Raw genomic sequence first — 280,257 nt, 5'->3', positions numbered from 1 at the left:
ATTGGATATTTAAAAGAATAACTAGAGAGATTGAAGAAAGAGGTCTAAGTTAGGCCTTTAGAAATGTCTTGAGGGAAAATGCACAGCTGCCTCACTAGGGGAGCCACTACCTCACAGGAAACCTCCACTGTCACTGAACATGCCTCTTAATCCGTGGAATGAAGAATGGACACTGGAATGCTGACATAGGAAGGTCTTATAATTCCATGACCTTCCTTGCCAGTGACGATAGCTGAAGTCGGGAATGTAGTGGTCACAGTATTTCTCTACCTTACCTTAATTTGCTTTTAGACTACAGCACCTGGAAGATAATTAGTGCAAAATCTGAGAGAGGCAATCCAGAGAATGAAGCACAGGGCTGATTTTCACAGGACCAGTGAAGCAGGAAAGAGAGAGATCTAGTGTGGGTCAGGAAGATAATTCATGAACTGAATAAATTAGGGGAAAGTAGGACCTGGGGTCAGAATGACGTAGGCCCCAGATCTGATCTAGGTGACAATTGTCTTTTGGAGACTTCAACTGTGTTTAGGTGCTTTAGGGCAACTTAGGGACAGGTGAGTGACTCATGGCATGACTAAGCCACTTCGATCCCAACTAGTGATAGACATTGAAAATCTAAAATCACCTCCTATTCCCTTGGACCTAAGTATCTTCAATTAAGCTCTTTAAAATTTAATTCCCCAATTGACTGAAGTGGCACGAAGAGAAAAGTGGACCTGATTTGCTACCCTGCTTGTCAATACTTGTGAAACTAACTTAAATAGTTTTATTTAATTCAATATCACAAAGCTGTTATTGTTTAAAACTTGATGGTAAAAATCATGTGCACTGTACTGTATGCAGTATTATAGCTGCAGGCTATAAATGATATTTTATATTTATAGAATTTATTAGGAGACAGTGACGGTCTATGTATGACTATAGTTAGAAAGTAGCAGGCAAACAACAAAATGTACTAGGAAAGGGAGGGTGGGCATAGACTGTCCCTGTTTCAGTGTGATTGTACAGTCTAGTTCAACAGATAGGATAATCTGTAAGAATTAGCTGAACATTAGCCCCACTGAAGTAACTTAACCTTAGCCCTTCCATTTTATTGTTCCACATTGTTTATGGTCTTAAAAATTTTAAGCTTTCATCATATGAAAAAAGGCATAAAGAATGCAAGCATAAATGTACTAATAGTATGCTACAAACTTTCTTATGTAGAATTTGTTTTATGGGTTGAATTGTGTCTTGCCAAAATTCATATGCTGAAGTCCTAACCCCTAATAGCTAATAATGTGAGCTTATTTTAAAACAGGGTCTTTGTCAATTTAATGAGTTAAGATGAGGTCATTAGGGTGGGCCCTAATCCAATATGACTGTTGTCCTCATTAAAAAAAGGAAACGTGGACACAGACATGAACACAGAGAGAACTCTACCTGAAATAAAGGCAGAGATTGGGGTGATGTATCTACAAGTCGAGGAACACAAAAAATGACCAACAACCACCAGAAACTAGGGGAGAGGCATGGAACAGGCTCTCTCGCACAGCCTGCAGGAGGAACCAAGCCTGCTGATGCTTCGATCTCAGACTTCCAGTCTTCAGAACTGTGAGCCAATAGAGTTTGGTTGTTTATGCCAACATTTGTGATACTTTGTTATGGCAGCCTGAGCAAACTAATATCAAGTATAGGACTTTCTGAAAGCATATAAAGAATACTAAATTGATAAAGTAAAAATTAAAAAGAATGAACATAATGCCATCATGTATACTCTGCATACACTCAGGGACCAATTAATGACACATCACCTTTCCAGATGGCAGAAACTTTGGCCACAAATTTCAATATGACTGGACCAGCTGTAAGAAATTCTATAATGTTATAAATCAATTTTAAGAGTAATTTAAAAATATATTTAGCCTCTTAGGAGTGATATGAAAAGTTTTGATTAGAAATGGAGCATTTGGAGGCAATTCTCACTGAAGGAATCTGAGGCAATAAAGGAAGACAAATCAGAAGTGGAAGGTTATTGTCATTTCGAAAAGTATAAATGGGCATATTGCTTCACTCCTGATCTAAAATGTTCCCTGTGGTATCATAATAAAATTATAATCAACTTGAAAGTAGTGTCTAGAATTAAAATTACCAGGACTCTTGACATTTAGATTTTCATGTGAGATTGGATTTGTTTCCTCCAAGTAGATATCAAAAATAGGCTGCTTCTCACTAGTAGTGGTTCTCACTAATCCTCTAAGAAAGTAGTGGTTCTCACTAATCCTATAAGAAAGGGGAAATTTCAGAAGTAAGAAAGTATTTTAACTTTCCTTATCACACAAGAAAACCACGCTTATAGGCCGGGCGCGGTGACTCAAGCCTGTAATCCCAGCACTTTGGGAGGCCGAGACGGGCGGATCACGAGGTCAGGAGATCGAGACCATCCTGGCTAACACGGTGAAACCCCGTCTCTACTCAAAAAAAAAAAAAAAAAAAAAGAAAACCATTCTTATATATTTTCTTCTTTGGAAAATTTACATGCTGGTAAAAATTACCATTTCAGTACTGTCAATAAAGGCTTATGTATAAGTAGGAAATTGCTACATACAGAACAATATTAGGACTATTTGCTGTAATTCTAAGAAAGAAACCAAGAACTCTTGGGTAATTTGAACTAGAACTGAAGAAATCTTTTGAAGTGTAATTTAAGTATTTGTATAAAAATAGCTAGTAGTAGCTATCATCTGTGGAATGTTTACCTTGCGCCGATAACTGTTTTAATGCCTTTTTCACTTATCTTACATATGAGATTTTCACAAGGACCTGATGGGACGTGCATGTGAAAAGCTTTGGAAACTTGAAAGTTGCAAAGTTGTGTGGAGTCCAATTTTAGGGCGAGAGTCCTCTGCTCACGAAAACACATACCACAGGTTGTACTCAGAAGTTTGAATGTCTTAATCCACTCATAAATATTATTATTAAAGAAACTCAATAGTTTTTAATATATTAAAAATTAATGGTGGCAAACAAGGAGAACTGGAATGGTCTTCTGCTTGGGGATAAGACTTGAAGATAGTATTTTGCTGACATTGAGGCAGGTGGGGTCCCCAGGTATATAATACTATAAGACTCATTTGCCTTGTAGGCGTATTCCTTTAGATGAAAGGTAGGAAATCGCAAGGTACAATGTGTGCAGAATATAGTAATTTTGAGTAGTTATTTGTTAAAAAATATTGTCTTAGGTTTACATTTGTGTTTGCTAAAACAAAAATGAGGTACTCAGCATAATTATTTTGAGATTTATCGAAGTCGATACATGTATCAGTAGCTCATTTCTTTTTATTGCTGAATAGTATTCCACTGTAAGGATAGACCACAATTATTATATTCATACCCTGTTGATGGACATTTGGATTGTTTCTAGTTTTTGGCTAACAAATAAAGCTGCTGTAAGCATTTATGTGCAAGTATTTATGTGAACATATGCCTTTATTTCTTTTGAATATATATTCAGTATTGGAATTACTGGGTTACATGGCATGTGTAGATTTAATTTAAGAAACTGTCCTGGCCAGGCGCAGTGGCTCATGCCTGTAATTTCAGCACCTTGGGGGGCCAAGGTGGGTGAATCACGAGGTCAGGTGTTTGAGACCAGCCTGGACACCAGAGTGAAACCCTGTCTCTACTAAAAATACAAAAAATTAGCCAGGCACCTGTAATCCCAGCTATTTGGGATGCTGAGTCAGGAGAATTGCTTGAACCCAGGAGGCAGAGTTGCCGTGAGCCGAGATCGTGCCACTGCACTCCAATCTGGGTGGCAGTGCGAGACTCCGTCTCAAAAAAAAGAAAAAAACAACTGTCCTACTGTTTCTCAAAGTAGTTCTGACAGCTTATATTTCTATCAACAGACTTTCAGTTGCTCAATGCCCCTGCAAATACTTGGTATGGATTTTAATTTTAGACATTCTAAGAGGTGATTAGTAGTATCATATTATGATTTTAATTTGCATTTCCCTAATGATGGATGATGTTGAGTATTGTTCATGTGCTTACCTACTATCAGTAAATTGTCTTTTTCCAAGTATCTGTTCAAATCATCCACCCATTTTTGAAAACTGGTTGTTTTCTTCTTCTTATGTTATTATAGCTCTTTATGCATTCTGGATAGAAGTTCTTAATCCAGTATGAAATTTCCAGATATTTCCTCCCAATGTGTGGTTTTGTCTTTTCATTCTTTTCACAGTATCTTTTGCTGAGCAGAAATTCTTCACTTTGTTGAAGTCTCATTTATTATTATTTTATGAATGGTGCTTTTGATATCTCATCTAAAAAATATGTACCTAACCCAAGGCACAGAAATTTTGTCCTAGGTTTTATTTTAGAAATGTTATAGTTTGAAATTTTACATTTATAGATATGATCCATTCCAGTGTTAGCTTTTGTATAAGGTATGAAGTATGGATTGAAGATTTTTTTTTTGGTGTATAAATATACAATTGTTCTAATAAAATCTGTTAAAAAGACTATCCTTTCTCCACTGAATTGTGTATGAAGCTTTGTGAAAAATCAACTTACTTTATATGGATTGGTTTATTTCTAGACTCTCTTTTCTATTCCATTCATTCATTTATCTACCTTGAGTTAACAGTTTTGTCTCAGTTATGGTAGTTTTGTAAAAAATCTTGAAGTAAAGTAAAAAACTTTGTTCCTTTTCAAAGTTATTTTGTTATTTTAGGTCCTTTGCATTTCTAAGTGAATTTTAGAATCGCTTATCAACTTCCATAAAAACCTGCTGGGATTTTGATTGATTGTGCTGAATCTTTACATCAATTTTGGAAGAATGCCAACTTAACTAAATTTAGTCTTCTGACCTACAGAGATGTCGTATCTCTCCATTTACTTAGGGCTTCTTTAATTTATCTCTTCAATACTTGGTAGTTTTCAGTATTAGGTCTTGTGTATACTTTAACAAATATATTCCTAAGTAGTCCATATTTTTATGTTATTATAATGGTATTTTTAAAAAAGTTGCTGTTTCTAACTGTTGCTAGTATATAGAAATACAGTTGATATTTTGAACATTGATCTTTTATCCTGGAACTTTGCAAACTCAGTTTTAGTAGCTACATAGATTTTCTTTATAGATTTATTATCAGAACATCTGAAAATGACTAGACATGTCTATGGGTAATGGGATTGTGAGGGAAATTTGGAGTGATGATTATGTTTTTGACTTGTATTGCTAGATTGTTTGTGGTGTCATTAATGAGAATTCAAAATATAGAATTAAGAGTATGTTTTGCCAGAAGAAATGTGATTAAATTCAATGCTGGATATGTTGAGTGCTAGGTTCCCATGAGAATACAATGGAAATGTTTAGCAGGCAGTCAGATCCATGTGCTGGGGGCTATCAGAAATGAAGATACACATTTGGGAGTCATCACCAAGAATGGTGGTCTGCTATGTAGAAATATATAAAGTAAAAAACAAAAGAAGAGAGTCAAGGATAGAACTCTGGGGTGCATCATTTTTAATTTAGGATGGAGACACTTGGGTATTTTCATGGGCTGACAGAAAAGAGAGGAAATTAGTTTAGAGGAAAACTCTTCAGTTTCCTCTTCTATAGCACTTTTGTTTTTTCAGAATCACTAATATTTATTTCAATTAAGTGAAGGTATATTGAATGAAATGGCATTTCTGAAATTGCAAATCTGAAGGATAGATTCCAGATGATTGTGAGTCTGCCTGTACGTTATAATGTTTTAAAAAACTGTTTAGGCCAGGCACAGTGGCTCACATCTGTAATCCCAGCACTTTGGGAGGCCGAGGTGGGAGGATCACCTGAGGTCAGGAGTTCAAGACCAGTCCTGGCCAATATGGCGAAATCCCATCTCTACTAAAAATACAAAAATTAGTCAGGTGTGGTGGCGTATGCCTGTAATCTCAGCTACTTGCAAGGCTGAGGCAGGAGAATTGCTTGAACCCGGGAGGCAGAGGTTGCAGTGAGCAGAGATCGTGCCACTGTGCCCCAGTCTGTGTGACAGAGCGAGACTTTGTCACAAGGAAAAAAAAAAAAAAGGAATTTCAACATTATTAGTTTAAAGTTCTTATAAAATAAACACAATTCCTTAGTGATATCACTTTTCTTTACTATGGCAAATTGCCTTTTGTTCCTGTGCGTGTCTTCTTAAAGGGAGGATGGTTGAAAACACACCTTTAATTTTGTTTCTACTTTAATGTCTTTGCCTTAGGAAAGTTATAATCTCTTTCTGTGTGTGAATGATGTGAGAACGGAGAGTGAGACGATCCTGGCACAAAGTGGTTCTCACTACTTACAAGTTGGCTTTGCCTGTGATCTGCAGCATATGTGGGAAGACGCCTGCTGCTCTCAGAAGTAATCGCGCATTGTAGGGTGCTTAAGATGAGGGGCTTAGATTTACATAGATGGAGGAAGTCATTCCAAAGTGGGCTGCATGGGAGTCTTCCTCTTAGGATATCAGGGTGTGCTGAATACTGCAGGGGGTTATATTTTACAAGCATGGACTGCCTGGGTCCTTCAAAGGTCAGATTCCATGAAGCTAGACTTTGGTGCCTGTTCTATGGAGAAGGGTATAGAAAACTCTCAAAGCACACTTTGCCTTAGTTCAAAGTCCAGTTGTTTTGTGGGCAGCAGGTCTGCTCCCATTTTAATATTGTGATGTTCATTCAGTTCTCATGTTTCTCTTTATTATCTATGTATTTGTCTCCTCTGACATTGGTTTGTATGCTGCACATGGCCTGGGACAACCTCAGCCTTCCCTAGCTCAGCTTTGGGCATTGAGATGCCACTCATTTCCTGAGCCAACATGGCATTGCAGAGACTAAAGCAGGAGATTCTAGTCCAGCAATCAGTGGAGGACAAGACAGTTTTGCTGCTAAAAGCCACAAAATTGTACAAGCCCCCACTAGACACTGAATTGTAGCTTTATTCTACATTGCTGGCTCTCTCCATGCAATTGGGTTTCTACTTGTCTCAAGTTAATTACTTCGGTCCCTGCTAGTACTGGAGCTTAGTCCTGAATCCTTATGTAGTCTGATGGGCCTCAGAAACTGCCTAGTTTGGGCCTACCTTTTGCAACTTGCTAGCTTTCTCTTTACTATTTATGGCTGAAAACAACCTCCCATTTTCTGGGGCACCTGATGGAGTCTGTTACTAAAGAATGATGATTCAGAATCCTGACCCAGTCCTCTCCCCTACGTCACCCTAGCCTTGCATTTAAAATGACCACTGCCTGGACTTTTCTGCTGCTGGGCCCACCTGCTCCACTCTTCATTGGATATAGGCATCATTGAATGTCAGATGAATTTGTCACACACTTCTGGAGACCGAATACTCCTCCTGGTCTGTTTTCTCCAACCCTGATGCTGTCCATTCCTAGTTTTGTCTCTTTTATCCCTTCCTCTCTTCTCTCCTCAACAGGCCCCTTGTTTGAGCCAGCCTGAATAATGACATTCTTCCTCAGTCTTGACCTTTTCCTTGGCCTCTATCAGGCTTTACTTTCATTCTTGTCTTGCCAAATAAAAGCACATAAAAGCTTTGCATTGTAATTGGAGAAGGGAGAAAGACAAATGACTAGGTAAATTTGGAGAACCAGATGCTGTAGAGCCCAGCAGGTGTGGAATGGAAGGGAAAATAATAGAGAAACAGGTGACCAGCATTTATCAGGAAAAACTAATAGGAAAGAGGATCTACAACAATACTGATAGCCTCAGGTGACTATATATTCCACGATGAACAGGGTAGTGCAATAAAGTGAACTTAAAACTTAACGTAAGAGTGTAAATATGATCTCATAGGCACTATCGAGAATTGATACCATGAACCAGTGGTAATGGAACAGTGTCTCCACTAAAGCCAGTCTTAGTTTGGGTGATGTCACTAGCTATTTTTGTGACCACCCTGATTTTTTCCTTTGAAAATGGATGTGACTAAATTTTACCTCTAAGTGCCTTTCTAGTTCTGATATTTTATGAGCATTGTCCACAGCCCATTCTCACAACTGGGCCAGTACAGTATCAGTTTAGCCAAATGATTTTTTTAAAAAGCTTTATAGGTGCAAATGTTTCAGAAATGGAAAACAAATTATGGTTGTTAGGGATGATGGTGTATGAAACCAGCCGTATAAATTGTAAAATAGTAGTTATTGCTCTGTAGTATTTAACTTCCCCTTTCATAAATATCACAACATTTTGAAATCCAGCTTATGAAAGGTCTACCACCACCAAGTGAATTTGTGCTGCTGTTCTCCACTCTGGGGAGTTTTATTTTATTCCATGTGATACTTCCGAAAGGTTCCAAGAGATATTCGAATGAAAACTTTTTATTGCACAGAGGTCATGGGAAGATGCTGGTCACAGATAAAGGAAACATTAAGGATAAGAGACATTTTCTAGTGATGGAAGCAAAAACCTTACGCCAGCCAGATATTTGAGAGAAAGGAACATTAAAGAGTTGATCTTTCAGTTCTGACACCATGAGGTCTATAAGCTGAAATGCAAGCTTCAACCATTTGAATCCCAGCTCTGCTTTATTGATTTTGAGTAAAGTATTAATGGCTCTAAACCTCAGTTTTCTTATATATAAAATGAGGACAATGTTACATATTCCCTGGGCTGATTTTAGGACTAAAAGAGATAGCATATGGAGTATTACTTTTGTATATAGGAAATTACAAAATGTGAGTTTTATCATTGTTATTTATTATTATTTATGAAGCATCCAGACTGAAGATTATTCAGTAAGAAGTATACCTATACAGGCTGGAATGAGTTCCTCACTTCAGCTTACACGCAGTATCCAGGTTCTAATCTTCAATTAGACTTCAAAATGTAATATTATAACATTTGACTTCTGAAAAATTAAGAAAAACGTGGTTCACAAATAAAAGGGGCCCAGGCACAGTGGCTCATGCCTGTAACCCCAGCATTTTGAGAGGCTGAGGTGGGCAGATCATGAGGTCAAGAGATCGAGACCATCCCGGCCAACATGGCGAAACCCCGTCTCTACTAAAAAAATACAAAAATTAGCTGGGCCTGGTGGTGTATGCCTGTAGCCCCAGCTACTCAGGAGACTGAGGCAGGAGAATTGCTTGAACCTGGGAGGCGGAGCTTGCAGTGAGCTGAGATCGCACCCCTGCACTCCAGCCTGGCGACAGAGCAAGACTGTCTCAAAATAATAATAATAATAATAATAATAATAATAATAATAAATAAATAAAAATTAAAATAAAAATAAGTAATAAATAAATAAATGTAAAGAACAAGAATATTTTGACATTCAAAGTAGTAAACAGCTAAACTATCTAAATAGGCTCCGAAAATGGAATATACTTTTATATCTTTCCGGTATGAGAAGCAGCTTCTCAGTCGCATGCTCTAGCTATGATGTTCTTTGTAAAATAACAACAAAAATTAGTAGGAACATTTCTATTTAAAAAACTCCTATTTATTGAACAGTAAGTTGCCACCTACTGAGCTTTTAATTTGCCCTCCCGCCTACTTTTTATTTGTAAATGGAATAGATAATTAATAAAATTGGTAAAAACATCTATTTGGACAAGTAATGCTTTTGAATACATGTATGCTAAGTCGTAGCTATATATCCTTCTTATATAGAAAGTGAGAAATCCCAGCAGCATATGTGGAATATTAACTCTTGAGAAGGAAATACTTGGGTTGTTTTCTAATCTATTGCTTAGCTTGGGAAAAAAATAAAAATGACTTAGAATTATTTAATATGTTATAGTTATTTACAGATATGCAATAAATCCGTATTTATAGATGTTGAAAAAGCATGTTTTTATGTGATTGGACTACTATCCAGTTTTCTTTCCATTGATGATGGAACTAAGAAAAGGAGTAAATCATTTGTCTTTAAATGTGCAAGTGACATTTCTATTTAGATTTATTTTTTCCTCAGTAAAGGGTTTTCTTCAACATTCAGGGGAATTATAACAGCAGTAAATGTGATTAATTTTTGGCAGATGCTCTCCCTGACCACCTGTGTCTGTTAGGCATCTTATCTACCTAACTTCCATATTCCTCTCTACTTCATTGATCTCTGTTATGCTGTCTGTCAAATTATACTAGAAGTTTCTGGAGGGCAGGAGCTTATGGAGTTTCGAATCCCTCCTATTTAACATGACATGAGCTCCATATAATGAGTTCAATGAACAGTTGCAAAAATGAACAGAACCAGCGTCTTGGAGGAGAGGCAGCAGGAGTACGTAGGTCCCTGGTGGGATACTGTTAACAGACACGAGATCAGAATTTCCATTTGGATGAGACGTACTGGGAAGGGAGGTATTTGAGAAACTTAAAGTACCCCAAATGGCCTGGGTTAGGGTTTAGGCCCAACTTAACCCATTTTCAAAACTCTGCTAAGGCTGGAGTGGTCTGGGAGAAATAGAAGATAAATTAGTTCAACCGTTCTCCGTAAGGAAAGCACTGCCCCCTGGAGGTTATTCTGGAAACTGTCAGCATGTTTTCTGGTTGTGAAAAGATTGGGTAGGTGATTGTGGGAGGGGTGTGTTACGATTGTTAGGTAGTAAAGTAGGATCCAGGCATTTTAGATGTCCTGTCATGTGTGGAAGAGCCCTGAAGAGTAAATAGATATGCTGTAACCTGTACAACTCTGTTAGCCTAGAAAAGAACTCCGTCTGACATACAAATACAAAGTGTTTACAACATGCAAATTAAAGAGCACAGCATTTTGTTTTGTTCGGCAATTTACCAAAAGTTATTCGTCATTTCAGAAAATCATGTCACTGATTGCAGACTGCAATGCTGGACATGCAGTTGAGCAGTTGACATGACGCACCTGTTAAATTGCATGGGTATCAGTTTGCAAACCATGACAGTTTGCCTGTCATACCCGGTGATGAGTGGTTCTTTGTACTGGTGCAGGCCATCAGCTCACTATAATACGTTTTCCAGTGTAAGTCAAGTCTAAGTGCTTACATAATGAAATATATAATATATATTTATTTGCTAGGGCTGCCATAACAAAATACTACAGACTGGATGGTTGAAACAGAAAATTATATTTCTCACAGTTTTCAAAGCTGGAAGTCCAAAATCAAGGTGCCTGCAGGGTTGATTTCCTCTAAGACTTCTCTCCTTGGCTCATAGATGGCCACCCTCTCATTGTATGTTCACATGGCTGTCTCTGTGCATGCACCTGTCTAGTGTCTCTCTGTCTCTGTCCTAATCCCAGTTTTTGTAAGGATACCCATCATATTGGGTTAGGGCCCACCTTAAATGCCCCATTTTAATATACCTCTTTAAAGACCTTATCATCAAATGTGGCCACACTCTGGATACTTAGGGTTAGAGCTTCAACTTATTCATTTTTTAGTCGGGGAGGTGTCATAATTCAGCCAAAAATATATGGTTTCTTATAAATTAGTATTCATTTATTTATTCTTTATGGTAAACTTAGAGTGCTAGATTGTGTTTTTGTGTGAAGGTAGGTTATATAATTCCAAGATTCCATTACAGAATCTCTTTGCTAGAAATAGGTTTCATTCTTTTTCAGTTTTTAGAAAGCTAATGAAGTGCATATACCTGATATGGTTTGGCTGTGTCCTCACTTAAATCTCATCTTGAATTGTAGTTCCCATAATCCTCACATAATCCTCCCGGTGGGAGGTAATTGATCATGGGGATGGTTACCTTCATGCTGTTCTTGTGATAGTGAGTTCTCATGAGGTCTGATGGCTTTATAAGGGACTTTTCCTCTTTCGTTTGGCACTTCTTCCTGTCATCATGTGAAGAAGGACTTGTTTGTTTCCCCTTCCACCATGATTGTAAGTTTCCTAAGGCCTCTCCAGCCATGCTGAACTATGTGTCCATTAAACCTCTAAGCTTTATAAGTTACCCATTCTTGAGTATCTTTATTAGCAGTGTGAGAATGGACTAATACAATACCTAAGATAATGTAACACTCAGTGGAATATGGGAGCACTCTGTAACCAAACACATTGAATTTGCTGTAGCAAATATTTACAAGTAGGTGAGACAAATAGAATAAATTGTCCCCATCAGTTCAGCTGAGGAGATGCAGTCATGTGAGGTTTGGCACCAAACTTAGATAAAAGTTTTCAGTTTTCAGAGCTTATTGGGCTTTAGAATTACAGAGATGAAACCGTGAAAAAAAGTATTATCATTGTGTAGATGGAATATAGTGTCTAGGCAGTTCTTTTCAGAATAGTAAAAAAAGATATTAAAATATTTGGTGTAACAGAGGATTTTGGTTGTGTACAGTTAGGAACCATTGGTACAACTGAAGAAACTCAGAGTTTTGAATTACCGTATGCAGTGAATCATTGACTGAGCTATGACCTAGACTTAGGGTCTGAAATGGTTCTCTGAGGCGAGAACTCATTTGTAAAATATTGAAATTTAAAGTTGGGCTATTTATCTTTACTTTCTTTTACAATAAGGGATTGCTTTCAGGGCCACTGGTGCTTTGTTGATATGAGAATGTTATTTAGTTCCCTAAAAAAAAAAAAAAAGGAAACATAAAGCAACAGTCAAAAAAGCCAGATGAGCTCTGCAGATTGTCAAAAGGAGGTTTTGTCCTTTTCCATTTTCCATAAAAGCCCAGCTGTGCCACCTTCTAAAACTGGAACTTGTTCATATGCTCACCAGGTGCCAGGGAATAAAAATCAGAAGTGGAGAAAGCTGAAACAAGATGTTTCACAAATAGAAAGACAAAATGGAAATAGGGAAAGAGGTAAATGAAAAGGTCAAAGAGAAAAAACAATCTAGCCATATGGAAACACTTTGATGGGTAAATGCACTTAGAAGTTTATTAAGCAGGGTTAATTTATTGAATAAGAAACAGTCATTAATCCACTTAATTGTTTTAGTTGGGCTTGCTGCTCTTGGTTCATCCACTCCAAGTCTCTGGCTTATATTTTTACATTTAACAACATAGGAGCCAGAACCAGTGAGTAAGGAAATTTGGAATAAACCCAGACCTATCAATTCTGTGTGCAGTTCTCCTTTTGCAAGGAAGATTGGGCTTAAGTGGATACTCTGAGAATAAAGAGAAAGGACATAACTGAGATTGTTTTCAAGGGAGCACCAGGGAGTTTAAGCGAGAATGGTGTGTTGTACTAAGAAAGGGGTGAGTTTTGGTGAATTTTCCTCAGTTGGGGTTGTTGGTTGTAAGCAACAGAAAGCTATTCAAACCAGGTTAAGTAAAGAGGGATATTAACTAGGGGTATACAAGGCAGGACCTAATGCCAGAACATAATGCCAGGACTCATAAGGAGTCGAGAGCTAGAAATCCAGGGATCGAAGCAGTAGTTTTCTCCATCTTGTTTTCTGTTCTAATTACATGTAATTTGATGGGTGACCCAAAGGGCAGGATTATATGACCCACAGACCACTTGGTAGAGCTGTTGGAACTGATCTGTGAAGAGGCATGACTAAGGCAAGCCAATTGAAAATATGCCAGCTAAAAATACCATGGATGAGTCATTCTATTGACTATGTGAAAGATGGTGGGTCCAGAGCAGCTTGGCAGAAATACATCAAGACAACGAATTGGTGAAAACATAGTGCTTTGTTGCATTATCAAAGCATTTTAAGAAAAGATTGGGTATGGACTTAGTCAATTAAATTTATTATTATTATTTCATTGAATAATTAAAATAAATATTAATATTTAGAAAGGCAATTTGTCTAATTCCTTCATTTTTAGGATTCATTCAGCAAACACTTTCAGAACATCTTCCAGGTGCCAGTCACCGCTGGGATGTGGCATTTGTCAGAGTTGTTTAAGTCTTTGTTCTAGTGCAGCTTGCATTCCAGTGGGGGAATGCAGACCATAAGAGACAAAGACATGTGAAATATGAAGAATAAGACATCAGGTTAAGGGAAATAATGAAAGAGGAATATGTTTTTATCTATTTTCAGGGGAAGGCAGTAGTGATATGTAGAGTGACGATATAATTTATTGTCTACTGGGGAAACTTTGAGTATGAAAGCAAGCACTATTGAGTAATATCTCTAGGATAACAAGCATCAATTGGGACTTCCATGGGCAACCTGTAATGCATGGTCCCCCTCCAGAGAGTGTGGCTTTTGAGCAGGGACCAGGAGACACCAGAGAGCAGGAGGTGCATTTATCTGAGGCAAAGTGGTCCAGGAAGACGGAATGCTTGAACCATTCTGCCTGGACTGGGCATTGGATATTTGTGATTTTATAATTGTTAAAACAAGGAGAGGTTGTCTCCATGGCATTGCCTTTTCTAGGAATGCCACTTCAAGGACGAGTCTTATGAGGACCGTCTGGACTGCCTTGTTGGAGCCTGACCACTGATGCAGGTGATTGTTTGTAGGAGTAGAAGTCTTGCTGGTCAAATGGGAGCCTTTCCAAACTATATTCGGCAAGAGATGGCTTCATGAGGAGATTGCTTTTAAAAAGGCTGGGCTCAATTGTGGCTCTATTTTGAGAATCACTTTCTGTCTGGTGACTTGGCTTGACCAAATCGTGATGGCTGCTGTGGGATAGCTGCTGCCTCTCTTTTGTGGGTGTTCCAATTCCTGTACAAGGGAGTCTCTGCTTCTAGGTGCCCTCAAACAGCTTTGGGTGCTCACCCTGCTGCCACTGGGTGTCATGAGTCATGTTATTAAGCACTCTGTGGCTGCTTTCCTGTTGCCTCCTGTTCTACACGTACCCTGCTCAGCCCAGTAAGATCATATTCTATCAAGAAACCCACTCTGGAGGTAGAAGGCTGGGGATCCTAGCAGTTTGGCTCCTCCTCCTTCTCCTCTTCATCACCATAAAGCACCTGTGGGCACAAGATATTGTGGCATGCGACAAAAACAGCAACATTTTCAGATTCATAGTCATTATTCATGGGGCATGCATTTACCACCTGTGAGATGGGTCTATGCTATTAGGTGGATCTGTGTGAAGTTACTTAGAATCTATCATTTTGACTTACAGAAATCACAATTTTCTGTAATTAGACCTAATATTTTTTAGGCAAATAAAGGGAAGTCCAGGGGGAAACTTTTCAAATTCCGACATCTGGACTCAGAATCAGTATTTTAATGCAAGACAGCTGGCTCCTGAGTTCACGGTTCTTCCACTGTGCCTCACAGACTAGATGCTGTATAAAGTAGATTAGTTGGTTCTGTCTTTGGAAAGCTTTCAGGCTAGAAACACGAAGCAGACAGCTTCGTAGAACCTATAAAATTCTGTAATCCTGTAAAACACTGACCCAGTGCTGGAGTATCTGGAATACAGGATGAGACCATAACATCCAAGCTGTGAACACTAAGAAAGCACTGTGAGTTTGGGAATCAAGAAGGGAAATTAACAAAATAGTCAAATGAGGGTCTGGATAAGAAGAACTGCAAGGACAATGCTGTGGTCTGGATGTGAAACAGAGGTCTGCTCGAAGCTGAGCATTATTTCTCAATGAAGGTTCATTAAATCCCAAGTCTCCCAAGATGTCTAGAGATAAATAGGCTGGGAAACTGCCTTTTACTAGAATGGGACTGGAACCAGTCATAGGAATGAGACCAGGAACTAAGAAATCTCTCTTTGTGCTGCCACTGCCCCTTAAACACTGCTTCTCTTTTCTTCTAGATGTGTGCATCTCCTTTTTCCTCTATTCACAAACAACTTTCTCAGTTTATCCATGTACATAGTGGAAAATTATCACTCCAGGAAAGTCCCTGAATTCTAGTTGCCCACTAAGACTGATGAAAATCATTGCATCTCAATTAGAAATTCCCTGGAGAGACCAGCGAATTGATCAGGATATGGTCAGAGGTAGGTTCTGTGACCTCTGGCTATGTATCAGGTGATGATATATGCACATACTCTCAGGAGGGGACTTGGTACAGGAGGCAAACTGACATGTTTGCTATAATTGGTATTAAGCCAAATTGGGAAGCTAGTGATTTTGTTTTCAGCTTCTGTTCTTTTCTGGTGTGTCTGAGGTCATTCAGGAATCATCACAGCCTACCCCATTGTATTTGGCTGCCAACATTATCACCTCTTTGAAAATTATTTTTTTCTCTCATTAAGAAGTTTTATGGGTGATCATTTTGCAAAACTGACTTTTTCATATTCTGTTTTTACCACCTGATGTGTAAGACACAGCATATGAGAGCTATTTGGAAACTAAAGCAGAAAACGAATGCCAAATCTCATGATCATAACTTTATAATGAGTTGAATGCCACCTGGATAACTTAGTAGAAAATGCTTCTTAAGATCTTTGTCTCAACTGTGCTTAGTCATCTTCTAGAGTGTAGAACATCGCTTGATGATCTTTGCAAATTTCTATCAGAAATAAGAAACCCGAATGAAGGAATAAACTTAAAGTTGACAGCCCAGTTTCTGTGACCTCTCATTGACACTTCTTTGGAGTGTACGTCCTGTGCAGGCTGAGCCTGGGCAGTCTTTGATCTATTTTGAACAGATGCCTGTAACAAAAAGTTAGCTGGGCTTTAGGGACAGCTAATGTCTCCACAGGCTGTAGAATGTTATTAGGGCTTGATTACAATCTCCTGACATGATAGAACTGAATTAAAAAACAGGAACTGCCTGCTTGGCAGCTCTGAGAGCAACTGGAAAGCTCAGAGAAGGCACAAGCATTAAGGAATAAAGAACACTGACAGAAGCTGGGCAGGCAGACAGGGTTCTTTAATTCAAAGGAGTGGATGTTAATTAATTTATTTTGGGTGAGGGAGATCTGATTTCTAAGCTAGACTACAAGCTGTTGCCAGTGTAGTTGAGGACAATGTCCTAACAACTGTAGGAATATCATGCGTCATCTGGGTGGCTGACCTCATATCATATCCATCTTCCTGTGTCCAGATTAACCATGCACTGGCAGTTGGACCTGAGCAACTCATTTTTCTTACCCTTCAATGTTACTTTTATTTTACGTGCCTGTCTAGTTGCTTATCTCTGCTTCTAGCTTTTCCAAAAATTTCCCTGGAGCCCCAAAACTATCCATGGCAAGTGAAAAGAAAAACAAACATAAATGAATTGGAAATTGTCACTCCTGCTAGAATGGCAGGATTTTAAATACATAAGTCTTAGCTTTCTATACTTTTAAGATAGGTCAAATGCTATCCAGAAAAAAAGGCTAGGCATTAAAATACACTAAAGAAAATGTCAGGCTTATGTGTGTCCTGATTTCCTGTCTGGTCTTCTGCTCTTTTCACTGCTGAAAATTATTTTTCCTCAATTCCATTGTTTCACCTAACAAAGGACATGTCTAATGATGTCCTCCCACATGCGGTTCTACAGAGGCATTTATTATAGTAATTAATTTTTCAAGGCAAAAAAGAGTGTGATGTATTATGAAATACAAACAGAACTGAACGAAAGTTTTTGAGTGATCTTCCAAAGTATTTTGATGGAGTGGAAAGAACACTATCTTTGGGTATAGAAAATTTGGTTGAAGCAAGTCACTTAACAATTTAAGCAATCTTGTACATGTTTGTTAAAAGTCATCAGTCTGTGTCATTAAAAGGGTGAATTTTAATGTATGTAAATTACACCTATATGACTAGAAAAACCTAAGGAGCAACTATGTTTTGTTCGTTAAATATAAAAAGAATACATGCTCATTTGAAAATACAGAAAAGTACAAAAAAGTAAAACTTAACCATAACACTGCAACCACAGGTAATCACATATTTATTTTCTGAGCACAGTGGGGTGAATTAATTGTACTTTACTGTTTATGGAAAACTATCATTTCTGGTCCATGGAAATCCCCCTGTTGTCCTTCATTCTTTTTTCTCACTCCTGTTTCTCTCCTCTATTTTACATACACCTACTGGATATACTTTGACTTACATTACCCTTGTAGAATATGTGGCATTGCTTCATGCATGAATCTGTTTTTATTCTATGTAAATGATATGTTATTACCTATAGAACCCATTCTATTTTGAAATCATTTTATTCAATACTAAGTATTAAGGACTTATCTGGGTTTGTGTAAATTTAGTTTATTGAGTCCCATTTCTACAAAGCATTTTACAAATATGTTGTTGGCCAGGTTCCCACAACCCACACAATATTGAAATAAGTATCCTTATACATGTCCCCTCATGGTTCTGTGAGACAACTTCTTTGGGTTACACACCCAGGAGTGGGATTGCTGGGTTGTGGAACCAGAATGTCTACATCAGTGTACATGCCCATCAGTAATTTGGGAAGATTCTCCATTCTCTGACACTTAGGTATTTAATTAGCTTTCCTTGTATTAAAATAGAAATTTTCCTTTTATATAATTTACTTTTAAAGCTGTTTTACTATGGACATTTCTTCATGTTTTAAAACAGCATTCTGATGTCTATATTTAAGGCTAGACATTCATTATTGTACTGTCATCATTTGTTTTACTGAGATCCATTTTGTTATATTTAGGTAAAACATACTTCTAATATAGGACACAGATAAGACTACAGTAAAGCAGTGTAATTATCAAATTAATAATTAAATAATTCACTGATACTTGGACATGAATAGGGATCCAGTTTTCACTAATCTTGGAGTGTTTCTAAGTATAACTCTTTAGTTAGAAGAAACTAATGAAATGTTGAATGAAGTAGGATAAATGATTCAATAAATAAAATGATGAACTGACAGGAAATGAAAACTTGACTTCCAGAGCAATTACGTATTATGACAGTCATGTTGCTGTGCATACATTTGGTCAGTGGAAGTAAAAAACAACTGTGAAGAATATCATGTCTCTTATGCAGTGGGAGACCAAACATAAATGCCAAGACTCGTTAGCCAGAATTACCTTAGAATAGAATTGTAAAAATAAAATCCTTCAGTTTTAGCAATACGCTTACTTTTCATACGCTAAACCTCCCTGCAGGTTTCCTTATGCAGTTTAGGGGACTTAAGCCAATATTCACATTCCATTCCATTCCATAGTGATTCAATATTTTTAAGTGTTTGATGTACATATTGGTTATTCATACCTTCTCTTATGCCATCTCTGATATAAAGCTTTAAGGGCTAGGATGATACTTTTAGATCATCAATGATTTTCCAGAAATTGACTTTGGAGAATTCAATATTGACATGTTGAATGAGGTATCTCTATGAAGAAAGATTTATTTTAGCATACACAAATTAAATAGATTCATACGCTTAGATTAAGAATTGTTCTTTAAAAGTCTTTAACTTTTAACTTCAAAATTTTCTATTATATAGTATACAAAGTGATACATATAAAAAGAATTCCAAAAACTTAAGTGTACAAAACAAACAAGATGATGGTGTTAACTGTAATTCCTTTCTAAAATGTAACTCTCTGCACTTGTTTGAAATGTAGACTTTTATGGGGGATGAGAAATTTCTGAAAAAGATGAAATAAACTTCCATGAAAATATTACTTTTTGATGATAGGATATAATTTGCTATGCACTGTGCTTTGCATCAGAATAATATAATTTATTTATGAGGGACAATTACATTCCTTAAGAAGGGAGCTGAAAGCAGACTATAGACTAGGAAATATCTCATTCTTTTACTGTGTAGTTACTTGGAACAAAGATAATTATTTTCTCTGAAGAAACACTGTTTTTAGAATACCACCATTTTACACACAAATGATTCAAGGTAGGCTTACAAACTTTTGGAGGTTAAAATATTCAAGTTCAAATAGTTGTGTGATGGTATTTGAACTGCCTGCTGACCTGAAGAGGAAAAAACTGAGCAGGCCACTTGTTGGGTGGGCGAGAATGGACTTTGTTCATATACATATGGGCAGGGCCAAGGGCAATGCTATCTACATGAGATGTGCTTAAAACATGTCTGCTGAATAAATGAATGGGTTGAGAAATTAAACAATTGTGATTGTAAAGGGAAAAGTGAAAGAATAAAGATGAAGATTGATTTTCTAACTTTTTGAAAGGTTACTGGCATTCAACTTCAAGTCAAATGCTCCATTTATATAGGACACAGACTGGCAGGAATAACATAATAACTAGGACTAATTTTATCTTGTGGTGCCTCACTTTCACCAATCTTGAAAATGAATATGTTAATATTTATCTTCTATCTTTATTTTTCCTATGTCTCCTTTCCTCTAGTTGTTTCATAACATAATTTATTTTTACGTTGCTATATAAACTACCTCATATGCATTTTTGTAGGCTTCTTTTAATCCATATTAGAATTGGGTAGAGTAAATCTGAATATAAATAATCATAGTTGTTTTGTTTTAAATCAGTTCCCCTATAAGTAAACCTTCATAAACTCTTTGTAAACAAATATTTGTAAACATATATGAAAGGTCATTATTAACACTCTCTCTGCGTATTACTTACTACTATTTTAAGTAAAATATAAGGTTAGTCCCCCCATTGTAAGTCCACAGCTAATGTGATCCTGGAGATCCTCATTCTGTTGGTCCACGTTGGTGTTAGTATGTGACTCAAACATTTAGTCCCAGTTTTCCCATCTGTAAAATGTGTGTTTCATAATTCGCTATTATTAGGAATATTATGAGGCTAAATAAAGTGACAGGCATTGTTCTTTGTCTATTTCACCTATTTGTTCTTTTCCATCCTCACCCCTGCCAGAAGGGATTTCCCCCACAATAAAACGTTGTATTTATGTTGTGAGATGTGGTCAGTATTGGCAAGACTTGAGCCTGTTCCTGTATAGGGGTGAGTGGAGCCTGATGTAGTGGCTTTGGCCCACAAAGCGGCAACAAAATGGAGCTTAAGCCCTGGCAGGAGGGCAGAGAGGCAGAGAAGGAAGAGGGTAGCAGGGAGAAGGAAATCCTGAATGCTTTCCCAAGGCTGGTTTAGTTGGAGAGAAAGATGACCCTATGGAGATCACAAAGAAAAGAATGGCCCAGCATCTGGATCCCAGTATGTTCCTGATGATATGCTAAGAATGTGCAGAAATAAATAAAATTATTTATTTCTGGTTCTTCTGGATGCTGCATGACACTAAATAAAGATCACATATGTATGAATATTGTGGCATATGCCCATGTTTCAGTGAATCTAAGATGCCATCAGCTGAAAGATGCATCCTTTTTTAATGAACCACTAAGAAAAGAAAAAACCGTACTAACTTAACCACGAGGCAGTATTTTATTGTCACTTGAAATTTTTATTTTAAACATATGCAAAAAAGCTCTTCTGAATGTATTTATACATAGATTTCCCTCATTTATCACTCTTGAGCCTATATATAAAGGCAAATAAACATAAAGTAAATTGATTCAATGTTCCTAAATGTATTCATATTCAGTCTGAGTTTTCTGAATCACTTTTCCACTTAGAGTTATTGATGTGTGTGCTATTTCCCTCAATGTTGTTGGTTCTTCCTGCATTGACGATGTATCATTTCTTAAAATTGTGCTTTGCTATTGTCTCTGGAATCTTCTTCAAAGCCAGTGACACCCAGTCTAAGCTTTAATGTGCAGGCAATAACAACTATTTCATGACTGTCACTGACTGATCTGAGGATCAGGTGCACACAAGTTTCAGAGATGTTAAACTGTGAAGACAAAAATGCATGCTTTAGAACTGATAAAATATGGGAATAAATACTCAACAGTGCTAAGATCCTCAGGATTCTCCTTTAAGTACCTGAATAGCATTCTAGATTGAGCTTTTCACATGCATGTGCTGGGGAACATATGTTGCAGGATTCCATAGCCTGGTGGAACAAATGATTCCTAAATTAAAATGGCTCTGAACTTTCAACTGACAGATGGCAGAGCCTCAGGTTCCCCTACTCCAAAGCCTCCATGATTTCAGGAAAGGGAGAGTCCAGTGAGTCTTATATGGGAAACCACATAATATTCCGAGCCCAGTCCCATGTGGCAGGCTTTCCGCATTTGGCTCATGCTTAGCAGTACCCAACACACCTGGAGCTGCCTAGAGATGCCTTATGGATGTCAACTGCTGCCTCTGCCCCTTGCAAGGCTACAATGTCCATGCCAAGGGTGCTGTCTTCCAATGCTCCCAGGGATTGCTAATCCCCAGGGATGTCAGAGATATAGGAGTTTTCATACAGAAGTGGGGGCAATAGTCTTCTCCTCAACTCCTTGTCTTATTTTATTCTCTGGGTCCCAAAGCATCAAGGCTTATTCCAAGAGTTTATAGAGTCTTCCAAGAGGCTCTAAATTTCCAGCTGCAATCTTAGGGCCTTAAACCATTCCAAGGTTCCAAGAGGGAGACAGATACAAAATATCATCTTCATTGTTGACTTGCACCCCACCATCTGAACTCATCAATGCCCTTTTTGCTTCCCTGCCTGACCCTGACAAAATACAATAATACTGTCTCTGCCATCCCTCTACCAATACTTCTTTTAGCCACAAATAGGAGTGATACCCGTACGTTGTAATTTGTGCAAAGCAAAGAGGCAGAGGAGGTATAATGATTCATGTCCTCTCATGCTTGTTTTTAGCCAACAGGAGTGAACTTTTGCTCAATTTGTGCACACTTCCCCTTCTTTGTAATGAATTTAAGATTATAAACTACTTAACAGCAAACATTGTCTCAAATATCCTTTATGAATATTTTCTAATGGTGGGCAGTTAAAATAATGAAATTTACTTAGTTTCTAGTATGACTGATATATTCATATTATAAAATGTTCTATTTGTAGCCAGGCACAGTAGCTCACACCCATGATCCCAGCACTTTGGGAAACAGAGAAAATAAAAACCAAATCAATGAGATTATTTTATAATTCCAAGTTTACATATGCAAAGATTTGGAAATTGTACTAACTTATTTTGCAAGAGGCGCTGCAGGGAGATAAAGATATCTTAATATTCTTCAAAAATCCTCTCTTTAGTGTGTAATTGGAACTTTCTAGAGTTGACTGAAAGCTGTAGTTTCTTGGGTGATGTGCTGTTCCAGGCACAGAGCTCATAATATTTCATCATGCTTTCTCTTCAGGGGAACTTTCCTCTCACTGGCCTCTTCTGGGTACCTCTCATTGGTCTCTTTTGCATGCTCTCAAAAAAACTTTCTCATTTATTTGTAGACTCAAAATTGCAATTCCACAAAAAGGGGAAGACATCTCTTGATCTCTAAACAAACACAGGTTTTCTCTGGCTTGCCGGTCCCTATTTTCCCTCTGCTCTCCAGTTTTAACCTTTGTCGTGTATGTCAGAATCAAGTCCCCTACTACCTTGGAAATGATGATAGGATAATAGAATTAGAATATCCCAGGGCGCCATTTGAGCATTATGCTCTTTCAAGAAAAGAAAAACAACACAATTATGCAATATAATCTGTGATTCTTTAAAGGCATAGTGTCTACTAATTTTAAACCTGTGGCACTTATTGGGAAAATATACATTAAACTCTCAGCGATTTGAAAAGAAATTCAACCACAGCAATAAAACAGGAAGCTTGTTTTAGGGTAAGGATTTCTCTATCATGTGTTTTCCAGTTAGCTTTGTGTGTTTCTCTTAACATTCTACTTTTTCATCAATTTAAAAATTATGATTAAGAAAACTTATCAGCAGGGCGGCCCTTGAGAGTATTGCTATTTTATCTCAGTAGCTGTGAAAATTCTTAAGGATATTTACACTTTCTACCATCACATTTTCACTATAGAGAAAGAAATTGACTTGACACTCTAGGGACTTACACTCTCAAGCTACCACATTCAGTACTGTCATTCTTTTGAAATCTGCTGTTGATTTGAAAGCTGCTTTTCATTTCGTAGGCTAACATTTCTAATAATGCGACTCTACTCCCTTGTTCTCTTATTTCTGTATTGATTCTGGCAGAAACTCAAGAATGAACCCTAGTCTTCATGATATATAGTAGGATATCTTGAATATCTCTGGGTCTGACTCAATATTTCTGGTGCTTTATTCATTAATCGTTATTGTTGAATGACTTGTTCATTCACCATATATGAACTTTGTCCTAGTCCACGGCAGTTGTATTTACTATTTGTATGGTTCCAAGCAGAATTTTGAGAGGCAAACATCCCATGTGTAGTATGAAAATACACATAATTCCATTCATTGATCATCTCTTTATTTGGAATTAAGGGATGTGAAACCCATATACTAGTGCCAGCATACTAATATACTGGAGTAATAGTGCAGTTATTTTAAAGGTCTTTTTACAATAAACATATTTATGTCTACATAGTGATAGTCTAAGAAGGACATAAAAGATATATTTCTTTGTTCCTTCCAGTTTGAAGAATCTATGCCACACAATACATGATAATTATTTCATGCTTGAGAATTATGTTTGGGCTTTTAGCTACTTGGTGCTAAGAGGGATGGATATTTAAGCCACTTGGATAATATAAATTATAGGTAGCCAAGTCAAGTTTTCAACACTGAATTAGGTACACTTGACTCCCTGCTCTTTGATTTTCTGAAACTTGGAATCTATAGGAAGAGTTTACTATTTGCTTTTGAGCATTCAAAAATTTCTAAAGGAGTGTAGGTGGTGACTTTAATGGGAGCAATGTTATATGACTCAGTTATTTTGCCTGACAAGTAGTAAATAAATGGCATTTCTCACCTAGTAAACTGGAAGTGAGACAAAAAAAGACGGATGTGATTATTTCCCTCCCTCTTTAGTGTGGGGTCAGTTTGGTTCTGACATTAAAACCTAACTTAGTTCATTTTAATTCAGAAAACATTTTTCTAACTATTGAAATACATTTTTCTAACTATTTATATGCAAAACACTCTCTAAGATACAATGTAGGATCGAAAGGTGAAAATGAACTGTAAAAGTCTATTTTTGGGGAAGCTGTTGCTTAGGGAACTCTTTATTAATCCTCCTTTATTTGTGGTTGTTAATTTTTAGAGAATTTAAATAATTAGCTAACAGAATTGCTGTGTGCATGTTAAATTCACAGTGGAGCAGCCTCAGGACTCTGTGGCAGTCCATGCCCACTCAGGTTCCACAGTGACAGCCTATAAGCCAGTACTGAAATTCCCAGCCTCCAGCAAAGCATTTCATGTGTAGTAACCACTCAGCACACAGATATACAGAGTGAACAAGGCTGTGGTTAGCTGGAGCACTTCTCTAGGTGATATGTGATGACAGACTGGTTAAACCTTGAAGTCCTCTCTAGGTGATATGTGATGACAGACTGGTTAAACCTTGAAGTCCTAAAAACAGTTAGGAGTGCGTCTTTTTTTTTTTTTTTAAACAGAAACTCGCTCTGTCACCCTGGCTGGAGTGCAGTGGCGCGATCTCGGCTCACTGCAAGCTCCTCCTGGGTTCAAGAGATTCTTGTGCCTCAGCCTCCCAAGTAGCTGGGATTACAGGCATACACTACCACGCTGCCTAATTTTTGTATTTTTAGTAGAAAGTGGGTTTTGCCATGTTGTCCAAAGTGGTCTTGAATTCTTGGCCTCAAGTGATCCACCTGCTATGGCAACCCAAAGTGCTGGAATTACAGGCGTGAGCCACCGTGCCCGGCCAGGAGTGTATCTTGATTTCCTGTTGAAGTTAATTACGCTCACCTCGCTCCGTTCTTCTCACTGTCCTCCAAAGAGTGTGTGTATTTAGCTACTTTAGCTAACTGATTAGAATTATAGCTATTGCCTCTTGAACACCACACTAAGCTCTTCATATACATCATTACATTTAATCCTTCCAAACTCTATGCAGTGGGAACTACTATAGCATAGGTGAGGAAACTAAGGCTTAGGGAGATTAAGCGATTTGCTCAAGATCTCTCGAAGGGTGGCAGATCTAAGATTCAAACCCCGTATTGTGTGTACACAAAGCTCATATTCTTAACCACTCATCTATAAACTAATAATTCATCCATCTTTCTTATCATATGAACAAAGGGCCTGTCTCCAAAGAATACTTTCTTGAATGTATTTAGCTTCTTTTCATATTAGAAATTCTCTGCACTTTAGATTAACAATTGAGCTATGAATTTTGATGTATGAATGAATATTAATTAAGAAAGGTTCAATCTTCTATAAGCCACAAAGTTTCAGGAAAAGCTTATTTTACCTAGTCTACTGATGGCTAGTAAATCTTTTTCTTCTTTAATGACCAATGTAGTTAGAAAATAAAAATTTTTGAGTTCTCCCCATCCATACAGAAGTTGTGAGAACAGCACTTGGGGAGTGAGTCATTACTGCTTCTTCAGTGACAAGTGTTGCTGGAGAAAAGACAAATGCTTTGCCAACTGGCAGAGTTTCTGCTTTACTTTCTTTCAATAATCTGTTCTTAATGTTTTCAAGAGTAAAAAACAAAATAATGTGATACATATAAAGTAGTAGCAGATGGAGGAATGTTGCATATATTTAGTATAACTCAAGGGATTTTAAAAATTATACACCAAAGCCAGGAATACAGTTAAAACTAGTTCTCATCATGCAATATGATCACATACAGAATGGTACTGGGGGGCAATATTTTGGAGATGAGATAAATAATCATATTTTGATGTCATACCTTCTCTACAAATAAATAAATAATTAGATATTCTAATTAGAAAATTGACACCAACAAGAAATATCCAAGTTTAGGTCTAGCTGTTAGGTTACTGTTTACACTGAGAATGGAAGAAAAGATACTTTGTAATCTTTAAATTCATCTTTAATAGTATTTTCCAAAGTAGTTCTAGTTTGATTAACACAGCATCCTACCCTCTATATAGCTTTTGGAATTCTATTTTAAATAAATAGATATCCATTGATGTCAAAACTACCTATAACTGTTTCTGTACTGGTAATATAACTTACAGTTTTTTTGTTTTATATTTTGAAGGGTTATATAAATTATGGATTAGGTTAGAAAGGAAAAATCTTTCTGGTTTTCCTGTCTTAGAAGAGCTTTGTAGAATGAGAGTCACACTTGTCTTTAGCCACTTACCTTTTTTTTTGTTTTTAGTTCTTTGAACAAATCTACTGGCTTTCTGCTTCAGAACCTTTGCATATACTCTTGCAGCTAAGAAATTATGTCCAAGTACTCCTGCCCATCTCTTAAAGTTTTACGTGTTCAATCTCTTATAATTTTGGTATAAGATTAATGGCTTAATGTTTTCTCTCCGGAGAGGCTTAATGTTTTCTCTCCGGAGAGGCTTACTGTGTTTACTTAGTCTAAAGTATGCTCTTTTCTTTTGTCATTTCTGATTTTATCCACTGTTTTCGTGACAATTTTTGTAAAGATTTTTATTTTATCTTTATTTCTTTTTTAAATGATCCGTATGTTTGTATATATGTTGGGATATATATATTTTGTTACATGCATAGAATGTGTAATGATCAAGTGAAGGTATTGAGGGTGTCCAGTACTTCAAATATTTATTATTCTTATGTGGTAGGAAATTTAAAATCCTGTCTTCCAGCTCTTTCAAAATATACATAACATTGTTGTTAACTATAATCACCCTAGTCTATCAAACATTAGAACTTACTCCTTTTAACTAACTATATGTTTGAATCTGTTATCAATGTCTTTTCCTCTCCCCCTTCCACCCACCCACCCTTCCTAGCCTCTGGTATCTATCATTCTACTCTATACCTCCATGAGATTATCTTTTTTAGTTCTTAATATGAATGAGAACGTTTGATATTTGTCTTTCTGTTTCTGGCTTATTTTACTTAACATAATGACCCCTAGTTCCATCCATGTTGCTGCAAATGACATGGTTTTATTCTTTTTATAGCCAAATAGTATCCATTGTGTCTATATGCCACATTTTCTTTATCCATTTGTTATCTGTTAATTAACACTTAGGTTGATTTCATATCTTTGCTATTGTGAATACTGCTGTAGTAAACATGGGGGTGCAGGCATCCCTTTGATATCTGATTTCCTCTCCTTTGGATACATACCCAGGAGTGCTGGATCATATGGTATTTCTGTTTTTAGTTTTTTGAGAAATCTTCATATTGTTTTCTATAGTGGTTATACTAATTTACATTCCCATCACCAGTGTATAAGTTTCTTTTTTTTCTGAATCCTCACCAGCATCTCTTATTTTTATATTTTTATTAATAGCCATTCTAACAGGGATAAGATGATCCCTTACTATGGTTTTCATTTGCATTTCTCTGATGCTTAGTATGGATATTACACCCTTGTCTGACAAATAGTTTGCAAATATTTTCTCTAATTTAATAGGCTGTCTCTTCACTCTGTTGATTATTTCCTTTGATGTGCAGAAACTTTGTGGTAATATAGTCCTATTTGTCTATTTTTGCTTTTGTTGCCTGTGCTTTTGAGGTGTTAGTAACAAAAACTTTGCTTAGACCAACGTTCTGAAGTGTGTTTCTTATGTTTTCTTCTGGTAGTTTTAAAGTTTTAAGTTTTATATTTAAGTCTTTATCCAAATTGAATTGATTTTTATGCATGGTGAGGGTAGAGGTCCAATTTCGTTCTTCTGCACACAGTTTTCCCAGCATCATTTACTGAAGAGGGTGTCCTTCCATTGATGTATGCTCTTAGCACCTGGTCAAAAATCAGTTGGCTGTAAATATGTGGATTTATTTCTGGGTTCTCTATTGTGTTCCATTGATCTGTGTCTGTTTTTATACCAAATACCATGCTGTTTGTGTTATTAAGCATTGTCATATTTTGAAGTCAGGTAGTGTGATGCCTCCAGCTTTGTTCTTTTTGCTCAGGGTTGCTTTGGCTATTCTGGCTCTTGTTTTGTTTAATCAAATTTTAGGATTATATTTTCTATTTATGTGAAAAATGACATGGATACTTTGATAGGGATTACATTAGATCTGTAGATTGTTTTGGGACATTTTAACAATATTAAATTCTTCTGATCCAGGAGCATGGAATGTCTTTCCATTTGTTTGTGTCCTCTTCAATTTATTTCATTAGTGCTTTGTAGTTTTCCTTGTAGAGGTCTTTCACCTTCTTGGTTAAATTTATTTCTAGGTATTTCATATTCTTTATAGCTATTGTATATGGGATTTTTATCTTGATTTATTCTTCAGCTAGTTTGTTAGTGTGTGTAGAAATGCTACTGATCTTTGTGTGTCGATTTTGTATCCTGCAACTTTACTGAATTTATCAGATCCAAGAGTTTTTGTTGGAGTCTTTAGGTTGTTATAGATATGAGAATATGTCACTTGAAGAGGGAGACAGTTTGACTTTCTCTTTTCTAATTTAGATGACTTTCGTTTTTTTCTTTTGCCTGATTGCTCTGGCTAGGACTTCCAACTATGTTAAATAGGAGTGTTGAATATGGGCATCCTTGTCTTGTTCCAGATTGTAGAGAAAAGACTTTCAGCTTTTCTTCATTCAATATGATATTACCTGTGGGTTTGTCATATATGACCTTTATTATGTTGAGGTACGTTTCTTCTTTGCCTCTATTGTTGAGAAGTTTAATCATGAAGGGATGTTAAATTTTATGAAATTTTTCTTTGTCTATTGAACATGACTTTTGTTCTTCATTCTGTATATGTGATATGTCATGTTTATTGATTTACACATTGAACTGTCCTTGCATTCATGGGATAAACCCCACATAATTGTGGCGTATTATCTTTTCGATGTGTTGTTGAATTTTGTTTGCTAGTATTTTGTTATTCTGTGTCTATGTTCATCAGGAATATTGGCCTATAGTTTTCTTTTTTGTTTCATTTTTACCTGGTTTTAGTATCAGGGTAATGCTGGCCTCCTAGAACAACTTAGGGAGAATTTCCTCCCTTCACTTTTTTTTTGAAATTGTGTGAGAGAAGTGATGTTTCTTCTTTGTAAGTTTGGTAGAATTTGGCAGTGAAGCCAGTGAGTCCCAGATTTTTCTTTGTTGGGAGACTTTTTATTACTTATTCAATCCATTACCTACCATTGGTCTGTTCAGGGTTTCTGTTTCTTCCTGATTCAATCTTGGTAGGTTGTGTATATCCAGAGATGTACACATTTCCTCTAGCTGTTGCAGTTTGTTAGTGAATAGTTGTTCATAATAGTTTCTGAAAATCTTTGTATTTCTGTGGCACCAGTTGTAATGTTTCCTTTATCATTTCTGATTTTGTTTATTAGGGCCTTCTCTCATTTTTTTTTGTTAGTCTAGCTAGTGCTTTATTAATTTTGTTTATCTGTTTCTTTTTTTTGTTTCTTTTTGAGACAGGGTCTTGCTCTCATCCAGGCTGGAGTGCAGTGGTGGTGATCACAGCTCATTGCAACCTTGAACTCCTGGGCTCAAGTGATCTTCTCACCTCAGACCCCAGAGTGGCTAGGACTACAGGTGTATGCTACCATACTTGTCTAATTTTTAAATTTTTTGTAGAGACAGGGTCTCATTATGTTTCCCAGGCTGGATTTGAATTCCTGGGCTCAAGAATCCTCTCATCTCAGCCTCCCAAAATGCTAGGATTACAGGCATGAGCCATGGTGCTTGGCTTTCATTTATCTTCTCCAAAAACCAATTTTTGTTTCGTTCTTTGTAATTTTTAAGTGTTATTTTTGTTTATTTCTACTCTGATCTTTATTAGTTTTATCCCTCTACTAATATTGGGTTAGTTTGTTCTTGCTTCTCTGTTTTTTTGAGGTTCATTGTTAAATTGTTGATTTGAAAAATTTTACACTTTGAAGTAGGCATTTATTACTATAAATTCATCTCTAAACACTGCTTTTGCTTTATCCCATAGGTTTTGGTATGTTGTGTATGAATTTTCATTTATTTCAAGAAATTTTTGAATTTCCATCTTAATTTCTTCCTTGACCTAATGGTCATATTGTTAATTTTCATGTATTTGTACTGTTTCCAAAGATCCTCTTGTTATTTTTAGTTTTATTCCACTATGATCTGAGATACTCAATATGATTTTGATTTTCAAAATTTTTTGAGACTTGTTCTATGTTCAAATACATGGTCTATCCTGGAGAATGTTCTATGTACTGATGAGAAAAATGTGTATTCTGTAGCAGTTGGATAAAATGTTTTGTAAATGCCTATAGGTCGCTTTTGTTTAATGTGAAGTTTAAATGCTATGTTTCTTGGCTAATTTTCTCTCTAGATGAGCTGTCTAATGCTGAGTAGGGTGTTGAAGTTCCCAGCTACTATTGTATCAGAGTTTATCTTTCCCTTTATATCTAATAATATCAACTTTATATATCTTGGTGCTCCAATGTTGGGTGCATATATTTAAGATTGTTATATCCTCTTACTGAATTGATCTCTTTATCATTATGTAATGATCTTCTTTGTTTATTTTTACTGTTTTGGACATAAAATCTGTTTTAACTCATATAGGTATAGGTATTCCTGCTCACTTTTCATTTCAGTTTGCTTGCCATCTGTTTTTCCATTGCTTTACTTTCAGTCTCTGTGTTTCTTTACAAGTGAGATGAGTTTCTTGTAGGAACATGTGGTTTTAACCATCCAGCTGCTCTATATCTTTTTAGTCAAAACTTTAATTCATTTACACTCGAGGTAATTATTGACATGTAAGAACTTATTCCTGTCATTTTATTAATTGATTCAGGCTTTAAAAAATATATCTTTTGTTCTTTTATTTCTCTCATTGTTTATAATTGTGGTTTGGTGGTTTTCTGTAGTTAACATTTGAGACCTTCCTCTTCTTTATTTACGTGTTTGTTCTACCAGTGGGTGTTATATACATTTGTGTGCTTACATAACAGTAGATCTCATCCTTTTGCTTTCAGATGTAGGACTCCCTTAAGTAGTTCTTGTGGGGCTGGTCTATTGGTAATGAACTCCCCATCTTGTAGGACTGGTCAAGTGGTAATTAATTCCCAGTTTTTGCTTCCTGGGGAAAGACTATTTCTCCTTCAGTTATGAGGAATAACTCTGGTGTGTATATAGTATCCTTGACTGGTAGTGTTTTATCTTTCAGCACTTTGGATGTATCATCCTATTCTCTTCTGGCTTGTAAGGTTTATGCTGTTAGTCTGATGGAGGTTTGCTTATAAGTGTTTAGTTGCTTTTTTCTCACTGTTTTTAGAATTATCTCATTGTTTTTGACTTTTCACAGTTTGTCTATAATGTGCTGTGGAGAAGACTTTTTGAATTGTGTCTATTTGGGGATAACTGAGCTTTTCGTATTTGGATGTTTAATCTTTTGCTAGACTTCGAAAGTTTTTAGCTATTATTTAGTTAAGAAGGTTTTCTCTCCCTTTCATTTTATTCTTTATGTCTGGGACACCCAAAATTCCAATATTTGCTCACTTTTTGGTGTTTCATAAGTCACATAGACATCATTTATTCTTTTGAATTCTTTTTTCTTTACTTTCATCTGAATTATTTCAAAAGACTCGTCTTCAAGTTCTGAGGTTTTGTCCTTCTGTTTTATTTATTCTATTGTGAAATATTTCAAATGAATTTTCTTTTTCCTTCAGTAAATTCTTCAGTTCCAGATTTTCTATATGGTTCTTTAAAAAAATATTGATCATTTTGGTAAATTTGTCATTCATATCTTGAATTGTTTTTCTGATTTCTTTGTATTGTTTATCTATTATCCCTTGTATCTGTGACTGTGAGCTTGGATCATGTGGCAAGCCTTTGTCTTACCATAGTCAGGCTAAAATTAGTTATTTTTATCCCGAGGACACATATTATATAGTATATGTACATGCCATAGTATATGTACATGCTAATTAGGTTATTACAATTAAGTGATTATATGTTCCAGATACTTTGCAAGCACAATCTCTGAGGTATATTATTGTATCCATTATTTTAGCAGGAAAATGGAAAATTTAACTGGTAGAAAGAGCATTCTCACTAAGGTATGCTGGGAGATGAACCTAGGTGTTTTTAACTCCAAAATCTTGCTTGTGATAAAACACACTGTGTCCAACTCAAAAGACTATAAAGATGGAACTGGAGCAGATTAAATAGGGGCTTAAGACAAAAAAATTGAGACAAACATAGAATTTTAACTTTTTTCCTTATTAGGCCAATATCCAGGATGTCCCCCTCACTCACAGCTGTATATTCTGAAAGATCTGGACATTTGGAAAAACAATTACATTATTTTTCTTTTGTCTCAATAAGTGTTTCCTCATTTAGGCTCTCTTGTTATACACTTTGTAGAAGATGATATACTCTTTTACATTACTAAGATAAAGCCACTTACACTGTCATTTAGGTATGTGTGTTATATCTTCCTTTGGTAATAATATTAACCTATCTTCTCTCTCTCTCTCACTCTGTCTGTCTTTCTTTCTGTGTTACATAGATTTCTCTATCATTTTACTTCCCATTTATTTGTGAGGGAGAGATTCTCCTTTTTTTCTATTTTTCTCTTCATTGTGAGTTCTTTATGAAAACAATATTTAGAATGAAAGTCATCAATAGTGTTCAAAGTTGGGAAACTATAACATCAATGAAGTACTGCTCTTCAATTTGGCCAAATAAAAAGAATTGAAAATTGGTAATGTGGGCATACCTCCTTTTATTGCACTTTGCTTTGTTGTGCTTCATATATATTTCACTTTTTAAAAATTGAAAGTTTGTGGCAACCCTGTGTTCAGTGTTTATTGGTGCCATATTTTTCAACAGCGTGTGCTCTCTTCATGTCTTTGTGTCACATTTTGGTAATCCTTTCAATATTTCCAACTTCATTATTATTATGTCCATTATGGTGATCTGTGTTCAGTGATCTTTGATGTTAATATTATTGTTTTGGGCCAGCACAAAGTGCAGCCATATGATAGCAAACTTAATGATAAATATTATGTGTGTTCTGACTGCTCCACTGACCAGCAATTCCCAAGTCTTTTTCCCTCTCCTCAGGTCTCTCTATTCTCTGAGACTCAACAATATTGAAATTAGGCTAAAAGCCCTACAGTGGCCTCTAACTGTTCAAGTGAAACAAATAGTCACATGTATCTCATTTTAAATTCAAACCTAGAAATGATTAGGCTTAGTGAAGAAGACAGGATGTAAGATGAGATAGGCTGAAAGTGCAGTGTCTTGCACCAAACAGCCAATTTGAGAATGCAAAAGAAAATTTCCTTCAGGAAATTAAAAGTGCTACTCTAGTGAATAGTGAATGATAAGAAAGCAAAACAACCTAATTGCTGATATGAAGAAAGTTTGAGTGGTTTGGATAGAAGATCAAACCAGACACAACATTCCATTAAACCAAAGCCTAATCCAGAGCAAGGCCCTCCCTCTTCATTTCTATGAAGGCTGAGAGAGGTGAGGAAGCTGCAGAAGAAAAGTTTGAAGCCGGCAGAGGGTTAGTTTGTAGGCTTAAGAAGCTATCTTCATAACATAAAAGTGCAAGGTGAAACAGCAAGTGCTAATGTAGAAGCTGCAGCAAGTTATCCAGAAGATCTAATTAAGATTATTGATGAAAATGGCGATACTGATCAACAGATTTTCCATGTGAATAAAACGGCCATCTATTGGAAGACAATACCATCTAGAACTTTCATAGCCAGGGAGGAGAAGCTTCACAGGACAGACTGACTCTCTTGTTAGAATCTAATGACTTTAACTTGAAGCCAATGCTCAATTATTATTTGGAAAATCATAGGACCCTTAAGAATTATGTGAATTCTACCCTTCCCATGCTTTATAAATGGAACAAAAAAGCCTGGATGACAGCACATCTGTTTACAGCATGGTTTACTAAATATTTTAAGTCCACTGTTGGAACCTACTTCTCAGAAAAAAAAAAAAAAATTTCTTTAAAAATATTACTGCTCATTTACAATGAGCCTGTGTCATGCAGACTGGAATGCAGTGATGTGATCTTGGCTCACCGCAGCCTTGACTGCCTGGGCTCAAGTGATCCTCCTGCCTCAGTTCCCAAGTAGCTGGGATTATAGGCATAAGCCACAATGCCTGGCTAATTGTTTTGGTTTTGTTTTGTAGAGAGGGGATTTTGGGTTTTGCCATGTTGCTCAGGCTGGTCTCTATCTCCTGAGTTCAAGCAATCTGCATGCCTTGACTTTCCAAAACGCTGGGATTACAAGTGTGAGCTGCTGCATCCAGCCTAATTTGAGCTTTCAAGTCTTATTATCGTAGAAGTACATTTTGTAAAGCTATAGCTGCCATAGATAGTGATTCTTCTGGTGGCTTTGCGCAAAGTAAATTAAAAACCTTTTGGAAAGGATTTGCTATTCTGGATGCCATTGTGAACATTTGTGATTTATTGAAGGAGGACAAAATATCACCACTAACAGGAGTTTGGAAGTTGATTTAAACCCTTCTGGATAACTCAAGGGGTTCAAGACTTCAGTGGAGGAAGTGACTTCCATGTGGTGGAAATACAAGAGAAATAGAATTACACGTGAAGCCTGAAGATGAGACTGAATTGCTGCCATCTCATGATAATACTTGAATGGATAAGAAGTTGCTTCCTATGGATGAGCAAATGGTTTCTTGAGATGAAATCTATTCCTGGTGAAGATGCTGTGAACATTGTTAAAATGGAAACAAAGAATTTAGAATATTACAAAATCTTCGTAGATAAAGTGGCGGCAGGGTTTAAGAGGATCAACTCCAATTTTGAAAGAAGATCTACCATGGATCAAATGCTATCAAACAGCGTTGCATACAACAGAGAAATCTTTTGTGAAAGATTATTGTTGTCTTATTTTAAGAAATTGCCACAGCCACTCCAACTTTCAGCAACTACCACCCTGATCTGTCAGCAGCCATCAACATTGAGAGAAGACCCCTTATAAACAAAAGGTTATGACTTTCTGAAGGCTAAGGAGATAGTTAGCATTTTTTAGCAATAAAATATTTTTAAATAAAAATATGTGCATTCTATAAAGACATAATAGTACTGCACATTTAATAAACTATAGTATAGTGTAAACATAACTTTATATGCAATGAGCAACAAAAAATTCATGTGACTGTTTATTGTAATATTTGCTTTATTGCAGCAGTCTGGAACTAAACTCACGATATCTTTGAGGTATGCCTATATTCATACCTCAGTGTTGCCTATACTTTGAGGTATGCCTATATTCATATTCAGTGTTGGCACTGGCAAAAATGCAGTAAAACAGGCATTCATATACTAGTAGAAGTGTAAGTCATACAATTTGTCTTAAAAGCAAATCGCAATTTTTATCAAGAACTTTAAATTTGTAAAAATTCTTACCTCATCAATTTTACCCAAATAAATTTATGTTAAACAACCATATATATGTACACTGATTTTTAAGCAAGAATATTAATTATAGTATTATTTTATTAAACATTTTAAATAATGAACATCTAGCAATCCAGAAAGAATAAAGTAAAATACAACATGGCCATCAGGAGATTTCTTAATACACACATTAAATTTATGTTTCTCAGAAATAGTGGTATGGGAAATGATTCACGTTATCAGGTTGACTGGAAAAAACCAAGATACTAAATAAATGAAATATGCTTTTATATATGAGAGCGTATTAATCAGATTCAGTAACGATATCTGCTCTAACAAACAACTCTTAAATTTCAATCTTCATTGCTTAACACAATAAAGGCTTATTTTTTCCCATGACATCATCTAATGCAGGGTGGTCGTGGTTATTAATTTCTCTGTAACTCTGACAAGCTCAGTATAGTGCTTCCAGATTGCTCTGGGGTCATGCAGCTAGCAGTTGAGGCAGGAAGAAAAATAGCATAGACAGGGTAGGCTCTGTCTCAACTGCCTTGGTGCATAAATGATGCATCACTTTTGCTCACAATCATTGTCAAAGCTAGGCACTTGTTCCCTTTTCCCTTAAATGCAAGAGTCTGGACAATCTGATTTTGTGAGCCATGGAGCATCTCTGCTGTATATACCGGAAGAAAATACACAAAATTATTAACATCTCTAGTGAGATTTTTCATGATTTTGTTTTCAACTTCATGCTATTATTTTTCTGAATTTTCTAAAATAAATGTAAATTAAGTTCATAATGAAACTAAAACTATAAAAATTAAAAACGTGTAGTACTTTGTGCAGGTCAGCTGCTTATCCTCCCTCAGGAGGTGCAGACAGCTTGGGGCACTCACTATAGTGTACATTTCAATATGATCTTATATCGTAACAGGTTCCTTAGATGCTTGCCAAAGTGATAGAAAATACACTGAGCACAGCATGAGGAGCACCTTTCTCTATGCATGGGTGATTTGGATATAATATTTATCAATGCTGATAACCTGGATTGCTTTGGCTGATCTGGCTAGCTTGGAGGGTTTTTCCATTCTTCCCTCACTGTTGCATATGTTTTCTTTCTCAAACCTTTCCTCTGTCAAAGAGAACAACGTTTTCTACTAGCAGAAGGGGGAAAGCAACAAAGCAAAAGTTCTGTCTTTTCAAAAAAGCTAAAAAATAGCACTTTTATTACCAAGTTTGAACATGAAGATAGATGTAAAACTACTTGAAGATAGATGTAAGTTGGATATTCATCTTATGCAATGTAGATGAAATCTAATTGATGATTTAATAAGAAGTAATATAGATAGCTCTGTGCAGGCATGCAGCATGTTCACTGCCCTTTTGAAAGATGATGCAGTGTGAGTGAAAGAAGGAATAAGTGCTGTGAGAAAACTGTGACTTCTCTTATCCTACAAACTTGGTTCCACATTTTACCTCTGACCTCTGGTTTGGACAATGAATAGTAGAGACATGTCCACTGCTCAGGTCCTTTTCAATGCCCACCATTGGCTTCAAAGTTCAAGTCTTTCATTTTCTTGCCCCATACATGTTTTCGGATTCTCTGCATGTCACTTTCTTGCACTTGTCCTGTTAAAGAGTCCACCATGGCTATTTAATATTTAAAGTCTGGGATCATTTTGCAGGTTTTAGTTTAAAGGTAACCGTAGCACACACACACACATACATTATTAATAGCAGAGACGCACTGTAAGTCCTCGGGAATCTTCTTTCCTTTCTATGTTAGTTTCACAGGAGTGCTGCCACCACTAGAATTGGCTCTGATATTGCCATCTTGCAAGTGGACTAGTGCAATAACAACGGATCCAGAATGCCATAAGCTGTTCATGTGGGTGGAGGTGACCATGCTGAAAAGGGAGATGAAGCCAGAAAGTGACAGACCACGGAAAGTCCGGTTTCGGATCGCGTCCTCTCACAGTGGGCGAGTTCTGAAGGAAGTGTATGAAGATGGGCAACCGTCAGGCTCTCTGGATTCTGAATGTGCCAGTATCTGTGGGATAGATGGATTAAGTGATTCTGATGGGCAGCAGAATGGGCACATAGAATCAGAAGGTGATGAGAATGAGAATGACCAGGATAGCTTGCTTGTGTTAGCAAGGGCTGCCAGTGAGAAGGGTTTTGGTACAAGAAGAGTCAACATTTTAAGCAAAAATGGCACAGTCAGAGGCGTCAAATACAAAGTGAGTGCTGGCCAGGCTCTATTTAACAATTTGACCAAAGTATTACAGGTAAGTCATTGCTGTTTCCTTCTCCTGCTCTTTGTTCCTAATTCACCATCTAAACACCTCTCATTTCTCCAGCTAAAGCAATCCTCTCTTATTTGCAACTCCTACATACTTCAAGAGACACTCTTCCACCTAAGATACTGTGCTAACAGCTGTCAATTAAAAATAGGATCATCATGCTTGGGGAAATAGACTAACTTCTCAAGGCCAAATTTCTAACACGTACGTGGTCTTTTCTTCCAGTGTGTGATGACTAAAATAATATGTCTAGTTCTTTGCTAAGGAAAAAGAAAAACGATGCTGTTCAACACATTTGAGCAAAGATTAAAAGTTAACTTCTGGTTTATTATCCTTGAAATACCAGTGTAGCATTTATCGTTACTCGTGTAGATATTAACACCAGAAAAGGCTGAGTGCATGCATTCAACAAGGTTGGGCTCAACTGGAATGTTGTGCAGCAATAAACTTCCTCGCATTCCTGAGGAGGTTGCAGGCTTCATCCAATATCAATTTCTCTATTAAGTTGCCCCTAAAAATTCTAGGATGATGCTTGGAAAAATTACTCCTCTATAAATGTACAAACTGAGATTCAGATTTTATAGTTAATAATTAGCCTTTAAATGTGATAGATTCTGCAGAGTAATATAGAAATATATTATTCAGGTATTGGGGCTTTTGACAATGATCTAATGTTAACAAGTTTTTGAAAGCTTTGGTAAAGTGATTTGTTTTATGTTAAAAACGGATGTCATTATGTCAGGAATGGAATTCATGATTGCTATCATTAAGGTAGTCAATGTTTTTCATTTTAATTCTTTTTTATATAATTCTCAATTTTTAAATAAAATGATCTCGTGATGATTCAATGTCTCTATATTATATAAGAATGTGTGAGTGGTGAAGAGAGAGGATTTTAGTGAAAGTACTTAAATATTTTTTATTTCAAAGAAAGTATTTGAAAATATCACATCGGGAGGATTTAAAAAATTAGTTTTAGTTAAAGGATAAAAGCAGTGGAGAGCAAAGGTTCTTTTAATATACGGCACTTACTGGTAAAGAATTTTACATATTGGGGTGAGGTTGGAGACTGAAAATCAGAAACTGATGATTATGTTCTACTAGGTTGGAAACAATCTAGTATCAGTTTCTAGAGATGTGATTATTAGGTTATGATAATCTTAGTGGCCACTGAGTTTCACCAAATGCAGAAATTATTATTTCTAAGGAGTAGACCAAGATTTTTTGCAACAAATTAAGTTTTAAAATGTTTGCGTTCATTATGATTAACTTAGTTTGTCATCATTTGAATTGCCTGATGATTTGGAGGGTTGTTTACAAAACTAAAATTTTAGTACTTTGTTTTGCATCTGTTTATTCAAATCTCCCCCCCAATTTATTGTTTATGAGTAAATATCTTAAGTCTTTAAAACCTAAAAGAGAAAAACTTTCTTCCCCTTATGTGTTTATGCTGACAGTGCTTTAAACTCACAAAAAAAGTAGAAAAAATCCCAAAATCAAAATGTTAACACTAGATTAGTTTACAATATTTACTTGTATATTTTTCTATGCATAGTTCCATAGCCCCATTTTGAGAAAAAGCAATACAACTGCCTTTTTCTAATAATTTAGCCCCATTCCATGTATTCTCTGTTTGAGAGCAATAAAGAGCAATAAAGATTATTAGCAGAGGTCCTTCAGGGTCTTTGGTACTTAATCAGATCTGTCCCTCCCAACTGCCCACCAATCTGGTCCTTTCTTTAAAATGTTGGCAAAGTCATCAGCCTATTGTAGGTATTCACAAATTTTGGTCATTATCTTTAGTTTCATTGTCATCAGCAGCATCTTCATTGTGTGAATGTCCTCTGGTATCTCCACGACAAAACATAAGTTAAAGGAGCAACTACACTTGGATCAGGGCTGCCAGTGCATTATTGCCCAAGGAGCTCCATTGCCCATTGTCTGCATGAATGGCACCCCTTAAAGTTGTGCAATACACCCCACTCAACAATATGTAGAGATCTGATTTGGATGCTTGCCACATTTTTTAAGGGATATTTATGTCATTTGGGGTAATTTACATCTTAGTCTTATGTCTTAGGATGAGAGTGTATGTAATTCCCATAGGTATCCCACAGAGAAGACCCAGGGACTAGAAGCAGAGGTTATTATTCAGTTACTCCTATGCCCTCTGCCAGATATGACTTTTCCCCCTATATATTTTCGATATCCCTTGCAAAGTAAGCAGTAAACTTGACTGGATGTAACTTAGTAATCTCCCTCAGGGAGGAAAAAGTGAGCAGTCGGTATCTTGGATATTTGATTAAGGTTTCAATGCACAGCCAATCTTATTGAAGCAAGGAACTGTGATTGAAGAAACGGTGAGGCTTTTCTTTTTGTTTTAAGTTTTAAAACCTTAAAGCACTTAACCTTAAATGTGAAAGAAAGCCCTAAATATAAATAAAATATTTCAAAGACCCTGTCAATCCCTTGCCTCCTCTGTATTAGTTTCCCACTCTTTTATCCTTGTCTCATAAAACATTAGCGTATGTCCTGCAAAAATTTCAGCCGCACAGAAAAAGTCATTGCAATGTTGCCTTGAAATATTTTTACTTGGTAGCAGCACTTACTTAGAAAGTTGTCTGTTAAAGAAAAATCAGAATGAATTTCCATTTTATTTTTGTCAATTAGTTTACCTTATATAATTCTGGGTATTTGAGGAAGTGCAATATTAATCAAGGTTGTTGAAGGTAGTGATGAACCAGGAGGCAAAAAGCAGGCCACCTGGCTGCTCAGGTGGGCGTTGCAGAGGGTGGTTAATGGTGAAGCAAAATGTCTCTAGCTGTTCTAGATTATAGTGCTTCAGTTCCAGGTGGCTGAATTTGCCAACTTTCCCAGAGATAACAAGAATACAGAGCTCGAGAGAGGCCAATTCGGAAATCTGAAAACCTAGAATCTAGGCATGACTGTGGCTTGGAAATAGGCATTTACTAGAAATTCTTTAGGTTATTCTTACATACACTGAAGTTTGAGAATCATTGACCTAGAGTGTAAAAGGGAAATTCATCCAGTTCCTAAGGGTAAATAAAAATATTAGCATTCCTTCTCTCTTCAATATTTAATAAAGAAAATGAATGAGATATGCAATGATTTCTTATTCATTCTTTTGATCACGTTAGATTACCAAAAAGATTTTTCTGAGCCAAAGATGAATAAAGGTTATCCCGACAGCCATGTTGCCCATGAATATTCAAATTTATCAGTTCATTTGAGAACAGGTCCAGAAATCTTACCAATACACTCTGATGTAGTTGTTCTCTTTTTAATACTCTCTAAGAAATTCTGCTCTTAGAATATCTCTATCTAGATACATAAGTTTATTCCTCATTACTGGAAAATTTTTAAAAATGTTTACTTTCTTTAAAAATTAGCCATTGTTTCTTAGTGCTAAACAAATTGCAAAATCACCATATAGCTCATACCTCTCAGTACAAAGTTGACATGATTAGATTTGAGATATACTTTGCTCTTAGCAGCAAAATATTTCCAAATTCTCTTAGAGTGGGTCAATGATGCACATAATTAACGCTGCTTATTTTTGCTAATTTATTCTTATGAGATTACATTTCAGACAGCGATTTTTTTCTTGACCTTGTCCTCAAACTGTGTGAGTATACATGTTAGAATATTCTACTGTAAGTTCCATAATTTTAATTCCTTTTCCTTCTCCAAATTTAAAATTACTGTTTTAGAGATAAATAGGTGCAAAGAAGGAAAATAATTACAGCACATACTATAATTTGGCATTTCCTTTCTAAGAACTCAAATTAAACATAAAACCCCCATCTATGCATGTACATGCATATTTCTGGTTAGTATGATTGTATTTATAAGCATTCTAATATTTCAAGATAAATGAAATGAAAATGGTATGTTTGTGGCAAAACCTGAGGACTCATTCTGAGAGATTTTGGAAATATTTTGCTGCTGAGAACAAAGTATATCTCAAATCTAATGATGTCAACTGGGTACTGAGAGGTATGAGCTCTACGGTGATTTTGTTTAGCGTGAAGTAACAATGGCTAAGCTTTAAAGAAAGTAAATAATTTTTCCAAAATTTTTCAGTAATGAGAAATAAAATGTTATTTTGCATTTTACACAGGCATGTCACATATATTATTTTAATTAATTGTACCCCAAAATTTGTAAAGTGAGCAAAAAAAAAAATTATTATTATTATGTCTGTTTTTAGATAACTAAGTGTCAGAGAAATCCAGTCTCTGGTCCAAAGCTAGTAATGCAATAACTCTGCCTTTTGCTGTTTTGGCGTTCACAGTTTTCAAAAGTGTTATACTGTATGCAAAAACTCCCAACTTTAAGTTTTGAAATGTCATAATATATTTAGTCTTCAACAAACATGAAGACTAAATATATTATGTAATAAGACTAAACATATCCTATTATTATATAATCTGGCCTTTTGAATTTTCAACATTTGGTTAGTAGGTTTTACAATTTATCGTTTATCGAACATTTGATCTTCATCTAGAAAAGGTTTTTTTATGCAGAGTTAAATAGCTGCAATTCAGCTTTGACTTGTATTTTAAAAAGGTTTATATCATTTCTATAACATCATTTGATTAAAGTGTCATGAGACTGCAAGGATTGACACTGGAAGATGATGACTTGTTTACCTCAAGTATATTGGTGCTTACAGTGGTTCACTATCTCAGGATGGGTAGTGTTTACAGACCTTACTAGCAGTATTCATTATCCATCTCTGGTTCACTGAATCAAACTCTGATAATAGAATAATAGTTCAGTAAAAACCAGGTGATATTCTTGATGACTCCTTAGTCCCAGTGGTTCATTTGGACCACTCTGGAAAAATAATTAGCATTAAGTACCTATTGAATATTAGACACTGTTGACATTATTTATGTGCATTGATATTTATTCCTCACAGCAACCCTGTGAGGTATATTACTATTAATCAATTAATTATCAATTATAATCTGAGCTTTTTCTCTGTGTCAGAAACATTAATTTATAGGATTTAAAATGTCATGTATCCCGAGAAATTCTTATGTAGTGTTCTGTCAAGACTATCATGTATTAATGGAAATATTATCTTTTTAGATATTACTAAGTAGGTAAAGAAGCTCTAGGATTTTTGATACAATCCAAATGATGTGAGAAACTACACTAACAGATTAAGTGACTTATGTAAAAAGCACAAAAGAAAAAGCAGCAAAAATGAGTTGGAACTACTAATATTTATGTGCAATTGAAGAATTTTAAGCAGATAGAATTTAGAGTCCTGTTGTACCATCTTGCACATATCATCCTTGACTCTCCTTGCTTGTGGTATTAGCACACATACTGAGTAGGACTTCAATAAATGCTCTTTCCTTGAGTTAATGAATTAAGTGGACCCTCTTAGTGGTTATTTCCCTCTTCTCCGTCTCTTCTGGATTTGGAGATTTCCCATATTGGACAGGACTAGAGTTTGCATGGTGAAGTGTTGTTGGCTTACTTCATTCCATTCTTTCTTTTGATCATTTTCAATCATTCATTAATTACTATTTATTGCATATCTACCATGAAACAAAAAATATGTCAGATAATGTGAGGACTAACACCCAATTCCTGCCTTCATGGACTATCCAGCAGTGTGTTGTGAATGATTGTGTAAAGCAATTCCTGGAGGAACTCAGATACAAAAGATTTTGTTTTCATCCCCAGAAAATTCTCTTTCTGCTTTCTTGTTGGCCTACCAGCCTCTACGCATTCTTTAGGCCAATGCTTATATTTTTCTCCTTTTAGTCTTTCTGTTATTGACCAGCATTTTATTTTGGATCTTTTTCTTTAGCTAGCTCTTGCTTTCTTTCTAGTTGAGCTTTGTCTCAAGGACAACTGAAGGCTCATCTGTATAATGACTCTTATCTTGATCCTACAAGTCTCTAGAAGTGAATAACAGTGACTCTGACCATGAGCACTGACTTATCCAAGTTCTACTCATCATGTGAAAACTTTCCTTCTAAAGTTAGTTCAATTAATATCTATGTTGGAAAAATCACATTTTTTCCCTGGTTCATCAGAATCCTTCTATCATGATATTTTAATTTGTGGAACTTTGTTAATTGCCTGAGCTTGATCCTAAGAATCTGTCTGAATTCTGGCTTTAGAACAACCTGCTGAGCAAAGTCACAGATTCTGCAATATGACTTGAAATTGCTTAATGAACGCTTATGGGTGGCCCACGATTACCACATAATTAGGGAATTAGCACCTGATGTTTCTAAAACTTAAAAACGCAATTTAACAGCTGAGCAAGGCAAACATTCTTTTGGTGGCTTGCTCGCGCTGGCAGCTATTGCCCATGCTGATACTTTCTCTGAGACCCAGTGTTTTAAATTTTGTATAAAAGTAATATAAACATTTAATAGTCTATATAAACTGACACAGTGTATAAATGTATCAGTCCTTGAATAATTATCACCTGGAAGGGATTTACAAAATTATAAACAGAATAAGATGTCGTGCAGAAATTTTCAGCTAAGGATATTTTATTTATGTGCACAAATCTACTCAACTAAGATTTGAGAACTCTTTGCTCAATTTTATTTTTCTAATAATTCATTATCTCATTTAATTGCTGATAAATTATGCCTTAGAACATTGCATCAGGAGTGAAGTAATAGACCCTTTTACATAGCAAATAAAGTAAATACTAGGAGTATTGCTTATTTTTTGATTCTTAAATAACAAAGTTAGGCTGTGAAATAATTAGTTGCTTCTTTTGTATTTTTTATGTAATTAATTATATGAAATTTAAGATCCTTTTTATATGAAAACTCTGTGTAAGCTTGACTAGTCCAAAAGAGGGTAAAGTAGTGAAACCCAAAGGTGTTGATTTGCTAGAGATAGATTTTGTCAGAAGAGAAGGCTCTGGGGAATTGTTATTACAGGTCAGTGGAAAGAGGATAGAGAAACTTAGAGTACCAAATGGGTGGAGACTAACGAGGGTCATCTTAGTTTAAAAGGGGACAAGAGCTGGATGGTCTGTGACTTCAGGAACATGTGCGGGGCCTAGAGATTGAGGGGAAGGTTTAGAGCAGGGTCAGCAGGGAGAGGCTACTAGGTAACTCTGCTCATGAGGGTCCCAGAACTAACCCATGCCACAGTGCAACTGTTCTTATTTGTGAGTGCAACTGTTCTCACCTTTGGTGAGGAGCCAGGTTCACATGCCCTCTCATGTGTACCTTCCTTTGACATCTGTCAAATGCACAATTCTTGTGGAGCATCTGGCAGAAGGGTTGCCCTCCAATGTCCCAAGATTCTGTGGCTTAACAGAATCTTGTACTGGGCTTAACACCTAGGTGAAGGGATGATCTATGCAGCAAACCACCATGGCACATATTTACCTATGTAGCAAACCTGCACATCCTGCACATGTACCCCTGAACTTAAAATAAAAGTTGAAGAAAAATAAAGAGTGACTCTAATACATTATTCCTGTAGTGCCAGAAACTTTGCTCAGAAAAGGAGTCATTTGTACCCAAGGGGTCATCTTAATTCCTATGGTCTGATGGAAATAACTATGATCTCAGAGAAGCGTGTAGCTTGTTGTCAGAGCATAAGTGTTATTGAATCAATTGAATCAGTAATCCAGCTCTGGACTTCTAGAACTCAGGAGGCTTCATGTGAAACCCAGAGGCTACAACTGGAGCCTGAAGACTGAAGATTTGCCTTTCTCAGTGCCTGGTGCTTTAAATAGCAGGCCTTATAATACAGTTATACAATGTTTTATTTAAAATAATATTAAAAAATCGACTACAAAATAACACAAATAAACCAATAATCCTTACTAAGGATGCTGCCTCTTTCTAACTACACAGAAAACCAAATAATAAAAATTTGGGCCACAGCTTTGTAGATTTTCTTAATCACAACTTTCAGGGTTCTTCCTCTAATTATGGAATTTCCCTTTCCATACATTTATAAATGCCCCTTCCCGTTTTTCTTTTCTTTCCCCCAAATTTGTGCTTACTTCAGCATTTTCCAAGGCCAATGTTTCCTGCTTCAGCTACTCAGTTACAAGCTGATTTTTTTCAGGGAATATTTTTTATATTTCCATGAAGAATTTCTGGAGATGAAATTGTACACGCCCCTCCCAAAAGGCGTTGGTGCTGAGAGCTTATGAGAACTGAAGCAGACCCAAAGCCTATGTTGGACATTAAGTAGCTGCCTGCCCATCCTGCATAAGAGTCTTTTGCTCTCTCCTTCCCTCCTTTCTGCTGGAGGCTTAAATGTGATATGCAACCAACTACTTCAGGGAACATCATTCACCTTGATGTTTCTAAAGCAGATTAAAAGTGGCTCTTGGATGCTCCATGTAGGAATGGACAGGGAGTTCTGTACTAGTCATCACTCAGGATTCTTTCCCCATACATTGTGATCAGCAAGATACATGGGTTCACAAGGGGCCAGAATGTCTAGAGATGATTTTGGTCCATGGATCCTGGTGTCCATCTACATTGCTGCTCCTTCAGTCCACGTGCTACACTGATGCTGCAGGCAGCACCCAAAGCCCTTCACATAAGATGCCCAACTTTTGCTCTTTCCAGCTCTTGGGACTACTTACCTTCATTGCCTTTATGTCTAGCCTCTTGAAAACATTCTTCTAACAATTATTCTTAGGAGCAAGAGAAGAACTAAGTTCTAGAAATCAAAGCCCACCTTTTCTTTGTGAGAGAAAGAAGAGAAAAATACCTTATTCCCCAGTAGTGTCTTAAATAATTACTGTGCTTGCTTTCCTTCCATTTATACAGAAGAGCACTATTCTCTGGAGGGAGATGACCTGGTTTCAGATGCAGTCTAACTTTTCCTAGTTGTGTAATGTGGGAAAATGTTCTTAACTTCTATAAATCCTAGTTTCTTTATTGGTCAAATGGGGATAACGGTTGTGACTATTTCTATGAAATAAATGAGTTATTGTGTATAAAACATGTTTCTCGATGCCTGGTACCTTATAAGTACTCAATAAATACTGCTATTTTTATTGTCCTTCCTCAAACAAATTGTGAATCAAGTACTACTAAGTATTCTGCTAGTCAATGAGAGCGCAAAGATGAATAAAGCATAATTTCTGTCCTCAGAGAATCTAATTCTTGCTTATGAGATACACAAACACATAGTTACTGTAACATATGGCAAGAACTCAAAAGCTTATTAGGTAACAGAGATGGGATATCTGACCCAATTCTATAAATTTTACAGATATTCTGTTCCTGTCAGATAACATTTTTTAAAATAAGGCTGCGTGGGAAGTCCTGGGCCACTCTGTAAAAGGCACCTTGGTACCACAAGATTTTTTGGCAGAAATCACTTCACTTTGAAAAATCTCAGCTGCCGCCTCCAAACTTGGCTCCACCCCTGCCACACAAACCTGTTGTCTTGAGGCCAGTTCCTCTCTTGGAGATCCTGTCTTGGCTTTGGCCCCTACCTAGGTCTTTGCCTTGGATCCCCTAATATTAACTACCGTGTCTACTTGGCCAAATGTTTGCCAGCCTGGCTCTGCTGCAGTTGGCTCTATACCTGTGAACTCAGCCAACCACCCACATGCCTTGTGTCTGAGTATTCCTTGGTAACACCTGTCATCCTGAAAGCCTTGCTTTCGCCTTCTGTGTAAAAACAGAATCAATCTCTTCTTTAGTAATAGCCTGGATTGATTTTTAATACCTTTCACGCCAATGCAAGGAATAATTTGTATCTCTATGGAATATCTTCTGCTATGAGCCACACGGTGGACTGCTAGACATGGCTGAAAATGTGCAGACATGTATTCCATCATTTAGGACATTCAAAAGAGGCTGTTACTGAAGTCTTTTCATGGCTTTATATATGATAAAGGACCCGGACGTTTCCTGTTATTCTGCTTGGCCATTCTTGGCTTGTTGGTTGATGTCCTCTCAAGGCTTCAAAATGGATGCCATAGCTTACAGCCAGACCAGTGTCAAAACTGAAAGGGAGTGTGGCAAAAGAAAACATTCCTTATAGGCATGACTCTTTTATCAGAAAGGGAAAGAAAATTCCAGAAAATTACCGATGCATTCTCTTATATTTAGTGTCTTACGTTTCATGTGACCATTCCTTGTCATCGTAAGAGGGCAGGAATGTATCTGGCATTGCTTGTTTGGTAGAAGATAGCATGGGAGGATGGGGTTGGAAATAGCTAGTGAACAAACAAGCAAGAGTGCCTGCCACAAAATTATCCAGGAACTTTGCTATGATGTTAATTTTAGTTGTATGTAATTTGGCTCACATTGGGTCATGCTTCTTGAATGACAAAAGCATTTTACAGTAATCTTATTTCATAAACTGTGTGCATTTTCTCTGCCTGTCCTCGAGGATTTTAATCTTTCTATTTTTTGAAATCCATATTTTCTCAAGTCCACAGCTTTTCACCTGTTGGGTTTAATTGTTCTAACACAACAACTTTGGAAACTTCAAAAGACAATAGGACTGGTGAACAGTTTTTCATTAACAGCAGTAAAAGTGTCAGTATATTACTTATCTATTTTACCTGTCGTTATCTATAGTAGTCATTTATTCTCTGTATAGTAGGATGCTGTGCAATTTTTAAAAGATCTGCTCCATATTTCCCCCAAGCTGGGCAATCTAAAACAGAAAGAAACTTCCCAACACAATGCACTTGGCTTTATTTTTCTCTCCTGCTTGCTCCATTACATCAAAAGCAAAATAAAGTATAAAACACAACGACTACAGAGCCACAGCAGTCATTCCCACAGCTCTTTCCTTTACTCTTCGCCTGGGATGCCAGTCACCTCAGGGGCTCCACAGTTAGTGAGCTGGAACTCATTTCACATCTGAGGAGAATAATGTTAGAAAAGCTCTCTGCATGCAGAGCAGGGCAGACCCGCTCTCAGCAAGCCTTTCAGCCATGCAACTCCAGCTTTCCTGATTTTACTGGTCACCAGCAAGCTTATTTTTATTTTTGAACTATTTAAAAGGATACTAGTAGTATTAGCAATACAAGCAACCCTTCATTGAATGCCTACATGTGATGGAAATTATCTCAAGTGCCTCTCTTACAATACTGTTTCTTTAATCCTCATGGCAAATTTACAAGGTGAATATTAATGCATTTTACATGAGATAAACTGACAACAAACCAAAATAATTTAAAGGACAATGAAAAAACATTTGTCTCCAAATATTTTGGCTTTCATTTTGATCTGCCACCTGAAATTCTTTTTATTATTTTCCCTATTTCCACACTCGAGAGATCTCCTTTGTGTTAAATTGAGTTCCTTAGAAGCAGAACCTGAAATTGGATTCTTGTAAAACGTGATTTATTAAGGGAGGATCTCAGAAGAAAGAGAGTGAAGGAAGCAGGTTAGGCAGGGAAGAAAGCAAAACAAGGTAGTCATCTTGGCTAGAAGCCAGTACCAGTACCAGCCCGGACGCTGGAGATGGTCTGGAATACAAATTGTAGCACGGATTTGGCCTCACCTGTCTTTGACCACTGGCTGTGAGCTTTTAGCAGCCAATATTTCAGTAGCTGAGGGGTGCGTCAGCCAGCATTACGAAGCGGTCTGGGAACATTCACTGCAGTTCACCTCTTGCACTGTTCAGATTTATCTGCTTCCTGCCATTAAGTTTATTGCATCCAAGCACAGCCTTGTCACAGTTAATGGGAGAGCTAGTGGGATAAATTACAGTTCCCACACTGCTGTTGGTTTTGAAATGATAGCTGATAATCTTCCACTATCCATTTTAGACACCTCTCCTCTTAGCTAGCACTTCTACTCAATTAAGTGGCTCACATGGTTGCCCCATATTTTGGGTCCCTGTAGAGTCTGAGTTCTGAGCATTATGCCCTTCTCAGGAAGTAGCTGCTGTAGTTGCTGACTCACGGCTAGACCTATGAATACCAAGAGAGGCCCTGAGTGCCAAACAAACATATTTCTCCCTGCTCCTTATATGTAGCAGCAGTTCTACTTCCTCATGACAATCAGGGTCAATTAACCTTGCCGATATTGTAACTGCTTTTTAGGCTACCTAGAGTACTATCATCGTGATCCCAAAGTGACTAGATGTCAACTATTGCTTTAAGTTTAGTGGAACTCTTACTGCATTGCTTGGGGGAAGAGCTCCCTTCTGGGATCAAGGACTTGGACTATGAATGCCTAACGTTGCAGGGAAAATCACAATCCTTCAGGTGGGTGATTGGGAGTAATGGTGAATGGGCTCCTACAGCTTCCCATTGGTTCCTGGATCCATGAATTCTAACCATTGACAATGTAGCACCACCTAATAACCATTGGTTTAGGTATAAGTGGCATCCTGAAGAGTGATGCTGCCTTCCCACAGGGGGGTCATCTTCCAGACTGATGCATCAGCCACACCTTCGAGATGCTGCTCTAACGCTCTAGTGGGTGGCAGGCCTGCATGTCATGATGCCTGGCAGGACCAGTGTTTCTTCCTGTTTGTGTTGCTCACTTGAGCTCTCTGAACCTGCTTGAGCCTGAGCTTAGATAAACCACCTTTATTTCACACTGAATTGCTGCTCTACCTGCCTGACCTTGTGAGTATGACAGTATACATGTTATGGTACTGACAGGTAGTTCTAGTGATCTGGTAGGGTAGATGCTGAGTTTCTACCAGGGCCAAGGTCATGCCAGAAGCTGCTTTGCTGCTTTTAAATACTGTGTAGCTATCTCCTGCATCTTGCCTGAGCTTGATCCAGAACCCTAGGAGTTGGTGTTGTGACTTTTCGGTTGAAGCTGGCCAGAGACTTCACACGGTGACCTTCTTTACCACAGATAACTTTAGTGACATGGGATTTGCAGAATTGTATGCAGTAAGCTTCAGATTTTCTTGTATTTTAGCCTGCAGCTGTTGCAAAGTCCTTCTATATGTTAGTTTTACTGAAAACCAGCAATCTTTTATGCCTATTTATAAATGGTTTCTAAAACCTGAAGAGGGATGAGGGATGCACATCAAAACATCTACTACATGGTGTTAACATAAAATTAGATTATCTGGAGACAAGAAGGAATGGCGGTGAGTGGAGAAGGATCACAGTTTAGGATACTGGGATGTCTGAACACACCACATGAATACAAGCAATGAAAGGCAGACACATTTTGATAGAAATGAGAAAGGAGAATATTGGTTGCCAGGGATTCTAAGTAGCCAGGGCCCTTTCCTGTGGGAATTAGCAGTGGTGTGCTGAAGAGAGGAGTGTTAAATATGAAGAAATTTGGCAAGTGTTGTGCCCAAACCCTACTGAGTCCAGTGGAGGTGGCACCAGGTTCAAGAAGCCTACGAAGAGATCCAGAGCCAGTAAACAAGACACAGGGTTTACTGACGACTTACATGCAGGGATGCCCCAGTGGCTGCAAGATGAACAGGAGAATCGCAACTGCTTGTAAAAAGCAAATGATTTATATAGCATCTTCACTTAGCACCCTTTCCCCAGTAACCTCTACGTGGCAACCCTCGTTTCTTAAGTTATTGCTGCAGGTGCATCTGCCATACAGGGTCATTCTTAAGGAATGCTTAAATTATTGCTGTCAGGTTTGTCTATCATACAGAAAATGAGTTATTAAACCCTTGACAGTTTGGAATGGGCCATGGCGGCAGTTTTATATGTCATAAAAAATTAGCAAAGACTACAAATTAGGGCTCCACCACACCCCGAAGTTAGTTTACCCTCACATCTCTGGAAGTGAGGATACTAGAAAGTTTCTAAAGACAATAGCAAAAAAGAAAAAGGAGCAAAACAAACAGAAAACACAAAACAAAACACAAAACAAACTCTACATAGTTAATAATTTATCCTGGAGCCAGAGCTCGTCCCTGCACATTTTCCTTTTTCTAAAATGCAATCAGAAAGTGCCATCTGGTTAGCCAATTTTTAGGATGATTATTGTTATTTTCTCATTAAAAAATCCATTTACCTCCTGGTTAGTAACTTTATGTCTATGTTGCAGTATGAAATATGAAGAAACTCTTCCTATTTTCTTTTCCAGCCTCCAGTCTTGCCCTCAGCTAATCTGTTCATCATCCAATTATAACTCTGATCATGTTACTCCCCTGCTAAAAAACAAACCATGTTTCTCTGTCGCATTTATATATGAAATCAAACTTCTTAATCCGGTGTATTAGTCTGAGTCCCCTCAAAAGCCACGTGTAAATAAAGACTTGTGTAGGGAAGGAGGGAGGGATGAAAGCGTTTTCAAGAGGGAAGGAGGAAAAGCCAATACAGATATGTATTAGTCTGTTCTCACACTGCTATAAAGATAGTCCCTGAGACTGGGTAATTTATAAAAGAAAGAGGTTTAATTGACTCATAGTTCCACATGGCTGGGGAGGCCTCAGGAAATTTACAATCATGGCAGAAGGAGAAGCAAGTGCATCTTACATGGTGGCAGGAGAGAGAAGAGTGGGAAGGAAGAACTTGCCAAACACTTAAAATCATCAGATCTCATGAGAACTCACTATAACCAGAACGGCATGGGGGAAACCACCCCCAAGATCCAATCACCACCCATCAGGTTCCTCCCTCAACAGCTGGGGATTACAATTCAAGATGAGATTTGGGTGAGGACACAAAACCTAACCATATCAAAATGTGTATTGATTACTGCTATGAACCAAACTAAAGAATAAATTGTTTCTCTGTAGCATTTATATATAAAATCAAACTTCTTAATCTGGTGTATCAGGTTTGATCCTGGATCCCTCCGGGTCCTTCTGAGGAATATTTGGAATGACTTTCAGAATCTACACCACCCAGCAATAACAGGGAGCTGCATTTATGGACTTCCCCTCATTTCTCTAAAGAGCTGCCTCAAGAGATCTATACCCACTTATACTCCTGGGCTACATATGCTGAGTGTGCTTCCATGAATGCCCCATGGAGGAGTTAGAAAAAGCACAGGATAGAAAATAAATGATTCAGGTCATAAGCTCTCAGCAAGTTTCTATTAGTATAAACTGCACATAAAACTGTTTATTGAGGCTGTGGCTGGAATTCAGCATGAGGCCTGGAGGGTGTGAGGTGGAACAAAAGATGCAGCTGACCCACGTGGCATATAAACTGTCCTTGATTTTCCATTCTGACTCCTCCGGTCTTATCCCTAGATGTACTCTCCCTTATAGCACACATATACCAATACAGATATCCTAACTGTACTTTGCTGTTTTATATTGTCTGATTCTTTCTGGAAGGGGAGTGCATGCTGATTTTGATTCTTGAAATGCTGCCACTTTTTTTCTCTTGGTTAGTTTAATCTTTTAGACTTACTCCAGATGTGACTCTTTGCTGGAAGCTTCCATGGTTCTCCTCTTAGTGTTAAGTGCCTCTATAGCTCTTGTAACACCCATATTATAGTTCTACAAAAGTCCTTATTACAACATACTGTAACTCTAACACAGAAATCTGTTTACTACCCAGCCTTCCCACATGTCTGAGAGGGACTGTATTTTTTATTTTCATATTCTGAGTGCCTAGCATAGTACTTGGCTACATCATAAATGTTCCATAAATACTTGTGGACTAAATGAATGAATACATTCTGATATGCAATGGATGGCTAAGCTGGTATATTACAAAAAAGGAAAATCCAATCTAATTTTAGGCCATTCCAAAGCAACTGAAGCATGAACATATTTTGAAAGAAGTTGACTAGGTTTCCAAATATGCCTCTAATACATATAATCAAGAAAGCAATAGCAGCAAAACTGTATAAAATCAAACAATAAATCAATACTAATGAACATACAACTTCTGCTGTCAAGAATTCAATAGAGATAAGACACAAACATATCAAATGAAGAATAAGAATAAAAGAGGGGGAAATACACTGCAATATGAAAGATTGCAAGATAGTATAGGTGAACAGGAAAATAAGTAGCAGAAAATATATATTCTCTGATATCAGAGGATTTTGAGATTTTCTGGCGACAGAAGGGCAAGTAGGTTTCCAAGCAGCAGATTGGAGTTGAATTAAACAGTATGTTAGTGATTTACAACAGTGACTATGGGGGAAAAAAATCCCTAGGCTCAAACTTCTAGATCATGTACACCTAGTAGCTGTGAAATGTTGGGCAAAATCTAGTTACCGCATATGTAAATTGATGCTAGTAATTATAACTAATTCATGTGGTTAGTGTGGGGATTAAATTCATTAACACATGTATATAGATTAGAATAGTACCTGGGATATAACACTTGTATTACATATGATACAACTTACACTAAAAATGGGGAAGTTAGTCTTTTAGCAGAAACATAAGGTATGTTTAAGAGCCAGTGAGGGGATTAGTTTACTTGTAGCAAAGGGTTTATGTGGGAAAATGATGGGAGATAAAGTTGAAAAGCTGTTTTGAATTCTTAGTGAGGATTCAAAAAGTGAGCCAGTAACAAGAGCAAACAAAGATAGGGTGAATATATATCTTGGTTTTCCCTGGATAATTGAGATTTAATGATTGTCAATTGTCCAGGTATAGTTATCAGAGCTCCTTTCATTATCCAGTGTCTTGTTTTGATAAAAATATTCAAAAAATGGGTATTTAAACAAGAGTCACGGGGATTTGAGGAGATTATCCGGCATAAATGTGTAAGATGCATTGAAGGAGAGCAGTTTGTAGGTTGGGAAGGAACCACTGCATGTTTATTTAAAATCGTATTTGTTCGCATAGAATTACAAAGACTTAGTATTGAAAAGGACCTGAAGACAATCTGGTGGAATTCATGCTTCATTTTTTATACTGACGCATTGTGATTTGCTTTCAGTATATTTGGAAATGTTCAAAGATGTATGTGAACTTGCACCCTTTATGGAAGTAAAACAACCATGGGAGGAAGTCAATGCTCATTGCACATAAACTAGCACAGCTCATGTGTACAGGGAGTTTTTTACTTCATATTTAAATGATAGCCCTGAACAATTTTCATATGCCAGGTTTGGAGTTCTGTTCATTTGTCAATAGTTTAGTTTCAGCAATGACAACACCATTATATATTTATGTATGTGCAGTGATTGCAACATTTTCTATACTTTGCCCTTATTATCTTATAAAGAGTATTGGGACATTGGGAAACTAAAGTGCTGATCCTAGTGATATGAAATATAAATCTCATCACTTTAATGAGGAAAAATTTTAAATCATTAGTGATATGGTTTGGCTCTATGTCCCCACCTAAATTGCACCTTGAATTGTAATAATCCCCATGTGTCAAGGGTGGGACCACATGTAGATAATTAAAGCATGGGAACAGTTTCCCCCATAGTGTCTTGTGACAGTGAGTGAGTTCTAATAACATGTGATGGTTTTATAAGGGGCTTCCCTCTTCACTTGGCACTCATTCTCTGTCCTGCTGCCCTGTGAAGAGGTGTCTTCCACCTTGATTGTAAGTTTCCTGAGGCCTCTCCAGACATGCAGAACTGTGAGTCAATTAAGCCTGGTTTTCTTTATAAATTACCCAGTCTCAGGTATTTCTTCGCAGCAGTGCAAGATGAACTAATACAATAAATTGGTACCAGGAGTGGGCGCCGCTGTAGAGATACCCAAATGTGGAAGCAACTTTGGAACTGAGTGACAGGAACAGGTTGGAACACTTTGGAGGGCTCAGAAGAAGACAGGAAGATGTAGGAAAGTTTGGAACTTCTTAGAGACTTGTTGAACGGTTTTGACCAAAATGCTGATAGTGATATGGACGACGAAGTCCAGGATAAGGGGATCTCAGATGGAAATGAGAAACTTCTTGGGAACTGGAGCAAAGGTGACTCTTGTTATGCTTTAGCAAAGAGACTGGCAGCATTTTGCCTGTACTCTAGAGATCTGTGAAACTTTGAATTAAGGATAAATGATTTAGATTTAGGTTGTCTGGCAGAAGAAATTTCTAAGTGGCAAAGCATTCAAGAGGAAGTGGAGCATGAAAGTGTGGAAAATTTGCAGACTGATGAAGTTATAGAAATTGAATTTCTCCCCATTTTCTGGGGAGAAATTCAAGACTTCTGTGGAAATTTGCGTAAGTAACCAAAAGTCTGAATGTTAATCACCAAGGCAATGGGGAAAATATCACCAGGGCATGTCAGAAACCTTCATGGCAGCCTGTCTCATCACAGGTGCAGAAACCTAGGAGGGAAAAATGGTTTTGTGGGCTGGGCACAGGGCCCCCTTCTCTATACAGCCTCAGGACATTGTGCCCTGCATCCCAGCTGCTTCAGCTCCTATGAGGTTAAAAGGGGCCAATGTATAACTCAGACCATTGCTTCAGAGGATGAAAGCCCCAAGCCATGGTGGCTTACAAGTGGTGTTGGGCCTGCAGGTGCACAGACATCAAGAATTGAGGTTTGGGAATCTCTACCTAGATTTCAGAGGATGTATGAAAATGCCTGGATTTCCAGGCAGAAGTTTGATGCAGGTGCAGAGCCCTCATGGAGAACCTCTGCTAGGGTAGTGTGGAAGAGAAATGTGGGATGGGAGCCCCCACAGAGAGTCCCCACTGGGGCACTGCCTAGTGGAGCTGTGAGAAGACAGCCACCATCCGCCAATCCCTAGAATGATAGATCCACCTACAGCTTACAACCTGCACCTGGAAACACTCAACACCAGCTTAAGAAAGCACCTGGGAGGGAGGCTGTATTGTACAAAGCCACATGGGTGGAGCTGCCCAAGGCCATGGGAGCCCACCTCTTGCATCAGCATGATCTGGATGTGAAACATGGAGTCAAAGGAGATCATTTTGGAACTTTAAAGTTTAATAACTGCCCTATTGAATTTTGAACTTGCATGGAGCCTGTATCCCCTTTGTTTTGGCCAATTTCTACCATTTGGAATGGCTGTATTTACCCAACACCTGTACCTTCATTCTATCTGGGAAGTAACTAACTTGCTTTTGATTTTACGGGTTTATAGGTGAAAGGGACTTGCTTTATTTCAGATAGGACTTTGGACTTGGACTTTTGAGTTAATGTTGGAATGAGTTAAGACTTTGGTGGACTGTTGGGAGGGCGGGATTGTGTTTTGAAATGTGAGGTCATGAGAATTGGGAGGGGTTAGGGTTGTAATGATATGGCTTGGGTCTTTGTCCTCACCCAAGTCTCACCTTGAACTGTAATAATCCCCATGTGTAGTGCTTGCTTTGGCAGCACATATAATAATCCCCATGTGTCAAATGTGGGACCAGGTGGAGATAATTGACTCATGGGGGTGGTTTCTCACATGCTGTTCTCATGATAGTGAGTGAGTTCTAATGTGATCTGATGGTTTTATAAGGGGTTTCTCCCTTTGCTCAACTCTCGTTCTCTCTCCTGTCATCCTCTGAAGAAGTGTCTTCTGCCATGATTGTAGGTTTGCTGAGGCCTTGTAAGTTCGCCAGCCATGCAGAACTGTGATTCAATTAAACCTCTTTTCTTTATAAATTACACAGTCTCGGGGATTTCTTCAAAGCAGCGTGAGAATGAACTAATACAATTAGCTATGTTCAGAGAAACAAACCTGTAGTCTCAGTCTAGTGTTGAGTGGGCACTCCCTGGGTAGCAGTAAAAATGTGGGGTAAACCTGTGGTAAATCTTGCTAACTTCCACCCTCTTAAATCTGGTTGGAACCAATACACAGCTTGTCATCATAGCAGAGAATGGGATGGGAAAGATGCAAGGCCATGAAAATCTGAAGTGGTATGTGAGAGGCATGTGACACAAAGTCTTCTTCAGATTGCACCAGCATTTTCATTTCACTTGCACTGACTGTTTTTCCTAAAGATCATTTACTTCACAGATTTGGAATCAATTAGGGTGTGTAGGATTGTCTTTAATGAAAAGATATTTTTCTCTTTCTCTCTTTTTTTCTCCTTTTTTAGTAGTTTTTAGTATCTCTACCAAGTCTGGAACCATATCTTAAATTGCGATTTAAAACTTTTGTTTTGTGGTGATACAGGGCATGTCTTAGATCCTGTTACAAAACAAGGGAGTAGCTTGGCTTGGGTCCTATTTGCAAAGCTCTGCTTGTATCTTGACACATCTCATATCAGATGTATTTGTATATATCCAGTGAGATCATTTTTTTTTGTATCTGTCATGAGATGATGAGTCATAGCCCCGTCCCATTTCAAGAAGTGAGTCTGGCTTCAGTCCATTGCCGTGGAGCTTATGTGGCTTCATCCTTGCCTATTACTTGGTTTCTGTTTCATTTCTAATCCTTAACATGAACGTAATATTTAGATTTTTAAAGATTTTACTTTTTAATTTTACCTCCCATTTCTAGGTACTTGGAACTTTGGGTCGGAGGCATATCCAAACTTAGAGTTACAATGCTATCTTGACTGGACATCTCTCGGAAAAATGACTTTGAACAGATAAACAGCCAAACTACTAATCAAGTGTAAGAATAGAACAAAAAATTCCTTATGTTCAAAGATTCAAGAGAGTTTACCTTTCTTACATCATTTCAGAAAAAATAAGATTACCGAAGCATGTGCTTTTGTAAAACAGAAAGTTATAAGCAGAGAAATAAGATTTGGAACTCAAGAAATATTGTATCCATCTCAGGAAAACAGTAAAGGAAGATACCATGATGAAAGCCCTCAGCAGACCTAGAGCACAATTGGTCCAGACTGGATTAATTAAAAGCCTTCATTAAAGGCTAAATGGTAGTAAAAGGGAAGTTTTCGGGCACAAAGAGGACCACCTAAGAAAACAGTAAATTATAAACACCAGGTAAAACTACACAAGCTAAAAAATAGTCATGATTCAAATGTGAAGCAAATGAATATCTGTCATTTTTCGAGATAATATTGCCTTAATCTTTTGTTGTTTTTCATGCCATGGACATTGTGAAAATCATAGGCTAATTATTTGATAGAATATCTTTTAATTTGGATTTATCTGATATTTCCTCCTAATTAGATTCAGGGCAAATAAATATTCTTGTCTGGAATATTATATGAGTGATGTTGCATTCTTCTGGGGGCATAATATCTGAAGGCACGTAATTTCCATTTACTCCCTAGTAATATTAATTTTCTTCATTTTATTATGGAATTATCCAACTTCTCTACTGTACAACCATTTTCCCCAATGTGATTAATAAATAATTTGTTGGGAGATATTTTAGGCTATGTAAATAACATGTCCCTCATCAAAGTTCTACATCCAAGATTAAGTATCTATTGATTACTTTTGCCCGTATCAGTTTTTAGAATGATGTTTGCAAAATGATGACTTCTTCCCTATAGTTATTAGTCAGTAATTTTAAGTATATACATACATATTGAGTATACATATTGAGGATCAATAGATTGACAAATAAACTGTTATTTTGCCATAAAGGTGTGTGATTGCTTAGGGTCAAAGGCAATCTGAGAGGAAACAAAACCAAGAATTTCCCCCTTAAAAAGAAGACTGATATGAAGATGCTTTATGTAATTTGCTTTTATTCATTGTCTCCAGAGGTTGCTGATGGTTTCCCAATACATTTGGCATCTATCTATCTATCTATCTATCTATCTATCTATCTATCTATCTATCGGAATCCTTGGCATTTACAAAAGTCTAATCTGATTTTATTGCTAAAAGCAGAAATATATGAGAGAGAGAAAAAATATCCCATCTCCTTTGGTGTTGATGGCACAAATGAAAGCTTAGTGTTTCATTCCAATGAGGTTGTGGCTTTCATTAATTTCACACCCTCAGTTGATGAATGAAATTGTTTTGTTGTGCTAGGCAGACTGCTCCTGCAGAGTAATTAATCCCAAATGAAGGGTTGGAAAAACTGCCAATGAAAATGCTGTATATCTGCAGCTCAGCTGAGACTCACCAGAGAGGACTTTACTGGCAGCGACTCATGACTTTATGATCTCTCTCCCTTACATAGGGAGAGTGACAAATGGAGCCACTGACACCTGTTTTAATTAAATAGTCACTGAAACAGGTGGCCAGTCAGGATGGAGGTGCAGAGGGCTTTTTAGAGTTCCTGAGATAAGCGTTTCTTAGGGTGAATAAATTTTACTGGAAAAGAAGCTTTCCTGGCAGTAAGGCTACCTTAGTATTTCTAGGGGAAACAGGATGAACGGGGGTTATTAAGTACAAACCATAATGTGCTAATAGGACTATTAGAGGACAAGATAAAAATAAGACAATTAAAGTGAAAGAAGGAAGGAAGTCCATGAACAAACACCTTAACATTTAGTTTTTCAATATTATGAGATATGATACAAAACCTAACTGGTGAATAGGCATTTTAGGATTCCAGAAAAGTCAGCACTTACTTATGTCTGTGTATAAAGTGGTTTAGAATCAATTTCATATGCAAATAATATTTCTCCAAAACTTATTCTGGTGGGTCTGGTGGGTGATGTTCTTGCTTTACCTGTCTCAGCTTCAGGAAAAGTCAAGACTAGGATTACACTCAGGTATTTCCTGAGCTTTGTTTCTAAAAACTATGCAGCCATTCTAGATTGAACAAAGATTTTTTTTTTTTTCTCTTGGAGCACTACAATTTTCAGAAAGAGGCTTTTTTTTTTTTTTTTTTTCAACAAGCCAGCTGAGGAGCAGCAATATTGGCTGCTGGGAGTCTGTTGGAAACATAAAATTACTGGCTTCACCCGGATCTACTGAATCAAAATCTGCATTTTAATTTTACCTGGGTGGTTCCTTTGCACATTAAAATTTGAGAAGCACTGCTTGAGAGGACTAGACCTGTCTATTCCTTTGATCTTCCTGTATGGAAAATCAAAAAGGGAGTGTAGTCTAGAGTTTTATTCATGCAAGTTAACTGAGATGCCTATTGGGAAAGAACTCATGTATCAAAAGAGAGATCATCAAAACAAAAGAATTTGTTACAAAAATAGTGGAAAGCAGCAGAGATCAGAATAAATACTCTTGGCATTGTCAATGGTCTTCCTCATAGTTCTGGAGGCTGGGAAGTCCAAGATCGATGTTCCAGAAGGTTTGGTGTCTGGTAGTGTCTGGTATCTTCTTCCAATATGGCACCTCACCTAGAGGGGAAGAACACTGTTTCTTACAAAGCAGAAGAGCAAAAAGAGGCAAACTCACTCCTGAAAGCCATTTTTACTTGTGGCATGAACCTATTAATGAGAGTGAAGACTTCATGACCTAAACACCTACCATGAGGCCATACTTACTAGCACCGTTGCATTGGTGATTAAGTTTCCAACATGTGAGTTTTGGAGGGGCCAAACACTCAAACCATAGAGTTTGGCTTCGTGGTATGCCCCATTTTCTCCTCTATGTTCCAGTTCCATTTTTTACTTCCCACTGTGGCTGATGCTTATTCTTGTGAACACCCACTTCTTCTGCTGAACATGAGTGCTGCCTCCACAGGTGAGCTGTGCTCTGTGCTGAAGTCCTTTGTGCTTTGCCTTGAGGGAGCAGATGACAACATCAAGAATATTTATTCTGATCTCTGCTGCTTTCCATTAATTTTGTAACAAATTCCTGTGCTTTGACCATCTCTCTTTTGATACATGAGTTCTTTCTCAATAGGCATCTCAGTTAACTCACACGGATAAAACTCTAGACTATGCTCCCTTTTTGACATTCCATAAAGGCTCAATTCTAGAGTTAATCTATCCTAGGATCAAGCTGGACAGGATAAAATCACTCTATCCTATAGATAGAAGAGCTCCTTTGATCTTCCTGTTTGGAAAATCAAAAAGTGAGTATAGTCTAGAATTTTATTATTGCGAGTTAACTGAGATGCCTATTGGGAGAGAAGTCATGTATCAAAAGAGAGATGGTCAAAACCAAGAATTTATTATAGAAATAATACAAAGCAGCAGAAATCAGAATAACCTCTTCTTCTAGTTGTCATGTTAATAATAGCCAGCATAACCATTTAATAATACTTTGGGTTAAAAAAACTCTGTATTAGTTGCTAATACTTTAAAATCAAGATATTTTATCCAGAATCTGGATTAGTGGCATCTTTTGAGAAAATTGACCAACATGGCAAAATAGGGCCTATATTTCTTCAGGTAATATCAGCTGCAGCTGTGGAAGCTGGCCTGTCAGACAGTCATGCCTTTCAGTTCAGCACTGTCTTTACTCGTCTTTATTATGTCCCTAAATCCATGACCAGGGGTTCTTGTTAGTTATCCTCGTGTCTACTCTTTTGTTGTTTTATACCTGGCCCATGTCCTTCATGTATACATTGCTTGCTTATCTCCTGTGGGCATCTGAATTTGAGGACATGGGGCAGCTTCTTAGTCTACCTTCTTGGATATGGTATTTTAAAAGTGTGTCATTCACTTTTGCTTTACATTTTATAATGATGTGCTACAAAACTTTATTCCTTGCCAGGATAAATCTGGGGTGTTTTGATTTCAGAGATAAAAAGATTAAGACATTTCAGATTACTGCCTTCAGAGTTGAGGGCTCAACAGAGTGTGAAAGAAATACATTTGGATGATACAAAACTCAATTCACCAGGTCATGTTTTCCTCATGTTCTCACTGGACGCCTTAAAACACAATGTCTTCCACTGGTTCAGGGGAACAAGGCCATTTCCAGGAAATGTGTTACATGCTGGGGAAAAGAATAAATTCCCAGAACTCACTCTTTATTTTATATTTTGAGATTAAATTTTTTATTTCTAGAGATGTAAATTTCTATAATATAAATTTCTTCACCATTTATATTATTGATTCGGAAATCTATCAGTGGACTTCATCTCTCAGAGGTCTGATGCATCCTATTATGTGGTTTGCTGGGAGAAATGGAATATAGACTTATGTATGTTTTCAGGATGCCTGTGTAGTTTCTGCTGTGTGCAAAGCATTATGGCCTTTGTGGTAAAAGGAAATGGACCCAAACCTCCTAGAGAGGAGCAACAAGTCTTGCTGGTGTCTGCAGAGCAGGAAGGGGTCTGACATTGCTGACTATTCATTAGCAGAACTTCTTTTAGCATCGCTGGCAGACAGAGTTTATTGAAGGACAATAGAAAAATGACAAATGACTTCTAGAACTGGCTGCCCTACTTGGAGTCAGCAATTGACAAGGTGAAGGACGAAGGAAGAGGGATGAGCAGTGAGCACAGACAGTGAGTATATACCGGAAAGGAGTTACCTCAACTAAAGAGAATGTTTTAATATTTCTAATGATATACCTGCTCATTCAACCAAGAAGGCTTTTATTTACAACTTATAATGGCCCAATGAGAGAATTAATTTGCTACCTTTGCCACCACATTAAATGCAAACATCAGGAAGAATGGTGCTCAAAGCCAAGTATGAAATAATGATATATATGTTGGGAAAATGTGTCACACAGAAATAGCAGATAGCATTGTAGTGTATGGTAAGCATGCCTAGAAGGACCTTAGAGCATGTGTTGACACGGCTTGTACAAAGCAGCCATTAGAAAGGTGCAGAGGTTCTACTGCAGATCCTAGGTCTGGGCAGTGCATGTCAGTGGGTTCTTTTCTCTTATCAAGTTGGATAACTCTTGCAGGGTCTAAGTTTTCCCTCCCTGCCTTGCTTCCTTCCTTCCTTTCATTTTTCTTATTTCTGATAAAATGTCTTAAAAATAATTTTGGGGACATCAAGTATGTACATTTTATTCTTCTCTCATTTCCTACACTGAGCCATTAAACTAATTCTGGTTAAATCCTTATGATAGTGCCCTTAATAGTTCTTCCCTCTGATTTTTCTTCTTTGATCTTCTTTAGTAAGTAGAGGCCAATACATTATTCCCAGTCAACTTTGCTATGGGGCTACCATTCAAGGTTGCAATAGTTTTCTCTTTAATCTCTATTATGGAAAACAAATTCCAGTGAGCCTTCCACACAGGCTCTATTTGTACCTACACTCACTTTTTACTCTGCAATGGTCTGAATGTGTCCCTTTAAAATTCATATGTTGAAATCCTAACCTCCAAGATGATGGCATTAGGGTTGGCTTTTGGGAGGTAACAAGGTCCTGAGGGAGGAGTCATCATAAATGGGATTTGTTTCCTCATGATATAGGAGCAAGGGAGCTTCTACCATGTGAGGATACCTCTATGAGTGAGAAGGCACCTCTATGAGGAACGGTCCCTCACCACACATGGAATGTGCTGGCACCTTCATCTTGGACTTCTCAGCCTCTAGAACTTGGAGTTATAAATTTCTGTTATTTATAAGCCACCCCATTTATGGTATTTTGTTATAGCAGCCCAAATGGTCTAAGACACATCCATTTCTAGATTTTCCTTTTTTCTCTAAGAATTTTCTAAATTTGGAAATTCAGAACTGCATCATGCTTCTGGTTACTAAATATCCAACTGCAGGAAATACTATGATGGGAGACGTTGAATAATTCTCTAGTTAGAATTCATGGACTGAGTATGGGATACACCCTGTACCAGGTATAACAGATATACCTGAGTGTATGCACTCAGTCCATCTCTAAACAGTTTATTAAGTAGCTTGAATTTGATGAGATTTAAAAAATGAGTGGTTTTATTTTTTTCAGATCACCATATTTAAATATGTCTTATCCAATCTCTTTTTAAAAAACGTTGCCAACATCTCAGACAAATTCCATAATGATACCAGAATGTTCTACCTCTAAAACATTCATTCTTGGCCTGCTGGGCATGGTGGTTCACACCTGTAATCCCAGCACTTTGGGAGCCCTAAGTGGGAAGATCATGAGGTCAAGAGATCGAGAACATTCTGGCCAATATGGTGAAACCCTGTCTCTACTAAAAATACCAAAAAATTAGCTGGGCATCGTGATGCATGCCTTTAGTCCCAGCTACTTGGGGGCTGAGGCAGGAGAATCGCTTGAACCCGGGAGGCGGAGGTTGCAGTGAGTTGAGGTCGTGCCACTGCACTCCAGCCTGATGACAGAGCACGACTCCATCTCAAAACAAACAAACAAAAAAAACAAAACAAAACAAAAAAACCCCATTCATTCTCTGATACCATTCAACCTTTGACTTAGGGCTGGAAGAACTAAGAGAGAGGAGGGACTGTGCCTTGCTCCTGGAACGTGCTGCCTACCTTCCTTTTCTTCATCCTCCTCCCCTTCCTAGGTCCCCACGCCTGTGTTGCAGAAAGGAGAAAAGCGATTGGAAGTGACAGTGTTTATTGTTTATCACTTGTCTAGCACTGGTTGGTGGCCACAGATTTCTCTCTGTTGTCTGCTCCAACACCTGTTAGGCCTGGGGTATGAGTACAAGTGGAGGTCTAGATTTCTTCTGTCAAAATATAAGAAGTTATAAATCAGCTGGGCGCAGTGGCTCACGCCTGTAATCCCAGCACTTTGGGAGGTCGAGGTGGGCAGATCACAAGATCAGGAGATTGAGACTGTCCTGGCTAACACAGTGAAACCCCATCTCTACTAAAAATACAGGAAAATTAGCCAGATGTGGTTACGGGCGCCTGTAGTCCCAGCTACTCTGGAGGCTGAGGCAGAAGAATGGCGTGAACCCAGGAGGCGGAGCTTGCAGTGAACCGAGATTGCGCCACTGCACTCCAGCCTGGGCGACAGAGCCAGACTCTGTCTCAACAAAAAAAAAAAAAAAAAAAAGTTATAAATCAAGGTAACAAAGTACTGAATAAAATATATTCCATGCCCTTATTTTGATAGATATATATTCATAATGATCTGCAAAGTCAGGTTGGAGTTTAGACTTCTTGAACTTCTTGGAATTTTGTTATGTTAGCATGGTGGCGTGGGATACACTGTCACTGCCTCTGCTTCCTTGTCTGTCTGTGGCCCAAGGCCTTCTGTCCTTCTCTCTCTAGCCCTAGGTCTGTCTCAGACTAACAGTGACCTCATACACCTATGTGTGGTCATCCTAGCTGACATTTTCAAGCTTCTTACCTCCTGCCATCAGCTGCAAACAGCTATCACTTGGCCACTCTTTGAGTATGAAATTTGCGCTTCTCAAGAAAACAGACCCAGGAAGAAGCCCAGGAGGATCTGGAAGCAGGCTTGGGGCTGTCTGGAGAGATGATTCTGCAGTGCTGGGTACTTAGCACATGATTTAAAAGAAGATGCAGGTTTCAGATATGTATGTCCCCTTGTCTCCCAGGAGGGTAAGAATGAAGTCCTCTAGAGAGTAGATTAAAGGTAGTGGCCCCTGTTACCCAGTTTTGAGGGAGCAGCAATGGTGGCATCAGTGAGATCTTGAGGCATCCTTCTAGATGGCTTGCAAATATGGGAAATCTATTCCACCTTGCTGTCTTTTGTTATCAGTTATAACCTCCATGCTAGATACCCCTTCATGGCCTCCTGCTGCTGGAATTTTCTTACCTAAAGACCAATCTTCTTGGATATGGTGCCAGCAAGACGCGTCTGTGGTACTCACTTCACCTACGGGATCCTCCTCTGGCTCCACAGTGCTAAATAGTAGAAAAGTAGGGGACTTCATTGTGCCTTCCGTCACTCTGCTAGCTCTCTCCACTTCTGTTTTCCTTGTTCAAAATAGTCACTGACATCAGATCAGCACAATGATTGCATAAATGAACCGTCAACCGCAAACCTGACATTAGTCTGCTTTCTCACAGACATCTCTCAATCTTGATGAATGATTCTCTTGGACTTCTCCTGGCTTGGGCTCAGTAGAGGAGTCTTCTTATTCACCCCTCCATAAGGGAGGGAGGAGTGGATAAGAGATAGCGCTGCCTTCATAGGCTAACAACTGCCTACTCAATGGTCCTCTGTCCCTCTTACCTTCTGCTCATGTAAGCTGCATAATAGCAGTAGGATATGTGATAGCTGAGCTTATTTGTTTCTTAATAAACCCAAGAGAGGCTGTTGACCCACAATTATTAGGTAGCTTATGTGCTTATGTTCTTGGCTTACAATCTCAGTAGTCCATTCCAGGGCCAATAAGCAAATCTCTCAATATCCTAATATGCATGCAAAAAAGTATATCTTCTATTAGAGTAGGTAACTTTGCCAATTAAAAAATGGACTATTTATCCAAATGTTTACCTTGATCTTTGCTTTTTGTGTACAGAAATGTTATTTTTACCTCACACTTACACAAATAGCATAATTGTAATTTGGCTTTAAAATGTGTCCTGGGCCACATCCAAGTTAACAATTTAATTCCTTTTCTTCCTAGACTCGCCCCATGCTTCTATGCCTCCATCTGTCACCGGGTAAGGAGAAGCACACACAGTATTGCCACAAAAACCAGATCCTCAAAAAATCTCCAAGGACGCTTCAGCATGCCTCTTTTTTTTTTTTCTTCAGAGACACACATGATAGATATTGCTCACTTGCCAAGCAACATTTCATGGGTAGCACTGAAGGTGATGCATAGCTTCTGGGGTGGTACTTTCACTCCATTTCCTTTTATTCAGGGGGAAGTTTCAAGATGCTGGTGAGGGAGCAGGAAGTGAGTATGGAGATAACCTTGGATTCCCTCTATTTTATATTAAAAAGTAAAGTACTCACTAACATCATTTCAGTTATTGGTAATAAATCGCCTGCCACAAATTGCACAACTGATTGTGATACTAAAGTTGACAAGCAATTCCCTAGCTGATCTAAAGTAGAAAAAGCAATAGACAGCAAGATGCTATAATGAAGGGAGAGGTTTTGATGCTTGGGAGATGCCTGAGAGGAATCCTAACTCATCGTAGACCCTACATACAAGAATTGGGTCTTACAATTCACTTTCAAATTTGAAAAGCACTCATTAACTACTGGTTTACTTTTGCATAGTTATGATACTTTCAGAAATATTTCTGTGAAAGAATTCTTGGATTGTATAATAAACACATGTATCTGTGTGTGTTTGTATGCATGTAGATGTGTGTATAAGGTACCTGGAATGATGATTGATGATTTTACCTATATTGTCACACTTACACTCAAAGTATCTGTGCAGGAGAGGGAAAGTTAATTTCATTTCACAGGTAAGAAAGCAGAGGCTCAGAAAATTTACTTAATCTGCCCAAAGTTCTACATTTAAGAAGCAATGAAACTGTGTTGCAGCTCAGTACTTTCTAAATCCAAAATCAATTTTCTAATCACAATTTGCCTCTCTCCCTTTCTTCTTTACTTCCTTCCTTTACTTAACAAACATGTTTGGAAGACCCGCTATGAATGCCAGGTATGTTTCTGGGTGCTGTGTATACAGTAGAAACTATCCAATGTTCCTGCCTGCCCTCCTGGAGCTTACTTCCTAATTAGAGGCAAATACTAATCAACCAAATATCATTAATTAATACATAATGTACCATCAAGTAAATAAATGCTCTAAAGCAAACTTTCCAAAGGAAAGGAGATTGAGAATGCAGGATGGAGGTAACAGGTAAGGGCAGGAGTAAGGTGCCATATTATATCTGGCGTCAGGGAAGTCTAAAAACTGACAGGCTTCCCAAGACTTTGGCAGGTTTATTGAAATATCTAAATTCTACCATTTCCCTGTAAACAATATGCATTTGTTAGCAGAAACCTTTAGTTGATTTCTGCAATTTGTTTGCAGATAATGGTTATATTATATACCAATGTATGCATTGGCCCTAAGCATGAAAGAGAGAGAGAAAAAAGAAAAGCTTGTGAGGTGTTTCTAGAAGCATGAGAAGATGTCTGAGTACATTTAAAGAGCACATAGGTCCTTATATATCAAGTAGGTACAGATCCTGTGATCCTTGGGTGTAAAGGTTGGATGCCCCTTTAGGACCAAGATTACATGGTTTTGGAAGGTGGAAGGAAATTTAATGGAGAGGAGAGAGTTGGTGAGGAATTGGTTGGGGGGCATTATTAAGGGCAAATTGCCAATGGAAGTAGGATGTTCCAACAAACTGAAGGCACTTCATGTTTGTATTACTCAAGGAATGTAAAAAACTTGAAATAATTCAATCCTACAAGCAAATAAGAAGTGAGGCATTTTACAAAGTACATCAGGATCCTGAATGAAAGGTTCATTTTAAGAATAAATTGTAGCAGCCCAATTAACCAAATATTGCTAATTTCAGTTGCCTGCTCTTTTTTCCAGCAATTTGGTTATCATTGCATTTATTTCAGCAATTTTCTTAATGACCTTCTCAGAATGATATTCTCAGATATAACTGTCTTCAAAAAATACACTAAATCCATGTAAAAATGTTACAGTCTATTTCCTTCTTCACAGTTACAGATGAAACAGAATCACTTGGACTTTTACCCTTCCACCGTCTTTGCAGGGGACTTAATGAGCTGGAAAGATAGAGTGACATGGAGAGAAATTACTCTGATAGGGGCAGAATATAGAGAAAGTCATGTTGTCTTGAAAGACAGCTGATTCAATTAATCCCACCAGCCATTTTACCAGCTCCATAGATCAGACATAAGGCCTAGTTGGACACTTCCTGGAAGTAAATGAGTGAGAACTTCAGTGTAGAAGGAGTCTGGGTGGGGGAAGTTTAGATAACTCTGGATCATTAATGACTTCATTAAATACTGCCATGGGAAAAACTACTTTTACTGAACATTTCTAAGCTCCTTGAGAAAAAAAGTTTGTTTCCAACGAGTTCTAACCTTTTGACATTTTCTACTTGAAGATACTTGACTCATATGTTTCCTACTAGCTGTCACATTGCTGTTAGTGAGTGCACAGTGATTCTGAGTGACTGCGCTATGTTGTAGGATTTCATAAACTCAAGCAATCCTAACAGTACCAAGTGGAGTTTGGTAGTTCTAGGAGACAAGCTTATTGTGATGTTCCTTTCTTTTTCATTTTTTTTTTTGTTGTTGTTGTTCAACTCTGGGTGAATACAGGTAAAAATACTTAAAGTGTAAATGAGAATGTTGGCTCCATATGAGCAGAAATTATTTTTTGGTCTGTTTTATTTACTTGTGTATCACCAGTGCACAGAATGGTGCCTGGCATATAGCAGAGGGACAATAACTTTATTTAAGTTGGACTTAAATAAATGAACAATGGAGCTGGTATCACCCAGCTTATAGTTTTAAAACTTACCATTCACAGCTTTGGGAATACTGTTTTTTTCCCCAACTTTTGGAAAGCAATCCCTTGACTCCATGATAATGTGGACTTTCCTGTTACATTTGAATGCTTAGTTGCATTGTGCTGTACAATTTTACTTTTCAAAACTAACGTTACACATATTTCACATTGGATTTTTATATGAAATTGTAAGTTTCTGTTAGTTGCAGATCGTATTTGACACCAAAACCTGTAGCTGATTTATGCTCTAATTGGGGATGATAGCTAAGCTTGTGGTTGAAGATGTCTTTCATTAACGAACTTTTAAATTGTGGTTGAAGATGTTTTCAATCATCCATCAGAAAAATCAGTTCCCAAATAGCATATTGGTTTTCCATGGTTTTCTTTTCATTTCTCCTGGAGTTACTTATTTTTCATTGATTCATTAATTCAACTTATGCATATTGAGCATCTACTAAGTTGTGCAACACAGCTTACAGTGCAGGGAATGAAAAACTGATTGTTGTAGACTATGAGATTTGGAGTTACAAGGGAGACACAAAATAAAACTAACCATCACCCAAATCATTATTATTATTCTGAGACCTTTTATTTATCTTTGCCCATATGCCACCATTGACATTATCTAGGATCAAATGGGACCTCATAAAGAGCATTTGTTAGTTCTCAGCCATCCCACAGGATTCAGGGATGGCCTAGTTTAGTTTCTAGGGAAGGGATAAAGCAGCTGGTAGTTTTGCACGAAATACATTGTGACAAACTGTTTCAGCATGCTGGGGCTGGGGCTGAGAACCATGATTAAAATATCTAAGGGGAAACCAAATATGGAAGACAAATGCTGGAGATGATGCTACCAAAAGTTAGTTAACGAGGCCAAATTCAAGGAGAGAGCATGCTTACTCCCCTGCCAGAACCATGCTTCTAGAGACCTCACAGAAATCCCTCTGAGAATGGCACCTGACAGTGCGTAACCTAGACTATAAATTTGCTATAAATTTATGAACAGATTTTTAGTAGATATTTAAAATGCTAAACTTTTCACTAGGCATGTTGGGGAAGTAAAAAGGTGTTTAAAATTCAGTTTTTTAACCCAACTTCTTTACTTGTTACCTGGGAGAGACAGATAAACATATGGGAAACAACAGCGATAGAATAAGATGATTTAAATGTCTGGACCTAAGAAAGAGAGAACTGCAAGAAAACAGAAAAAAAAAGTCATTCAGCTAAGATCTTTGGACAGCCTTGGAGACCCAAGATAACCTTGATTTGAAATTCAAGAATAGAAAATAGAGTAAAAATTTGGGGAGTAGGAAAGTGGGGAGTGAAATTTTCCCCATTAAGGGTAAATGTTTTAGGTTGAGTTCCCTAGACAAGAACTTGTGTGCGGGCAATTTATTTGGGAAGTGATCTCAGGAAGTCCCTGTAGGAGAGTGGAGATTGAGCAGAGAAGGGAAGAAAATCAATAAAAGAAAACCAAATTTGATCGAGCTTAAACAAGTTCCTGCTCTAGACAGCTAGAGCTCAATCCTATATAGAACACTGTTCTATATTGCAGGAAGTCAGGGACCCCAAATGGAGGGACTGGCTGAAGCCATGGCAGAACATAAATTGTGAAGATTTCATGGACATTTATTAGTTCCCCAAATTAATACTTTTATAATTTCTTACACCTATCTTTACTGCAATCTCTGAACATAAATTGTGAAGATTTCATGGACATTTATCACTTCTCCAATCAATACTCTTGTGATTTCCTATGCCCGTCTTTAATCTCTTAATCCCATCATCTTCATAAACTGAAGATGTATGTCGCCTCAGGACCCTGTGATGATTGCATTAGCTGCACAAATTGTTTGTAGAGCATGTGTTTAAACAATATGAAATCTGGGCACCTTGAAAAAAAACAGGATAACAGTGATGTTGAGGGAACAAGGGAGATAACCTTAAAGTCTGGCTGCCTCTGGGCCGGGCAGGACAGAGCCATATTTCTCTTATTACTGAAAATGGGTAAGAGAAATATCGCTGAATTTTTTCCCCAGTAAGGAATATTAATAATTAACAGCCCTGGGAAAAGGGTGGGGCGTCTAAAATGGCCTCCCTACGAGTGTCTGCCTTTATGCAGATGTAGATAGGGATGAAACATGCCCTAGTCTCATGCAACTCCCCCAGGCTTGCTAGGATTAGGAAATTGCAGCCTGGCAAATTCTAGTCAGACTGGTTCTTTTCTCTTGAACCGTGTTAAAATACTTATCAATGACAATGTGTACACAACAGGACATGGAAGTTCCTTAGTGATTCTAGCTTCTTCCTGACCTTGTGATCTCACCCTGACCTCCTGTCTTGTGATCTTTTGTTGCCCTTAAAGCATGTGATCACTGTGACCCACACCCTATTCATACTCTCCCTCCCCTTTTGAAAATCACTAAAAAACTTGCTGGTTTTGCAACTTGGGGGGCATCACGGAGCCTGCTGACATGTGATGTCTCCCCTGGACACCCAGCTTTAAAATTTCTCTCTTTTGTACTCTTTCCCTTTATTTCTCAGACTGGCTAACATTTAGGAAAATAGAAAAGAACCTACCTGAAATATTGGGGGCTGGTTTCCCCTGATAGAACACTCTTCAGAGGGGCAAGGAATCTGGGAATTTATTCTCCAGTACTTATCTGGCTAAGGGTTACTTCATGGGGGCATTAACTCTCCAGAATTCTAGCTGAGCGCAAGCCTATGGGTAGAGAGTTACGGGCATGTGCAGCAGGATTAGTGACACACCCTGGGATGGCATGAATCGTTGGGGTATTAGGTAGTGCTTCTACTCTTGGAAGCACATATGGAGACATAGTCCTGCACAGGTTTCCAGGCTTGACATTAAAAGCACTCTGATACTAACATGTTTTAGAATTTGGAATTCACTACAATAAGTATAAAGGATACTCATCCAGCAGATGACACGAGGAAATATCAGACCTGAGGATGTTTAGGAAGCTTGGTTCCTTATGTCTGTCCATTTCCTCCTGAGAGAGGTATTAGAGGCAGTGGTCTTCTACCTCCCCAGAGTAAGGTCCTGTTGGCAGGGGCTAATCATAACTTTTATATGAGTAACTGCATTATTCTGTGTTCTGTGTTTTTTATGGGATAGTCAGTCTGGTGTGGCCATAAAAGAAGATGGAAGAGAAGCTCAGGAAAACAAAGTTTGTTATACTCACAGGTTTTAAAGATAGGAGGCACTGCCTGCCATGCAAAAGCACATGGAAACACACCAGAGTGCTCAGGAGGCAGAAGATAGGAGCAAGGGGAGAGATTGGGCCACAGCCTTTACTGGTGTGTCCATGGGAAAGGCAAGGGAGGGTAAACAATTTAGGATTGGCTAGTTTGAATAATTTGGGGCTCAATGCTATAGGGGTGGTCCTTAGTTGCCTGATCCCTGGCCCTTGGATAATTAGAGCAGAACATTATCACAGACATAGGAGCTGTGTGTCTCTGGATTGTTTAGTTTGCATATCAAAGGCATGATTCGGGCTTAGTCTTTTGCTGTCTCTAAGAACTGGCCTAGCCCTAGAGGGGCACTTTCTCCCCATCTAGAAAGATTTTTTCTTTATTTTTAAAAAGATGTGTAAACATCATTATATGTAGAAAAAATTACATATCAGTACCATCTGAAACTCCAGATATTACCTTATTTGGTTGCAAAAATTGTACACCTGGACTTAACATCTGAGTTCTGGATATAATTTCTTACTATGTCTTTAGCATTCTCTTATTATATTGGGCATAGGTTATGTAAGGATGACCAGCTGTCACACAAGAGCAGTCACTTTGCAAGTATAAAAATGATGACCGGCCGGGCGCGGTGGCTCAAGCCTGTAATCCCGGCACTTTGGGAGGCCGAGACGGGCGGATCACGAGGTCAGGAGATCGAGACCATCCTGGCTAACACAGTGAAACCCCGTCTCTACTAAAAAAAAAATACAAAAAACTAGCCGGGTGAGGTGGCGGGCACCTGTAGTCCCAGCTACTCGGGAGGCTGAGGCAGGAGAATGGCGTAAACCTGGGAGGCGGAGCTTGCAGTCAGCTGAGATCCGGCCACCGCACTCCAGTCTGGGCGACAAAGCGAGATTCCGTCTCAAAAAAAAAAAAAAAAAAAAAAAAAAAAAAAAAAGATGATCTATCTGTGAACAAGAGGCACCATTTGTCTATGGGATGGTGAGGCCTTATAAGGATTCATTCCAGCAGGCAAATGTCCCCACAAAGGAGGTTTGCACAGTGGCCTATAATAGGATGCATAGGGAGCAGAGAAATCTTGAAAGAAAAGATCACTTTCAGTGGCACTAGCGTTAGGGCCTTTATTAACAAAGATGTCACGGAGGCTTCTCAGTAGAAATCTTGTCATCAGGAAGGAGAGACAGAGTTGAAGCAGAAATATGGCAGCCTCAGAGTGCCTGTGGAGAGAATCCCACTCATAAGCATATGTGAGTTCACTTAGAAACTCCTATATTTATTTGGGGAGGATTTAGAGGTTGGGTCTGTGTTTGTGTGGTTGGGGGAAGTGAGTAGGGTTGAGAAGGTGGAAGATGGAGAAATGCTACTAAAGCCACCCAAGGGTAGGCTGCCTGAGCCTCTCAAAATGGGTCTAATTTCATGTAGTATTCAAATAGAATGACCCAAGTCCTCCCCATCCAATGAAGGGAGAGGGGCCCACCATTCTTCAAAATAATCCTCGATATAGCAATAATAATAGTTATAACACCAGCACCATAAAAATTGTTCTAAGCATTTTTATACCCTCTGCATACATTATCTCATAAATTCTCACAATCACTCCTTTGAGCCAATTCTATTACTATTTCCATTTTAGGGGTAAGGAAACTGAAGTATAAAAAGGTCGAGCACATCTCTAAAACCACACTGTTGATTGATGGCAGGACTGAGAGCTGAAGCCAAGCCTTAACATCTATGCTCCGCCTTTTGGCTCTCAGTAGATTCTCTCTGTCCATTCTTGATCTCATTTCTGTTGATCAGCCCTTTTTGCCACACCCTGGCTATTATCACCCTTATACATTTTGTCATTCTCTTAAAATGCCATTAACATCAAAAGGCAGTTCTGTGTCAGAGAGTGTTACCAAAGGTTGGGGGACTAGGGGAAGGGATGCCAGCACAGCAAAAGCACTAAGTTAAGACTTAGTATTAGACAGCACTGTGCTAAAATTCCATTGGCTGTTCTCCATCATGAAGAGTTTCTCTAGACCATTTCCCCATCTCAGTCAGTCCTTTTGCCCTCTTTCTTTAGATTCTTCCTTATACAGATTAGCTTCTAACTTCTAAATCAAGCAGTGGGCCTGTCTTTGAATATCCAGATGTTTATTTAGGATACGTGAATTTTAAGATGTACATTAGGTTATATTCAAAATCTCTGTGCTTCTTATCTCTCCTCTTCTGTTATCCATCTATGTAGTTCTCTAGCTTCTGGCATCTGTATCACAGTGCTAATATTGATTCCCATTGATCGATTACTGAGACTAATGGCTAAAATAGAGATTCATTTTTTTTTTTTTAAAGAATTGGTTTCCTTAGATTGGAACATAGTGTAGTCATCAAGATCTGGGTTAAAATTTTAGTTCCTCTGTCTGTTAGCCACCCACAAATGAATGAGTTATTACCTTTTTGAGCTTTGGATTCCTTAGATCAATGATAGACATAGTGATCAGATGATGCATGTGTAAAGTCCTAGCATAGTCCCTGACACATAGAAAAGCACTCAGTTATGCTAATCCCTTCCTTCACATTCTTCTATTTCTTTTCTTTTACTACGACAATAATTATAAATTGATCAAGTTAGTAAATTTTCTTACTAATGTAAGAAATGGCTTACATCAGGTGCAAACCCTAAAACAAACAGCCAGTAGGGTTAGTAACAAGAGTTATATCTGAGTGATGACATGGAATATATGCAAGGATAATACTGCATGTTTGAACCAACATTCCTGAAGACAAACAAAAGCTTTTTTTTTCTTTTTAGAAATGGAACTGGAAAAGGGTATAAATACTCCTTTTGTCTTCTGTCCTTTAAATTTATGGGTTATTTCCTTTCAAAATGTTGGGAAAACTTTCAGTAAGGCTGAATAGAAACTAAAAGGTTTTCTGTCCTGGTTACAGGGTCACTTCAATAAGTAAAATGTACAATCAGTAAGTAAAATGTGCAGTATAATAATCAAAGTTTTGAATTTCATTCGAAGTTAACTTCTTCCACCCTCCAGTTGGGGTAATCTTCATTCTGGTGGGCCTGCAGCAGGGATTGGGGTATGAGGGACTTTTCTACTTCCCATCTTGTTTGCCATCTGCCATTAGAATTTCTCTGACTTCTTTAAGTTTTTTGTTGGTAGGGGAGAAGAAGTCTATGGCTGATAAAATGTAACCTTGTGATAGTATCTTCCAGGAGTTTCACCTTTCCAAGCCTGATTCTTCATCTCATTAGATACTTCTGTGTCTGTGATAGGCTCTTTGGGTCCTTTCAATTTTTTTGTTAACAAATTTATTTTTAATTGACAAAAAATTATATATATTTATTCTGTACAACATTTTGTTTTGAAATATGTATATGTTGTGAAGTGGTTAAATTGAGTGGCATTAAGATATGTACTCCCTCACATTCTTATCAATTTTGTGTGTATAGTGAGAACATTTAAAACTTATTCCCTTAACAATTTCCAATAATATGATACATTGTTATCAACTACAGTCACTATATTAGTCTGTTCTCATGCTGCTAATAAAGACATACCCAAGCCTGGGTAATTTATAAAGGAGAGAGGTTTAATTGACCCACAGTTCCACATGGCTGCAGAGGCCTCACAATCATGGTGGAAGAGCAAGGGACGTCTTACATGGTGGTCAGCAATAGAGAGGCAGGGAAACTACCCTTTATAAAACCATCACATCTCATGAGACTTATTCACTATCACGCAAACAGCACGGAAAAGACCCACCCCCATGATTCGGTTACCTCCCACTGGGTCCCTCCCATGACATGTGGGAATTGTGGGAGCTACGATTCAAGATGAGATTTGGGTGGGGACACAGACAAACCATATCAGTCAACAGGCTGTAGAATATATCTCGTAAGCTTATTTCTCCTGTCTTATTGAAATTTTTGTGTCTTTTGACCAACATCTCACTGCCCTCCTCTTGCTGTATGCATTGCAGTCCTCCTGCCATGCCTGTGCAGATTCCTTCCTTGGCCCCTGGCATCCAGCTGTTTCTGTTCAGTCCCTGGAGTATATTTCCCACAAGAGTATTCTTACACAAGGATTCACGACAGTTCCAGGTTTCTCCCTGCTTCACGACACACATTTAGTCCCAGGGAGAAAACACATTACTCCTCCAGAATTGGTTTCACCTCAGTTTGCTCTCCAATGCCATCTCTTTATCATGCAGCCATGGCCTCTTAGCAGCCTCTTGCCTGTAGACCTTTTCATCAGCTGCAAGAGAAATAGATCAGGCCAAACTCTCTTTGAGTGTTTCTCTTAAAACTCCCTTCCACTCATCTCCCAACTAGATAAAGGACAGAGAAAATGCCACAACAAATGTCCTCTAGTAACATGCTCTGTGGAAATTCACCACCTCTGCCCATTTTTGGATTCCTCCTTTTACTCACTTTGGGTTTGTAAGGTTAGAGATAAAACTACCTTTGTCCCTTTTGCATGCTTTGTGCACCCAGCACTCTTGGGGATGCTATTGCCATGCAAGGTTTATTTGGTAGGTTTGGGTTGCAGCCTGAGATTGTGTCTTTCTAACAAGTTCCCAGGTGATGCTCTTGTTGCTGGTCCATGCAACACATTGGTTTTCTATTCAAGAAAACATGCTTTTAAGACCTGAGGGCCTTTTAGTACCTGTTCATTTATTTCCACTTTTAGGTCACAGTCAAAACTGTGACAGAAAGAGTTTCATGTCACTGTCCTATCAAATGTTGACTGGCAAGACAATGGTCAGGAAACCCTTCAAGCATGTTATATTGGATGAAGTTTCTTTTCCAGCTTCTCTATCAGTCTGTCAGTTAAATTTACTGTGTGCCTACTCTGATTCAAGAACTTTTCTAGAAGCTAGGCATTCTTCTGTGCTTGGATATTTAGACAGGGTTTTAGCACATTCTTTTAACGCTCCACTCCTTTTTAGAATATCAGCACCAAATATTGGAGAACTGGTAGCCAATGACCTTCCTGATTCAGTATCACTCATAGAAGTGTGAAATGTGGTTAAGGGCATCTTGAAATTCATAAATGCAAATTTAATCATGGATCAAAATCTGTATCTGGCCTGTGAAACATACCGAGAAAGTTTGCTTATCTAAATCACTAGGTGAGCATCTTGAGGATGCAAGGACTATGCTGCATTGTTAAGGATCAAACATGGGTGGCTCTAGAATAAAGAAATAAAGAATAAAGAAATAAATCAGTATAAAAGAATACACATATATACGTATATATGTGTATATATAATACGTATATACACATATATACATATATGTGTGTGTGTGTGTGTGTATATATATATAGTGGCAATCTGTATAGGGCCCAGTGTTATGCAGGGCCTCTAGGAAATATGAAGCATCTCCATCTCCAGAGAGTTTACGGTTTATTTTTTGGGAGAGAATTTACTCCCTTTCATCCTGGAATTATAGCCAAAAGTAAGGCTAACTTTAAAAGAGGTTAAGTGTTCCTGAGTTTGAGAGAGTTGGTAATGGTTGGGATAATGTACTCCTCCATTGACTCTCATCCTACGCCTTGAGGTGGAGAGGAAATAAGGGGATCTGGTGTTTTTTCTTTTTCAAGCTAAGGAAAGAAGAAGGTCATTGCGGGGAATGATGAGAGAATCATCTATACGATTCTAAGGAGCATCAGATAAGGAGGCACTACCACTTTACCCAACTATTGGACCTGTGCTTCTTGAGAAAACCTTCTAACTGGCCAATTTATTATTAAAACATAAGTAAAGAGAATTAGGCAGAGATGGCATGGTGAGAAATTACTAAGCAGAGAGGAAATCAGGACACATCCCATGTCTAATGCTCAGTTTAAATAAGTTATAAAAGAGACACTTCCACCTCCTATGCCTGGCTATTGAGGGTAGTGACACAGGAGGCTACAGTTTTTCTAAAACCAGTGCTTTATGGGGGAAAAGGGGATTCATGAGTCAGAGGCATGTTGCTTGAACCCGCTAGCTGGAGAACAGCTGGAAGAAATGGTCACCTCTTAAAAGGAACTACCAACATCAAGGGGAGCTGCCTGGATCTGTCAGAGTCAGTACCCACACCGTCGTAACTCTCATGGAGCAGCAACAACTGTCATGTTCATCAAGGGGATGACTACTTGCTCAGTGAAGTGAGATGTTTGCCCTCTTCTTCTTCCTCACTGCTATTGACTAAATCAACATCTTCATATCTTCCCCAAATTCATTCATTAATACCTAACCTCCAATGGGACGATATTAGGAGGCTGTTTTTTGGAGGTGATTAGGTCATGAGCATGGAGCCCTCATAAATGGGATTTGTGCCTTTATAAAACAGACCACGGAGCACTTGCCTCCCTTTCACCATGTGAAGATGCAGAGAATATGCCACCTCTGAACCAGGAAATGGGCTCTCACCAGACATCAAATCTAGTAGAACTTTTATCTCAGACATCCCAGCTTTCAGAACTGTTGTTTAAAGCCACCAGTTGATGATATTCTGTTATGACAGCCTAAACACAGTAAGACACTCTCCACCAAGAAGGAGGAGCTGACGTTCTGAAGACAACAGAAAGGGGAAGTAAAGAGCAGGGCACGCCGCTCCACCTCCTTGCCCCAAGTGAGATGAATCAAGGGGAGATGCAGTCAGAACATGGAGCAGGAGGAAACTCAGCTTCATGTTCAAGATCAAAGTTTGAAAATTATTAGTACTATTTTAAATATCCAAATGAGGCAGTTCTAAATCAGAAAGGAGCAGACAAGTTGTGGACACTTTAAGGAGGCCTCTTCTTCTTTATGGGATCTCATAAAACACAGGTAGAGACAGTTAACGGAAACCATAAGTTTTACGTTGAGTTGAGACTTCATAATATAACTGTTACACATGTATGATGTGATATCCACACAGTTTAGCATATCCAAAGTTCTGTTTGAATGTTGGAGATACTAAGCAGTAGAAAGTGTGAAATGGATGCATTGAACAATTTTGTAATGAGAAAATAGAAATTCAATTTAACATCTTGCCTCTGCACCACACACACACGCACGCGCATACACACACACCCAGAGTTTCTCTCTCTTCTTTTATGCCTGAACACATGGATTAACACTTCTTTTCATATAATTCCATGTGAATTATATGAAAGAACTTCCTATAGAAAGGATTTTAGGTCACACATAAAGGAAGAAATTCATTTTGCATCTTAGCTAACAATACTACACGTTTTTCCAGTTCTGCACTTGCTCTATCATGAAATAGAGTGCCTTTTAAAACCTTGACTTCTATTTTGTGTTTCTACAAAGTACTTTCACTTATCTGTTGTCCATGTTTGTATTAAACTTGCTCTGTGAATAGACTTTGCAATAATAAGAGCCACATATATAACAGCTAAGACTAGTGACTCATACAGATTCATGTCTGAATAGGAACTTGATAAGTGCTGATTGGTGATGACAAGGCCATGTCAATGAGCTCAGAGAAAGCTTAGGAGCCAGGACAGAAATTATGCTTATGGTCAGTGACACTTTTCTCTGAAGTTTAGTAAACTATGCAATGAACATTTCCTCACCAGTATTTGAGTCTGGAATTGGGATTTTGGTTGAAGATTACAGTGGGGGCTCCGTAACTCTTGTCTTCTGGTGAGGACAGAAAGTTTCTTTAAGAAGTTCCTTGAATAACCAGAGTATTTTGGAATGCCTGAAACTTTGACTGCTCAGGAATATTTCAAGGCCACAAGTATTTTTCATGTACCATATGTTAAACATTACATTTTCTAGGTTACATATAAGTGAAAGACGTATTTTCTACTTTCAAAGAATTACAGACTCTTAAAGAGAATGATACACACATGCCTATACTCAGAGAAAGTTAGCACTTTCCTCAATAAGGCATGTAGAATCCTAGCACTGAGAGATAGGAAAGACAAAACCAAATTAAAACTTGGTGGTCCATGGAACACCTTTTGAGAACTACTGAGGGAAATAATTGGATGCTGTGCACTAAGTGGTAAAGTTAGTATTACAGACAGAAGTATAGGAAGGAAGAGGGGAAAGAAATAATTAGGGCCTGGAGAAATCAGGGAGGGTTTTGTGCAACAAATGTGGTTTAAGCTAGGCTTAAAATGGGTAAGAATTTGGAGAGGAGGGAAGGAAGATGGTGTCTCAGACAGTCAGATGGCACAATGTCTCAGGCAAGTCAGAAATAAAATTAAGATCCAGGTATACAAAAGAGCTCTGTAAGAGTGGGGGTTTGTGGTGAAGAACCTCTGAGATATGGGATGGATGTAAAATGAAGGATAAACAGGCTGTACAGTAAAAGGGTGTGAGTGCCAGGCAGAAGCATCCGGCAAGATTAAAAATGTCATTTAAAATTATTTCGATTAAATTTCTTTTTGAATAATCTTAATGTGTTTTATTATTTGGAAGTCTAGTGTTCATTCAGATGTTAACATATGCCTCCTGAAAAGTTGTACAATGACCATACGAAGTGAGATAACAGGTTTCTTTACTCTGGAATGTTCCAGTCTTTTATACTAAACAACACTGCTTTTTAAAAGGGGGGAATGTAATATTTCATTAAAGAACTCCCATCCTACTTTTTTGTTTCTGTGAAAAAACACTTGTTGACATTTGTCACTTTCTGGAATTTAATTTGGGAAATGCTCTACTAGATATTTATCAGCTATTCTCTGCACATTTGTAGTCCTGGCTTACGTTAATTTGGGCAACAGGGAGGAACAGGTGAGAATTATCCTTCTTTGGAGTGACTTTGTTTCTTTGTCAAATAATATAAATATTAGAAAATGAGATGGTCAATTTTTATTGAAACTGATGTTCAATACAGATTACTGTAGACCAAAATTTGCTGACATTTGTGACCACATACCAAGTTGAAAATTAGTCTTTAAGAAGAAAACAACATCCAATTCTCCAATTTTAATTAATAATCTGAGTTATAGTAAGCTATTAAGATTTCTACTTTAATTTGCAGAATTTTATTACTATTACTAGTGTTAGAATTTTTTACGTATGCTGGCCTTTTGCATTTTAAAGAATTGTATATTTTAGAATAGTTTTTGATTTACAGAAACATTGCAAGGACAGTACAAGGAGTTTCCATATAACCAACATCCAGTTTTTCCTAATATTAACATGTTAAAATTAGTGTGGTACATTTGTCACAGTTAATGAACCAATATTGATAAATTATTATTAATTAAAGTCCATACTTTATTCAGATTTCCTTAGGATTCATCTACAGTCTTTTTTTCTGTTCCTGGATCTCATCTAGGTTAGATATTGCATTCATTTTCTCAGGATTTTCTTGGTTTTGGTGATCTTGATAGTCGTGGAGAGTGCTGGTCAGGTTTTTAAAGAATGTTCAGTTGGAATTTGTTCAATATTTTCTCCACAATTAGATTACGGTTATGTGTTTTGGAAAGGAAGATAACAGAAGTAATGCTTCATTTTTATATCATTCTATAAAGAGTACATGCTATCAACATGACTTTTCATTGTTGAAGTTAAACTTGATCTTTGGATGAGGTGCTGCTTGCTAGGCTTCTCCACTGTATAGCTACTCTTTTTCCGTACTTTCCACACTGTACTTTTTGGAAAGAAGTCATTCAGCTCACATTTACCACACGAAGAGTTATGCTTTACCGCCTTGAGAGTGAAGTGTCTACAAACAGCATTTGAAATTCTTCTCATGGAAGATTTTGCTTAGTCCTTATTTATATTCAATCATTTATTTATATCAGTGTGGACTCATAGGTATTTATTTTATACTTTGATTTATAATCTAATACCACTTTATTTTGTTGCTCAAATTGTTCCAGCTTCGGTCGTTGAAAACCCAATTGGTTCTTCAGTCCCATTGACATACTCATATTGAAGTCTTTTTTTTTTTATTTTTCTGTTTTTGAGTACTTTCTGGCAATGTAAGATGATCCAAGCTCACCTTGTGTTTTTTTCTGCCCCAGTGCTAGAATTAGCTCTTCCTCCAAGGAGCTCTGGTTCATTTTATTGAAAAATGTTATTAGCAATATCTGGGAGCCAAGAAAGCTAAGTGTGTTCACTGCTCTGGGGATGTCATTGGTTCTAGGACCTCTCAGCTGACAGAGCAAGGAAATATATGTGGGTAAGCTACCCTGTGTATTTCCACATCTACAAATATTTCCATATGCAACCATTTGTATCTGAATCAAGCTAAACATGAATTCATACTGGTGCCCACGACTCTAATCCATTACCACATGGATGAGTCTAGTCTCCTTCCCTTGCTTATTTCTAAATTCCCACTCTCAACAATAAGAAACTTGGCTCCCATCATCTATCATCTGTTTACTTAATATTTCAAATCTCATATACATGTAGAGCAACTGTAACATACATTTTTAAAGTTTTTAATGTTTATGGATACATAGTAGGTATGTATATATTAAGATATGATATATTTTGATATAGGCATAAAATGTGTAATAATCACATCAATGTAAATGAGCTGTTCATCACCTGAAGCATTTATCATTTCTTTGTGTTATAAATATTTCAGTTGTATTCTCTAAGTTATTGTAAAATGTATAACAAAGTATTGCTGACTGTAGTCACCCTATTGTGCTATCAAAAATGAGATCTTATTCATAGCATCTAACTATATTTTTGTACTTATTGACCATCCAAATTTCCCCCACCTCCCAATACTCTTTTCAGCCACTGGTAACCATTATTCTACTCTCTGTCTCCATGAGTACAATTGTTTTAATATGTAGCTTCCATAAATGAGTTATGTGAAGCTTATCTTTCTGTGTCAGCTTATTTCAGTTAACAAAATGTCTTCCAGTTCCATTCATGTCGTAAGTGACAGGATCTCATCCTTTTTTATGGTTGACTAGTACTCCATTGTGTGTATGTGCAACGTTTTCTTTATCCAGTCATCTGTTGATGAACACAATAGGTTACTTCCAGATCTTTGCTATTGTGAATAGCGCTACAATGAATATGGGAGTGCAGATACCTCTTTGATATACATATTTCCTTTCTTTTGTTTATACACCTAGCACAGAGATTGCTACATCTATATGGTAGTTCCATAACAGTTTTAGTCTTTTAGGGAACCTCCACACTGTTCTCTATAGTGGTTGCACTAATGGTTCCCTCTGCTTTGTAGTATTACTCAAGAAGTCTTTGCTTAGACCAATGTACTAGAGATTTTCCCCTATATTTTCTTGTAGAATTTCATAGTTTGAGGTCTTAGATTTGTCTTCAATTCATTTGTATTTTATTTTTTATTTTTTATTTTTTTATTTTTATTTTTAAATTTATTTATTATTATTAAACTTCAAGTTGTAGGGTACATGTGCACAACGTGCAGGTTTGCTACATATGTATACTTGTGCCATGTTGGTGTGCTGCACCCATCAACTCGTCATTTACATCAGGTATAACTCCCAATGCAATCCCTCCCCCCTCCCCCCTCCCCATGATAGGCCCCGGTGTGTGATGTTCCCCTTCCCGAGTCCAAGTGATCTCATTGTTCAGTTCCCACCTACGAGTGAGAACATGCGGTGTTTGGTTTTCTGTTCTTGTGATAGTTTGCTAAGAATGATGGTTTCCAGCTGCATCCATGTCCCTACAAAGGACACAAACTCATCCTTTTTTATGGCTGCATAGTATTCCATGGTGTATATGTGCCACATTTTCTTAATCCAATCTGTCACTGATGGACATTTGGGTTGATTCCAAGTCTTTGCTATTGTGAATAGTGCTGCAATAAACATACGTGTGCATGTGTCCTTATAGCAGCATAATTTATAATCCTTTGGGTATATACCCAGTAATGGGATGGCTGGGTCATATGGTACATCTAGTTCTAGATCCTTGAGGAATCGCCATACTGTTTTCCATAATGGTTGAACTAGTTTACAATCCCACCAACAGTGTAAAAGTGTTCCTATTTCTCCACATCCTCTCCAGCACCTGTTGTTTCCTGACTTTTGAATGATCGCCATTCTAACTGGTGTGAGATGGTATCTCATTGTGGTTTTGATTTGCATTTCTCTGATGGCCAGTGATGATGAGCATTTTTTCATGTGTCTGTTGGCTGTATGAATGTCTTCTTTTGAGAAATGTCTGTTCATATCCTTTGCCCACTTTTGGATGGGGTTGTTTGTTTTTTTCTTGTAAATTTGTTTGAGTTCTTTGTAGGTTCTGGATATTAGCCCTTTGTCAGATGAGTAGATTGCAAAAATTTTCTCCCATTCTGTAGGTTGCCTGCTCACTCTGATGGTAGTTTCTTTTGCTGTGCAGAAGCTCTTTAGTTTGATGAGATCCCATTTGTCAATTTTGGCTTTTGCTGCCGTTGCTTTTGGTGTTTTAGACATGAAGTCTTTGCCCATGCCTATGTCCTGAATGGTACTACCTAGGTTTTCCTCTAGGATTTTTATGGTATTAGGTCTAACATTTAAGTCTCTAATCCATCTTGAATTAATTTTCGTATAAGGAGTAAGGAAAGGATCCAGTTTCAGCTTTCTACTTATGGCTAGCCAGTTTTCCCAGCACCATTTATTAAATAGGGAATCCTTTCCCCATTTCTTGTTTCTCTCAGGTTTGTCAAAGATCAGATGGCTGTAGATGTGTGGTATTATTTCTGAGGACTCTGTTCTGTTCCATTGGTCTATATCTCTGTTTTGGTACCAGTACCATGCTGTTTTGGTTACTGTAGCCTTGTAGTATAGTTTGAAGTCAGGTAGCGTGATGCCTCCAGCTTTGTTCTTTTGACTTAGGATTGTCTTGGAGATGCGGGCTCTTTTTTGGTTCCATATGAACTTTAAAGCAGTTTTTTCCAATTCTGTGAAGAAACTCATTGGTAGCTTGATGGGGATGGCATTGAATCTATAAATTACCTTGGGCAGTATGGCCATTTTCACGATATTGATTCTTCCTATCCATGAGCATGGTATGTACTTCCATTTGTTTGTGTCCTCTTTGATTTCACTGAGCAGTGGTTTGTAGTTCTCCTTGAAGAGGTCCTTTACATCCCTTGTAAGTTGGATTCCTAGGTATTTTATTCTCTCTGAAGCAATTGTGAATGGAAGTTCATTCCTGATTTGGCTCTCTGTTTGACTGTCACTGGTGTATAAGAATGCTCGTGATTTTTGCACATTAATTTTGTATCCTGAGACTTTGCTGAAGTTGCTGATCAGCTTAAGGAGATTTTGGGCTGAGACAATGGGGTTTTCTAAATATACAATCATGTCACCTGCAAACAGGGACAATTTGACTTCTTCTTTTCCTAACTGAATCCCCTTGATTTCTTTCTCTTGCCTGATTGCCCTAGCCAGAACTTCCAACACTATGTTGAATAGGAGTGGTGAGAGAGGGCATCCCTGTCTTGTGCCAGTTTTCAAAGGGAATTTTTCCAGTTTTTGCCCATTCAGTATGATATTGGCTGTGGGTTTGTCATAAATAGCTCTTATGATTTTGAGGTACGTTCCATCAATACCGAATTTATTGAGCGTTTTTAGCATGAAGGGCTGTTGAATTTTGTCAAAAGCCTTTTCTGCATCTATTGAGATAATCATGTGGTTCTTGTCTTTGGTTCTGTTTATATGCTGGATTATGTTTATTGATTTGCGAATGTTGAACCAGCCTTGCATCCCAGGGATGAAGCCCACTTGATCATGGTGGATAAGCTTTTTGATGTGCTGCTGAATCCGGTTTGCCAGTATTTTATTGAGGATTTTTGCATCGATGTTCATCAGGGATATTGGTCTAAAATTCTCTTTTTTTGTTGTGTCTCTGCCAGGCTTTGGTATCAGGATGATGTTGGCCTTATAAAACGAGTTAGGGAGGATTCCCTCTTTTTCTATTGATTGGAATAGTTTCAGAAGGAATGGTACCAGCTCCTCCTTGTACCTCTGGTAGAATTCAGCTGTGAATCCATCTGGTCCTGGACTTTTTTTGGTTGGTAGGCTATTAATTATTGCCTCAATTTCAGAGCCTACTATTGGTCTATTCAGGGATTCAACTTCTTCCTGGTTTAGTCTTGGAAGAGTGTAAGTGTCCAGGAAATTATCCATTTCTTCTAGATTTTCCAGTTTATTTGCGTAGAGGTGTTTATAGTATTCTCTGATGGTAGTTTGTATTTCTGTGGGGTCGGTGGTGATATCCCCTTTATCATTTTTAATTGCGTCGATTTGATTCTTCTCTCTTTTCTTCTTTATTAGTCTTGCTAGTGGTCTGTCAATTTTGTTGATCTTTTCAAAAAACCAACTCCTGGATTCATTGATTTTTTGGAGGGTTTTTTGTGTCTCTATCTCCTTCAGTTCTGCTCTGATCTTAGTTGTTTCTTGCCTTCTGCTAGCTTTCGAATGTGTTTGCTCTTGCTTCTCTAGTTCTTTTAATTGCGATGTTAGAGTGTCAATTTTAGATCTTTCCTGCTTTCTCTTGTGGGCATTTAGTGCTATAAATTTCCCTCTACACACTGCTTTAAATGTGTCCCAGAGATTCTGGTATGTTGTATCTTTGTTCTCATTGGTTTCAAAGAACATCTTTATTTCTGCCTTCATTTCGTTATGTACCCAGTAGTCATTCAGGAGCAGGTTGTTCAGTTTCCATGTAGTTGAGCGGTTTTGATTGAGTTTCTTAGTCCTGAGTTCTAATTTGATTGCACTGTGGTCTGAGAGACAGTTTGTTATAATTTCTGTTCTTGCACATTTGCTGAGGAGTGCTTTACTTCCGATTACGTGGTCAATTTTGGAGTAAGTACGATGTGGTGCTGAGAAGAATGTATATTCTGTTGATTTGGGGTGGAGAGTTCTATAGATGTCTATTAGGTCTGCTTGCTGCAGAGATGAGTTCAATTCCTGGATATCCTTGTTAACTTTCTGTCTCGTTGATCTGTCTAATGTTGACAGTGGAGTGTTGAAGTCTCCCATTATTATTGTATGGGAGTCTAAGTCTCTTTGTAAGTCTCTAAGGACTTGCTTTATGAATCTGGGTGCTCCTGTATTGGGTGCATATATATTTAGGATAGTTAGCTCTTCCTGTTGAATTGATCCCTTTACCATTATGTAATGGCCTTCTTTGTCTCTTTTGATCTTTGATGGTTTAAAGTCTGTTTTATCAGAGACTAGTATTGCAACCCCCGCTTTTTTGTGTTCTCCATTTGCTTGGTAAATCTTCCTCCATCCCTTTATTTTGAGCCTATGTATGTCTCTGCGTGTGAGATGGGTCTCCTGAATACAGCAGACTGATGGGTCTTGACTCTTTATCCAGTTTGCCAGTCTGTGTCTTTTAATTGGAGCATTTAGTCCATTTACATTTAAGGTTAAGATTGTTATGTGTGAACTTGATCCTGCCATGATGATATTAACTGGTTATTTTGCTCGTTAGTTGATGCAGTTTCTTCCTAGCCTTGATGGTCTTTACATTTTGGCATGTTTTTGCAATGGCTGGTACCGGTTGTTCCTTTCCATGTTTAGTGCTTCCTTCAGGGTCTCTTGTAAGGCAGGCCTAGTGGTGACAAAATCTCTAAGCATTTGCTTATCTGTAAAGGATTTTATTTCTCCTTCACTTATGAAACTTAGTTTGGCTGGATATAAAATTCTGGGTTTAAAATTCTTTTCTTTAAGAATGTTGAATATTGGCCCCCACTCTCTTCTGGCTTGAAGAGTTTCTGCCGAGAGATCTGCTGTTAGTCTGATGGGCTTCCCTTTGTGGGTAACCCGACCTTTCTCTCTGGCTGCCCTTAAGATTTTTTCCTTCATTTCCACTTTGGTGAATCTGGCAATTATGTGTCTTGGAGTTGCTCTTCTCGAGGAGTATCTTTGTGGCGTTCTCTGTATTTCCTGGATTTGAATGTTGGCCTGCCCTACTAGGTTGGGGAAGTTCTCCTGGATGATATCCTGAAGAGTGTTTTCCAACTTGGTTCCATTTTCCCCCTCACTTTCAGGCACCCCAATCAGACGTAGATTTGGTCTTTTTACATAATCCCATACTTTTGCAGGCTTTGTTCATTTCTTTTTCTTCTTTTTTCTTTTGGTTTCTCTTCTCGCTTCATTTCATTCATTTGATCCTCCATCGCTGACATTCTTTCTTCCAGTTGATCGAGACGGTTACTGAAGCTTGTGCATTTGTCACGTATTTCTCGTGCCATGGTTTTCATCTCTTTCATTTCGTTTGTGAGCTTCTCTGCATTAATTACTCTAGCCATCAATTCTTCCACTTTTTTTCAAGATTTTTAGTTTCTTTGCGCTGGGTACGTAATTCCTCCTTTAGCTCTGAGAAATTTGATGGACTGAAGCCTTCTTCTCTCATCTCGTCGAAGTCATTCTCCATCCAGCTTTGATCCGTTGCTGGCGATGAGCTGCGCTCCTTTGCCGGGGGAGATGCGCTCTTATTTTTTGAATTTCCAGCTTTTCTGCCCTGCTTTTTCCCCATCTTTGTGGTTTTATCTGCCTCTGGTCTTTGATGATGGTGATGTACTGATGGGGTTTTGGTGTAGGTGTCCTTCCTGTTTGATAGCTTTCCTTCTAACAGTCAGGATCCTCAGCTGTAGGTTGTAGCTGTAGGAGATTGCTTGAGGTCCACTCCAGACCCTGTTTGCCTGGGTATCAGCAGCAGAGGCTGCAGAAGATAGAATATTTCTGAACAGCGATTGTACCTGTCTGATTCTTGCTTTGGAATCTTCCTCTCAGGGGTGTACTCCACCCTGTGAGGTGTGGGGTGTCAGACTGCCCCTAGTGGGGGATGTCTCCCAGTTAGGCTACTCAGGGGTCAGGGACCCACTTGAGCAGGGAGTCTGTCCCTTCTCAGATCTCAACCTCCGTGTTGGGAGATCCACTGCTCTCTTCAAAGCTGTCAGACAGAGTCGTTTGGGTCTGCAGAGCTGCTGCGTTTGTTATTATTTACTGTGCCCTGTCCCCAGAGGTGGAGTCTACAGAGACAGGCAGGTTTCCTTGAGCTGCTGTGAGCTCCACCCAGTTCGAGCTTCCCAGCAGCTTTGTTTACCTACTTAAGCCTCAGCAATGGCGGGCGCCCCTCCCCCAGCCTCGCTGCTGCCTTGCCGGTAGATCACAGACTGCTGTGCTAGCAATGAGGGAGGCTCCGTGGGTGTGGGACAGTCCCGGCCAGGTGTGGGATATGATCTCCTGGTGTGCCTGTCTGCTTAAAGCGCAGTATTGGGGTGGGAGTTACCCGATTTTCCAGGTGTTGTGTGTCTCAGTTCCCCTGGCTAGGAAAAGGGATTCCCTTCCCCCTTGCGCTTTCCAGGTGAGGCAATGCCTCGCCCTGCTTCAGCTCTCGCTGGTCGGGCAGCAGCAGCTGACCAGCACCGATCGTCTGGCACTCCCCAGTGAGATGAACCCAGTACCTCAGTTGAAAATGCAGAAATTGCCGGTCTTCTGTGTCGCTCGCGCTGGGAGTTGGAGACTGGAGCTGTTCCTATTCGGCCATCTTGCCAGTTCTTCTGTATTTTATTTTTGAATAAATAAAATCCAATAATAAAATAAAATGATATACTAAAATACAGAGTGAGAGATATGGGTTTAATTTTATTCTTCTGCTTATGGATATTCAGTTCTCTCGGCACCATTAATTAAAGAGACTATTTTTGTTCCAGTGTATGTTTTTCACACATTTGTTGAAAATAAGCTTATTGTAGATGTATGGATTTATTTCTGGGTTTTGTATTCTGTTCCATTCATTGGTCTATGTGTCTGTGTTTTTGCCAGTACCATGCTGTTTTGGGTACTATAGCTCTGTATTATCATTTGAAATTACGTGATGTGATTCTTCCAGTTTTATTCTTTTTGCTTAGGATGACTTTGACTATTCTGGGTCTTTTGTGGTTCCAGATAAATTTTAGAATTGCCTTTTCTACTTCTGTAAAAAATGTCGTTAGTATTTTGATAGGAATTGCACTGCATCTGTAGATTGCTTTGGCTAGACATTTTAACAATGTTGATTCTTCCAACCCATGAACATAAAATATGTTTTTATTTTTGTGTGTGTCCTCTTCAATTTCTCGCATCAATGTTTTGTAGTTTTCATTGTGGAGATCTTTCACTTTTTTCGTTAAGTTTATTTCTAGGGTTTTATTTTATTTGTAGCTATTGTAAATGAGATTACTTCCTTGATTTCTTTTTCAGATTGTTCACTCTTGACATATAGAAATAATACAGATATTTGTACGTTGATTTTTATCCTTCAACTTTACTGAATTTGTTTATCAGTTCTTACAGGTTTTTGGTGGAATCTTTAGGATTTTCTAAATATAAGATCGTATCATCTGCAGACAAGGATAATTTGACTTCTTTTCCAATTTGGATAAATTTTATTTTTTTCTCTTATCTGATTGCTTTAGCTAGGACTTCCAGTACTATGTTGAATAACTATGGTGAAAGAAGGCATCCTTGTCTTGTTTCATATCTTAGAGGAAGATTTCCCTCTAATGTTCTTGTTTTTGTCTTTCCTCTTAACTTTGAAATTGCCTAAGTACCCATCCTCAGAAAGAATATTTATCTTTTATTTCTTTCAGTTACAATTCTTTATTATCATACTGGAGTCCAGATAGTATGGTGGTAATATGTAGGGGAGGGAGAAGATTCCATTATATTATGATTACATCTCAGCCTTTTGATGAGTCTGCATCTCTGCACTGTGACCTTTGCAGTGTTTCCCCAAGGGTATATCCTCCCCAACCACCACCATCTACATCTGTAGTGCTCCTGATCTAGTTAGTTCCTTGGAGTCCTATCGTCTGTTTTTTCCCCTTGGTTGAGACAGAAGTATTAGAAGGGCCAGTGTGGGAGCAAGTCCTTTTCTTAATTGAGATAATGCTCTGGCAAAGGCTTTACCCATGGAAAGCAGGCCTCTGTGGTGGAGAAGGCTCTGGGCACGCTGAACAGTGATTATTCTACTTCTGTCCTCTGCCTGCCAGATCCATGGGAGGATATTTCTGAATTCTTCATGGTGAGAATCTGCTGGAATTCCTGGAGGTAAAACCCAGGAATTAAAGTGTGAGAGTCCTCCTAAGACAGTGGCCTCTTGGTCTTTCTTCCTCTCATGCAAGTGCCCACTTCGCCTCCAGCAGCTTATCAAAATTACCATGTAAATATTCTTACCAGTTTATGGCTTCAGTGACTTCTGCTGCAGATGAGCAGATCTTTGGTAGTTTCAATTACCATTACTTGTTATTTTAGAATAATACATGGTTAAAACCAGAAGGTACTGGAAAAATTCTCTAATTCAGGAATCATAAGTAACGTGAGGGCTAAGTTTGACTTTCAGAGGTTTGTTTATAACCATGTTTTAAAATTATTTTTAATTTGAATGCCTATTGAGGAGGAGTGAAAATCCAGTTCCTCATAGTTCCCACTACTCCCTGTTGAATTACATAATTATTTGGCTTCCCACATTTGTTTCCCACATCAGTTTTTCAGCTCCTGAAAAACTTTTAAATTTGATTCCCCTAATTTAATCCACCCCTCTGATTTAATGGAGAGACAAATGAGTTCCAGAGGGATAATGTAAAGGCTCCAGAGTTGTGACCAAACTAGAAATAAGATCTGGGACTTCTGATTCCTAGACCAATGTTATTCTCATAACACCATGGTGTTGGCCTTAGCTGGCATTGCATAGATCAAGCCTCTTTTTAATGGAAATAAACTGAAGGGCCTAATGTTGATCAGCCATCTTATGATTCATATCAATGAGTGTGTAAGTTTTAGAAGACAAAATTATCCCCACTATTGAAAATCAAAACAAACAAACATAGTTAAGGTATGTGGCAATATCCATTTTCCCTCTTTTAAAAAAATAATGTAGAAAGGTCAATTTTGGAAACTATCAAGAAACTTTTTTCCTTATTAATTTGACATGTATGTGAAACTAACACAGCAACTTGAGCACATAATTTCAAAACTTGTTTCTGAGAGTTTCAATTCACAGCTTGTTCTTGTCCTGTCTTTAAAAGAGAGAGTAAAGCTAAAATTATCTGTGTGGGACTAGAGCATTGTAATTGGAAACTATTCTGATAGTAGGCATGGTAACAACAATGAAATCATTTCTACAAAATGCAAGAGGTAGAAATGTGATATAATTAATTTTGAATACTCCAGATACGGTAAACTGGATGCATTGTGAAACATATATACCGAGAAAAGGTGGGGGAGTTGAGGTTTATTTAAAAATCGAATGAGTATTTTTAAAGATAAATTGTATTTTTAAATAAGATTTCACTCTATCTTCTCTCACAAAAGTCAAGGAAATAAGACACAGTAGTTACCTGAAACTGACTCACTGTTAGCTCAGTGGGAGGTTTTAATTAGAAGCTTTTTCAGTGAAAATGAGAAAAAGAAAGTGACAGTCTCATCCCTTGACAGTCATAAAAATAGGCAAACTTTCTGCAGAATGTTTGGTTACTCTCTATGGAGCACAAATAGAATATGCAATTTAAAAATTCAGTCTTATGGTAAGAACACCGCAAGCCTTCAGGTTTCTGTGATTTGCAATCTGTAGTGTGCCTAATAATCATGAGGGCTTCTTACTGCAGCAACAGGGTTACTATAACAAAATTAATGGGACCAGGGTCTGGGACCTGCATCACAGGAGAGCTGATGCTAGTGATCTGTTGACCACATTCTGTAAAAGCATCTTACGTCTCATAGGAATTTCAGAATATTTAACTTTCCTTGCTCTCTCTTTCTATTTCCTTATACTAAGTTTTATTTCAGGAGCGGAAAGTAATAAAAATAGATAACTATAATAATAACTCAAAAGACCTTGAAAACCTGAACCTTGCCTTCATGGTGCTCACAATTTACTTTGTAGATGTAATGCCATTAATAAATGACATAGGAAAGCATGGATTGAAGAGTAAGGAGAGAAGGGAGGATGTTTTAGAGCAGGAGGAAGTCACAAAGTCCTTAATGGAAGGGCTGGATGTGGCAAGTTGATAAATGCTTTGCATTCTCAAGTTTGGGATACAGAGGTACCAGAGTTAAATCCTGGTTTTCCACATCATAGCTATGTGAACTAGGACAAATTGTTTTATATCTCTGAGTCTCAGCTTCCACCTTTCTAAAAAGTAACACAAATAGGTAAATTTTCAATAACATGGGAAATCACTTTGCACAATGCCTGATGCATAGTTAATTGTTCAATAAATAGCTATTTTTTTATCCTTGAAAGAAAAATTGTGTATATAAATTAGAGGGAAATATACTGAAAGTGAAACCTTGAAGTTAAGTTCTCTGTGCCCACCCAGTTAGTTTAGTGGTCCTGGGAAAGGAACTCTGATGTCTTGACTTCCAGTTCAGTGTGCATTCCCAAACTTACACAGTTTTATGGATCACTAGAAGCACTTGCTAAAGAATAATATCCCTGGGCCCAGTTCTAGAGCTTCTGAATCAGAATCACCAGGGCAGAGTCCAGGACACTTAATCTTAATAAGCACCTCATGTGAGTCTCAGGTTAAGGTACCAGGCAGGGAGCATCTCCAGCATGGAAAACAACTAAACCAAAGCTATAAAAATGAGAACAACAACAACAACGGCAGATTTATGGAAAGGAACATGAGCATTACTAAAGTAGAGGTACATATTTATTACTTATTCATTCAATAAATATTTTTTTTTTGTCACCTGCTATGTGCAAGATATTGCCCTAGGTCAGTGGCTCTCAAGTGAGTTAAATTTGCCTTTTAGAAGACATTTATCAATATATAGAGACATTTTTGGTTTTTACATCTGGGGGTTGCTACTGCTATCTAATGGGTAGATGCCATGTATACTTCTAAACACTCTACAGTCTATAGGAAGGCACCCCTTCCCTCCAGAAATTAAAAATGTGGTCCAAAATATCAATGGTGCTAAGGTTGAGAAACTGTATTCCAGGTATCAGTGACAAAGAAGACAAATAAGATTTGTATCCTAACAAAATGTGTATTTTTATAATTGGAACATGTTTGGCAATAGGAAGGCAATAATAGGAACAGAGCAATACAGATAAGAGAGAACATTTATAAGGATACCACCCCAATATAAATTGGCCTATGACTGAGTCTCATGAAGAGAGAAGACTGGATGGAAGGTGACTACAGGGTCTGGTAGAAGATGGACCAACCAAAGGGAAGATCAGAGAAAACATGGAACTGGGGAAAAGTTTGCTTTTAGACTTGTTGAGTTTGAGATAGTATCAGGATTTTAAATTTGCTGTGTCTGTTAGACTATAGCACAAGCGAGAAAAAAAGAAAAGAAGTATTAATCTTGGATCCAGAAGCAGCAAGGTGATAGTTTTATTCAATCAAATAGATGAATCTTCATGGGAGGAAATTCACAGAAAAGGTATCAGAGGTTCCAAGACTGTGCCTTGGGGAATGCCAGTAATTAATAACAGCCACTTAAGCATCTTTATACAAGGTACAGTCTTGCCATTCATTTTCTTTGATCCTCATAAGGGTTGCATGACATGGATATGTAGGTAGGTTTTTGTCTATTTTATGAATATGGGAATCAGTTATAAATCATCTTACTACAGATTGCCAGAGATGAGATTCAAAGCTTAGGTTTCCTACCTCTAAATTCAGAATTCTTAATACCATGTGTACCAGAAGTCAAGAGGAAGGAGCTCAGCCAGGCATGCTTAAGGTCTGCATTAATTCTGTTCAAGTCCAGGTGCTATATGAGATAAATTTACGCCCAAAGCATGTGAAAAATGCCACCTCCTTTATCTCAAAAAAGGATGTTTCGGGAAAGGTTTTTGCTTTTGGAGAGCAAAAAAATTAATCAATCTAGCTCACTAAATCTGCTGGAACCTTGGTTGTATCAGTCAGTATCTTGGTTGGTGTCACAGTCTGAATGTTTGTACACTCTCAAAATTCATATATTGAAAACTACCTCCCAAGGTCATGGTAAAGGAGGTGAATCCTTTAGGAGCTGATTAGGTCACTTCCACTCTTCCCTTATGAATCCGATTACTGCTCTTATAAAAGAGGCCAAGGGGAGCTTGCTTGCCCCTTCAACCATGTGAAGACACGTGGAGAACACACCATCTCTAAGGAATAGGCCCTCAGCAGACACAGAATCTGCTAATGTCTTGCTTTTGGGCTTCCCAGCTTCCAGAACTGTGAGAAATAAATTTCTGTTGTTCATAAGTCACCCAGTTTAGGATATTTTGTTAAAGCCACCCAAGCCGATTCAGACAGTTGCTCATGACAGAAATGTAAAAAAACTCATAAAAAGAAAGAAAGAGGGCCGGACGCAGTGGCTCACGCCTGTAATCTCAGCACTTTGGGAGTCCGAGGGTGGATCACGAGGTTAGGAGATCGAGACCATCCTAGATAACACAGTGCAACCCCGTCTCCACTGAAAAACAAAAAATTAGCCGGGAGTGTTGGAGGGCGCCTGTAGTCCCAGCTACACCAAGGCTGAGGCAGGATAATGGGGTGAATCCGGGAGGCGGAGCTTGCAGTGAGCAGAGATAGCGCCACCGCACTCCAGCCTGGGTGACAGAGAAAAAAAAAAAAAAAAAGAAAAGAAAAAGAAAGAAATTTATTTATGGACTCGTGTAAATAAATCATGGCTATGGCAAGACAGAGGAGATGTACAGTGAAAGTGGAAACACAGTCAAGACCCCTTTTCTTTTTTCCTTTCTGCTTCTTCCTTCCTTCTTTTCTTCCTTACCTTTGGGAGTGGTAACACCATATCTGGCATCTTCTATACTTATATTCTCACAGCTTTGAAAATAGAGAGAAAGATACTTTCTCCCTCCCAGTTCTGACTGAAGAAGTGGCTGTGGCATAGAGGTTTGGATTGTAAATTGAACTCTACAGAGGGTGGTTATTTTCTTGCAGACTTTTTAGGTACCTTTACAGTAAGTGCTACCGGGTGGAAGGTAGATGATGTGAAGGACACAGGCTTGGCTTTCCTCAGCCATGGCTAACATCTGCACAGCATTTAGCCACGTAGTAAAGGAGGATAATGATACTCTGTTTTATTTTAGAGGTGGTTAGCTTATTTTATTCCTCCTTCCTCCTCTCACAAATATATATTTTTGAGCATTGCTTTACTGTCTTACTCTCCAGTGTTTTAAAATAATTAAACTACTGCGTTATTTCATTTTAATTGTAAGCAAGTGTTTCAGCCTTTTCCTCCTCTATATGTTGTTAAAATCGACAAGATAAGGGCAAGCAAAAGAGTCCGTCTGGTGATTTGTTTGAATGTATCATGTTGTTCAGGGTAGCCAGTTGGCTGCTGTGCAACACTCAGCCTGCAGCTTTTGGCCTGGCAATGTCGTTTCAATTTAAGCAGAGGCAAGAGCTATAAAATTATACGGTTCAGAATGATATATACTCAATGGAATAGCCATGCCACAGCAACAACCTGAATTTCCACCTCAAGTGTTTGGCTAGGAGCAAATTAGTCATCATCGTTATGTTAAAAATTTTTAATGAGACAGGAAAAAGGTCACTGCAAATGCTTCCTTAAGTGACAATTATTTGATATTATACTAGCGAGATTTTGTTGGCTTGCTTATTTTGAATTAAAACACTATTGGCATTTTTCTTCTTTAAAAAAAATTATATTATGTCACATTGTGTTATTACCCTAGTGTGAAAAGTGTATTCACTTTAGAATCAGACAGCCTTACATTCAAAGTTTAGTTTGTTCTTATTCAACGAATATGTCCTTTAGTGTCTGTCTTAGCTTATTCAGGCTGCTGTAACAAAATACCCTTGACTGGGCAATTTATAGACAATAAAATTTGTTTTTCACAGGTCTGGAGCCTAGAAAGTTCAAAATCACAGGGCCAGCAGATTGCTTCCCTGATGAGGGCTTTTTCCTCATAGATGGGGACTTTTTGCTGTATCCTCACATGGTGAAAGGAAAAACCCAGTTCCCTCTGGCCTCTTTTATAAAGGCACTAATCCCATTTATGAGCATTCTTCCTTCATGACCTAATCGCCTCTCAAAAGCTCCATCTCTTAATACTATTGCACTGAGGATTAAATTTCAACATAGGAATTTTTAGGGGACACAGTCCTCTAGACCAAAGTGGTGTCTATGATCGTGTTTCAGATATTAAGTCTAGAGGATGCAAAATTACATACCATACACTTTTTGATCTCAGGAAGTACATAATGGTGCGGAGGTAGTGCTGGGGGTGCGGGAGACGGGCAGCACACATTCCACTGAATGGAGAGTTTTGAAGGACTCCCTAGAGATAGTGCTGCTTGACCTGGTTTTGGTAGGTTTCATGAATTCAAGGTATAGGAAGTATTTGCAAGTAGAGATATTATGTAGATAGCTGGACTTCAAGTCTGGGTTGTAGGAAAGGAGTCTGAGCTGAGGATGTACGTTTGGGGGCTTCAACAACCTTCAGTTAACTGTTGAAATTTTGGGCGAGGTCATCAGAGAGAATGAGGTGGTCAGTGGACAAAACGGAGAGCTTCTGGGAACCAGAAGACTCAGGGGAAAGAGTGACCCTAGCTGAACACAGAGAAGGAGTGACCAGATGTGTGAGAGAAAACTTAGGGATGAGGGATGTGGCATTTGCCAATGGGAAAAGAGCCCCATGATTTTGTGACCTTAAGCAAGTTAGCAATCTCCCTGTAACTCATTTTCCTTGTCAGTGGAAAAGAAATAATATCTATTGCATAGTATATTGTGAAGATTATGGCAATACATTCAATTGACATAATGCTTGGAATACAGACTTCATTCAAGGAGTGTTTTTTTCCAATGTTGATTGGGTTACTGATAAAATTGTACGTGATGAAATATGCCTCTTAATGAGACTTATTATTTTGTTCAATAATTTAGTTAGATTCCCTTTCCTAATGGCTAAATCTCCAAAATCTAACAATTAGCTCCAGTGAGGAGCTCTGGTGACAAACCAAACAGAGTCTGCTTACATTTCCAGAAACAATTCCCAACACTTCCAGAAATAATTTTGTTTTCTTCCTTCTGATAATGATATAGCAATCAATCTCATTTAAAAAATCTGCATATATTTTTAGTTTGAATATACAATCAATAATAAATGTTAAACTTCCTTTACTAAACTACATCAGTCATGCCAAATGGTATAGTACACGTAGTGAGAAAAGATGATTTCTATAATTTTAACCATTATTGCACACATCTACTTGTGTATGTTTCATGTGCCTCACAATTTAGGTGCTTTAATTAAAGCAACCTCATTTGGGGAAATTGCAGAAGAGATGGGAAGGTAATGTTTTCTTGCTTTTGAAATCTTGTCATTATTTGGTTTCTTTGAAGCTGAACTGAAAAATTATCTAGATTCATTTTTGGAGCACATAGACAAATTCAACCCCTGGCTTTATGCAAAAATTTAAAACATTTTCATTTGTGTCTTCCTTTTCATGTAATGCAAAGTACTTCCCTCATTTGGTCATGCTCTGTGTTTGCTTTCCACAGCAATTTCTATGACTTTTTAAAAATACCTGAAGGGAAAGCATACTGCAAGATAAGAGGTAGAAACCAGTAGAAAAGATAGATAAAAAACATGCAAATCATCTCCCCCTCTTTAATGCACTTGCTTCTTTTTTATGCCCTTTCTATTTCTTCAGTAGCAAACTGGAGAAAAGTCGTACACACAAGTAATTGTATCGAGGGTCTTGGAAGAACAATGTGTTTCATGGTTACCTTATTAGAATTACCATCAGATTGTGTTTCTAGAGCAAGTTGATAAACACGAGAAAGATGTAGTTCAATAAGCCCTTTAGGCCTATGCCTGTGACTTGGTATTTAAAATCCATTGTCTGTGATAGGCTGCTGAATAATACTGCCCGCCCCACCCGCACCCTGCTGAAAGGTGTCCCTCTCCTAATCCCTGGAACCCGTGAATATATTAATTTACAGTTCAAGAGACTTTGTAGATGTGATGACGTGAGGGATCAGGGATCTTGAGATGGGGATATTATCCTGGATTACTGGATGGGCCCAGTGAAATAACAAGGTCCTTATAAAAAGGAGGCAGGAAGGTCAGAATCAGAAATGGAGGAAGGGACCATGATCCACAGAATGGGGGAACCTCTAGAAGCCAGTAAAGGCAAGACAATGAATTCTCCCCTGAGCCTTCAAAAGGAGTTTGGGTCTACTGACACCTTGATTTCTGCCCATTGAAACCCATATAAGACTTCTAACCCTGAAATTGGAAGATAAATTTTTTGTTGTTTTAAACTACTAACTTTGTGGTAATTTGTTACAGTGGCAATAGGAAACCAATACATTATTTATTTTAAATCTCTATGTATTTGAGAAACTTTAGGCCGGGTACAGTGGCTCATGCCTGTAATCCCAGCACTTTGGGAGGCCAAGGTGGGTGGATCATGAGGTCAGGAGATCGAGATCTTCCTGGCCAATATGGTGAAACCCCATCTCCACTAAAAAATACCAAAAAAAGAAAAAAAGAAAAAAAGAAAAAACAACAACAACATAGCCGGGTGTGAAGGCACGTGCCTGTAATCCCAGCTACTTGGGAGGCTGAGTCAGGAGAATCACTTGAGCCTGGGGTGGAGATTTCAGTGTGCTGAGATCAGACCACTGCACTCCAGCCTGGCCATAGACCAAGACTCCATCTCAAAAAGAAAAAAAAGGAAAAAAGAAAGAGAGACTTTAAAATTAATAAATCCTGTATTAGTCCCTTTAATTTTTTATTGTTTATCACATGAGTTGGGATATAGAGAGAGTCAGAACATGGCTAATAAGGTCATATAAATATTTGAGTTCTATAATTTACTTGAATCAAATACTAGCTCCATCATTTGCTAGTTGCCTGACATTAGTCCTGTCACATACTTCTCTGTGCCTCAGGTTTTCCATTTGTAAAGCTAAGATAATAACAGTACCTACTTACTTATAGAGTTAAAGGACTCCCTACTTACAAAAAATGTTAGCTTCCTGCACCAACCAAGCTTCCATAAATGGCCTCTAGCTGTTACGTCCCTGGAGTTCAGTGTATTTAGGTGACACTGGGACCATGATCATTAGTACAGTCAGAGAGACATAAGAGCCAAGCCTGGAAGCCTGAGGAGGAAATGGAAATGGGGGATTTCCCTGAGGCTGTGTCCAATTTTCTCAGATTCTGAATTTTCACTGGCTTTCTTGCCCTCAGTTCTCAGTCTATTCTGGGAATTCTACAGGGACTGAAATAACTTGTCTTCATCACACTGACATTTATGAAAGAATCAGGCTGAGATGAAGTACAGGTATTTCAACCCCTAAAGTAGATTCTTACAGCATCTAAATACACTGAAAGGGACTGGCTGCATTTAGCTGATTATTCAGGTATTTTTCTTGATTTGGAAAGTTGAGAAACACTTTAATCTTATATAATATTATAGATATAATATACAAAATAAAGTAGAAGGGAGAAGGCACCTTTCCCTTTAAGAGAAAGCACCGGGGTTCTTGGAGCAAAGATGAAGGGTGTTATGACAATGATTAGTGCAGGGCTCTCTAGTCCCTTAATACTCTGATGCCATTGTTCAATATTGTAGACCCTTTTCTTCTGGTTTTGCAACTTCAGTATTTTAAGAAATAAGAGGAAAAATATTTTAGAAATTTCTCCATTTGTGAGATGTTCCTGACTTATTTACTGCCTGGCTTTTCACTGTTGTAAGCTCATAATTTTGAGATTAGAGGCTCCTGAATATGGTGATTTTGGTGTTCATCCTCATATCAGTTTTATCTATAGAGATTAGCAAAATGTAAAATGCCAATACACAGTGTTTTTGACAATATATATAGAAGCCAAGATATTCATATTAGAAGACAGACATTTTTATTTAGTAGGAATGTGGTTACCGGGAGAGATTTCTGAATTAGATTCTAATTCCTCTTTCTTCCAGCTATGACATTTTGGGTAATAGTGATAGATGGCATGTTTGTGAAGATTTATAGTTAGCAATGTGTCTTCATATGGATTTTACATATAATCCTACAACTCTTTTGTGTGTGAGATTGTAGCTATTCCCATACTAGAGAACAGAAAACCTAGTCCTGGAAAAGTAAATGGACCTCCTCAAATTCATACCTCTACTACATTAGTCAGTGTTCTCCAGAGAAACAGAACCAATACAATATCTATATTTGCATAATATCTACGTCTATATATCTATGTCTCTCTCTCTCTCTCTGTATCCAGATATCTATATATAGGAAGAGATTTATTACATGGTATGGGCTCATGGGATTATGGAGGCTAAGAAGTGTCACAACCTGTAGTCTTCAAGCTGAAGATTCAGGAAAGCCAATGATGCAGTTTGAAGACCTGACTTCCAGAGAACTGATGGTGTAGATTTAAATTTGCGTCTGAAGGCATAAGATTCAGAAGCACCAAGGTCAGGAGAAAATTGATGTCTCAGCTCAAGCAGCCAGGTAGAGAGAAGGCAAATCCAACCTTCCTCTGCTTTTTTGTTCTATTCAGTCCCTCAACAGATGGTATGATGACCACCTACATCAGGGAGAACCATCTGCTTCTAAATGCTCATTACAATGCAAATGCTCATCTCTTCCAGAAACACCCTCACAGACATACCCAGAGATAATGTTTAATCAGATATCTGAGCATCCCCTAGCCAAGTCAAGTTGACACGTAATATTAACCATCATAGCTACTAACTGTCAAAGCAATGCCTTCAGATTGGTTTTCTTTACACAGCAACATACTGGTTCCTAAAGAAAAGTTTGATTCAAATAATTCAACTGAGTCAGTCTCAGTTTCCTCTGATGTATGTTGCTAAAGAGGTAGATCCCAGTCATCATAATGCTACAATGAACATATATGTGCATGTATCTTTATGATAGAATGATTTGTATTTGTTATGGTATACACTCAGTAATGGGATTTCTGGGTCAAATGGTACTTCTGCTTCTGGATCTTTGAGGAATCATCACACTGTCTTCCACAATGGTTGAGTTAATTTACATTCCCACCAACAGTGTAAAAGCATTCTGTTTTCTCCACATCCTCACTAGCGTCTGTTGTTTCTTGACTTTTTAATAATCACCATCCTTACTGGCATGAGATGGTATCTCATTGTGGTTTTGATTTGCATTTGCCTAATAATCAGCATTTTTTTTTTTTTTTTGGTGTGGAACATTTATTAAGGTCATTGACTTTTCAGTTAACGTCTAGGCTCATTCAGTAATTGACTTGGACAAATGAATAATTCCTGAGGAAATAACTGAAATTCACTTATTTGAATGATCTGAGAGCATTGAGAAAATAGAAAACACTCTGAAGAAATCTTTGCATGCAAAGATTATGCTTATGCATTTCTGTTATGCCACAAAGTGGGCAATTGAACTTGGAGAGATTTTTATGACATCTGCTATTTGCTGATATATGCTTGACTCTGTTGTTTTTTCACTATCAGAATTGATAACATATCCCAAACAGATGTGAAGAGCAGAGTTGCCTCATTTTGAGAAAAGAGCTCAGGGCCTTATTACCCCAGTATCAGTTAGTTGTTGGTTATAAACTTTATGTTCCCACCACTTTTCTAGCTGAGTGTGCTCCATCGAGTGAGACCAATTCTCCAAAGAAGGCAGCTGAGAGCGGTTAGCAAACAACACTCACACCAGGTGGGGGACTGAGGCACTGACCTGGTGATGGGGCCTGCGTGGAGCATCAACAAAGCTGACTGTACCACCCTGAACCCCTTCCCATTCACTTGACCACCCCCTACCTCACCAACATCACCTTAGTCCAAACCACCTGCTACCACCTTGACTACTGTGAACTCTCTTCTCAGTAGTTGTACTTCTTCCTCCCACAAGAAATAAGAAATAAAAACATTAAGGTTGCTTTCTGAGATGTAGACTATAAGATCAAGACAAGACAAATTAGAAAATGAAAGTGGAAAGTCATACTTACAGGAGCAGAATGGCTCCCCTCAGCAAACCTAGACTGATGAGGTTGAGTGGAACAGCACACTCAAACAAAGAACATTCCAAAGGAGTAGTTGATCAGCTAAGGAAGCTACACAAAGGGGAATCACAGAGGTAAGCACCGAGAGAAACCCCAGAAGTCTCAGTCACTGAATACTAATAATTCATATCCCTTTGACAAATCAAAAATTCAGACATAATTTGACCTGCTGCTATTCAAGCCATTGACTCAAATCCTTTACTCCTTTGTTCTGATTCTATGCTTACCAAGAATATGGAAAGCATAGAGAATTTGAGTTGTCCTACGTCAATGACATGTTCTTTTCATTGTAAATAATAAATAGGCATTCTAGTCTTACTTATCAGCATCTTGATTCAAAAAGCCAGCCAGTGGTGAATTTCCCAGCTTGCATGTCTGAGGGCCAAGACTCTGGACTATAGCAAATTTACTAGGTTGTATGGAAATTATATTTTCCCCCACCAAAAACAATGGCCACAGCAAGATCTCTGGTTCCACATGGTCTTCCAGAACTTTGCCATTTCTCTATCAAGAAGTGGGAGTCTATTTCCTCTCCCCTTGAATCTGTGTGGGTTTTCGTGACTGCTGTCATGAATAGAGTGCAGCAAAAGTGATTCCAAGTGAAGGCTAGAAAGCAGTAAGTCTTCCACCTGGCCCTCGTTCTTTTAGGATGTTTACCCTTTGAACCTGGCACCATGTGACAAGGAAGTACAGGACAAGGCTGTGAGTAGGTGTTCTGGAAGACAGCTTCAGCTACAATCCTAGCCACCAGCCAGCATCAGCTGCCAGTCATGTGAGTGAAAGGTTCTTCAGATGATTACAGCCCTAGGCTTCTAGCTCCCCAGCTGGTGGGAAGAGTAGAACAGATGGGCTGTCCTCACCTAGCCATAGCCAAATTGCAGATTCATGAGAAAAATAAATGTTGTTGATTATTTTTTTTAAAAAGAGCAATTTACCTCAATAAGAGATTGGCTTTTTTGATCATTGTGTAATTATGAGGTTAAAGTTTGCCATTTGAGCTTATGAGGTTGATGACATCTGTGGATTTGGACTTTTTGTTCATAGCAATAATGGTGATGGTGCTGATATGTGTCAATAACATTTTGTAATAATAACAATATTAATAAAAATATACCATTTACTGAGAGTTCATGATGCGTTAGTCTTCCTGGTAAGAGTTTTTCTATTCATTTAATCATTTAAACCTCACAAATCCCCATGAAGTAGGCACTAGTGTCTATATTGAAAGATAAGAAAACTAAGAGCGGTCAATAAACTGTCCAGGATTTTCTGGTGACTAAGGGGGAAATTCAAACCAAGTTCTGGTTTAAATGTATGGAAAAGAGGCCAGAAAATATTTATGGAGTATCTATATGTGCTTGGTTATATTCTGGGTTCTTAGTTCTAATGAAAAAACTAAGTCCTTGCTTCAGTGAGTTTATGTCTTAATGTGTGTAGATAGACAGTGAACCACTTAACATACACAATATAACATCCAGCAGTACTAGGAAAGAACTGGGTAAGAGGATAGAGGGGCTGTTTCCCATAGTGCAATGAGGGAAGACCTGTTTGAGAAGTGACATTTAACCAGAGGTTAGAAGACAGCACAGGGATGAGTAATGGAATTTCTAGGACTGTCCCTGTGACAGCCTCTTCATGGTACATTTTGCCATTATTTTAGAACAGGGTGGTCCTTTGGTCATTTGTGTTTAAGAAGATTATATAACAGCTTCTTAAGGAAAGAGTAAGGACTTAGGAGGCAGACTCAGGTTCAAATTCTCGTTTTGCTCCCTTTTCCCCCCTGACTTATTTGGGCACCTTAACTTTATTTCCACATCTTAGTTTCCGTGTCTATAAAACCTGGGCCATAATCTTTACCACTATGATAAATGAAAAAGTGCATATGTAGAGTTCCTTTTTCAGTCTCTAGAACTGCATATAAATATGCAACAGTCATGTGATAAATAATTATTTTTTATAATTTGTGTCTTATAGAGGGACATAGAGAAGTTCCTTTTGATGTTTTGTGGTCCAGTTGTGAGGAGGGGAATTTGACGTAAGAAATTACCACTCACCTTCAGAACTGAATAGGGAGTATGGTTAGAATGGAAACGGATCTAGCAAATAAGCTCAGAGAGAAACCTGGTGTGGGTAAAGTCTGGTGTGGATAAAGCGGACTGACAAATCATATTAAGTGCAAGAATAAAAATTCAAGAGGTGAATTGAGAGCAAGGTGGGCAGAGATTTATTTACTCAAATTTAGTATTAAGAAGCATCTCATAATGCACATTTAACTATAGAGGTTTACAGAATATCATGGAGAGGGAGAGAGAGCGTAATATACGTAAAATGTCTTGCCCTTTACAAGGCCCACAGCCCTGCTTCCAGCCACATGTGCCTGCTATTTAAAATCGCTGTTCCCAGAGCCAGGTTGGCCCACTGCCTGATAATCAAGAAATCTGGGTCTAGTCCCAGTTTGCCTACTGACATGCTGTATTATTTTGAGCTAATCACTTTGCCTCTTTGCCTTTATGTATAGGAAAAAATATCTATCCCTTACCCATCTCAAAGGAATCATTTTAGACTGAAAAAAAAATTTTAACATGCCCCCTGTGTGATGTAAGTGACTGATACATGTGGGACCATAATTTAGTAAAGAGGCGAACCTCTTCAATTCACAACCGTTATCTCACCAGCAATGAATTAGGCCCATAACAGTTTGTGGTTTAGTAACAACTTTATCCTGAGGAGTGGGTAGCAAAACAACGTGTGGTTCAGTGTTACGTCTTGGCTCAGTGGAAAGCACATGGACTTTGGAAGGATGCACATCTGAGTTCCAATTTTCTAATTTTGCTGAACATCAACTCTGTCTCCTTGTCGAGGATATGAGGATACTTACTCTTTCTGAGTCTAGGTTTCTAGATCTGTAGATACAGCAACACTATGTAAGTTATTGTGAGGAATTGATAAATGTAAAGTTATTAGTATTGTCTGCCACTGATACTCAAATGTGTTACTTTTTATTTATTAAAAAAAATTGCTTAAGACCTGAATTCTTGCAGCTGTCTGGAGGCCTCTAAGTCCTCAGTGATTTGGGGACTCACTGGGGCAAGGCTAGGAGGCCATTTCAGGAGTCCTTTTTAAATCAGTGTGAGGCTAGAGCTACAAAGGCTCAGCCTGAAATAACCCACTGAATTTGCTTCTGCCTGAGGAGCTGAGCCTGCTCCGTACTGATCTTCTGTGGGGGATGGGTGGATAATAACTCTTGGCCTGAATTCCAGGGTTAGTTCCAGTGGATGTGGAAGCTCCACAATCGTCCCAAGATGAGGGGGTGACTGTACTCATTGTTGTGCTGTGGCTACTGTAGGGCGATGTGCAGGCTGAGGGCATAGGTTAGCGATTTGGTGACTCCTTAGTCTGATTTGCAGTAATTTCCATCCCTTTCCAACACATCTGCGTGTGATGCAGGTTGTTGTAAGGCTTCCAGGCATCCCTAAGATTCATCTTTTTAATAAACAGAAAGGAAAAAATGGCCTATGTTTATTACCATCTAGGTCGGCTCTCTCAGAGCCGGGAGGCTGCAGACCCTAGAGGCTTCTCAGTGCTGTCTCAGATGCTTCCCTCCTTCATACGCTATTCCCATGGTAACCCTCAGGAAGGGAGAAGAGGGACAGCCATTAGAGGCTATTTTTAGACTTCTGGCCAGATGCTTTGACAAATCTATTGAGGGAAGGAAAATGTAGCAAATGTAGGAGAGGAGGATTTTTTTTTTTTTTTTTTTTTTGCCAAAGACAATATCATTTAAAATTCATATAAAACTGGAAAAGACCTTGAGAAATCATTCAATTTATCACTCTACCTCTAGAAAGACCTACTTCCAAATCATACAAAAATCGTACAATAAAATCTTTTAGAACATTTTACTGAATAATGTATTTTAATTTATAACCTACTTTCTACCCCGAATTTGCCCCATATTCAGCCTCAGTCTCCTGAGCAAGGGAACTGGCAATGAGACTGAGTATAATGGCTCAAAATGTGGACTACACAACCCTGGGGGAACTGTTTGTTTAGAATATGCTACTAACGGCCCTGCCTAAGTTTGTGCAGTGTGCATCTTGTACAACTACACCCACTGGTCCTTCTTTATTTATCATTTTGAAATGTAAACCAGGTTTAGTGCAACTCCTTCTATCCTTCTTAAAACCCTTTAGGGATTTCTCGTTGCTCTAGGGTAAAAAACCCAAGATCATTAAAATACAACATGCCTATAAAATACAACATGGTATCAACCCTTCATATCTATCTAGAATCACTTAATACCATTCTGTTTTTCCCTTCTTGTGTATCAAGAAACAAACTTTGAAGAGTATCAAACACGTTATCTTCCTCCCATTTTAAGATCTTTGTACTTGCATGAAATACTTTTCCCCCACTCTCTACCTAATTTCTTTGTTAAATTCTATTCTTCCAGATTAACCTCAAATATCAGAAAATATTTTCTTGATCTCTAAGAAAAGAAGAGAAGGTACCCAGGCACTATGCTTTCCTAATTACTTCTGCATTTCATTAATAGTACCTAGTAGCTTGTAATTCTATATTTATGTGACATTTTGGCTTTCTATTACTTTTAACTATGAACTCCATGTTGATATGGAATTATATTATTTGCTCACCATTATATACCTAGTGCTTAATACTGTGTTTGACAAACAAATTATTCTAATTACTGAATGAATGAGTAGCCGTTATTTTGTACTCTAATATTGCTATCTTTCTTTAGGTTTGGAAAGTTCTCTGTTATTATGTCTTTGAGTAAACTTTCTACCCTAATCCCTCTCTCTTTACCTCCACTTTAAGGCCAATAACTCTTAGAGCTAGCTCTTTGAGGCTATATTGTAGATCCTATAGGTGTGCTTCATTATTTTTTATTCTTTTTCTTTTGCCTCCTCTGACTATGTCATTTCAAATAGCCTGTCTTCAAGCTCACTAATTCTTTCTTCTGCTTGATCAATGACGCTGAGAGACCCTGCTGCATTTTTTAGTTTGTCAACTGAATTGTTCAGCTTCAGAATTTCTGCTTGATTCTTTTAAATTATTTCAAACTCTTGGTTAAATTTATCTGATAGAATTCTGAATATCTTCTCTATGTTATCTTAGATTTTGTTGAGCTTCCTCAAAACAGCTATTGTGAATGCTTTGTCTGACAGGTCACTCTGTAATTTGTCACTGGTAACTAATTTTAATTCATTTGATGACATGTTTTCCTAGATGCTTTTAATGCTTATAGATGTCTGTCAATAGGTGAGCATTGAAGAGTTAGGTATTTATTCCAGCCTTTGCAGCATGGGCTTGTTTGTACCCATCTATCCCGAGAAAGCTTTCCAAGTATTCAAAGGGAATTGAGTGCTGTGATCTAAATCTTTGGTCACTGTAGCCATATGTGCATCAGAGGGCATACCAATGCCAGGAATGCTGTGACTCTTGCAAACTTTGCTGCTTAACCCTTGCTATGTGTCTCTTGGCTGGGCTGAACTCTTTCTTCTAAGTTAAATAACAAATGAGGATTGCTGCACTTCCTGATAACAGAAATAAACCCAACTATACAAGGTAAACTAATTTTAAACAAAGGGACTAAGAAGATGCAATGGGGAAGTGTTAGTTTCTTCAATAAATGATGTTGGGAATACTGAATATCTACATGCAAAAGAATGAAATTGGACCCTTATCCTATACCACATACTCAAAGTGGATTAAAGATCTAAGCATATGACCCCAAACTGTAAAACTCCTAGAAAACATAGGGGAAAACTCCTTGATATTACCCCTGGCAAGAAATTTTTTAAGTTTTGGATATTTTCCCCAAAGACAAGTAATACAAGGAAAAATAAACCACACAACTCTAAAATGCTTCTGTACAGCAAGGAAGATTATCGACAAAATGAAAATGCAGTTAATTGATTGGAAGAAAATATTTGTGAGCCATATATAGATAAGGGGTTAGTATCCCAAGTAAGTAGGAACATAAATAACTAACTCAATAGCCAAAACCAAATAATCCAATTTAAAAAATGGACGAATGACCACAATAGATATTTCTCTGAAGAAGACACACAAATAGCCAAGAGAGATCTATACAAGTGCTCAACATCAATAATATCAAAACCACAATGGGAAGTGCAAATCAAAACAATAAGATATCACCTTACACTTCTTAGAATGACTGCTATTAAAAAGACAAGAAACAGCAAGTGTAGCACATGTGTGAAGAAAAGGGAACAATCGTATACTGTTGGTGGGAAGTAGATTACTGTAGCCATTATTGACATTATGAATATTCCTAAAGAAATGAAGAACAGAACTATCATGTAACCCAGCAATCCTCATTCTGGGTATATACTCAAAGGAAATGAAATTACCAACTCTTAAAGATATCTGCACTCTCAGGCTTATGTTTATTGCATCATTATTTACAATTGCCAAGATATAAGTACAACCTAAGTATCCTTTAATGGATAAATGAATAAATAAATTGTGCTGTATATATAAACAATGAATATGATTCAGCCTTAAAAATGAAACAGATATTGCTATTTGTGATAACATAGATGAACCTAGGGAATATTATGCTAAGTGAAATAAGCCAGGCAGACAAAGAAAAATACGGCATGATCTCACTTATATGTGGAATCTGAAAAACAAACAAGCAAACAAACAAACAAAAGCAATCTCAAATACACAGCAACAGCTGAATGGTGGCTGTTAGTGGTTGGGGTAGAAGGGGAGAGGGGGATATAATAGGGAGATGGTCTATGTACCACATGAGGATTATAGTTAATAATATTGTATTACATACTCACAATTTGCTAAAATAATAGGTTTTAGGCACTTTTACCACAAAAAAATGTAACTATGTGGAATAATATATACATTAATTTACTTGACTGCAGTAATTATTTAACTCCATATATCAAAACATTATATTATACACCTTAAGTATGTACAACTTAAAAATATATAATATGTTTCCAAATTCCAGGAAGCTTTTTAAAATGTAGATTCTGAGTCAGTAGATCTGGAGTGAGGCCTGTGATTCTGCATGTCCAATCTGTATCTAACTAGCTCTAGAACTTGGCTCTACATTAGAATCACATTAGAACTTAAAAAAAAAAATCGCAATTCAGAGGCCCCACCCTGGGGATTCTTACTTAATTGGTATGGGCTTGGCCTAGGATTTGGGGATTTTCAAAGGATCCCCAGTTTATTCTAACCTTTAACATTCTTGAGATCCACTGATTCCAGACAAAGCTCATCCTCAACAACATGTAAAGGGATATCCATGTGATCTCATACATTAGATAACATCCAATGTGGCTACCTGATAGGGGTCATCTTATTAGTATTTTGAAAATGCATGTGTCTTAGAGACACAGAACGGTGGTATACACGGTTTGTTCTGTAATCAGAGAGGATCTTACATCAGTTGGTTAACATGGCAGCAGGTTGGTCCAATCTTAAATTTTTGCACTTTGACACATCTGGGAAAAGTATTTCATAACAAATAATTCAAAAATAAATGCACCTATTTGAAGTAGTGGACCATTTTGGTAGAAAACTAATGCAGTAACAGTAGTTTTTGTATTCAGAGGAAAATGCATAATTACACAGATAATACGATGAGAAAAAAGAAAACTTCGGTGCTCTTCTGAAAGCTGCAGCATCTGTAGTGAGTTTCTGTGCCTTGCTTGCCCATACCTATTAATATAAAGAGGAGCTATAGACCCTAGGGCATTTGGTTGCTCCTTCTAAAGATCAGTGTTTCTAAATCAAAACATAGTAATAATTTCCTTTTTGTCAGCAATTGCACTGATTTTTTTCCACTGATTTATATATTTTTTTAATCTTAAAAAATTCCATGATGTGAATTGCAATACTTTTCTCTGCTTAACTTAGAATAGTAGTGTGTCGCAAGTCCTACACTAGTTTTTTTTTTTTTTTTTTTTTTCACATTTTTCTTTCTTAATCGTCTCAGCAAACTTGTTAGGTAGCTATTGTTATTATCACGTTCTCATCACTGTCATCACAAATGAGAACACTGAGACAATAGTTCATTAGCTTCCCAAAGATACACAGGTGGCCAGTGGCAGAGCTCAGGTATATCTGATTTTCAAGTTTATGCTCTCCTTTTTTAAAATTTAAAAATTTTTATTTTTATTTTAAGTTCTAGGGTACATGTGCAGGATGTGTGGGTTTGTTATGTAGGTAAACATGTGCCATGGTGATTTGCTGCACCTATCCACCCATCACCCAGGTATTAAGCCCAGCATGCATTAGCTGTTTTTCCTAATGCTCTCACTCTCCCCACCGCACCCTCTGACAGGCCCCAGTGTGTGTTGTTCCCCTCCCTGTATCCACATCCTCTCATTGTTCAGTTCCCACTTATAAGTGAGAAGATGTGGTGTTTGGTTTTCTGTTCTTGTGTTAGTTTGCTGAGGATAATGTCTTTCAGCTCCATTCATGTCCCTGCAAAGAACATGATCTCATTCATTTTCATGGCTGCATAGTATTCCATCGTGCATACGTACCACATTTTCTTTAACCAGCCTATCATTCATGGGCATTTGGGTAGATTTCATGTCTTTGCTATTGTCAATAGTGCTGCTATGCTCTCTTTATCTTAGTAGGAAATTGGCAGCATATACCAAATCCAGTCTGCAGAAATAATGGTCCACGTGGTCTTTAAAAGCATTTATAGTTAGGTGTCACGATTTATAAATCAGAAAATTTCCTATAAAAATCCAGAATTTAAGTTTCTACATAAAATAATTATGTGTGACCACACTGAAGTCACATGCCTGCAAGACAACAATTGCCTAAGCTGTGTAACATTTCTCTATTTAGATCCTATTCTTAATCTTTCCCTAGTATTTCTTTTACTCTTGACCTGCTTCAGCATTTATGATACCAGCTTAATCCCACCAGGGCTCTAGGTTTTCAACTTAACCTCTACACTCTATTGAGGAAAGAAATGACTCTTGCATCTTTATTAAATTTTATCATCCAAAAAATCCTCTCTCCATGAGGTGGAGAATTTTGTATTGGCATCTTTATGACATTGGACCTTTGGAGTCCAATTTGCATCTTGGCAGAGTGGTCTGACTTCTCTGCATACAAAGTGGTGGAACTAGTGTCCTACTGGCTTGCTTTAGTATTTAGCTGTCCAGAATTGTTTCCAAAGGTTTGACTCCACACGAGTTTTGCAAATCGTGTGGTTGTGCTCTAAAAAATTATAGCTTTGTGAAGACTCATGTATCCCGTGGTCTCATGGTATAGTTATGTTTTGTTCAGTTTCCTTCAACTAAGACTGTGATAAGGAAGAAGAGAAGCTTTCTTATTGATTTCAGGACCTACCTGGTATGGCACTTCAGCACACATTAGCAGTGCTAGGCAGGGTTTCCTGGGAAAGCAGTCACCGATGTCTGAAATGTAGAAAAAGATTCTCACACAGGACAGTCTTCATCTTGTTTTTGAGTGCTGCTTACCTCCACTCCTGTGTCTGATTCTTTGTTTCCTTTTTGTACCTGGCTTTGACCCACCATTCACTTTGGTGTTGGTTTCTGTGGACTCCCATTCTGGAACATTTACTTTTTTTATGTCTTGTGGCAGAGCTTTCTCACTACATGTGGGAGCCCTGTCACTCAACAGAGCCCTTGAACATATGTTATGCTACTTAAACCTTAGAAAAATCCCATGATATAGGTCTTGTTATTCCCAGGAAATTGTTGCTCCAAAGATGATACAATTTGATAAATTGATAAGTGGAAGAATTTTAACTAGCTAAATGCTAATGTTGACTATTCTGTGGCATAAACTTTACGTTTATGAAACAGATATAGTGATTGAGTAATGTCTACGAAACATAAGAAAAATATTTCAGTCATTTACTGTTTTACCACATGGCATCCCATGTGAGACGTGATCAATTTTAACATTAGCCATTACTTGATATGCTACTGAGAAAAGGAAAAAATTAAATTATGTCATATAAATTATATTGATTATTATCTGTATCCCAATTACAGATGTTGTAACTTAAAAGGATAAGTCTTTGAATTGATAAATGAGTTCACTCAACTTTTATTGCATGCCTTTAATGCAATTGTTAATTGTCTTAAAATCATAAGACACAAGAAAGTAAAAGTAAACATTCTTACAACTCAATGTTTTCCCTTCAGCAACCATCAACTGACCTAGAATTTGACCGTGTAGTGATTTATACCACCTGCCTTCGTGTGGTTCGGACAACCTTTGAAAGATGTGAACTGGTTAGAAAGATTTTCCAAAACCATCGTGTAAAATTTGAAGAGAAAAACATAGCCCTGAATGGTGAATATGGAAAAGAGTTAGATGAACGATGCCGACGAGTTTCCGAAGCACCTTCCCTCCCTGTTGTGTTCATTGATGGCCATTACCTTGGGGTAAGTACGCTGCCCAGGAAAGTCTTTTTCATAGAACCCAACCAGGGCTGATAGAAATCTATAACGATCTATAAATTTGCAGCATAACTACTGGAACACTTGCTGACTTTTTTGGAGCTCAAACCAAAGGGATTGGAGCACTTATTTCTGTCCCAGACAATGAGCTGCCACAGTGCTCCTCCCTGAAGAAGTACAGTGAGATAAAATCAGCAAGAAACTGCATTTTTGAATATAAATAAATGTTTAAAAATATTCAGTTGACTTCAGTTTTGCATTGTGAAGCTTAGCATGCGAGATAAAGACTGCATTTTTAGTATAGGCAAGAAAAATGGATATATATATATGATATATATTTATAAATTCTCATATATGGCATTATCAATCAGTTTCCTACCTAATGAACCTCAGATGATAGTCCTGAAATGAAATCAATAAGAAATGGGGCCTGGAGCCAGGATTTGATTCACTTGTTTAAAATTATTTTTGACTTGGGTAATGCAGCAGTTGGAGACATAAATTCAGGCTTACGGAAAGCAGAGAGAACTCCCAGAGCAGCAGCAGAACATGCCTGTTTCATTTCTCTTTGAATAATACTGCTAGTGTAGTGAACTCCCATTGATCTGTGAACATCCTGTGGAAGAAGCCTGCAGAGAGGGCTCCAGAGAGTACACTTTGGAAAGGGTGAGAGCAAAGAGCCAAGGGGCACTGGTAACCAGTTTAGGGGCTGACTACATGATCACTTATCACAGAACAGAGACCGTCAAACCACAGATGGATCCTTGGATCTTGGTTTCATTTAGCATCTGGTCTTAACCTTCATTTTTCAGAGAAGGTTATAAAAATCTAGAATAGGAGATGCTCACATTTTGTTTCAGGGAATCAATCTGTGTTTTAATATCCTGCCATTTTATAAAAAAGATAAATGCAGAGAAGCTGTGATCCAATAGCGATGACATTATGTGATTGTACTTTTAACCAGAGCTGGACACACACTACATTCTGTAGTAGAGGAATGCTAATTTGAAGTATTGATCCTTTTTTTGATGTATTTCAACACATACCCTTAGGTTGCAGAAAATTACAGCAGCAGTAATAATCATGTTAAAAATAATACATAATAATATAATAATAACACTCTAGTGCACTCACAGCTTTGCATCTATCATTTCATATAATCCTCAGGGTAGTCTTAGAAATCAACTTTCATATGGCATACTGGTTAACAGCAAGCACTGGGGTCAGACAGACCTGTTTTAAATCCCTGCCCTGACACTTACCTATGACTCTGTGCTTTGACTTTCTCATTTGTAAAATGAGAATGAGAATACAACTTACCTCATAGGCTGATTTGTGAGAGTATTGAGCTAATACATATTAAGCACTTGGTTCCTGTACCTGGAACAAAGTATGTTTTTAAGAAATATGAACAGTTATCCCTGTTTTGCAAAAGAAAACATTAATTTCTTTGCTCCAAGTGACAGAGCTGGCTAAGTGGCAAGGCCAGCACTCAAAGTTATGTCTGTCTGACTCCCCAAACCCTTGCTCTTTGGCACATTACCTCAAGGAACGGGATCTTTGCCTGTTTGTTGGTATAGTTTTGGGACCTCAAACAGGGCTTAATGCAAAGTAAGTGTTCAAGTGAACATATGTTGAATGGATGGATGAATTATGCTATATTTCCTCATCATGTTCTTTCCTTCTCTCTCTAAGACATTCTTTAATAAAGAAGGGATCTGATAAACTCAACCACACTAGGGAGAAAACATAACTTGTAAGGGCTATGAATATTTGCCTTTTTTAACTTGGGAAAATGTCTGACAATGTAAGACATTTCCGATTGTGAAATTTCAACTTCTGTGCAACTGCACGGTTAAAATTAGTGGGCAATTGCCTTCAATGCACAGGTATAAAGTTGGCTGTTCTTATTCAGAAGCCAAACTGCTTATCTTCTCACTACTTCTGAGATAATCTGAGAGGCTGTAATGCCCGTCCTGCTATTTGCCCTTTAGTTTGAGGAATCTCACAGGAAGGATGAAACAGACAAATAAGATAGGGGGCATGCTTCTTTCCCAGTTGCTTTTTTCTGTGATCACTTTATTTACACACATGGTAGCCTAGGGGAAGAAGTATCACACAGGTGCTACCTTGCTGTTTCTGTAATTTAAGCTAAAGCTCCAAACCTAGAGTCCAGAAACAGATTTCCCCCTCTTTTTTCGCTTATGAAAGGAAAATTACTTCTAAATCTTTAATTCAAAATGGCAAACACTCCAAAACAACACATTCCCCTCCTATTAAAATAGCCTGCTTATTTAAATTGCAATGCACTTATATGGAATACATTACTTGAATTATAGGGCCCTTTTCCTGCACTATGCATGCATCTGAAATGGAAGGATGCCCTCTGCTGGGTTTTGACACCTGGTGAAATGTAATTTTAAGGGAGGAAAAGAAGCTGATGTTGGTAATTTCCTTAACATCTGTGGTGTTTTAAACAGACACATGAAACCATTTGATTTAGTTTAAATTTAGATGGGTGAGAAAAATCAAGATTTGTGAATCATCTGCACAATACAATTTCTTTATAGGAAGGAGAGAGAAAAATAGAAAAACAGACAGAAACAGCCAGAGAATGAGGTAGACAGAGACAGAAAGTGAGGCATCTGGAGGCAGACTGGGGGACATGGGACGGAGAACAAGAGAACATTTTGTAGCTCCCTTTGCATTACTGTCAGTGTTACCCAACCCAGGGTGGGTGGTGCCAGAGGAATTTAGTTATCTTCATTGAAGTGAAAATAACAGAGTTTAATGGACAACAAGAATTACAAGGACACTAAGCTCTTTTTTTCCTGATGACTCTCTGCCCCAACCAAACTGAAAAATGAAGATGGAAGCAATAAAACAGTCAAGGAAAAAAAGTACTTTAGAGGATAAATCTACACTGCCCTTGGATACTCCATGGTAGGGGGCAGGGGAGCAAATTCAGTTTGGAACTTGCTTAAGGCAACTGTTTCATTATTTTGCATTAGAAAATTTTTTTACACAAAAAAGATTGTGTTCAAATAGTTACAACATAAATTACCTTAGAAATGCCAGTAGCGTATAAATTAGAAATAGTGGCCCATATGGACCAATCATAAGCCTCCATGGTAGAAATCCACAAAACCCACATTGGAATGGAGCAATAAAACATAGAATGAACCTAAGTGGGGTCTCTGGTGACAGAGAGAGGAATAGAAGGGCCATTGATAAAGACAGATTTCTTAAACTACCTGATATTGAGGTGGGACTGATTGATAATTCTATATATGTTTAAAGTACTGTATTATTCTATTTAAGAATAAAGACCACTAGTATTGAGCATAGCTAGGTTACAAAGTAGAAACACAAACTCTAGGTACATTTCTAAGGAATACTCACAAAATTTCTCAGCAGACATTGGTGCCCAACGAAGCGTCTGCCATAATCAAGAAGCAGTTGGCTCCAGAAATTCACTGCGTTTGTTGTGATTCACCTGTTGCTCTGCATCCTCGCCAGTATTTAATGTTGTCAGTCTTCTGGATATTAGCCATTCTAGTAGATGTGTAGAGATATCTCACTGTTGCTTTAATTTGCCTTTCCCTAATGACATATGATGTGGAACATCTTTTTAATATGCTTATTGGTCATTTGCATATCTTATTTTGTTAGATGGCTATTAACATCTTTGGCTCATTTTAAAGTCAAGTTGTTTGTTTTCTTGTTGTTGAGTTTTAAGAGTTCTCTGTATAGTTTAGATAACAGCTCCTTATTAGATATGTCTTTTGCATGTGTTTTCTTAAGTCTGTGGCTTGTCTTTCCATTCTCTTGACAATGTCTCTTAAGAGCAAAAAATCTTTAGTATCAATGAAGTTCACTTTATCGCCTTATGCATAATTTCTTTCATGCATCCTACTTTTGATGTTGTATCTAAAAAATCATCACCAAACCCTAGATCATCTAGATTTGCTCCTAAGTTATCTTCTAGGAGTGTTATAGTTAACATGTGACATTTAAGCCTTTAATCTATATTGAGTTCATTTTTGTGAAGGAAAAATATTTGTGTCTCGATTAATTTTATTTTGCATATGGATGGTCAGTTGTTCTAGGCCCATTTGTTGAAAAGACTATCTTTTCTTTATTGAAATGCCTTTGCTGCTTTGTCAAAGATGAGTTGACTGTGTTTATATGGATCTATTTCTGGGTTCTCTATACTGTTCTATTGGCCATTTATCTATTCTTTTACTAATGTAATTCAATTTTTTAGAAATATTTCTTTTATATCTCAATATGCTCAATATTTCTTCTTTTTGAGCATATAAGATACAGGTAAAATAGCTGTTTTAACCTACTTATTCAACAATTGTATCTGTGTCAGTTCTAGTTGATTTCAATTGATTGATATTTCTCTTCATTTTTAGTCATATTTTTCTACTTTTATGCCTACTTGGTAATTTTTGTTTAGATGTTACATATGGTGAATTTTACCTTGTTAGGTAAAACTATTCATTATTGGGATAATTTTTTATACCTATACATATTCTTCAACTTTTTGCTGAGATACAGTTAAGTTTCTTAGAAAGAGTTTGATCCTTTGGGTTTTGTTTCTTAAGGTTTTCTAGTCAGGGCCAGAGTAGTGTTTGGTCTAAAGCTAACTATTTTCCATTACTGATCAAGATCTTGTGAGCACTTTACTCAGTGCCCCACGAATTATGAGGTTTTCCAGTCTTACTGGTGGGAACAGGTACTCTTTTAGGTCCTTTACCTAGATAATGTCTCCTTTAATTCTTTCAGATAGTTATTTTGCTTGCCTTGAGTGGTTTTCTCAGATGAAGATACTGATCAGCACTCTGCTGAGCAGCCAGGCTGGGCCCTGTACTCCTATCCAGAGTTCTCGGTGAAGTTCTTTACTCTCTGAAACCCTATCCTGTCAACTCCAGCCATCTTGGTCTTCTGACTCTCAAGTCTCTTTCCTCCACTCAGGGAGTCCCCCAGCCATCCTGTACACAGCTTGGAAAAGCTGTCATGGCAGTCAGCTTGGGTAGCCATAGAACTCACCATCTATTTCCTACATCTCCGAGATCATCATTCATTGTTGTCTGATGTCCAATATCATAAAACTAAAGGTTAAAATTATTATTATTTATCAAAATAAAACAATTGGTCTACTTTCAGGCAAAATAAAGTAAAGTAAAATTTTTAGGCTGCATAAGTATAGCAGTTATAAATTACATTCATTTCTGAGTAATAATGGTTCTTTTACACACACACACTAAACAACAATGAAACTTAAATCTTTAAAATCTAGGAGGTTTGTATTTTATTCTCATATGCACTGTATTTTATTCTCATATGCACTCCAGAAAAGTGCACTGGAGGAGAGTATAAAGTTTTATGATACAATCTAGGACCACTTTCTAATTTTTAGTTATGCCATTCTTAGCACAGGACTTCCATCCTCAAGTTCTCCTAATAATATAAGGTAATTACTGAAACTCATACCTGTATTCCAGACAGAAACGGAATAAAAAAGAAAAGAAAAAAAGTACATCCTTCTTAAAAGAAGAAAGTTCCTTTTAAAAGGGTTTTTTTTTATTTTTTCTGAAATCTCACCCAACTTGCCCTTGCATTTTATTGTTAACCTTTAGTAGCAAAGAAGGACAGGAATATAGTATTCTAGATGTTACATTGATAGGCTGAAAAAATAAGGTCTTTCTTAGTACTGCAGAGAAAAGAGAGATCATAGATATTGGGTAGGCAGTTAGTGTCTGCCAAGGTGATCAAAGCTCGTTTTGAGTGGTTGACTCAAAACGACCTTCAAGCTGTATGTGTTTCTCATTAGAACAATTCCTTCAAGCTGTATGTGTTTCTCATTAGTTATTTCCATGTAGTCAATGATTCCCTAGTATCTACTCTGTTAATAAGGGCTGCAGAGGTGGTGGGGAACCTTTGGTAAATTTGTTGTTTCTGTATGGGAGTGTTATTATAATTATATAAAATAATAACTAGTGTCATAAACCATTAACAGAAAGTTAAGCGCTTTGTTATGTTTTGAAACTGTTCTGTTTTAAACCATGTGAAATTATTTAATGTATGCATGTGAGAAGTGATTTTTAAATTTTGGGATCATAGGAGTCTTTGAATATCTGCTGAAAGATATTGATATTTCTGTTTTAGTCTGTTTTTACACTGCTATAAAGAACTACCTGAGACTGGGTAATTTTATGAAGAAAAGAGGTTTAATTGACTCACAGTTCTGCAGGCTTAACAGGAAGCACAGTTGGAAGACCTCTGTAAGGTAACCTGGCTGTTTCTGAAAGCGTAGTCATATGCATTCACAAAGAGAACTTACAATTATGGCAGAAGGTGAAGGGAAAGCAAACATGTCTTTACCCTGGTGGAGCAGGGGAGAGAGAGAGATTGAGAGAGCAAAGTGGGGAAATGCCACACACTTTCAAACAACCAGATCTCATGAGAACCTGCCATCATGAGAACCGCAAGGGGGAAGTCTGCCTCTGTGATTCAATCACCTCTCATCAGGCCCCTCCCTGGCACACAGGGATTACAATTTGAGATGAAATTTGGGTGGAGACACAGAGCCAACCACATCATTACACCCCTGGACTCTCCCAAATCTCATGTCCTTCTCACATTTTAAAACACAATCATGCCTTCCCAACAGTCCCCCACAGTCTTAACTCATTCCAGCATTAACCCAAAAGTCCAAGTTCAAAATCTCGTCTGAGACAAGGCAACTCCTTTCAATCTATGAGCCTGTAAAATAAAAAACAAGTTAGTTACTTCCAAGATACAAGGATTGGATAAATGCTCCCATTCCAAAAGGGAGAAATTGGCCAAAACCAAGGGACTACAGGTCCCATGCAAGTCCAAAACCCAGCAGGGCAGTTGTTAAATCTTAAAACTCCAAAATAATCTCCTTTGACTCCATGTCTCACATCCAGGGTATGCTAATGCAAAGGGGTGGGCTCCCAATGCCTTGGGCAGTTCTGCCTCTGTGGCTCTGCAGAGTACAGGCCCAGCAGCTGCTTTCATGGGCTGGTGTTGAGTGTCTGCAGCTTTTCCAGGCACATGGTGCAAGCTGTCAGTGGATCTATCATTCTGGGGTCTGGAGAACAATGGCACTCTTCTCATAGCTCCACTGGGCAGTGCTGCAGTGGAGTTATGTGGGGGCTCCAACTGCACATTTCCCCTCAGCACTGCTATAGTAAAGGTTCTCCATGAGGACTCTACCCCTCCAGCAGACTTCTGCCTGGACATCCAGGCATTTCATTATATCCTCTGAAATCTAAGTGGAGGTTCCCAAACCTGAATTTTTCCTTCTGACACCTGCAGGCCCAACACCTTGTGGAAGCTGCCAAGGCTTGGGGCTTGCACCCTCTGAAGCCATGGCCCAAGCTATACTTTGTCCCCTTTTAGCCACAGCTGGAACTGGAGTTGCTGGGCTGTAGAGCAACATGTCCCAAGACTGTACAGAGCAGTGGGGGCCCTGGGCATGGCCCATGAAATTACTTTTCCCTCCTAGGCCTCTGGGTCTGTGATGGGAAGGACTGCTCTCAAAGTCTCTGAAATGCCCTGGAGACATTTTCCTCATTGTCTTGACTATTAACATTCAGGTACTTTTATGTATGCAAATTTATTCAGCCAGCAGCTTGAATTTCTCTCCAGAAGTCCGTTTTTCTTTTCTACCACATGGTCAGGTTGCAAATTTTCCAAACTGTTATGCTGTTCTTCCCTTTTAAACATAAGTTCCAATTTCAGACAATCTTTTTGTGAATGCATATGAGTGTATGCTTTCAGAAACAGCTGGGTCACACCTTGAATGCTTTGTTGTTTAGATATTTCTTCTACCTAGATACCCTAAATCAACAATTTCAAGTTAAAAGTTATGCAAATCTCTAGGGCAGGGGAAAGATGCCACCAGTCTCTTTGCTAAAGCATAGCAAGAGTGACTTTTACTCCAGTTCCCAATAAATTCCTTTTGTTCATTTGAGTCCACTTCAGCCTGGACATCATTGTCCATATCACTATCAACATTTTGGTCAAGTCCATTCAACAAGTTTCTAGGAAGTTCCAAACTTTCCCATATCTTTCTGTTTTCTTCTGAGTCCTCCAAACTGCTCCAACCTCTGCCCATTACCCAGTTCCAAAGTGCTTTCCACATTTTCAGATATCTTTATAGCAATGCCCCACTCCCAGTATGAATTTCCTGTATTAGTTCATTTTCAAACTGCTATAAAGAACTACCTGAGACTGGGTAATTTGTGAAAAAAGAGGTTTAATTGATTCACAGTTCCACAGGCTTAACAGGAAGCATGGTTGGAAGACCTTAGGGAACTAATAATTGTGGCAGAAGGTGAAGGGAAACCAAGCACATCTTTACCATGGCAGAGCAGGAGAGAGAGAGTGAGCAGAGGGAAAAGTTCCACCCACTTTCAAAAAACCAGATCTCATGAGAACTCACTCACTATCATGAGAACAACAAGGGGAAAATCCACTCCCATGATTCAATCATCTCCCACCAGGTCCCTCCCCGACCCATGGGAATTACAATTTAAGATGAGATTTGGGTGGGGACACAAGGCCAACCATATCGTTATACTCTCGTACCTTTCCAAATCTCGTGTCTCAAAAAATATATAAAAATGCTCGCAGACAGCTAGAAAGCAGGATACACTTCACTAAGAACCATGTCTAAGGTACTTTTTTAAGATGGGAAGTTAGTTTTCTAAGAATAACTTTCAAAAAATAATATCTGATATTGAGACAGGGTTCTTGCTCTGTTGCTCAGGCTGGAGGGCACTTACACAATCTTGGCTTACTCCAGTCTCCGCCTCCAGCTCAAGTGATCTTCCCACCTCAGCCCCTGAAACAGCTGGGACCAGAAGGGTGAGCCACCATGTCTGGCTAATTTTTAAATTTTTTGTGGAGGTGGGGTTTCACCACTTGCCCAGGCTTGTCTTTGAGCATTTTATTTAGCAACGTGTGACCCATTTCATCACATGTACTATCATAGCTAATTTTAATTTTTCATGATTTAACTATGGAACTGATGAATTTTAGGTTTTTATTACTCTTCCTTTTTATTTGTTACCTTCATTTCTTTTCGTTCACTTGTTTGATCATTAGAAATTCCACCAGAGATTGGGTTGGAGGAGAGTCTCATGAACATTCAAATCTTTTTTGTTTGGATCTTATTTGGTAATAGGCAAGATAAGTGTTAAATCTTCAAGATTTGTTGGTTAAAGCCATGAAGTGTTTGTTCTGACCTTCAGATAGTACAGGGATGGAGAAATTTAAAATTTAGAACTAAAGCCAGACTTTTAGAATTTAAGCAGTGTCTTATGTGATTACGTCTCTGTCCCTTTTTCCTGGATAACTCAGGATAGTTTTTAATCGTAAGAACAACAATGACAATGATAGTAAAAACTAATTTGAATGTCATACTCTGCTAAGCATGTTACATGCATTATCTCTTACTTTTGAAAATAATACTGTGAATGGCACTGTTATCATCTTTCAAAATCAAAATTTTATACTTGAAGTAAACGTAAGCTTATGGAAGCTAAGACACTATTTAAATATCTTCAGATCACAATTGGTGTAGCCATGATTCAAATTTAGGTGTGTCTGGCTATTGCTTGAGTTTTTAAAAGTTGAGGACTCAAAGTTCTAATCAATTGACAATGGCTTTCAGTTCTACTCTTTAGCAGCATTTTTACATGCTGAACTACTTCACCACTTGAAATGATTCCATATTCAAAATTGTGAACTTAGTAATGTTCTGCTTTGGTCACAATTTTCTGTCCTTTAGTCTCTTCCATTTTTTCCCCTATTGAACTTTCTCATCATTGGCAGTTTTTAATAATTTTTACTCCTTTACAATTTATCTTAGCTTATAGTCACAATTTTGTTTTCACTTGTCTCCTTATCTTATCAGATTCAGAAATATAATAATAGCCAGTCGATAGTCACTTGTTGCAGAGGTTCTATAGACTGTCCAAGTTTGCTAGTTCCCAGTTCTGTGTAAACCCCTCCAGTTGTTTTTTCTTTCTTACTCCACATTGCCATGGGCGTGATTTTAGAAGATCCCAAACCATAACAAAGAGGTATACAACAAGGTTGTATTGTCAGTATTATCTAGGCCCATTACTTCATATTCCTGTTAATATCTTGTTAGTTTTCTCTTGTGATCCACATAAAAAATTGCTCTATATCTTTTCTAATTTCCCTAAACAGAAATTCCATTGCTATTTCCTGTTTCCTCACTTTCAAAGCTCTAATCTTGTAAAGTCTTTTCATTTTGGAGGTCCTTGCAGATGTTTTATTTTCTTGACATTAAAAAAATACCACAGAACCACCCTCCAGTATTAGTTTCTTATTCCAACACTCTGTTTTTTATTAATGGCCCCACAATTCCCCCACTTACTCAGTTTTCTTTGACTCCACCTACTTTCTCTTGCCTCATATCTTGTCAGTTGCCAAGATTTATTGTAATATATGTGGATCTCTATTTTGCACATTTTAAGAACTCATCTAAGTGGGTATGTCAAAGTAAAGTAAAGGCAGACATATTTGCATGCAAGGAAAAGCTCTTTTTCTTACTGGTTATATTTGATGGATAGGTTGTTTGATCCCCTTTCAGTGAAGATAATAGAATACTTACAGCATTGTATATTGTGAAGATGGAATGAGATGAAGCATAGAAACTCACAGTGGCTGGAACATGATGCACACTCAGTAAACATTTGCTAATATTAAATATTACTAAGGCTAGAGCATGTTGTAGGGGTGTGCACACCACAAAGCACAAACAAATTGGTGGCTATCCCCAAATCAACGTACCAAAGCGCATGCTACAGTTGTTATAGAACCAATAGATTCATATGCCCACTGCACAGAAACAGACCAATTACACTGAGACAGCAGGGTTTGCAGTGGAGAAAGAGTTTAATGATTGCAGGGTACCAAATGAGGAGATGGAAAAAGACTCTCAAATCCATCTCCTTGAGGAGTCTGGGCAGGGGTTTTTAAGTGGATCATGGAGGGTGAGGGGCTGGAAAATTGGGATTGATTGGTCAGGGTAGGAGGGATGAAATCATCAGAATGTGGAAACTGCATTCTTTGATGAGTCGTCTTCTTGTGGGTTCCATTGGACTTGCTAAAGTCAGTAGTTTCATTGGTATGAAGGATCTGAAAGAAAACCTCAAAGGGAAAACTGAACAAGATTTCATAATGTTTAAGTGGTTATCTATGGAGCAGTTAATGGGAACTATAATCTTGTAATGGGGGTCTATGTGATTCTGAGGAAATAGGTACCAAACAACTATGATGAGCAAGGTCAGAGAGCAAGCTGATCTAATGACTACTGCTGAATGTGCTGTGAGCTTGGTTTCATTTCATTTCTTCACCCACCTTCTTTCTTGATTAACTTTACAAAGTTTATAGGGCCAGTTTCAGTCCCTCTGGGCTGGATCATACCTCAATCCTGAAGCAAGAGCTAAGAGCACTCTTACTGCTTCCTGCTTGCAAGGGGCATAGTCAGGGTAACAGTCAGGTTTAGAGGACTGAAACTGCCTGGCGGTAACCATTAAGCACTCATGAATGCCTGGTTGGGTATCTTGGGGCTGCTGCACAAACACATTAGTGTTCCTGTCCATTGGCTTAGCATAGCATTTAATTGCACACTAGAGTATAAGATACATTACAAACCCTACTGTCAGAATTGTGAGCTCAACTTACAAAAGTCCTTGTAAAATAGACTGAAAACCTTGGGGGGTAACTATGAGATCTTATTGCCACAAGTCTGTTCTGTTTGTCTTATGATCTCTGTTTTAACATTAAATCTGGTCAGTTGTGTTTAGACTTCAAAAGGGTGGTATGACTACCTGCCCTGGATTCATCCTGTACCTCAGTGGGGCCCCTATGGCCAAGGGACTTAGAGCCAAAAGACATATAACCATTTAATTTTTCCAAGATAGATGGGAATGGAGGTGGACAGGCATTCATTACTCCATAAAAACCTTTTGAGCATTATAGGAGCCAAAAACCAAAAGCCAAAAAGTAAGGTTGCAAAACTGACTCATCTATAAGTCTATGATAGTCCCTGGCCCTAGAAGGATTGAATAGTTTTAATTTCTGGCTCTGTGTCTCATGAAAGCAATTTATTGTCACCTCCTGGGTTTAGAGACAAGGCTGTGGTTAACTTGAGTTTGTCATCAGATATTGGTGTCAATGTCCAAAATTTAGCAGGAATTAGTGCCCTTTTCAGTTATGAGTACCTAGGAGTCAAAACCCCGAGACTTAACAGCACAATGATTAGTTAATAACACCTAATAATGCATCCTCTATTATTTAATAGCACCTAATAAAGGATTCTTTCCAAGGTCTGGAGGGAGGCCTTTAACAGATGTCTCTTCCAGCTTATGTAATTATCAGGCTGGAGGCAATGATACCAGAGTCCATGGTCTCACTGGAAACTGAATCCCCCTCATATTTCCGTAGTCACAGTCCATCATCTTGTTCTTTCAGTAATCCTATAGCATTACCAGTAACATCTTATCCTTGGTCCATTGGTGAAATATTTACCTTTGACTTTTTGTATTTGTTTGGCTGTCTCCTTTTCCCTCAAGCCTTATTCTCACAGAAGAAATGCAGAAATACTATAACCACATCTTCTTTAACTCATATTTGGTATGAAATGTATAGCAGTAAGTACTTTGAAACCTGTTTATGCACAATTCAATTTTCATTCCAAAAACTTAGTCAGTTAAAGAGAAATAACTTTTGAAGCATGCAGGCATTAAGTATTCCTAAATTATAGACCCAAGGAACAGCTTCACCCACAGTCTTTCCTTAATGTATATTCTGTCTTTATCATTTCACAGATTTAAATTCATTGTCATATTAACCCATGACTTTACCTCTTTGAGTTTTGCCTGCTGTAATTCTGTGTGGCAGGACACTTGTAAAGTGGTCTAGCAGGTCCAGTGTCTAATGATTCTTATGTGTCAAAACCTGAGGCTTTAATTTAGCACTTTGGACCTGGGCACTATAAAAGTATCAAACAGTTCTGTTTATTGGTGACTTGGTCACAAGTTAAATGAAGACTTAGAACATGCCACCTGGTAAAGAGCTTGAAGAGCCAATTAACCTATATCTGTAGCCATTTATTTATTAATTTAGTTAGCTATGGTCTTCATTTGAGTAATGGTTCCATGGCATTTATCTGAGTTTAAAGAAATCTTTAAAGATTTTTCTGTATGTTTTATATATTTAAAAGATGTTATCTATATCTTTCTTAAAACCAACTTTATTTTTGAACTGTAATGTACACACAGAAAATGCATATATCACAAGAGTATAGGTCAGCAAATTATCACAACATGATCACACCCGTGTAACCAGCACCTAGGTTAATAAATAGAACTTTTACTGTGCACAAAATCTCCCATTCTTGGTACCCTCATCTTCCTTCCATAGATAACCAATCTCAAATATTCTTTTGCATGTATGTAGTTTTTCAATGGTTTATTTTACTTCATTATAAATTGACAGATAAAATTGTATGCATTTATCATGTACCACATGATGTTTTGAAGTATATATACACTGTGGAATGGCTAAATCTAGCTAATTAACATAGCATTATTATTAACATAGTTACCATTTTTGTGGTGAGACTATTTACTATCCACTAAGCATTTTTCAAGAATGCAATATATGGTTCTTAACTCTAGTCACCAAGAGACTGGATGCAATAGATCTCTTGAAGTTATTTCTTCTGTGTGAAATTTTGTAACCTTTGACCAACATCTCTACAATTATCCATCCCCAACTATACTAGTGCCTGGTGACCATGATTCTACTCTCTACTTCTGTAAGTTCAACTTTTTTAGATTCCACATATATCTGAGATCATGTGCAATTTGCCTTTCTGTGGCTGAATTATATCACTTGACATAATGTTCTTCAGATTCATCCATGTTGTAACAAATAACAAGATTTTCTTCTTTTCAATGGCTGAATAGCATTCCATTGTGTATATATATTTCACATTTTCCTTATCCATTTATCCACTGATGGACACTTAGACTGATTCTGTATGTTGACTGTTATGAACAATGCTGCACTGAACAAGGGTGTGTAGATATCTCTTTGACTTACTGATTTTATTTTTTTTGGCTATATTCCCAGCAGTAAGATTGCTGGATCATATGGTAGTTGTATTTTTCATTTTTTGAGAAATCTTTATACCATTTACCATAATGGCTATGTTAATTTACATTTCCACCAATAATGTGCAAGTGTTCCTTTTCTCCACATTCTCACAAACACTTGTCTTTTGCCTTATTAATATTAGCCATTCTGACAGGCATGAGGTGATCTCTTAATGTGGTTTTAATTTGCATTTTCCTAGCAGTCAAAGATGTTGAACATTTAAAAAATGTAACTATTAGTCATTTTTATGTCTTCTTTTGATAAATATCTGTTCATGACCTTTCTTCAGTTTTTAATGGAATTTTAAAAAAATGTTGAGTTGTTTGGGTTCCTTGTATATTCTGGAAATTCATCCCTTGTCAGATGGATAGTTTGCAAATGTTTTCTTCCATTCAACAGGTTGTCCCCTCACTCTATTGATAGCTTTTTGTCTTGTGCAGATGTTTATTAATTCAATGTAACACCAGTTGTCTATTTTTCCTTTTGTTTTCTGTGCTTTTGGAGTCTTATCCAAAAAATTATTGCCCAGACTATTGTGGAGAATTTGCCTTATGTTTTCTGCTAGTAGCTTCATAGTTTTGGGTCCTATGTTTAGGTCTCTAATCCATTTTCAGTTGATTTTTGTATATGGTGTATGACAAGGGTTTAATTTTATTCTACATATGGATATCCAGGTTTCCTAACATTGTTTATTGAAGAAACTATACTTTCTCCATTGTTTATTCTTGGCACTTTTGTTGAAAATCTGTTGGCTGCAAATGTTTGGATTTATTTCTGGCCTCTGTATTCTGTTCCTTTGGTCTATGTATCAATTTACTTACTTTTGTGTCAGAACCATGCTGCTTTGGCTATTACAGCTTTGTAGTATAACTTGAAGCAGGTAGTGTGATGCCTCTAGCTTTCTTCTCTTTGCTCAAGATTTATTTGGCTATTTGGGGTCCTTTGTTGTTCCATATAAATTTTAGGATAACTTTTTAATTTCTGTGAAAAATATCATTGGTATTTTGATAGAGGGTGACTTTAATTTGCATTTAGCTTTGATTAGTAGGGACATTTTATTAATATTAATTCCTCTAATCTGTGAACTCAGAATATGTGCTTATTTATTTGTGTTTTCAATTTCTTTTGTGATTGTTCTATGATTTTCAGTGTGGAGATCTTTTACTTCCTTCATTAAATTTATTTCCAGGTACTTTATTTTTGTAATTCATATAATTGAGATTGTTTTCTTGATTTCTTATTAAGATAGTTTAGTGTTAATATACAGAAATGTGACCAATTTTTGTATGTTGATTTTGTATTTCATAATTTTATCAAATTTGTTTATTGGTACTAACACATTTGATTAGAGATTTTTAACAGCAATTTCGACTTGTGAGATTAAACTGCTTGCAAACAGAGACAATGATATGGTTAGGCTTTGTGTCCCTACCCAAATATCATCTTGAATTGTAAGCCTCATAATCCCTATAATCCCCATATGTCAAGAAAGAGACCAGGTGGAGGTAATTTAATCATGGGGGCAGTTTCCCCCGTACTGTTTTTGTGATAGCGAGTGAGTTTTCATGAGATCTGATGGTTTTGTAAGGGGCTCTTCCCTCTTCACTTGGGACTTTTTTTCCTGCTGCCTTGTGAAGAAGGTGCCTTGCTTCCCTTTCACCTTCTGCCATAATTATAAGTTTCCTGAGGCCTCCCTAGTCATACTGAACTGTGAGTCAATCAAACCTCTCTCCTATAAACTACTCTGTCTTAAGCAGTATCTTCAAAGTAGTGTAAGAATGGACTAATACATACAATTTAACTTCTTCCTTTCTGATTTGGATGCCTTTTATTTATTTGTTTCTCTTACCTAATTGTTATGGCTAGGATTTCCAGTACTATGTTGACTAGATGTAGTGAGAGTAGGCATCCTTGTCTTGTTCTAGATCTTAGAGGGACAGCCTTCAACTTTTCCTCATTGAGTATGATTTTAGCTATGAGTTTGTGATATATGGCTTACAGTGTTGCGATGCATTTTCTATACCTAATTTATTGAGAGTTTTTATTATGAAAAGACGTTGAATTTGGTCAAATATTTTCTGCATCTATTGAAATGATAATTTTTTTTCTTTCATTCTGTTAATGTGATATATCACATTTATCCTTGGGATGAATCTCAATCATGGTGAATCTTTTCAATATGCTGTTGAAGGTGGTTTGCTAGTAACCTGAGGATTTTTGAGGATTGTTGAGGATTTTTGCATGTATTTTTATCAGAAATATTGACCTATAGTTTATTTATTTATTTATTTTTATTTTTGGAATGTCCTAGTTTGGCTTTGATATCAGGGTAATACTGGCCTAAAATGAGTTTGAAAGTATTGTCTTCATTTTGAGTTTATTGGAAGAGTTTTTTGGTGTGTGGGGCAGGTAGAATTGGTGTTAGTTCTTTAAATGTTAGGTAGAATTCAGCAGTAAAGCTGTCAGGTCTTGGGCTTTTGTTTGATGAAATACTTTCTATTACTTATTCAATCTCCTTACTCATTATTGGTCTGTTCAGATATTTTATTTCTTCATAATTTAATCTTGGCAAGTTGTGTATGTCCAGGAATTCATTCGTTTCTTCTTAGTTATCCAATTTGTTGGTGTATAATTGTTGATAAGTATCTCTTATGACCATTTGTATTTCTCTTGTATCAATTGTAACATCTCCTTTTTCGTACCTAATTTTATTTTAGTCCTCTTCTTTTTTTTTAGTCTAGATGAAGGTTTGTTGATTTTATTTTTTCAATAAACCAACTCAGTTTTGTTGATTTATTTATTTCTGTTCTCATCTTTATTATTTTCTTCATTCTACTATCTTTGAGTTTACTTTGTTCTTGTACATCTTATTTCTTGAAGTGTAACATTCGGTTGTTTGAGACATTTCTTCTTATTTGATGTAGGTATTTATTGCTATAAACTCCTCTTTCAGACTTGATTTTGCTGTATTCCATTAAGCTTTGGTATGTTGTGTTTCCATTTTTGTTTGCCTCAAAATATTTTTAAAATTTTGTTTTAATTTCTTCATTCAACCTTTGATTTTTCAGGAATAATTTTTTAATTTTTGTGTTTTTGTAAATTTTTTGAAGTTTCTCCTGTTATTAGTTTCTATTTTATATCTTTGTAGTCAAGAAAGATACTTGATATGATTTTAATCTTAAATTTCTTAAAACTTATTTTGTGGCCTAACATAAGATCTACCCTGAAGACTGTTCCATGTGCATGAAGAATGTGTATTCTGCAGCTTTTTAAGTTCTGTATGTGTCTGTTACATCTATTTTGTCTAGTGTGCAGTTTAAATACAATATTTTCTTATTGATTTTCTGTCTGGATAATCTTTCTGTTGTTAAAAGTGGGATAGTGAAGTCTCCTACTATTATTGCATTGACGTCCATATTTCCCTTCAAATCTATTAATATTTGCTTATATATTTAGGCGCTCTAGTGTTGTGTGCATATACATTTATAATTGTTATATCATCTTACTGAATTGATTTATTATTATATAATAATTCTCTTTGTCTCTTTTTGCAGTTTTTGAATTAAAGTCTATTTTATCTGATATAATTATAGCTACTCCTACTATCTTTTGGTTTCCATTTTCATGGAAAATCTTTTAATATCTCTTAGTTTATCAGTCTATATTCACCTTACAGGAGAAATGAGACCCTTGTGTAGAGCATTTAGTTGGATCTTGGTTTTTGTGTGTGTGTGTTTTGTATCCATTCAGCTACTGTATCTTTTGATTGGAGAATTGAATCAATTTACATTAAAGATAACTATTGATAGGTAATACTACTGCCATTTTGCTAGTTGTTTTCTAATTATTTTATAGATCTTTTCTCTCTTTCTTTTTCTTTTGCTGTCTTCCTTTGTAGCTAAATGATTTTCTCCAGTGGTATGTGGTTTTTTTTTTTTACTTTTTACTTTTTTATGTATCTACTATACTATGCTTTGTAGTTATCATGAGATTTATTTAAAAAGTCTTATTTTTATAACAAGTTATTTTAAACTGAAAACCATTTTACTTTGATTACAGAAAACCTCTCCAATTTTACACCACAATGTGCCCCCCCATGTTTTGAATTTTTGATGTTTCAATTTGTCTTTTTATATTGCATGTTCCTTAAAAATTATGGTTGCTTTTATGAATTTTAATAGTTTTGACTTTTAACCTTCATATGAAAGATATAAGTGATGTACACACCACCATTACAGTATTGGAATATCTGAATGTCGTGTGTACTTTTACCAATGAGTTTTATACTTTCAGATGTTCCTGTGTTACCCATTAGTGTTCTTTTCTTTTAGCTTGAAGAACTTTCTTTGTCATTTCTTGTAAGACAGATCTGGTGGTGATGAACTTTCTCAGCTTTTGTGCATCTGGGAAAACCTGTCTTCATTTCTGAAGGACAGTTTTGCTGGCTGTAGTATTCTTGGGTGACAGTTTTATTTTTTCTCTTCAGTACTTTCCATATATCATCCCCACTCTCTCCTTGTCTTATGGTTCCTGCTAGGAAATCTGGTGCTAGCCATGTTGGAACTTCCTTATGTGTTATTTGCTTATTTTCTTTTGCTTTCAGGATATTCTCTTTATCTTTGATTTTTGACAGTTTGATTATATTATGTTTTGGAATAATCTTGTTTGGATTATGTAATGTATGAATGCAGAGAAGATCTTTGACCTCCCTGTGTCTAGATGTTTATATCTTTCTTCATATTTGGAAAGTGTTTTGCTATTGTTGCTTTAAAGAGGCTTTCCACCCCTTCATCTTTCTTTCTCCTTCTTAAAGGAAAAGACTCAAATATTTCCTATTTTAATGCTCTACCATAAATCCTGTTAACTTTTTAAAATTATTTTTTATTCTTTTTTCTTTTTTCTCCTCTAAGTGTATATTTTCAAGTAATCTGTCTTTATGTTCACAGATTTTTTTCTTTTCTTTTCTTTTTCTTTTTTTTTTTTTTTTTTTTTTTTGAGGCAAAGTCTCACTTTGTCACCTGGCCTGCAGTGCAGTGGTGTGATCTCAGCTCACTGGAACTTTCACCTCCCAGGTTCAAGCAATTCTCCTGCCTCAGCTTCCTGAGTAGCTGGGATTATAGGCGCCCACCACCATGCCTGAATAATTTTTGTGCTTTTAGTAGAGATGGGTTTTTGCCATGTTGGCCAGGCTGGTCTCGAACTCCTGACCTCAGGTGATCCTCCTGCCTCGGTCTCCCAAAGTGCTGGGATTACAGGCATAAGCCACCATGCCCAGCCCACAGATACTGTTTTAAGCTTGCTCTATTCTGCTATTAATGCTTCTATTGCATTTTTCATCTTGTTCGTTGTATTTTCCAACACCAGGGTTTCTGTTTTATATGAAAACATTTAATCTCTCTTTCAAATTTCTTTCTTGACACTTTTTATTTTTCTCATTTCATTAAATTGTTTACGTGTATTTTCTTAAAGTTCATTGACATTCCTTAAAACAGTTATTTTGAATCTTCATCAGGCAGTTCATACATCTTCATTTCTTTAGGGTCAGTCACTGGCACTTTATTTTGTCTCTTTGGTAATGTCATGTTTTTCTGACTGTTCTTGATCTTTGTGGACATGTGCCAATGTCTGTGCACTTCAAAAAGTAGATACCTATTCTAGTCTTCTAGACTGCACTTGTCTGAGTTAGCCCTTCAACAGTCAGCCCCTTCAGAGATTCTTGGCAGGCAGTCTGGCAGAATCCTGAAGCCTTGGTTCACTGGGGCTGGCACAGCTCTGGGACAGGCTAGAAGCCTGGGGCTGCTGGGACTGGTTTGGCCTTGGGGTGGACCTGAAGCCTGGGATTGCTGGGATTGCTGTAGCTGGTGCAGCACTGGGACAGACCAGAAGCTCAGAACTGCTGAGGCCTGCCTGTTGATGAGGGCTGTCCAGAATCCGGGGCTGCTGAAGTTGGTCTGACAGTGGTGTGGATTGGATATCAATTCTGCCTCATAGGCCTAAAGCTTGGGACTGTGGGACTCTGCCTGGTGCTGAAGTGGGTCTGTAGGTTCAGTCCACATGTACCAGCCTGGAGTCTGAGACTGAGGGAGGCTTTGTGGTTCTAAGATTTAGTGTGATGGGCCTGAAGTTGGGGTCTAAGGCAAAGTCTTATGATCACTTCCCTTCCTTTATCCTAAGTGGATGATACCTCACTCTGCACTCTGTCAGGTGGGGTTCAAGGAGGGATGACATGGATAATATAAACTCTTTCTTCATTTTTTCTAAATATGAATTTAAAGATATAACCTGTAACATATGTTTTCAAGGATTTTTTTCTAGAAAATACATAAAAGTAAATCAATCTGCTATTCTGTAGTTGGGTGAAAGTTAATAAAAATTTTAATAAGCATCTATTTCTAATGGAACTTGCAGTCAGTATCTCAGTAAAGAAAAGCTTTAGTTGATAATAAACACTATTTCTGTTTTAATGAGCATAGAGATTTAGTATTCTCTCAACTACCAGACAGCTTTCACAATAGAAAAACTATATTAAATATACGAAAAATAAATAAAAATAGAAGAAATCTTTTGTGATGTACATTTTTTAGAGTGCAATTTAAAAGTGTCTTAAATATGTAGGTTATAAACAAACTTTCTTTTTTTTTTAATTTTAATTTTAATTTTAATTTTTATTTTTTTGAGACGGAGTCTCGCTGTGTCGCCTGGGCTGGAGTGCAGTGGCCGAATCTCAGCTCACTGCAAGCTCCACCTCCCGGGTTCACGCCATTCTCCTGCCTCAGCCTCCTGAGTAGCTGGGACTACAGGCGCCCGCCACCTCGCCCGGCTAGTTTTTGGTATTTTTTAGTAGAGACGGGGTTTCACTATGTTAGCCAGTATGGTATTGATCTCCTGACCTTGTGATCCACCCGTCTCGGCCTCCCAAAGTGCTGGGATTACAGGCGTGAGCCACCGTGCCTGGCCAAACTTTCTTTTCCTTTTTAGAAAAGAAAGAATTGGGAGAGCCAATTTTAAATTGATTATCAAAAACTTAAAACAAAAACAGTAACTATTTTGCTATTTGTTGCCTAATCCTGAAGCAAACATTTATCTTATTCATTTACAGCTTGACTTGAAAAAAATAAATGGAAAGTGCATATATTTTCTCTGAGTTTCTAACCCTCAGGATTTATTTTCCATAAACATCTAGTTATTACCATGATGTTATATATGATTACAACTGAGCAAACATCTCACCCAGGGATTTGAGAATGTAAATAGCTCCTGAGCCAAGTCGCAGGCTTCCTTATGCTCAGGTAGGTTTATAATACAGTGTGTTGTGGTTTTGTTTTGTTTTTAATCCACTTCTTAGACTCCCAGTTTGGTTGAACACAGCCCAAGATGCCTCTCTTTCCAAAATACAAAAATTAAGCTAAAGACCTAACCATATGTTTGGTCCTGATGGTGCTTATTTTCTGTGTTAGATTCAAAGAATGAATAAAATGAATGAAATGAAACAAACCATCTTTCCAGCAATAAGACTTGAAATACTGAAGTGAGGGGGTCATTGTGGGCTTTTTCTCTGAGCGTAACCTATGTCTGACTTGCAGGAAATCAACAAGGTTTAGTGGTCCCAGGGGCCAGTCAATGCTCGTCCATTTCCTTTGACTTTCAGCACCTCTCTCTGACTCATGTTTCTCATCTGAAGTACTGGGGAGGCTGGATTAGAATTTGTAGTTTCAAATTAATCTCTGTGGTGCCCTGTTGATTTCTTCAATCTTTCTTTAGGGAGTATCTGAATGGTAGTGATGGTGAGAGGAATTTCAAGCTCTCTGCTGAATACCGATCTATACTTTTCACTATATACATTTTATTGTGGTCCATGTATGGTTTCTCTTGAATTATATAATAAACAGAAAGGTTTCATTTAATAATTTAGGGGAACTCTGAAACAAATGTCTAATGTTATTTTCAGGAATTTTGTCTTATTTGAGATTCTCTGGAACTCAGGTCATATTTCTAACCCAGGGTGGAGTTTGGTATTCCTCTATCAGGTGGGGCAAGTCTAGATATGTCTCCTTGTAGAGCCTCCAGGGTATCTTAAAATTAGTCACCCTAAGCCCGTAAGGAACAAGTCGAACAGTCACTGAACAAACATTGAGCACCTTCTTTGTGATGTTCTAGAGGGTCAAAGATTTTTAAACACAGTCCCTGCCATCTAGACTCAAAATTTTAGAGATATGTGTATGTGTATGTGTGTGTGTTTAGGGGGTGGGGATTGTGGGTGTCGTACAATGCTAGTTGTGCTAAATGCTAAGTTAATGGTGAAAAAAGATTTATTTAGAAGGAAGAGGAGACAGAGACATACTTTGAACTGTGCTTTGAAAAATGAGTATGATTTCATATTTTTCATTTACATATGTGTATATGTGTGTGTGTGTGTATATATATACATACATATATATATATATATATATAGTATGTGTATATATATATATATATATATATAGAGAGAGAGAGAGAGAGAGAGAGAGAGAGTCTTGCTCTGTCTCCCAGGCTGAAGTGTGGTGGTGTGATCATAGCTTAGGGTAACTTCAAACTCCTGAGATCAAGTGATCCTCCTGCCTCAGCCTCCTGAGTAGCTAGGACCACAAAAGTGTGCATTACCATGCTCAGCTAATTTTAATTTTTGTAGAGACAGGGGTCCCACTATGTTGCCCAGGTTGGTCTTAAAATCTTGGCCTCAAATGATTCTCCCACTTTGACCTCCCAAAGTGTTGGGATCCACCACCTGGCCTAAACAATGAGAAGATTTCAATAAGAAGTGGTGAAAATGTACCCTTAATTCCATGCCACGTGTGTTCCTAGCATGAAAGATTTCTGGAGAGAACAAACCTTTGCTATATCTGACATATAACCATGTTCGATTTCCTATCAAACATGTGAGGTGTGGTTCAGTTCAGTTCTGGGAAAGATCTAGGTGATAAAATTCTAGGTAAAATAATTCTAGGGATTCAGTGAAGTTTTCTAAAGGAATTCCAGATCAATTTAGATCTCCACAAAATATCGAGACTAGGGAAGACATTTTTATTAGGCTTCTATGACACAGAACTCAACTCAAAGCAGATTGTAACCAATTTCCTTGCTATCTACGTTCTACTGTGACTGCCAAATCAAAAACTAAATGGCATTAGAACAATTTCCTTGCTATCTACCTTCTACTGTGACTGCCAAATCAAAGACTAAATGGCATTAGAGTCTCCTAAGGGCAGGAGAATCCCTCCTTGCTCTTTTCACTGGGGTCCTCAGATGTCACACAGTTTCTGGAGCATCCTGTGCACTAGAGCTAAAAATAACCTGATCCCGAGCTTCATTCTTCTGATTTTCTCTTGAATGATTCAAGAGAAGTTATGAGAAGGTAATCTGAAGGGGCTAGGTAGTGCAGAGTGCTATCTTGGCAGCAATGGTACTTGCTGAGAATGCTGGTTTCGCTCTGTCTATTGTGTTTTCTCCCTGGAGAAAATAGGCAAGACCTACATTTTCAGATTTTTATAATGCAAAATGAGGAATAAATCAATCTTCTTCTGTCACCATCTGAGAGCACTGATGCAGAATAACACCACATTTCAGTCATTTCCCAGGTAAAAGACATAATAAAAATAAAAATATAATCTATTCTGAAGACTGCCAAGTTCAGCTTACTCTTTCTCTTTGGGTAGGGCAGATGTCAGATTAAAGGGAAATTATTCACAAAAAATAACCTTTCAAGGTCTCCTTTTTCCTAGGTTCAAAAACACATATTTCAGAACACACTATAATTCATACTATATTATTAGAAAATTGGAATAAAAATAGAATTAAATGTTCAGTTATAAGTATATTTTTCCTTTGTAGAAGAAAACTTGGCAAATTTTCTTGAACTCTTTATTTTTGAATAATTTAGTGTTTATGGAGTGGATAATTAATAAATAAATGAGAACCTATAATATGGTGTGCTGGCTGGGCCCTGTGGAAAATTTTGTAGCCATATAAACTGTGGTCTTTGCTACCACAAACTTGTACTGAGACTGAGAAAATGAGGCAAGTGTATATATGGAATTCCTGTATGCAAGATAGTTTTTTTCAGACTATAAGTCATATATTATCAGACGATAAAAAGATCAATAAGAGAGTTATCAAGAAAGGCTTATTGGAGCAAGTAAAATTTTACTATATTATAATCATCTCTCCATATATCACAGGCAAAAACTTTCTGACTGGGTGACCTTAAACACTTCAATTTTTCACATCTATAAAAGTGGGTCACCCGTAGGCTGTTCTCTGTTACACGAAGCTAATTGCCTTTGCTTATGGGCTTCTAGAGCTAGACTGTGGTGGAAGAAGATATCAGGAAACACACTTTCTATAATTTCCTCTTTTATATCGCTTATATATTATTCAGCTAGGACTCGTATAACAAAATACCATAGACTGGGTGGCTTAAACAATAGTTCTGGAGGCTGAAAGTCCAAGATCACAGTGTTGGAAGATTTGGTTTCTCCTGAGGCCTCTCTCCTTGGCTTGCAGGTGGCTGCCTTCTTGGTGTATCCTCACGTGGCCTCTTCTCTGTTCCTATTGTCTCTTCTTCATCTAATAAGGACCCTAATCCTATTGGATTAGGCCCTCACTATTCTGGCCTCATTTAGCCTTAATTACCTCCTTAAAAGCCCTATCTTCAAATATAGTTACACTGAGTATTAGGGCTTAAGCATAAGAATTTTAATTTATTTAAATTTATTTTACTTTAATTTAATTCGTACCAGCTTATAACAATGCAAAATCTTCCATATAATTTCCATAAATTTACTTCTACCTCTATGCTGTTGAGCTCCTATGGGTTACCCCTATCTTATCCTACAATAACTGAGTGTAGAACTTCATTGTCTTTCACTATTAATCCACTTACATCAAGCATATCAGGGTTTCATTATACACAGAAGGGTCACAATATGTACTACTTAGCTTTATTTCTTCTTGAAGATGCAATCCCCATTCCATTCCGATCTCACTTTCTATCTCTAGAGCAATAAACAAGTGTTTTTTCTTTCTCTTAGAAAAGTTCCACCAATACCTAAGTCTGTTATGGTATTATCTGCTATCTGCAAGCACCTTTCAAGTAATTTTTTTCTGCTAAATATAGGATTCTTCTTAAACTCTAGGGTAAAGAATTAATATATTATAATTTTCCATATTTATATGTGTGATTTATAAATATTTCCAAGGTTATGAAAAGTTTTCATTTAATAATTGAAGAAAGTTGCTTGAAAAACTTCAATAGCTTCCGGTTGAGCATAGTATATAGCAGTTCTAAGATTTTTCTGCCTTTTTTGTTTTAGGAATCAATTCTGTTTTGATCTTTATTTGTTCTTCTTGCTTTTGTTGAATACTTTTGATGTTCATTGTTCATTTTCTTGAATTGAATTATTAGTTTATTTATTTTTATTTTTTCCGAAGGAATCAAAACTAGGCATGAATTTGTCTCTAAAAATTATTTTCATAGTATGTGTAAATTTAATTTGTAACATCCTAATTTTTATTATAGTTAGGGTTGATAATTTTAAGATTTCCTTCATTGACCTAATACTTCTTTGGAGATTTTATCAATTTCCAAGAAACTCAATGTTTTTGTTTTATATTTTGCTATTTATTTCTACTTTTATTGCATTGTCATTAGACAATATGACCCATAATATGCTTATTAATTGGAATTTATTGATTTTTTTATAGTATAATATATGATAATTTTTGTAAAGTGTTCATAGCTCTTTGGAAAGAATATGTAGTCTCCTTTTTACATATATATATGCATGTAAGCATACATAAATGCCACACAGTTGTTAAATTACATCATAATTATGCCATTCAAATATTTTGTATTTTAATCTACTTTTTCATCAAATACATATGGGAAGCTATTAGTAATCTATTATATTTTCATTTTTATCAATTTGTCTTCATATATTTAAATATGAGAGTGATATTTGAGGAAGGTCTACATTATGATTTAATCTTTTATTCTTGTAATATAATTATCTTTGTTTAGATAATGCATTTGACTTGGATTCTTCCTAGTTGTAAATGAATACTCAGATGGCCAGCTTCACAGCTGCCAGTATTTTATTTATGCATTTTGCTTTATTTTGCCTTATATTTCTTTGTTCATGTGTTAAATTGTTTTTCTTTTCTTGTTAATTTTGATTTGTCTTTTTTGTAAACAAAAACATAATTGGATTTTTTTTTTTTTTTTTTTTTTGAGACGGAGTCTCGCTTTGTTGCCCAGGCTAGAGTGCAGTGGTGAGATCTCCACTCACTGCAAGCTCCGCCACCTCCCGGGTTCACACCATTCTCCTGCCTCAGCCTCCCTAGAAGCTGGGACTACAGGCGTCCACCACCATGCCTAGCTAATTTTTTTGTATTTTTAGTAGAGACGGGGTTTCACCGTGTTCATCAGGATGCTCTCAATCTCTTGACCTCGTGATCCGCCCACCTCGGCCTCCCAAAGTGCTGGGATTACAGGCTTGAGGCACCGCGCCCCGCCCATAATTGAATTTTATATATTTGGAGACATCTGTGAATCTTTATGTTTTAATAAATGGAACTTAACCCATTTACATTTATTGTCCTAAAATTTTTTTTCTTACCATTCTTATGCTATTTTATGCTTTGTGTTTTTCCAGTTTTTTAAATTTTATTTTTTATTATACATGTATACATGTATATCTATATATACCTCTCTCTCTCTCTACATATATATATATATGTATCTGTCATTCATTAAATGTACTGTGCTTTCTTTGCAGTTTAAGGGAGCAAGGTGGGAGAGATCATGTGAGGTAATTGCAACAATAAACTGCCTCTTTCAGTGAGGCAGTGAGGAGTTCTTTGAAACATTGTGTACCAAGTGTAAATGTCACTGTTATGGCTCAGTATTTCTTGTGTTAGAAGACTTTCTCTGTGTAGTTGGTATTGCACAACATATTTCTCAGTCTTTTTTTTTTTTTTCATTATCATCCTCTATCTGTTTATATACTATACGTGTATTTGTGATTTATACAGTTAAAAAGTAAGTTTTTTTCACTCCTCCCCACCAGAAGAATCAATTTTCAATCCCTTGGAGACAATATTGCCCTCATTGAGAATGCTGCACAGAGGTGTTTCATTACTGCCACCCACTTCTACAAGAACAAGTGTTGTTTTGAAGGTATTTTTAAATTTTTTCCTATAGGCATGTGGCTTCTCTATATGGCAGATTTGATGGAACTTTCAGTCTTGGCTGCCCTTCCTTTTGCAGTATTTTCTTAAAACTTCTGACATGTGGATGGTTTTCTAGTTTTTAATCCTTTTCTAATTTTAGTCACTAAATCAAATTTCCCTCCTCTCCTGTATTCCTTTTTCTTTTCAGGGGGAATCTAGTGGTGATGCAAAGAGGGGCTATACTTATAGACTTATACCACCACCTTACTCAGAAATCCTTGTGGCTGTTTCTTAAGAAGATTATAGAATACAACCATAGGAATGGCAATAAAATGAAAAGCAGCAAATGTTTTTCTTTAGAAAACTAGATAACTTAGTATGGTTGACAATTCATAGAAGAAATAGTAATGCTATATGTCAAACCTGGGATAATCATTCTGTGCGAATGCTACTTTCTCTGCACACCAAAGTCACTATTCATGTTAATTAGAACACAGATGATAATTTAATGTGATTTTATGCCTTATATGTTATGTATAATGTGGAGAGCTATTTTTTCTGCCTCGAAGATTGCATTCACTTAATGATCCACAGAATTTTAATTTTTGAATCACAGTTGTCTTGCTTAGAACTCCAGTGTAAGTGTGGAAAAGAGTGATAATCAGATTTGTTTACATTATATTTCATATACTTATAGTGGGCCATACTATTGCGTCGGGAACCTCAAAGCCATTAGAAACCCATAATGCTTAGTAGCTTGATTCAAGCATATGACATGGTGAGAAAAGGAACTTTTCATTGTTCACAGCTGCCAGTACATTCAAAATACTAAGGTGAGGCAATTGTGAGTGAGGATAAAATTAACATATTTTGGTATGATGTACTTAAATATAATTAAGTGCATTTCTTAAAATGGTTTAAAATGTTTATAAAAATGTTAAAAAGTTTGTAATTCCTTTAGTTTACTTATACTTTTCTATTTCTTACATTTCATTGTTTACACTAATCAATTTGGGGAGAAAAAAATAAAAATCTAGTTTTTCCTGAAGGCTTTTTTCCCTCCCTTCCTTCTTTAGCAAACACCACACATACCTCATTTTATTTCAGATCTGAAATGGCAAATGCTGCTTTAATAAGTGGTGGGATTTCTCCCTTCCTATGTCCCCGCATTCTCCCTCTATTCCTTTTTTCTTTCTTTCTTTCTTTCCTTTTTATTTCTTCCTTCCATTCAAGTAAACTGTATTTTATCTTTGACAAGTAAACTGTAAGTGAAATAAAAAGATCACCTGAAAATGTGTTCCTGGCCAGATGGGAGTTATTCACATCTGTAACATCTGAAAAACGCTCCCTTTATTCTTCATTATCAGTCCTCTTTTTGCTTTTTCTGGACACGGGGATATTAATTTCTTGATACATCTCTGCCCTGAGCTGAAAAAAATGGTAAAATATAATGAGGAACTAGAATTTTAGCTTTAGCTTCTTGTGTCAATCTTTACACTATACTTTCTAGTTTTTAATTGCAGATGCTCTTAGAATTGGAATGGGGTTATGTCTTGGTAAACTCATCATAAGTGGAAAATATCATTAAAAAAATGCATTTAATATACCTAACCTACTGAACATTATAGCTTAGCCTAGCTTACCTTAAACATGCTCAGAACGCTTACATTGGCCTGCAGTTGGGCAAACTTGACACAAACCCTATTTTATAATAAACTCTTGAATATCTCATACAATTTATTGAATACTGTACTGGAAGTGAAAAGCGTAATGAAGTTGTATGAGTATTTGAAGTATGGTTTCTACTGAATGTGTATCATTTCCACACCATGGAAAAGTCAAAAAATTGTAAGTGGAACCATTGTAAGTTAAGTCAGGAACTATCTGTATTTGTTTTCAGCTAATAAGTTACTTATTAGGATCCAAATAAGTATCAGCAATCGTGCTGGATACCGTGTACCTGAAGAGTGGAATGGACATATTTTTCCTTCTCTATCTCTTTCATAAATAAATGAGTGTGGAAGAAAATCGACCCGAGCACTGTGATCGTAAGTCTTTATTTGATAACTCCAGCACAAGGAGGTTTTGAAGGAGCTTTCTTATTTAGGAAAGGAAGAAATGTTTTATAGGACTGTAGCAAGACTAGGTCAGCAGAAGTTCATCAGGTTTGAGAAATTTATTGGCCAAAGATGGTTCTTGAAAGAGGATGTATTGTTCTTGCAGATTAGTAACTACTGTTAATCAGTTCGTGTTGTATCAAGAAAGGTGGAGAGGACTACAAGTCATGTGCAAGAGGAGATGGGGGCAAACAGCTGCAGGGAACAAGGACAAGGGAGGTCCAAAGTGAAAAGTTATTAGTCTTTCAAAGTCTCTCATTGAAGATAATTATGAAGAATTGATAAATGTGAGGAAATCAAGAATTGGAGATTCTACTTAACTTTACCACAGAGTGCAAGGTAATCCTAAGAACATCAACACTTTCATGCAGATTGGTGAAAATTGCCAGAATGTTTGAAGGCAACACCCATGCCTTACTCTGCTGCAGCTTCTAGAGGAGTAAAGACAGGAAGTTGTACAAGTTAGTTATCCCATTGAGTGTGTGCTGTTATTCAAACTTACCCCACAAATGTTATTGAGTTCTTCCAATGGACACAGTCTTTCTGTCATAATTTAGTGAAAGAAACAAACCTTACTAATCATGCTAATAAGCATGTAACACAAAGTGAGAGATATATTGTGAAGAATAGGAATAGGGTCTCCGAGAACACCTAGTAATGTACCTTTATCCAAACTGGGGAGTGAAGGAAGACTTTCCTGAGGAAGTGACAGGAGGTGTGCTTTGAAAGTGAATAGACATTGGAGAAGAGGACTTGATTAGATTTGAATTTTGAAAGTTCACTGTTAGTTTATCCTTACATGTTACTTTAAAATAAACTTGCAATCTAGATATTTTATTTTCTTTAATTTTTTATTGGTTAAGTGAATGATATTTTAAACATCAAAAATGCCTAATATTACTGTCTTAAATACAACCATGTTCAATTTTATGTATTGCCTTCCAATTTGCATATACATGCATACATATTTTTATGGTGATATTCACAATAAATGGACATTTTTTACTCTGCTTATTAAACTGAATATTTATCAAAAGTATTTTTCATTTTTCCCCTAGTCTATATATATAAACTTGGGAATTACTTTACTATACATCATCACGATGACACTTTTGAATTTGTTAAGATATTTCCCTCTTGTTGGAAATAAATGTTTCCAGTGTTGGGGTTCACTGTATATAGATTTTTGTTCCTGTTGAATTATGTTACTAAGAAAAAAATCCTATAGATGGGAGCACTGAATTATAGTTTTATCTCAGCAATATTCATCAATACATTTTGGTATTCCTGCTTCGGAAAATTTGCCATGAACTTTTTACTATAAACAGTTTTAAACTTGTTTATTTGTATATATTTTATTTGCACTTGTAAAAATTATCCATTAATTTTTTTTTTTTTGGTGGAAAAAACATTTTTGTTTAAAAGGAAAAGAAGCAGCAAATATTTTCCCTGTCTTCTTTGCTAGAAATGGATAATTGCACAATTGTGTACCAACCACTAGGAGTCACTAGTTTACCATATCCTCACCGCAAGAGCTTGTACCTACAATCCTATGCCCCTATGCACAAAGCTGAACTGAATGGCATTGAGAAAAGCCACGTGTGGTGTAAATCTTATTAAAATGCCAACACATTTGCTGCCTTAGAAAGAAAATGAAGTATATGTACGCCACTATTTCGATCAATAAAATGGGGAATCAGGCAATGACATTTAAAATTTTTAATTTTTTTAATCTTCTAACACAAGAAACAGCATGTCACAAAAGCGTGGATGATTTTGTCCATGACAAAGTATTGGGTTTGAAGAACTGAGGGACCCAGCCGGTTCTGGACAAGGTCTGATTGAGTCCGAGGACTTAGAAGTTGTTTCCTGCAACTCTGCTGTGTACTTGCTCAGGATTGATGTCATGCAAAAGGCTTTATTTACTACCATGGTTCTTACAGGAGAACACCTCAAATATAAGCATCCTTGAGTTTTCAGGTTTCTTCATTATGCTACTTTATCATAGGCAGCATTTAATCAATAGAGTGGTTATTATTTTTTTCGGACTAGTGTTACTTTAGAAGCGTGCAGAAAAAATTATGTATTTCTTCAAGTATGTTTTAAAGATGAAATTTAGAGGTCAAAATGATTTTATTAGAAGCAAAATTATTATGGAAGTGAAGTGGAGATTTAATTTTGTCTATAAATCCTGCTTTATATGTAGTGCTACAGAAATCTATCTTGAACATAAATAAAGTTACGATCATCTGTCCTTGTGACTTGTGGTTTGCTCTGCTGTGGCTAATACCGTCTGATTAAAAATACACATTATGGTAGGATAGAAATAACTTTGGTTACAAAATGACGGGGAACAAAGCAAAGACATAAATTTACTCCAGCCAGTGATATTTTATGACCTTAATAAGTCATCTTTAACTTTGACCTAAAGTTACTTGGAGAATAAATCAGCCTAGTTTTTCCAACTTGTGCTTTCTGATATGTGGCCTTTTAGTTTGCACAACAAAAAAATCTTGACCAATAATCTATGCATTCTGAAGGTGTATTATGTAATTCTAGTAAAACAACAGCTTTGTCTGTGATCAAGTTTTTTTTTCAAATAGTCTATTCAATTTATTGTGAATTTATACAGCAAAACTGTAAATCCTACAAGTGTAGGTTTATTGTAGACAGCTATCATCCTTAATTATCATGTTTTGAAGATGACTCTGTAGTGAAAATGCAAAATTCCATCTATAAAGGAAGATTAAATAACATACTGGCAATATAAAATATAAAGTCTAATAAATATTATAAAATTTATGTTAAAATTTTATATTAATAAAAGGTACATTAGTGACTTATAAAAGTCTTATAATACATATGTGTATGCATCTCTGTCTCATCCTTCACAATGGGATGGGCTCTCTTGGTTGCAATCTCTTGGCCATCAAGTACACTAGGTTCTACTTCCAGAATATTGTTTACATCTCTTCCTTTTCCTTAATTCCCACTATATCAGTTCAGGCTCTTATGTTTAGTTGGTAGCCATTTTGACAATTTATTGATAAAATAAATTTTATTCTTTGATGTCATTTATATGTATTTTAATGTATACACACACATATATTTGCAAATATTCTATATTAATAGGTTATTACCCATAGGTAAGGTACATTTTGAGTAGATGATGTCTTAAAATAGATCATTGAAAGTTGAAATTTGGTTTACTTTTTTTTCCTTTATTTTTGCCATCTGTAGGACACTTCAAATATTTAGTGAAGATTATTATCGATCACAGAGTAGACTAGCCAATTGTGATTTTAATGAGCAGAAATGTAGTGTGTCTATTTACATAGGCAGTGTCCTGGCTAATATTCAAACTGTAACTAAAATCTATAGCAGAAGGGAATAATCATACTAAAAATATGTAGCTGAAAATGTATCAACTGTGTTTTTTTATTTTCTGTATCTTCTGATGTTTTAACATCTGGGGCCTTGCTAACACTGGAGAGACTGCCCCTCCAGGGTCCTCTAATTCCTAGAGATAGCAAAGGACTTGCTCAAGAATGAGTCTTGATTGCAAATGAGTTTTGAATGCAAACAAACCCATCAGAGCTCCTACCCACAGTCACCTCCCCTATGGGATTCTCACACTCAGGGTGCCAATATTTCCCTGTCTTAATCACCCCAGGGCCTGGAATTAGAAAACTAGGGACGGCCTTTCTATCCCAGAGCCCACTGAAGTTATTTAAAACAGCCAATCCTAAGCCTGCTCACCCTGCCTTGCTTTTTCCATAGAAAACGCAATAAAGGCCCTTGCCCTCATTTCCCCCCTTCTCTCTCTGCCTCCTAATGACCCTAGTGCTTCCCTGTGTGTCATGGCGCACTTCCTCTCTCCTCTCGGGAACTGTGAGTCAAACTCTCTTTTCCATATCAATTGTTTTCCCATCTGTTGGCCTCACCATACCTGAATAATAATAAAACCTACATTTTAAAGTAGAAGAGAATAATACTTTTTAAATGCGTATATTTATTACTTTGTGTCAGGCACAATGGTAAATGCTTTACACACAGGATCTCTCATTAAGTCCTTCCAGCTTGATGAGGTAAATGCAATTATTACCTCCATTTTCCAGATAAAAGGACTGAAGCTAGGTGAGCCTTATTTCACAGCCAGGAAATGATGGAGCAAAGTTTAAAACAGGGCCTTCTGAACTTGAGTCCATAAAAATATGCTTCCTATCACTTAACTCTGCTCTGTTGAAAAACATCAGCAAATTCATCCACTTCCTTTTCATTCTTACTTTTCTTCTGTTGGCTGATCCCTTTCTTAATAAACTTGAAAAGAATACACTAAAACTTCTACCCTATAAATAGAGAATGCCACATTTTTATTCACGTACAATGTTCCATGCACATGTAATTAAGTAGAGTATAAATACTACCTCCACACATCTGGAAAATAATAGAAAATATGGAAATGACAGTCTCTGAAGACAATATCACAAAAACGCAAGTGAAAGATACATTGTAAAAATGTTAATGATTAACTAACCATCATTAAAATGGCCAGGCTTATAAGGAAAAAAAATGTCTGTGGTTCTTCATAAAAAAGTAAGGAAAACACAGCAGGTTTGCATTTGGGCTGACATGCTCGAATTTCATATTTGTGGTGTTTCCTGACAGGAAATCATCTGTCCCAAACATTTCATGTGTTCTGAATTTTCCATAAGGCAAAGGGTCTTGTTTCAAGGAATAATTACCTCTGAAAATGGACATTTAAACAGAAGAAATGTTTTTCACCTTTTTAATCATTCTTCTTGACTATGGTCAATAGTTGGAATTTCGTGTATCAGAGATAAGTTTTGAGAGTTTACTTTAAAAAATGATTGGCAAATTGGTAGATTTGGCTTTCCCGGGCATACAATACAGCTAACATTGTTGACTTGAGGTCCGGTACCTATATTAGATCCTTCTCGGCTGTCAAAAAGTATTTTAAATCAATAGAACTTAGGAAGAAATGACTTAATAGGTGCACAACGCAGATAACAACTGAGGTCCCTGACCACTCAGGATATAGGAAATATTAAAAGCTGCAAAACTGCATTCTTGGTGCATGTTCAAAATTCTCACCAAGATTTTCATGAACTGTTGAGAATGATGGAGTAATGAGGGCAGGTGGGCTTGCATTCTTACGATCCTTTCTGCCTCAGGTGTATTTCTTCTTTGTACACCCTCTGTCCTGCACTACAGTCAACCTTGATGTTAAATTCAGCTCATTTCTGGTTTCTCCACACATCATACCTACAAAGCATGTGTGTGTAGAATTTACTCAATGCTCAGAGGTGGGTGTGACAAGAGACAAAAGAGGGACTTGCTTTGTGCTAAAAAAGACAGCTTCCACTTAAACATGAGCTTCTTCAAGGTCCTTTGACTGCACAGCCTTTCAGGTTCCTTCACCACACAGCCTTAGTTGTTCCTATCTTATCACTACACATACTGTCACCTCATCCCCACCTTGCCAAGTCTCTTCCATCCTCTCCCCTGTCTTTGGAAGTAAAAACAAATATCTTTCTTGATTTCCTATAGAACAGTGAGGCCATTCTCCTTTGCTGTCGTTGGCTCCTATGCCTCTCCCATCCTCAGGTCCACTTTTTCCCTCCAGATATCCCAAGATCAGGCCATTCTCCATGACTCAGGTTTTTCCCTTAAAGGCTGATTGCTTGGTGCAACTATTAGGAATTTTTAAAAACTCATTTAAAGTTTATTGCACACTAAATTAAGAAAACCACTTTAATTTACTAACAGTTTCTAAAAAGCAGACAAATTGATGCAGCCTAAAGTACATGGTTGACTCAATTATTTGTATGCATCAGTAAAAGACAATAAGCCTACTAAATTCCTCAGACTGTTTGCTGTCAGATGGTTGCTGGAATTTAACTTCTGGTTAATGTGTCTTTGTTCACCTTTTGTGATATACAGTAGTCCCCAAACAATCCAAAGTTTTGATTTCCATGATTTCAGTTACCCACAGTCAACTACAGTTTGAAAATATTAAATGGAAAATTCCAGAAATAAGCAATTCATAAATCTTAAGTTGTGCACCATTCTGAGTAGCATGATGAAATCTTGCACTATCTTGCTTTTTCCCTTGGGATATGAATCATCTCTTTGTTCAGTGTTTCCACACTGTACGTGCTTTCTGCCTGTTACTCACTTTGAAGGCATCTAACGGGCTGGGCACGGTGGCTCACACCTGTAATCCCAGCACTTTGGGAGGCCGAGGCAGGCGGATCACAAGGTCAAGAGACTGAGACCATCCTGGTCAACATGGTGTAACTCTGTCTCTACTAAAAATACAAAAATTAGCTGGGCATGGTGGCACACACCTGTAATCCCAGCTACTAAGGAGACTGAAGCAGGAGAATTACTTGAACCAGGGAGTCAGAGGTTGCAGTGAGCCAAGAATATGCCACTGCACTCCAGCCTGGCAATAGAGCAAGGCTCCATCTTTAAAAAAAAAAAAAAAAAGAAGAAGAAGAAGAAGGCATCTAAGTGTCATTGTACAGCAGTGCATATGGTCAAGTAATCCTATTCTACTTCACAATGTCCCTGAAATGCGAAAGTTGTGATGCTGGAATATTCTTAAAATTATTCTATTTTACTATTGATTGTTGATATCTCTTACTGTGCCTAATTTATAAATTATTTGAGGTATATATGTACAGAAAAAACTTCAGTATACATAGGCTTCAGTAACATCTTTGGTTTCAGACATCCACAGGGGGGTCTTGGAATGTATCCTCCACAGAGAAGGGAGCACTACTGTATAAGCCTACTCTGATTGTGTCATTACTAAAACATATGGGGAAAAGTAGTGATGACTATATTACCAATTTGTATATTTTTAGCCGTATACTTGGACTGTATGTATAGCTATAGGTGTTTCTCTCTTTCTTCAACTTCTCTCTTTTTTTACTTTTTTCTTGAGAAGGAGCCTCACTCTGTTGCTCAAGCTGGAGTGCAATGGTACTATCTCGGCTCACTGCAACCCCTACCTCCTGGATTCAAGTAATTCTTCTGCCTCAACCTCCCAAGTAGCTGGGATTACAGGCATCCCCCCATCATGCCCAGCTAATTTTTGTATTTTTTTTTTTTTTGGAGAGACAGGGTTTCACCATGTCAACTTCTATCTTTTAAAGATGATAGGATGCCTTTGTAACACTGTCAATTTTTCCCTCCTGGTGTACAATTAGCTATGTATGCAGTAAAATATACTTTTAGTGAGTCTCTTTTCTTGTCTTCAATATGATTATCTTATCATTATTTTTAAATTCACCTTGGGCAGGAGCTAAGTTCCATCATGCCTCAGTAGATAATTTGGCATAGGGCTTGATGCTAGACTTTGCAGAGGGTCAAGTTTGCTCTCCTATTTGAGTTTTTGCCTCTTGGAAAGTATCTAATTTAAAATGTTGAATTCAGGAATCAGTGACAGTTATGTATTCTGCACTGTGAGGAAGGATTTCTAAATTTATGTGGTGTTTTCCTGGAGGAGAAATGTTTTTATTTGTACTCATAGAAACACGTGTCCTCGGTGTGTGTGTCTCATTGGAAGCTTCCAAATGGCATTTTTGTAATTGTGTGTGATACCTCATTATATTTTAGGTGATTTATCCCTGAATACTAGGTTACATGTATCAATGTTATGCTTTTTCCTGCTTCCTTTTTATCCAGCTTAAAATTTCCAGGGAAAAAAAGTTGATAATTTATCTTGCTATCCTAGCAAAAGGAGGTATTGAAACTTATGAATGATGTAGACAAGACCTGTGTTGAATGATGATATGGTTCGACTCTGTGTCCTCACCCAAATCTCATATCAAATTGTAATCCCCGTGTGTCAAGGAAGAAACCTGGTGGGAGCTGATTGGATCATGGAGAGAGGTTTCCCCCATGCTGTTCTCATGATAGTGAGTGAGTGCTCAAGAGATATGATGGTTTAAAAGTGTGTGGCATTCCAGCCCTCCCCCTGTCTCTCCTGGCACCACATGAAGAAGGTCCTTGCTTCCCCCTTTGCCTTCTGTCATGATTGTAAGCTTTTTGAGGCCTCCTAGTCATGCTTCCTGTTAAGCCTGTAGAACTGTGAGTCACTTAAACTTCTTTTCTTCATATATTACCCATTCTCAAGTAGTTCTCTATAGAAGTGTGAGAATGGACTAATACAGAAAATTGGCACCAGGAAAATGGGGTATTGCTATAAAGATACTGGAAAAAGTGGAAGCAACTTTGGAACTAGGTACAAGTAGAGGTTGGAACAGTTTGAAGGGCTCAGAAGACAGGAAGATTAGGGAAAGTTTGGAGCTTCGTAGAGACTTGTTGAATGGTTATGATCAAAATGCTGATAGTGATATGGACAATGAATTTCAGGTTGAGTGGTCTCAGGTGGAGATGAGAAACTTCTTGAGAACTGGGGCAAAGGTCACTATTGTTATGCTTTAGCAAAGAGACTAGTCACATTGTGCCCCTGTTCTAGGGAGCTGTGGAACTTTGAACTTCAAAAATATGATTTAGGGCATCTGGCAGAAGAAATTTCTAAGCAGCAAAGCATTCAAGAAATTGCCTGGCTGCTCCTAAGAGCATATAATCATATGCATTCACAAAGAGAGGGTCTGAAATTGGTACTTATGTTTAAAAGGGAAGCAGAGCATAAAAGTTTGGAAAATTTGCAGCCTGACCATGTGGTAGAATAGAAGAAAACATTTTCTGGGGGAAAATTCAAGCTGGCTGCAGAAATTTACATAAGTAAAGAGAAGCTGAATGTTAATAGCAAAGGCAATGGGGAAAATGCATTGAGGGCATGCCAGAGACTTTACTGACTGCCCCTCATATCACAGGCCTGGAAACCTAGGAGAGAAAACTGCTTTAGTGCATCAGACCCAGGACCCCACTGCTCTGTGCAGCCTTGGGACATGGCATCCTGCATCCCAACCACTCCAGCTCCAGCCACAACTAAAAGGGGACAAGGTACAGCTTCGACCATTGCTTCAGAGGGTGCAAGCCTCAAGCCTTGGTGGCTTCCACATGATGTTGGCCCTGTCAGTGTGCAAGAGATGAGAGTTAAGCCTTGTGAGCTTCTGCCTAGATTTCAAAGGAAGTATGGAAACACCTGGATGTCCAGGAAGAAGTCTGCTGGAGGGGTGGAGCCCCCATGGAGAACCTCTACTAGGGCACTGCAGAAGGAAAATGTAGGGTTAGAGCTCCCACACAGAGTCACTACTGGGGCACTGCCCAGTGGAGCTGTGAGTAGAAGGCCACCATCTTCCAGACCTCAGAATGGTAGATCTACTGACAGCATGCACCATGCACCTGGAAAAGCCACAGGCACTCAACAACAGCCCATGAAATTAGCAGTGGGGGATAACCCTGCAGAGTCACAGGGGTGGAACTGCTCAAGACCTTGGGAGCTCACCCTTTGCATCACTGTGCCCTGGAGACATGTAGTCAGAAGAGATTATTTTGGAGCTTTAAGATTTAATAACTGCCCTGCTGGGTTTTGGACTTGCATGGGGCCTATAGCTCTTTTATTTTGCCCAATTTCTCCATTCTACCCTTGCATTGGGTAAATGCAAGGGAGCATTTATTTTGGAAGTTGTATTGGAATGTCACACAGTTTTAAACCATCGTAGCTCTTGAGCACTCACTCACTATCATGAGAACATTGTATTTTGGAAGTAACTAATTTGTTTTTGATTTTACAGGCTCATAGATGGAAAGGACTTGCCTTGTCTCAGATGAGATTTTAGACATGGACATTTGAGTTAATGCTGGAATGAGTTAAGACTTTGAGGGATTGTTGGGAAGGCATGATTGATTTTGAAATGTGAGAAGGACATGACATTTGGGAGGGTCCAGGGGTGGAATGACATGGTTTGGCTCTGTGTCCCCACCCAAATCTCATATCAAATTGTAATCCCCACATATCGGGGGAGGAACTTGGTGGGAACTGATTGGATCATGGGGGCAGTTTCTCTCATGCTGTTCTCATGAAAGTGAGTGAGTTCTCATGAGATCTGGTGGTTTAAATGTGTTTGGCAGTTCCTCCCTCATTCTCTTTTTCCTGACACCATGTGAAGAAGGTCCTTGCTTCCCCTTCACTTTCTGCCATGATTGTAAGTTTCCTGAGGCCTCCCAGTCATGTTTCCTGTTAATCTTGTGAAATTGTGAGTCAATTAAACCTTTTTTCTTCATCAATTACTGAGTCTCAGGTAGTCTTTATAAAACCTTTATAGCAGTTTGAGAACAGACTAACAGAAACAAGTTTAGTTTCTGGCATTTTTTTTAGTTTCTGGCATTTTTAAATTGCAAAATATAACTGTTTGTTGTGGTAGCCTTTGAGAGACTGGTTGAAATAATTCTATTATTGTAGCACAATCTTCAGCTTTAATTCTATGCTTACTTTTTTATGGACTCCTGTAAATTGATTAGGTTATTTTTCCCAATGTTGGATCAGTTTTGACAATGAGGGTAATGCTGTATCATCAAGCTCTATGTTGCTCAAGAACAGATTACCACTGCAAGATGAGAGACTGTGGCCAGATTGCAAACTATAAACACCAAGGGTTCAAGCCACAAAATTTTGCCTTGCTGTACTGAGTTATTCTAACACTAAAATCCAAAGTGGGACGTACTCCTTGGAAAGTGAGACTCCAGATGTGGGTGAAGGACAGGGATAACAAGCATCCAGCATCTGTTTCTTGGTGTTCAATCTTGAGAATTTTTGTCCATTGGGGAGGCCAAAGTTTGGAAAGGGACCTACAGCATGGTCTTCATGAAGCAAATGTTTATGAGAAATGAATATGAATCTGGTCCCATACTAGGCACCAGTTATACAGTGTTGAATTAAATATTCTGTTGTCATGGAGCTTACATCCTATTGTGTGTTGGGAAAGGAGAGCAGTGGAGGAACAGGTAAATATATACGCACTCCTTTACAGATTGAAAATTGAAATGGGGTTAACTAATGGATTCTGGGATTGACAGCAATTAGGAAAATAAGTTAATTAGTTTGGTTATCAGAGAAAATTTACTTGAGCATCTGAAACTTAAAGCATTCCAATGAGACCCCCATAAAGAGATCCTGGGAGTCAGACCTTCTGGCATTGGAGATTTAGTACATTCAAGCATGTGCTGATGCTTTAATGCAAGAAGAAGCTGAGCTTATTCCAGGAGCTGGAAGAAAATGAAAAGGAAGCCCAGTGAGACATTCGTGAGCATCAAACAGAGATGGGGTTGTGAGGTAGGATTGGGTTAGAGAGTTAGACAGGGCCATGCTGCACAGGATCCTGTAGATCAGGGTAAAAACTTTGGCGTCTGAGATGAATGGAAACGAAAGGTATTCAATGCTTTTAATCAGGATAATGACAAGTGAAGTGATCATTGTTGAGTTTCTAACAGATCATTCTGGCGTCTACATAGAGAGGAGGTTGGAGGCAAGCAAGAATACAACCAGGGAGATGATGGACCCCAGAAACAGTGTGTTAGCAGTAAAAGTGATAAGAAATGGACACATTTAAAATAAACATTGCATGTAAATCAACAGGACTTACTGATGAATTGAATGTGGGATGATGAAAAACGAGGAGTCAAGGTCAATGGCTAGAACATTGATTTGAGTAAGAGAATATTCGGTAGTGCCATTTATCATTTAGTAGTTGTGTGCATTAGCTTAAAAGCCCAAATCATTTCCATATTAGAGTTTTTGTTTTGGATCTTTGAGGCTGCCTCATTCTAATAAATTTCTTTGGCTTTTACTCTCACACCTCATAATATCTTAACTGGCTAATTTTATATTTTAAAGTGTTTTGCCCATTTTGTTTCATTTTTACAATGTTTCCAAGGCTCTCTTTATCTTAACTTTGTAGTTTTCTGTGACTCTGGCTATAATACCTTATTCACTAACACCTTTTTCCTAGTTTTTATTTGGTTAGTTTTATCTAGTTTTCATTGATTATATTAAATTTCTTTTCATTCTTGGAATAAAAACTTTTTAAAATTTTAGTTTTTGCTTCTTTAAGTATATTTTAATTTCTTTTCATTTTTTCATCTTTTTAGTATTTAGTATGTTAATTTTCATCTATGACTGTGTTTTACCTCAGTAAGTGGCTAGCAAGATAAATGGTCATTGCATGGATAGGTTTTCTATTAGCCCATCTCTTAAACAAGAGGACTGTATATTTACTTTCTGGATGGTCCCAATACAGACCTGCCTATATCTTTTAACAAACAACCTGTAATTTGCTCCTGTGTTTCATGAGAAGGGAAATAGGAGATGCAAAGGTCAGAATTTCTTTACAGCACAAGTTTGCCTTTACAAGTGGCAAAAGCAGAATGCTAGAAGTGTCTATGAGGCACAAGATCTATGACCAGATTTAAAATCTATGTTCTTAACATATCTTACATCAGTGTGCGTTTGACGAATTTAATATATTACTATCATAGTGTGTGATTACAATAATAGTAAACGTAATTTATTAAGCATTTACTATGTTCTATATTGGACTGTGGTTTGACATTACTAGTATCAGGCTTATTCTTGTAGTATGCCTAAGAGGTAGATACAATTTTAAATATTCTTATAAATAAATAAAGTGAAATTAAATGAAGAAAAGCATGATCCTTAAAGCTAGTTAGACCTAGATGTGAATTCTGATCCTGCCAACTGTTAGTTGTGTGATCTTGAACAAATATTCCTGTAACACTTGTACTTTTATATCTTTGTGTTTATTTCCCTATTTTTAAGACTTAAAATCTTAAAAGACAACTTGCAGGGACACAGTGAAGATTAAATAAATACTGCTTGAAAAGCGTCTTATTAAATTATTAGAGTTTTCTCTTTAGAGTCTGTTACTTTGTCATTGCTCAACCTTCCTCCTCCTGCACCTCTTATGACATCTTCCTGGCATTGTCCTATCCATGGAAATATCAAAGGTCCTCAAAAGATCAATCACAGAAACCCTGTATCTGTCAGAAAATCTCAAGCTTGCCTTCTTTGGAGACCACAGAGGCCAAGACCAAGATTATGAAGGAATACCAGGCTTTGTTCTCAATCCAGATTTAGAGACCTGGTTTATTAATCCTCCATGGATAATTAACTCCTTGATTTGCCTCTCCAAATAAGAGACAGATCTGGCAGGTAGACTCCCTGGAGAAATAAAGAAAAAGAGTCTAGAATTATATACAGGAAATCTTTCTAGACAAGGTTATTATTGCTACCCTGTTTTACTTCTTTTCATAGACATTGTAGCTAATATAAATTTTTAAATTTTAGGTATAAGAGTTTATGCTGTCCTCTAACTCTCTCTAATGTCATCTTCATCCTATCTCTATCTACTTGTATTTGAATCTGTATGTATACATATATCTACACATAGATCTATATGTATTAGTCCATTAAGGCTGCTATAAAAATTGTAAACTGGTTGGCTTACAAACAACAGAAATTCATTTCTGTCAGTTCTGAGGCTGAGGAGTCCAAGATCAAGGTGCCAGAAGATTTGGTGTCTGGTGAGAGCCCACTTCCTGGTTCATAGATGGCCATCTTTTCCCTGTGTCATCACATGGTAGAAGGGACAAAGCAGCTCTCTGAGTTCTCTTTCATAAGGGCATCAATCCTATTCCTCAGGGCTCTGCCTTCATGACCTAATCACCCCCCAAAGACTCCACCTCCTATACTGTCACATTAGGGGTTAGGATTTGAACATATGAATTTTGCTATAGACATTCAGCCTACAGCAATACATTTCTCTATATATATTTTTCTATATATCTGTCTATGTATCTATGTGTCTATATATCATCCACATGAATCGCAAGCTAGTGATTCAAATAAGTTATGCATTTATTTGTCTTTCAAATAAATCTGGGTTGGGAGAATCCAGGGTATACAATTTCTCTGTTTCAGGAGTGACTCTTCTATATTGTTGTACCTCCCTTTAGGTTACACTCTCACTTCATGGTTAAAAATAGTTCAACTCCATCACATATTTTCTGGAAGGTAAAAAGAGGAAGTGAGCAGCTTGCTTTTAAGAGTAGATAGCCTGTAATCCCAGCACTTTGGGAGGCCAAGGTGGGTGGATCACCTGAGGTCAGAAGTTTGAGACCAGCTTGGCCAACATGGTGAAACCCTGCCTCTACTAAAAATACAAAAACTTAGCCAGGTGTGGTGGTGAGCACCTGTAATCCCAGCTACTTGGGAGGCTGAGGCAGGAGAATTGCTTGAACCTGGGAGGCGGAGGTTGCAGTGAGCCGAGATTGCACCATTGCACTCTAGCCTGGGTGACAAGAGAGAAACTCCATTTCAAAAAAAAAAAAGTCTGGCCTGGAAGTTGTACGGATTACTTTTGCTGACATCTTACTTTCTTACTTGCGAGGACTTTATCACATAGCTATACCTAACCAAATGGGAGACTGAGGAATATCACCTTTCACTAAATGTTACAACCAAATGAATTTTAGAGGATTCTCTAACTAAAAGAAAGAATGAAGAATGGGTTGGGGGGGTGGAGGTAATTACTATTCTCTCTTAATTATTAATAGCAGGAGGATAGTTCCAATAAGAGATCACTGCAGTTGATTTAAAAAGGAAAGAAGTTGACAGCATGGTTTTTTAAAAAGTTCTTTGAAATAGTCTAAAAATTAAGACTAGTATTACTTCCACTAGTCTTCTAAAAACAACAAGTTACTAAGGTGCTATGTGTGCCAAGCACTATGCTAAATACTCAACATACATTATCTCATTTATTTCTTAAAACGCTACATGATAGAAATATTTTTATCTTTGAAAAGTGAGGTTTTGAGGGGTTAAATATCTTTCCAAAGCTCACACAGTTAATAAGTAGAGGAGACAGGATTTCATATGTGGGTGAGCCCACAATGTTAACCTGAATGTTGCAGCCTCCCAACACATCCTCTTGCCTATCACTTTTCTTCCCTCCAGGATTACGGGAAGATTCTCATTAGCCTTATTCTCTTGTTTTGAAAACACATAATGAATAGACTCAAACAGGCATCTACCACAAAAGAGTGAAATCATTTAATTCATTATCGATTGTGCTGGTTAATTTCTGCTTTCCCTTCCAGGCCCATTTTCTCCCTTTCTCTGACTTACTCATAGTTTCACGAAGGAAAACTTTACAGACTGAATCACACAGGAGCCTTTGCCCTTTGAGTTCTAGATGGGTTTAGTAAGACGGAAGCTGGAGCAGGATAGAGAGGCTGGGGGCATTGCCTCTGCTCCCTTCCTCCTGAGGCAGAGTTTTGGCAGGTGTTGAGTACCTCCTAGTCCTCTTCCCAGAGCTACAGGTCTTGTTTGGTTCTGTAATACCATACCTTCGCCATGACCCTTAGACCTAGGGGTGGTTAGAGCTTTTCATTGCTGACAGCTCCTGGGTGCTTCATCAAGCTTCTTTATTTAACCTTGTTCACACTTCTACTGTGGGGCTCTTCATTAAACAATTTTTAATAAAATTATTTAGGTATGCCATCTGTTTCCTACTAGGATCCTGAAAGATAAACCGGGTTATCATCATGAGTTTAAAATGAGCAATTATTGAGCAACATATGACTTGTTAGTGTTGTAGTGTCTTATAAAAATGGGATGCCTGTTTCATTTCTTGCCCATAAGCTTCAGCACATTGTAGGGAGGTCTTTCTTGATGACAACCGGGGATGATGTATTTGATTCCTTGGTCATTTTACTAAGATAGTAGGATGAATAATAAAGGAATTTTTACTGAAGGGAAAAGCTGCAATGAGGGATCTTCAGTAACACGCTCATGCCTAAACATCCTTGGTTCCCACCTGGGATGAGAGCCCATTCAAGTTGGAACTCCCTCCTATGAATGGAATTTTAATTGACACTTTGATCAACGAATTATATTTCTCAATTATTCTCACTATGTGAATCTTCTTCAAATATTTTTCCTCCGAGTGATTAAATATCCATATCGTCCCAGAAAAACAATTGACTCAATTTTCCTTAACAATATTGTTCACTAACTGTCCTCGGTCTTTTGACTCTTTAGAGAGCCTAGCTAGAATGTGGCTTTTTAGCATGAAAGATGTAGCTAGGCTGAAGAATACCTTAGGTATTCTACAATTTAGCTGTGGAATTTTATGACTGGAACATCCTCAAATTTCACGCTACCTTCTCTTTTAACAAGCCATAAAATTAGGTCTTTCTTCTCAATATCTTGCATGATAAATAATCATATATTAAACCCAACTACTCCACTCCCCGTTATTTTTTCTATTACATTCTTTTTTACTTTATTGTGACATCATCCAAAGACAATGTAAGACTTTTGTCAAACTCTATTAATCTTTCATTATTTGTTGACTCTAGACAGGAAATGTTTGTGGACCACATTTTGTGTGCTTAGTTGCTCTTTGGGAATTTATTACTACTACTTCTAATTAACAGCTGCTAATTACTGAGTTCATATTATGTGTCATGCAATGTTCTAAACTCTTATATACTATCTCATGTAATCCTTACAACAACCCTGTAGACATTATAATACCCATTTTACAAATGAGGAAATTGAGTCTTTAATAGTTGAAGTTATTTGTCCAAGTTAACTTATAAACGGAGGAGCTAAGATTTAATCCTGGATTTTATTATTATATATATTTTAAAAACCTTGGTAAGCCTAATCACCACATTCTAAAAATCAGTTTATCAATTGAACTAGCAAAAAACAAATTACCCCATTAAAAATGTGCAAAAGACATGAACACACACTTCTCAAAAGAAGACATACAAGCAGCCAACAAACATGAAAAAATGCTCAACATCACTAATTATCAGAGCACAATGAGATAACATCTTACATCAGTCAGAATGGCTATTACAAGAAAAAAACAAAAACAAAAAAAAACAGACACTAGTGAGGCTGCAGAGAAAAGGGAATGCTTGTATTACCATTGATGGGAAGGTAAATTAGTTCAGGCAGTTTGGAGAGTTCTCAAAGAATTTGAAACAGATCTTCCATTTGGCCCAGTATTCCTATTACTGGGTATTTAGTAAAATAAAAATAAATCATTCTACCAAAAAGACACATGCACTTGTATGTTCATCACAGCACTATTCACAATAGCAAAGACATGAAATCAACATAGATGCCCATCAGCAGCCAAGAAAAACCATAACTCAGCTTTAAAGAAGAAAATCATGTCCCTTGTTAGCAACATAGGCCCCCTGCTGGGGGCCATTATCCTAAGTGAATTAATGCAGGAACAGAAAATCAAATACTGCATGTTCTCATTTATAAGGGGGAGCTAAACTTTGGCTACTCATGGACATAAAGATGGCAACAATAGACACTGGGGCCTCTTAGAGCGGGGAGGGATGGAGGGGAGCAAGGGTTGAAAAACTATTGGATGTCATGCTCTCTACCTGGGTGGTATGATCAGTCATACCCCAAACTCCAGTATCATGCATTATACCCAGGTAACAAACCTGCACATGTACCCCTGAATCAAAAATACAAGTTAAATTACAAAAAAAAAGTAAAAAATAAAAATGAAAATCGGTTTATGCAAAGAGAATCTGGGGACACAGCAGACAACAATCTTAATCTTTTAACTAGAACAGTCTTCTGGTTTTATCTAGCCAACTCCCAGCACTGCCTGTTTTCTAGCCTAGTGACTTGATATTACTTTTATATAATTTGATATTAATTCCGAAGGAATGCGAAAGATGACTTTCTGCCATAGAGAAGCAAATAATACATCCATGCGATCATCTAGTTTGATAATATGGCTTTATTATAAAAAATCAGGATTGGCCTCTATGGGAAATTGTTCTTTACAATTCTGCTGAAAAAAGTGCCTCAGCACTAATTATACAAAACTAAAATCACTGTCTTTGGCAGGCATTTTCTGACACCCAAAGGTCTGTATTCCATAACTGCAAAAACAAGTCAACTAGTTTAGTTAATTTTGAAGTTAATTTTTCCTGCCAGGGATACAGAAAAACCATGCTCTTTAGGATGAGATTATCCACAGGAGCCTTTACTGCATTTTTAAAGACTCTGGTGGGATATTGTTACACCTGCCTTGAACATTTTCCAGGCCTAAGTGTTTGGCATAGCGCTCCAGGGACTCAATGGGGTCTGTTCATGCACTGGAAAAGATCTAGAGCTGATTTCCGAAGTAAATTCTTTTTTAGCGGGGCTCAGGTGGCCTATCTCCAAGCAGAGTTGATGTAACCTCCCGTTTTGGATGGGCATGGTAGTCACAGCAACAAACATTTACTGAGCACATCTTTTGGCAGGCGTCATGCTAGGTGCGGGTTGAACTCCTTCAATGCCAGCCCTGCCATCTGCTCTCCTGATTACATAGCAGAAGGATTCTTTATCAGCCAGTACTAAAGAGTCTTATGCTCCTGGTCCTCATCTGAGAGTGCAACCTCCAGTGGTTTGCTCTTCAGTTTCCCTCAAATGCCCCGCTGAGAAAAGTGATAGAAGTCATTTATATAGTATTCAACCTTCTCACTCTATGTATCTGGGCTTTTACTGTCACATCACATCAGCTTGGTCCCTACCGCTTTACAAAGGTGCGTTTTGATATGTGCCTTGGCTTGTTTTTCTATTTGAAATCATCAATCACTAAAAGAAACACCCATTTGGAATTGAATGCTGTGTTTACTGCAAAAATGCTGAATAAATTAATACAGCAAATACTTACTGATTGATTTTCTATGGTGCACTACACAAAATGCTGTGTGCCTGAAGAAGTCATAACCCCTGAAATCACCAGTGGACTAGCTGTGCAGTGGAGCAAAATGTGATCTGAGAGCACAAAGAAGGAAATGACTGATTTTGTCATTTCTCAATCAAGAAAGCTTTATTGAGAAGGTGACATTTCAATTGGATTTGTAAGGATGCATAGGAGTTTCCCAAGAGGTGGTGGCAGAAAGATAGAAGAAATATCAGGCAAAAAATGGAGCATGTGTAAAGGCATAAAATCTCATGCAAGGACCTAGGATATCCAGGAGAAGGAGAGAAATCCAGGGTATGAGAAGCTTATTATATCAAAAGACAGGGCTAGGAATATTGGTGCAATCAGATAGTGAAGACATTTGTAGGTCATGCTAAAAAGAGTCTGGGTTTTACCGTAATCACTAGAAGGTACTCTAACAAGTAGTATGAGGTAAACAATAATATGTATTTATCTTTACAGGAGATAAATAAGTGACAGGGAGGCAGTTAAGTGAGAGAGAAAAGGAGCCTGATTTAAGTTAGAAGAAGGAATAAAAACTGGTACTGGTTGGATGTAGGAGCCATTTCTGTAATAGCATTTATTTGAAAACAATATTTTTACGGTTATCAAAAAAGCAAGAATACTATTTATTATATCAACCAGTCCATCCAAAGTCTTATGCAAGATATTGTTTAGACTACTGTGCTTAGAAAACTGTTTCATCTAAAAAGCTAACTCAGAGTCAAATTTAAGGCTCACCCATAGCTACCATTTCGAGATTTATTTAGAATATTTCCTATAAATTCCCATTAAATTTCTATTTTATTATACTATGGTATAGATCTTTTGTTGCAAGCTACTTTCTTAATAAGATGAGGTGGTTTATGACTAAATATAAATTAAAATAAAATAAAACTATATATTATATATGCATATATGTGCATTCACATATAAATATATGTGTGTATATATACATTAAAATTTGTATTTGTTTTTGGTTAATGTGAACTTTATTTTTAGTCCTTCTGGGCTCCTCAGAAATGTTTAAGTTAATAGTTTCAAAAGTTGATGTCCCATGTGGAATTCCAGAGCCTGGATATCCATATAGAGATAACTAAGATCTGTGTGGCTTTAAAAACTTTTGAGAAAAATTACTTAAATGTTCTATTGTTTTCTTTTTTGATAATAGTGTTTAGAAACTCATGATTTAGCTACTCTTCCCTGAGACCTAACAGAGTATGCTAAATATAAACTGGTGTATATCACTTTGTTGTTTTCTTTAGCTTATTATGTAAAATAGGTTGCTTATGCCGTGGCATGGTGTCTCACCTATGTTCCCTCCAGGGTATCAACCCACAATGCTATATAGAGACTCTGCTAGGACGTTTTATTGAATGTAGCTTTTCCTCTGATCTTGAATGAAGGGAAATGGTGACTACAAAAGGACGCGTACATATAATAATATTGGTAGCGTTACTGTCCCTATTAATTACCCTCCCTTATTCTGTCTGTGTGCTCGGTCAACTACTATTCTTCCTAAAGATAAAAACTTAATGATTGTTTTGTGGAGAGAGCCTTCCTTAGCCTCAATTTTGTTAAATTTGCCTTACTCTTTGTGTTCTTAGCATCTTGTAGCATGCCCCTTTTGTACTATTTTCAACAGTTATAAATAAGTTTACATTTATTTGTGTAATCTTTGTGTAAAGTCTGTCTCCCCTAAAAGTACATTTCCTCGGTAACGGGAAGCAGTTGTGTGTTTGTGTGTGTGTGTGCGCGTGCACATGTGTGGCTTTTTTGCTTATTGGATAGCTCTAACGCAGCACAGTGCCTAATCCCTAATGGAGACTCATAATAGTGTTGAATGAATGGATAAATGCATGAATGAGTATGGTAGCACACTTTTACACATTCATAGGTCGTATGGTAAGTGGTTTTTTTTTTTGGCAATCGTAGTTGGCAGAGGCCTGATTTCTTTTCCTACCTTTTTCTTATTCCTTGAAGGTATGTGTTTCTTCCTTGGTGATTCATAGATAAGGAAAAATTAAATAGATTATCTTATCTTCATCTGTGAAGTTTGTTACAACAATGTAAAACAAAGTGTCTTGTTCACACGTTACAGCTCACTGCTCTGAATTTTAAGTTGTAAAGTATTTGAGTGAGGTAGAGATTTTTCATGTATTAAAGGGTAATGACATAGGTTCTTTCCTGGCATATGCAATTACTCTAAATAACTGATTAAGATGCAATGCTGAGATTTACAAAAACAGAACTTGGACATTTCATAGCTTCTCTGGCATGTTCATTCTGGACGTGGAGTCACTGCAGTGAAAGCCTTCAATTCACTTGCACTTCTGAGTACCTGGTCAACAGTGAGTTTGAACTACAGACTCTCATATTCCCCAGACTGGGAGATCGCTGTACCATTTTTCACTAATACAGTTGTGCTCTATCAGTGAGCAGGCAGCTTGCAGGGTGCAACGGAAAGAGGGTAGGTTTTGGAGTCAGCTCAACCTGAATTCAAGATCAACCCAAGCCTTGTACTGATTAATTGAAAGACTCCGGGCATGCTCTTTATTCTCTTTAGACTTTAGTTTCTTTATGTAAAAAATTGAGATAGTTCCTTTATTTAAAAAAATGCTTATTTTGTGCCAATGTTTAGAAGTGTTCATGTTTGTAAAGCACTTAACATATTACTATTATCATTATTTTCAGGATTATATTAATTTTAAGAAAAAATAGATTCTGAACCAATTGAAAATATGGAAGAAATATTTCCATAGGTGTCCTGGAGGTCTTGATAAACTATGCTGAGTAATAGAGTAAATAATTTCCACTATCATAGAATTGAGTGGTGGAGTGTACATAAAAACAAACATGTCTGACATTCTTAGCCAAATACCAACCAGGAAAAGATAATTTCCTAAGAATGTCAATGTGCAAGGAAATGCACTCTCTTTTGTGGACACAGAGGTTTCTTTATAGATCAATTAATAATTAGAATGTCTTTGATAAGAAAAAAGGTGGCAATGAGACCTTTGGAATATGCAAATGCAGGGAAAGCAGGGCAGATTGAGATTTACCCTGATAAATGCTCCAAACCTCTGTGTGGGAGTGATCTGTAATGTTTCCCTGACAGGTGCCAAGCAGGCTAAAATCTCTATTTTGCTATTGCTGCTGCTGCACTTAGGATCAGAGAAGGCGATCATCTGGTTTCCCTGTCCCCTGTAGGATCCTGCTCTTAGGCTTGGTTATGACAGGATCGTGTGGAGGGCAGAGACATGGGACCCAGTAGGGAACAGGAGGCTTTGACTACTGTCAATGCTCAGCCTGTGGCACAGGGACCAAAGGGCTGGTTCCAAGGGAAAGACCTGAGGGCAGGGCAGGTAGGGTCGTGGAGGCTGTGTTGTGTAGCAGTGGTCGGATGAGGGAAGTAGGTATTCAGCTGCCTGTCCTCTGTTATGGAGCAGCTTTTTTTCCAACCTTAAGCACTCATTATACCACCTCTATACTAGACGCCCAGGTGTCCTGAAAATCAGTGACCATTATGCCTTTAAGTACTTGGCTTAACATAAACAAAGCCTGCATTTCTCCTGCAATGTGGAATCTCCTCCTGTGGTAGTAATGCTGCAAGAGTTATTTGGCTGAGACAGAGCAAATTTCATATATTTAAGAATATTGAGACAGGTCCTTTCTTGGCATATGCGTTGTACTCTAAACAACTGACTAAGACACAATGTTTCCATAAGAGAAGAGCCAGGTGGGAGCTGTGGACAGCTTTTCTGGTCCATTCATTTTGTTTGGAGTCCTTGTGGGGCATTTTCTTTCATTTGAGATAAATGAGGCATGTATTCTCTTTACTGCTTTAGTTCATGTATCAAATTCCCCAGAGTTCTTTCCCATTTTAACTTAGCTATCTCTTAAAAGAAATAGAATATAGCAAAAGTAAAATATTACCAGTTATTACTACATTTAGACTTTAATGTGTTGTCATGGTGCTTTCATTACCTTTGTTCTTACTTTAGATTGTTTCACGTCTGTATTCGTGGCCCAACCAGCAACAAATAAAGAGATATAACTTGCCTCACAGAGCAGTATATATTCTCTGTAGTCCTGTGTGTTCATTCATACTGCTTTTGAATGTATCAATTTGACATTTTTTATCGTGATTGTGATGACATAAATTATACAAGATAGACTGAAATAAAACGAAACCAAGAACTAAATACTCCTATACATCACTATAGGATTGTTTAACCTATTTTAGAAACCTCATCCAGTCTTTGAGGTCCAGATCAAATGCCACCAATCTCAGAAAGCCTTCTCTACCCTCAAAAAGCACAGTTTTCCTCCTGTTGTGATATCCTGGCTTATCTTTTTTATTCATCATTCATTTGGCACTGATTTTTCATTCTACACTGTGGGTTAGTTTTTTGTACATTTACAAAAAAAATACTTTTACATAAATGTATATAGTAACCTCCCTAAGAACTAGAACGTTTTTATTTTTTAAATGAGTCCTGCTTGGCACGCTGCTTAGCATAAGTAGGAATAAAAAATGTTTAGTGTGTGATTATATTTCTCCCTGTCTTGTTCATTAAACAAAACTTGATCCAATGCCTATTCTGAGCCAGCAACTGTGCTGAGCGCCTAGGACGCAGTGTCAACAAGGCAGACATGGTCTCCGTCTTTGATTAAAAATAATTACTCCAGTTTTTCCTTCTTCCTTCTCTATGGTTTTACGTTGGGAAGTAGAGTGGTAGAATGTAGGAAGCAGCTGGACAGGAGAGAAAAATGGAGTAGTTTGAAGAAACACACATTGTCCCCTTTCTCACTTTCATAGTAATGTTTTAGAAGTTGAAAGCATCAGCTCTGGAGTTCATGCCCTACCTGTGTTTACATTTTCTCTCTGTGTCTTCTCTGGGTGGCCTTGGAATTGTTATTTAATCTCACTGAGGCTCAACTTCTGCAAATAATAGAGTCTGCTACAGCAAAGGAGATGATATTTGTGCCAAACTCAAAATATCTGCTTAAGTTGTGTTGGTAGTTATTATCATTATTGTTGTTGTTGTTATTGTCAGCTGCTGTTATCTTTACATGCATGGCTGTTAAGGAGGGCCATGTCTAGTACTGCTTGGAGTAGGGTAGAGATAACTGAGGGTGGGAATTTGCTCCAAGGATTCCTTTCCCAGATGGTAGACTGGCTCCAGGCTCCCTAAACAACCCTGAAGAGTATGCTGGCCCTTTCTGTATTTGGACTTAAACCTGACAGCTGTGGGTTTCCTGGAGCTTGCCTCCTGTAGGCAGCCTTCCCCTTACCTGAGGTAAGACTTACTAGATGCAAGAGTATGGGGCAGTAAGGAAAAATGTCTTCTCCTCTTTGGTATCCTAGTTGTACATTTACTCAGCTCCAAAGGGAAGAATTGTGTTCAGTATTTTGTGGGTTAAGCTTTCCTGGCTAGAACTTTATTTTCTCAAATACTAACAAAAATGGATTTTTCCCCCTACTCTCTCTTGTTAATAGGGTGCTGAGAAAATTTTGTCAATGAATGAATCAGGAGAACTGCAAGACCTCCTAACCAAAATTGAGGTAAATGTGCTTTCAGCAACTTATTTTTAGTAATCAAAATGTTAAACACATTCTGATTATAATTGAGTTTTCCTAACTGAATTATCTCTCCCCATGCTCTTACAAATATGCAATAGGATACATGTGGCAGTTTTAATTTGATATCTTCTGTTATTTGGTTTGTTGCATCTAGAGTGACTTTAATGTTAACTTCTAATGATCTCATACTATTAGGTGAATGTTATGGTCAGCTTTATTTGAGCCCAACTCTCTGTAATACGGGCATTGATGAGGTGTTTCAAGTCAGGAAATAATCTTGAAGCATATTAAAATTTTTCATTGAAACAACTTTATTTTTCCCATGGATCTTCCTACATATAGAAGATCTTCCTACATCATTTATAAAGATTAAATAAAAAGTTATTTCTCCAAAAAGCATGTTTTAATTTGTATTCCTGTGCTTATACATATAGCATCAGAGAAATACTTATTCAAATACTTATAAAATTTACATGCAACCGGAAAGCCCTTATTACCTCACTGCTAAATTATTTTATCAGACTCTTTCTCCCTATTTGTAAGAAGATTATATACTTTATTGTCCTGATTGGGACACTTTGAGAGTGAAAAGTATGCATTAATAATTGTTCTGGGACGGCAAATGTGAAACAGGACTTTGCCAGGAGAAACAGGTCATATGGTTATCCAGTGTCCATATGTCACTACTGGTTATTATTGCTCCAGTCTTTGGTAACCTAATTTCTGATTCTCTACCATTCCTTCCACTGTAGATAAAGGAAAGGACTATGTGACTTCCTGTGCTTTCTTACTACTATCCCTTTGTGCAGGCTTTTCTGTCTGCCTAGAATGATACTGTTCCAATTCCTAATTTCCCTCCACCATTTTCAAGGCCCATCTTCAGTATCAGTTCTTCCAATAGTCATTTCTGATCTCCCCCGCCTTTGAATTCCTATAACCCTCTTTTTAGGGGGCTTATAAAAGTCTTTTTTGTATTAGCTTTCTTTGGGTATTTGACTCATGTCCCAAATGAACTATGTGCTCCTTGATTGAAGGATTCATGTTTTATTCATATTGTGACCTTTCCCAGAAGGAAAACAATGGATTCATTCATTCAACATTTATTGAGTATCTACTGTTTACAGGTACTTTGCTAAGGGAGACAACGACGTCCTCTCAATGTACTGCAGACCTATAGCAATAACTCAAAATCATTTTTTATCAGTTTGTGTCATAATACAAACAATAGAGTATGTTTAGACATTGTAGTTCAGTGAGGATGATGGCCAGAAATATAGTGCTTATAAAGGAGGAGAATGCTTGGGCTTTAACAAGATAACTTACTATGGTCTGATTCTAAATTCAAAAGCCATGCGATATATACAGAGAGTAAACTTGTTTTTGTAAAATGTTTTAAATTTCCTTTTTTTCAATAATTTATAATTTCTGAAGTATTATGATTTGGAAATCAGAGGATTTTTAGCTCCTTCCTCAGCTCTGCTTCTGGCTGTGTGCTTTTCGGCATAACCTTTCACCTGTCAGTATCTTGATTTCTTTATCTATTAAATCAGGGTGTGTACTTGCTCCTCTTAAAGCTCTTCTTAGCTAAAAAAGCTGTATGAATGGATCTATTTATTTCTTTCTATTCTTATATACTACTCCAATCCTGTGAAGTCATTCACTTACATTATTATGTATCTTTCTATTTAAACAATTTGGTTTATGTGTATTATTCTCTGTGCACATTTTAAACTTACTTAAATGGTATTATGCAGTATCATTGATCTATTTATTTCTTGTTGTATCAATATCATACTATTTCAATTCTATGGCTTAAGAGCATCTTTTAGGATCTTACAGGATGAATATCTTTCATTGCTTTTCTTTGTACAGGTTGACGACTGATTTAGTTATTCTGGACTTTTATTCCATTGAGTCTATAATTATTCAATTCTACAACTTGATCAACAGTACCATGTTAGATAATCTCTCTCTCTCTCCATCAGCTCGAAAATTTTGGAAAATAAGATGTTTTTCTTTTCTTCAAGTCTGTCTCCATTCTACACGTGACATAAATAGGGCACAAATACTTTAAGCTATTTTTAATGTTCAAAATAAGGGTATGACATTGGCTTTCTAATGTTATAGGAACTCTGCGATGCCATCACTATGTTCGACTGCTTTGGCCATATAGTAAAACTGGTGGAGAATTTGTAGCCAATCAAGAAAACCCAGAACTCTGCCTGAGAGGTAGCTGGAGTTTAATAGGAAGTAAAGAGACCAGGTGAAAAGAAGCCCTGGGAAAGCCATGCAAAGAGGATAAGGGATACAAAATGCAGATCCAAACCCATCCCATTTTTCTGGTTGGCTTTTGACAGTAGAGTAGGAGTTAAATATTCATGATGAAGGAAATATTTCAGTCCTTACTATATAGCAAGATATATTCCTGGCACTTTGTACATATTAAATCATTGAAAGCTCACAACTCTGCTAAATGAGTTCTCTTATTATCCCCATTTTACTGGCAAGGGAAAGACAAAAACCACTTGCTCAAGAGTGTTTAGGTAGTCAGTATTTGATTTATGATTCTAATCAGTCTGACTCCAAACCCATAATGTTAATTAACTATGAACCTATGCTTCCATGACTCTCAAATTAAGTGGCCTGTAGGTATCTAGGAAATCTGACTATATTGTGGCAGGACACAAAACCTGGGTTAGTAGTTTCCTAAGAGGTAAGCTAGTAAAGGTGTTAGGTTCAGGGAATAGGCTGGATTTTGACACAGGGCTCTGACACTAGACAGATCCTGGCAAGATCTAGTTTGCTGTTACTTGGGTCACTACATGGTAGTCTATGACCACTGCTGGTCCTCATAATTCAGGTTTCAGTTTCTAGCAGTTATTTCAAGTGATGCTGAAGAGAGACGCTTAGCAGCTGTGGTTGGACAATCAGAAATGGAGTCAGAAAATAATTTCAATTTTTTTCTGCACCAAGAATCTTATCACACATCCCACCCAACTGAAAATTGCTGTGGAAGCTGAGTGGATCTGATTTGTTGATGAAGATTATTTGTAGCCTCAAACGTGAGGAGCTGACCAAAGGCAGCAGAAGCTAGTAACACATATGATAGTTGGTATGGAGATCTGGTCTCAGTAGAGCTGGTTGTGCCAATGGGGACTGTGTTCCTGACTTGACAGTTTGCAGGTAATCCTCTCACTAAGATGTGAACTCCATGTGAACACAGACATTCATTTATTTTTATTATTTACCTCTAGTGCCTAGAAAAGGGTTTGGCATATCCCAGGGACACATAAATATTTACTGAGGGAATAAATAAATGACTTCTCTTTCATCCAAAGCTTTTTTTTGGAGGAGGCAGCACATTTAAGAGATGAAAAGAAAGAGAAAATTATTATTTTATATAAAAGAATATGTGGCTGAAAGGATCAATGAAACCACTATTTTTTGGTAAATGATATTTATTTATGTTAATAAATAGGCTAAAAATGAGAAGGAATGAGATGTCTAAGGAGTCCTCAAAAAACAATAACCAAGATGGATAGCTAATCCTGCTGGTGTCCATGCAGGGAGAGCCAGGGGAGTGCTGAGATTTATTATCATACCAGTGGTTCTGGCAGACACTGAATTAAAGATCTCAGATGGCAGAGAAGCTCTAAGTAAGCTTTGCCTTGTTATTTTTTTGAAGATATGAGTAAATAGTTTTGTTGCCATTTGTACTGAGATTGCCAACATAGTGTCCATTTTCTGTCCTTTTTTTTTTTTTTTTTTTTTTTTTTTTTTTGGTAAAACTGGTAACAATTACTTAATCTGATTCTCCCCTGAGGACTGGCAACTGCTTATTTGTTCTTGAAGAACTGAGCAAATATTCCCAAATACACACTTAGGATGTCAAAAATGGCACAGGTTATCTGTGCAAGGCATTGGAGCTGTCAGAGACTCTCCTGAGACTCCCTGGAGAAGTATAGCTCTGTGTGATGGTCCTTCCTAAGGGAAAGGGGGTGGCAACAGCCTGTTCTGAGGCTACAGCCACAGATACCACCTACCTGCTCACCTGGGGAATCAGGCCATGTCATCTGCCTCTCTCTGAAATCCAAACATCTATTTAAGTAGGTTTATGGCAGTCCATCCCATCTTGTTTAAGAATCAGGCTCCTATATCCAGGCTTATACATTTTGAATTATGAGCTACAAATTTCCCCTGTGCCTGCATTTTGTGCAGTGGCTTCTTTCTCAACTCTGCAAATTAAGGATGCCGGAAACACTGATGATCAGAAAAGATTCTATTTATTTTTTTAGCAGCTTGGTCAGGCAGAGGGGTGTTTGTAGGCATTTAAGCATTTGCTGAATTAAATTTTTGAATCTAGTTTAAAATAAAATACATAGACCAAGATGAATCATCCATAAATGATTATAATGCCAAGCGTGTACTCTCTGACAATTTGTTTTATGGGTAATACTGCTTCATAGACAATCTGGATGATGAGGTGTATTGTCACAGAGGCTCAAATAAGTTGCTTCCTCTTTGGTCAGATACTTAAGGGACTTTCAAGCTCTATTGGAATAGGATTTGATGATCTGAGGTTAAAAATAATAAGAGCTTCATTTCCTGATCTTGAAGAAGACATGAAGACTCCTGATCTTAGCATCCTGTTTTTATATTGCATAACTGGGGGTAAACTTACATTCTTGAAATTTGAGTTTCAAATTTCCTTTGCTACAAAGGAAGTCCATTTCACAATCATTCATAAACTTGCCATTATCTTTGTCGTTTGTTGCTTTTGTCCTTTGTTAGAGACACAAGACATTTTGTGTGCTTTAGTTGAGATGACTGCAATATGGAGCAGACCTATCCAAGACTCAAGGGTGAGGCTGAGATGTACTGTTAGGACAACAGAGAAGTGTCTGGTTCACGACTATATTCCCATTGCCTTACACAGTGCCTGGCTACTGAATACTCAATATATATTTGTGGAATGAAATGAATAAGTAGAAGGTCTCACTCACTGAGTATCTGTTTTTTAAAACTCACTCACAGGAATAAATGAACAGAAAGAATTAAAGTGGAGGGTGAATTCTCATTCTTTTTCTCTCGAATTCCACCCCAAAGTGACTTGTCTCAACCCAAACCACTATTCAGAGCAGAGGAGACAGTCAGTAGATTCAGTACTCTGTGTGCTATTCTCAACCAGGTCTGCCTGGATTCTTAATTGCTTGCAGGTCAAAGTTTCTGCAGTCAGTCTCTTCATTGAAAGTGGGGAAGTCAGTTTTTTTTTACCAATAGTAGTGAAGCCTGTTTTGTTACTAGTTAGTAATGTTACTAATAGTAATTAGTAATGCTATAAGTAAAGTGGAAGTCTGTTTCATTAACTTCGGTTATTCTTTCTTCCTCCAACTTGAAACTTTGTCCGTGTTCTTCAGGAAATTCCTAGCTCTTTTTGCATCTTGATCTGTGGGCAAAACTGTCTACAGAAGGGTTAGACTTTAGAGCAACACTAATATAAGAGCATCTAACATCACCCAACTGGGTTTTCTTTGTACAGAACCCTCTAAATTAGGACCAGACTTCCAGTATAACAAAAGTGCGCTTTGAAAGACGTGGCTAGGCATGACTAAATTATTTATTCTTATTAGAATAACAAATGGTGTAAATTGTGCTGGATGATGCAGCAAGAACGAGATTCCTGGGTGCGAGGGGGCACTGGGGAGCTTCAGTGGGTTGCCTTGAGACCCACCCCACCTCACTACCACTTTGGTTTTAGTCGTAGCATTTATCCTTTCAACTGCTTTACATTTGGGGATCTCATGTTTAGATTATTTGGGGAAAAATGGATGCAAATAAACATTGAAAACTACTATCATAGAGGGAAGACCATGGATTTCGCTCATAGAGAGACCTCTTCAATATTCAACTTTCTAGTTATAACTTGATAATTAGTTTTTAAAAACCAGCTTAGAGGCTGTGTTTCCTCATCTGTAAAATGGTAGTGTCTATCACGTCAGGCTGGTATGAGAAGGGAGCAAAGACTCCACACGAGATGTAAGCCATCCCTTTCCTCTCCTACGTTTATGGCTGAAATAGCTAATTTTTCCTGAGAATGGAAGTAGTGGAAGTATTCTTCCACTATCTTGGACAACAGAAATAGCACATGAATTGAAACACATTTACTCCCCCTTCTTACAGTGGCAAAACTTTAAACCAGAAAGCGAAGTATTGAACAAGTGTTTAAACTGCACGACTCTGAGAAGTGTAGAAAATGGTTGTATCATGTGACCACAAGCAGTTTAGCTTGAGGTAGCAGTTAATAAAAATCATTTCAAATGGAATTTATTAATAAAATAATGGCCAGTAATGACTAACTGTATTGAGTGCCTACTATGTGCCAGGCAATATTCTGTTCACTTCCCATGAATTAGTTCATTGAATCCTCTCAACAATCCTTTGAATAAAAGAGAGGTCTCATCACAGAATTGCACGGACTCTGAGGACGCTATTTTAGAATGGCTTTGTTGTATTTGTGATTATATTTAGAAATGAAAATGTAGCTTTAGTATTTATGTATTAAGTTTATTTTAAGCAATTTATTTGTTCTGACAAGGGGATAAATTATGAAGAAACAGTAGACTCTTGGTATTAGTGAACCTAACATTTGATATTTTAGCCTTTGAAAGTAATATTTGTAAGTCATTTTGTCGGTCCATTACGTAAAACAATTTTTAATTGTGTTGAGTTACTATTTTGAATTTTGTGTGCTCAGAGCCTAGTGTCTGAAGTGCCACAGATAGAAAATGAACTCAGGAAGCTGCATAGCACTAACATTTCATTTCAGCTTTGTTGTTCTTTGCTTGTAGTCACAAATACATTTCATGAGAAAACCATACGGCCATTCAAGAATCTGGTCATTCACAAGTGTCTTGGGTCATAGCAGGAATTCATATTCACCTAATATGCACTGGTACAGAGGTCGTGGTTCCTGAAAATATTGAACTGTTTGCACTCATTAAGATATCGAAATGATTGGGCCAGGCGTGGTAGCTCATGCCTGTAATAGCATTTTGGGAGGCCGAGGCAGACAGATCACTTGAGTCAGGAGTTTGTGACCAGCCTGACCAACGTGGTGAAACCTCGTCTTTACTAAAAATACAAAAATGAGCCAGGTGTGGTGACATGCACCTGTAATCCCATCTACTTGGGAGGCTGAGGCAGTAGAATCTATTGAACCCAGGAGGCGGAGGTTGCAGTGAGCTGCCGAGGTTGTGCCACTGCACTCCAGCTTGGGCAACAGAGCGAGACTCTGTCTCAAAAAAAAAAAAAAAAAAAAAAAAAAAAAAAGATATTGAAATGATTTACATTGGTTGGTAAATAGCCATTGCCCAAGATGGATTAATATCTCTTTTCTTCTCTGTAAACTCCAACCTATAAACTTTGCCAGATAAAATGCCCACTTACATTTAAATACTAGATAAATTATAAATAATTTTTTGGCTTAAGTATATCTCATACAATATTTAGTACATACTTAAAGAAAAAATATTTGTGTTCTATCTGAAATTCAAATTTAACTGAGCTTCCCATATTTTTATTTGCAAAATCTGACAACTCTATTTTACTTGGAACTCAGATCTATTTACAATCTAGCAGAATGAGTAAAAGGCTGGACTCAGGGTCCCTGCAGGTCCTTGCTCTAGGACCTTGGCCAGTCCAGCATTTATTCTGACTTGGTGCACTTGTTGTACAAGTCATTAAATATTTTTACTTTAATCTCCTGTCATAGCAATAGTGAATGACAAGGATTTATCTACATTATATTCTTTCTAATATTTGATAAGAACCCCATTACTTAGAAATTTTCTCATATTTGGCTTATAAAGTACACTGTTTTTTCATCACTGGGTTTGCTTTTACTCAGAATTTTTTTTTTATTTTAATATTATGCAAAATTTAAGTGCAGTGCATCCTTTTTTTAGGTCAATTCTTGCACAAAGAAATGACAAAAATCTATCAACAAAGTGACCAAATGGCTGTGCATATTCAATCTATCTTTTTGGAAGAGCTTTAAATTTCTACAGTCTGGACGAAGTTCACTGTTCGTATTATTGAGATTGACAACAACTTTCTATGATTCGGTGCCATTAGAAATGAGATATTATATGAGTTCAGCCATCTTGATATAATAGTCAAGTCAAACTATAATTGCAAGTGAATCATGCTATATACAGAAAATGCCCATTTATATTGCCTTAAAGTATCAATGTTAGGTTGATATTTTATAAATACCAATTCGATCCTAATGTTTGATTACCAAAGTACATCCCACAGGTTACTAATTATGACATAATTATATTATTGACTCTAAAAATTCTCATAGTTGTATGTGCTGGAGCAATCCTGGGTTAAACCCAGTTTATCAGGTTTCTTTTAAGTTGAATATTTTTGAGGTTTTAATATGTGCAATTATAAATCTTTGGAGAAAAGCTATATGTATGTGTCAGTATGTTAAGCATGTTTGTCTGAGTATGTGTTTGCCTGTGTACGTGTGTATCCACATTTCCTGAGCTCATTGTAGCAATTATTCCCTTCACAAAGCCAGGGTTTCAAAAACTGCTGCAAATTCCTTTTTTGCAAGTCGGAAGCTTAGTATCAATTTACTTATTTTATCTTTGTATTCATTTTGTAATGGCACCTAATCTCCCCTAAACTGATGGATGCCTCTAGAGGACACCAGTAAAGGTTATATGCTCAGAAAAGCAAAGAGAAATGCATGTAAATGATTTTAAAAATATTACTCTCAACACACTATCTGGTTATTTTCATTGTATTATCAGAGATACTTTACCTTTGCTTGAGATAGAAAAGTTGATAGCTACTGTGGGAAACTAAATAGATTTACAGAAATGTCTCAAGATTTCTGTGCTTGTTTCCTTAAAAATAAAATGAGGATAATGATGCTCAAATTAAATCTTTACTGAAAAAGGTATCTGTATGTGTACTCGTTAGTATGGGTGAAGATGCTATACAAAAATGCATTTGAAAGTGCTTTGAAAAAAGAAGTATTAGTCTAAATTTATAATATAATTAGTAATCTTCAGTTGATAGTGGCTTCTGCACACTTCAGCTTTTAGCTTTCTGATTTTTTCAGACTTGTTATTAATATACTATTCTATAAACAAAGACATGAAACTGTTAAATGATACTAATGGGAAAGTTAAAGTATTTTCCCTTAATACAAAAAAACGACTTCTGAATTATTTGGTTTGTAAATAGACGTTTTCATATGATGTATTTCTTGAAGTTATATGCCCTTCAACCTAAAATTTACCCACTGTACAAACCAAACCTGTGGTATAGATGGCCATTGGCTGGGGAATGAAGGAGAACTTCAACTAATTACTTCCCTGGGTATAATGTGTATTAATGGTAGGTGAATTCAAGTGTATAGCCATATTATGCCAATATTGTTTTATGACCACTCACAGTACAGAAAGACCAGGAGGCTGACTGAGTTGTCCATGCTAACACATCTTCTGTTTTCTCTTATTCCCCTGCCACCTTGTACAGAGAGTGCAGCATCCACATGAGTGTCCCTCTTGTGGAGGCTTTGGGTTTCTTCCATGCTCTATGTGCCACGGGAGCAAGATGTCCGTGTTTCGAAATTGCTTCACAGACTCTTTCAAAGCCCTGAAGTGTACGGCTTGCAATGAAAACGGTCTTCAGCGTTGTAAGAACTGTGTTGGTTAATTGCAGCTTCTACCCAGGAAAAGTCTCATTTTATTAATCAAAGGCAATAATTTGGTTTATATATATTTTTTAAATGCTTACATTTATGGATTAACCAATAAACTTTATTATAATTGTCTTTGTGGTGAATTTTTGCTGCAATCATTTTCGTTGATGCATTACATAAATGTTTATTTAACAACTATTATGTGCCAAACCCTGTGTTAGACCCTGGTTTCGAATTGGAATTAACGGAATACCCCAAACCACTCGAAGATATCCAAAGTCTGATTCCCTAAATGTATTTACTTGTCTAAAGAAAAGAACAAAATGTAGATAATGGTGCCTATTGCAACATCACCCTATTGACTAGGATGAGTTAATGCAAGTACCTAGAAGCATAACATATTTCTAGGCATGCTACAAGGAAGAAGAAAGTTCTGGAGAGTGGAAAAAATATGATCACATTTATACTTAAGCAGTAATTTTTTTTAAGCTGTAGAACAGTTTTTTTTTTTTTTTTTTTTTAAGCTGCAGAATAGTGTCAAAGCTGATGATCTTAATGAGAAACCAATAATGTTATCAGGTGGATTTCTTTGTGTCGATACAAAAGCTACCGAAGACTTAGCTGGACATTTATTTATTTATTTAATATTTGGGGGTACATGTGAAGGTTTGTTACATAGAATTGCTTTGTACCACTGTCACTTGAAAGCCATTCAAAAAGGTGGCTCTTTATCATCCTCTTAGCAGGACACCAGAGTGCTCTACCGTTTGAACACATTCTAGGCATGAATGTGCAAAAAAGAAAATTTGCTGTAATTATTGACTGATGACTACCTATGTACACATGTCTGTACTCGGATGGATTTGCTTATCAATGATTTTTAGAAGTTGCCTTCACAGTATTTGTGATAAGGTGATCAAAATATTTTGCTCCTTGGTTTTCTGAAAAGCAACAAATATTTACAGAGTACTTTTTAATTAGGTAGGCCCACTGTAAGAGATGGTTTCTGCTTTCATGGAGCTTACACTTTAAGAAGTAAGGAGTATTCAACGAATAAATATGAGCAGATGAGTCCTCTAATACTACAAAAGGGTGGGGCATGGTGGCTCACGCCTATAATCCCAGCACTTTGGGAAGCCCAGGCAGGTGGATCATGAGGTCAGGATATCGAGACCATCCTGGCTAACATGGTGAAACCCCGTCTCTACTAAAAATACAAAAAATTAGTCAGGTCTGATGGCAACACCTGTAGTCTCAGCTACTCGGGAGGCTGAGGCAGGAGAATCGGTTGAACCTGGGAAGCAGAGACTGCAGTGAGTCAAGATCACACCACTGCACTCCAGCCTGGGTGACAGAGTGAGACTCTATCTCAAAAAAAAAAAAAAAAAAAAAAAAAAGAAAACTGCAAAAGGAGTACAATGTGTTATGGGAAAGTATCAACATGAGGTAGAAAATGATTAGAAAGACTGCTGAGCAACTGATATTTTAACTGAGACATGAGGGAAATTGGAAACGAGTTAGTCAACAAGCAAGGGGATAGTGCTTCAGGTAGAGAAATAGCATATGTGGTGACCCCAGGTCAGAGGAAAGGTGTGTATTCGAAGAACTGTAAGAAATCCAATATAGGAGTGATTGTCTCATAATAGTGGAGCAGTTTATAGCAGAATAAGCCTCCTGCTAATAACGCATATACACAGAACAAAATAATAAAAAACAAACACAATTGTTGAAGGTACTAGAAAACAACCCCAAACAAAAAGAAACAGGAGAGGATTCATTCACTGAAAGATTGGAAACACAATGAACCTTACATTTACCCAGCGTTTCCTCTGCAGGTACTTTCCAGTTTTCATAAAATATGCCTCTAAAGAAATTGTAGTCTTACTGGGTGAAAAAGATAGAGGTTGGAATCTGGAGATGCTAGAGTATCTGGAAGTGAGGGGAAAATTCCAAGAAATGAGGTGATCAAACAGAAGGGAGCCCCATCTGCTCATTAATTTCACCCGAATCCTGGGCTGATTCCTAACACACAGGCAGAGGAAAGATACAGCCAAGAGGCCAGAAAGTTGGGCAGAGAGATCAGCTACTGCCTGTAGAATTCTTGAAACCAAACCTCCATGGTTTTATGGTACCTTTGGTATTTGACTAAATGCTAGAACAAAACTCAACATGCAAATTGGGTATAGAAAGGAACTCCTTGAATATGAAACGCTAGAGCTAATATCATACATAATGGTAAAATATTGGATGCCTTCTCCTTAAGATCAGAAACAGTGAATGAATATGCACTTTCATGACTTCTATTCAATATTGTGGTCCTCGCTAGACAAATAAAGCAAGGAAAAAAGTCATAAAAATTGGAAAAAATAAAGCTCACTATTTGTATACAACATGATTGGGATGTAGAAAATCTTTAAAAAGTTATAAACTCTACTGAACTAAAAACTGAAATTAGCAAAATTATTGGATTCAAGGACATTATATAAAATTTGAAATGCGATGTATAAGAAACACACAATTAAATATGAAATTTCCAATTTAATATCCAATTGGATATTGAATGTCCAATACAAAGCACTATCAGAAAACATCAAATACGTGGAATACATTTTTCCAAAGATGTGTAAGATTTCAACATCAAAAACTAAAATGCAGATTTTGCTGAGAAATTATACAAGACCGTAATACATGGATAAATATATAATGTTTATGTAATGGAAGACTTTACATTTTAATAAACTGAACTTTAAGATTAAAATGTTCTCACAAAAGACATGTAAGAAAATGAAAAAGGAAGCCATAATAGGGAGAAAATATTCACAATCTAATTGTCTACCAAAGGACCAAAATATGTAGAATATGTAAAGAACTCTGAAAAATCAAAAATTAAAAGACAACCTAAAGACAATCTAATGAAGAAATGGGTCACAAGTGCCTGCAAAAGAGGCTATGGCTGGCCAAAAACATTTAGTAAAATATGACATCATTAGTCATTAGAGAAATGCAAATTAAAACCGCAATGTTATATTACTGCACAATATTTAGAATGACTAAAATTTGTTTAAAAAGATTGAAAATACTAAGTGTTGGTGTGGAAGTGGAGTAACTAGAACTCTCCTGCATTGCTAATGTGAATGTTAAATGGTACAACCGCTTGGGAAAACCTCTGACAGTTTCTGATGAGGTAAATATACACCAAACACCAGTTTATTCCTAGTTACTTACTCAATAGAGATAAGAATATATGGCTAGGTACAATGGCTCGTGCCTGTAATACCAGCACTTTGGGAGGCTGAGGTGGGAGGATCATGGCGTCGGGAATTCGAGACCAGTCTGGCCAATATGGTGAAACTCCATCTCTACTAAAAAATACAAAAATCAACACGGCATGGTGACATGCACCTGTAGTCCCAGCTACTCGGGAGTCTGAGGCAGGAGAATTGCTGGAACCGGAGAGAGGGAAGTTGCAGGGAGCCGAGATTGCAGCACTGTATTCCAGCCTGGGCAGCAGAGCAAGACTCTGTCTCAAGAAAGAAAGAAAGAAAGAAAGAAAGAAAGAAAGAAAGAAAGAAAGAAAGAAAGAAAGAAAGAAAGAAAGAAAGAAAGAAAGAAAGAAGAAGAAAGAAAGAAAGAAAGAAAGAAAGAAAGAAGGAAGGAAGGAAGGAAGGAAGGAAGGAAGGAAGGAAGGAAGGAAGGAAGGAAGGAAGGAAGGAAGGAAAGAAATAAAGAAATAAAGAAAGAAAGAACGAACATATGTCCACACTGTACAAGCATTTTGTGGAAGCTGTACTCTTAATAGCCAAAAGTAGAGGTATCTCAAATGTTCATTGACAGGAGAATTGAGAAACAAGTTGTGGTATATTAATAAAGAGTGATGCTGATTAAAATCCCAAAGATACAATTCCTAATGTTACAATTCTAATTGTTGAGATTTTGAAAGATCAATATTCTTAAAGTCTAAATCCCTGAAGTCTATAATCCCTAACATCTAATTCAATCCCCAAACCATAAAGACAGGTGTGGAATTAGATGATGAACATGGCTTCTAAAAATGAATTTCAGGTTGTTACCAATAAAGTTTGCTTTTTCTACTCAGCCCAATGCTTTGAGTGGAAAATTTTGTTGAGTGAATTGACTATGTCATATGGCAATAACAAAAACTTCAGTTTAAAAATGTGTCATTTGTCTGCATTGGCATTCCTTCCATCTCATGAAGTTGTACACAGGTTTAATACATTAAAGCTGAATTTCTTTGAAGATGACTGCAAAGTCACTGACTGGCTTGAAAATAATTATGTGTATGGCAGGATAAGAAGACACGCAATGGTGTTGTTGAACTGTCACCAGTACTGTTTCTGCCAAATTTGTAGTTTGAATGTGAGTGCCTGCAGAATGGGTTTCTGTGTACCCCTAAAAATATAGAGGCATGGCACAGAAAGTGGGAAAATGTAATAGGGAATGCTCATGTTGCTGTATATCAAATCAAGGAAGAATTCAAAAGAGCAACACCATGTGGAAAATGAATGTAGACATATTCTCCAACATGAGCCATGCCCTAATAGAAAAAAAAGCAGCTATTCATCCTAAGACAAGATTTCAAGATTAACAATCATCAAAGTCCACCAGTTATTATGGATTACCTCCATGCAATTGCCCATAATCTAACTCTGTAATACACTTTCTTATATTGAAAAGAAAAAAAAAAATTAGATTTTTTTCAAAGGTTTTTTTTTCCTTTTTATTGTTTTATTCCCAGTATTTTAAATTGTCAGTACTTTTTAAAAATTTCACTATGCTATGTATTTTATCTTTGCATCATTTCCAATCCTGGAGTTATAATAATGTAAACAATTTTATAAATTGATTGTATACTTTTTTTTTTTGCAAATCTGACTTCGCAAAATTTGAGTCACAGTATTGACTCTGTGTGTAAACGTTGTGTGTGAACATAAAAACATTGAAATTTAATAAATGAAGAAATGTTCTTTTTGTACATTTGCATTTGTGAAAGATAAAATTTCTTGAAATCTTGGCTCTTGGGTGACTCATATGCAGCGGTGACCCATCATGGTTTTTGATGGATTCCGTCAGAAGACTTAGGTTGTCTGCCATGGTATTTCAGGTAACCCAAGTTATATAAGCTATGTCTTTATGAATATAGTTGTCTGTTCATAACTGTCATACCTCTGCAACTGTCATTAGTGTTCATGCTTACAGAAATGCTTGTGTCATTATTGGATATTGTATTGTGTAAAGTGGCCTATGAAGTTTTCTTTTGTGTTCTTATATATTTGTCAAGTAAGTCCCCTTTAAAGATGTAGATAACTGTCTTTTAAATGTTTTTAAAATTACTTTTTCCAGAATTATATTTCTCAGGTTTTGATCTTTCAGGATTTCAGAATTTAGTATTGTGGAGTTTGAGATTGTGTCTTTCAGGATCATGGCCCTAACCTAATAAAGGGGCACACTAACTAGTGATAAAAAGGAACAAGCTTCTGATTCTAGCAATAACACAGATGACTCTCAAAGATAGTATGTTGAATAAACTAAATCAGGCACAAAAGGTATGTCCTATATGATTCCATTTATATGAAGCTATAGAATAGGCAAAATTAATCTATAGAATGATTGGCCTACAGGGATGGGGGGAAGAAAGTGGTAAGAAATTAAATATGACCAGAGGTAAGACAGTGGAACATAATACAGTTAGTTGAGAGTTGATTTCTTCTTTATCAAGAAACAGGATGATATGATCTGGCTCTGTATCTCCATCCAAATCTCATCTTGTAGCTCCCATAATCCCCATGTGTTGTGGGAGGGATCCAGTGGGAGATAACTGAATCATGAGAGCAGGTCTTTCTCATGCTGTTCTCATGATAGTGAATCGGTCTCACGTGATCTGATGGTTTTAAAAACAGGAGTTTCTCTGCACAAGCTCTCTCTTTGTCTGCTGCCATCCATGTAAGATGTTACTTACTCCTCATTGCTTTCTGCCATGATCGTGAGGCCTCCTCAGCCATGTGAAACTGTAACTACAATAAACTTCTTTCTTTTGTATATTTCCCAGTTTCATGTATGTCTTTATCATTGGCATGAAAATAGTTAATACAGCAAATTGGTACCAGTAGAGTGGGGCATTACTGAAAATATAAACAAAAATGTGGAAGCGACTTTGGAACTGGGTAACAGGCAGAGATTGGAACAGTTTGCAGGGCTCAGAATAAGACAGGAGAATGTGGGAAAGTTTGGAACTTCCTAGAAACTTGTAGAAAGTTTTTGACCAATATGCTGATAGTGATATGAACAATAAGGTCCAGTTTGAGGTGGTATCAGATGGAGATGAATAAGTTGTTGGAAACTGGATTCTGGATTCAAAAAGGTGATTCTTGTTATGTTTTAGCAAAGAGACTGGCAGCATTTTGCCCCTGCCCTAGAGATTTGTGGAGCTTTGAACTTGAGACAGATGATTTAGGGTGTTTGGTGGATAAAATTTCTATGTAGCAAAACATTCAAGAGGTTATTTGGGTGCTGTTAAAGGCATTCAGTTTTAAAAAGAAAACAGCATAAAAGTTTGGAAAATTTGCAGCTTGACAATTGAATAGAATAGAAAAATCACATTTTCTGAGGAGAAAATTCAAGCTGTCTGCAGAAATTTAACTAAGTAACGAGGAGTCAAATGTTAATCACCAAGACAATGGGAAAAATGTATCCAGGGCATGTCAGAAACCTTTGCAGCATCCCCTTCCATCACAGGCCTGGAGGTTTAGGAGTAAAAAATGGTTTTGTGGGCGGGCCCAGGGTCTCTCTGCTGTGTGCAGTCTAGAAACTTGGTGCCCTGTGTCCCAGCTGCTCCAGTCATAACTAAAAGGGCAAGGTACAGCTCAGGATGTTGCTTCAGAGTGTGGAAGCCCCAAGCCTGTGCAGCTTCTACATAGTATTGAACCTGCAGGTGCACAGAAGTCAAGAACTGAGGTTTGGGACCTCTGCCTAGATTTCAGAGGATGTATGGAAATGCCTGGATGCCCAGGCAGTTTGCTGCAGGGGCGGGGCCCTCATGGAGAACCTCTGCTAGGGCAGTGCAGAAGGAAATGTGGTGTTGGAGCCCCCACACAAAGTCCCTTCTGGCGCACCACTTAGTGGAGCTGTGAGAAAAGGGCCACCATCCTCCAGACCCCAGAATGGTGGATCCACTGACAGCTTTGCACTGTGCACCTGGAAAAGCCACAGACACTCAATACCAGCTTGTGAAGGCAGTCAGGAGGGAGGCTGCACTCTGCAAAGTCACAGGGGTGCAGCTGCCCAAAACCATAGGAACCTACCTCTTGCATCAGTGTGACCTAGATGTAAGACAAGGAGTCAGAGATTATTTTGGACCTTTAAGATTTGACTGTCCTTTTGGATTTTGGACTTGCATGGGGCCTGTTGCCCCTTCATTGTGGCCAACTTCTCCCATTTGGAATGGTTGTATTTACCCAATGCCTGTACCCCCATTATATCTAGGAAGTAACTAACTTGCATTTGATTGTACAGGCTCATAGGCAGAACGGACTTACTTGTCTTATCTCAGATGAGACTTTGAACTTTGGACTTTTGAGTTAATATTGAAATGAGTTGAGACTTTGGGGGACTGTTGGGAAGGCCTGATTGGTTTTGAAACGTGAAGATATGAGATTATGGAGAGTCCAGGGGCAGAATGATATGGTTTTGCTCTTTGTCCCCACTCAAGTCTCATCTTGTAGGTCCCATAATTCCCACACATTGTAGGAGGGATCCAATGAAGGATGACTGAATCATGGAGACAGGTCTTTCCCGTGCTGTTCTTGTGATAATGAATGGGTCATATGACGTTTGATGGTTTTAAAAACAGGTGTTTCTTTGCACAAGCTCTCTCTTTGCCCACTGCCATCCAGGTAAGATGTGACTTGCTGCTCCGTGACTCCTGGAATGATTGTGAGGCCTCCCCAGCCGCGTGGAACTGTAAGTCCAATAAACCTATTTGTTTTGTAAATTGCCCAGTCTTGGGTATGTCTTTATCAGCAGGGGAAAAATGGATTACTACCAAGGGAAAGAGTTGCTTGTAACAGGGAGAATTTCTCATCGCTGTTCCAACATGGTTGTGAGATTCTAAGTAGAATCTCAAAATTTTCTCACTACTTGAGCCCTGGCTCTGTTTCTGCAAATCCAAACATAGTCTCAATGTCCTCCTTGTCTGAGCTAATAATAATCAAGTTGGAGAATTAGAATAGTACAATGGAATCTAATTTTTAGGCCCTATCCTAAACCATGGGCTCTGAGGGCAAAAGCTTCTCGACTCTCAATTATGTTAAAAAAATTATTTCTATCTTTTATTCCTTTTTTGTATGCATTGCTGTGAGATTAAAGTGTTGTGTTTTCTGTTGATTATTAGTAAGCCTCTAAGGAAGAACATTATGAAAGAATAATTAAACTTGAAAAAAATAAACTCAGATACCTCCTAGAATTGCAGAAGTTAATGAGAGTAATCAGCTCAGAACGAGCTTAGAATAGGCTTATTTAAACATAAATTTATGTTAACTTTCTGAGATAACTTGCTTTAGACACTTCACATTTATCTATTTCAGTTCTATGATATATATATGGCAAATAATAATAACTGCTATATTAACCTCACACTGTCTTAGTGTGGGATTAATTCAAATATATAGGAAAGTACTTTAAAAAAAGACAAAGCATACTATTGAGGCATAGAATAATTTCATAATTAACACAAAAATTATGCATTAGCAATACGTCTTTTTATTGGCCACATCAGAAAAAAGAACTAATATTTATTGCACTTTCTTCTGATTGCTAGGTTTTTTTAGAAGATACCTCATTTATTCTTCACAGTATCCCATAATTTCATAGATGAGGAAACTGTGATTCAGAGTGTTAATTAATTCTCTGAAAGTCTGGATATTTATGTTAATTTGTTGTATCTTCTGTGTCCATGTGAGTTGCCTTTATGTCTGGTATAATGTGGGAAAGCAGTCAAGCAAACAATAAACTTGCTCAAAGATAAACCTGACATAAGCAATAAAGTTGAAATGAAAAGTCTGTCCTGAGCTTCTGTGCTTTTACAACTTCGTACATTCCTCCTGGCAATTCTTAATTGATTTCAAAAGTCAAAAGTCAATTTCCTAGTTGTTTGCAAAGGACATATAGTAATGCAATCAGGACTGAAGTTTGTTCATAAATTTTAAAGAAAGATTAAGGAAGAGATACTAAAAAATGACATATACCTAAGTAATAGAAATACACGTCTATTTTATAATCTGTCATGATAAGGTCTTTTTTAAAAAGATAAAGTATTAGTATATTGATTAAAGTTTTATCTGGTCTTTCATGCACAAACCTCACACATGTAAAGAAGCTACTCTGAGTTCCTTCAAAGTGGAGTGAAAATTTAAAGACTCTTGTAGAAAGCAATCAGAATATAATACCGTTTTGGATTTTTGTGATTATTTCTTCTGAACTTTTACAGTTTCGTTATCCACAACTAATTTAATAGTACTTTTTCTTAGTATTTGACTTAGGTAGCTATTTACAAGGTATTAAAGTTATTTTTCATAGAAAACACAGCTTTCTTTCTTTTCTTAACTATTACATTTAAGATTAATGTTATTAGGTTATACAATTATATGTATAATTATATGTATGTATAATTATAAACACAATTATACAGCTATCGAACTTAGGAAGAAACAAAACTGTTAGGATATTAATACGTCTGCTGCTAGTGGAAGTGAACCAGCAGACAAGAGTGGTTCTATGGGTCGGAGAACATTCAGGCGACAGGAGGCATCAGAAGGAATGTATCACAGAGGGAATGGGGAAAGTCGACCAACCTTGAAAGTATGTGAAGTCTACGTTGGCTAAGAAAGCTTTAGATAACTTATGTGGCCATGACAGTAACCAAGGGCATTATTGATGATATGTTCAAGGTTATTCATCATTGCATTTCTGACCTCCCTTCAGGCTCATTGGCAACTGGTATCACTTAGGTACCAGCATTTCTAACGCCGACCATGCTTGATGGGAGGCTCAATCACTTTGGAAGACATGTTGCTCTTTGTGCACTTTCTTCACTTAGAAAGACAGTCTCATTGAGGATGCTGCTGCAGCAGCAGCAGACTCATGCTTTACTGAAAGTGATTGCAGTGGATTCCCATCAAGAAGCACCTTCTTCCTTGGGCATTCTTTGACAGGCTATAATAATTCTAGTCAATAGAGATAAAAATATTTTTCATGCATAAGTATCCATGCCTTAAAGCACAATTCCTCTAGGGAAAGAAGGAGTACTCATTCTGATGGAAACTTTTGTTCTGGTTCTATTCTGAAGTTTTTGAAATCTTCCATTAAACCTAGTGCAGAATATATTGAAAAATTTAAAGTGTATGATTTGGTGGCAAGGTGACTTTGAGTTGGAACAAAGCTTTCATAGAAGAATATAAGATGTCCTAAAAGCATTGGTCATAGGTAGTAAAACTGGAGTCTACTTTTAATCAATATCCGGAAAATCCATATTGATTCTCTGCACTGCACATGCCTCATTTGGCATTCTGTGCCCCAAAGTTGTTACCTTTCTTTCTTTCTATTTTCTGTGGTCTTAATCCTTTACTTTGCACCACCTTGTTAGAGGAATATAAATATAAATGTTATCTGAGTACCCAGAATAGAAGTCATAGATCAGTTAGAAAGCAAAATGTTTGCATAATCTAGAAAATGGTGCTATGGTGCAGTGCTGATTTATTGCAGTAAATGAAGTTAAAACTAATGGAAAACAGTAATCTTTTAATTTTTGTTCTTCTGAATTGCTGATTGCTTTCATTCCTATTTTGAACATTTCATTGGATGAATAAAGACACTGTGAAACCTGAAGACCCTAGAAGCAGCACTGGTACAAAATCTAAGGTGTTGTTTCCTGGAATACCAGATGCCATGTTATTGCTGTGAAGTTTACATGTATGCTTTGACCTTTAAATGTCTGTTCTGAGTTACCTGTTTGCTGTAGATTTTACCTAGAGACAGAATTGTCAAAATATTTTCCATTACATTTTTGTATTTTGGGAAGGAAATATCATAGCAAGCTTTATTTTTAGTAAAAAGAAATACAAACTGTTTTATAGAACATTCTTCCCTAAGGTAAAACTGCTACAATCTTTGTGTTTTTTCAGTAGTTGCTGTACATTCTTTTGCTGTTATAAATATGTCAAGAGCTCCCAGTAGCTGTAATCCCCACCCCATGTGTGCCTCTTCCCATTTTCCTCTCCTTCCCTGTTTGCAAAAAATAGGAACTAGGGATGAATTTTGACTCTATTTATGAGGTAGGAGTACTTTTGTCTCTAAATAAAATATTTGAATTTGTTAGTAATGCTAAGGTGATATGTAATTATAGAAAACTCCCAGAGTTTCTGGAATCAATGCTAGCCATGACATTCACTTCAAAAATATATTAGGCATTGTGAGGGAGATGAATATATATAATCTGACATGGTTTTGCCCCTATCATGATTGGGAAGTAAGTCATCTTAAAGATAAGTAGAACACAAACTGTATTATGCAGGTTATTGATTATCAGATGACTGCTAGAGACTATAAACATTACAGAATGCTCAAAGGAGCAGAATATATAAACATGAGAGCCTTTGTTGGTGGAATGAGCTTACAGCAGTGTATGTGATAACAGCTAGGATTTCTACAGCAAAGATATGGGTGGAATGTCATAGCTCAGCTATGGATTCAGACAAGTGGAAAACAAAATGCTTAGAGCAAAGTACTTAGCCTGGCAGATGGCAAGCATTCATTGCATGCTTCAAATGACCCCAAAGATGATGGTCATAGACAGTGTATCCCTGTGGTTAGGCTCTGGATCCTGACTTTCTGGTTTTCAATCCCAGTTCTGCCATTTACTAGCTGTATGTCTTTAAGCAAGTAACTTATACTTTCTGTGCCTCAATTTTCTTATTTGTTAAATGAAAATAATACTAGTATCTAATTAAAAGGGTTTCTTCAATGATTAGGTTATTATGGATGAATTCTTTAATTCAATACCTGCCATATACGGGTAGAGATAATCTGGGCCTAGATAGTGGCCAGCTTTGAAGGTGCAGGCATTTATATTTATCCTGTAGGCAATCAAGGCATTTTCAGTCAAAGTATTTATTCCATGAAATGTTGGCTTAGAAAAAGAAAGTAGTTATATATTAAAAGAATTGAGGGGGCTGGGAAAAAATAAGTTGAGATTTAGAGTGCAATATGTACTCTTAACCAATGACAATCTATAGCACTATTTTTGCATAGTTAGAATACTTGAGTCTGGGAACCAAAAATTAGAAATGGGAATGGATGCTCTAAATATTACTGTTAATATTTTTGCTCAAAATATTTTTGTTTCCCACCCCCATTATATCAGACTATTGATATAGCTATCTTAATATTCAAAGGAAAAGTTCTTCTAGTAAGGGCAAAAGCAATGGTTCTGTTGACAATGATTCTTTCACAAGGCCATTTTTAGTTTCAGATGCTATCATTCACACAGAAAAAAAGCTACTGTTTGGCAGAATGATTGATCTTATTTATCAATGCAAGATGTATTGCTGGTATACAATGTGTGCAGAAAGAAGGATGTCTAGATCCCAGACTGTTTCTTAGACACCACCTAGTGCTACGACATCTAGAGATAAAAGCTAATAAGAAATTATAGCACTGCAACAAAAGCAGGACAACCAGAAGGTAAGAGTGTCTAGAAGGAAAGTTTTAGATTTTAGATTATCCTACTGGGAGAAGAACCCATTCCACTGAGGTGCAGGCTTAACATGGAAAAACATAAAAAAGAAGTTTATAAATACAAACCAAATGTGGTGATCAGGTGTGGAAATGCAGATGAGAACACTTATGCATATTATAACTTTCTCAATTATCTTGAGATATATATATATATATATATATACACGTATCAACCAATATCCCTACTTTTCCCCTCTCACTTTCCACTATTTGTTTTATGGAATATAGAGTTGGTAATTAACTTGATAATGGAGTCCATATTTAACAGGAAATTCCAATCAAAGCCCCATCAATTATTGTCAGCCATTGTCTCTATCTCTGTGTCAGCTTCATCCTTCTGTAGTTCAGTCACAATTTCATTTTGAATCCAGGGAAAATCTGGGTTAAAATGAAAGATGTATGTTTTTTTACTGTTGAGGGGGATATTTTCAGCACGTGATGTAGCTGATGAGAAAATTTTTTAAACATTGGTGTAGTGTTGTGCTTTGGAGAATACTGTCTGGGGATTGGAGTGTAAGCTAAAAATAGGTATACGTTTGGTTCCTTTTTTTTCTGGCCTGGATGGGAATCTGGAATAGCAAGTGTAACCTAGTAGGAAGTGACAAGCATCAGTTATCAAACTGTACAGGATGTGTCTTCAACAGTGACCTCATGTTGTGGCAAAAAATATACCACTAGTGGAATGATCATATACTAGTTCAGGGAAGCAGGATCCTCTCAGGATTTTGAAAAAATCTATATGACTGAAGAAACCCTTACATGTGAGAGATTTGCTTCCTGCTAATAAGAAAAATGGAGATTTGAGCAATTGATTGGATAAACCAAAATAAAGTTATAGCAGGCATATGTAGAACATTTTCTTTGCATATCTGAGAAATAGGAGTAATTTTTGATGCATAAAATTACTTATTTCTGAATATTAAACTAAAACATCATTGTCGTATCATTTTTCTTGTAAAATAAAGAAACACAGAAAAAAGAAACCCCAAACCCAGCACAAATGCAGTACTTGAAATTATTTCCTTCAGGACACAATATAATCTGGATGTTTCTCCACTCCAAATGTCATGTTGAAATGTGACTTCTAATGTTGGAGGTAGGGCCTAGTGGAAGGTATTGAATCATGCAGCACATCCCTCGTGAATGACTTGGTGCCCTTCTCATTCTAACAAGTGAGTTCTCACTCTGTTCATTCACATGACAGCTGGTTGTTTAAAGAGACTGGCTCCTCCTCCTGTCTCTCTCTCACTTCCACTCCCACCATGTGTTGTGCCTGCTCCTGCTTGACCTTTTGCCATGATTGTAAGTTTCCTGAGGCTCTTGCTGAAGCAGTTTCTGACACCATGTTCCTGTATAGCCTTCAGAACTGAGAGCAATTAAATGTTTTCTTGATAAATAACTGAGTCTCAAGTATTTCTATATTGTGATGCAAAAACAGATTGACATGAGACATTTGCCTATATTTGCATGAGCAGTATAAATTTGGATTATTTCTTCTTACCCATTTTTATTATTCAAATCAAGAAACAGACTGTCTCTTCTTCAACACTTTTTTAAGTGGGGCTCAAATGTAATCTTAGCCAGAGAGCTTCTTGTAGTCTATATTTAGTTGTTTATCATGGCAGGGGTAAACATTCATTGCCTTATTCTTGGATACTAGAACCATAACGGTTATGCAATAAAAACTCAGTAAATATTTGTTGAATAAATTTATTCAAATGTTTATTTATATAATTCAATAAAACTTTATTAATTTTATTGATTTAGGTAATTCAAATATTTTGTTATATATTGCTATGTAGTCTGCTTTTTTGGTTATTGTTATTATGGTAGAATTAATTTTATGTGTCCTACTCCTTTATTTTGTTAAACTTATTATGATGAATAATTTTGTTTCTCAATTGTATTTGAGTGATTTATAGTTTGCTTTTCAATAGCAGGCTCTGAAATTGAGGCAATAATTAATAGCCTACCAACGAAAAAAAGTCCAGGACCAGATGGATTCACAGCTGAATTCTACCAGAGGTACAAGGAGGAGTTGGTACCATTCCTTCTGAAACTATTCCAAACAATAGAAAAAGAGGGAATCCTCCCTAACTCATTTTATGAGGCCAACATCATCCTGATACCAAAGCCTGGCAGAGACACAACAAAAAAAGAGAATTTTAGACCAATATCCCTGATGAACATCGATGCAAAAATCCTCAATAAAATACTGGCAAACCGGATTCAGCAACACATCAAAAAGCTTATCCACCATGATCAAGTGGGCTTCATCCCTGGGATGCAAGGCTGGTTCAACATTTGCAAATCAATAAACATAATCCAGCATATAAACAGAACCAAAGACAAGAACCACATGATTATCTCAATAGATGCAGAAAAGGCTTTTGACAAAATTCAACAGCCCTTCATGCTAAAAACGCTCAATAAATTCGGTATTGATGGAACGTACCTCAAAATCATAAGAGCTATTGATGACAAACCCACAGCCAATATCATACTGAATGGGCAAAAACTGGAAAAATTCCCTTTGAAAACTGGCACAAGACAGGGATGCCCTCTCTCACCACTCCTATTCAACATAGTGTTGGAAGTTCTGGCTAGGGCAATCAGGCAAGAGAAAGAAATCAAGGGGATTCAGTTAGGAAAAGAAGAAGTCAAATTGTCCCTGTTTGCAGATGACATGATTGTATATTTAGAAAACCCCATTGTCTCAGCCCAAAATCTCCTTAAGCTGATATGAAACTTCAGCAAAGTCTCAGGATACAAAATTAATGTGCAAAAATCACAAGCATTCTTATACACCAGTAACAGACAAACAGAGAGCCAAATCAGGAATGAACTTCCATTCACAATTGCTTCAAAGATAATAAAACACCTAGGAATCCAACTTACAAGGGATGTAAAGGACCTCTTCAAGGAGAACTACAAACCACTGCTCAGTGAAATAAAAGAGGACACAAACAAATGGAAAAACATACCATGCTCATGGATAGGAAGAATCAATATCGTGAAAATGGCCATACTGCCCAAGGTTATTTATAGATTCAATGCCATCCCCATCAAGCTACCAATGAGCTTCTTCACAGAATTGGAAAAAACTGCTTTAAAGTTCATATGGAACCAAAAAAGAGCCCGCATCTCCAAGACAATCCTAAGTCAAAAGAACAAAGCTGGAGTCATCACGCTACCTGACTTCAAACTATAGTACAAGGCTACAGTAACCAAAACAGCATGGTACTGGTACCAAAACAGAGATATAGACCAATGGAACAGAACAGAGTCCTCAGAAATAATACCACACATCTACAGCCATCTGATCTTTGACAAACCTGAGAGAAACAAGAAATGGGGAAAGGATTCCCTATTTAATAAATGGTGCTGGGAAAATTGGCTAGCCATAAGTAGAAAGCTGAAACTGGATCCTTTCCTTACTCCTTATACGAAAATTAATTCAAGATGGATTAGAGACTTAAATGTTAGACCTAATACCATAAAAATCCTAGAGGAAAACCTAGGTAGTACCATTCAGGACATAGGCATGGGCAAAGACTTCATGTCTAAAACACCAAAAGCAACAGCAGCAAAAGCCAAAATTGACAAATGGGATCTTATTAAACTAAAGAGCTTCTGCACAGCAAAAGAAACTACCATCAGAGTGAACAGGCAACCTACAGAATGGGAGAAAATTTTTGCAATCTACTCATCTGACAAAGGGCTAATATCTAGAACCTACAAAGAACTCAAACAAATTTACAAGAAAAAAACAAACAACCCCATCAAAAAGTGGGCAAAGGATATGAACAGACATTTCTCAAAAGAAGACATTCATACAGCCAACAGACACATGAAAAAATGCTCATCATCACTGGCCATCAGAGAAATGCAAATCAAAACCACAATGAGATACCATCTCACACCAGTTAGAATGGCGATCATTCAAAAGTCAGGAAACAACAGGTGCTGGAGAGGATGTGGAGAAATAGGAACACTTTTACACTGTTGGTGGGATTGTAAACTAGTTCAACCATTATGGAAAACAGTATGGCGATTCCTCAAGGATCTAGAACTAGACGTACCATATGACCCAGCCATCCCATTACTGGGTATATACCCAAAGGATTATAAATTATGCTGCTATAAAGACACATGCACACGTATGTTTATTGCAGCACTATTCACAATAGCAAAGACTTGGAATCAACCCAAATGTCCATCAGTGACAGATTGGATTAAGAAAATGTGGCACATATACACCATGGAATACTATGCAGCCATAAAAAGGATGAGTTTGTGTCCTTTGTAGGGACATGGATGCAGCTGGAAACCATCATTCTTAGCAAACTATCACAAGAACAGAAAACCAAACACCACATGTTCTCACTCATAGGTGGGAACTGAACAATGAGATCACTTGGACTCGGGAAGGGGAACATCACACACCGGGGCCTATCATGGGCAGGGGGAGGGGGGAGGGATTGCATTGGGAGTTATACCTGATGTAAATGACGAGTTGATGGGTGCAGCACACCAACATGGCACAAGTATACATATGTAACAAACCTGCACGTTATGCACATGTACCCTACAACTTAAAGTATAATAATAATAAATAAATTTAAAAAAAAAAGGTAGAGAATTAAACTACCTAAATAAATGCATCAAAAAATTAAAAAAAAAAGTTGATTTGTAAAATTACTTTGTATCTGACCAATTTTTGCAATTCTTAGTAGTAATTCTAAAAATAATATTCTAAAATAGATATTTAATATCTAAAAATATACTGAACTTTGTAGATACGTAGTAGTATTAGTATGTTGGGTGTTGAAAATGATTGATTGGTAAGCTCATGGAGTCTTCTGAATAGGTTATAACTTTCTTGTTGATATTAATACAGGTTGAATTTCTCTTATCTGAAACGCTTGGGAACAGAAGTGTTTTGAAATTTAATTTTTTGATTTTGTTATATTTGCCTATACATAATGAGATATCTTGGGGATGAGAACCATATTTAAACACTAAATTCATTCATATTTTAGGTACACCTTATACATACAGCCTAGACCTAATTTTATACAATATTTTAAATAATTTTGTACATGAAGCAAAGTTTTGACTGCATTTTTACTATGACCAGTCACATGAGGTTAGGTGATGGGATTCTTCACTGTGGCATCATGTTGTTATTCAAAAATTTTCAGACTTTGAAGCATTTTGGATTTCAGATTCAGATTACAAATCTTAGCTGGTAATATTTTTTAACCTTTATATCAGAAATGACAAGATGATACTTGACTCATGCTGTATTTCTGAGTAAGATTTGTTGAATGATTATTTGATTGCCCACACATCTTTACATCTCTTGCTACCCAAATCCTATCAAGTATGGAAATATAGCACAAGAAAGAAGAGACACGGAGTCTGGCTCTGACAACCTGTTCAAGTACGTAAATTGACAATTTCCATATGTTTGGTCCCATTCAAATCCTCCTATGGAGTAGGTGGAAGAGAAAGAGTAAATACAGAAGTTAGTTACCTCATATGTGCCCTCGCTGTGCAAATGACTACATTTGTTGTCAGATTGAGGAACTTCAGGCTCCTATTCTCTCTTTATTCTCCCCAGTTCCATTCTGAGCAGTGTTTAGTGACTTTGAAAGAGCAGAATAAACTATACTCATGAAGTCAGCAGAATTTATCTAACTTCTTATTCAAATGCAGTCACCCCTCAATAGGTATAGTGGCCAGGAAATCCACTGTAAAATACACATTGTGTTTGAATACTTTTCAAACATTTTTCAAAAGATGGGTTGGTAGTGGTGACAATGCTTCTCAAGATCTACCACTGACTGCAAAGTATTAAAGGAATCTTTTAACCACTCAAACTACACCCACTGATGCATTCAATATAAGAAAAAAGTAGATTCAAGGCTGCTATCTTCTAACCCTTTTAAAGCCCTCGGCTAAACTCCACTTTCGTTGTACTTCAGAATAGCTGAAATCTCTGCCAATAATGTTTGGTATATATTACCTTCCTGGGAACAACAAAAATATTTTATAGCCTGGAGTGCAGCTATAACAACAAGAGTTAAAAAGTGCAATAGAATTATTCACTCTTAAATTTTACTTATTGAATTGGAAAAATTATTACTTTTCTAAGTAGAGATAGAAAAATCCCAATTCAGATTACAAATGAAAGGTTTTCTGACATTACCTAGAATTTCCCACACAAGGGTATAAATTGTCAACTGAGTTTTTGTTGTTCCTTAGAGAGAATTCTCCCTTTTGTTTGCCAGCTCATTCCTGGTTCCTTGTATGGAAAAAACAGAATGTACATTCTAAACCCCACTGAGATGCTAAAAGGGGGCATATGGATGCAACTCATTGCAATACTCATTCGGGAAAATTATTTTAAAATTATAGAACAGAATTAGAAGCATTTAGATTACAAAACAAAAGAAACAATCTCCAAGACCTTTGTGTCTTTAAGTAGCACCAGAAGTAAAATTTTGACACATATCTTGCAGCTTCTGATACCCTGGGCTACTTCTTTGTAGTCAAACATATTGATCAATATTCTAGTTCCTCCATTTTTCTATACAGGTGTTGGAAATGCTCTTTAGAATTCTCACTTTCTGACATGCTCAAACTCGGCATGTGATAAACATGTAATAAATAAAAGGTTGAATTTTAGAATATCAAAATTATCTTTGGAGTTTATTGTTGCATAAGGGTGTTAATATTTTTCTCATTAGTTCTAAGTACACTATGATGCTTGTCTTATACCAGCAATCTTTCAATCTGAAATCCAGGGAGATAGTGCAGATAATACAGAAGATACTCAAAAAACAAACAAGCAAAAAATAAAGAATAAAAGACAGTTACTGTTATTTGAATTAACTAGACACATCTTAAAAATAAAGAACTGAAATGTTATTCCTTTGTGCATTTTCTAATATCTACCTGTCCTTATTAAGGGAAAGTGATATAGGATTCAAGTATTACTTGGTAGATTGTATTAGTGTTGACATTCAATCTGGTGAAACCAGACAACTTCAAAAGAGGCTTTAAACTACATTATTTAGTAATTTTTATGGGTGAAATTTTTGTAGGGATAATGATCCAGTGAAAATACATATATAAAGGAGGAATCCACATGTGTAAATATTCTCCCCCTCCATGTAATTTCCCTGACTGAATTGGTATAATATTGCTCCAAATAATTATCCCAATTCTCCCTTGCCTAGGAAGTCTTAACACAAAGGATACTAGTATTTCTAGATTTGTGTGTGTATGTGTGTGTGTGTGTGGTGGGGGTGCTGCAGCATAGATTATGAGCTAAAACATAGAATGAGAGACTTGACAGTCTGAGATCTGAACAAAAATCACATGATTAGGTAATTTTGCCAGGGAAATTGATGGCAAGTTTTTAGCAAAATAGGCTTTCTTTTAAAATTCTTGTTGCTTCTTGTATACAGACCGAGAGGGATGACACTAGCTCTTCTTAAAGGACTCTCAGTTTTACTAACTTTTTTTCTGAGCAGTAACAGCCCCCTGCAAGCACCCTGCATTGCTGTTTCCTCTACTTTGAAGATTAGTTCAGAGAATGGGCACAGAAACCTTACATTTTCCTTCATGTTTTCTCCCTCCTCAAGCTGCTGTCTTAAGAAAATCCAGGCGATGAGCTAGAGTGGTTGGTAAAAATGTTGTTTAGCAATGTTCAGAAAATGTACTAAACATTTTCCTGTGGTTTAAAAGATAAATCAGGTTACTAAAAAGTCAAAATCTAGATTTTTGATAAATGAGAATGCCCTATAATTTGTAATAAAATATCTATGTAGAGTTACTGAGAAAAGATAATTAAAATCAAAACATATAATTAGGTTCATAACTTTTATCAACAAGTAGTGAACAGGGAAGGTCAATCAACACATTGAAAATGAAATGTAAGTGAAAAAAACACAGTCAGTTTTCTGTTTTTTCAGCCTTAGTGACATTTCTCAAACTCTTGCCAACTCATAAGTGAAAGGTAGTGACATTTTTCATGGTCTAAAAGAAGGTTGTGGATGTTGGTGAAATATATGCTACTGCTTTTTCACAGCTTAACATACCACATCCTAGAAGTATGTTTTGTTTTAATGTAGAAAGCAAGTTCAGAAAATTACTGCCTTTTGAAAAACAAATTTTCACTTGAAACTTCAGTAGGACTGTAACCATATGACACAAGCAACTGCTAGAGTAAAGAAAGCCACTGATAATTATGAATCTACCCTCATCAACATCTTCCAATTAACTGTAAACTTCATCTCATCACTTTCACAAATTCTAGGGAAAAGAATAATAAACTATCAATGGAGATATTTATTTCATTGTGTGAAATTCATAGTAGAATCCAATGCCTTTGGTTTCAAAATGAAAAAGAGAGTTTCAACAGCTGGGTTTCAAAGACCATGCAAATTTGAGTCTTATGGGCAACTGAACTGTGAATGCAAGACTTAACTGCCCTTGGCTTGCTCATTTGGAGCCCTTCCCTAGCTGTGCACATGCTCTTCAAAGCCATTCATCTCCTATCGAATTTCCTGCAAACATACAGACACTTCTGCCCCATTGCACAGCCCACCTAATGCTTTATTCATTTGATTTGATTTATTTATACTGCACGTATTTCTCTCAGTACTCTCATGTGAACTTAATAAAAATTCAATATCCAAGGCAAATCTAGCAGCCAAAACTGGATTTAATGAAAGCAGAAACTTACAAGGAATGTATGGGCAGATGAGTTATGCTTTCTGCTCTCAGGACCCTATCAGCAGGAAGCAATGAGTGTTTCAAAGGTGTTCCAAAAGTAAAACTACATTTACCTCTGAAATTTTTAGAGAACACAGCTGGGTTGGCAGTCATATCCAAAGTACTACATAAGAGAGAAAGGTAGCAATTTTGAAGGCAGTTATTGGATGATAACTAGATAGATAGTCATTAAGACTAACATAACAATCACCAAGGTTCATTCCCCAAAAATTCTGGGTATTTAAAAAAGTGATAATATTAGAACCTTCCGAAAAGAAATAAAAACAATGAATTGTGAGAATTCTGAGTATATCGGAAACGTTGTTTTTTTTCTGAAACTTTGTTGCAGATATAAAAATATGAAAACTACTGGCAAATTGGACATGGGAGGGCGAAAATTAGCCACTCAATTTACAAAGTATACGCTACTTTATAAAATGAAAGCTTCATTTTTACACTTGTGTAGACAAAATGTAGAAATCTAGAAGTGTAACTTCTGGGTGTTTGGCAAATTACTTTAAGAATTAAAAGTTCAGGCCACGCGCGGAGGCCAACGCCTGTAATCTCAGCACTTTGGGAGGCCGAGGCGGGCGGATCACGAGGTCAGGAGATCGAGACAATCCTGGCTAACATGGTGAAACACCGTCTCTAGTAAAAATACAAAAGTTAGCTGGGCATGGTGGCGGGAGCCTGTAGTCCCAGCTACTGGGGAGGCTGAGGCAGAAGAATGGCGTGAACCCGGGAGCCGGAGCTTGCAGTGAGTCGAGATCACCCCACTGCACTCCAGCCTGGGCAACAGAGCGAAACCCCATCTCAAAAAAATTAAAACTTCGGTCACCATAAGTTAGTTAATCAAACTCCACAACAAATAAGTAAAAGTACTGTTTGAGTTGGAAATAAAACAACAGAGTCCTTTGAACTTAATTTTAGAGTGATTAAGAGCATAGACTCTGGAGGTCAGTTACATTTGATAGCATAGGATAAAGAATCAAATCTGATGATAAATTTTAATAATCTTTTTATCTGACATCGGTCAATCAGGAATACAGAGATCACCCATGTATTCTGGGTATATAAGGTTTAATATATGAGTCAAGGAGGTACATAATTCTTGGAAGAGCTGATATCAAGGGAGCTAACATGGAAAACCTCAACCTGAAATTATAAAATACTTGATAGTTCTGAAGACCTCACCAGGAGGTGCTGTATTTCTCAGGCATCTCCAGGAAGTATTCATCGACATACTCAGTCTACAGTGGCAAGGCTTGTTGTTCTAGAGCTTAGTAGGAAGTCACTGGGTTCCACGTTTGTCCACACTTCAGACTGCAACTGCCTTGAAAACACAATGGCTTCTCCTTTTTCATATGATAAATCTCATGTGAAGACCTCTTGTTGGCAAACTCTAACCTGGAACCATACAAGAAAGAAGATTGTAGGAACTGTAGCCTGCCTTTATAATCTTACTTGTGCTCCTGAATTCAACCTTAGAAGTGGGGAGAGGACATGGTAAATTGACGGTGAACTTGCCAGTTATTAAAGGGAATTTCAGGGAAGTACAGGAAATTGTGTTTCAGATAGACAAACATGAAAACTACTGTCAAAGTAGATACTGGAGGGAGAAAAACAATCAATTTACAAAGTATACAACACTTTATAAAATGAAAGTTTAGTTTTTGGACTTGTGTAGACAAAACGTAGAATTCTAGAAGTCTAACTTTTTGGTATTTAGCACATTATTTTAAGGATGCAAGTTACTAAAGGAACTGACTTAAAAGGACAATTAACTTTAAAAGGAATTAGCTGCAAATTTCTGTGATGGGCATATTTTGAGTTTCTGTCCAGCTCATAAAACAATAAAATCTCCTTTCCTCTGCAGCTTTATTATAACCCCAGTCCCTCAAGCCACATAATATTTATGAAATCCTTGTTCACAGTTGATTTGACCATGAAAAGGCATTTGGCTCAAGCTAAGTTGATAAGATTCTTCTCTCAGAAATTTTAGATGAGTCTGGGCTTCTCTTGACACTTCCAAATCTAACCTTGAGAACTCTGGGTTAGCCAAGTTCTGCATGCTATGCAAAAAGGAAAGGCCATCTACTGAGAGAGGAAAATAAAGAGAAAGTCCAGAGAGAATCAGACTTAGGAAGTGTAGTGAGAGTGCTACAACTTTCCAGCTTCCTGTTGCAGTCTCTTTGGGAGACTTGGAATTGCTTCCTTTGGATTCTACGAGAAATCCCTTTGTCCATGTAATAAATTTATCTTTGCAGCCCATCTAGGGTTCTTTTTTTTCTTTTTCCTTAAAATGTCTTGAGTTGGCTTCTGTTACTTGGAACCGTAAATCTCTAACAAAGGACTGTCATTACATTTAAAATATTTTTGATTCAATTTAATTTGAGTGTATCTCTTGAACAAAATAATTTTGTTATTGCTTATTCTATTTCTGATTCATTTTTTCATTTTCATAACTTTTAACTGACCTTCCTTCTCCTATTCCCACCTCCCTAACAAGAAAATGAGAAGAGAAATAAAATCTGAAATTCAAATCATGTGGCCTGGACTTGCTAAAAACACCATTAAACGAGAGGCAATTAAATTTAATGACAAAAATGAGGCTCTAGTAAGGCTTCAAAGTAGTCTGTTCCTAAACCTGAGGGGCAAATGAACCACAATGTTATCTTTTAGCAATATAATCAAAGCTACACTCCAGAGAGAATGCATGAGATTTCACATAAAATGACAGACTGCCACCTTCTCTTCAGCAAGGTAATCGGCCACACTGGTAAGTATATTATTGCCAACATAAAATATTGTAATAGGTATGGAAACCTGAGCTAGCAACAGCAGATTTAGCAAGTAAGTTAAAAATTTGGCAGAGGAACATTTATTGCAATTGGCTTTCATAGAAGATAAAAGACACATGCACATGCAAGCACATACACACACACACACACAGAAAAAGAGGAATGATTTCTGTTGGTGCAAGGCTTTACTAAAACGTTAAAAATGCATATTATTGCCGATATCTGCTTCATCAGTTTCATAAGAAAAAAAACAGTAACTGTCACTTCATGTATTATTTCTAGCCATTGCTTTTGTATTATTGCATTAAAGCTAATTTTATTCACTTAGACCAAAACATAAAACGTGACCACAAAAGCATTCAACAGGAAACATTTATGACCTAAATAATTCAGGCAGCAGAAGAATTTAGATTGCTTAGTTTCCTTTAAATAATTTAGGGGTGGCACTTAAGGGCACCGAATAATCAATCCACCCATGAATTGAGTAGCAAAATTATGGTGTATAATTCTTGATATTTAAATCTAGAGGTCTTTCATCTTTCATTCCAGAATAATGAATCTGAAAAAGAATTGTTTTAAAAGGAATGGGTTATGTGTAGAATTTTAAAACATCAGCTCTTAGCAGCTCATCGGTGTCACTTGGGCAGAGTCCTCTGCAATGACCTAAACGATTATAGCCCAATCTAAGGCTCAGCTGGAATAAAGCCTTGTTATTCTTTTCCTGCAATGCTCAGGTCGCGTAAGTCATTTTCGTCTTTTTGATACTGTATATCATAAAGGAGAATAGATTAAGTTGTGTGCAGGTGAACTAGAGTCATGACAAAATGTTCTTGTAGTAAACATTTCAAATAATATAAAATATTTTTGGATAACAAACTCACAGGGTTTCCCTCTGCTATAGTTTGAATATGTTCCCTAACGTTCATGTGTTGGAAACTTATGCCCAGTGCAACAGTTTTGAGAGGTGCTTAGATCATGATGGCTTGAATGGATTAATGTCATTATACCAGGAATAGATTCATTAGTGTGAGAAAGGGTTTGTTATAAAGGGGAGTTGGGCCTTCTCTTGCTCTCTCTTGCCATCTGATGCCTTCTCCCATGTTATAAAGGTCCTCATCAGATGTGCCCTCTTAATCTTGGACTTTCCAAACTCCAGAGCCACAGCCAAATAAATTTTTGTTCATCACAAATTACCCAGTCTGTGGTAGTCTGTTGTAGCAGCACAAAATTGCATAAGATGGAAAATTGGTACTGAGAAGTGGGGCTGTTACTGTAAACAAATACAGATGGTTCCCACTTACAATGGTTCAACTTAGGAGTTTTTGACTTAATGATGGTGTAAAAATAATAAATATTCAGTAGAAACTGTTCTTTGAGTACCCAGACGACCATTCTGTTTTTCAGTTTCAGTACAATATTCAATAAATTCATGAGGTATTAAATACTTTATTATAAAATACACTTTGCATTAGATGATTTTGCCTGACTATAGGCTTATGTGAGTATTCTGAGCGGATTTGAGATAGGTTGGTCTAAGCTATGATGTTCAGTAAGTTAGGTTTATTTTTAAAATTAAACTTAATTTAATTTTTATTAATTTTTATTTTTCTAAAGACAGGATCTGGCTCTGTTTTACAGGCTGGAGTGCAATGGGGCTCACTGCAGCCTCAACCTCCTAGGCTCAGGGAATCCTCCCACCTCAGCCTCCCAAGTAGCTGGGACCACAGGCATGTGCCACCACGCCTGGCTAATATTTTTAATTTTTGTAGAGACAGGGTCTCCCTGTGTTGCCCAGGCTGCTCTTGAACTCCTGGACTCAAGCAATCCTCCCACCTTGACCTTCCGAAGTGTTGGGATTATAGATGTGAGCCCCCATGCCTGACCAGCTAGGTGCATTTAATAAATTTTTTGGCTTATAATATTTACAATTTATGATGAGTTTATCCAGACATAACCCCATCAGAAGTTGAGAAGCATCTGTATCTGAAAATGTGGAAGTGGCTTTAGAACTAAGCAATGAGTAGAGGTTGAAAGAGTTTAGAGTGGCAAATTAGAAAAAGCCTCAGTTACCATATGTAGAGCATTAAGGATGATTTTGATGAGGGCTCAGAAGATGAGAACTGTAGGGAATGTCTAGAAGTTCTTAGAGATGACTTCACATGGTTGTATTCAACATGTAGAAATCTGGATAGTAAAGGCCATCTAATGAGGTCTCAAATGGAACTGTGGAATAAAGTATTGGAAACTGGAGCAAAGGTCATCCTTGTTTACAGTTGCAAAGAACTTGGAAGAATTGTGTCAATTTCCTAGGGTTTTATGGAAGCAGAATTTCGGAGTGATGAACTAGAACATCTGGCAGAAGAAATATCTAAACAGCAAAATGTTCAAAATGCTGCATGGCTTCTTTTGACCACTTACAGTAAAATGAGAGAAGAGAAAAATGATTTAAAGATGGAATTTGTAATTAAAAAGAAAGTAGAAAGTAAAAAGTTTGAAAATGTTCAACCTGCCCTTAAAGAATAAAAAGAGGTGTTTAGGAGAACAAACTAAGGTTGTATCCAGGATACTGTTTACTAAAGAAATTAATATTAAGAGAAGAGAGCCAGGTTCTATTGACCAAGACAATGGAAAAATGACTCGAAGGCATTTCAGAGATCTTTGAGTCAACCTAGAACACTAAGAATTTCCAGAGAGGTGCCTGGAGAATCTCAGCATTCATTACCCTGCACTGACTCTGGTCTTTGCTTCCTGAATTCTGACACAGCAATCCTTATCTGCCCCAGTCATAAATCAGATAGGCCCAGGTGTGCCTTGACCAGCTACTCTGGAAGGTATGAGCCTTAAATCTTGGTGATGTCCATGCGGTGCTAATCCTGTAGGCATGCAAACTGCAAAAACTGTGGGGGCAGGGACACCTCCATCTAGATTTTGAAGGATGTTACAAACAACCTGAGGGGCCCAGGCACAGACTTGTCAAAGGGCTGAGCCATTGCAGAAAGTGCCCACTAGGTCAATACATAGTGGAACCATGGAAGTAGGGCAGTCCCTGAGATATCAGAACTGTAAGGCTATCAGTATGCAGCTATAGCCTGGGAGAGCTGCAAGCATGAGTCTCCAATCCAAGACAGTAGCTGGTGGAGTGAGCCCAGTAGCAACACAGAGACAGGACCGCCCGAGGCCTTAGGGACCCAAGCCCTGCCTCAGTGTGTCCAAGATATGGGACACAGTCAAAGGAGATTATTAAGGCATCTTAAAATTTTATATTGTTTTTCTTCTTGGGCTTCGGACTTACCAGAGACCAGATACCCTCTTTTTATTGTCTGTATTCTCTTTCATGGAAAACAAACATCTATCATATGTCTATCCCACCGCTGTATTTTGGAAGTAGATAACTTACCTTTACAAGCTCAGAGCTAAGGGAGAATTTGCCTCAGAATGAATCCGACCCATATATGATTTAGATGAGACTCTTGAGTTTTGAAATTTTGAGTTGACGCTGGAATAAGTTAAGACTTTGGGGGTATTGGGATGAAATGTATTTTGCATGTGAGAAGAATGTGGATTGGGGGGGATGAATGTGTTCCCCAAATTTCATGTGTTAGAAACTTAATCCCCAATGCAACAGTGTTGAGAGGTGTGACTTTTAAGAGATGATTAGGTCACAGGGGCTCTGCCTAAGGAATAGATTAATGTCATTATCATGAGCATGAGATCATTATTGGGAGAGCAGGTTTGTTATAAAATTGAGTATGGCCTTTTATTGCTCTCTCTTGCTCTGTGGTGATGTCTTCCATCATGTAATGATACAGCAAGAAGACCCTAACCAGGTGCATCACCTTAATCTTGGACTTTCCAGCTTCCAGAATCATAAACAATACAAATTGCTATTCATTGTAAATCACCCAGTCTGTGGTATTTTGTTATAGTAGCACAAATAGATTAAGCAACTCTCCTTGACCAAGCCAAGAAAGGCATTTGCTTTCATATTTATGCTAATTGAATTGTTTAGTTTTAAAACACACCACACTGTTTTAACAAAGAATAATTAAAATAAATTTAAGCGATGATGATAAGGAACACATTAAATAAACAAATTTACATAATGAAGTGGTTTGGTTTTGAAATTTTGATTTTATAATAAGATTTTATTAAACATGTAGCATTAAAATGAAGAGAGATAAGTAAATTAAATACTTATGAGCCCCTTAAAATTACTAGCTGATTAAGTTTCAGTAAATAAACAGGTAATTCACAATTTCATGACTGTTCATTAAAAATATATCCATAGAGAACAGTTGCACCTGGTTTTTAAAATTTGTTTTTATTATTTTACTTTCTGTTTTATTTCCTTTGTTATTACTTTTTATGATGAGCAATATTTTATTTTAAAATAGGTTTTAATGAGGTGTAATTTACATAAAACAATTTTCACATTAAAAGTGTAGATTGATGACTTTTGACAGCAGTATACACCTGCTTAGTGACCGTCTCCATAAAGACAGAGCACATTTCCATCACCCAGAAGCTTCTTTTGTGTCCTTTTGCTGTCTGTTCCCTGTGACTCCCCATCCTCCAGAGTCAAGCAACTACAAATCTGATTTCTTTGATTATAGGTTAATTTTGTTTGTTCTAGAATTTCTTATACACAAAATCACACAGTAATTATTTTTTGTATCTGCCTTATTTTATTAAACATAGTACGTGTGAGATTTATCAATGTAATTGTATGCATTAGTGGTTTGTTCCATTTATTTACCAAGTAGTATTATGCTGTATGAATACACTATAAGTTGTTCTTTATCTATTCACCTTTTGATGAACATTTCTGTTCTTTCCAACTTTGGGTTTTTGTGATATTTATGTTATCTTAAGATGATTTCAATTCTGAAATTATATCCAATTTACATAAAAGTTACAATAATAGTGCAAATAATTTAATTTTCCCTTAATCATCAGTCAGCAAATAATTTAATTTTCCCTTAATCATCAGTCAATAATATGATGCTTCATTACCCCAAATACTTTGATGTGTAATTCCTGTAAACAAGGACATTCCCTTACAAACCCACAATATGACCATCAAAATGAATGCTGATACATTATCATCATTGAATCTACAGATCTCATCTAAATTTCATTAGTTGTCCCAAGGATTCAAACCATGACTGCATGTTGCAATCTCTTTAATGTCCTTCAGTCAGTGTTCCTCAGTCTTTCTTTGCCTTTCATGATCTTAATGTTTTTGGAATTACAACCAATTACTTGGTAGAATGTTCCTCAATTGGGATTTACTTAATGTTTTTCCATGATTAAAGTTACATATTTTTGACAAGTATATAAGAGAAGTGATATTCCTTTCTTGTCATTGTATCCTATCAGTTACTAAACAATTTTAATTTGTCCATTACTGGTGATGTTAATTTTGATCACTTGATTAAAGTGGCATCTGCTATGCTTTTCCACTGTAAAATTACCCATGTGACCTTTTGTGATTAATAAGTATTTTGTAGGGAGGTACTTTGAGACTGTGTAAATTCCCATTGCTCATCAAAATTTAATCTACTCATTTTAGCATTCCCTGATATGTTTTGGCTAAATGAATATTACTGTGCCAAATTGTGATTTTTCTAATTCTATCTTTCATTTTACATTTATTAGTTGACTTTATGCCAAAAGCAAATATGTTCTCTTCCCTGCACCTATTTTTTTGTTTATTTATATTAGTACGGATTCGTGGATTCTTAATGTTTAAGTGAATTTTGACTGGTAAATTGTCCTAATCTACTCAGTTAAGAGCCCCTTTAAGTTGGTGTTTTTGTTCTTTAACATGTCTTTATTATTCTTGAGTACCTTTTTCTTTATGCTAAAATATTTTCTACGCTTATTTTGAATTTTTCTTGTCCCTGCTCTAAAACCAGAAATCAGTCATTTCACCAATGAGTCTTGGCTTGGGGTGAAACAAAATGGCAGAACAGAAAGCTCCATGGATCATCCCCCATGCAAGGACATCAAGTTAACAACTATCTACAGAGAAAAAAAAAAAAACACCTTAAGAGAATAAAAATCAGATGAATGCTCACAGTACCTGGTTTTAATTCATATTTCTGAAAGAGGCACTGAAGAAATAGAAAAACAGTCCTAAATCACCAACACCACTCCTCCTCGATCCCCTGCAGTGTTGGCTCCATGATGTGGAGAGCATCTCTGGGCACTGAGGGAAGAACACAGCAATTGTGAGGCATTGAACTCAGTGCTGTCCAGTTAAAGAAGAAAAGAAAACCTGACCAAACTCAGCCAAAACCCACCCACAGATGGAGAACTTAAACCAGCCTACACAGAGGGGAATCTCCTATCCCAGCTGTCTGAGCTTGAGTGCTCACAAACCTTGTCACCAAGGGCCAAAGTACTCTTGGTTTCTAAGGACTGCAACTCTTAGGCGAGTCTTGGGGCTGAACTAGGCCCTGAGACAATAGACTGGGGTAGGGGTGAAGGACATGTGACATACTGAGACCAGCTGAAGCAGCCAAGAGGGTGCTGGCATCACCACTCTTTTGTCCTAGGCTGCACAGCCCATGGATCCAAAAGAGACCCCCTTCCTTCACTTGAGGAAAAGAGAGAGAATAGTGAGAAGGACTTTGTCTTGTATCTTACATACCAGCTCAGTCATACCAGGATAGGGCACCAATCAGAATTGTGAGATCCCCATTCTGGGTCCTTGCTCCCAGATGACATTTCTAGACACACCCTGGACCAGAATGGAAGCTGCTGTCTTGAAACAAAGGACCCAGTCCTGGCAGCATTCACTACTTGCTAACCGAAGAGCCCCTGGGCCCTGAATAACCAGCAGTGATGAGAGGTGACAACATGCTAGCAGCCCTTGCTTGCTCTGGTCACCTCCTCGGCCTCAGCATCATGCTTGAGGAGCCCTTCAGTCTGCCGCTGCACTGTGGGAGCCCCTCTCTGGGCTGACTGAGGCCGGAGCTGGCTCCCTCTGCTTCCGGGGAGGTGTAGAGGGAGAGGTGCAGGCAGGAACCGGGGAATGCGCGGTGGCGATGGTGGGCCAGTGCAAGTTCCAGGTGAGTGCAGGTTTGGTGGGCCCCAACTAGGAGGGGCTCGGTGGGCCTGCCCTAGGAGTGGCTGGCTGGTGCTGCTGGCCCCAGGCAGTGAGGTTCTTAACACCTGGGCCAGCAGCTGCAGAGGGTGCACCAGGTCCCCCAGCACTGCCAGCCTGCCTGTGCCATGCTTGAATTCTCACCAGGCCTCAGCCACCTCCCCACTGGGCAGGGCTCTGGACCTGCAGCCCGCCATGCCCAACTGCCCCCACCTGCTGTAGGCTCCTATGTGGCCCGAGCCTACCCAACAGGCACCGCTCCCTGCTCCATGGTGCCCAGTCCCATCAACGGTCCAAGGGCTGAGGAGCGCGGGCCTGTGGCTGGGACTGGCAGGCAGTTCTGCCCATGGCCCCAGGGCAGGATTCACTAGGTGAAGTCAACTGGGTTCCTGAGTCAGGTGGGGACTTTGAAAACTTTTATGTCTAGCTGGAGGATTGTATATGCACCAATATACACATTGTGGATGCACCAATCAGCACTCTGTGTCTCACTCAGGGATTGCAAAGGCTCCAAACAGCACCCTGTCAAAACAGACCAATCAGCTCTCTGTAAAATGGGCCAATCAGCTCTCTGTAAAATGGACCAATCAGCAGGATGTGGGTGGGATCAGATAAGGGAATAAAAGCAGGCTATCTGAGTCAGCAGTGATAACCCCCTTGGGTCTCCTTCCACACTGTGGAAACTTTGTTCTTTTGCTGTTTGCAATAAATCTTGTTGCTGCTCACTTTCTGGGTTCGCACTGCTTTTGAGCTGTAACACTCATGGTGAAGGTCTGCAGCTTCACTCCTGAAGCAAGCGAGACCACGAATTCATCAGAAGGGAGAAACTCTGGAAGCATCTGAACATCTGAAGGAACAAACTCCAGACACACCATCTTTAAGAACTGTGACACTCACAGCAAGGGTGCATGGCTTCATTCTTGAAGTCAGCAGGACCAAGAACCCACTAATTCCGGACACAGTGACACCCAGATACTAAATTAAGGGCTTTGGGTGAGCCTCTGAAACTTACCAGCTTCAGGTGAGACTCAGCACGTTACCAGGTGTAGTGGCTACAGGGCAAAATTCCTTCTGCTTGAGAAAAGCAGGGGAATAAGTTAAAGGGACTTTGTCTTGCACCTTAGGTAGCAGCACCGCCACAGGCGGGTAGAACACCAACTGGGTTCTTAGAGTCCCTGATTCCAGGGCTTGACTCTTGGTTGGCATTTCTGGACCTGGCCTGGGTAGGGAGCCCACTGTCCTGAAGGACGAATCTCAGGCCAGGCAGCATTCACCACAAGCTGAATTAAGAGACCTTGGGCCTTGTCCCATATATACCTAGTGGTGGTAATCTGGTAGTACTCCTGTGTGGCCACGGGTAGTGTTGGCTATAGTGTGAGGCCCCTCTGCCTTTGGAAAGAGGAGGAAAGAGTGGGAAGGACTGTGTCTTGTGGTTTGCCAGCTTAGGTGCGATAAAATGGAATACCAACTAGACTTCTAAGGTTTTTGACGCTAGTCCTTGACTCCTGAACAGCAATTCTGGACCCACCGAGGGCTTGGGGGACATTGCCATCCTGAAGGGAAGGACACAGCTGTGGCTGGCTTTGCCATGTGCTGACTGTAGAGACCCAGGGCCTTGAATGAACACAAGCAATAGCCAGGGAGTGGTTACAGCAGGTGATAGGCAAGACCCAGTACTGTGATGGTTTCAGGTCTGACCTAGCACAGTCATAGTGGTGGTAACCACAGGGGTGCTTATGTCACCCCAAACCCAATGTTAGGTGGCTCAGAACAGAGACAGAGACTCTGTATGCTTGAGAGAAAGTAAAAGAAGAAGAGTCTCTGCTTGGTAATCCAGATAACTCTCCTGGATCTTGTCCAAGACCATCGAGGTGGTACCTCTATAAGTCTGCAAGAACCACAGCATTACTGAGCTTGGGCTGCCACCTAAAACAGAAACAGTTTAGGTCCAAACACTCAAGTGCTGTCAGGTATCTGGAAAGTCTTCACAAGAAGGCTGGCTACAAACAAGTGCAGACAGTGAAGACTGTAATAAATACCTAACTTTTCAATGCCCAGACACCAAAGAACACTTACTAGCATCAAGACCATTCAGGAAAACTTGACCTCACCAAGTGAACTAAATAAGGGACCAGAGACAAATCTTGTTGAAATAGAGCTATGTGACATTTCAGATAGAGAACGCAAAAGAGCTGTGCTGAGGAAACTGAAAGAAATTCAAGATAACACATAGAAGGAATTCAGAATTTTATCAGATACGTTTAACAAACAGATTGAAATAATTACAATGAATCAAGCAGAAATTCTGTGAATCAATCAGAAAACAAGTGAAAAATGCACTTGGCATACTGAAGAATACATCAGAGTTCATTAATAGCAGATTGGACCAACCAGAAGAAAGAATTAGTGAGCTTGAAGACAGACTGTTTGAAAATACAGAGTCAAAGAGACAAAAGAAAAAAGAATAGAAAACCAAGAAGCAAAAGGGCAAATCTAATAGTCATTGACATTAAAGAGAAGGTAGAGAAAAAGATAGGGGTGGGAAGAGTATTTAAAGGGATAATAACAGGGAATTTCTCAAACCTAGATTAAGATAACAATATCAAAGTGTAAGAAGGTTCTAGAACATTAAGCATATTTAACCCAAAGAAGACTACCTCAAGGCATTTCATGATCAAACTCCCAAAGGTCAAGGATAAAGAAAGGCTCCTAAAAGCAGCAAGGGAAAAGAAATAACATACAATGGTGCTCCAATATACCTGAAAGCAGATTTTTTACTAGAAACCTTACAGGCTAGGAGAGACCGGCATGACATACTTAAAGTGCTGAATGAAAAAAACTTTTACCCTAGAGTAGTATATCTGGCTAAAATATACTTTAAACATGAAGGAGAAATAAAGACTTTCTGAGACAAACAAAAGCTGAGGGATTTCATTAATACCAGACCTGACCTAAAAGAAATGCTAAAGGCAGTACTTCCATCAGAAAGTAAAGGATGTTTACGAGCAACAAGTAATCATGTGAAGGTGCAAAACTCATGGGTAATAGTAACTACACAGAAAAATACAGAATATTATCACACTGTGACTGGGGTGTGTAAGCAACTCTTATCCTAAGTAGAAAAACTAACCAGTGAACCAATAAAAATAATAATTATAATTTTTTAAGACATAATCAATACATAAGATATAAATTGAAAAACAAAAAATTAAAAACCAAGGGATGAAGTTAAGGCAAGTCTTTATTAGTTTTCTTTTTACTTGTTTGTTTATGTAAATAGTTTTAAGTTGTAGGTTAAAATAATTGATTATAAGAGTATTTGCAAGCCTCGCGGTAACTTCAAACAAACAAACAAAAAGCATACAATGGATACAAAACAAAAGCAAGATACTAAATAATATCACCAGAGAAAATCATCTTCTCTAGAAGAAAACAGAAATGAAAGTAAGAAGGAAGAGAAGACCACAAAACAAGTAGAAAACAAGTAAAACGGCAGGAATAAGTCCTACTCATCAATAATAGCTTGAATATAAGTGGACTAAACTCTCCAACTAAGATATAGAGTGACTGAATGGATGAAAAAGCAAGATCCGTAGATGTGTTTCCTATACAAATAACACTTTACCTGTAAAGACACACAGACTGAAAATAAATGAATGGAAAAAGAGATTTGATGCCAATAGAAACCAAAAAAAAGCAAGAGTCACTATAAAAGAGCAAGGAGCACTAAAAAAGAGAGCACCATTGTATGTTGTTTCTTTTCCGTTGCTGCTTTTAGGAGCCTTTCTTTATACTTGATCTTTGGGAGTTTGATCATGAAATGCCTTGAGGTAGTCTTCTTTGGGTTAAATATGCTTTAAATATCAGACAAAATAGATTCCAAGACAAAAATTGTAAGAAGAGACAAAGAAGTTCACTATGTGATGTTAAAGGAGTCAATGCATCAATAGGATGTAACAGTTTCAAATATATATGCACCCAACACTGGAGCACTCAAATATACAAAGAAAATATTATTAGAGCTAAAGAGAGAGAGAGGCCCCAATACAATAATAGATGGAGACTTCAACACCCCACTGTCAGCATTGGACAGATCTTCCAGACATAAAATAAACAATGAAACCCCAGACTTAATCTGCACTATAGATCTAATAGATATTTAATGAACATTTCATCCAAGAGCTGCAGAATACACATTCTTTTCCACAGCACATGGATCATTTTCAAGGATAGATCATATGTCAGGTCAGAAAACAAGTCTTAAAACATTCAAAAAAATTGAAATATCAGGCATCTTCTCTGACCACAATGGAGCAAAACTAGATTGAATTACAAGAGAAATTTAGGAAACTATACAAATACCTGGAAATTGAACAATATGCTCCTGAACGACCAGTTGGTCAATGAAGAAATTCAGAAGGAAGTTGAACAATTTCTTGAAACAAATGATAATGGAAACACAACATACCAAAACCTATGGGATAGATCAAAAACAGTACTATGAGGGAATTTTATAACTGTAAGTGCCTACATCATAAAGAGGAAAATCTTTAAATAAACAATCCAATGATGCATCTTAAAGAACTAGAAAAACAAAAGCAAACAAACCCAAAATTAATAGAATAAAAATAATAAATATCAGAGTGGGAAGAAATGAAATTGAAATGAAAAAAAAAATACAAAAGATCAATGAAGCAAAAAGATGTTTTTTTGAAAAGTTAAACCTTTAGCCACACTAAGAAAAAAAGAGAGAAGATCCAAATAAATAGAAACAGAAATGAAAAAGAAGGCATTACAACTGATACTACAAAAATTCAAAGGATCATTAGTGGCTACTATGAGCAACTATATGCCAATAAACTGAAAAATCTAGAAGAAAAGGACAAATTCCTTGATACATACAACCTACCAAGATTGAACCAAGAAGAAATCTAAAACCTGAACAGACCAATAACAAGTAACAAGATCAAAGCTGTAATGAACAATCTTCTAGTAAAGAAAATCCCGGGATCTGATGGCTTCACAGCAGAATTCTACCAAACATTTAAAGAAAAACTAACATGAATCCTCCTCAAACTATTCCAAAAAATAGAGGAGAAGGCAATACTTCCAAACTCACTTTACAAGGACAGTATTACCCTGATATCACCAAAGAGTCTTAGGTCCTTTTAGTGGACAGGAGTATTTAGAAACCAAGATCCGGACCCTAGATGTGTTTATTACCCTTAGGTGTCAGTGCTTCTGGCATCTTTTCAGTGGGCAGAATTAGGTAGTATACGTATGTATATGCACATTTGATTATATATATGTTATATGTAATATAACATTATATCTATATAAACTTGAGTTCAGCTGATACTTTTGTTTTTAGAGACAAGGTCTTGCTCTGTTGCTCAGGCTGGGGTGCAATTGCACAATCATAGCTCACTGCACCCTCAAATACCTGGGCTCCAACAATTCTCCTGCCTCTGCCTCCTGAGTAGCTGTAACTACAGGCATGCACCATCATGTTTGGCTAGTTTTAAAACATTTTTTAAATTTGTTTTTACATTTTTTAGTAGAGACAGAGACTCACCATTTTCCCCAAGCTGCTGTTGAACTCCTGGGCTCAAGTGATCCTTCTTCAACTACAGCTTCCCAAACTGCTGCGATTACAAGCATAAACCACTGCATCTGGCCTCATTTGATACTTCTAATTTTAGTTCAGTAAGGAAGTATTTATTTGAATTTTTTCCTTTTCCATATTGGTAACTCTTCTCTGGAGAAACATATATCCCATAATCTTCAATATATTACTTAGTAAATTCATTCTCCCATTATGTTACCCATCTCTGTTTGCCACTCTCAGTACCCTCTTACCCCTTTTGTGCCTGTTCTTTTCACCCTACTTAGGCTCTGTCAACGACCTTCAGTACTAGATACCAGTGCAAGGACATGGTCCTCATTTTGTTCTGGCTACAACATCTCATATCAAATGGCTGCCACCTCCCCTAGCCCTGACTGACAGCTACCTTTCTTGATCCCTCCTAATGGACAAATTATTCAGGGAGAAAGGAAGAAAGGAAAGAAGGCAAGCAAGCAGCTGCTATTATAATTAAAACAATTATTATCTCCAAGAGGCTTTTCTTTGGTAAAAACTATTTTCCCAAATTACTCCTTTAAGATAGCTAACCAGCTCGAAAGAATGAGCTATGACTTTTTCATTTTTCCTGTAAGGAGCGTGTTGATTAATATATTTACAAGATTTGATACAAATTCACCTGGAACTGTTCAGTTATATGAATGAATGGATCAGAGGTTTAGAAATAGAAGAGATGCTGATTGACATTCATCTTCCAAACAAACCATTTTAGAGCTGAAGTAATAGGAAGTGAGATGACTTTTCCAAAGCTATATAATTGGTAGCATTGGAATATTTGAATTTATTTAACAAAACCAGAAAAAAAAGTTCTATATATTTTTTTCTCACAATTTCTATTTAGTTTCTTATGAACACCAATAAGGATTTTCTGAATGGTTCATCATTGCTGTTGTGTAGAAAATAATAACAACAATCACCATTTTTTTTTTTGCATTTTTTTATTTATGTAGTTAGTTTTGAGAGACAGAGAGTTTTGCTCTTGTTGCTCAGGCTGGAGTGCAATGGCATGATCTCGGCTCACTGTGACCCCTGCCTCCTGGGTTCAAGTGAGTCTCCTGCCTCAGCCTCCTGGCTAGCTGGGACTACAGGCATGCGCCACCACACCTGGCTAGTTTTGTATTTTTAGTAGTGATGAGGTTTCTCCATGTTGGTCAGGTTGGTCTCGAACTCCCGACCTCAGGTTATCTGCCTGCCTCAGCCTCCCAAAGTGCCGAGACTACAGTTGTGAGCCAGTGCACCCAGCCCAACACATACTGTATTCAAAGCCTTTCACAGATTTGTCATGGATCTTTCAGATTTTACTGTTTGTGTGTTACAGTAAGAAAACTAATGGAAGAAAGATTAAGTTACTTACTCGGGGTCATATCTTTAGATAGTGACAGAATTAGGATTCAAATCCAGAGATGTTGGATTCTAAATCTCCTATACTATGCTAGAGAGCCTCTTTATATTTTGGGTAGAGGTCCATGCATCAGTTAGTACTAATTAAATTGCTTCATAAAAGTGAGGATTTCTTGGTTTATACAATTGATGAATCTCATTTCCGCTGCAGCTTGATGAAGCCACATTGCCAAGCTAGGGCCTTGTTCCATGTTATTTATTTTTTCTTTTTCACTTGTTCTTAGAATGTTGTCTTTATCTCAGACTCAATGAAGGGCAAGTTGGTTGTAAGAGCTACTGTCTACATTCAACCAAGTTTGAGATGGAGTTTTTTCCCCTAGAAATCCTAGCAAATGCCCCAGTGGTTCAGTGGCTGATGTGTCCATCCCTCTACTAGTTATTGCAACCAGGTAAATCTGCTGAATACAAATCCCCCCAAATATGATAGCATGGCAGTAAAGTAGGTACAAAGTAGCTTTCCATAGGAAATTAAAAGTACTGTTCTGTAAGAAGATCGAAGTGAGGCGGCAAAAACAATAAGGTTTTTCTACATCTCATCATGAAGAATTACTATCAAGTAGAGTTTCTGATTTCTATTATAGTTTATCTTCATCAACAACCACAGGGCTAATATTCCTTACACAATATTGTCTTGATTGTGCCTAAGGCTTCATAACTAAATTACGGCTACAGCATGGGTGTCCTGAGGTCAATACATTCTCCAAGAGCAGACTTTGTCCTGGGAACTCTTGAATAGTTCTCAAGCTCGCTGATTTTGTCGTTAACAAAAGTACAAAATTTAACAAGTGTTTAAGTGTAAAATTTGCTTTTTAATGCCATAATTAACATCAGAGAAATTGAAGAATAAGTTAAAGAAGACTAAATAGAATTATTTGTTCATAAATTGACCTCATGCCAGATGTTGGGGCCAGTGTTTTTGACCTGTTGCTATTGATTCAATAACTTTTTACCTAGGTGTAATTCAATCTTAGGATGTCTCTCCTTTAGTCAAAACAATTTTTTCTTATATGATTATCTCTTTAGTGGCCAACCTTGACTGAAGTTTACCAGATACAGTCATGTGCCGCATAATGACATTTTGGTCAATCACAGACTATATAGACAACAATGGTCCCATAAGATGATAATGCAGCTGAAAATTTCTCGTCCCTTGGGACATCGTAGCTGTAGTGCAACACATTACTAAAGATCTTCCTGACCCTCTGTATATCGAGGCTAATGTTTGCATTTATGTTTTAGTTTTTAACAAAAAAAATGGGAAACCTTAGCCTGTTCAACATAGCAAGATTTTGTCTCTAAAGGAAAAAAAAAAAAAAAAAAAAAAAGTTAGCCTGGCATGGAGGTACGTGTGCCTGTAGTCCCAGCCACTCAGGAGCCTGAGGTGGAAGGATTGCTTGAGCCCAGGAGTTTGACTCTGTGGTGAGCTGTGATAGCACCACTGCACTACAGTCTGGATGACAGAGTGAGGCCCTATCTCAAAAATAAATAAACAAATAAATAATAACAGAAAGAAAAGCTTATAGAATAGGAATATAAAGAAAATATTTTTATACAATGTGTTTGTGTTTTAAGCTAACTATTATATCAAAACAGAATTAAAATCAAACGTAAATGTTTATGAAGTAAAAAAAAAATTTTTTTTTTTTGACACAGCATCTTGCTCTGTCACCCAGTCTGGAGTGCAGTGGCGTGATCTTGGCTCACTGCAAGCTCTGCCTCCTGGCTTCTGGCCATTCTCCTGCCTCAGCCTCCCGAGTAGCTGGGACTACAGGCGCCCACCACCATGCCTAGCTAATTTTTTTTTGTATTTTTAGTAGAGATGGTGTTTCACCATGTTAGCCAGGATGGTCTCGATCTCCTGACCTCGTGATCCGCCCGCCTCTGCCTCCCAAAGTGCTAGGATTATAGGCGTGAGCCACCGTGCCCAGCCAAGGTAAAAATATTACAGTCAACTAAAGTTAGTATAAGATTAAAGAAAAAATTAAATTGTTAGTGTAGTCTAAGTGTACATTATTTATAAAATCCATAGTAGTGCTACAGTAATTTCCTAGGCCTTAACATTCCCTCATCACTCACTGATTCACCCAGAACAATTTCCAGTCCTGTAAGTAAGTACCCTATTCAGGTCTACCATTTTAAATCTTTTATTCTGTATTTTTACTAAACCTTTTCTATGTTTAGATATGTTCAGATATACAAATACTTACCATTGTGTTACAATTGCCTATAACATTCAGTATAGTAACATGCTATACAGGTCTGTAGCCTAGGAACCATACACTATACCAGTAACCTAGGTATATAGTAAGCTGTATCATTTAGGTCTGTGTAAGTACACATCATAGAGGACGCAACACAAAATCATCTAATGAAATATTTCTCAGAACCTGTCCCTGTCATTAATGACACATGATTATACAAGGATCAGACATTGACTGATTTTTGGATCTTAGGAGTGTGGTGAATCTTTGAGAAATTATGAGTCACCCATAGGACATTATAGCTCACCTGGCCACCAGCATATGGACTGTCTGAATGTTAGCCAAATTTTCTTTCACCTCTTTTGCACACGCAAACTAATAGTCTAGGACTTCCCAACCACCTACTCATTAGTAACTTTGTGTCATGCTAATGGTAGATAAATAAATTACTCTAACTGAAGCCATATATTTAACAAATATTTACACCATTTAACTGATGTTTTTCACTTATGTTATGCTCTTACAGCATTAGTAGAGATTATAAAGTCTACAGTAGCATTAGCACTTGGCTCATGTTATGCTTGGCTTCATGACTAAAATACCAAAGGTGAATCCTTTTGACTTATCATTAATAATAAAAAACTTCATATATCAGGGCATTTGAGGATCCACAATCATGTGTTCTGCTACTTAGTTAAAAAATCAGAAACCTTACATTATAATGAATTGCTTAAGCTTCAAAATTCTGAAATAGAGTCTTCAAGGTAACTGAAATGGGATAAGAGCATGGTAAATTCAAGAAATCTTTGGAGAAGCATTTAAAAACCAGTTTATTTTTCCCTCACAAGGCCTGGTAGCTGGGACCAAACTATACCTTACATTTACCATTCTGAAGTATCATATTGTGAATGCTCTTTTGTAAAAACAAACTTTATATAACTTCCAATATTAGTAAAACATCATAAGCTATAAACAGCAACAATTCTTTCAAATTATAACCATGTTAATAAAGTAAATTGAATTTATGTCTAGTTATAATATAAAAAATATTTTTATAGACTTAAAAAAGCATAAATAACAATTATTGCAGAGAAATCCTTTCTGATACGGACACTATACAAAGATAACCCCTTCTGTAGTTGCATTGTGTTTGAAGAATAGTTGGAGTTACCTGTGTCTACTTGTGAGCTAAATCTCTAGGTATCTGTCCACACCCTAGGACATACTCTGATTCACCAATACACAGTGTTACATATTGGCACTGCATTACATCCTGCTAGCAATAGTGCTAGTTTATTTTGTATCCTTATCAGTATTTAGAATATTGGTTGGCACATAGAAGTTGCTTAATAAATGTTTGTGGAGTTAGATCAGTAATTATCCCATATTGAAATTCTTACTGCACTGTGTTGTGATGACTTGCTTACTTTTGATTAATTGCTTAATTATTATACTCACTGAATGTAGGTTCCTGTCTTTTCAAAACTGAATCACTTGAATTAAGCTTCAGGCTTTGTGACTACAAAGAGTTCAATAAATATTTTTGCCGCAAATGATTAACAGTTAACTTTGATGCCCTTAAAAAGGACTAGGTGGGAAATGCTCCTAATATGAGATGAAGTAGTTGAAACCAGAAGTTCATGAAGAATTTTCCCAAAGACAGAAAACAAATCACCAGAGTCTATTTAGGCATTTGGCTCTTTATTAACATGGCTTATGATCCTTATACATAGATCTATTTTACTTGTTACTTTAAAATCAGAAATGCTTAATTCTTCATCAATGGCTATTGCTGAACAATAATTTGTATGCTGCCGTTGCTGATTGTACCAGAATAGCTTTCCGCCCATTTCCCCTATGTTAATATCCCTTAATAAAACAGGAAAAAATTGAAAAAGATTTTAGTACTATATTAATTAATCTTACTATTTAAATCCTTACTGTTTTTCCTTGCTTGCTTTGTGATTTTGGTTCTTTCCAGTCAGAAAATCTCTCTCTGGCCAGTAAAACACCTTCATAGCTTCCTGAGGGTGAGTAAACAATTGTAGCTTATGCATATTACCTACAAATGGTCTGTTTAGATCTTTGACAATGTGGAGTGGATACTGGCATATTGCTTCATTTTATTTATTTATTTATTTTTTTGAGATGGAGTCTCACTCTGTCACCCAGGCTGGAGTGCAATGGCACAATCTTGGCTCACTGCACCCTCCTGGGTTCAAGTGATTCTCTTGCCTCAGTCTCCCGAGTAGCTGGGATTACCAGTGTGCACCACCATACCTGGCTAATTTTTGTATTTTTGGTAGAGATGGGGTTTCACCATGTTGGCCAGGCTGGTCTTGAACTCCTGACCTCAGGTGATCTGACTGCCTTGGCCTCCCAAAGTCCTGGGATTACAGGTGTGGGCCATTACGTCCAGTGGCATATTGCTTCTTATCCGAAATCTCTAATATTTTCCCAATCTCTGAATATTACAGTGTCTTAATGGTAGGCTTCTAATGCATCAACATTAACACATTATTCTAGCCACTATGTTTTGGGATAATTTGTGACCCAGAATCTAGAATTATTGCCCCTCCTATAATGTTACACTGTACTCTGTCCTTATCCTGTTGTCATACTTGTCACAGTGCCTCATCATTGTTTCTTACTGCATGTTTTCCCCATAGACTTGCAAGTATCTTAAGTGCAGAGATCATGTCTTGTGCACCATCATTTAACACAGTGTGTAGCATGTAGCATGTTCTCAGTAAGTATTTGTGAAGTTAATAAATTTGATATTATTTACCAATTAATACAGGACTGTAGAAAATAAAAATATTCTTTGCATTATTGCCTTATTAACAATAATCTTTTGACTGGGTGTGGTGGCTCACACCTGTAATCCCAACACTTTGGGAGGCTGAGGCGGGTGGAGCACCTGACTTTTGGAGTTTGAGACCAGCCTGGCCAACATGGTGAAACCCTGTCTCTACTAAAAATACAAGAATTAGAATTAGCTGGGCATGGTGGCGGGCGCCTATAATCCCAGCCACCGGGGAGGCTGAGGCAGGAGAATCTCTTGAATCCGGGAGGTGGAGGTTGCAGTGAGTCGAGATCGGGCCATTGCACTCCAGCTTGGGCAACGAAAGTGAAATTTCATCTCAAAAAAATAAAAAAATAAATTAAATAAGTTTTTTAAAAAATAATCTTTTGAGGTTTTTCAAAAGATCCCTGTTATCTTTCTCATTTTCTTATCAAATATTTATGGTGCATATATATTTTAGACATTCTAATGATTGTTAGAAATAGAGCAGGGAACAGTAAAAACACAGCTTTTGAATTCATGGAGTAGAGCTTACAATTTTGTTAAGAGAGATAAACAAAACGTACATAGCTAAAGGTATAATTATAAACCGTGAAAGTGTATGATTATATTAGAGCATCTACCAGGAAGAGATCTGGAAGATTTGCCTGAGGAAGTGCCTTTTGAGCTGACTTAAAGAATAAGTGGAAATTGACTGGGCGTGGTGGCTCACGCCTGTAATCCCAGCACTTTGGGAGGCTGATGAAGGCAGAAGTCAGGAGCTTGTGACCATCCTGGCTAACATGGTGAAACCCCCTCTTTACTAAAATACAAAAAATTAGCTGGGCGTGGTGGTGTGCACCTGTAGTCCCAGCTATTCCGGAGGTGGAGGCAGGAGAATTTCTTGAACCTGGGAGGCAGAGGTTGTGGTGAGCTGAGATCGCGCAACTGTACTCCAGCCTGGTGACAGAGCAAGACTCCATCTCAAAAAAAAAAAATAAAAAAAATAAAAAATAAGTGGAAATCAGGCAGTTAAATAATTGGGTGTGGCTGCCAGTGGGGCAGGCACTCTAAGGAGAGGAGGCAGCTTATGAGAAAACTCTTAGGTGGCAAAAAACTCTGTGTGCTTTTAAAGAACTGGAAAGGATCTGGATTGTAATATTCTTTAGTTCCAAATATTCTAGAAAACCTTAGTTTGATTGTTTAAACCACAGATTTTCTCAGTACCATCCTACAGTTGTTTCCTCTATATCAGAGACCTTCTATTCACCTTGAGAAGTCAACAATTAAAAACAATTAAAATATTAATAAAATAAAGTTTGTTCTAGCTGACTCACTTAGAGAAAATTCTTCAAAAGTTCTTAGATTTAAATATTCTTTTGTGAGCTCAGCTTTCATTTCAGGGGTTTTAAAAAAAGAATAATTATGTGCAGATTCAGATCTCAAAATATCACTGAGAAGAATTAACCTGAAAAGAAAGAGGTATTGTATTTAAATATTATGTACCAGAATAAAAGGAAAAATATAGGTCTTGTTCTTTTGGACTTTGAGCACTATCTATAAATGTGTGTCTGTTCATATTATTTAATGTTTCTAATTATTTAAGTAAAAATCTAAAGAAATTAAAGTTTAATAGCTATATGTGCAATAAAATTCATGTTTCATTGATGTGAGGTATTATTAAAATATTACCAATTTATAAGGTAAATATGTACAAAGAAATAAGGTTGCTATAATAGCAATAGTTTTTTTTTTTTTTTTTTTTGAGACAGAGTCTCGCTGTGTCACCCAGGCTGGAGTGCAGTGGCGCGATCTCGGCTCACTGCAAGCTCCGCCTCCCGGGTTTTACGCCATTCTCCTGCCTCAGCCTCCGAGTAGCTGGGACTACAGGCGCCCGCCACCACGCCCGGCTAGTTTTTGTATTTTTAGTAGAGACGGGGTTTCACGGTGTTAGCCAGGATGGTCTCGATCTCCTGACCTCGTGATCCACCCGCCTCGGCCTCCCAAAGTGCTGGGATTACAGGCTTGAGCCACCGCGCCCGGCTAATAGCAATAGTTTTATGTTACCCATAAATAAAAATGTTGAGCTTACTTGTTTCTTATGTTAGAAACAAGTCTCCTTGTTTCTAACGTAAGTTCTTGCTAAAACTTTTGATCAGTTTAATTAAATCAGATAATACATATAAAGTCTTAAAAAAGTACTTAGCACATAGAAAGCGTTGATTTTTTTTGTCATTGTCACTTTACTGCACATCTTTCCTACAGTTTTTTCCAGTCTGCTTCACATGCATCAAGCCACAAGAACATTTAGTAGGCTCCGATATGCAAATAACAAGCTTTTTGTTGTAAATCACAAACTAGGATTGACCATAAAATATAATGTCCCTGAAGCCTCCCTTCTTAGTAAGAGAGCTCAGGATCAACTATGACAAAATAGAAATTTTTGGACCCCTTATTTTTGAATCATTCAATTTCAAAGATACTCAAGATACTTCTTTTTCTTTCTTGATATTATTTCTAAAATAAGCAATTTCTATCACTAAGCCAACTTTAGGGGTAGTATAACTGAGTGCAGGCCTGGCTGCCCACCAGTTGCAAAGTCAGTGACAAGGACAAAGTGCAGTGAAAGGAAAGTTAGTTTATTTTCCAAAGCTAGCACTGGGGGAGGCAGCTGGCTTATGCCTCTAGGAATCACTTCAAACTTTAGGCTGGGGAATAGGGCTAAAAAGGGGAGCTAGAAATGGGAGACATGACGGAGAGGTGCTGAGTAAAGGATGTCCATGTTTTGTTCTGGTGGCTATCTGAAGCCATGGTCCACCAGGAGCAAGTGATACAGACGGGAGGTGGGGAAATACTGGGTAGAAGAGGGTGATTCCCCAGCAAAGGTCCCCTCCGCCACCAAGCCTGGATACCTGGAACCCTAAGTGAGAACAGGCATTCCTGTTTTCATGCCCAAAAAGTTGCCTTTTGGCCCATGACGCCCCCTATCCTTTACTCATATAAACCCTGAACCCCAGGCTCCACAAAGGAACAGAGGGGCAGACGAATAGCAGAACAGCACGGCAGAGTAGGAGAGAAGAGAAGGAGCATCTGAACGTCAGGAGGAGTTCAGCTGGGTGCGGTCAGAGAATCAGCCACTGGACAGCGAAACTTCAGGGGAAGATCATCTTCTCACTCTATCCCCTGTCCAGCTCTCCATCCAGCTCACTAAGCGCCACCTCCACCACTCAATAAAACCCCCACAGTCACTCTTCAAGTCTGTGTGTGACCCGATTCTTCTGGGACACTGGACAAGACCCTTGCAAAAAGACTCACACTCCACTGAGCTGGCTAACACTTAAGCCATCCATGGACAGCAAGGCTAAAAGAGTGCACTGTAACACATGGCCACCTGGGCTCCTGCACCTGTTCATCTGTGTGCTCCCCCTCCTGTAACGGGTTTGAGCAGCGGTGGCGGAATAACTGCCTTGAGATAATCTCTGGAATTTCACGACTGGGTCTCTATGCTTGGTCTGTTTTAAGATTAGCGCCTGGAACTTCTAAGTAAGCAAATGATTAGCATACAGTTCGATAAATGTGCATGATGTAAGGGAGTATATGGTGAGAAAAGAGGGACATGGTATTTCAAAGAAAGTACATTTCAAGGCTATAATTTAACACTAAGGAGAGGGAAAAAAAAAGGTTTTTGCAGTAAGCTTCAAGGTTACATCTTGAGACTAGTCAAAAAAGAGAAGAAAGAAAATTAAGTTTTAAAATGTATTTTTCAGGCAAAACTGTATGGTTACAATAGAATAATATATAGACAAGTTTCCCACTCTGGTGTAAAAGGTACTCCTCATCACCATGCCTGTAGACAGAAGTACATTTTCTCAGTCATTCCTTTTATCTTTCCTTCCTTCAGTCTGGGTTCTCTGTACCGTATATGACATGATTTCTTTGCCGGGGGTGGGTAGAGTAGGAGCTGTATATTTAATATAACAAAATTACCACAGTTGAAAGCTCAGTGTTATCATCTTGTAGAGGTTGTGGTTGAACCCACAAGCCAGGAAGTTCTTTGGTGACCTTATAGAAGGAGTAGATTCAAGAAAGTGTTACTGCTAGATAACAGATAACAAAGTAGCAATTGAGTTTGATTCCTTCTCTGGGGGTGGGTAGGGAGTTAGGTGCTGTACATACAATATAACAATGATCAGGAAGTAGTGTTTTCAGGCAATTTATTCAATATGTTGTTAACAAAACATGTTCTAGAAAAAGGGTAGAAGAGAGTTAGAACCAGGTAAGAATCTTTGTTTGAAAACTAATATAAATAGCACACTCATTGGCTTTTTAAAGTCAATTCACCTTTGAGCTTCCCTTTCCCTGTTATTGGGTGGGCAAGAAATCCAATGCATCATTGCTGCAGCACCCTCTCTCCAGGGAAAGACAACACACTGTGTATTTCACATGACTGGCGTCCAGGTCCTGTGTCACTGACACACTCCACTGCTAATATGCCTATGTTTGAAACAAAGGATCAGTTCCTCAAAAATTATATACTTGGTCTATCCTCTACCTTCTCTTCCCTTAAGACTAAAGGCCTCCTAGCACAGGCGCTGCCCCTGGAGTTTCCAGCACATCAGCATCAGCCTGGAGACCATGTTCTCATCAAAGGGTGGAAGGAAGGGAAGCTCGAACTAACCTGGGAAGGACCCTACCTAGTGCTCCTAATTACTGAGACTGCAGTCCGGACAGCAGAAAGAGGATGGACTCATCACACTCGAGTCAAGAAGGCGCCACCACCTCCAGAATCATGGAGTGTTACTCCAGGGCCCACCCCCACCAAACTAACTCTAAAAAGAGCTTAATAATCACTTGTTTATTCTCTTTTATCTTTTCAACAGAAGGTCATCTTGTCATCAACGTAACTGAGGCTAGTCATCCTTTAACCCTTCAGTTCAATGTCTGTTCAGTCATCCCTTGTGGAGACAAGCAAGCTCAAAGGAAACTATCCTGTGCTGATAAGTTTCTGTGTCCATACTGCAAAGAATCAAGCAAGTATAAGTATGGAACCTTAAAAAGGCCCTGTGGTGGCTGGGCAGATGTTTGGTGGACTACTAAGTACAAAGGATGGACAGCCAAGACCCCTGTTTCAAATAAGTTACAGGGACTGAAACAAAAACTCTGACTAGTCTGTGGTCCCACCTCACCAAAATGTAAGCCATTACACTGTAACCCCTTGTTGGTGATTATAAATAATCCCTGGACAATGGCCCAAGAGCCCTCTATATTTGAATAGTATGGATTAGGTGCAAATGTTGAAGGACAGGACCCTATAGGAATCTTCTCCCTAAGGTTAATTAAACCACTGGTTAACAATAATAAAGGAGTTCAGATCCAAAGTTCGGGAGAAACGTGGAACCCAACACTCTCCCCAAGTATAGCAAGTCCAACATCCTCCTCCCATCTCCAAAATGACCCAACCAAGGTAACGGTTGTGAAGGTAGAAAACTTAAGGCAAACTATAGCTCTAGAGACAGGGTATCAACGTGCAAATGCTTGTCTGGAATGGATTAAATATTCCGTCCACACTTTAAACAAAAGTGAAAGTTACGCTTGTGCGCACAGTAGATCATAGGCCCAGATTGTCCCCTTTCCACTTGGATGGTCTTCCAGCCCACCAGGCATGAGCTGTATGGTAGCTTTCTTCCAAATCCCCTCAGCCTGGGGCAAAAAATCATGCCAAGCTCTTTCTCTGCTGTTCCTTGAAGTTAAACACCCTGTGGGTCAACCCCCAAGGGCCATTCAGCGTCCATATCCCAATGCCAATTTTACTTCATGTCTCTCGTGACAAGGAGAGAACTTGGCCTTCCTTGGAGCCTTAATGGGATGCAGTGAGCTTATGCCCTTCCAAGAGCTTACCCATCAGTTTGCCCTTAGCCATCCTCGAGTGGATGTGTGGTGGTATTGTGGTGGACCAATACTGGACACTCAGCCAAGTAACTGGAGTGGAATTTGTGCTCTAATTCAATTGGCCATCCCTTTCACCTTGGCATTTCATCAGCCAGAGAGGGTAGGAACCAAACATCATCAAAGAAGAGAGGCCCCCCATGGGTCCTTCAATTCTCATATTTGTGTAGATGCCATTGGGGTCCCAAGAGGAGTGACAAATGAATTTAAGGCCTGAAACCAAATAACCACCAGATTTGAATCTATGTTCTTCTGGTGGTTAACTGTAAATAAAAATGTGAATTTGATAAATGACATTTATTACAATCAGCAATGATTTATTAATTATACTAGAGATGTTATTAAAGGAATATGTGAATAAGTAGGACCTGCCAGTCAAATGGCCTGGGAAAACAGGATAGCATTAGACATGATACTAGCAAAAGAAGGTGGAGTTTATGTCATGATCAGGACCCAATGCTGTACTTATATCCGTAATAACACCGCTCCCAGTGGGACCTTAACTAAAGCATTACAGGGTGTTACCGCCCTATCAAATGAGCTAGTCCAAAATTCTGGACTAAATGACCCCTTCACAAATTTAATGGGAAATTGGTTCGGTAGATAGAAGGGACTTATGTCCTTAATCCTCATCTCTCTGGCCATTGGGATAGGGTTGCTTATTCTCATAGGATGCTGCATCATACCTTGTGCCTTGGGATTAATACAAAGAATTATTGAAAGAGCTCTCACTAAAACCTCTTACGATCCTCTTCCCCAGGATTCAAATAAGATTTTCCTCCTTGAAAACCAAGTAGAACAACAGAGCCAAATTATGCTAAAAAGATTTGAAAAGAAACAGTTATAACAAAAGGAAAAGAGGGAAACTGTGGGATATGATGAGGTTTCTCTTCAAATAATCTGATCAATCTTTTATTCTTTAATTCATACTACCCCCTCCCTTTCTTCCTTCCCCCCCTCCTTTTTTTTTCCTTTCTGCCTTTGTTACATGCCCAGGCACTCCACAGTACCAGGCGTTATCAGTACCAGCTCACATTCCTTTCCTTATTTGGAAAGAAGACTAACTTTCTAGCTCATTACAGATACCCCTTCCACTTCTTCTTCACTTTCTTTTGCGTGCCCACCTTATCGAAATGGTTAAACAACTGGGATTAGTTTAGATTGTACTACCCAAACCCGGTTAATGGGGAAAGGGTACAGGGTCAGGACTCACATCAGGAATAAAGGTTCTTGTGTCTTTTTTTCAGGTGTGCTGTCATGGAGACTGACCAAGGAGGCAACCCTCTGTGCAGAAGTAAAATTGCTTTGCTAAGAACCGTTTGTTTGAGTGCTCAATTTCTTTAGGATTTTTAGCATTATTCCTAGCAAGTGGATTTGGTTTTGGGAAACAAGAGCTAAGAAGGGAGGTATCTTTCAGATAAAACTTTTGCTTTCAGTGCTGCTACACCATATCCCTTAAGCAAAGACATACAGAACAAGCTGTCTACTACTTAACTGAATGAAGATTTAGCGGGATGTACAAGAACATATAAATATATCTGTTTTAGTCCATTTGGGCTGCTATAACAAAATATTATGAACTGGGTGGTTTATAACCAACAGAAATTTATTTCTTACAATTTTGGAAGGTGGAATGTCTAAGATTAAGTTGCTAGTACATTCAGTGTCTATTGAGGGCCAGCTTCCTGGTTTGTGTAGAGCTGTCCTCTTGATGAGTCTTTACATAATAGAAGTGTAAGGGGGCTCTCTGGGGTTTCCTTTATACAGAATTAATCCTACTCAGGAGGGCTCATGACTTCTTGGCCTAAACACTTCCCAAAGCCCCCACCTCCAATATCATCACATGGGGATTAGGCTTCAAGATATGAGTTTTGGTGTTTCCCAGATGACATGTGGTGACTTTTGGTAGATCTGTGTCTACATTGTGAACACAGAATATCTGAGACATGTCTCAGTTAATTTAGAAAGTTTATTTTGCCAAGGTTGAGGTTGCACCCATGACACAGCCTTTGGAGGTCCTGACATGTGCCCATGGTGGTCAGGGCACAGCTTGATTTTATACATTTAGGGAGACATGAGACATCAATCAATACATGCAGGAAGTACATTGGTTTGGTCCAGAGAGGTGGGACAATTTGAAGCAAAGGCAGGAAGACTCGAAGCTGGGAGGGAGCTTCCAGCTCACAGATAGATAAGTGATACACAAATGGTTACGTTCTTTTGAATTTCTGATTAAACTTTCCAAAGGAGGCAAATTAGATATACATCATCTCAGTGAGCAGAGGAGTGACTTTGAATAGAATGGGAAGCAGGTTTTCCCCAAGCAGTTCCCAGTTTGAGTTTTCTGTTGTGATTTTAGGGGCCCAAGATATTTTCCTTTCACATTTCCTCCCTTTTCTTTTTAAAAATCTTTTGGAGAAAGCATTTTACAAGAAAATGAGTCTCTGGTTCCAGGTTTTGTCTGATCTCTCATGGCTAGGATAGTTTATTTCTAGATGGATAGGTCCAAAAAGCTCATTTTTAGAAGGTTGTGAAGTCTCATGTCCTGTGAGGAGAAAATAGCAGGGGGGGAGGGAGAAACAACAACAAACAAAAGAATAATCCTGGAAGATTTGATATAGGCCACATTATTCTGAGTTCCATACATCAGTAGGCAGGTACAAAAGTGCCTTATGTATGTAAATAGGTTGCTGTTATTTTCTTCTGAAGTTTAATTTGTCTGGCTTCAGTTCGCATGGTTTCAAGAAAGCACAGCTTAGTTTTCTGTGACTCCAAATTAGGAAAAATGCAAAAAAGAAGGAAAAAAATTGAAAACGTTATTTTGAAGATACAAGAAAAATTAGAATTTGGTCCAAACTGTAGAAAATAATAAAAATTGAAAAAGAAAAAAAAAAAAAAAACATTAGGCAAGACTAGAATCTAGTAACAGGTCTACTGTAGTTTTGAAACATAATTTTTCTCTCTCCAGTTTCCCATTTTTACTAAAGACAAATTATGGTAGGGCTAGTTTGCTTTATTATACTTGGCCTCATTATTTATATACAGTGCAGCAAAAATAATTACTTTTTACATAGGCTTTTAAATTGACTTTTATGGAACTTTGTTCCATAGAAGGGATCTCAGATAAGACTTTTTTTTACAGCTGAGTCCAGTCATGGATTTGTGCCATCAAATGAGTTGGGTGAATTTCCTCTCCTCTTGAGGTTCCAAGATAAACTTGGGGCTCCTGTGTCTGTCAGAAAGTGACATTCTTTACTACTACAGGTGAGAAACCTGTACAGGAACTATGTACACAAATATATGAGGCCAGTTTTTCCAAAGGGCTGTTTTGCCTCCGTAAGTTAAGGTTGATTCCTTAAAGGAAAGCACACCATTCCAATCAAAGCCTTGGTAAGGTAACCAATTTCTCCAGTTGTGTCCTGTTACAAGTGAAAACAGATTCTTATTGCACTGAAGCAAATAGCTGTATTGCCGTAAGTTAAGAATACTCACAAATAGTTTTCAAATTCTTGAGAAATCAGGTAGAGAGAAACAAATATGCTTTGAATTGTGTTCATAGGAGTTTACTAAATTATTAAAGGTTGTCAATAGCTCAAAAGAAATGTTTTGAGACTCTGAAAAACAAAGCAAAAGATCAGCAAACATTTTAAGCAAAAAGTAAAAAAGACAGTTTTATATTGGTTCAGTTAATTCAGTTAACTCCTGTTTTGTTTGATAGTCATGAACATTTCAGCTCTCCATGAGAGTTCTGAAAGTTTTTTCCTTTATTCCAATGTCACAAGTTCTGAAGTTATCAGAAAACCTGCATTTAACTGCACCTGTTAGAATCCTAAGGCTGATTATAAACCCACCTTTTAAAGATGGTCTAAAACAAGACAATTGTCTGTGGATAAAAAAAAAGTTTTAAAACAGCCACAGTTAAAAGACACAATTGACAAAGAAGTTTGTTACCTCTGTGGCACACAATAATTTTAACATAACAATTATGCTTATTACTGACAATGTACACTAGGTTATATCAGAATTGCAGGAGTTTCCAATAATTTTGGAACACATACCAATAGCATATTTAAACAAATACAGTCCAAAAAAACCAAACACAATTACATATTTGGCAATACTTTGTGTATAACTTTTATACCAAATAAGCCAAATTATGTCACTTTTGGACTTTAGGGAACCTACTGTCTTAAAGGATTAATTAGTTTAGAAAAAGACATAATTTATAATTTGATTTTGGAAAGTTTGCCAAATATAAAAGGTTCAAAACACTTGAGATTACAGAATAGGATTACAGATCATTGTAAAGTCATTTATTCAACCAAAGTGATAATTCAAGCACTTCAAAAAAATGCAAAAACCTTCATTCTTTGAGAGAGGAGACTTAACTTTCTAAACAAGAAACCCTAATAAAAGCAGCATAAAGCCAATTACATTTGTTTTTCAAAATTTTGTAAGCAATCTATAAAATTTAATCTTGATTATAAAATATAACCTCCATAAGCCTTGTATAAGCTTTATAACTTTTATTTAGAAGCTGGTTAATGTGGGTGGATGCAGTGGCTCATGCCTGTAATCCCAGCATCTTGGGAGGCCAAGGCAGGCAGATCATGAGGTAAGGAGTTCAAGACAAGCCTGACCAACATGGTGAAACTCTGTCTCTATTAAAAATACAAAAAGTAGCAGGCTGTGGTGGTGCATGCCTGTAATCCCAACTACTCAGGAGGCTGAGGCAGGAAAATCACTTGAACTCCGGAGGTGGAGGTTGCAGTGAGCTGATATCACGCAACTGCACTTCAGCCTGGGTGACAGAGTGAGACTCCATCTTAAAAAAAAAAAAAAAGTTGGTTAATGCGCTTCCGGAGAACCTTGTTAATCTGACACGGGTCCATATACTGGTTTTGCATCAGTATGCCTTGACATTAATAATTTATAGAAAAACTGAACTTATTTTATCTTACAATCTTACACACCCACCTCTTCTGTGATCATCTCTGGATCTTGAGGAGTTAAATAGCTTTAATTCCTTGTTGTGTCTCAAGGAATGCAGTTTGTTTTGATTGGCATCTTCTATGGGGCCTGAAGATAAGACTTTAATTGCTGTCAGTGTCTAAGATTTAGCAGGACTTGGTGTCCTTTTCAGACCCAGGAGTTAAAACCCTGTAACTCAATGTTACAAGGACTTTAACATATAGAAAGATACGTGGATGTAATAACCTTAATTTTTTAAAATTTTATCTCAGGTTTTTTCTAAGCAAAATAAAACTCAATAATAATATGACACCTTGATTATATAAAAGTTTTAAAAATAAATATATAAATCCTCTTATTGTGACTTACACTGACTGTTCATGAGATGGTCAGACTTTCTGATTTGTTCTGAACATCCCTCCTTTTTAAATCGTCAGTTATTTTATTTTAGGACTAAATTTACTATACAAGATTCTTTCTTATATAAAATTATTTCTCTTTAAGCTTTTTTACCTCAAAAAGCCCTGTTTCTTTTTATAAATTTCTTTACATCTTTTTTTAAATTCCTGGGGTTTTCACCTTATTTTATACATAACTTTTAAAAAAGCTTTGAATTAGACAAAACTTGTTTACTTTTTGAAATTTATTTTTTAAAAAGGACACACTTGGATTTTTCTTTAACAAAAATGCTTTCCTGCAGTGTATGTTTATTGGAAAATACTCAAATAATGAAATATCTATTATTTCATTTAATATTACTTTATATTCAAAATTATGACCAGTTGGTCTACAAGTATTTATCCCATTACATTTTCCTAAATGTTTTCATTGTTTATCGAGATTATTTATGAAAACCATGATAATCATGATTTAAAGTTATAAAATTGCCATTGCAAAATTATAACTGGACAAGATTTGACCTAACTGACTCCATATTGCTATTAACCTCCAAGCTGTCCTTGTTCATTCCTAGGCATAGGCCAAACTAACTTTGGGAGGAACTAGTTTACAGTTTGGCTTTGAAACAAAGACGGTAACTGTCCTTTTCCAAAACAAACCTCCTTATTGTTTGTGGACCAGGCTGATTAGAGCCACAGGATTCCAAGTTATGGTAATCTTACTAAATTCAAGATGTAGCCATTTTCATTAAACTCACATCAGTGTCTTATTTGCTAAAAATTACACAAGCAAAGATCATTGTGTTTTGGGCTTGGTTTATAGTTTCATAATCCCTATGCCAAATTTTGACACCTTACAGTATTTGGCAGGGATAAGTATGAAATTGCTTGATTAATAAACACAAACAAAAATGTATGCTGGGCAATTCTTAAGACATTTCTAATACTATTTTACTAATAATTTTAAAGCTATCTTATTTATTAAAGATTTAACTTAAGTTACATAAACTTGAAAAAGCATTTTACTAGTCTTTTCTTTTTTTGTGTCAATTTAAGCACTTTTTTTAGCCAATTAATTATAACTCTATATATTTTTTAGTAGTGAAACATTCTGTACACAACACATAAATACATATAAAAGTATATTAGGCATGCTAATGGAAGTACATTTTATAGATTTATAAAGACCTTCCCCCCCTTTTTTTTTCCTATCTTAGATTCTTGATAACTTGTTTCACAACCCTAGGCAGTTATCAGCTAAATAGCCTTAGATTTGCACATTAAAGGAAACAACTCAAGTGAAAATCAAATAGCAAAATTTACATCATAAAGTACATAGAAGAGAGGATAAAGTCTGTTGGTGCTAGAGGGAGACAATTTGATTTTTCTTTGAGCCAAGTTAATCGTAAAATTAAACTACCTCTTCCTTAAAAACCTAAGAGCAGCCTCTGTTGCAGTAACTTAGTTAAAACAAAAAAAAAAAAAAAAAAAGTGAAAACAGAATTCAGTCAACTGAGAAGAAAAAGAAAAAAAAATGTTTTGCTTAAAAAAAGGGCTCTTAGGGGAGAAAAACAAACAAACAAACAAAACCCCAAAACATGAAGGCCTTTTAAATACAAACATGCACATATGCACACACACACACACACAAACACACACACACATATCTTGCATGTCAGCCTTTTAATTAAGCTGACTTTTAACCACTGAACTCCTTAAAAAACATTTTTTTAATCTTATTACCATATTTCAGCTAGGACAAAATGCTGCTAAGGTAACAATGATCACACAAATTATATGATTTCTGAGCGCTTTGTGTAACCTGGAATTAATACCAACTGGTTGTTAAATGTTAACCAGTCATTTAAAAGGAATTTGCAAGACGGAATCCCAAACCAGTGTGTCACCTAGTGATGGGTCTCAAGCTGTAGACAGATTTCTACCATCCTAGTGTAATATCTAACCTTGTTTTTAGACTCCCTTAGCTTACTAACCTTGTTTCAATATGAATAGGCTCTCCCTTAGTTGAGAAAACTGGACGAACTCCATTTGGCTCCTTCATTTAAAAGACATCAGGGACTCCTTACCCACTCCCCTCCTCAAGGAGTTAGCCCATCTAAGCTGACTCTCAGCGTATCAAAGAGTCCAATTAACTGATAAAGTACTGTGGCAAAGCAATGTCCATAGTTCCCAGGAATTTGCTCAAGAGGTAGCACCAAAAAGTCCCCGTGTTACTGTCCAGCAGAGCCCCCATACCTGTAGCCTTGTGATAAATTTAAAGCCCCTGCACCTAGAACTGTTTGCTTTTCTGTAACCATTTGCCTTTTTAACTTTTTTGCATGTTTTTACTTCTGTAGAATTGCTACAATTAAGCACCCCCTCTCCCCTCTCTAAATCAAAGTATAAAAGAAAATCAAGCTGCTTCTTCAGGGCCGAGAGAATTTCGATTGTTAGCTGTCTTTCCACCGCTGGCTAATAAAGGACTCCTGAATTTGTCTCAAAATGTGGGGTTTCTCTCTAACTCGCTCAGGTACAACACTAGAAACAGGAAAAAAAAAAAAAAAGGAAACTCATTTTCTCTGTTCCAAACAAGCTCAAACTCCCTGAAGGGGTTACCTGCCTTCCATGACAATGGAAGAAGGAAGACTTCAAGTAAAACTCCAAAAAAAAAAAAAAAAAAGAGGAATTGTACAGTAAAATAAACTTTAGATCTCTACCAAATTTTGGGAGATGAGGGATTCTTTGGAGGGGGTACTCTCAGACCTCCGTAAATTGCCCTATTGGTTTGAGTCATAAAGTTAGCTCATGCTGGTATCAAGCACCAACAGTGTCAGGCCTCTGGGCCCAAGCTAAGCCATCACATCCCCAGCGACCTGCATGTATACATCCAAATGGCCTGAAGCAACTGAAGATCCACAGAAGTGAAAATAGCTTAACTGAGGACATCCCACCATTATGATTTGTTTCTGCCCAACCCTGACTGATAGATGTACTTTGTAATCTCCCCCACCCTTAAGAAGGTTCCTCATAATCTCCCCAACCCTTAAGAAGTTTCTTTGTAATTCTCGCCACCCTTGAGAATGTACTTGGTGAACTTCACCCCTTGCCCCCAAAACATTGCTCTTAACTCCATCGCCTATCCCAAAACCTATAAGAACCAATGATAATCCCATCACCCTTTGCTGACTCCTTTTTCGGACTCAGCCCGCCTGCACCCAAGTGAAGTAAACAGCCATGTTGCTCACACAAAGCCTGTTTGGTGATCTCTTCACACGACGCGTGAAACAAACAGGAGATCTGTCAAAGGTCAGGGGCATCTCCACTCAGAATCCTCCCCTGGTTACCAAAATGTGAACCCAGGAAATCTGAGACAGGTTTCAGTTAATATAGAAAGTTTGCCAAGGTTGAGGACGCACACATGACACAGCCACAGGAGGTCCTGACAATACTTGCCCAAGGTGGTCAGGGCACCGGTTGGTTTTATACATTTAGGGAGACATGAGACATCAATTAATATATGCAAGAAGTACATTGGCTCGGTCTGGAAAGGCAGGACAACTTGAAGTAAAGGCAGGATATATACTCAGTAATGAGATTGTTGGGTCTAATGGTAGCTCTGTTTTAAGTTCTTTGAGAAACCTCCAAGCTGTTTTCTATAGTGAGGAAACCAGTTTATATTCCCAACAACAGTGTATAAGCATTCCCTTTTCTCTGTAGCCTTACCAATATTTGTTGTTTTTTGACTTTTTAATAATAGGCATTCTGACTGGTGTGAGATAGTGTCTCATCATGATTTTGATTCGCATTTCTCTGATGATTAGTGATACTGAGCATTTTCTTCATATGTTTGTTGGCTGCTGGTATGTCTTCTTTTGAGAAGTGTCTGGTCTTTTGCCAACTTTTTAATGGAATTATTTGTTTTATGCTTGTTGAATTGTTAAGTTTCTTATAGATTTTGGATATTAAACCTTTACAGATGCATGATTTGCAAATATTTCTCCCTTTCTGTAGGTTGTCTATTTGTTGATAGTTTACTTTGCTGTGCAGAAGCTTTTTAGTCTAATTAGGAACCCTTTATCAATTTTTTTGTTGCAATTGCTTTTGAGGACTCAGCCATAAATTCTTTGCCAAGGCTAATATCCAGAATGGTGTTTCCTGAGTTTTCTTCCAGGATTCTTATAGATTTAGGTCTTAGATCTAAATTGTTAATCCGCTTGAGTTAATTTTTGTGTATTGTGAAAAGTAGGGGTCCAGTTTCAATCATCTGCATATGGCTAGACAGTTATCTCAGCACCATTTATTGACAAGGGAGTCTTTCCCTCATTCCCAATTTTTGTTGAAGATCAAATGGCCATAAGTGTGTGACTTTATTTCTGAGGTTTCTATTCTGTTCTATTTGTCTATGTGTCTGTTTTGGTACCAGTGCCATGCCATTTTGGTTTTACTCTAGCCTTATAGTATAGTTTGAAATCAGGTAACGTGACGCCTCCAGCTGTATTCTTTTTGCTTAGGATTTCCTTGGCCTTCCAGGCTGTTTTTGGTTTCAGATGAAATTTGGAATAGTTCTTTTCTAGTCCTGTATAAAATGACATTGGTAGTTTGATAGAAATAGCATTGAATCTACAGATTGCTTTGGGAAGTGTGGCCATTTTATTGATATTTATTCTTCCAACATGACCACAGAATGTTTTATCATTTGTGTCATCTATGATTCCTTTCGGCAGTATTTTGTAGTTCTCTTTGTTGATATCTTTCACCTCCTTGGTTAGACATATTTCTAGATATATTTAAAAAATATATGTTTGTTTCCCCTAATAAATCTAGTAGGAGTTCTAACACATGCGCTGAGACCTGTGAATGGTATTTGTAACATTGAAACCACACGATGGATTGAGGGGGTATAAGTGTAGTTTTGTTACGGAGGTAAATTTTTTAGCTATAAACACATTGCCTCTTTTTATTAATCTTCTATTTTAATTTGCTAAAATAAAATTACATGACTGTTGAGTAAAGAAAAGAAGATGGAAGAGAGAGGGATGGTAGCTACCCCCCAAAATAAGAGTAATATTTTCAGAATAAATAGTAAATTCTGAGCAGATGAAAATATTGCAGATGCTCACTATAGTCCCAGTTCTGAAATTTACTAGTGATATGAACTTGGACAGGCAGCCCAGGCTTTCTGGATTTAGGTTCTTCAACTATATAATGGGCGTTAATACCTGTTTTGCCTAACTCATTATGTCAGTAAGAGGGTTAAATAATAGAATGTGGGAGCCCTTTGTAAATAGCCCTGTAAGAGCTTGAGGAAGTAATATTATCTTTTGCTTGACTTCCCTTGGGTTTAAAACGTCCATCATCTCCACTATGTCTTCTTCATTTAAATTGATGTGATTGAAAAAACTCCTTCTTGAATTCACTCAGGAAAATATTAAGCCAAATAAAAGGCAGCCTGGACTTCTGTAGATTCTATTAATCACATCACCCCAGCTCAGCACACCATCATTTATCATTACTCTTTGTTGATTACATGTCAGCCAGTCTTCAATCTATTTCATGGGAGCCTTACCAATACTAATTCACTCTAATTAGTGAGATTCTGTATCTCTGTGACATTTTGCTCAAGAACATTTTTCCCCCATAGTGTAACAACCAACAACGTATCTTCTTTTTGTCTATTCTGCTCATTATACTTAAAATGACTCTGAAGTTTACATATCACAATTTGCTTTGTTACAAAACTCTCTCAGGTAAAAGTCACCTTTTATTCTTTTTTAAATATTCCGTAATTTGGTTAGAAATGAAAATGATATGAGCACATGTGCATCTCAGGAGTACTCTTTTTTACGTTTAAAGGATGAACTCTCACAGCTTGTTATTGTTGTACTCATGATTATAGATCAAAACTGGTTTTCTTGTAGAAAATTGCTTCTGTGTACATCTCTCATTGAATCTTCCACTAACATCTCCCGTGGGGAATGTATTGTATTACCATTCTACAGAAAAGAAAAATGAGGTTCTGAGAACCAAAGTTTTTGTCGCAGATATTTAAAGATAGTTTTGGCTATTTTAAGTTCTAACAGATTCCCTTGTGACTTTGAGTCATCTGGTCAATTCTACAAAAGTCTCTGAGAGGATTTTGGTTGAGATTACATTGATACTTTAGATAAGTCTGGAGATAACTGATTTCTTTACTATATTGTATTTTCTATTCCATAAACACATATGTCTCTGTAGTTATTTAGGTCTTTAATTTCTCTCAGTAATATTTTGTATTTGTGTACAAGTGTTTCACTTCTTCTGTTAGATCAACAGTAAGCATTGTACAAATTTTTGTGTTTTTTTTCAAAAATTTCAATTTCTGATTGCTAGATTTTTTATGTGAAAATGCAATTAATTTTTGTGTATTAACTATCTTGTGAACTCTAAACATACTAATACATTCTAGTACCATTTTTGTAGGATTTTCTAGGTAGAGCTGATGTGTCTGTGAATAAGGAGTTTCATGTTTTTCTTTCTAATGTGGTTGCTATTTATTTACTTATTTACAGCTGAATCTTGTTATTCACAGCAATTGTATTCTATAATGGTACCATGGACACTGAATTAACAGTTATTGAACCATTCATTGCTTTTAGGGGAAATACTAAGTTAGGTGCCTGTAAGCCTCTGGTCACAGTATTTTCATCAACTGATCAATACTCAAACTTGTTTTATGTATATTTCTGTTCAAGCAAACATTACTTAAGATGTCTTATTAATTAATTCACATTGAACTTAGAGCCAACAGCATTATAATTTATGCCTGAAAGAATTGTATGTAGCACACTTATTTTCTCTGAAAGGCACATCACAGTCCTCTTGTTCTTAGGAACACTAGCCAACGCTTTAGCATTACGCTTAGGGGCCATTTTAAGCAAGGGAATCACCAACAAAAAGTACAAAAGTGTGAAAAACATGGTACTGTATAGACCATGACACTTGTTCATGGTATGAGAACTGAAACAAGAAGTCACAGTTCCACCTCACTGATGGTATGAGAACTGAAACAAGAAGTCAGAGTTCCCAGCTTGTTCCACCTCAGCTGGGAATGTGCTGGTGTTGAATTTTCTCACATATTTTGGGATTCTCAAGTGCTTTATGTCTTCATTATTCTTCTTTTTAAAGAAAAGATCTCCTCACTGCTTTAGTGCAGAGTCAGCTTCAGATCCATGGAGATTACTTTTGTTTAGAGCTGTACCTCTGGTTGGCTTCTTTCTTTTAGGACGGCATCTCCATTTCTGGTCCCAAGAGAATTTATTTTCATATATATATGTATATATATACATACATAGATATAGGTATGTGTGTATACATGTATATATGTATGTGTGTATATATATTATATATAATTTTTCATATATGTGTATATATCAATACAGGTATGAATATATGCATATGTATATATAGCAAATACTTTTGCATTCTAAAAGTGTGAGTGTAATGAAATAAGTTTATAAAGACATGTTCAAAAATTAATTTTGTGATAAATAGTTCTGCATGTCCTTTTAAGGTCAAAAGAGTTCAAGTTGCTGAAGTTATTGTTGTTTGGAAAATAGAAGTATTTCTTCACACTCTAGCATCAACACATATAAAAAGGGCACTGAGAGTCCTGATGCCAATTCCCATGGAAGAAAAATTAGTGGTATATTCCATTCACCTTAAGACCTTGGAGAGCTTGAACTGTGTCCCTGGAGGTCAGGGGTTACAGAAAACTTTTCTGTGAGCCATCCTCTTGAGACACTGTGTCTAGTTCTGAGAAGAGGTTGTCATTTTGGCAATAATCTGGGCTCCCAGAGTTACTTAAGCTGAACCATTCATTAGCACTTTCTGAGGACAAGATATGAGCCCCATAGACGAGAGAGCTAGTCCATGAGGTCTATGTATAGGAGCATGGTATCTGGGTTCCCAAAGCTGATGAGTCACAAGTATCCTGCCAGAGATGTCAGGGGTCTGCAACAAGACATTTCAGCAACTGGAAATGGTATGGAAGGAATACCTCCCTGAAGCCCACAAATAATCTCTTAAAAAAAAGAAAAAGTCAGTTTGACCTATATCAGAGGAAACCAGATTATTCTGATACTGTCACATGAGATCCTGGTATGTTTTTCTCCTGGGCCAGTCTCTTAGAAGGAACAGAACTCTCAGCTAGTGATGTAGGGATTAAGGATTTGATGGCTGAAGAGGGACTAAGAAGAAGTCAGTCATGCAACCGTTCTCCTCTTCAGGCCACCAACTTTAAGCAAGCCTGAGCTTGGGGAGAGAAGAAGCTTTGACTTTGACTAAGTTTAGAGTTTCCATTACTCTGTGAAAATGGAAATTTTACACAGCATAAAAAGACTATTTTGATGACTAAATATGGCTAGAGGAACTTTTATTACCTGAGAGTGATAAAAACTTTTGATGACTAAATATGGCCAGATGAACTTTTACTACCTGAGAGTGATAAAAAATGTTACAGACTTATTACTTCATTTCTCTTGAGTAAATATCAGGAGTGAAATTGTAGGAATGATACATTTTAAGAAACGATCTAATTGTTTTCCAAAGTGATTATAACAATGTTAAATTCCCTCCAGCAGTATATGAGAGTTCTCATTCTACAGTCTCTCCAATACTTGGTATGATCAGTCTTTAATTTTAGTCATGCTAGTAAGTATGCAGTGGTATCTCTCTGAGGTTTTGCTTTGAATTTCCCTAATAACTAATAGCGTTTACCAAATTTTCATATGCTTATTTGCCACCCTTAAGCCTTCTTTGAAAATGTGTCTGTTCAAATCTTTTCCCAATTTTTATTTTGTTTTCTTATTATTGAGTTTTGAGATTTAAAAAATACATTCGGCAAATAAGCCATTTATCATGTATATGATTTGCAGATGTTTCTCCCAGTCTTTGTCTTGCTTTTACATGTTCTTTACAGTGTTTCTTTTTAAAAGCAAACATTTTTAATTCATTCTTTTGTAGATTGTGTTTTTAGTTTTATAAGTGAACAACTTTGTCTTACCCAAAGCTATAAAATATATGTGCATATAAAATATTGTACTTGAATATTCATAGTAATTTTAGTGAAAATCTGGAAACAGCACAAATGCCCATCAACAGGTAACTGGTTTTACAAAATTATAGTATATTCTTAAAATGAAATACTACTCAACAATAAAAAGGAATGAAATACGAATACACACTACAATATGGATGAATTGCAAAATAATTGTGTGGAATGAAAGATGTACGACAAACAAAATTACAAGTTGTATGATTTCATTTACATACTGTTCTAGAAAACTTAACATAGTGAGAGAAGCAGATCAGTGATTGCTTAGGGATGGAGAATGAAAAGGGTGGGTGAGAAAAATTAAAATGGGTCATGAAAAAACGTTTGGTGGAGATTTACCACCTTCATTGAAATAATGGGTTTGAAAGTACATACTTATATATTTGATGTCACAACTTATCACATTATGTGCTTTAAATATATGCAGTCTACTTGCCCATCATTTTTCAAAGCTGTTAGAGATTATAGGAAATCTGACTAAAATTTCTCCCAGACTCAGAGAAAGAAACTGCCAAGCTTGAATGGACAATTTATAGTATTGTTTTCTGAATGTTTTCCAGATAACTTGCTAATTCATTGTATTAGTTATATTAGTTTTAAAACTCAAATCCTACATAAGACTCAGCAGAAAGGTAGAAACATATAGATGTATATGTTTGTATAGTATATAGATATGTGTGTGCACATGTATGTGTATATATATGTGTTCATATATATATATATATATAAAATATGGTTTATATCTACACTTCTGTATTTTACCTCTCATGGTTCTGCCAAGAACTATCCAGCCATTTGGATGGCAAGGTCACACTTTGATCAGAAGATCACACTTTGATCAGATAGCAAGAAATCAAGACAGATTAAAGCATAATTGCAATTAGTACAGCCATGATGACAGCACATGATTTTTCTGTGGTATTATGTAGTAATTCATTCACAAACCTCAAACAATTATGTAGTTTTGCAAATGGAGTGGAAATAGAGCTGAGATATATAATATAGTGAAGAAAGTTGGGTAATTTAGAAACAGCCGCTTGAGTGATAATTCAAACCCCATCACTATGCAGTTTGACAGCACCAGTAATATTATAGATCAAAAGGGATTTTTTATTTACTACTCTGGTGAAAGCTGAAAAAATTAACCAATGGCCATTGAGGTTAATTAAAAACAACAGATATACAATATTCCATGATAATCAGAGTACTGGTAATGTTTCAATGATCCTTTTTATTTTCACATTAAGCTAGAATCAACTCTGTGTCCTTACCTGTTTGGCAAGAAGTGTCACCCTCTCCTGGCTCCCCATTCTGTAATGATTAAAATCTCAAGGGGCTTATACAATCCAAAAGGGAGATCCATGTGACTTCCCTTTCCTGCAGGAAAAAGCCCTGGAATTCCTCAGTTCTCCACTGCACTTGGTATCTTCTAGTCTAGCTGTCCCAACACCAGCTAATCCAATTCTGCCCAGTCTGTCTGGCACTAGTGCTCTAGAATGTAATCAAGTCTCCTTCCTGGATTCTGTGTCCAAAGAAGGAGATGTCACAAATAGCCATGTTTCCTCTGAATTTTCTGGCCATGTCCCCGTGACTCAGCTCTGAGTCTCTCCTGGCAGCACCCGCAACAACCCTTTCCCTTCAAACCCACACACCTCAGGTGTCCTGGACCCAGAGCTGTTTAAATTGCTCACCTGATAAAACCAGCAGAGACTGAGTCCTTCCTAATTCTGGGAGGCAAGAAGTGAGTCAGTTTTACACCAGGGGTTTAGGTAATTTGTTTTTAACTTCTGGAAACATGAAAGGTTTATTTTATATCGTCTCCCACTCTCACAAACATTTAATTTCTAAAACAAAATTTAATGGATTCACCAAAGAAAGGCTGTATTTTGAAAACATCAAGGCCTGTTACCCTTCCTGGGAGTAAGAGCAAAGAATATCTTCCCCAGTTCTTTAACCCCCCCACCCCTCTCTCCAACCACTCCTTTTCTTGCATTATTAATAAAATTATATACTTTTAAAAGTGCCTGGCTTGATATCAAATGAAATACTCCAATAGAAAAGTTAAAATGTTTATTAGAAGGCACCCCACAATATCGAAGTGGTATAAAAAATAGGATTCTAAGTTATACCTGTGCAACAAAAATAAGTAATGTATGGCAATTGGCAACTGGCTAAACCATCCCTTTTGAGATAACTTAGGAACTTAGAGCTTTGGATGGTATAGGCATGTGGAACTATATCCTGCTTACGTTTCATTGAAGTTTAGGGACTTACATAAATAATCAATCTAGAGTAGGATTTTTCTATCACAGTGGAAAAAAACTCAGTAAAATGAGAACATGTTCTTCAAATATTGGCTTTCATCTCCTGAGCGATAGTCACTGCCGAACATTTATAATTTGCTTCTTGTTTTTAGGATTCAGCATCTCCAGGGAGTTAACTGTCTATAATTACCAACATGCATCTTATGCTAATAGAATTACCAGAATTTCACCTATGACAACTTGTTACTTGCTACAAGTAAATGGCCTTTCTAATTAGTGGCTCATCCTACAGGTCTTTTGGAACAAACGCCTTGACTGTCCTGTTAGGCTTACAAATTCCCTTATCTATCTCTCTTTTTTACCTTTCCATGTCTGGCTGTGCATTTCCTCCTAAGTTGTGTGGATGGTGATGAGGGTAAGAGAGGCTTACTATGCATGGACTGGAGGAGCAAGTAAAACAGGGAGGCCGGGCGCAGTGGCTCACGCCTGTAATCCCACCACTTTGAGAGGCCAAGGCAGGCAGATCACGAGGTCAGGAGATCCAGACCATCCTGGCTAACACGGTGAAACCTCGTCTGTACTAAAAACATAAAAAATTAGCCAAGCGTGGTGGCGGGCGCCTATAGTCCCAGCTACTCAGGAGGCTGAGGCAGGAGAATGGCCTGAACCCAGGAGGCGGAACTTGCCGTGAGCCCAGATCTGGCCACTGCACTGCAGCCTGGGCAACAGAGCGAGACTCCATCTCGCGCGCGCGCACGCGCGCGCACACACACACACACACACACACACACACACACAATAGGGAGAATTCTATAGACCTTCTAAATAGTTGTTTGCATTAAAATTAGCTGGAGGTAGTGACACAGTTAATAGAATAAACGGAAATAAATTAGAATTGCAAATTTGCATATTACTTAGTATTTTCCTCTAATTCATCAAATGGATATATTTATAAAAAGGCAATCCAAGCTTACAAGAGGGAAAATTAACATAGATAATGGTGTGTATGGAACTTGTTGGCTTTTATGTTAAATATTGAAGGTAGCAGGGAGAAAAGGGTACGAAGTTGAGGGTACTAAGATATACTGAGTGTACATATTGAAAGAAATTTATATATTTTTTCTAAAAAATTCTGTGGAAGAGAGAGCATTACACATATTTTGCAAGGGAGGAAATAAACTTTCAAAGAAGTATATAATTGTCCCAGATAAGAAGTGGAGAATCTGAGATTTGCATCTGAATGTCCCTGACTCCAAAATTCCTACTCTTGCCATAACATTACAAAGCATACTTAAAATGAGAATGAAGAGAAGTTGGAAAAAATGAGAGAGGAGGAAGGAAAGAATAAGAAGAAATTCAGGAAATTTTCAGCCAATGAAAAACATCCTTAATGCCATCCTGCTTTCTGCATGAAGAGATATTAAAATGTATTTCCTCACATTGATTGCTGTTTCTGAAAATAAAAAAGGCACTGTGTATTCGTATAAATATTCCTAAAGTTTATATACATGACCTATGATGCATTTTATCTCAAATTTCTGCAGTTTTTTAAAATGAAAAACATATTTTGTAGATAATATATAAAACTGTGTCATGTATAAAATGTGATATATATACATGAAACCATTTTTTTACAGAACAAGGCATGTTAGATTCTAAATCTGAAAATACCTATTGACTATTATTCTTTTTCACTTCAGCATCACATTACAAGTCACATTTGGTTTCTATCTTTGGGAAAGGCAAGAATCCTAAGGGAGGCATTCATATTGTCTTCATGCTGAATTCTTATTGAGTGTTTAGCTTCAGAACGAGGAAATGGCAGAAAGAGGCTTTTTTCTTTAATTTTCATGTATCATATTTAATTTTGAATTTTCCAGTAATTCTTTGCATCTAAAGGCTAAAACTTTGAAATATGTTTGGTTAAGATGAAATGTATAATGCTTTAAAAGGAGGGTTGGGTTTATTATTTTTTCTATGGAATTTGGCAATCTGTTGTGCTTGAACAGAGTTCAAAGTAAGTGGAAAGTCGTGTATGTGTGTGTGTGTGTGTGTGTGTGTGTGTCTTACAAATTCAATTTATAAGATTGTTCCACTAGTAGCATATTTTTGGAAACATATACTTCATGTAAAAAACTTGGGTAATTAACTCTCACAGGCCTATTTTTTTTGTAAAGTCATGCTTGGCAATTAACCAAATGTTAAGAGTATAGTCTATCTCTAAATATTATACAAAATAGGATTATAATGGTCAATGTCAAACCAAAGTAAAGAACACACTTCAAGAACCCAAAGTAATTAAATGCAGGGGAATGGTTATATAAGAGATGGAAAGTCAACAAAGCCAAATGGAGTGATGAGACAGTCCAGAGATTAGCCATATCAAGAGGCTTGGACCAGAGCGGGGAGAGGATGTTATTAGAATCTGTGAGCTGTAGCCCTGTCTCCTACTCCATCATCTAGTAATCTGGAACCACAATAAACCATGGAGTAGGTGCAAGGAGGGCAAGAAATACTTTGACTTTTCCCTACCTCCCCATCTTCCAGAGGCCTCCTGTTGTTGAACTCAGTTGGATGCCATCTTTTTGAGGAATCTCTTAAATATAGGTTGCAGGGATCAGGTCCCCTGCGATAGAGAGCAAAGCACAAGAAGGGGAAAGAATGGATCTGAGAGCAGGCTGATTCGAGATCAGCACAAGAAGAAAAAAAGAAAGTCATTTACCTACTACATACGTTAATAAATATGTTTATATTTATAAACTTATTTATATTTATAAATTTATTTATTATTTATAATAATAAATAAATAAAACGAAATAGATAAGAAAGTTCGCTTGAATGGTTAAAAAAAAAAAAGGTAAAAAGAATGCCATGTTTTGAATCCTGGCATGGGCAGAATAAATGTGAATACATGTTATCGGTGACAACTTCTCATTATGGATTTACAAGAGGAAGGTTGGAAGAAGACTGATTATTCAAAGAGAAGAAACTTGAGTAGGATTCCTCTAGATCACAAGTCTGCAAACGTTTTCTATAATAGGTAGCATAGTAAATATTTTAAGTTTTTTGGGCCATATAGTCTCTGTGGTAACTACTCAGCTTTGACATTGTAATGTGAAATCAGTCATAGACAAGATGTAATGGATGCATATGGTTGTGTTCCAACAAAACTTTATTTTGAAAACAGAAGGCTAGAATTCGCTCATGTACTAGTTTGCTGATACTGCTCTAGAAAAATTAATCTTATAAAAATTATCTATTTTCATTTTTACTGGTTAACTCAAAGACAGGAAAATATTTCTCATGTTCAGGTTGATGCGGACTCTGGTTTCAGACTACTTTAGTTCAACCCCCAACTCTGCCATTTGTCAGCTGTGGAAAGTTACTTAATCTCTCTAAGAAATAAGGTTCAGGATGGTGCTGACCTTAAAGGGTTGTTGTGGAAATTATGAGATTATATCTCTAAAGCACGTAAAATAATGTCTGGTGTGTGGAAAGAGCTATAGTTATATTTGCTGATCTTATCAATTTCAACTTTATTTTACAGATATTTAGTTTCCATGGTACAGATTTACTTGACCTAATAGGTATATTTAAACATATTCATGAATAAAATATGAGGTAATACTTTTTTTAGCACCAATTACTCATAAATCAGTAGCAAACTTTCATTTCATTAACTGTAGTCTACAAAGTTATGAATAAAGAAATACAGCCAAATGTCAATCCAAGACACTAAAAAATTTATCCACATTATCCAGGCAGTGAGAATTACAGGCTTCCTGGGTATAAAACAGGACAATACAACATATCAGTTGCTAAAATCTATGTAATTGGTATATATATACACAAATATATATATATATATATAAAATATATAGTGTGGTAGGTGCATAGAAGAAAGAATAAGATAATTCACAAATGGCCAAGATCTCCCATATATTAACTTATGCTAATAAGCTAAATTGACTCAGTTTGTGCTTTTACCTGCCCAGTGATCTCTGCAATTGTAACATAATCAGCTTTAATTGAAGAATTGGGTAAAATAAATGAACAGCAGAACTGTTCATGTAGTCAGGTATTCAATTTAGTACATTTTTGGAGCTTCCAAAAAGATTTAAAATGGAAGAAAAAAAGGGCAATTGAAGATGTAAAAAAAATCTAATCCAACAACCCATTTTATAGGTAAGACAAAGACCCAGTATGTGCCCAATGACACAAAGCCAGGTAGAGAGAGCCAGCATTGGGAGCCTAATCCCCTAACAACCAAATCCTCTCATTCTCATTTCAATTTACTTTCTATGCCAATATCGAATCTCTCTAGACTCTCCTGAATGTTAACTTTTAGTTTTCCAGATAAATACTACTACTTATTCCCGTATTTCAAGTAAGAGTTTTACCCATGTCCATTCAGTCAAACTGGTTTACTATCTTCTACCGAGGAATCTATGATTACCCCTTGATTGCTTTTAGTCATAGAAATACAGTGATGCTCTATTCAACCGGATCTGTGCATGATTGTACATGATGCTGGACACCTAAGATATCACAAAGAACTTGGAGCTCATGGCAGAACCATCATCCAGGTGACCTTAGAAAGGTATTTACACTCTAAAATAAACACAAACACACTGACACATTCTTAATAGAAACTATGCTTGTATTTTATATATATATACACGTATATATATATAAATGAGTAGCTTTTAGGTGTGATATAGTTGGTCAAGCATAGTATAATGTACAATGTTGAATGAATATAATGTTTAATGAGTATAATGTCTAATGAGTAACATATATATACAACTTTTTATATATAAATAAAATTATATATATATAAAACATTTTGGCCAGGCATGGTGGCTCATGCCTGTAATCTCAGCACTTTGGGAAGCCACGGTGAATGGATCACTTAAGGTCAGGAGTTCGAGACCAGCCTGGCTAACATAGTGAAACTCCATCTCTACTAAAAATACAAAAATTAGCTGGGTGTGGTGGCAGGTGCCTGTAATCCCAGCTACTCGGGAGGCTGAGGCATGACAATAGCTTGAATCCAAGAGGTGGAGGTTGCCTTGAGCCGATATTGTGCCACTGCACTCCAGTCTGAGCGACAGAGTGAGACTCTGTCTCAAAAAGAAAAAAAAAAATTATATATATAAAATACAAGCATATATTTGATATATATTATATAAAATATTTATATATAAACTTTTATTTATATATAAAACATATATATGTTACTCATTGTACACACACACACTCTCTCACACACACACACTCTCTCACACACACACACGTATTAAACAGCATTTAAACAGCATTTTCTCCTTTTGGTTTGATTGAGTAAATTCAACCAGGACATGGAGATTTTCTGAACTACTTTACAGAAAGGAAAGGTGTTTGGAATAAACTGAGTAAGAAAAGTTCAAATAAAATTAGAACACTATGATAAACACTCACCCTATTAACTCTAAGACACAAAATAACAGCTTTCATAGTCTTCACGTAATTTTTAAAAATAGTTTGTTTCTGGTAGCAGGGGAAAAAAGAAGATCAGCTGCCTCAGGGCAATTGAAAAGATAAATTGTGAAATAAACCTTTAACACAGCATATGGCCAAAACAAGGTACACAATAAATAAATAAATTTTGTTACCTTTTATAATTTAGTCTTTTGAATCCTCATTCTTTGGAACCCAGTACTATTAACTGGATTCTACAAATAAATGTTTTGGATATGAAGCAGACAACAACTAGTCCTAATTATGAGTTAAGTCGATTGAGTCAAGTCGGTATTAAATTTTGAGAATCTGTAAACTTCATTTAAAGATCTAACAATGTCTAATGTAAAATTATAAAAAACTCAGAAAACTTAGGTTGGAAAAAAAATCCATCGAAACATCCATCTATCCACTCATTTAGGGAAGTATTTCTCCCTAAAATATCACTTACACCAAGTGTGAACGTGGGGTTTTAAATGGAATTTCAATCCCCATTTCTAGGCAAGTCTCTAGGGTCCTTATTTCCCGACTCTCTCTAGAACTTACTCTGACTAGGAGCCATATTTCAACATGTTAAATAACGAATAGTGTAATGCAAACTGTGCTACTATAATTCCCATTGAAACTCCATTAAGCAAAGAAAAGCTGTCATGTATAAAATCTGCTGATCCTTAGGGATGACTTGGAGGACATATTTCCTTTAATGGCTTCATGCTTTGCCAAGCCATAATTCACTTATATTTCTGTCAACAGCTTCATTACTATGCGTGTTTGACTTTCCTGAAAATGACGTGATGGCAACTTTCCTTACTATGCAAAGTTATTGCCTTGAAACCTCCATGTGGGAAAACGAAAGCATTTAGTCAACTCTGCTGTGAAGGAAGACATTATAGAACTTGGCTTTTGTGTCACAATATACATTGTAGCTTCTTAAGAAACTTCAGGGATGAACTAGACAGCAAAAACTGAGTGATTTTCATCCCGGAAACTGTGATAATTCCGCTAAAGTGTTTTTCTTGGATTGCTTTTGCAGCATTAAAAATTGAATTTAGTAAAAATGTCTGGTAGATATTCAGAGTTAACAAAATAATGAAATTATTGTTATAGGAAAAGAATAAAAGGGATGAGATTTGTTCTGATCTATTTTTTTTTTTTTTTTGAGACAGAGTCTTGCCTTGTTGCCCAGGCTGGAGTGCAGTGGCAGGATATTGGCTCACTGCAAGCTCCACCTCCCTGTTTCATGCCATTCTCCTGCTTCAGCCTCCCGAGTATCTGGGACTACAGGCATCCACCACCACGCCCGGCAAATTTTTGTTATTTTTAGTAGAGACGGGGTTTCACTGTGTTAGCCAGGATGGTCTCGACCTTGTGATCAGCCCACCTCGGCCTCCCAAAGTGCTGGGATTATAGGCGTGAACCACTGCGTCCTGCCCGTTCTAATCTATTTTTAACCTTTTAAAATAAAGGGGGATATATCAAAATTGTGTTCTATATTTTGTCTATTTATAAAAATGAAAGAACTATCTCTTCACTGGAGAGTAGGTTTAAGTAAATTAACATTGGAATGGCTCTTTGATATTTATGTAAAAAGCTTTACAGAATAAACATAAGTATGTATGTGTATGCACATGTGTATGTATATATATGTGTATATGTGTATGTATATATGTATATGCACATGTGTATGTATATATACCTATACATGTGTGTGAGTGTGTGCATGGGTGTGTGTGTTGGTATATACACCAAAAATACACAAATGCATACAAATATACAAACACACATACACACATTTGTGTGTTTATCTAAAGGAAAAAGCCAGGCACCAGATTGCCTTTGGGAATATGACAAGTCTAGGGTTTATGACAAGTTTTTAGTTACTTGTACCAGGACCCTTGTGGGAGGGAATACAGACCAAGCTGAAGTTTGGAAATATGTGCCATGACTCTCCTACCCAAATGTAGATGTCTTAGAGTGTGACACATTATGCTTCTTTCAGCCATTTTAAAAATATATATTTTTTTCTTTTCTCTAAAGTGTTATTCTCAGAGAGAGCCCAATGCCTGCACTAGAGAACTATAAGAGTATTTGAAGCACTATATGAACGGAGAACAGTTGAGGAGCAGATGTTAAGGAGGGAGAATGCTTGCTTGTCAATGGTTTATGAAATAACAATGAACTTATGAAGGGTAAAGGAGAAATGACATATTTAGGACATCAGAAGCTGCCACTACTAAATTGTACTACAATCTAGAGACCACGAGGAAACCCAGACAGGATACTTTCATATGGAGTGTTGCCTCTGTAGTCCTCACTGTGCCTAGAAGAATATAATATTTCCACAGATGGAAAGGCTAGTTTCTCTGAAGGAAGATTTAATAAGACTTTATGGTTAGATTGTGATGAAACATCTCTTGAATACATTTTTCTCCCATGATCTCTTCCTCTACATCTAGTACTCATGCTGAGCAGCCTCCTTTCACTGGGTTGGCAGAGTCTCCTGTATCTTCGAAGAGCATTTGCGAAGTTCCACTGGTGATCCCTCTTTAAGTCAGCAGCAAGAAAGCTTAGAAATTCCCCAAATGCAATTACCTTCCTATTCTTGACTCAATGATTCAGAAATCTAGATTTTTTTTTTAAATCAGTATCATAGTCTACTTTGAAATAACGTTTAACATACAGTTACTATTATTTTTCAATTGGCTGACTCTCTAGTGATTACTATTCCATGTATACGATCTCATCTGATATCCCCACAGTTTCTCCTACTCCAAGAACTAAGTGGACCATATACTTGTCCAGATATACTTGGTCAACGTTGTCAAACTTCAGTTTGCAACTCATTAGTGCGTCACAAAATCAAACTAGTGGGTCACAACCAAGATTTGTTTGTTTGAAGAATACAATGTATTAGAATAGAAAGACAATTTCAGGTCACATAGTATAGAGTATGGGTAAGCACTACCTTGTGAATCTGTATTGCAATCACATAATAAGCACACACACATTGTTATAGGCTGAATTTTGCCCCCTCCACCTTCCCAAAATCCATATGTTGTGGCCTTAATATGGATTGGCTGTGTCCCCACCCAAATCTCATCTTGAAATATAGCTCCCCTGATTACCACATGTTGTGGGAGGGACCTGGTGGGAGATAACTGAATCATGGGGGCGGTTTCCGCCATACTGTTCTCATGGCAGTGAATAAGTCTCACGGAGATCTGATGATTTTATAAGGGGTTTCCCTCTTTGCTTGCCTCTCTCACTCTCTCGTCTGCTGCCATGTAAGACGTTACCTTTCGCCTTCCACTATGATTGTGAGGTGTCCCTGCCACATGGAACTGTGAGTCCATTAAATCTCCTTTTTTTTTTTTATAAATTACTCTGTCTTGGGCATGTCTTTATCAGCAGCCTGAAAACGGACTAATACAGGCCCTAACACTCAATGCCTTAGAATGTTACTGTATTTGGAGACGGGGCTTTTAAAGAGGTAATTAACATTAAATGATGTCATACGGATGGGGCACTAATCAAATAGGACTGATGTTCTTATAATTAGAGGAAGAGACACTAGAGATGTATGCACACAAAGTAAAGGCCATGCAAGGACACAGTAAAAAGCCAGCCATCTGCAAGCCAAGGAGAGAGGCCTCAGGAGAAAACAAACCTGCTGACGCCTTTATCTGGGACATCTAACCTCGTGAACTGTGAGAAAATAAATTTCTGTGACTTAAGCCACTCAGTCTGTGGTATTTTGTTATGACAGCTCTAAAAAACACAAATGCACACATACATATGTGGCATATTGAGCCATGTGTAAAATGCTTTCCTGAGAAGATTTCCCTGAGAAGAATGTTGGAATCAAAGAAACTTAAAAATCCCTGAACTAGCTAGGGGTGAGGACAATCACAAAATTGTGTTTTACTTTAATCTTAATAAGGATAATGACTTAATTAATATCTGTCACATTGTCTTTTTAAATACTATTCTTCACTAAGATTGTCCTTATATGATGTACCCATATGTTGGCTCTAATATGTTAATGCTTCCCATAGATGTTATATTTCAAAACATTTTATATTTGAAATACAATAAACTCTGAGAAGTGGGTGGGAGTTTAGGCATTTGTACACATAATATAGCTCCCTTGTGTTTTATATCTTCACCTATTTTAAAACTACTTTTTGTTTATGAATATACAGCAATTCATGCTCATTGAGATAAGGCCTTATCAGTTGTCACCTGCCTAAAGGGTGGGTGTGGGGTTCTGCAAGTACCTTCCCTAACATACAGACAAACATCTTTTGAGATTTAAATGCCATCTTGGAACGATGATGTGCTCTTTTTTCTTTTTTGTGGAGAGAGCTGTGCCAATTTAATAAGAATAAGACCTCTCCAAATGCATTAAGACCAAAATCTGGTGTTATTACCAGATGGGTAAATGAGGTATCTGTTGGAGATTTCACTTGTATCCCCACCCATGGTCAAGTTATGAACAAGGACATTTTGTGTCCAGAACTTGAATCAATTCTGGTCTGACCGGTGGGCTCCGTTTCCACCAACTGATTGCTTTAACCAACTCCACGGGTAGATTCCCACTTGGATAGGCCCCAAATTATGTGCTCTCTTTTCTGAGGAGAGATGCTTTTCTCCTTTCAGATTTGAAGTCAGTCAGTCTGTTACACAGTCTGACTAGACCTCATGACTGTTTCCTCCTTAAACATCTCCAGGTCTGAGGTTTTCTGGCAAATACGTAAACAAGGATACAGTGGGTTTTATACATGGCTGTTCTACTACCAACCACTTTACCAATGTGTTGGGATACCTATTAAAAGTAATAGAATATACTTAGTAATTCAAACTAATGGAGGAACAGAAAACCAAATACCACATGTTCTTACTTATAAATGGGATCTAAATGATTAGAACACATGGACACAAAGAGGAAATACACACTGCGGCTTGCTTGAGGGTGGAGGATGGGAGGAGTGAGAGGATAAGAAAAAATAACTACTAGGTACCAGGCTTAGTACCTAGGTGACAAAATAATCTGTACAAGAAGCCCCTGTGACACATGCTGACCCATATCACAAACCTGCATATGCACCCTTGAACCTAAAATAAAGGTTTTTTTAAAAAGAGTAATATAATTGTTTGCAAATGTTGTTGAATTTTTTTCAGTCTTCAAACTATGGACAGGAATAATGGAGGTTAATCTGCATGAGCTAAAAGTCCATTACCAAGGTATGCAGTATAGCAGGACTGCAAGGGGCAGAGAAGACAGATTATATCACAATACTAAATAGCATAAAATGATAGCCATCTTGGTACAATTTGGATACGTTTCTTCTGATATAGAGAGAACAGAAAAATGCTTATGATATAGGTTTGTTTTAATGAATTAGAATGGCATTATATATGCTATTAAATTATTTTCATTAATTTGATATGTGTCCTGGTAGCTCCACAGATCAGACAAATAGAGTTTATAATTTATAATGATATTCTTCAATCTATTCAGTTTGGCAAGCGGTTATGTTTAAAACCTGAAGTTCACTAAGATGGAGTTTACATTTATGGCATTAGTTTTAATTGAAGATCTGTGATAAAAGGCCATATTCTAGAGGACTGTTGACCATTTTATCTATCACCTTTCAGGGTTTTATTCTTCACTTGGACATTATGAAACTTTTTAAAAGAAATTTATTCTAGAAATAGCTTTGTTTTCTCTAAGAAATTGGGAGTATTTTCTTATAAAACATGAAAACCACGTGCAATGTGTCTGGACTTATTTTCCTTTAGTGGTCAGAAATCCTAGAACAAAATTTTAGCCCTTATTTTGAATCTGGGTGGATTCTTGTGAGACATACGTTTGTATACATATATGTGTTTGTTTTACTTTCTTATTTAATTTGTATTTTGCTTTTTTCTCAATTTTTATATGTATAAAATACAAATATAATATGTAGTTTACATAATAAAATAATAATTAGCAACTATTTTATATGTATTTTTCTGATATATAAATATAATCTTTATATATAAAATATTGATGTTCATATATATATATACACACACACACATACACACACATTTTACTGTTTTACTGCATGTAATTCATGGAGCCATGTAAAATTTATTGATTAAGGTGAGGCATAAATAAAATAACCTAGTGCTAATTTATTTGGTATTTACTAAATACCTCTATATGCATAGCTCAGTTCCAGGGGAAAAATGACTGCAACAGATAATTCCTGATTCCAATACCTTAAAATCCTAGTGGGGGAAAATGGATATAAACCAGTTCAGTAACTAAGCCATAGATAAGCAACTATGGCAATACAGCAATTAATGTGTAGGCAATAAATTATACAGATGATTACAAGAGGGCCAGATACATTAAATCTAAGATTTTCTGGAAAATGAAACCCTCCATGGTGGAAGGATAGAAATCATTTGGTTAGATAGGGAAAAAAGAAAAATGCATTTAAGTAGAGAAAACAGAACAGAACAGGATTAGGGATAAACCTGAACCAGGTGTGTTTGGGGGACAATACGGAGATAGGTATCTCTCAATTGTAGAACAGTGGGAGAAAAGTCACATAAATAGATTGAGGTTACGTTGCAGAGCTCCCAAGGAATAACTGAAGGCATGAGATAGAAGAATGTCATAACAAAATAGTCACTATTGTTACCATCACTGATCTAACTGACCTCTTTCTTTATCTCACACATATAATAAGTAGGAGTTGGAAGAGATTGGAAGGCATAGATTGGTTTAACTTATAGTGTTGGTCTAGGTGATTGTGAAATTTCAAGATGTAATGAACTGCTTAAATAGAAAATTGCTATTTTTCATAGCATTTCAATCCATACACACACACACACACAAAACCAAAAACAAAAAAAATGAAAGAAGGAAAAAAAGGGAGAAAAGAAAATTTTTTAAAAAAGGAAAGACAAGAATCTGACTCTGTACAGGCTAGACAAGATCATGGTGAATTTGGATCTCCTTTCCTGTGAATAGCAATAACTGATAAACATGTTATACTCTCTTAACTTTTTTTTTTTTTTTTTTTTTTTTTTTTTTGGAGACAGAGTTTCGCTCTTGTTGCCCAGGCTGGAGTGCAGTGGTCCTATCTAGGCTCACTGCAACCTCCACCTCCCAGGGTCAAGTGATTCTCAGGCCTCAGTCCTCTGAGTAGCTGGGATTACAGGTGTGCACCACCACACCCAGCTAATTTTTGTATTTTTAGTAGAGACGGAGTTTCACCATGCTGGCCAGACTGGTCTTGAACTCCTGACCTCAGGTGATCCACCCGCCTTGCCCTTCCAAAGTGCTGGGATTACAGGCGTGAGCTGCAGAACCTGGCCTGTACTTTCTTAACTTTTAATCTTGTTTATATAATTGTCAGGTTTATTGTATGTGGTTATTATTTTTTAACTTTTCCATGCACATGAGTAATTAAAATATTTAATTTTAAAAGAATATACTAGAATAATGTAATGATGTGTAATTCTCATTTATAAACCATTGTCACGATTTCTGTTATGTGCATGCAATCCACTGTTATTTACTAAATATCAATTTTTAAAATCAACCTTTGTTAACTCAAATTTTATTAAAAAGGAAACTATTATACTACTGTTGAGGAAAACAGTATAATTGTTAAAAGTAGAATACAACTGTTAAAATATATATTAAACATGATTTTCAAATTAAAATGAGAATAACTATAAAATATAAGTAATATTACTTCTCAAAAATTTTGCCAACTTTTATCCTGAAAATACTGATTGGTGAGGTGAATGGGGCTGTTTATGCTCAGTTAAAGAAATAAAGAAATATTTAGGCTGGTTCAGTTGAGATGAAGGCAAGTTTTCAAGGTGAAAAAATTGATTCTGTGTTTTAGCTTTAATGGTAATTCCAGCTCAATGGCACAGATAGTTGGAAGAACTGAAACTATTTAACTGTCTTATTAGTTAGGATTTAATATTGAGAATTAATTTTCAAAGAAAATGATGCAAATGACCTTTCAAAACAAATTGTGTTTGATTAAATCATCTGATACAACTCTTCTGTCTATTTAGTTTCTGAATAGATCAAGTTTTGGAAAATAAATGACAGTAATGGCCACTTTTTCCTTCTTCATAAATTGCTATTATCTGGTCTGGAAAATATTACTGCAGACCATTTACACCATCTTTCAAGTGCCTCTGTATAATATTCATAATATATTTAGTGAATTATTCAGATGAGTTCCTTAACAGGCTGTTTAGACACCAAATATCCAAGTCCACCCAATAAAGTGATGCACTTTATAACTACAGTTTCTCTTATTCCATTTACACATTCTTGCACACAGAATGCTGACATAAGCCTCTCTTGTAAGAATAACTAAATTGTTCAAATGGCAAATATATCTGCAGTATATGCATATTAGCAGAACCGATGGCAGTCAGAGAAAACACCTGAATTGACAGTTTTCTCCAGAAAGACTTAATGTTCATCTTAAAATTCAAACAGATGAATGAGAATGCCTCTACATAAAAGCTAATGAGCCCAAGTATGAAATAGTAGTTTATATTGACTGTTCTCTTCATAAAGCTGAGAAACAAGTTGGGACTCAGTGACCCATTCCTAAATTGACTTGATGGTTTTAGTAGTTTCACCAAGTGTACCCTCTGGGGCCTGTATGATTTTGTACCCTTGCTCTATTAGCATGATCCTATCTTATTAGCTGTGAAAACTCGGGCAAGTTTCCATTACTGTGCCTAAGTTATCTCATTTGTAAAATATTGGTGATAATATTATCTAACCTGAAGACTTGTTAGAAGGATTAAATATATAGATAAATATTAAGCTTTCAGAACAGTATTTGACATATAGTCTTGTATAAAATATTTGACATACAGTCTTTTATAAGTGTTTGTAGTTGTTGTTTCAATTATTGTTTTCATTTATTCTTAAAACATCGTTTGTTATGGACTGAATTATGTCCCTTGCCCTCCCCCAAATTCTTATGTTGAAGCCCTAACTCCCAATGTGATTGTATTCCAAGATAGGGCCTTTAGTAAGGTAAGGAAGGTTAAATGAGGTCATTAGGGTGGAGTCCTAATTCCATCAGATTAGTGTCCTCACAAGAAGAGGAGGAGACATCAGAGATGCCTCTCTCTGCACATGCACAGAGGAAAGTCCATGTGAGGACACAGTGAGAATATAGCTGTCTACAAGCCAGGAAGACAGTCCCTTACAGAAACCGATTTGCTTCCACCTTGATCATGGACTTCTAAACTCCAGATCTGTGAGAAAATAAACCTCTGTTGTTTAAGCCACCCAATATGTGGTATTTTGTTAAGGCAGTCTCGCAGGCTAACATACTGTTTTGAAGATTGATGCTTCCTTGTGTATACAACAGTAGGTAGATTTTTTTTCACAAGTGACATTTCTGTGTATTAAAACAATATAAAATAAAACACATGTTGATTGAAACACACTACTAAGAATCAATACATAGGGTCTATATCATTTGAAAGCTCTATTTTTTTCTTTCAAATAGCAATGGAGATAGATTATCAAAAGGTTTGGTAGAATTGACCATGGTACAATAATTTAAGCACTTTATGCTTAAATTCACATGTAGAATTGACCATGATACAATAATTTAAACACTTTATTTAAGCACTTTAGGTAGACTTTATAGAATTTTAGGAACACCTGATAAATTATTTTAAACATATTCTATTGCTCCAATTATCTATACTTTATTAAGTATTATATTTTTTTCTAATGGTTTTATATATTATACATTTTGAGTTATAGAGTTAAAGATTACTATGGCAACCACTTTATTTTATCCTTGAGGCATATATTAGGCCCACGAAGTATACCTAACTCAAGAGGATGCTAGGACAGCAGGTTTAGAACTTGGGAGGAACTCCTTCATTTCCACTTTATATCCTTTACTTTTTCTTAAAAAATTGGTGCAATAGCCAGGCGTGGTGCCTCACACCTGTAATCCCAGCACTTTGGGAGGCTGAGGTGGGCAGATCATGAGGTCAGGAGATTAAGACCATCCTGGCTAACACGGTGAAACCCAGTCTCTACTAAAAATACAAAAAATTAGCCACGCATGGTGGCAGGCACCTGTAGTCCCAGCTACTTGGGAGGCTGAGGCAGGAGAATGGTATGAACCTGAGTGGTGGAACTTGCAGTGAGCCGAGATTACACCACTGCACTCCAGCCTGGGTGACAGAGCAAGACTCTGTCTCAAAAAAAATAAAATAACATAAAAAAATAAATGATACAATAATAGGAAAAAAGCATTTAATGTATTTTGGTCATTGGTAAAGAGATTATTCTTTGAGAACCTAGTATATGTCATGTGCTGAGTCAGGAACTGAAAATATAAAGATAAATTAGCAATATTTATCTCTTTTGGACCACTTTTCACAGTTTAACCTGGTCTTATTTTTAGTAATGTTATTAGGATACTTTAAATTATATCTAGGGTTAATTATTTTGTGTTGGAGTTTGCACATTTTTACTCTTGTTTCACCCACTCTGTAGCATTTTAATGAGTAACCTGTTGGTGAAAAGAGATCACACTTACATGCACCTGATAGAAGTTATTGATTTACTGGACCAAGGGTCCAGAAAATTAACAAGGGTGAGTTGGAGAAATGCAATTGATGAGCATTTCTTGGCTCAACTTTCCAGAAACATTAGCTCACTTGTGTGTGCGTCTTCTGGTGAGCCACTCCACGTATGTAGGATCTTGTTAGAATTGGGAAAATATATAAGTTCTTCTTAATTGGTACTTAGGTCTCACCCAGTGGTGTGCTGAAGCCAGTTCACACTAGCTGTGAGAAAAAAATTGTTTTAATTTTAGGAAGTATCTGAGCCAGCAAACACACCTATATTAAAAAGACGAATTATGTAAAATTACAAAAATAAGTTATATTAAAATGTTATTTTAGTCACAAAGAGTTGAGAATATTAATACACAGTTATTTTTATTATATATTCCCAATACAGTGGAATTACAGTATATTTTGACAAAATACTTCTATCTTACAATACATTTTGAAGAAATTCACCAAACTCTTGGAACCACAGAGCTACCTCATCTAATGTATGGAAAATATCTACCATAAAACTGAATGAGCAAAGCTTTCCTCACTGTCAAACCAACCATCAAAATCAGACTTGTTATTAGATGAAATCTGATTCTGTTTTCAACAAAGAGGAGTATAGTAATATGCATTTGAAAACAAATTTTTAAATCCTGAGAAGTAATTACTGGGTACAACTAATAATAATATGTTACAAGCAGAGAGGTAAAACACTACACTTATATCAGACAAAATAGATTTCAAGACAAAAACTATGAGAAAAGAAACCTTTATAATGATAAAAGATCAATTCAACAAAAGGATATAAGGATATAATAATTTAAAATATATATGCACCCAACACTGGAGCACCCAGTTATATAAAGAATATATTATTGGAGTTAAAGAGAGATATAGGCCTGAATACAATAACAGCTGGATACTTCAAAACCCTATTTGCACAGAAAATTAGACAAAAGCCTCAAACTTAATCTGCACTATACACCAAATGGATCATTTCCTCCAAGAGCTCCAGAATACATGTTCTTTTCTTCAGCACATGGATCATTCTCAATGATAGACTATATGTTAGTCACAATACGGGTTTCAGAACATTCAAATAAATTGAAATAATATAATGTCTCCTCTCTGGCCACAATGGAATAAAACTAGAAATGAATAACAAGAGGAATTTTGGAAACTATACAATAAAATGAAAGTTAAACAATATGCTCTTGAATGACCAGAGGGTCAATGAAGAAATTCAGAAGGAAATTGGAAAATTTATTGAAACAAATGATAATGGAAACACAACATACCAAAACTTAAGGGATATATCAAAAACAGTACTAACACAGAAGTTTATAGCTAAATGTGCCCGCATCAAACAAAAGAAAAATCTTTAAGTAAATAATCTAACAAAGTATCTTAAGGAACTAGAAAAGCAAGAGCAAACCAAATCCCAAATTAGTAGAAGAAAATAAATAATAAGTATCAAAACAGAAAGAAATGAAATTGAGATTAAAAAATACAAAAGATCAATGAAGCAAAAAGTTGCTTTATGAAAAGTTAAACAGAATTGGCAAACCTTTAGCCCAACTAAGAAAAAAAAAGATGATCAAAATAAATAGTATCAGAAATGAAAAAAAAGAGACATTACAACTAATACTGCAGAAATTTATATGATCATTGGTGACTACTGTGAGCAACTGTGTGCCAATAAATTTGAAAATCTAGAAGAAATGGACAAATTCCAAGATACATACAGCCTACCAAAATTGACCCAGGAAGACCAATAACCTGAGCAGACCAATAACAAGTAATGAGTTCAAAGCCATAATAAAAATTCTCCCAATAAAGAAAAGGCTAGGACCTGATGGCTTCACAGTTGAATCCCACCAAACATTTAAGAATCACACTACACAAACTCTCCCAAAAAAATGGAGAAGGGAATACTGCCAAACTCATTCTACAAGTTCCGTATTAACCTGATACCAAAACAAGACAAAGATTTATCCAATAAAGAAAATTACAGGCCAATATCTCTGATGAATATTGATGCAAATACTCTCAACAAAATACTAGCAAACCAAATTCAACAATACATAGGAAAGTTTATTAATCATGATGAAGTGGGATTTATCCCTGAGATGGAAGGAAGGTTAATCATATGTAAATCAATCAATATGATATTATATCAACAGAATGAAGGATGAAAACTGTATGATCTTTTCAACTGATGCTGAAAAAGCATTCAATAAAATGCAACATTTCTTCATGATAAAAACCCTCAAAAAACTGGATATAAATTAGCTTGGCATGGTGGCACATGCCTGTAAATCCAGCTACTTGGGAGACTAACACGGAAGAATCACTGGAACCCGGTAGGCAGAGGCTATAGTAAGCCAGAATCATGCCACTGCACTTCAGCCTGGGCAACAGAGCAAGAATCCATCTCAAAACAAAAAAAGAAAACAAATGAACAAAAACAACAACAAACAATACTGGATATAGAAGAAACTTACCTCAACATAATGAAAGCCAAATTCAACAGACCAAATGGGAAAAAACTGAAAGCCTTTCCTTGAGTATCTAGAACACGAGGATGCCCACCGTCACCACTGTTATTCAACATCGTACTGGAAGTCCTCACTAGAGCAATCAGACAAGAGAATGATATAAAGGGAATCCAAATTGGAAATGAAGAAGTAAAATTTTCCTTGTTTGTAGATGATATGATCTTACAGTTTGATAAACCTAAAGATTCCACAAGAAAACTATTAGAACTAATGAGCAAAATCATTAAAGTTGTAGAATACAAAATCAACATACAAAAATTAGTGACACTTCTACATTCCACAGTGAACAATGTCTCTACAATACAAACTATAAAAAAGTAATCCCCTTTACAATAGCCAACATACAATTAAATATCTAGGAATTAACAACCAAATAAGTGAAAGATCTCTACAATATAAACTCTGAAATAAATTGAAGAGGACACTGAAAACAAAAACAAAAACAAAAAACAAATTCCCTGTTCATGGATTGGAAGAATCAATGTAGTTGAAGCATCCATACTACCCAAAGCAATTTACAGATTCAATATGGTCTCTATTAAAGTATCAATGACATTCTTCACAGAAGTGGAAAAAAACCACAAAGCTTATGTGGTACTACAAAAAATTTAGAAAATTTGCCCATAAAATGGGCAAAATATTTGAATAGACATTTCTCAAAAGAAGACATGTATATTATCTGTTTTCATGCTGCTGGAGATGAAAGTGTCAAGACATACCCAAGACATACCCATAGCAGTTTTCATGCTGCTGGACGTGAGAGTTTCAAGACATACCCAAAACTGGGAACAAAAAAAGGTTCAGTTGGACTTACAGTTTCACATGGCTGGGAAGGCCTCAGAATCATAGTGGGAGGTGAAAGGCTCTCCTTACACGATGGCAGCAAGAGAAAAGAGGAAGATGCAAAAATGGAAACCCCTGATAAACCCATCAGATCTCATGAGATTTACTCACTATCATGAGAACAGCACAGGAAAGACCAGCCCCCATGATTCAATTACCTCCCCCTGGATCCCTCCCACAACATATAAGAATTCTGGGAGATACAATTCAAGTTGAGATTTCGGTGGAGACAAAGCAAAACCATATCATTCTACCCTGGGCCCCTCCAAATCTCATGTCCTCACATTTTGAAACCAATGATGCCTTCCCAACAGTCTCCTAAAGTCTTAACTCATTTCAGCATTAACCCCAAAGTCCACAGTCCAAAATCTCATCTGAGACAAGGCAAGTCCCTTCTGCATATAAGCCTGTGAAATCAAAAGCAAGCTAGTTACTTCCTAGATACAATAAGAGTACAGGTATTAGGTAACTACAGCCATTCCAAATAGGAGAAACTGGCCAAAAAAGGGGTTACAGGGCCCGTACAAGTCTAAAATCCAGTAAGGCAGTCAAATTTGAAAGCTCCAAAATGATCTCCTTTGACTCCAGATCTCACATCCAGGTCACACTGATACAAGAGGTGGGTTCCCATGGTCTTGGGCAGCTCAGCCCCTGTGGCTTTGCAGGGTACATCTTCTCTCTTAGCTACTTTCACAGGCTGGCATTGTCTGTGGTCTTTCCAGGTGAACGGTGCAAACTGTTGATGAATCTACCATTCTGGGGTCTGGGTGTAGGTGGCCATCTTCACAGCTCTACTAGGCAGTGGCCCAGTAGGGAATCTGTGTGGGGGCTCCAACCCCACATTTCCCTTCCACACTTCCCTAGCAGAGGTTCTCCATGAGAGCCCTGCCCCTGAAGCAAACTTCTGCCTAAACATCTAGGCATTTCCATACATCTTCTGAAATCTAGGCAGAGATTCCTAAACCTCAATTTTTGACTTCCATGCACCTGCAGGCTCAACACCATGTGGAAGCTGTGAACGCTTGGGGCTTCTGCCCTCTGAAGTCATAGTCTGAGCTGTATATTGGCTTCTTTCAGCCATGGTTAAAGCAGCTGGGATGCAGGGCACCAAGTCTCTAGGACAGCACAGGGACCCTGGGCTTGGCTCACAAAAACCACTGTTTCCTCCTGGGCCTCCAGGCCTGTGATGGAAGGGACTGCCATGAAGGTCTCCGACATAGCCTGGAGACATTTTCCCCATTGTCTTGGGAATTAACATTAGATTCCTTGCTGCTTATGCAAATTTCTGCAGCCAGCTTGAATTTTCTCCTTCAAAAAATGGGGTTTTCTTTTCTACATCATCAGGCTGCAAATTTTCTGAACTTTTATGGTCTGTTTCCCTTTTAAAACAGAATGTTTTTAACAGTACCCAAGTGACCTCTTGAATGGTTTGCTCTTAGAAATTTCTTATGCCAGATACCCTAAATCATCTCTCTCAAGTTCAAAGTTCCACAAATTTCTAGGGCAGGGGCAAAATGCTGCCAGTCTCTTTGCTAAATGTTATAAAAGTCACCTTTTCTCCAGTTCCCAACAAGTTGCTCATCTCCATCTCAGACCAACAATAAGCCTGGACCTTATTGTTCATTATCACTATTAGCATTTTCTTCAAAGTCACTCAACAAGTCTCTAGGAAGTTCCAAACTTTCCCACATTTTCCTGTCTTCTTCTAAGCCCTCCCAACTGTTCCAACCTCTGCCTGTTATCCAGTTCCAAAGTCGCTTCCACATTTTTGGGTATCTTTTCAGCAGTGCCCCACTCTACTGGTACCAATTTACTGCATTAGTCCATTTTCATGCTGGTGACAAAGATGTACCTGAGACTGGGAAGAAAAAGAGGTTTAATTTACAGTTCCATATGGCTGGGGAGGCCTCAGAATCATGGCAGGAGGCAAAAGGCTCTTCTTAAATGGCGGCAGCAAAAAAAAAATGAGAAAGAAGCAAAAGTGGAAACCCCTGATAAACCCATCAGATCTCATGAGACTTATTCACCATCACGAGCATAGCATGGGAAAGGCGGCCCTCATGATTCAATAACCTCCCCCTGGGACCTTCCCACAACATGTGGGAATTCTGGGGAGATACAATTCAAGTTGAGATTTTGGTGGGGACACGGCCAAACCATATCAACATGCAAATGGCAAACAGGCATGTGAAAAAGTGCTCAACAATACTTATTATCAGAGAAATGTGCATCAAAACTACAATGAGATCTATTGTCACTCCAGTTAAAATGGCTTACATCCAAAAGACAGGCAATAACAAATGCTGGCAAGGATGTGGAGAAAAGGGAACCCTTTTATGCTGTTTGTGGAAATGTAAATTAGTACAACCACTATGGAGAACAGTTTGGAGGTTCCTCAGAAAATAAAAACTGAGCTACCATATGATCCAGCAATCCCACTGCTGGATATATGCCCAAAAGAAAGGAAATCAGTAAATCAAAGAGATATCTGATCTCCTATATTTGTTGCAGGACTGTTTCTAATAGCTAAGACTTGAAAACAATGTAAGCATTCATCAATAGATGAATGGATTAAAAAATGTGGTACATATACACATAGAGTACTATTTAGCCATAAAAATGAATGAGATGCAGTCATTTGCCACAACATGGATGGAACTGTAAACTGGAAATTATTGTGCTAAGTGCAACAAGGCAGATACAGAGACACAAAAATTGTATGTTCTCAGTTATTTATGGGATCTAAAAATCAAAACAATTGAACTCATGGGCAGAGAGTAGAAGGATGGTTACCAAGGGCTGGGAAGGGTTGTAGGGGACTGGGCAGTGAAGCTGGGGATTATTAAGGGGTACAAAAATGTAGTTAGAAAAAATCAATAAGATTCACTGTTAGACAGTACAACAGAGTGACTATAGTCAATAATAGCTTAATCGTACATTTTAAAAAAACTTAAAGAACGTAATTGGATTGTTTGTAACTCAAAGGATAGATGCTTGAGGGGATGGATACCCCATTCTCCATGATGTGCTTATTCCACATTGCTCGCCTGTATCAAATAATCTCATATATCACATAAATATACACACTATGTACCCATAAAAATAAAAAATAAAAAAATAAAATCATAGTACTTTAAAATATATATTATAAGCAGTCTAATCAAGGTGGAAATGTAAATGGAATGTAATTAATTTGCATCCTATATAACTTAGTCAAAATAAATCGATATGATTTTTCTTATACATATATTATACAATATTTTGTGAAAATTATGTTATTTATAAAATAAGACATATGATAAAAGGCATTGTGTTAGTTTTTTTGTATTACAAACTAGAAGGCTTTTAAAAGAGAAATGTATTGTCTCACAGTTCTGTAGGCTGAAAGTCTGAAATCAAGATGGCAGAAGGACTGATTCCTTCTGAGTGCTGTGAGGGAGAATGTGTTCCAGGGCTTGCCCCTAGCTTCTGGTAGCTCCAGGCATTACATAGCTGGTAGATGGACTTTTTCCTGTGCTTTCACATAATCTTTCCTCTATATGTGTTTCTATATGTGCTAATATTTTACCTTTTTTATAAGGACACAGGTCATACTGGATTAGGACCCAACCAAGGGACCTCATCTTAACTGGATCTTCTACATTGGCCCTATTTCCAAAACAAGTTCAATTCACAGGTACTGGGGGTAAGGATTTCAGAATATTTCTCAGGGACCCAATCCAACCCACAATAGGCATGCTGTTACTTTAATACATGTGTATATATAGCAAATTCAATTGTTTGGGTTTGGAAATAATACAATAAAAATTAAGGATTTAAAACATAAAGAACCAGATTAACTTTGTTAAATACTAGAATCTAATTTTCTTTGTTTTCTATAAAAGGAAACAATATGTAATACTGAAAATTAAGACTCTGATAGTTGGCATATGTTAATTTATTATTATTATTATTGTTATTATTATTATACTTTAAGTTCTAGGGTACATGTGCATAACATGCATGTTTGTTACATATGTATGCTTGTGCTATGTTGGTGTGCTGCACCCATCAAATCGTCAGCACCCATCAACTCCTCATTTACATTAGGTATAACTCCCCATACAATCCCTCCTCCTCCCCCCTCCCCATGATAGGCCCCAGTGTGTAATGTTCCCCTTCCCGAGGCCAAGTGATCTCATTGTTCAGTTCCAACCTATGAGTGAGAACATGCGGTGTTTGGTTTTCTGTTCTTGCGATAGTTTGCTGAGAATGATGGTTTCCAGTTGCATCCATGTCCCTACAAAGGACATTAACTCATCCTTTTTGATGGCTGCGTATTATTCCATGGTGTATATGTGCCACATTTTCTTAATCCAGTCTGTCACTGATGGACATTTGGGTTGATTCCAAGTCTTTGCTATTGTAAATAGTGCCGCAATAAACATACGTGTGCATGTGTCTTTATAGCAGCATGATTTATAATCCTTTGGGTATATACCCAGTAATGGGATGGCTGGGTCATATGGTATTTCTAGTTCTAGATCATTGAGGAATTGCCATACTGTTTTCCATAATGGTTGAACTAGTTTACAATCCCACCAACAGTGTAAAAGTGTTCCTATTTCTCCACATCCTCTCCAGCACCTGTTGTTTCCTGACTTTTGAATGATCGCCATTCTAACTGGTGTGAGATGGTATCTCATTGTGGTTTTGATTTGCATTTCTCTGATGGCCAGTGATGATGAGCATTTTTTCATGTGTCTGTTGGCTGTATGAATGTCTTCTTTTGAGAAATGTCTGTTCATATTCTTTGCCCATTTTTGATGGGGTTGTTTGTTTTTTTCTTGTAAATGTGTTTGAGTTCTTTGTAGGTTCTGGATATTAGCCCTTTGTCAGATGAGTAGATTGCAAAAATTTTCTCCCATTCTGTAAGTTGCCTGTTCACTCTGATGGTAGTTTCTTTTGCTGTGCAGAAGCTCTTTAGTTTAATTAGATCCCATTTGTCAATTTTGGCTTTTGTTGCCGTTGCTTTTGGTGTTTTAGACATGAAGTCCTTGCCCATGCCTGTGTCCTGAATGATATTACCTAGGTTTTCTTCCAGGGTTTTTATGATATTAGGTCTAACATTTAAGTCTCTAATCCATCTTGAATTAATTTTCATATAAGGAGTAAGGAAAGGATCCAGTTTCAGCTTTCTACTTGCGGCTAGCCAATTTAGCCAGCACCATTTTTTAAATAGGGAATCCTTTCCCCATTTCTTGTTTTTCTGAGGTTTGTCAAAGATCAGATGGCTGAAGATGTGTGGTATTATTTCTGAGGGCTCTGTTCTGTTCCATTGGTCTATATCTCTGTTTTGGTACCAGTACCATGCTGTTTTGGTTACTGTAGCTTTGTAGTATAGTTTGAAGTCAGGTAGCATGATGCCTCCAGCTTTGTTCTTTTGACTTAGGATTGTCTTGGCAATGTAGGCTCTTTCTTGGTTCCATATGAACTTTAATGTAGTTTTTTCCAATTCTGGGAAGAAAGTCATTAGTAGCTTAATGGGGATGGCATTGAATCTATAAATTACCTTGGGCAGTATGGCCATTTTCACGATATTGATTCTTCCTATCCATGAGCATGGTATGTTCTTCCATTTGTTTGTGTCCTCTTTTATTTCACTGAGCAGTGGTTTGTAGTTCTCCTTGAAGAGGTCCTTTATATTCCTTGTAAGTTGGATTCCTAGGTATTTTATTCTCTTTGAAGCAATTGTGAATGGAAGTTCATTCCTGATTTGGCTCTCTGTTTGTCTGTTACTGGTGTATAAGAATGCTTGTGATTTTTGCACATTAATTTTGTATCCTGAGACTTTGCTGAAGTTTCATATCAGCTTAAGGAGATTTGGGGGTGAGACAATGGGGTTTTCTAAATATACAATCATGTCATCTGCAAACAGGGACAATTTGACTTCTTCTTTTCCTAACTGAATACCCTTGATTTCTTTCCCTTGCCTGATTGCCCTAGTCAAAATTTCCAACACTATGTTGAATAGGAGTGGTGAGAGAGAGCATCCCTGTCTTGTGCCAGTTTTCAAAGGGAATTTTTCCAGTTTTTGCCCATTCAGTGTGATATTGGCTTTCGGTTTGTCATAAATAGCTTATTATTTTGAGATATGTTCCATCAATACTGAATTTATTGAGAGTTTTTTTTGTCAGAGGCCTTTTTCTGCATCTATTGAGATAATCATGTGGTTTTTGTCTTTGGTTCTGTTTATATGCTGGATTATGTTTATTGATTTGCATATGTTGAACCAGCCTTGCATCCCAGGGTTGAAGCCCACTTGATCATGGTGGATAAGCTTTTTGATGTGCTGTTGGATTTGGTTTGCCAGTATTTTACTGAGGATTTTTGCATCGATGTTCATCAGGGATATTGGTCTAAAATTCTCTTTTTTTGTTGTGTCTCTGCCAGGCTTTGGTATCAGGATGATGTTGGCCTCATAAAATGAGTTAGGGAGGATTCCCTCTTTTTCTATTGATTGGGATAGTTTCAGAAGGAATGGTACCAGCTCCTCCTTGTACCTCTGGTAGAATTCAGCTGTGAATCCATCTGGTCCTGGACTTTTTTTCATTGGTAGGCTATTAATTATTGCTTCAATTTCAGAGCCTGCTATTGGTCTATTCAGGGATTCAACTTCTTCCTGGTTTAGTCTTGGGAGAGTGTAAGTGTCCAGAAAATTATCAATTTCTTCTAGATTTTCCAATTTATTTGCGTAGAGGTGTTTATAGTATTCTCTGATGGTAGTTTGTATATCTGTGGGGACAGTGGTGATATCCCCTTTATCATTTTTTATTGCTGCTGTTTGATTCTTCTCTCTTTTCTTCTTTGTTAGTCTTGCTAGCGGTCTATCAATTTTGTTGATCTTTTCAAAAAACCAACTCCTGGATTCATGGATTTTTTTGGAGGGTTTTTTGTGTCTCTATCTCCTTCAGTTCTCTGATCTTAGTTATTTCTTACCTTCTGCTAGCTTTTGAATGTGTTTGCTCTTGCTTCTCTAGTTCTTTTAATTGTGATGTTAGAGTGTCAATTTTAGATCTGTCCAACTTTCTCTTGTGGGCATTTAGTGCTATAAATTTCCCTCTACACACTGCTTTAAATGTGTCCCAGAGATTCTGTTATGTTGTATCTTTGTTCTCATTGGTTTCAAAGAACATCTTTATTTCTGCCTTCATTTCGTTATGTACCCAGTAGTCATTCAGGAGCAGATTATTCAGTTTCCATGTAGTTGAGCAGTTTTGATTGAGTTTCTTAGTCCTGAGTACTAGTTTGATTGCACTGTGGTCTGAGAGATAGTTTGTTATAATTTCTATTCTTGTACATTTGCTGAGGAGTGCTTTACTTCCAATTATGTGGCCAATTTTGGAATAAGTGTGATGTGGTGCTGAGAAGAATGTATATTCTTTTGATTTGGGGTGGAGAGTTCTGTAGATGTCTATTAGGCCTGCTTGCTGCAGAGATGAGTTCAATTCCTGGATATCCTTGTTAACTTTCTGTCTCGTTGATCTGTCTAATGTTGACAGTGGGGTGTTGAAGTCTCCCATTATTATTGTATGGGAGTCTAAGTCTCTTTGTAAGTCTCTAAGGACTTGCTTTATGAATGTGGGTGCTCCTGTATTGGGTGCATATATATTTGGGATAGTTATCTCTTCCTGTTGAATTGATCCCTTTACCATTATGTAATGGCCTTCTTTGTCTCTTTTGATCTTTGATGGTTTAAAGTCTGTTTTATCAGAGACTAATATTGCAACCCCTGCTTTTTTTTGTTCTCCATTTGCTTGGTAGATCTTCTTCCATCCCTTTGTTTGAGCCTGTGTATGTCTCTGCATGTGAGATGGGTCTCCTGAATACAGCAAACTGATGGTCATGACTCTTTATCCAGTTTGCCAGTCTGTGTCTTTTAATTGGAGCATTTAGTCCATTTACATTTAAGGTTAATATTGTTATGTGTGAACATGATCCTGCCATTATGATATTACTAATTATTTTGCTCATTAGTTGATGCAGTTTCTTCCTAGCCTGGATGGTCTTTACATTTTGGCATGTTTTTGCAATATCTGGTACTGGTTGTTCCTTTCCATGTGTAGTGCTTCCTTCAGGGTCTCTTGTAAGGTAGGCTTGGTGGTGACAAAATCTCTAAGCATTTGCTTATCTGTAAAGGATTTTATCTCTCCTTCACTTATGAAACTTAGTTTGGCTGGAAATGAAATTCTGGGTTTAAAATTCTTTTCTTTAAGAATGTTAAATATTGGCCCCCACTCTCTTCTGGCTTGTAGAGTTTCTGCCGAGAGATCTGCTGTTAGTCTGATGGGCTTCCCTTTGTGTGTAACCCGACCTTTCTCTCTGGCTGCCCTTAAGTTTTTTTCCTTCTTTTCAACTTTGGTGAATCTGGCAATTATGTGTCTTGGAGTTGCTCTTCTCGAGGAGTATCTTTGTGGTGTTCTCTGTATTTCCTGAATTTGAATGTTGGCCTGCCCTACTAGGTTGGGGAAGTTCTCCTGGAAGATTTCCTGAAGAGTGTTTTCCAACTTGGTTCTATTTTCCCCTCACTTTCACGCGCCCCAATCAGATGTAGATTTGGTCTTTTTACATCATCCCATACTTCTTGCAGGCTTTGTTGATTTCTTTTTCATCTTCTTTCTTTAGATTTCTCTTCTCGCTTCATTTCATTCATTTGATCCTCAATCGCTGATATTCTTTCTTCCAGTTGATCAAGTCGGTTACTGAAGCTTGTGCATTTGTCACGTATTTCTCATGTCATGGTTTTCATCTCTGTCAGTTCGTTTATGGCTTTCTCTGCATTAATTATTCTAGTTATCAATTCTTCTACTCTTTTTTCAAGATTTTTAGTTTCTTTGCGCTGGGTATGTAATTCCTCCTTTAGCTCTGAGAATTTTGATGGACTGAAGTCTTCTTTTCTCATCTCGTCAAAGTCATTCTCTGTCCAGCTTTGATCCGTTGCTGGCGATGAGCTGCGTTCCTTTGCAGGGGGAGGTGCACTCTTATTTTTTGAATTTCCAGCTTTTCTGCCCTGCTTTTCCCCCATCTTTGTGGTTTTATCTGCCTCTGGTCTTTGATGATGGTGACATACTGATGGAGTTTTGGTGTGGGTGTCCTTCCTGTTTGTTAGTTTTCCTTCTAACAGTCAGGACCCTCAGCTGTAGGTCTGTTGGAGATTGCTTGAGGTCCACTCCAGACCCTGTTTGCCTGAGTATCAGCAGCAGAGTCTGCAGAAGATAGAATATTGCTGAACAGCGAGTGTACCTGTCTGATTCTTGCTTTGGAAGCTTCCCCTCAGGGGTGTACTCCACCGTGTGAGGTGTGGGGTGTTGGTCTGCCCCTAGTGGGGGATGTCTCCCAGTTAGGCTACTCAGAGGTCTGGGACCCACTTGAGCAGTCAGTCTGTCCATTCTCAGATCTCAACCTCCATGTTGGGAGATCCACTGGTCTCTTCAAAGCTGTCAGACAGAGTCGTTTGAGTCTGCAGAGGTTTCAGCTGCTTTTGTTGTTTTTGTTGTTGTTGTTTAGCTGTGCCCTGTCCCCAGAGGTGGATTCTACAGAGACAGGCAGGTTTCCTTGAGCTGCTGTGAGCTCCACCCAGTTCGAGCTTCCCAGCGGCTTTGTTTACCTACTTAAGCCTCAGCAATGGTGGGCACCCCTCCCCCAGCCTCACTGCTGCCTTGCCGTTAGATCGCAGACTGCTGTGCTAGCAATGAGGGAGGCTCCGTGGGTGTCGGACCCTCCCCGCCAGGTGTGGGATATAATCTCCTGGTGTGCGGTTTGCTAAGACCCTTGGTAAAGCGCAGTATTGACGTGGGAGTTATCCGATTTTCCAGGTGTTGTATGTCTCAGTTCCCCTGGCTAGGAAAAGGGATTCCCTTCCCCCTTGCGCTTCCCAGGTGAGGCGATGCCTAGCCCTGCTTCAGCTCTCGCTTGTCGGGCTGCAGCAGCTGACCAGCACTGATTGTCCGGCACTCCCTAGTGAGATGAACCCAGTACCTTAGTTGAAAATGCAGAAATCAGCTGTGTTCTGTGTCGCTCGTGCTGGGAGCTGGAGACTGGAGCTGTTCCTATTCAGCCATCTTGCTCCCCCCCCTCATTTTTTCTTAATAATAAGAAACAGGTAAGTATATTGTAAGATAATTTAAAATAAAAGCAGTAGATGTTTCATGATGTCATTTGAGATTACTGGTTTTAGTTATCATATTGAATTCTAAATAACCACTGTGAAAGTAATTACATGAAAATTTTACCAGTGAATTGTATTCAGTGTGTCAGGAAAGCCACGGTAGACTTTCAAAACATTTGCTATATTTGGAGAACCGATATCATAAGCCTTTGCTACTATGTCTGCTTTTAAGTTGCCTTTTAAAAAAATAGTTAATGACAAATTCTGGAGATGAGTAGTTAGAATATACAAAGCAAATTATCAAAGAAAAACATTTTTAGGATTCAGTATCTATTTCCAATGCTCTGCTTTATTTTTATGAGATTTTGCCTCAGACTTTACACCTTCTTTGACAATAGCCTGAAATGAAAGAGAAAAAGTTGTCAAACAAAAATTGTCATCACCCACTCTATTTCACATTTGAACTCAGAAGATTCCAACTCATGACAGAGTGTTCCATTATAGTATTATGTGTCCACCTTAACAAAAACATATAAAAATAAGAAAAAAGAAACCCTGTGCATCTATTACATTTTGATTAATTAACAACTAAAAAAGATATATAAAATACATATTTTCAACTATATGTTTATTTGGATGGGTGAGGGCTATATCTTTTCTGTAAAAGTGAAAAACAGGTATTGTGAATGCAGGAATGCTCCCAGTTAGTAAGTTTTTATAAAGACAAATTATGAAAGTTGAGAATCTGGAAATTGATTTCCTTAAAAACATCTGAATCTGTAAGAAAGTTACACATGTCTTAGTTTGAGCATCACTGATGTATTGGCCCCATTGCTGGACTCTGTGGTTCTTGACATTTGTATCCAAGCCTGAAGTCGCTGTTGAATCAGCTTCTGTTCTGAGCCATGACTTTCCTGGTCTGTGGGTCAACTTAGTTCTCTAGGGTTTTTCACGAAGCACTCCAAGTACAGGATAAGAAATACCAAGGGCCCCAGCACAGACTCCCTTACCTATCTGATCCTTGTTGCTTCCTCCACAAGCCACCCTCACGCCACATTGGATGTGATCTTGAGCCCAGATTAGGCCTTCTAATGGCCTTCACATTCCTTGTTTTTATTATGCCAGGAGAACAGGACTCCTGCTCTGTCTTTCAGCTTATTCCTATACATATCCAGAGGTTAAAAAAGCAGTTAAAGGAGAGCCTGAAATGTGGAGTGAAGTGGTAAGAAGAACACTTGAGGTCTGATCATTTCTATCATTCCTCTTCCACAAGTTCTGGGATGGAAAAAGTGGACTTAGTGTTTTCCCATTCCTCTGCTTACCTCCTCCATTCTTCTAGCTTTGAGCAGTAAGGCTCATAGGCTAGCTTTCATAGAACTCAACAGAACCTGGGGCATTGGAACTCCTTATGAAATATTTGTTGAATGATTGCTTGAATCCATGAAAAGATAATCTAATCTCTACCTTAACGTAACCTGTAGAATCTTATTCCTCATTATATATTATAGACATGCTATTGTAATGGTTTTAAGTACTATTGATTTAATTAAATAACCATAACTTTTTTAGTCAAAATGTGAAGGACATTTAAATAATAACAGGTCAAAAGTAATCCCCATCCTACTGACTGATGAAAAGGATGTGTGTGAAAATGCAAGAGGCAAGCATGTTAACATATTTTTTAAAGTTCCCATTATAATTTACGTGTTAAAAATTATTTATAGTACTTTGAATTTTCAGAAGTCATTAATTGTTAATTAATTGATTTAATTTCTGTAATTTGAAGCAGTTATTCCATGCCTACTTTTGGCATCTCGGACTAGACATGGCAAAACTAGAAATCTTGACTCCTCTATTCTTAACCACTGCTTTCCAGATATATTACCCACCTAAGCTTATGGTGCTGTCATTCACTGAGTTTCCTGTTCCAATACAAGAAACCAGTCTTTGATTCCCCTCTTCTTCATCACTCACACCCAACCCATGAATTAAGCCTGTCGTTTCTATGTCAAAATGTACCTTGGATCTCAGTATATCTTTAGTCACCTCCTCCCTCCTACCAGCCTAAATCTGTCACCATCAACTCTTAGCAGTATTTTTTTCCTAATTAGACTCTAAAACAGACACTTCATACCAGGTTCCTCTTTATCCCATTACCTTATAAATTTTGCTACATCCTTTATAGTGCCGCTTTTTATTCTCTTAGAGTAGTCATGTTATGTGTTTTTCTTCTCTACTTGTTGTATTATTTTTGTCCCATTAGAATGTTAGATCTATGAGAGCAGAGGCCTTTTCGTGCTTTTCAGGGCTGTACTCTTGTTAACAAAAACAGGGCTGACACATGGTAGGAAATCAAGATGTACAAGTGGGAGCTGAAAAAATTGAACTCATGGATATAGAGAGTAGAATGATGGTTACCAGAGGCTGGGAAGGGTAGGGGGGATTAAGAGGGGATAATGAGTGGAAAAATGCAGTTAGATAAAAGGAATAAGATCTAGTGTCCAATGACACAGTAGGGCTACTGTGGTTACAGTAATTTATTGTATATTCAAAATCACTAAAAGACTGGAATTGGAATGTTCCTAACACAAATAAATGATAATTGTTTGAGGTGATGGATACCTCAATTACCCTGATTTGAGCATTACACATTATAAGCTTGTATCAAAATATCACGTGCACCCCATAAATATGTACAAGTATTATGTATCCATAATACATGTTTTAAAAAGCTATATTTTTGGAATGGATAAATGACCAAATAAGATAATTATGGCAATAAGAGGAAGCCTTTAAATTTTTTTGTACAAAGAGATAATATGATCAAAGAATTCAGTTTGATAGGTTATTCTGATAATGAAAGGATTAGAAATGGGAATTACGTTTGGAGAATATTGTAATTTTGCAGTCAAGAAATGTAGATGGTCTTAGTTAAGGTAATAAGGCGGAAATGGAGAGGAGTGGGTAGATACATGGAATGCTTATGAGGCAGAATTCATGTGAGTCAATGAATGATTAGATGTAGCTGAGTTGTGAGCAGATGGAAGTTAGGAAATGAGTTAGGATTTTTTAGCTAAGGAGACTTGGTTGTTCTAAAATATTTTAAAGAGGATGTTTCTAAATGAGTTTCCTTCACTTCAACACTAGAGAAACTCATTTAGAAACATCCTCTTCGAAATATCTCTAAAGCATTCAGTTAGAGATATTTAGAAGCCAGTTGGAACAAGAGGTTCTGTATGTAAAAGGAGAATGGTTATGACTGGAGATTCAGTTTTATGAGTCATTTACTTAAATATGGATGTGAAAATCAGATCAATCTAGTAGCGTAGAGAGAAAGCAAATACAAAGTCCTAGGGTCCTTTAACTTTTTTTTTATTATTATACTTTAAGTTCTAGGGTACATGTGCATAACATGCAGGTTTGTTACATATATATAAATGTGCCACGTTGGCGTGCTGGACTCATTACCTTATCATTTACATTAGGTATATCTCCTAATGCTATCCCTTCCCCCTACCGCCTCCCCACAATAGGACTTAGTGTGTGATGTTCCCCTTCCCGAGTCCAAGTGATCTCATTGTTCAGTTCCAACCTATGAGTGAGAACATGTGGTATTTGGTTTTCTGTTCTTGCGATAGTTTGCTGAGAATGATGGTTTCCAGCTGCATCCATGTCCCTACAAAGGACACGAACTCATCCTTTTTTATGGCTGCATAGTATTCCATGGTTTATATGTGCCACATTTTCTTAATCCAGTCTGTCACTGATGGACATTTGGGTTGATTCCAAGTCTTTGCTATTGTGAATAGTGCTGCAATAAACATACATGTGCATGTGTCTTTATAGCAGCATGATTTATAATCCTTTGGGTATATCCCCAGTAATGGGATGGCTGGGTCAAATGTATTTTTAGTTCCAGATCCTTGAGGAATCGCCACACTGTTTTCCACAATGGTTGAACTAGTTTATAGTCCCACCAACAGTGTAAAAGTGTTCCTATTTCTCCACATCCTCTCCAGCACCTGTTGTTTCCTGACTTTTTAATGATTGCCATTCTAACTGGTATGAGGGTCCTTTAACATTTAAGGAGTGAGATGAAGGTGATGATTTAGTAAGGGATACTGAGTCAATGTTTTTTCTTCCAACAGCATTTCAAATTCTTGCTTTTGATGTATTCATTATTCCACTCAAATTGGACCTTTGTAAATATGCCCATATTTTCTAACTTACATGCTTCTGTTCATGATGCTCCCAGGAATGCTTTTTGTACATTTCTATTCAATGAATAGTGTCTTTTTAAATACTCATTGAAAATACTTCCCTTGAAAGTCTTTGAACTTGCTCAACAGTTTTCTCTTAGACTATGCATTCCTTAAGAGAAAAAGGAAGTATTCTTCAACATTACTCAGTGAATACAGCAAGTTTTCAATGAATAATTAATAATTAAATCTATGGTAGATTGCATTAATATCCCCAATTCTTCACTCGTCCTTGTATCCCTGTCATGTAACTCGTAGTGCCCTCTCTGACACTGTGCTCTTCTATGTTATTTTCTTTAGTCAATGTTAGGAAGAAGCAATGGTATGTGTAGTGCTCAAGAGGTCTTGTCTATTTCCGATTGCTTCTTTCTTCTGTCATCCTCTGAAGAAGGACATGCCTGGGGTTGCCTGCCACTCTTAGGAAAAGGATGATAAATTCTGAGTCATGCCAGGGGACTCAGCATAGATCAACTGAACCTGCAAAGCATGAGAAATAAACACTTACTATTGTATACCATTGAAGTATGATGATTGTTTGCAATGATTTTATGGCAATTATTTATTTTTGAATGTAAATAAGTTCATCTAAAAGATATTTGATACATAATCTCCAATACAAAAACAAGACTAATTAAATAACATTCTTTAATAAGGAGATTATCATCTCCTCCTTAATACTGCTTTAAAAATCTGTTTTCAGTTCCTTTTTTAAAAAAACAGTTTATTGAGGTATAATTATTATACAAAAAACTGTACACATTTCATGCATACAATTTGATGAATTTAGACAAACGCACATATCCATGAAACCATCACCACAATCAAGATAATAAACATATCCATCACCTCTGAAAGTTGCCATGTGTTCCTTTGTTTTCCTGTTTATTTGTTTGTGTTAAGATTTACTCTCTTAACAAATTTTGGAGTGTAAAATACAATATTGTTAATGATAAATACAATGTTGTAAAGGAGATTTCTACAACTTACTCATCTTTTATAAGTGAAGTTTTATACCACTGAACAATAACTGCATATTTTCCTCCCTCTTCAGTCCCTCACAATCACCATTTACTCTCAGCTCCTATGAGCTTGGCTATTTTAGATACTTTATATAAGTGAAATTATACAGTATTGTCCTGTGACTGGCTTATTTCACATAATATCATAATGTCTTCTAGGATCATTAATATTTTCTGTCACATATGGTAGGATTTTTTTTTATAAGGCTGAATAATATGCCATTGTGTGTTTTCTTTATCCATTTATCTGTCAATAGACATTCTAAGTTGTTTCTACATCTTGGTTATTGTTAATAATACTGCAAAGAACATGAAAGTGCAGATGTCTCTTTGAGATCTTGCTTTCAGTTATTTTGGATGTACACCCACAAGTGGGACTGCTGGATCACATGGGAATTCTATTTATAATTTTTTGAGCGGCCTCTATACTGCTTTCTGAAAATATAGGGGAAACCCTTCTTGACATTGATATTGGCAATGTTTTCTTGGATATGACATCAACACACAGGCAAAAATAAATGTG

The 280,257-nt window shown here is 37.2% G+C and overlaps 1 protein-coding gene across 1 annotated transcript; it reads left to right on the top strand.

Annotated features, from left to right (window-relative positions):
* The first annotated feature begins 37,389 nt into the window (after nt 1-37,389).
* Nucleotides 37,390-178,697, top strand: GRXCR1 (glutaredoxin and cysteine rich domain containing 1). The gene is made up of 4 exons (XM_008017513.3): nt 37,390-38,343; nt 114,686-114,928; nt 168,766-168,831; nt 178,405-178,697. Exons 1-4 carry the CDS (start codon nt 37,942-37,944, stop codon nt 178,582-178,584), a joined length of 891 nt encoding a protein of 296 aa, XP_008015704.1. The 5' UTR covers nt 37,390-37,941; the 3' UTR covers nt 178,585-178,697.
* Nucleotides 178,698-280,257: the final 101,560 nt, after the last annotated feature.

The sequence above is a fragment of the Chlorocebus sabaeus genome, chromosome 27 (assembly GCF_047675955.1).
Source record: "Chlorocebus sabaeus isolate Y175 chromosome 27, mChlSab1.0.hap1, whole genome shotgun sequence".
NCBI lineage: Eukaryota > Metazoa > Chordata > Mammalia > Primates > Cercopithecidae > Chlorocebus > Chlorocebus sabaeus.
Note: the sequence above shows the minus strand (reverse complement) of the source record. Positions and strands in the feature narration are given on the sequence as shown.

What these genes read in the sequence shown, in the direction of transcription:
- GRXCR1 (XM_008017513.3), top strand. Translation starts at nt 37,942, where the DNA reads ATGTGGGTGGAGGTGACCATGCTGAAAAGGGAGATGAAGCCAGAAAGT. An exon ending in ATTTGACCAAAGTATTACAG is followed by an intron (nt 38,344 to 114,685) that starts GTAAGTCATTGC and finishes TTTTCCCTTCAG; the next exon opens with CAACCATCAACTGACCTAGA. An exon ending in TTGATGGCCATTACCTTGGG is followed by an intron (nt 114,929 to 168,765) that starts GTAAGTACGCTG and finishes TCTTGTTAATAG; the next exon opens with GGTGCTGAGAAAATTTTGTC.